The 237,836-nt window shown below is 42.5% G+C and overlaps 4 protein-coding genes across 8 annotated transcripts; 3 read left to right on the top strand and 1 right to left on the bottom strand.

Annotated features, from left to right (window-relative positions):
* Nucleotides 1-43,537: 43,537 nt before the first annotated feature.
* On the top strand, nt 43,538-45,868 carry abraa (actin binding Rho activating protein a). The gene has a single exon (XM_080204356.1). It carries the CDS (start codon nt 43,581-43,583, stop codon nt 44,661-44,663), a length of 1,083 nt encoding a protein of 360 aa, XP_080060482.1. The 5' UTR covers nt 43,538-43,580; the 3' UTR covers nt 44,664-45,868.
* Nucleotides 45,869-51,037: 5,169 nt separating this feature from the next.
* On the top strand, nt 51,038-68,197 carry timmdc1 (translocase of inner mitochondrial membrane domain containing 1). Of its 2 annotated transcripts, none has more exons than XM_080204597.1 (8): nt 51,038-51,142; nt 52,811-53,083; nt 58,308-58,473; nt 60,179-60,267; nt 62,556-62,623; nt 63,735-63,813; nt 66,537-66,647; nt 66,965-68,197. In XM_080204597.1, exons 2-8 carry the CDS (start codon nt 52,830-52,832, stop codon nt 67,101-67,103), a joined length of 906 nt encoding a protein of 301 aa, XP_080060723.1. In that variant the 5' UTR covers nt 51,038-51,142; nt 52,811-52,829; the 3' UTR covers nt 67,104-68,197. The 2 variants fall into 2 exon arrangements, with proteins under 2 accessions (XP_080060723.1, XP_080060722.1); XM_080204596.1 differs by lacking the exon at nt 51,038-51,142 and adding an exon at nt 51,186-51,370.
* A 1,007-nt stretch (nt 68,198-69,204) lies between these two features.
* Nucleotides 69,205-86,528, top strand: poglut1 (protein O-glucosyltransferase 1). The gene is made up of 11 exons (XM_080204595.1): nt 69,205-69,286; nt 71,687-71,777; nt 74,261-74,404; nt 76,173-76,308; nt 76,403-76,524; nt 77,280-77,339; nt 77,924-78,023; nt 81,489-81,547; nt 82,863-83,030; nt 84,019-84,075; nt 85,284-86,528. The coding sequence occupies exons 1-11, from the start codon at nt 69,208-69,210 to the stop codon at nt 85,438-85,440; spliced, it is 1,173 nt and encodes a 390-aa protein (XP_080060721.1). The 5' UTR covers nt 69,205-69,207; the 3' UTR covers nt 85,441-86,528.
* A 16,311-nt stretch (nt 86,529-102,839) lies between these two features.
* On the bottom strand, nt 102,840-223,649 carry LOC145353786 (death-inducer obliterator 1-like). Of its 4 annotated transcripts, none has more exons than XM_080204590.1 (17): nt 223,486-223,649; nt 194,853-195,099; nt 189,073-189,228; nt 183,260-184,058; nt 180,304-180,625; nt 175,689-175,895; nt 169,436-169,655; nt 154,567-155,050; nt 149,401-149,560; nt 144,717-144,833; nt 142,295-142,405; nt 126,416-126,545; nt 124,825-125,359; nt 120,391-120,544; nt 118,716-118,805; nt 116,136-116,331; nt 102,840-106,919 (listed from the first exon to the last, which is right to left on the bottom strand). In XM_080204590.1, the coding sequence occupies exons 2-17, from the start codon at nt 195,070-195,072 to the stop codon at nt 104,722-104,724; spliced, it is 6,099 nt and encodes a 2,032-aa protein (XP_080060716.1). In that variant the 5' UTR covers nt 195,073-195,099; nt 223,486-223,649; the 3' UTR covers nt 102,840-104,721. The 4 variants fall into 4 exon arrangements, with proteins under 4 accessions (XP_080060716.1, XP_080060717.1, XP_080060719.1 ...); XM_080204591.1 differs by having other exon boundaries at nt 154,567-155,047; XM_080204593.1 differs by having other exon boundaries at nt 183,260-184,055.
* Between the last annotated feature and the right edge of the window lie 14,187 nt (nt 223,650-237,836).

The raw sequence follows: 237,836 nt of genomic DNA, 5'->3' as shown, positions 1-237,836 counted from the left end.
AGCATCTATGAACTTCTGGTAGTGTGGCGATCAGAACTGAACACAATATTCCAAATGCGGCTGAACTAAAGTATTATACAACTATAAACAAAACTTGCCAACTTTTATACTCAATGCCCTGTCTGATGAAGGCAAGCATGCTGTATGCCTTCTTGACCAGCTTATCCACCTGTGTTGCCACTTACAGGGAACCGAGGACCTGTACACCCAGATCCCTCTGTTATGTCAATGCTCCAAAGGGTTCTGCCATTTACTGTATAATTTACACCTGAATTTGATCCTCCAAAATGCATCACCTCACATTTATCCCAGTCAGCTCCAAGGTCCCTCCTCCTGCAACATTAACTGTTTCCAATCCTAGCCTCCACTGACAACGTTCCTGGGTTGGGGAATAATGTGTTCCCTCAGCATTCTTCACGAAGCAAAGTTCCTTTTGAAAACATTCAAGGAATTTCTTAACTCCCAGCTCACCAGCCGATTCAGAGATCTCAAAAACAGTCACGCAGAAACTTTATTGTGTTCCCGACGCACGCTGCCGACTCCCACAGACTGAGAGGAACTGAGCCTCTGAGCCAGGACCAGAAGCTCTGAGTCAAGTTGAACAGTAAACAGAATTCGTCAAACACACCGTTGGATTTAAACATTGCTGTGTACTGTTTGTTTTTGAAAAGAGTTATATTTTATTGATTTGTGTGAAACAAGGAACGTTCTTTCGGATGAATGTTTGGAGGGGGAGAATTTCAAGGCCATGGGGAAGCAAAGACTGAGCAGGGCTATTTGATCGTTCTTTCAAAGAGACAGCACAAGAATTGATGATCAAAGAGCCTCCTTCTGCACTAAGTCAGTGATGTTAAAGTTTGCAGGAGTTTAATTTTAATGACGCTGTTGTCACTCAATAATAGACACATTGATTTTATTATTTTGTGGGACATGGGCATTGCTGGCTTGGCCAGAACTTATTCCCCATCCCTAGTTGGCCTTGAGAAGGTATTGGGAGCTGCCTCCTTAAACCCCTGCAGTCACTGAGGTGTGGGCGCACCTGCAATGCTGCTGGGGAGGGAATTCCAGGATTTTGACCCTGTGACTGCTAAGATGTTTTCAATTCAGGATGGACTTGGAGTGAACTTGCAGTGGGTGGTGTTCCCATGCACCTTCCGCCCTTCAACTTCTAGATGGTAGGTGTCACAGGGGTTTGGTAAGTGTTGTCTAAGGAGCCTTGGTGAGTTCCTGCAGTGCTTCTTATAGATGGTGCACACGGCTGTCACGGTGCATGGGCGATGGAGAGAATGAATGTTTATGGTGGGGGATGGTGTACAAATCAAGGCGGCTGCTTCGACCTGGATGCTGTGTGAGTTTCTCGAGTGTTGTTGGAGCTGCACTCATCCAGGCCAGTGGAGGATATTCCATCACACTCCCGACTTGTGCCTTGTAGATGGTGGACAGGCTTTGGGGAGTCAGGAGGTGAGTTACTTGCCACAGGATTCCCAGTCTCTGACCTGCTCTTACAGTCACAGTATTTGTGTGGCTGGTCCAGTTCAGTTTCTGGTCAATGGTAACCCCCAGGATGTTGATAGTGGAGGATTCAGCGATGGTAATGACATGGGGCGATGGTTAGACTCTTCCTTATTGGGGATAGTCACTGCCTGTCACTCATCTGGTGCAAATGTTACTTGTTTTAATTTATATTGATGTTTATGTTATTACTTTTCTGAAATGTTCACTTCCCAAACTCATCATTAATCATTAAAAAAAAGAAACCTGAGTTTTTATATTTCTAATATAAGAAAGCAAAATCAGAATTGTTTTTGCAATTCTCTCTAGATGGAAATCCCATGGGTTTAAAACCTCAGGAAAAAAATTCAAAATAAGCCGTATTTTCTGGATCGCACTATTGCAGTGACAGGCACCACCGCATCTGGCTTTGTGGAATACAAACAAAAGCTGATCCTTTTGTTGGGGATGTCTTGGCTGGACTGACTCTTTCATGCCTCCTTTCACTGGTAGATTTATGGCTTTCTTCTATCGAGAACGAGGGAACAGCAGAATATTGGCCATTCGGCAATAAAACCATCACACACGTGGAGTGTTGCCAACCCTCCAAAATTGGCCTGGATTCTCCAGGATTTTGACATCAATCTCTGGGACACTGGGTGACGTCCAAGAGCAAAATCAAAGGGACTTGAAAGGAAATCACGCTTTTCATTTCCTTTCAACAGTTTTGCTGATTAGTCCTAAAAACGTTGAAAACAATTCTATTTGACAGAGAGGGAGGAATCGACCAATTACATAATGCAGAGAACCAGAGCTGGCCAGGGGAAGGCAGTGCACTGCGAGGATGGACTTGTCGCGCAGCCAATGGGGCCACAGGGTGACCGAAGGATGGCGGTCACGTGATGAACTCTCCAGGAATGCGTCCAATCAGAGTTGGCAACCTTACACCGTGCTCAGTGACACAAATAGCAAATAATTGCTCGTTGCAGTCTGCATTACTGGGCAAGACTTGCATTTCTGTAGCACCTTTCACAACCGCCAGAAGTCTGAAAGCACCTTACGGCCAAAGATGTGCTCTCGAAGTGTATTCTTTGTTGTAGTGTCAGAAACACAGCAAGATCCCACATACAGCAATGGCCAGGTAATCTGTCCTCGTGACTTTGGCTGAGAGATAAATATTCGATGGATTCTTTGCTCTTTTTCAAAGTAGTGCCATGGGAGCTTTGACCTGAGAAAGACAAACAGGACCTCGGTTTGATATCTCAACCGAAAGGTGGCAGCCAGAATTCTCCAGGCGGTCGTGCCAGCAGGATTCTCCAGTCCCGCCGGCAGTGCACCGCTGTCTGTGTGGGGTGATGTCAGTGGGAATTCCCATTGACAATGGCGGGACCAGAGAATCCAACACGCCACACACCATCTCCCACTGGCGGGAAACACATAGTCGGAGAGGTCGGAGAATCGCGCCTGTCACCTTTGACAGTGCAGCATTCCCTCGGCGCTGCCACTGGAGTGTCAGCCCGGGTTCTTGTTTTCAGGTTTATGAAGCGGAACGTGACCTTGTGTTGCAGAGTGCTCGGCCCTGAGCCAGAGCTGATAGATTTGGAAAGATCCCAGCTCCTTTCCTTTGTTTCTCTCTCCACAGATGCTGTTCTGCCCTTATTCCTATAGCTATCGACCCCCCCCAGAAGCAGCAATATCCCCCGTGGCAGCTGGGAAATGGTACAAATCTCATCAGCTGGTGGAGTGGGTGTCACCTTTCCAAAGCAGGGGTTGAGATAGAATCTTGATGGTGATGTGGAGGGAGATTTACTCTGCTCCTAACTGAACAACTAAAGGACTGATCTAATAAACCACTAAACAACAACATCTACTTTCACTTATGTAGCCCCTTGAACATAGCAAAACCTCTCAGACTTTTAATCAGTAAGGGAATCAAAGGTTCTGGGGATAAGGTGGGGAAGTGAAGTCGAGGATTATCACATCAGGTCAGTCAAGGTCTCATTGAATGGTGCAGCAGACTAGATGGGCCAAATGGCCAACTTCTGCCCTTATGTTTTATGATCTTTCAAGATGCTTCACAGGAGAGTAAGATAGAAACATAACTAAAAAGAGGAGTAGGCCATTCGGCCCTATGAGCCTGCTTTGCCAATCGTTATGGCCTTGGCTGAACAGCTAGTGACATAAGAAGATATTAGACGAGGGAACCAAAAACTTGGTGAAAGAGTTAGGCCTTAAGGAGGAAAAGCTGGGCAGAGGTGGGGAAATTTAGGGAGGTATTTCCAGAGCTTGGGACCCATGTGACTGAATTCATGGCTACCAATGGAAATCAGGAAGCCACAAAAAGGCAGAATTGGAGGAGTTGATTTAATTTGATTTATTATTGTCACATGTATTAACAAACAGTGAAAAGTATTGTTTCTTGCGTGCCATACAGACAAAACATACCGTTCATAGAGAAGGAAAGGAGACAGTGCAGAATGTCATGTTACAGTCATAGCTAGGGTGCAGAGAAAGATCAATTTAATGCAAGGCAGATCCATTCAAAAGTCTGATGGCAGCAGGGAAGAAGCTGTTCTTATAACGGTTGGTACGTGACCTCAGAGTTTTGTAGAACACAGCATTGTGGGGCTTCGGTGTTGAGGATGATCATGGAGAAGGTGATGTTGCCTATCCTTACTGACTGACTGTGGTCTGTGATCAGGTTCCAGTCACAGAGGGAAGTGCCGAGGCTCAGGCCACGGAGCTTGGAGGTGAGTTTCAGGCTGTGTTTTAGTGATGAAGGCTGAGCTGTAGTCACTAAATAGGAGTCTGACGTAGTGTCCTTGTTATCTAGGTGTTCCAGGGTTGAGTGCAGGGCTGAATCCAGAGGATTGGGAGATGGGAAGCCAACCAGGATAGCACTGGAATAATCAAGTCTGAAAGGGGCAACTGACTCACCTGTAAGAAGCACTGCATTACCAAAACCACAAAACAATAGTTCATCAGTCCTTGAGAAATCTGGCCTGGTTCCTGACAAGTCTCCACAAATTGGGCTTGAGTGCAGTTCTGCACTGAATCCATCAAGCCTACGTTCGAGATATGACAGCCTGACTTTATAGCTATCAAGGCAGAAGGAATGAGTTCGGAGGGGTCTCTCTGCAATGACCAAGTTCAGGTTGATTATAGACCTCTAATTCCATGGTCCATTTTCTAGGCCGAGATGTTAACTCCCTGATGCACAGAATCACTCTGAGAGCCCCAGTCGATAGGTTCTACTCTTTGGACTTAATATCTGGCTTTATTTCACCAGCAGACCGGGGAAATGATCCATTCATCTGAAAACACATCCCTTTAATCATTTTAATCAATGCTGTATTTCAAGCGTAGGGACTTTATTCCCTCTTATTGTTTTATCCTCCCTTTCTCACTCCCTTTCTCACTCCCTCTCTCACTCCCTCTCTCACTCCCTCCCTCCCTCCCTCCCTCCTTCACTGCCTCCCTCTCTCTCTTTCCTACTGTTTTTGGAAAGGACCTACACTGCATATCCCAAATTTTCTCTCCTCTGGTCCTTTGGAAGAGCCACTTGAGAAACTGACCAGAGCATTGATAAAGCAAGAGTGTGATTTCACTGGCGAGTTTATTCTGATATAAATCTCTGGCTGGCGTACTGAGAACATGTTAAGTGGATGTGAGTCAAAGAGGACTGGCTAATATAAAAAACATCTTCAACATAACCAGGTTCAAGCCAGATCCGCAGACAATTGTAAAGAAAGGATTTAACAACATGAAGAGTTTGTGTTAATTACATTCTCCCAGGAATCAACAATCCATCTTTCTGGCAAAGAATTAAATTGAATTGGATACAATTCTAATTGGCTTTGAGGCAACACAAGCCTTTCATTTTAACCCACCTTCCTCCGTATGCAAATTGGATGTTAATATGTTGTTCAATGTGACCAGGTTTGTGTTGCATAAAGATCCAACTGATACAACTGTGAGGGAAATGTGGAATCAGCACTGGGATCAGGAGGAACCTCAGGTACTCTCTCGCCCATAACCCACCACACAATATCCTGCACCATACTGGACACCGATATTACCATCTAATGCATCGAACCCATCGATAATGAACTATTGGCCATGAGAGATTTTCAGTCCTCAAACAAGCACATTGGTTAGTGTATCCATTCCTTGGTACATCATTTTAAGAGTTATTATAAAACGAGGGCACACCCAAAAGGAACTGGTTTCATTTCCAAGGACGTGTGGAATCTGATATTCTACCAGACGCAAAGGCAAACGGAGTTTGCTCTTCTGATTAGCCCATGATTTTTGCACTTTGTCTAAGCAAACTGGAATTTTTTAAACCAAAATTCCCACTCTCTTTAACACTCACTTAACGTTCCACTATCGTTCCCCATGGCTGGCTGCACCAATCCCAGGAGAGTCCCAAAATCAATGCATGTTGCCCTTAACAGCTCAGGTACGTGAGACTGCGATGGGTGGTTGTACACTGGGAGCTGCTGGACACCAGTGGAGAAGCAGTAACCTTCTCCATTTTGCTGCCTTTTGTTGTGATATAACCTCCTCTCCCCTCCCCACGCCCCCATCCCTCCACCCCGTCCTTTGCTGAGATATTTTAACAGAGAGGAGAAACCCAGAGAGGCCAGAATCCTGAGGCAATATCACAAACAGGACAGGTATGCACGATACTTAGAATCATAGAAAGGTTACAGCACAAAGTGAGGCCAGTCCCCACTTTCTCAACCTGCTCTGCCATCTTCAACAATGTATACACGCAAACCGGCAGGTCCCTCTGCCCCTACATCCTCTTTGAAATTGCATCCTTTATTTTGTACTGTCTCTCCTCATTCTCCCAAACAAAACATATTACTTCACACTCCTCTGTATTCAGTTTCATGTCTGCCTATACCACCAGCCTGACGATGTCCTTGTTGAAATGCATCAATATCCTCCCCGCCATTCACCACGCTTCCCGGTTTTGTATCATTTGCAAGTGTTGAAAGTGTGCCCGGTGTATCCAGCGCTGAAAACCTCTGACCTTGTCCACCGCTGGGATTCTCCGATACCGCTGAGCGTCAAATTTTCCATTCTCGCCGGCAGCGGGGCAGGAACGGATGTGATCAGAGAATCCCACCCCAAGTCTAAGTCATTCATAAATGTCAAGAAAAGTAGGGGTCCTATCACCCACTGTTACAATCCAGGTCAGAAACTCCAAGGTAAGTTAGCCCAGACCATAGGCTTTGCATTTGAATTTAACGCGGGTAAGCATAAGATATTTCACTCCAGGTTTGATTCAAATGACCCACTAGGGAGCTGTAATGATTTTAACCAGGCAATTGAGGTGGGCCTGTTAATATATAAACTCCCTGATTAAGGGCCAAATTGATGGGCCAATCAGGGATCCTCTTCCTTTGTATTTAAGCCGGGGTGTCAGTTCCTCTGGGACTCCAAGTGTAGGCTGCTCACGGAGAGCACTCTGTATGATGTTGTCTCCCTTTGTAAATAAAGGGATTTTGGTGAAGAGACTTCTGCCTCCGAGGACTTATTATAGGAGACTTTATCAAACAAAGTTAATTCAGAAAAGAGTTAACACAAAGAAAAAAATAGCAATAATCTTCACCAGTTACAAACAAGTAAGACAACCATGATATTATATAACATTTAACAGATAAATGCATTGTTCCAGCCAAACAAATCCTATCAACTATCACCCTTTTTTGGGATTAGCACAGAAAATAAGAATGCTCATGTTCTGTTGGATTCTGCAGCTTTCTTAAGACAAACATAGGCAAGTCAGGACCGTTTCCCTAAACGCCAGGGACAGAGAGAGAGAGAGAGAAAGCTGGCCTGCAGCTTAAAAACCAGAACAACCTCTTCTAAACTGAAACTTAAAGATAAAACTGTACCACCTGAGCTGTCAATCAATCTTCCAAAATCACTACAAAAAGGGTCATAAAGTTCCAGAGAGTGCATCAGGCCCGGATTAAAAATAAACAAAATCTCATTTAAACCATTTAAGCAGCAGTAAAAGGTGTCATTATAGACCTCATGGTACCAATAACTAAAAAAAAGGCAGAGAACATGATTAAAGAATACATTTCTTAAAGGCAGAGTAGTGTCACACTATCCCTGTTTCCTGACAGGCTGTTACGTGGCACCTTATCAATTACCTTTTGGAATCCCATGTACACCACATCAACTACATTGCCCTCAAGTTACCTACGTGGATAGTTACTAGGAAAGATTAGACAAAATAGTCCAAATCTAACACCTGGGTAACTTCACAACTGATTCTGCCCCCCAACAAAATCACTAATACTGACCCCCCCTCGCCCCCACTATTCCATAAACCCTTCGACTACCTCCTGGCCCAACCCACCCTACCATCCACCTGATCTCTTGCTAACCCCCCCCCCCAATGTGACCACCCCAATCATCTGGCCTCCTCCCCTCCCCCCTCCAACTACACCGAATTCCCCACCTCCATCCAGCCTACCCACCTCACCCACCCACCCACCCACTCACTCTGCTCCCACTGGCGATCTTATAGGCCAGAATTTTCCAGCCATTCTCACTGGCGGAATCTTCCAGTCTCGTCAATAGCAAGTCCAGGCAACGAGGTACCCGGCCGCGGGGGAGGGGGTATGTAGGATGGGAAACTCCATTGACAGATGATCCAACCACTGGACAATTATGGTCTACCCCACCCCCCCGGGGGGGGGGGGGGTGTGGAAAATCACAGCCATAGAAACCCAGAGATTACTGCACAACACAGGAGGCAGAACCATTCAGACTCAGTCCCTTCTAGCATCCTGGTAGTCACATGATACAGCACTGGCAGAGTTATTATCTAATAATAATGGGGCGGCACAGTAGCACAGTGGTTAGCACGGCTGCTTCACAGCGCCAGGGACCCCAGTTCGATTCCCAGCTTGGGTGACTGTCTGTGTGGAGTTTGCACGTTCTCCCCGTGTCTGCATGGGTTTTCTCCAGTTTCCTCCCACAGTCTGAGAGACGTGCTGGTTAGGGCGCATTGACCCGAATAGGCGCCAGAGTGTGGCAACTAGGGGAATTTCACAGTAACTTCATTGCAATGTTAATGTAAGCCTTACTTGTGACTAATAAATAAACTTTAATTACAGCGATCACCCTCTTTCAATGAGTCTACAATGGACCCAGATGTGAGATGAGGAAAATGGCAGAGCGCTTTGGGAACTGTTGGTCTAAAATCAGCTGTTCCTCCCAAGCCATCTTCCACTCACCCCGTACCGTGTTACCAATGACTCATAGGATATGTCCCACAATGTTAGAAAGTGAATTACGATCAGATGTCTAAAGCCCAGATTTGCAACCAACCAAATTAATTCTGGAGTGTAGTCAGTGTTGTAATGTAATAACACAGCGGATTAATGCACAGCAAGATGCCACAAACAGTACTGTAAAGCGATATTGACAATATCAACTGTTTTTTGTAATGTTGACTGAGGGATAAATATTAACCAGAAAATGTTTATTTACTTGTGCCGTAAGTAGGCTTACATTAACACTGTAATGAAGTTACTGTGAAAATCCCCTAGTCGCCACACTCCGGAATCTGTTCAGGTTACACTGAGGGAGAATTTAGCACGGCCAGTGCACCCTAACCAGCACGTCTTTCAGACTGTGGGAGGAAACTGGGGCACCCGGAGGAAACCCATGCAGACACGGGGAGAATGTGCAGTCTCCACACACACAGTGATCCAAGCTGGGAATCGAACCTGGGTCCCTGGCGCTGTAAGGCAGCAGTGCCACGTGCCACCCTGGGATAACACAGACCCGCCACCATTCAATAAGGTTGTGGCCGATCTGATTGTGGCCTCAATTCCACCTTGTTGCTGATCCGCCTTTACTCCTTTGTAGATCAAAGATCAGTCTGATCCAGACTGGAATATATTCAATGAGCCAATCTCCACAGCCTGCCAGGGGGAGACAATTCCAACAGCTAACAACCCACTGAGAGAAGAAGCTGCTCCTCACCTTAAACGGGAGACCATTTGTTTTAAAACTGTGTCCCTGAGTTCTAGATTCCTCCACGGGAGGAAACATCCTCCCATTGTCTCCCTTTGGGGCCTGTCTGTTTGTCTTGCCATGATTGGTGTGATCGTTGATCAGCTACACTGGGCAATGAGTATGCTTCACGGACTGAGAGAATCGAAATAATTCTCTTTTCAAAGCAGCAGACAGGCACATTCTGGGCCCACCTAACTCGGGGGAGGTTTTTCTGCAGGATAAGATGCTTTGTTTTGGGATTCAGACTGACCCACCTGTCCTGAAGTCTAGTCTGCTGGAAAAAGCTGAATCTGTCAGAATATATATAGCACTGGGAGGGAAGGGTGTTCACAGCAGCTGAACTAACAGCTGTGGTGAGGAATCTCAGGACGTAGGTATGCCACAGCAAGATCAGATGCTCAATGTGAACATTTACACTAACAAATCAATCAAAGGTAATCTGTAGGCTCGTAACTTGACTCATTTACACCATGTGTGGCACACACTTACACCATGTGTGGCAGAGACCCCTCCCTGCAAACAAAAGGTATATGTTCAAGCTCTGTGCCTTTCCTCAATTACCCAGGAACTAGGGAGCCTATAGTTCCCCATTGCTTTCTCCATGACAACACCTTAGCCAATCAGAGCTGACTTGTCAGCTAATCAGCACCACTTTTCCCATATAGTATAAATTGTTGTGATTGTTTGAAATCTTGTGTCTTTCCTGATGAGTGTAAAATGAAAAACTTCAGCAACATGTGTCTCGTGTCAAGAACATTCAGGTTCTGTGCTACCAAACGTCAATTAGATACCAAAGTCCTTCAGTCCCATTGGCAGAGACCCTGCCCACTGACAGACAATCCTGTGCAGTACAAACACAGCCCTACGTGTGGTCTGATTTTGGGGTCGGTAACTATTTAATCCCAAAATAAAGTGAGGGGAGGAATGTGTAAATTCCCACTCAAACCTGACCTTCCTTACATCACAGAACCACAGAATCTTTACAGTGCAGAAGGTGACCATTCAGCCCATTGAGTCTGCACTGGCTCTTCGGGAGAGCGTTCTACCCAGTCCCACTCCTCTGCCTTTGCCCCGTAACCTTACACATTCTCTCCTTTCAGATAGCAATCCAGTTTCCTTTTGAATATCTTGATTGAACCTGCCTCCGCCACCCTCTCAGGAAGCTCGTTCCAGACTCCAACCTCCCTCTGAGTGAAGTAACTTTTCTCAATCACCTTTACTCCTTTTACAAATTATTTTGAATCTGTGCTGTCCGGTTCTTGAGCTTGTCTCGAGTGGGGGCAGTTTCTCACTATTTACCCTGTCCATACCCCTCAGGATTTTGAGTATGTCTGCCAAGTCTCCTCTCAGCCTTCTTTTCTCCAAGGGAAACAAACCCAACCTTTCCACTCTATCCTCACAGCTACGGTTCCTTATCCCTGGAATCATTCTTGTGAGTCTCCTCTGTATCTCTCCAGTGTCTTCACATCTTTGCTCAGGTATAGTGCCCAGAACTGGACACAGTTTTCAAATGAGACCTACCTAGTGTCTGATCCAAGTTCAACATGAGCTCCTTATTCTTGTACTCAATGTCCCCAGGATACCATGTGTTTTATTAACAGTTCCCTTAATGTGCCTTTCCACCCTTAGTGACTTACGTACTTATAAACCAAGGTCTCTCTGTTCCTGTACCTCCTTTAGAGTTTCTCCCTTTATTTTATACTGTCTCTCCATATCCTTCCTGCCAGAATAAATCAGCCCACACTTCACTGCACTGAACTTTATCTGCCCCCTGCCTGCCTAATCTGCCCATATTTCTGTCATTTTGAAGTTCAAGTCTACCCTCATCCCAGTTCACAATGTTTCCAATCTTCGCATCAACTGCAAAGTTTGAAATTGTTCCCTGAACACCAGGGTCTAGATCATTAATAAATAATCGGAAGAGCAGGAGTCGCACACTGACCCCTGGGGAACTCCACCGCAAACCGTCCTCTCATCTGAAAAACAATTATTTATCACCGCTCTCTGTTCCCTGCCACTCAGCCGCTTTCTCATCCGTGTGTCTTTTATCCCATGAGTTCCAACTTCCCTCACAGGTCTGTTGTGAGGCACTGTGGCTTTTTGCTAATCCATATACACCGTATCAACATGCCCTTGTCAACCTTCACTGCTCCCTCCTCAAAAAAACTCCAGCAAGTTAGTTAAACATGATTTTCCCTTAATAAATCCAAGCTGGTTTTCTTTAATTATCCTGCACTTACTTGTCTAAGTGACTATTGATTTTCTCCTAAACTATAGTTTCCAGAATTTTCCCTCCATCTGAAGTTAAACGGACTGGTCAATCATCGCTGGCTTTATCCTTACATCCTTTTTAAACTCAGTGTAACGTTCTCCAGCCTTCCAGCACCACCCCCCCGTGTCTGAGGAAGATTGAAAGATTATCAGCCGTGTCTTTGGAATTTCCATTCTCATTTTCCTTGGCTGCGTCTCACTGTTAAGCAAAGATAAAGTTTCTAACATCTCCTTCTTCTCAATTGTAAACTTTTCGAGTCACCAGTTACCTCTCCTCTCACCTCAACCTGGGCAGCATCTTCCATCTTTATAAAAACAGATACAGAGTACATACTAAACACCTCCAATACTCCTCGTACCTCTGTGTGCAAGTCCCTAATCAGCCCAACTTCTTCTTTTCCCACATTTTTATTATGTATATACTTACTGGAGACTTTGGGATTCTGTTTTGTGTTAGCTGCCAGTCTCTTTTCACACTCTCTCCTTGCTTTTCTGGTTAGTTTTCTTCGATTCCCCTCTGCTCCTTCTCTGTTCAGCCTGATTCTCCATTGTCTTTTCGACTTGACACTCAGACATACGCTTACTTCTTCCTTTTCCTCGTCGCCTCTCTCTCTCCATCCAGGAACCTCTGGATTGATTTGTCCTTCCTTTACTTCAAAGAACAAAGAAAATTACAGCACAGGAACAGGCCCTTCAGCCCTCCAAGCCTGCTCTGACCATGCTGCCTGTCTGAACTAAACCCCCTACCCTTCTGGGGACCATATCCCTCTATTCCCATCCTATTCATGTATTTGTCAACACACCTCTTAAAAGTTACTATAGTGTCTGCTTTCACTACCCGGCAGCGAGTTCCAGGCACCCACCACCCTCTGTGTAAAAAAAATGCTTTCACAGTTGTTACGACTGTATTGTATATGAAATAGTTCATTATCCCCAAAACATTTGTGACATTAAGGTTTTTAGTATATCTCAGTGGCGGGCACTCAGAGGACGGAAAGCTTTATAACCACCCCAGCCTCCTGAGCAGAATAACCAAGGCTGACACTCCCACGCAGTCCTGAGGGAGCCCCCCGCCATCAGAAACACCAAATTCCAGACCGGATGTTCAATTCTAACTCATCTGTTCCCTAAAATAGACGTAAATAATCCCATGGAGCCATTCTGAAGAGCAGCAGTGAAGCCTCCATGACGTTGTTTACTCTTCAACCAACATCACCAAAAAAGAGAATTTTATTACCTTGCTATTTATGGAATCTTACTGTGTAACATAGAATCCTACTGTGCAGAAGGAGGCCATTTGGCCCATCGAGTGTGCACCAACCAGAATCCCACCCAGGCTCTATCCCCAGAACCCAACATACCCGGCTAATCCCTCTAACCTACACTTCCCGGGACACTAAGGGTCCACCTAATTCACACATCTTTTGGACTGTGGGAGGAAACCGGATCACCCGGAGGAAACCCACACAGACATGTGCATTGACTCTGTCTACACTTCCCACTGTCAGCTCGGAAAAGCAGCCAGCATAATTAAGGACCCCACGCACCGCGGACATTCTCTCTTCCAACTTCTTCCATCAGGAAAAAGATACAAAAGTCTGAGATCACGTACCAACCGACTCAAGAACAGCTTCTTCCCTGCTGCTGTCAGACTTTTGAATGGACCTACCCTGCATTAAGTTGATCTTTCTCTACACCCTAGCTATGACTGTAGCACTACATTCTGTACTCTCTCCTTTCCTTCTCTATGAAGGGTATGCTTTGTCTGTATAGCGCTCAAGAAACAATACTTTTCACTGTGTGTTAATAGATGCGACAATAATAAATCAAATCAAACCCCACGCAGACAGTGACCCAAGCCGAGAATCGAACCCGGGTCCCTGGCACTGTGAGGCAGCAGTGCTGACCACTGTGTTACCGTGCTGCTGGGAATTGAACCCGGGTCCCTGGCACTGTGAGGCAGCAGTGCTAACCCACTGTGTTACCGTGCTGCTGGGAATTGAACCCGGGTCCCTGGCACTGTGAGGCAGCAGTGCTAACCGCTGTGTTACCGTGCTGTTGGGAATCGAACCCGGGTCCCTGGCACTGTGAGGCAGCAGTGCTAACCGCTGTGTTACCGTGCTGTTGGGAATCGAACCCGGGTCCCTGGCACTGTGAGGCAGCAGTGCTAACCCACTGTGTTACCGTGCTGCTGGGAATTGAACCCGGGTCCCTGGCACTGTGAGGCAGCAGTGCTAACCACTGTGCCACCCTTGTGTACAAACTGGCTCCTCCATTTCAATCACTTCAAAAATGCTTCATAGGCTGTAAAACTCTCTGCGTTTGTGGATTGTTATTATTTATAAATTAAAATTTGGTTTTTTTTGACTGGTTTGAGCAGCTCTGACCTTCAGACTCAGAAACGATCCAGCTTTGAAACGAGATGAGTGCTTGTTCCAGGAACAATGGATCTGAAGCAGTGAAAAGGAGCAATCTCTTTCTTATCTCCTCTGACAGACATTGGACATGCAGTAACTCGGGGGCCCAACACACAGGAATGCAGAGTCAAACAGCAAACTCTGGGCTTTGTTAACAAAACAAGCCATTGGGAAGCTCATCCTTCACAAATGTTATGTTCAAACAGGCGAGAGCTTCCAGGAACCATCAACAGAAAGTGCTGAAAGATTTGGTGTGGGAAGAAGCAGCTACTGAAAAATGTGATTGAGTGTTAGATTAAGCAAATTGCTCCCGTTCTCTCTCTCTCTCCATCCCAGCCTCCCTCTAATGCAGAGAAAAGTGATCTCAGCACCTCATCCCAGAGGCAGTAGACCCAAAACTCTCTCAGTTTCAATCTCAGAGTGTTGTACCTTAGCAAGTGAACTCAGAACTACTTCCTAAACCTTTAGAATGAGCCCGTGTCCCTCTGGGTGATGGACAAGGTCGATCTATTTTATCCACTTGCTGACTAACTCACATTGTGGCACTTGTTTCATGGGCTCATGTTGTGTGAGATTTCTCTCATACCACCCCCCCCTGTGGAGATCCATGAGCCAGCTTTCCTCCGAGATAATCGGATATATCCGTATGGGGCTGTTTTCCAGAATTTACTCAATTTGGGACAGGATTGAATGATAGGGTTTTATAAGCATCAAAGGAAAATGTATTTTATTTGTTTGCCAATTGTTATTTTAGAGTGAGTTTAAAAGCAAGATCTCCACCACCTAGAAGGACAGGGGCAGCAGATACATGGGACTGCCACCACCACGGATGTGGCTGGTAGTGACAATAGTAACTTGACAAATCCATGAATAGGATGGGAATAGAGGGATATGATCCCCGGAAGGGTCGGGGGTTTTAGTTCAGTCGGGCAGCATGGTCAGTACAGGCTTGGAGGCCGAAGGGCCTGTTCCTTTGGTGAAATTTTCTTTGTTCCTCGTTCCCCTCCAAGTCTCTCACCATCCTGACTTGGAAACATATCGGCCGTTTCTTCAATCGGGAGGGTCAAAATCCTGGAACTCCCTCCCTAACAGCACTGTGGCTGTACCTACACCTCAGGGACTACAAGAAAATGTAAGAAGGCAGCTCACCACCGCCTTCCCAAGGGCAGTTAGAAATGGGTAATAAATATTCACCCAGCCAGTCTCACTCACATCCTGAGGAAGAATATTTTGATGCAATTCCTTGTCTTCAGTGGAATATTAGCTGGGAAACGAGAACAGGAAAATGTTTGGAGTGGATCACACACAGGGAGACAGGATCACTCGCAGGGAGATGGGATCACACACAGGGAGATGGGATCACACACAGGGAGACGGGATCACACACAGGGAGACGGGATCACATGCAGGGAGATGGGATCACACACAGGGAGACGGGATCACACACAGGGAGACGGGATCACACACAGGGAGACGGGATCACACACAGGGAGACGGGATCACATGCAGGGAGATGGGATCACACACAGGGAGACGGGATCACACACAGGGAGACGGGATCACACGCAGGGAGACGGGATCACACACAGGGAGACGGGATCACGCGCAGGGAGACGGGATCACACGCAGGGAGACGGGATCACACACAGGGAGACGGGATCACACGCAGGGAGATGGGATCACACGCAGGGAGATGGGATCACACACAGGGAGATGGGATCACACACAGGGAGATGGGATCACACGCAGGGAGATGGGATCACACACAGGGAGATGGGATCGCACACAGGGGGAGATGGGATCACACAGGGAGAGGGGATCACACACAGGGAGATGGGATCGCACACAGGGGGAGATGGGATCGCACACAGGGGGAGATGGGATCACACACAGGGAGATGGGATCACACAGGGAGATGGGATCACACAGGGAGATGGGATCGCACACAGGGGGAGATGGGATCACACAGGGAGATGGGATCACACGCAGGGAGATGGGATCACACACAGGGAGATGGGATCACACAGGGAGAGGGGATCACACAGGGAGATGGGATCGCACACAGGGAGATGGGATCGCACACAGGGGGAGATGGGATCACACAGGGAGAGGGGATCACACACAGGGAGATGGGATCGCACACAGGGAGATGGGATCGCACACAGGGGGAGATGGGATCACACAGGGAGAGGGGATCACACACAGGGAGATGGGATCGCACACAGGGAGATGGGATCACACACAGGGAGATGGGATCGCACACAGGGGGAGATGGGATCACACAGGGAGAGGGGATCACACACAGGGAGATGGGATCACACACAGGGAGATGGGATCACACACAGGGAGATGGGATCACACACAGGGAGATGGGATCACACACAGGGAGACGGGATCACACATAGGGAGATGGGATCACACACAGGGAGATGGGATCACACACAGGGAGATGGGATCACACACAGGGAGACGGGATCACACATAGGGAGATGGGATCACACACAGGGAGATGGGATCACACGCAGGGAGATGGGATCACACACAGGGAGATGGGATCACACGCAGGGAGATGGGATCACACAGGGAGATGGGATCACACACAGGGAGATGTGAGGGGGCATTACTCACTGACAGAAATGTTTATGTGGACAGAAGATGTGGGTAATTCCTGCACAGCAACAACAAACCAACGTGTGAAAAGAATGACCAGTTACAAAGTATTACAAACTGCTCGAGAATAAACCTTTCAGTGGGTCCAGGCTGGTAGGGGTGTTGTGACTGTCAAATCTTTCACCTTGCCTGTAAAAGGCAACTATTCACAATGAGCATCCTTCAGTGGGTGTGGAGAAGTCAGCTCCCACAGTGTGCCTCTCTCTGGGTGGCATTTTATCAGTTTTAATCACCTCCTTCTGCTGTGTGTGTCCGTACGCTGCCTGTAGGCACCATTCTTTCCATCACTACACAGACCATTTGGCTCTAAGCTTCACCTTTCCCATGTGACCCTCGTGTACCTTCCGGAGAAGTTCTTCCTGCATTATTATGGGTATTATTACTGTAAGTCCTCACAATAAATGCTTGACTATTTCACTACAACACTCCATACTCTTCAGGACCTTTATTTTTGATTTATGTCATTATTTTATGATTTTATCACGTCTGCTCTTTGGTTCCTCCTTTCCCCTGAGCAGAACTCTGGACCAGCAACACAAGCCATTGCCGCAGTCACCAGAGGCCTGGGCTTCAGGGAGAGAGCGAGGCCCAAGGCCCAAGAGCAGGAATGCAGGGCAGGGGTGGGAAGCCACCAACCAAGGCAGTGGCATGGGTGGCACAGTGGTTAGCATTGCTGCCTCACAGCGCCGGGGGCCCAGGTTCGATTCCCAGCCTGGGTCACTGTCTGTGTGGAGTTTGCACATTCTCCCCGTGTCTGCGTGGGTTTCCTCCGGGTGCTCCGGTTTCCTCCCACAGCCCGAAAGACATGCTGGTTAGGGTGCATCGACCCAAACAGGCGCCAGAGTGTGGCGACTAGGGGAGTTTCACAGTAACTTCATTGCAGTGTTAATGTGAGCCTTACTTGTGACTAATAAATAAACTTTACTTTTACTTTCACTTTTACTGAAGTGTGAGTAACCCGGGGCAGTGGGGAGGCAGCCACCCCATGGGGTAAGAGCCTGCGGAACCGTCTGTAAGGGATACAAGCTCTGGTGACAAAAAGAGGGAGACAGAGAGAGAGAGAGAGAGAGTGGGAAAGGAGAGAGAGAGAGAGTGGGAAAGGAGAGAGAGAGAGAATGGGAAAGGAGAGAGAGAGAGAGTGGGAAAGGAGAGAGAGAGAGAGTGGGAAAGGAGAGAGAGAGAGAATGGGAAAGGAGAGAGAGAGAGAGTGGGAAAGGAGAGAGAGAGAGAGTGGGAAAGGAGAGAGAGAGAGAGTGGGAAAGGAGAGAGAGAGAGAATGGGAAAGGAGAGAGAGAGAGAGTGGGAAAGGAGAGAGAGAGAGAGTGGGAAAGGAGAGAGAGAGAGAGTGGGAAAGGAGAGAGAGAGAGAATGGGAAAGGAGAGAGAGAGAGAGTGGGAAAGGAGAGAGAGAGAGAGTGGGAAAGGAGAGAGAGAGAGAATGGGAAAGGAGAGAGAGAGAGAGTGGGAAAGGAGAGAGAGAGAGAGTGGGAAAGGAGAGAGAGAGAGAGTGGGAAAGGAGAGAGAGAGAGAGTGGGAAAGGAGAGAGAGAGAGAGTGGGAAATGAGAGAGAGAGAGAATGGGAAAGGAGAGAGAGAGAGAATGGGAAAGGAGAGAGAGAGAGAGTGGGAAAGGAGAGAGAGAGAGAGTGGGAAAGGAGAGAGAGAGAGAGTGGGAAAGGAGAGAGAGAGAGAGTGGGAAAGGAGAGAGAGAGAGAGTGGGAAAGGAGAGAGAGAGAGAGAGAGTGGGAAAGGAGAGAGAGAGAGAGAGTGGGAAAGGAGAGAGAGAGAGAGTGGGAAAGGAGAGAGAGAGAGAGTGGGAAAGGAGAGAGAGAGAGAGTGGGAAAGGAGAGAGAGAGAGAGTGGGAAAGGAGAGAGAGAGAGTGGGAAAGGAGAGAGAGAGAGAGTGGGAAAGGAGAGAGAGAGAGAGTGGGAAAGGAGAGAGAGAGAGAATGGGAAAGGAGAGAGAGAGAGAATTGGAAAGGAGAGAGAGAGAGAGTGGGAAAGGAGAGAGAGAGAGAGTGGGAAAGGAGAGAGAGAGAGAGTGGGAAAGGAGAGAGAGAGAGAATGGGAAAGGAGAGAGAGAGAGAATGGGAAAGGAGAGAGAGAGAGAGTGGGAAAGGAGAGAGAGAGAGAATGGGAAAGGAGAGAGAGAGAGAGAGAAAGTGGGACAGGAAAGCAAGCAAAAGGATGAGCTGTGCCTCAGGAGTGTTGTGGGCGATTCACAGAGCCTGTGTCAATATTTATTGATTCAATATTATCGAATTTGAAGTTATGTAATCATTCTCTGATATTCAGAGATCTATTTTATTTTATAAGTTATCCTAGTTTGGAATACAAATATCTGGAACAGAATTTTAACCTGTTCACTGTTTCTCCAGGTAAGAGATGGCCATAAGAATCGAACTTTGGCTTTAATATTGAGTCATTGAATCATAGAATCCCTACAGTGTAGAAGGAGGCCATTTGGCCCATCTAGCCTGCACTGACAGCAATCCCACCCAGCCACTATCCCCGTAACCCCATGTATTTACCCTGCTAATCCCCCCCAACCAACACATCTTGGGACACTAAGGGGCAATTTAGCATGGCCAAGCACCCTAACCCGCACATCTATGGACTGTGGGAAGAAACCGGAGCACCCGGAGGAAACCCACACAGACACGGATGGAATGTGCAGACTCCACACAGACAGTGACCTGAGGCTGATATTGAACCCAGGTCCCTGGTGCTGTGAGGCAGCAGCGCTAACCCACTGTGCCACCCTGTGCCACCTCAAATTCCTAGGGGAACCCAGGATTCACTTAACATTGTTTCACTTAAAGTGGTAATTTTCTGGAATGTAACCAGAAATTTAAGTGAGGATTTACTAAGTGAAGATTGAGCTGACAGGCAGCACCTTCCCAGTGAGATGTTAACTCTGACAGTCCACTGCTGGCTGTGATTACTGACCACCCTGGATCACTGTGAGCATCTGTAACTCCTCACCTTTACTGCTCCCATCTCTAACTTGACCCAGTTTTGGTGGTGTTACGTTCACTGGCGATGAAACTTTGCACCTAAATCTTTAATCTCGTGTTTCTCAGGTGGCTACAGCCGAGTTCGGGTAGCTGTCAGCACCATTCCTCTTCCGGGCTTGTATTTCAGAGTGAAATCGTAACTCTGAGCCCCCAAGAGGAGCATTGGCAGCCTGTCTGGTGCTCATCAGAGGTTTCTCTTGTAGGTCTGCTCTGGGTTGACTCTGACTCCCCGCTATGAACACTCTCCTGTAGAGATATGTATGGAACTTCTCACATCCTTACGCAACTGTCAAAAGCTCTCGTTCTATGTTGGCATATCTGGGCTCAGTTGATGTTAGAGCTTTGGATGTGAATACTATTGGCTTTCTGTCTCATACCAGGACTCCTCCCAGCCCTTTTGTGGAAGTAGCTACTCACTAAATGATAGATTTCTCTCTGTTGGAGTGTGGCAAACCTGTCTCCTTGCACACCACACCTCAGAGCTTGTTGAAACACTGGAAATTCTGATTACTGATACGTTCTAACATGGGTGGCACGGTGGCACAGTGGTTAGCACTGCTGCCTCACAGCGCCAGGGACCTGGGTTCAATACCAGCCTCGGGTCAGTGACTGTGTGGAGTTGGCACTTTCTCCCCGTATCTCTGTGGGTTTCCCCTAGTTTCCTCGCACAGTCTGAACGATGTGCAGGTTAGGTTGATTGGCCATGGTAAATTGACCCTGCTATCAGGGGATTAGCAGGGTAAATGTGTGGAGTTATGGGGATAGGGCCTGGGTAGAATTGTGGTCAATGCAGACTCGATGGGCTGAATGGCCTCCTTCTTCACTGTAAGGATGACACGGTGGTACAGTGTTAGCACTGCTGCCTCAAAGCACCAGGGACCCGGATTCAGTCACTGTCTGAGTGGAGTTTGCACGTTCTCCCTGTGTCTGCGTGGGTTTCCTCCCACGTGCTGGTTAGGGTGTATTGACCCAAACAGGCACCGGAGTGTAGCCACTAGGGGATTTTCACAGTAACTTCATTGCGGTGTTAATGTAAGCCTTACTTGTGACTAATAAACTTTGAACTTTAAAGGATTCTATGATTTCATCTGAGTTATGGAAGAACTCATATTGGGTTCAGCCAAGGAAATTCTCAACTCTTTCTCTAACACTGATCAAATTGAGTTTTCTTAATCTAATTCAACATTAGATCTGATTAAAGTCTTTTAAGCTTATTCATAGACTCCTGCTGCCACCACTTCATGTTTTCTGGTTCCCCTAACATTCAAACTTGTAATCTCAGCAAACTGGGTATTCACTGAACGCATTTCTTGTAGTTCTCCATCTGGTTGCTGAGCTTGTTGTTTGGCACCGGGCGCTGCAGTGTAAACACAGCACAGAGGGATTAAGGGCAGGAGTAGGCCACTCAGCCCATCAAGCCTGCTCCACCACTCAATAAAGCCACAGCCGATCTGACTGGACTCTCAACCCCAGGTTCCTGCCTTCCCCACATAACCATTCACTGTCTTGTTAATCAAGAATCTACCTCGCTCTGCCTTAAATATATTCAAAGACTCTGCTTCCACTGCCTTTTGAGGAAGAGAGTTCCAGAGTTTCACAGCCCTCTGAGTGAAAATTCCCCTCCCTCCCAGCGGCCTGGGAGTTACATGTACAGTTACGTGTACAGTTACATGTACAGTTACGTGTACAGTTACGTGTACAGTTACGTGTACAGTTACATGTAGTTACAAGTACAGTTACATGTACAGTTACGTGTACAGTTACATGTACAGTTACGTGTACAGTTACATGTACAGTTACGTGTAGTTACAAGTACAGTTACGTGTACAGTTACATGTACAGTTACATGTAGTTACAAGTACAGTTACGTGTACAGTTACGTGTACAGTTACGTGTACAGTTAGCTCCGAACTCATAACATAACAACACAACAGAGGAGACGGTGACCAGCACGTCAGGTAAAATCTCTGCTTTTCCTCAAGTCTAACAGACAATCTTCCAAGATAACATTGCCAATCTATATCAACAGACCAAAGTTAAATAAATAAACTGCCATCAGATTGGAGACGCAAGTGAGCAGAACTTTCAGCGATTCCTTGTGTCCCGGCCTGATGACTAATCCCTGTGTCTGACTCAGTGAAATGTATGGGAACAGCACGTAGCAAGAAATAATCGTAACTCCCTGATATCAATACAGTCACATCAGGAGAAACAACAACAATTCCTTACATTTATATGGCGCCTAGAACATTTAGAACCAAAAGCCACTTCTTGGGGTATTACTAAATAAAGTTTGACACTGAGCGACGGAGTTAGATATTGGATGGAACTTTTCGGTCACTCAAGCTGGTGGGATCTTCCGATCCGATGCCACCTCCCCACCCCACCCACACACGCCCCCTCCCTTACTCCCCCCGGCCACGGGTTTCCCAGGCGGGGGGGAGGGTGTATCACACCCGAAACCCCATTGACAGCAGAAGGGTCCTGCCGCTGGCCAGTGGTGGAGCTGGGAAGCTCGTTGCAAGGTGCGGGGGAAATCCCACCCATTCAAACAGGTGACAGAAAGCCGGATCTGGAGTTGTTGGTGTACTCTGAGGAGGAGAGGAAGAGGTTTAGGGAAGGAATTCCAGATCTTCACTGCTGCCTCAGCAAAGCAGCCAGCATAATTAAGGATCCCACGCACCCCGGACATTCCCTCTTCCACCTTCTTCCTTTGGGAAGAAGGTACAAAAGTCTGAGGTCCCGTACCGACCGACTCGAGAGCAGCTTCTTCCCTGCTGCTGTCAGACTTTTGAATGGACCCACCTTGCATTAAGTTGATTGTTCTCTACACTCTGGCTATGACTGTAACACTATATTTTGCACTCTCTCCTTTCCTTCTCTATGAACGGTATGCTTTGTCTGTATAACGTGCAAGAAACAATACTTTTCACTGTATGTTAATACGTGTGACAAAAACAAATCAAAACAAATCAAAAATCAAACCTTCAGACCCAGGCAGCTGAAGGCACGGCCACCAGTGACAGCACAATACAATCAGTGATGCTCAAAGGGTTGGAACTGGGGTAGTGTGGAAATGTCGGAGGATGGTGGAGCTGGAGGTGGTTACAGAGATTGGGAGAGACAAGATTATAGAGGGATTCAAACAACAAAGATAAGAATTATCACAATCCAGCTCCAGGTGTGGCTGACCTGAGGAGGTGTGGCTGGAGGGGGTAACCTCGAGATTCGGAGTATTAATCAGGTGACCCGGGTTCGAATCCCACTATGGCAGCTGATGGAATTTGAAATCAGTTTTTTAAAAAATCTGGAAATAAAAGTCTACTGATGATATATGAACATAAGAAATAGGGAGCAGGAGTAGGCCATCTAGCCCTTTGAGCCTGCCCCGCCATTCAATAAGATCATGGCTGATCTGAAGTGGATCAGTTCCACTTTCCCGCTTTCTCCCCATAACCCTTAATTCCCCTGTCTATCAGAAACCTATCAACCCGCGTCTTAAAAATATTTAGCGAGGCAGCCTCCACCACTTCAACAGGCAGAGAATTCCAGAGATTCACCACCCTTTGAGTGAAGAAGTTCCTCCTCAACTCCGTTCTAAACTGCCCTCCCCTTATCTTGAGGCTGTGCCCTCTCGTCCTGTGCCCTCTAGACCCTGAAACCATTGTCGATTGTCGGAAAAACCCATCTGATTCACTGATGTTCTTTAGAGAAGGAAATCTGCCATCCTTAACTCGTCTGGCCTACATGTGACTCCAGACTCACACCACTGTGGCTGACTCTAAAATGGCCTAGTAAGCCTGTCAGCTGTATCAAATCACGAGAATAATCCCATGGAGTGGTTCAAGAGGGCAGCTCACCATAGCCTTCTCGAGGGTATGATGCGGAGATGCTGGCGTTGGACTGGGCTGGGCACAGCAAGAAATCTCACAACACCAGGTTAAAGTCCAACAGGTTCATTTGGCAGCACGAGCTTTCGGAGCACTGCCCCTTCATCAGGTGAATGCACTCACCTGAGGAAGGAGCGACACTCCGGAAGCTCGTGCTGCCAAATAAACTTTAACCTGGTGTTGTGAGACTTCTTACTTCTCAAGGGCAATTAGGGCTGGGTGATTAACACTAACTGAGACAGCAAAGGCCACTGCCCTCGAATGAATTATCTTACAGCTTGGAATTTTCTGGGGCGAAGTTCAGCAATTGTCGTAGTGACCGTTTCATCTTTATAATGATTCCCCCCGGTACGGTTCTCCATTCTGTGTGAGCAGTGAACATGAGGCTCTAACACCCTCTGCTGGTCATTGTTCAATGAATAATCCAAATCCATCACTGAGTATTGATACTGGTCTCAGCTCCTGATAATACTTCATTGATACGGGGGGTGGTTAGAATGAAATGCTACACCAAGCTGTAATTTGAATGGAATCCATTTCCCGTAACCTCCTTAATTTCAGATTCTCCCACTAGCTCGGTGTGAGTTCCAGTTCTCTCTCAGGCTGTGGTGCAGGGTATGAGTTATTCTCCGATTAAATGGATGTGATCCTATCTGCCCATACATATTGAATTCAGCATCACCAACAGTGGGTGGACCTACTCCCGGAGCTTTTAATCACGGGACACTTCTCATTCATTCAAACAATCTATTATCACAACTCCAACACTTTAAAAATTAATAAACAAACACGTTCAAAGAAAGTGAAGCAGATCATCGTGGTCCATCTTTATTGTCCCTTATAAAGAAAAACACCTCATGTGTGCGGAACTTGGCTATCAGTCTCTGCTCAGCGACTCTGCGCTGTCGTGTGTCGTGAAGGCCGCCTTGGAGAATGCTTACCCGAAGGTCAGAAGCTGAATGCCCGTGACCACTGAAGTGTTCACCAACAGGAAGGGAACAGTCTTGCCTGGTGATTGTCGAGCGATGTTCATTCATCTGTTGTCGTAGCGTCTGCACGGTCTCCCCAATGTACCATACCTCGGGACATCCTTTCCTGCAGAGTATCAGGTAGACAACATTGGCCAAGTTCACTTCAAGACATACAACAGCGCAGACTCGCTGAGCAGACTGATAGCCAAGTTCCACACACATGAGGACGGCCTCAACCGGGATCTTGGGTTCATGTCACATTATCTGTAACCCCCATGACTTGCCTGGGTTTACAAAATCTCACTAACTGTCCTGTCTGGAGATAATACACATCTCTTTAACTTGTGCTTAATCCTCTCTCCACTCACATTGTCTATACCTGTAAAGACTTGGTTATCTGTTCAGGCTCGCATTCCAAACATTATCATATAATTGAGTTTATGTCTATATATGCCCTGTCTGTGAACCAAATCCTGCACTCACCTGATGAAGGGGGAGCGCTCCAAAAGCTTGTGCTACCAAATAAAACTGTTGGACTTTAACCTGGTGTTGTGAGATTTCTTACAAAGAAGAACAAATAACAGCAGAACACTGGAAGAGGCCCTTCAGCCCACCAAGATAGCACCAACACATGAACCACTGCATTTTTTAATTCTATCGTGGGACATGGGCATCGCTGGCTGGCCAGCATTTATTGCCCCTCCTAGTTGCCCTTGAACTGAGTATCTTGCTCAGCTATTTCAGAGAGTCAAAGAAATTGCTGTGGCTCTGGAGTCACATGTAGGGCCAGACCCAGGGAAGGACAGCAGATTTCCTTCCCTAAGGATCATCAGTGAACCAGAAGGATTTTTCCAAAATCGACAATGGTTTCATGGTCATCCGTAGATTTCTAATTTCAAATATTTTTTATTGAATTCGAATTCCACCATCTGCCGTGATGGGATTTGAACCCAGGTCCCCAGAACAGTAGCTGAGTTTCTGGAATAATGGTCTGGTGACAGTACCGCGAGGCCATCACCTCCCCGCGTTTATCTGCCCGTGATGGTGTACCCATGAAGGTATAAAAATGAACATTGTGTTTTTTACAAAGCATCATGGAGAATGGGCCTGAGTGCTGGTCCTACCAAAATATCCCAGTGTGAGGTCAGTGAGGCTTTGAGTTAAACGGGGTTTATTTATAACCTGCTGGATGATGTGGAAGGTTATTTGCACAGGATGCCTATAACGTTTAACAGGTGTTTGGGGAGTTAAAGGAAAAGGAAATGCAATTTCAAAGCAGTTTTATATTATTTATGCTTCATCTCAATAGCGTTGCATTTTTAAAACAAAGCTTCTCACATATTGACAGAGTAAGTAGGGATTTTTATTTAACGTTATTCCACTGCTCATTTAGTGTTGTAAATTGTGACAAGGAAAATGGCATAAACCTGATGTAATCACAGAGTGACACACACAGTAGAAGGCCATTCAGCCCATCAATCCAGTGGCAATTATTTGAAAGAGCTCCCCCATTGGTCACATTACACTTTTTTACACTTCAATGCATTATCACAGGATGGAGTCAATGTGGTCAGGTGACCTCCCTCCTTATCTTCAAATATACACGAGAGCTCCCAGTGCCCATTTATCTGGTCAGGCCATTAAAATATAAATGACATTTTGGGGACATTTTATGGAAGAGATATTTAAAATACTCTCCTGTGGGTTAATGGCCAATATTGTCTAAAGGTCCACAGATGTACAAAGGCCACATCGGTTTAGTGTTAAAGAATGAAGTTCCACAGATCTGTCACAAAAAGGTTCAAATGTTCCATTGTATGTCAGTGCTGATATCATCAAGGACCATTTGTGTGGAGAATGGAAACACTGATACTGTGGCCACATGGCAGAAACTGGCTTTGGATAACATACATTTAGTAACACACAGCCAGAGAAGTTGGGATGGTCTCCTCAGAGCAGATTTAGCAGAGGTGTTCAACATCTTGAAGAGTTTTGGTAGAGAAAGTAAGGAGTGACTATGTCCAGTGGCACAAGGATTAATAAAATGAGGACACACAAGCTTACAATAATCAGCAAAAGAACCAGAATTAAGCTGAGGAGAAAGGAACCTTATGTAGCACATTGCTGTGATCCGGAAGGTGCTGCCTGAAAGGGTGGTGGAAGCAGATTCAATAGGAACTTCGTACTCGTTAGAGTTTAGAAGAATGAGGGGAGATCTCATTGAGACGTATAAGATGATGAATGGGATGGATAGGATAGAGGTGGAGAGACTCTTCCCGCTCAAAAAAGACAGTAGGACTAGGGGGCACAGCCTCAAGATAAAGGGGGGGTGGTTTAGAACGGAGTTGAGGAGGAACTTCTTCACTCAAAGGGTGGTGAATCTCTGGAATTCTCTGCCCGTTGAAGTGGTGGAGGCTGCCTCGCTAAATATATTTAAGAAGCGGGTTGATGGGTTCTTGATAAGAGAGGGGATTAAGGGTTATGGGGAGAGGGCGGGAATGTGGAACTGAGCCACGACAGATCAGCCATGATCTTATTGAATGGCGGGGCAGGCTCGAAGGGCTAGATGGCCTACTCCTGCTCCTATTTCTTATGTTCTTATGAAAGGATTATTGCACACTGGGGAAAAAGTGTAATGTGACCAATGGGGGAGCTCTTTCAAATAATTGCCACTGGATTGATGGGCTGAATGGCCTTCTACTGTGTGTGTCACTCTGTGATTACATCAGGTTTATGCCATTTTCCTTGTCACAATTTACAACACTAAATGAGCAGTGGAATAACGTTAAATAAAAATCCCTACTTACTCTGTCAATGTCATTACGTGAGAAGCTTTTTTTAAAAATGCAATGTTACTGGGATGAAGCATAAATAATATAAAACTGCTTTGAAATTGCATTTCCTTTGCCTTTAACTCCCCAAACACCTGTTAAACGTTATAGGCATCCTGTGCAAATAACCTTCCACATCATCCAGCAGGTTATAAATAAACCCCGTTTAACTCAAAGCCTCACTGACCTCACACTGGGGATATTTTGGTAGGACCAGCACTCAGGGAGAATCTGTGGAGCCACTGATCAGTCTGCAAGGTCTGATTTTACTGCAATATATTCTTATAGAAATGTTTTACTTGTGGTTGTCATTTTATTATGTGTTGGCACAGAATAATTGGCAGGTTTGGTCGCTGTTTATTTGAATCTTAGCATCTTAGAACTGTCACAGCACAGACAGGTCTTTATAGCGAGGGGGATTGAATATAAAAGTAGGGAGGTCTTGCTGCAACTGTACAGGGCACTGGTGAGGCCGTAGCTGGAGTACTGTGTGCAGTTTTGGTCGCTGCACTTGCGCAAGGATATTTTGGCCTTGGAGGGAGTGCAGAGGAGGTTCACTAGGCTGATACCGGAGATGAGGGGGTTGGACTATGAAGAGAGACTAAATAGACTGGGTCTGTACTCCTTGGAGTTAAGAAGGATGAGGGGGGATCTTATAGAGACGTATAAGATAATGAAGAGGATGGATAGGGTAGAGGTAGAGAGATTCTTCCCGCTTAGAAAGGACAGCAGGACTAGAGGGCACAGCCTCAAGATAAGGGGGAGACAGTTTAGATCGGAGTTGAGGAGAAACTTCTTCACTCAAAGGGTGGTGAATCTCTGGAATTCTCTGCCTGTTGAAGTGGTGGAGGCTGCCTCGCTAAATATTTTTAAGTCACGGGTAGATAGGTTTCTGATAGACAGGGGAATTAAGAGTTATGGGGAGAAAGCGGGAAAGTGGAACTGAGCCACGACAGATCAGCCATGATCTTATTGAATGGCGGGGCAGGCTCAAGGGGCCAGATGGCCTACTCCTGCTCCTATTTCTCATGTTCTTATGACAGAGGCCATTCAGTTTGTCCCTCTGCAAAAGCCACTCAGCTTGTTCCAGTTCCCAGCCTTTTCCTTGCAATCCTCATGATTTTTTCTCTTTAGATAATTATTCATTACATAATCAGACAGTTCACTCCAGGTCCTCACTACTTGCTGCATTATAATGTTTTCCTCCTGTTGTCAATTCTTCTTTCCCCAATCACTCTATTTCGTTGTTTGCTTGTCTGATAGAAAGTGTGGGCTGTCCCTCCTAACCTACCACCTGCTGTGTGTAGCTGGCAGCGACCTCAGGTAGAGTAAGAATCAAACGTGGGTCTTGAAATGGCCTCAGCAGCTGCCCGAGGCAATGTGCTCCTAAACTCCACAGTCACTGGGGTGACATTCAACCCTTCCGTCTGTCTGCAGGGCAATAACAGACAGAACACAGAGGTAGCAGGTCCAGACCTGTGTTACTTACTGACCTAGTTCAGTAAGCCTTATTACGGTACTTACAGTCTGAGGTGTTACAACAGTTACTGTTTATTAACCACTAGAAACTATATACACAGGCACAGTAAAGATCCAACCCCATGCTTGATTCTACACACAGCTCTGTCCAACATGACACAAACCCCTAGGTGTAGGTCATGTTTTCTCATCCATCATTGCGTAGGCAGAACGGTACACAGTCTCACATTAACCCTCTCTGTGCCAGATCTCTATATTACAAGATCGGACATTAGGGTGCTCACCACTTCTGAGGAGCAGGGTACGTAACTCACTGGAGAAGAGATGGACTCTGTCTGCATTGAAGGTGAGACAGGAATAGAATAGAAGACAGCCATAGAAGATAGAAAAATTACAGTGCAGGAGAGGCCATTTGGCCCATCTTGTCCATGCCATCTAATCCTACCTTCCTGCACACAGCCCATAGCCCTGTAGCTTACAGTACATAGAGTGCAGATCCAGGGACTTTTTAGAAGAGTTTAGGATCTCTGCCTCCACCACCAACTCAGGCAGCAAATTCCAGCTACGCTCTATGTAAAAAAAGTTCTTCCTCATGTCCCACTTATCTTGAATCTACATTCCCATAGTTCAGGAATTCTCCACCAATGGAAACAATGTTATCCCATCCACTCCATCTCTTCCACTCATATCTTTATACACCTCCATCAAGTCACCCCTCAGCTTTCTTTGTTCCAAGGAAAATAATAGAAACCTATTCGTTAAGGGGAAGTCGTGTCTGACAAATTTACTGGAGTTCTATGAGGATGTGTCTAGGGCGGTGGATAGAGGAGAGCCGGTGGATGTGGTCTTTCTCGATTTTCAGAAGGCGTTTGACAAAGCACCTCACAAGAGGTTATTGCAGAAGGTCGAGGGACATGGAGTTGGGGGTAGGGTGTTAGCGTGGATAGAGGATTGGTTGTCAAATAGGAGGCAGAGAGTGGGGGTCAACGGGTGCTATTCGGATTGGCGGTTGGTGACTAGTGGAGTGCCTCAGGGGTCGGTGCTGGGGCCTCAGCTATTTACCATTTATATAGATGATCTGAAGGAGGGAACCGAGTGTAGGGTGTCGAAATTTGCCGATGACACCAAGATTGGGGGAACGGCAAATTGTGCGGAGGGTGTGGAGAGTCTGCAGAAGGATCTAGATAGGCTGGGCGAATGGGCCAGGAAATGGCAAATGGAATTTAATGTTGGCAAGTGTGAGGTGGTCCACTTTGGTAGGAATAATGGTAGGAAGGATTATTACTTACGTGGCGAAAAACTGCAGCAGGCGACGGTGCAGAGGGACCTCGGGGTCCTTGTGCATGAGTCGCAAAAACCCAGCTTGCAGGTGCAACAGGTGGTCAGGAAGGCGAATGGGATGCTGGCCTTCATAGCGAAGGGGATTGAATATAAAAGTAGGGAGGTCTTGCTGCGTCTATATAGGGCATTGGTGAGGCCGCAGCTGGAGTACTGTGTGCAGTTTTGGGCGCCGTACTTACGCAAGGATATTTTGGCCTTGGAGGGAGTGCAGAGGAGGTTTATTAGGATGATGCCAGAGTTGAGGGGGTTGAGCTATGAGGAGACGCTGAATAAACTAGGCTTGTACTCGTTAGAGTTTAGAAGAATGAGGGGAGATCTCATTGAGACGTATAAGATGATGAATGGGATGGATAGGATAGAGGTGGAGAGACTCTTCCCGCTCAGAAAGGACAGTAGGACTAGGGGGCACAGCCTCAAGATAAAGGGGGGCGGTTTAGAACGGAGTTGAGGAGGAACTTCTTCACTCAAAGGGTGGTGAATCTCTGGAATTCTCTGCCCGTTGAAGTGGTGGAGGCTGCCTCGCTAAATATTTTTAAGACGCGGGTTGATGGGTTTTTGATAAGAGAGGGGATTAAGGGTTATGGGGAGAGGGCGAGAATGTGGAACTGAGCCACGACAGATCAGCCATGATCTTATTGAATGGCGGGGCAGGCTCGAAGGGCCAGATGGCCTACTCCTGCTCCTATTTCTTATGTTCTTATGTTCTTATTCAATCTCTCCTCATGGCTACATTTTTCTAGGCCAAGCAACATTCTTGTAAACCTCCTTTGCATTCTCCCCAGAGCAATTATGCCCTTCCTTTAATATGGTGAACACAGCTGTACACAATCATTCAGTTGTGGCCTCACCAGTCTTTTAAACAATTCTAACATTACATCCTTACTTTTATATTCTATATCTCTGCCAATGAAGGAGAGCATTCCATATGCCTTTTTTACAAAGGAGGATAACAAAGGAGGTGAAGGAAAGTGTTAAATTAAAAGCGGAGGAATTTAGAGTAGCTAAGAGTAGTGGGCGAGAAGAGGATTGGGAGAGGTTTAAATGTCAACAAAGATTGACAAAGAAGTTGATAAAGAAGGGTAGGAGAAACTATGAAGCTGGGCTAGCGCTTAATATAAAAAAGGATAGCAAGAGTTTTTATAAATATATAAAAAGGAAGAGGCTGGCTAGGGTGAACGTTGGTCCTTTAGAGGATGAGAAAGGGGAGCTAGTGGTAGGGGATGGGGATATGGCTCAGGTATTGAATAACTTTTTTGTTTCTGTCTTCACGGAGGAGGACGTGAATAATTTGCCGGGTGTTAGTGATGGAAAGGTGGTAGGACTGGAGGGTCTTAATGACATTACTGTTACTAGAGAGGTGGTGCTCGACAGACTGGAGGGGCTGATTGTGGACAAGTCCCCAGGACCGGATGGAATGCATCCGAGGGTTCTGAAAGAAATGGCGGAGGTGATAGTGGATGCCTTGGTGGTTATTTTCCAGACGTCGCTGGATTCCGGGGAAGTGCCGGAGGATTGGAAAACGGCTAATGTTACGCCGTTGTTTAAGAAGGGTGCCAGGCAAAAGGCGGGGAATTATAGGCCGGTTAGTTTAACGTCTGTGGTAGGTAAAATGTTAGAATCCGTCATTAAGGAGGAAATTGCGAGGCATCTTGAAGGGAACTGCTTGATAGAGCAGACGCAGCACGGTTTCATTAAAGGGAAGTCGTGTCTGACAGATTTACTGGAGTTCTATGAGGATGTGTCTAGGGCGGTGGATAGAGGAGAGCCGGTGGATGTGGTCTTTCTGGATTTTCAGAAGGCGTTTGACAAAGTACCTCACAAGAGGTTATTGCAGAAGGTCGAGGGACATGGAGTTGGGGGTAGGGTGTTAGCGTGGATAGAGGATTGGTTGTCAAATAGGAGGCAGAGAGTGGGGGTCAATGGGTGCTATTCGGATTGGCGGATGGTGACTAGTGGAGTGCCCCAGGGGTCGGTGCTGGGGCCTCAGCTTTTTATCATTTATATAGATGATCTGGAGGAGGGAACTGAGTGTAGAGTGTCGAAATTTGCTGATGACACCAAGATTGGGGGAACGGCAAATTGTGCGGAGGGTGTGGAGAGTCTGCAGAAGGATCTAGATAGGCTGGGCGAATGGGCCAGGAAATGGCAAATGGAATTTAATGTTGGCAAGTGTGAGGTGGTCCACTTTGGTAGGAATAATGGTAGGAAGGACTATTACTTACGTGGCGAAAAACTGCAGCAGGCAACGGTGCAGAGGGACCTCAGGGTCCTTGTGCGTGAGTCGCAAAAACCCAGCTTGCAGGTGCAGCAGGTGGTCAGGAAGGCGAATGGGATGCTGGCCTTCATAGCGAGGGGGATTGAATATGGAAGTAGGGAGGTCTTGCTGCAGCTGTATAGGGCATTGGTGAGGCCGCAGCTGGAGTACTGTGTGCAGTTTTGGGTGCCGCACCTGCGCAAAGATATTTTGGCCTTGGAGGGAGTGCAGAGGAGGTTTACTAGGCTGATACCAGAGTTGAGGGGGTTGAGCTATGAGGAGAGGCTGAATAAACTAGGCTTGTACTCGTTAGAGTTTAGAAGAATGAGGGGAGATCTCATTGAGACGTATAAGATGATGAATGGGATGGATAGGATAGAGGTGGAAAGACTCTTCCCGCTCAGAAAGGACAGTAGGACTAGGGGGCACAGCCTCAAGATAAAGGGGAGGCGGTTTAGAACGGAGTTGAGGAGGAACTTCTTCACTCAAAGGGTGGTGAATCTCTGGAATTCTCTGCCCGTTGAAGTGGTGGAGGCTGCCTCGCTAAATATTTTTAAGACACGGGTTGATGGGTTTTTGATAAGAGAGGGGATTAAGGGTTATGGGGAGAGGGCGGGAAAGTGGAACTGAGCAGCGACAGATCAGCCATGATCTTATTGAATGGCGGGGCAGACTCGAAGGGCTAGATGGCCTACTCCTGCTCCTATTTCTTATGTTCTTATGTTCTTACAACCTTGTCTACTTGAACTGCTACCTTTAGGGACCTCTGTACTTGTATGCCAAGATCTCTCACTTCATCTACCGCTCATTCTGTATACCCATTTATTGTGTCTCCCTTATAACTGTTTAACCTCCCTGCGTGCATTACCTCACACTTCTCACTTAAAATCCACCTGCCACTTTAAAGGCCACTCCACCAACTATTTGACACTGTTTTGTAGATTACAGCTACCTTCTACACTATCCACTACTGAGCCAATCTTTGTGTTGTCTGCAGATTTTCCAATCATGTCCCCCATGTTCACCCTCCCAAACTGCCCCAGACGGTCTGGCTTCCTTCCCAAGACACCCTCCTGCCCTTCCATGCTGATCCTGCCTCCCTTGCCCAGCCTCTGCCCAGTTTGGATGACCAGCACCCGTCCTCAGTCAAGAGGCTGACATTTCTCAGCAATCCCCAGAGAAGAACAAAGCAACAGTTACTCATTCCAAAGTCCAGGAAAATGTCCAGCTTGCCAGATACATTTGGTCATGAATCCAAATGTAAGAGTTTCTTGCTGGCCCAAACATCAATTTGGAATGGGCACTTAATTCTGGTGAGTTTTCTTTTAATGATCAGGCCAGTTGGTTTAGCTCAGTTGTGTGGGCAGCTAGTTTGTGATACAGAGAGATGCCAACACCGGGGGTTCATTCCCCATACAGGCTGAAGGCCCCACCTTGCCTGAGATGTGATGATCTCAGGTTAAATCAGCACCAGTCAGCTCTCCCCCTCAAAGGGTCTATGGTCATCTGGGACCATGGTGGCTTTACCTATATACCTGTGACCGTGCGGCCAAATTCCCCTCCAACTTGATTTTCAAGTTTGCTGATGACACCACTGTAGTGGGTCAGATCTCAAACAATGACGAGAAAGAGAACCTGGTGAATGAGATCGAGAATCTGGTGAAACGGTGCAACAACAATAATCTCCCTCAAGCTCAACAAAATGAAGGAGATTGTCATCAACTTCAAGAAACATAGAGGAGAACATGCCCCTGTCTACTTCAATGCAGATGAAATAGAAAAGGTTGAAAGCTTCAAGCCTTTAGCTGTCTAGATCACCAACAACTTGTCCTGGTCCCCCTAGTGCCAACACTATAGTTAACAAAGCCCACCAATGCCTCTACTTTCTCAGAAGACTAAGGAAATTTGGCATGTCAGCTATGAATTTCACCAACTTTTACAGATGCACCACAGAAAGCATTCTTTCTGGTTGTATCACAGCTTGGAATGGGCTCCTGCTCTGTCCGAGACTACAAGAAACTACATAGGGTCATGAATGAAGCCCAGTCCATCACTCAAACCAACCTCCCATCCATTGACTCTGTCTACACTTCCCAAAGCAGCCAACATAATCAACGACCCCCATGCATCCTGGATATTTTCTCTTCCATCTTCTTCCATTAGGAAAAAGATACAAAACTCTGAGGACATGTACCAATCAACTCAAGAACAGCTTCTTCCCTGCTGCCATCAAACTTTTGAATGGACCTACCTTGTATTAAGTTGATCTTTCTCTACACCCTCGCTATGACTGTAACACTACATTCTGCACTCTCTCGTTTCCTTCTCTATGAATGGTATGCTTGTCTATATAGTGCGCAAGAAACAATACTTTTCACTGTATGTTAATACATGTGACAATAATAATTCAAATCAAATGTTCCTGACATTATTTAATGGAATACTTGACCCACCTTGAAAGTTGAAAAGTTCACCCTGTCATTGGGACACTGGCCTCCTCCTAAATTACATTCCCAGCCTGCCAAACCTCCCACTCAAAACAGGATCAGAAGTTTCTACTGAATGTGTAACTAACAGCGCCACCCTGTCCAACATCTTTATCTGCAGTTACAGCCATCGAGTAAACACCGACATCTGTCTTTATGCTGAACATGCCATGATGTAAATCGTTGCTTTCTATTTAAAAAGCATGAATATTTGGCAGTAAGGCAATAAGCAAACAACACACACGGCCCATAACCCCAGTGATAGCCTTCCAGGGATAGCGTCCCTGTCCATAGACTCAAATACTTGGTAATGCTGTCTTCACATTATAAATCACCCACCTGTTCCAAAGAGTCACTCACTCCTCCCCCCACCCTTGTGTCATTTAATTCTGATCTTAATACACTTTTCTCTTCGTTAAATAAACGTTTGCAACACAGAACAAGTGCGTGGAGACTTTGTGCCAACTGTAGTTAAATAGTGAGCTCACGCGGTTTGGCCATGTGTCACTGAGCTGAGTTAATGCTGGACTCCTTCGTGATCCTTGACTGTGACGGCAAGCTTCCTGGGAGGGCTAAAGAGGTACCAAACATTGCGTCAGGTCATCAGCATTTTCCTATACACCATCGCATCAGAATCTTCATCTGTATCCCCTGCAATAGAACCTGGATGTGACCTCACCCTCTGCTAGCTGGCACAGAAATTATCCTTCTCCCCTTGCCTTGGGTACAGGCCACTCCTTCCCAGTGACGCACTGCGTACAGATCCCGCCTCTACCTACTCTCTAAAGTACAGATGCGGTGCCAGCGTCTGAGCTGGAAGCTGAGAGCATGAGGTCGAGCGATGGGCCGGGATTTTACAGTGAGGTGCTGCAGCGCATCTTGTAGACGGCACACACAGTGCTGTGATGGTGGTGGAGGCAGGGAATGTCGAGGGTGATGGATGGAAAGTTAATCAAGCAGGTTAATCTGTCCTGGGTGGGGTTGAGTTGCATGAGTGTTTGTTGGAGCTGCACTCACCCAGGAAAGTGGGGAGAATTCACTCACACTCCAGACTTAGACTATAAGAAATAGGGACAGTAGGCCATTCAGCCCATCGAGCCTGCTCTGCAATTCAGTAGGATCATGGCTGATCTGACATTCCTCAAGTCCACTTTCCTGCCCTTTCCCTGGAACCCATGATTTCCTTATTGATCAAAATTCGATCTCAGCCTGAAGTATACACAAGGACTCTGCCCCCTCAGCTCTCTGTGGTGAGGAGTTCCAAACCCTCTGAACCCTCCTCACCTCAGTCTTAAATTGGCACCCCTTTATTCGGAGACTGAGCCCTCTGTCCTAGGCTCTGTCATGAGAGGAAACATCTCAGCATTTACTGTCGCAAGCCTCTTAAGAATCCTATATGTTTACTGGGGGGGTGGGGGGATGGGGACGCGGTGGGGTGAGGGGAGATGGCCTAGTGATATTATCGCTGGACTATTAATCCAGAAGCTTCAGCTAATGTTCTGGGAACCTAGGTTCAAATCCTGCCCCAGCAGATGGTGGAATTTGAAATCAATAAAATAATCTGGAATTAAGAATCTACTGATGACCATGGAACTATTTCCAATTGTCGGAAAAACCCATCTGATCCACTAATATCCTTTAGGGAAGGAAATCTGCCGTCCTTACCCAGTCTGGCCTACATGTGACTCCAGAGCCACAGCAATGTGGTTGACTCTCAACTGCCCTCAGGCAACTAGCGATGGGTAAATGCTAGCCCAGCCAGCAGAGACCAGATCAAATGAATAAAAAAAAGTGAGATACCTCTTATTCTTCGAAATTCCAATGAGTAAAGTCCAACCTGTTTAACATTTCCTCACAAGACAATCCCTCCATACTGGGGATCATCCCAGTGAATCTTTTCTGTCTCTAATGAAATATCACCCTTAAACTAGGGGACCAAAACTACTCTTTGTGCTCCAGGTGTGACCTCACCAGTATCTTATACAGTTGCAGCCAGATTTCCCTCCTCTCTGGTCCTGCACCTCTCTCCCCCCTTCCCATCCCCAATAAGTCCATCTAATTTCTGTCAAGTGGGGGCCATTAAAACCAAATCCGCAGGGTCCATCACAGCCCCTATCACAAATGAAGCTGATCTTTCTCTACACCCTAAATATGCCTGTAGCACTACATTCTGCACCTTCTCCTTTCCTTCTCCTCTATGCACTCTATGAACAGCATGTTCTGTTTTGCTTGCAAGAAACAATGCTGTTCACTGTATCTCAATACGTGTGACAATAATAAATCAGATGAAATTAAACCATGTTCCATTGGTAATAATTTAAATGTTCCCTAATGATGCTATTTACAAATTGGCGACAGATGTATGATGAAAATTAATTCCATCGGTGTGCACCGCATCATTCTATCTCTACATACTATACCTTTAAAGAAAACACAATCTATATTTATACCAGAATCACACAGGCTGTAAAATGGAAGTTTCCAGGTAATGTCACAAGTCAGGCTGTCTGTATGATCTTATCAGAATTTAGTAAAGTTATTTACAGCCTTCTATTTATAGAATAACTGTGAGGAGCTTGGGCCGATACGGAGAAGTTAGCTGAGAATTACTTTAACATTTCAATCCCAAGCACTGCTGTCCCACAGCACCAGGGACCCGGGTTCGATCCCCGGCTCGGGTCACTGTCTGTGTGGAGTTTGCACACTCTCCCCGTGTCTGCGTGGGTTTCCTCCAGGTGCTCTGGTTTCCTCCCATGGCCCGTAAGATGCACTGGTTAGGTGCACTGGCTGTGTTAAACTCTCCCTCAGTGTTTCCTGAACAGAGTGTGGCGACTAGGGGATTTTCACAGTAACTTCATTGCTGTGTTGATGTAAGCCTTACTTGTGACACTAATGCCTTGACACTTGTGCCTCTAGTTCCTACGCTTTTCTCTGCAGCTCTTTTTAAATAAAGGCACAACATTTGCCACTCTCCAATCTTCAGGCACCTCACCCGTGACTATCGATGATTCAAATATCTCAGCTAGGGGACCCGCAATTTCCTCCCTAGCCCCCACAATATCCTGGGATACACTTCACCAGGTCCTGGGGATTTATCTATCTTGATGCGCTTTAAGACTCCCAGTATCTCCTTCTCTGTAATATTTATTTCCCCAAGTTCCCTAACATCCATGCTCTCATCAATAGCTAATACTGATGAGAAATATTCATTTAGGATTCACCCATCTCCTGTGGATCTGCACACTGATGACCTTGTTGATCCTCAAAAGGCCCTGCTTTCTTCCTTGTTACTCTTTTTGCCCTTTATGTATTTGTAGAAGCTCTTTGGATTCTCCTTTGCTTTATCTGCCAAAACAATCTCATGTCCCCTTTTTGCCCTCCTGATTTCTCTCTTAACTCTGCCCCTATACCCCCTACACTCTTCAAGGGAAGTAGGCTGTGCCTAAAACTTTCATCATGTGAAATATACTCGCAGATTTAAATTCCACCAGCTTCCTTCTGTTTGAAATCAGGCAGCAAGGTGGCACAATGGTTAGCACTGCTGTCTGATGGGTCCAGGGGCCCAGGTTCATTTCCCAGCTTGGTTCACTGCACATTCTCCCCCTGTCTGCCTGGGTTTCCTCCAGATGCTCCGGTTTCCTCCCACAGCCCAAAGATGTGTGGGTTAGGTTGATTGGCCATGCTAAACTGACCTTAGTGTCAGGGGTATTAGCAGGGTAAATATGTGGGGTTATAGGAAAAAGGCCTTGGTGGAATTGTGGTCAGTGCAGACTTGATGGGCCGAATGGCTTCCTTCTGCACTGTAGGGTTCTATGAAAGTCCCTCCACAGCCTTGGATCTCCCCATCTCTGTAATCCCCTCCAGCACACAACCCTCCCAGCATTCCTTCAACACTGGCCTTTTGAGTATTCCTGGGTTCCATCGCTCTGCCATTGGTGGTCTGTCAGGAAGTGTCTGGGCCCCTAGCTCTGGAATTCCTTAAACCTCTCCGCCTTTCTGTCCTTCTTCCAGGTATTTCTTAAAACTGACTCCCTTGACCGAGTGTAGGGTCATCCTTGTGTGACTGACTCTGAGATTTTGTTCTATAATGCCCCTGTGCAGCATATTGGGCCATTTCACTGTGTTGCAATATGAACACATGGTGATGCTGCTGTTGATGAGGGTCACTGTGACCATACTCGGATTGTCAGACTGATGTGAAATGTGAAGCAGGAGTTTCCACTTGCTTGCCCTGGGGTTATATTCCACTTACCCTGAGTGTGAAACTATGACTGCTGGTCAAGCAATAATAGAAAAATGACCCAACCTTCAGTTCTACCCTCTCCTCACCTCCCCCACTCCACCACCGCTCCCCCCCATGCTCCCCTCCCCACCTACTATTTCCTGCAATATATTTGCCACATGATGGCCCTGATTTTTCTCGTGAGGTGTCGACTTATCAAGACTTTGTCCCTCACCTTTCGCCTCAAAATTACCTGCGCCATAAATGGCTGGGAGTGGGAGCTGGGAGCATGAATCTCAGTGAGCGACCAGGCCAACAGTCTCCCCTTTGAGGCAATAGGGACCAGAGATTGAGAAAGGAACAGAAAAATGATGGTGAATCAGAGTTAGGTACAGAAAAAGAAATAAAGAGAGAATTGCATGGAATTGCATAGCCTTATAGAGTCATGGAGGTTTACAGCATAGAAACTGGCTTTTTGGCCCAACTTGTCCATGCCATCCTTGTTTTAACCACTAAGCTAATCCCAATTGCCCGCATTTGGCCCACATCCCTCTGTACCCATCTCACCCGTGTAACTGTCTAAATGCCTTTTAAAAGACAAAATTGTATTTGCCTCTACTACTACCTCTGGCAGTTTGTTCCAGGCACTCATCACCCTCTGAAAATATTGTCCCTCTGGACCTTTTTGTATCTCTCCTCTCTCACCTTAAACCTATACCTTCTAGTTTTAGACTCCCCTACCTTTGGGAAAAGGTACTGACTATCTAGCTAATCTATGCCCTTCATTATTTTATGGACCTCTATAAGATCATCCCTAAGCATAAATTGATCTGAAATTTGGGGTGATCTGTAACCCATGGGGTAACTCTCCCTTGCCTCAAGATCCAGACAATTTGCTCATTCAGAATGGCAAACATTTTTAAACTCACCATTTCGCTGGCAGCAAAATCTGGTGAAGGTGAGGTCCCTTTAAGATTAGACAAGCTACGTTTTTGGACATGATGTCAACAGGTAAGAAAGTGTTTACATGGAATGAATTGAACGCAATATGTGATTCATAGGAGACACCAGTGCTTGTAATCTATTGCTATGGATTAGTGATACATAGCACAGGAGATTGCGAGCATACTGCATCTGTACAAAAATATCACACAGGTCACACTGCAGTCATTTTCCTGTCTATTATGTCTCATTGCCTCATCACAGGGGTATTCACATTGTACATGCAGTGGCTGCCACTCACACCATTCACCTTAATTCCCATCTGTTACTGAGCAAGGTGCAGCAGGATGTGCTGCTTTAACCTTCTGGCAAGCACCAGTTGGCATTTTCTATCACCCCTGCCTCCCAAGCCTTGCCCTGTTCTTCACTCCAGCTACCATAGTCCTGAATCTATCATGACTTGTGGCAAAATTGCAGTTTTATCAGCGAAGCCCAACACAAACCAGAGGAACAGCATCTCACCTTCCAGCCAGGCACTTTACAGCCTTCAACATTGAATTCAACAGCTTCAGATGATTAGCTCTATCCCCATCTCGACCCCTTTGTTTTCATTCTGTTTTATTTAATTTTTTGCTGTTCTCTACCTTTTATTTCTTTGTTGTCTTTCTTCGTTTTTCTTCCCCCCATTTTTCCCCTTACTTCATCCCCCCTTCTTTACCTTTCCTCCCCCCCCCCCCGTTACCCCTTTTCTACATTCTACCTCTGTCCCAATCCCCCCCCGCCCCTCCCCTCCCCAACATCTCCATCTGTCACAGCTTACATCTTCTCTGCTGTTTGGCCATTCACACCTTCTATTCTCTCTGTGGACAGCTTTTAGCAACCTTTCCTCCTGGTTTCTGTGACTATCACTCATCTTTCATTCCATCCCCCTGCAGTATAAATATCTCCCACTTTCTGTACCTTTTAGCTTAAAGGGTCATCTGGACTTGAAACGTCAGCTCTTTTCTCTCCTTACAGATGCCACCAGGCCTGCTGAGATTTTCCAGCGTTTTCTCTTTTGGTTTCAGATTCAAGCATCCGCAGTAATTTGCTTTTATTGCCGCTTTATTCTGTGTTTCATCTCGCTAAAACCAACTCACCCATTACAAGCTCTAAAACCCCGTCATTCAATCGTTCCCCAAACCTCCTCAAACCCAGTTTCATCCGATACCTTCACCTAATGCAACTGCATGAAGACAACACAGAACGGCAATGTAAACAGAAAATGCAAAGCAGGTTGGGCAGCTTCTGCAGTGAAAGAAACAAGCTTGGCAACTTTCAGCTATCTCTCCTGGGTTTAAAAATTTATGCTTATATATTTTAAGTCGTCTAGCCCAGGGTTTACATATGGGGTCAATCTGTGGGGTCTCATCTGAACTCTGAACTTTTCAAATCTGTCTGATAGTGTTGATTAGCCTGAGGGTCCAAATCAATGGGTTAGAGCGTTAAAGCAATGGGGGGATGTCCTTCCCTCCTGTGTTTACAAATCGAAACATAATGTAAGCCCAGTTCATAGTGCACCGAAAGCTGATGGGCTGGTATGATACTCGCTAACATTGCCAGAGAGAATTGCACATCATAGAATGAGGCCATTTGATCCATCACATCTGTGCCAGCTCTTTCAGAGAATAATCAGGCTCAATGTCTTCTGCACATTGCTGCAATGTTTTCTCTTTTAAGTATTTACCCAGTTCCCTTTTGAAATCTACTATTAAATCTGCATCTGCCAATCAGGCAGTGTATTCCAAATCTACACCACTTATAGCATAAAAAGGTTTTCTCCACGGTTGCCTCTGGTACTTTTGCCAATTATCTTAAACTCTGATAAACTGAATCTGATAAATTATTGATTACATTAAATGTTTGCAAAGACCAAGCAATTCACTAAGGCCCCTCCAGTAGCACTTTCCAAATCTGTGACCTCGACCACCCAGAAGGTTTTTTTTGTTTATATATTAGTGTCATAAGTAAATTTACATTAACACTGCAATGAAGTTATGTGAAAATCCCCTAGTCACCACACTGTGCGCCTGTTCGGGTAACACTGAGGGAGAATTTAGCATGGCCAATGCACCCTAACCAGCACATCTTCCGAACTCTGGGAGGAAACCGGAGCACCCGGAGAAAACCCACACAGACACAAAGAGAGGTTACAGACTCCACACAGACAGTGACCCACGCTGGGAATCGAACCCAGGTTCCTGGCATTGTAAGGCAGCAGTGCTAACCACCGTACCACCATTCCACCCAAGAAGAACAAGGGCAGCAAATGCATGGGAACACCATCCTGACTTGGAAATATACCGGCCGTTCCTTCACTGTCACATCACTATTCTTCAATGGGTCAAAATCCTGAATTCCCTCCGTAACAGCACCGTGGATGTATCCCTTCCCTACGCCATATGGTTCAAGAAGGCAGCTCACCATCACCTTCTCAGGGATGGGCAATAACTGCTGGCCCAGTCTGTGAAGGAATAAAAAACTAGCAAATCGTTACAATCATCCCTCATTACCCTGAACTGTGTGGTTTAACGGGCCATTTCTGAGGGCAGCTAACCAGGCTGGCGCGGGTATCACAATCTTGCCCACAGTGGGTCGAGACATCTGCTAAAGCAGCTGAGTTTTAAAAAGGCAACTGGAAAACTTTGAAGGCGCTCTCACTGATCCCAGTTGTTAATTTCCATATCACTGAAGTATTAATTGAACTACTCAAACTGTCTTGATGGGATATAAACACACATCCTCTGGGTTATTATGCTTAAGCCTCAGGATTATTGGTCTGGTAACATGACTACAAGATTGCCAGGCTATAATAACCCCCTATACTTTCTTCCAATGTTGTGGTGTAGCTTTACTCGAGATATCAATGCTTTAATGTTGAGAGAGTTGAATTGATCAGATCAGATAGTCTGCACTATTCAGGCACCCGTCCACCTGTTGCTTGAATATAGAACGTAAGATGGCAGCTCGACATATTCCTGCATGTTCTGGAGCACGGCCAAGTCCTAAGAGTGAAAGCTTATCTTTGATGAGTACATTTCCATGTGTTCAAGTCAACAGCTTGTCCTGAAACTGAAATGCCGCTCGTGCTTTGGAAATACCTTCCAGTCAACTTTCTATATAAAGCAGCGGCGATCACTCCTGCTCAGAACTGGGTTAGATCTCGACAAGGCTGAACCCTCGCTCTCTCTCTCTCTGCTCCTCACACAATGATGAACACCGAATCCAGGTCTTCGAGACCAGTCAGCAAAGCCGTCAAGAAGTTCAGGTGTGTCTCTCTGGTCAGCAGCTTGGCGAGGAACTGGCAGAAGTGGGCCAATGAGCATTCGCACAAGCAGGAGACAGAACCTCAAGGCTGGTTACCAGATGGAATGAAAACTGAGGATTCTGTCAAGCGTGACACAAGCAGGGTTGCTAAGCCGCGATGGTCAGTGAAGGCACCCCAAAATAAACCCCAAAACACCTTCACTGGTGGGAATGTGGATTCCAGCCAGGAGCAGAGTGAATCACAAGGAACTGAACTCGGCATCAGAACCATTTCAGTCACTAAGACAGTTGACATCAGGTCCAACTCAGGGAGAAACGAGATGGTGAGTTTCATGGCCGACCGGTTCAATCAGACGGAGCCAGAGGTGGCACCAAAACCCTTCCTGGGCAACAGGTCACCAACCAGAAGGAGGCTGTGTCAGAACAAGGCATCAGAGATCTCTCAATCATGGGAGAAGGAACAGAAAGATACCTTCAACAGCACTGAAGGAATCAATGAGGAAGAGAAAAGGAAAGAGGGGAATGAGGAAGATTCCAAGGAGAAAGATGTAACATCTGACCGAGGGAAGAAGAAGAAGTCAGTCCCCCGCGTCCAGGTGCGCACAATGGAAGACTTGAAGAAGGCCTGGCTGAGGTGGGCCGAGGATCACACAGAGAGGCAAAAGACTAACCCCTTCAGCGATGACTTTGATTATGAATATGCCAAAGGCCTCCGATTAAAGAAGGGCGATGTAGGCTACGGGCAGCCAAAGGAGGGTAGCAAGACAGCAGAGAGAGGTGACCGAGCTCAGAAACACGTCCAGAAAGAAATGCAAGAAATGTGCTTTATTATCAGGAGCATGGGGTCACTGGGAAGGGATGGTAAGGTCAGGGTTACCTTTGGCAGACTGTTTGACAGATATGTCACTGTCTCAGATAAAGTGGTTGGGATCTTGTTGAGGGCTCGAAAGCACGGACTGCTGGATTTTCAAGGTGAAATGCTATGGAAAGGAGAACACGATGATGTCGTTATTACTCTTAATTAATGATGGGCCAGAGTTTTAGAATCAAATTTACACAATTTGGTTCCTAACAATTTCTTTCAAAATGAAAGCACATTATCTCCTGGGAGTAGATTGGTTAGATTTAACACTCCAAATCTGGAGGCAGTTTTGTACTTTTTTTCAATGTTTGCATTTATGATTTTTGCCAACTGTTTTGATGAAAATAAAGATGATTTGTGTTGAAGATTTGATTCAATGCACTGTCCATCATGTCTGACAAATGGACAAATGGACCAGTAGGGAACATTAGAGCAGATATCTAGGGGGAAGTTTAAGGAGGGAATCCCAGAGCTTAGGTCCCAGGCAGCTGAAGGCATGACCACCAGTGATGGAGAATTAACATTGGGGGTGCTCAACAATCCTGCATTTTTGGAGGGTTGCAAGGGTGGAGGAAGTTACATAGGTATGGAGAGTCCCATGGGAGGATTTGAAAATAATACACAGTACCCCTAGGGAAAAGCAGAGTCATGGGTGGCATGGTGGTTAGCACTGCTGCCTCACAGCACCAAGGACTCGGGTTCCATTCCTGGCTTGGGTCACAGTCTATGTGGAGTTTACACAGTCTCCCCGTGTCTGCGTGGGTTTCCTCCAGATGCTCCAGTTTCCTCCCGCAGTCTGAAAGACGTGCTGGTTAGGGTGCAATGACCCAGATAGGCACTGGAGTGTGGTGACTAGGGGAATTTCACAGTAACTTCATTGCAGTGTTAATGTAAGCCCTACTTGTGACTAATAAATAAACTTTATTACCCGATGATGGTAAGTTGCTGGGACAGATATTGAGATGTGTTGGGAAGGAAGGAATATTTAAGGCAGCAACACAGCACAATGGTGTTCATTTTTCAAATGTGGTTCTGTCATTACCAGTCTACAAACTTATTAACAAACATTTCAAAAGCTTTCTCCACAAGCCAATTAAGATTCATGTTCCTTCAGGACGCTGTGCTGAGATTTAATAAACTTTCATTTGGGTCACTGATGTTGCCACTATGAATGTGAGACGAACGCTGTGGTCTGTAAGCGGGCCAACGCTATGGGTTAAATTTTATGAGTCCGGGATGTATCTGGGGAATTTGTTCATGCCACACCTGCTTTCAGACAATATTTATATTGTGTGTTTATTTTTAAACAGACATGTGTGTGTAAGAGGAAATAGATCCATTAAAACCATGACAGAATGTATTAACCACTCTGCTGACTGTTGCTTCATGACTTCATTGACCCCTCCATACCTCACACCTCCACTCATTGCCTTCCTCTCTTTCTCACCCTCTCTATCCAGTTCTCCTAAATCCCTCACTCTACTGTTCTCCCTCCTGCACCCCAGCTTCTTGTCCAAGTGCACTCCATACTCCCCTCACTTCCCCCACCGATACCCTAACCCCACCGCCTCCACCCGACTCCTCCCCCACCACTTCCCCATCTCTTCTGCCCTCGCTCTGTCCCACCTCATCCTCCTCACTTCTCTCCCACCTCATCCTCCTCACTTCTCTCCCACCTCATCCTCCTCACTTCTCTCCCACCTCATCCTCCTCACTTCTCTCCCACCTCATCCTCCTCACTTCTCTCCCACCCAGTCACTATCTTCCATCCAAACCTGTAACTCCCGACCCGTCACCACACCTCCATCCCACCTGTGGCTATCCCCCCACCCCACCCCAACCCATCGCTATCCCCCCCACCCCACCCCATCGCTATCCCCCCCCACCCCACCCCATCGCTATCCCCCCACCCCACCCCATCGCTATCCCCCCCACCCCACCCCATCGCTATACCCCCCACCCCACCCCATCGCTATACCCCCCACCCCACCCCATCGCTATACCCCCCACCCCACCCCATCGCTATCCCCCCCACCCCACCCCATCGCTATCCCCCCCACCCCACCCCATCGCTATCCCCCCCACCCCACCCCATCGCTATCCCCCCACCCCACCCCATCACTATCCCCCCCACCCCAACCCATCGCTATACACCCCACCCCACCCCATCACTATCCCCCCCACCCCACCCCATCGCTATATCCCCCACCCCACCCCATCGCTATCCCCCCACCCCACCCCATCACTATCCCCCCCACCCCAACCCATCGCTATACACCCCACCCCACCCCATCACTATCCCCCCCACCCCACCCCATCGCTATATCCCCCACCCCAACCCATCGCTATCCCCCCCACCCCACCCCATCGCTATACCCCCCACCCCACCCCATCGCTATACCCCCAACCCCTACCCATCACTATCCCCCCCAACCCCTACCCATCGCTATCCCCCCCACCCCTACCCATCATTATCCCCCCCACCCCAACCCATCGATATCCCCCCACCTCACCCATCGCTATCCCCCCCAACCCCTACCCATCACTATCCCTATCTATTCACAACTTCATCCCCTCCTGCTCCCATCCTCTCCCCTCTAACCCCTTTATCCTCTACCCCTTCCCACCCCTTTCCCACCCACCTCTTCCCCCCCCAACTTAATCCCCTTCCCCTCACACCTTTTCCCCCACAACTCCCCTTCCTTATAACTCTACCCCTTTCCCCTCCCTAACCAGCTTGGAGAGTAACCGGGAAAGAGTGAAGCTCTCATTTTGATTCTAAGTGCTGGGCAGGCTTGAAACTGGGAAAATTTCAGACCTGACTTTTAGGCCCAATTTTAGTCCCCCCCAAACATACTCTGCCTGCAAAATTTTGAGCGTGTCAGATTCACGCTGCAGAAACATGCCTGAAGCCCGGCAGAGGGAGGTCGTGCACATGTGCAGATCTCTGATGTTGCACATGCGCATTAACTGTAGCAGGGGTCTGACAGAAAAGAAAGAGCTGTCAGGCCCCTGCTGCTGCTGGCACCCAGAAGCAGCACCCATCCTTTGCAATCACAGAGGCCCGCTACAAGATGCAGCCCCTGCTGACTCCCCACTCTGCCCAGACTGATCGCGGATCCCCCCTCCCCCACAGATCACGGACCCATCACCCTCCCCCCACCGATCGCTGCAGAGTAGCAGTGGGCCCCTCCCCCATTATCCCCACCCCCGCTGGCCCCATCCCCACTGGGCCTTCTCCCTTTATCCCTGCTGGTGGGCATTGCCCAGGTGGCAATCTGGCATTGCCCAGCTGCCAGGGTGGCACTGCCTGTCTGGCGCTTCTCAAGGGACACCCAACCTTGCTCTCAGCCTCCCTGGGGGGGGCCTCAGTGGCCTGTGGTTTGGTTAGGTTGACTGCTCCTTGTTTAGGAGGAGCCTGGCTATTTCTGGCTGGCAATAACTTCTCCTGGCAAGGTCACAATGAGGCACTGGGTCCGGGCGATTCAGCACCAGACTCGGTAAGCAGGTGCAAAAGTCTAAAGCTGTGCAGGTTCAGTGGATTGGCCATTCTAAAATTGCCCCTTAATGTCCTGAGATGTGTCGGTTAGAGGGATTAGCGGGTAAACACATAGGGATACGGGGGTAGGGCCTGGGTGGGATTGTGGTTGGTGCAGACTCGATGGGCTGAATGGCCTCTTTCTGCACTGTAGGGTTTCTGTGATTCTAAATGCCCATTTTAATAAACTTAAATATATTAACCCGCCTCTTGCCCATTTCCAGCGAGAGGCTGACTCCACTGGATATTTAGAATTGTAAAATGACGCCAGCCGTGAAAACTGGCATCAATCGCGCTCAGCACCTTACCACCCACATTACTGCCTCGTTGCCCAATTTTACCATCAAGTCGTGACCATTTTGGGGCGTGAAAACTTGGTAAAGGCGGATGTGAGATGAGTAGCGCGAACTGCGTCCACCTCCGCACCCATTCCCCTTTTACTAACGCCTGAAAACAGCCTGGGAATTTTGCAGGGAGGGTGGGGAGGGAACTAAAAACAGGCCTAAAATTCAGAGCCGTGCCCAAAACGGGGGCAACAGCCATTTAAATTGATTTAATGGGCTGAGCACCCAATCTTAGCAGCACTCCCCCCTTTACCTCCACGTTCACCCATCCAGAATTGGCGTGAAGCTGACATGCTCTACAAAAGCCCGATTCGGGCACTCCAGTCAGTGAGGAGGTAAGTGCCGAGTGTCCAACGGCTTGAGATCGGGAAGGGGGGATCCATTGCCATTCTGCCTGAGATCAGTGAGGGGGAAGGGGGGGGGTCCGCTGCCATTCTGTCTGAGATCAGTGAGGGGGAAGGGGGGGGTCCGCTGCCACTAAAACCTGGTGTTGTCAGACTTTTTACTCTGTCTGTGATCAGTGAGGGGGGAGGGGGGGGGTCCGCTGTCACTCTGTCTGAGATCAGTGAGGGGGAAGGGGGGGGGTCCGCTGTCACTCTGCCTGTGATCAGTGAGGGGGAAGGGGGGGGTCCGCTGTCACTCTGTCTGAGATCAGTGAGGGGGAAGGGGGGGGTCCCGCTGTCACTCTGTCTGAGATCAGTGAGGTGGAAGGGGGGGGTCCGCTGTCACTCTGTCTGTGATCAGTGAGGGGGAAGGGGGGGGTCCGCTGTCACTCTGTCTGAGATCAGTGAGGGGGAAGGGGGGGGTCCGCTGTCACTCTGTCTGAGATCAGTGAGGGGGAAGGGGGGGGTCCGCTGCCATTCTGCCTGAGATCAGTGAGTGGGAATGAGGGGAACGCCCACAATCATCCGGATGGCAGAGGGGGTGGGGCAATAAAGGGATCAATAATGTTGTGGAGGTGGAACAACGTCTGTGGGGGTTAGAGGGAGGCATTGTCCAGCCCAGGAGGGATGTGGCAGGGGAGCGGCATCCTTTTTTTTGCACATTTGCAGTTGGAGGCACCGATCGGAATTGATTCTATTTTGACTTTGGGAAGTGTAAAGGAGAAGTTGCCCCATCTACAACAACGGGGATGAAGTGGAAATGGACGAGAGCTTCAAGTTTTTGGGTGTGCAGGTCACCAACAACCTGTCCTGGTGGCCCCCATGCTGAATCTACAGTTAAGAAATCCCACCAACGTCTCTACTTTCTCAGAAGACTAAGGAAATTTGACATGTCAGCTACGACTCACCAACTTTTACAGATGCACCATAGAAAGCATTTGTTTTGGTTGCATCACAGCTTGGTATGGGCTCCTGCTCTGCCCAAGAACACAAGGAACTACAAAAGACCATGAATGTAGCCCAATCCATCACACAAACCAGTCTCCCATCCATTGACTCTGAACATAAGAACATAAGAACATAAGAAATAGGAGCAGGAGTAGGCCATCTAGCCCTTCGAGCCTGCCCCGCCATTCAATAAGATCATGGCTGATCTGAAGTGGATCAGTTCCACTTTCCCGCTTTCTCCCCATAACCCTTAATTCCCTTGTCTATCAAAAACCTATCTGTCTACACTTCCCGCTGCCTCAACAAAGCAGTCAGCATAATTAAGGACACCACGCACCCCAGATATTCTCTCTTCCACTTTCTTCCTTTGGGAAAAAAGATACAAAAGTCTGAGGGCACGTACCAACCGACTCAAGAACTGCTTCTTCCCTGCTGCCATCAGAGGTTTGAATGGACCTTCCTTATATAAGGCAGCACAGAGGTTAGCACTGCTGCTTCACAGAACCAGGGACCTAGGTTCAATTCGCAATTTGGGTCACTGTCTGTGTGGAGTCTGCACGTTCTCCCCGTGTCTGCAGGGGTTTTCTCCAGGTGCTCCGGTTTCCACCCACAGTCTGAAAGACATGCTGGTTAGGTGCATTGACCTGAACAGGTACTGGACTGTGGTGACTAGGGGAATTTCACAGTAACTTCATTGCAGGGTTAATGTAAGCCTTATTTGTGACGAAGAAATAAACTTTAAGTTTTCTTTCTCTACATCCAGCTGTGACTGTAACACAACATTCTGCACCGTCTCATTTCCTTCTCTATGAACTGTATGCTTTGTCTATATAAGCGCGCAAGAAACAATACTTTTCACTGTATGTTAACACATGTGACAATAATAAATCCGACTAAATCAGTGCTACAGGGTTAAGTTTGCTTTAAGTTCCCCCACAGGCTTGTGCAGCACGATTCAGAATCGCTAATATCAGGCAGAATGTGTATGGGGGTGCCGGAGAATGGGTCTAAAAGTCAGATCTGAAACACTGCCAGTTTCAGCACTGAGAATCACACTGGGGTAAACCAGCTCCCTCACTGTGTCACAGACCTCAAACCAGTCTGGACTGCGCCTGCGCTGACTCGCCTGGCTCGCCCGCACACTTTGAGCCTGGCCGGGTCCGTGCCTGCGCCGGCGCAGATTCTCCGCTTCGCCCGGGCCCGGACCTGCGCCTGCGCACGCTCTTCCCTTCGCCTGGACCCGCGCCTGCGCAGACTCTCCGCTTCGCCTGTGCCCGTACCTGGGCAGATTCTCCGCTTCGCCCTGGGGCCCGTGCCTGCGCCTGCGCGGACTCTCCGCTTCGCCCCAGGGCCCGTGCCTGCGCCGGCGCACAGTGCAGCTCGCCTGCGCTTGCTCCGCCGGCTCGGGCTCGGGGCCTGCCCTCCTCAGGTAAACGGCTGGCGGCGGGAGAGGGTGATTCCCGTACCGGCACCGACAAGCCGGCAGCACCGAGTCGGGTCTCAGCTGCTGCGGAGAGCTCCAGCCAATGTCAGGGGGAGGGAGTTGCGTTTGTGTAGCGCCTTCCACCTCCTCAGGAGCATCTCCACAATCAGTCGCCTCCCAGCAGCAAGCCCTCTGCCAGCCTGCTCCTGGTGTTGGGGCGAATGGAATCGGCTGGTGGGTGTTAACTGGGGACTCACCTGTTGTTTACATGTTCTATTTTATATATTCCTTCTGGAATCTGCTGGCAGACACACACAGGTCAATCCGTTAAAGTCAGGCACTCTGTGAAGGTCAGAGTGAGAGCAGAGGTGACAGGAGTTAGTGAGCTGGAGGCGGTTGCTGAGAGGTGAGGGGATTTGAAAATAAGAATGAAAATTTAAAAATGAAAATGTTGCTTCAGCGGAGGCAGGGGTGATGGGGAAACAGGATGGTGCAAGTTAGGACACAGGCACCAGCCCTATTGTGGGCACCACACTTCGGGAAGGGTGCAAAGGAGACTTACCAGTAAAGAGACTTGAGGAGAAGCTGGAATTGTTCTCCATAGAGCAGAAAGGATTAAACTGAGGTATTTAAAATCATAAGGGGTTTTGATAAACATAGGAAGAATCTGTTTCTAGTGGCATGAGCCAGTAACCAGAGGACACAGATTTAAGATATTGGAAATAAAAACAGAGGGGATTTTTTTTTTACACAAAGTTTTAATGACCTGGAGGACTGAATAAAAGGGAGCAGGTTCAATAATAATCTCCCAAAGGGAATTGAAGACAGAACCACCAGTGGTCTATCCATTAAAGTTTACCCCAGTCCAATGCTGGCATCTCCACATCATGACGATCAATTAAAATCAGGCATGCTCAGAAGGTCAGAATTAGAGGAGCGCAGAGATCACCCCTGTCTGTTTTCACTGATAAATACTTGCAGAGGAGAGAATTTGCAGGCTATGGGGAAATAGTTGGGTAGTGGCATTACCTTGATAGCTATTTCAAAATCTGGCACTGGCATAATGGATCAAATGGTTTCTTGCCATGCTGTAAGATCCTGTAAGTATGCTTTTTGACATCCTGTAACTAACTGAAGGTGAATTTGTGTGTTAGTTTTGGGGGTGAAAGTATGACTGTTATTAAACAATCTGCAACATATTTTCCATATATATAGTTATCATTTTTAATTTCCTGTGTACATACCTGATGCCCATAATCCAAACATCAAATCAGAACATGGCTCTAAATACCTGCAATAGCAGATTACACACAGTCGAAACAAGAAGCACAACCATCTTCTAATGAAGATCTGAAGTACTGAGGACAGAGCGAGCTTTTACTGTACATTATTGTTCCATTTAAAAAGTATTAGCAGATTAATCCTTGTGTGTTACGTAAGCATTCAGTTTTACATTTGTAATTCCTGCTTCTGATTTCTCACAACCTAGCTTTGTAATAATCTCCTGTACCCCTAACTGGGTTAAGGGTGAGAGTGAGCTACTCTCATAATTTAACCCAAAGATCTCCTGTAAAGAAGGTAAAACTGATGTCATCAATGGAATCTTATTGTTGGTGGTGGGTGGATATAACTAGACTGGTAGCTAATATGATTAATTCCTATGTCGATTTGTAGTGAGACATTGCAGACAAGGATGAAAGATGAAAGAAAAGGAATGGTTGGGACCAGTGCATCAGACTGCAAACTTGCACATACATCATGGAGTTGTCAGGTGACACGTTTTCTACAAATCTATCAGAACTGCTCTTTGAGAAAAATATTTCACTTCCCTAAAGTGCATGCAGCAGAAGATGTGGGAAAGCAAGCTGAGAAGCTCCCTCAATTTATCGGCAGTCCCCAGGCCCCAGAAACAGGATGGGACAGAATCCGGGAGCTTTTTGATCGTGAGTAAGTATGAGTTCTCCTAGTTTATGTGTGGATTAAGCCAGACAAAATGGCGTGGTTTTAATTTAAAAGTCTCCTTGGAAAGACGTGTGACAAGGAAGAGATAATTGTAGAACAAAGTGAGATGTAGTTTTGTGTGAGTAGTACACACATTCTTTAAAAACAACATGACCCTTTGAGCTTCATTTTGAGCAAAATAATCCCTCATTTATCATTCTCTATTGAATGTTGTTTTTACGCAGTTTGTGTATTCTGCATTATTATTGCCTGCTATTCACTGTGTCAGCAAGATTAGAATTTTTTGTGCCTTGTATTGTGCAGTTGCCATTTCCTTGCACTTTTTTTTGTGTCTGCCCTTTTATCTCTCAATATAATTGGCTTGCTGTGCGGCCTCAGTTTCACTCTGACCCATGGTCAAAATCTTGTAATTTTTTTGGATTATTGCATGTGGATTCCAGCTCTGGTCACCATGCTTTGGGAAGGATCCTTGAGAATGTCCTTGAAATGGTGCCGAGGAGATTTACCGGCATTGCTCCAGGAATGGAGGATTTTAGTCACAGGGTTAATAAGAACATAACATAAGAACATAAGAAATAGGAGCAGGAGTAGGCCATCTAGCCCTTCGAGCCTGCCCCGCCATTCAGTAAGATCATGGCTGATCTGAAGTGGCTCAGTTCCACTTTCCCGCCATAACCCTTAATTCCCTTGCCTACCAAAAACCTATCCACCCGTGTCTTAAATATATTTAGCGAGGCAGCCTCCACCACTTCAACAGGCAGAGAATTCCAGAGTTTCACCACCCTTTGAGTGAAGAAGTTCCTCCTCAACTCCGTTCTAAACTGCACCCCCCCCCCCCCTCTTATCTTGAGCCTGTGCCCTCTAGTCCTGCTATCCTTTCTGAGCAGGAAGAATCTCTCTACGTCTACCCTATCCATCCCCTTCATTATCTTATACGTCTCTATAAGATCCCCCCTTCGTCCTTCTAAACTCCAACGAGTACAGACCCAGTCTATTTAGTCTCTCTTCATAGTCCAACCCCCTCATCTCCAGTGAACCTCCTCTGCACTCCCTCCAAGGCCAAAATATCCTTGCACAAGTGCGGCGACCAAAACTGCACACAGTACTCCAGCTGCGGCCTCACCAGTGCCCTGTACAGTTGCAGCAAGACCTCCCTGCTTTTATATGCTATCCCCCTCGCTATAAAGGCCAGCGTCCCATTCGCCTTCCTGATCACCTGCTGCACGTGCAGACTGGGTTTTTGCGACTCATGCACAAGGACCCCCAGGTCCCTCTGCATCATGGCATGCTGCAGCTTTTCGCCCTTTAAATAGTAATTCCTCCTACTATTATTCCTGCCAAAGTGGATAACCTCACAAGGTTATCCACTTTGTTAGGTTTGAAAAGCTGAAGTTATTCTCCTTGGAAATTGAGAGAAGATTTGGTCAAGATGTAGAAGATTATGACAGGTTTGGATAAGGTTGACAGGGAAAAACCGTTCCCTTAGCTTGATAGTACAAGGACTTGGGGATGCAGAGTTAAAGTTTTGAGCGAGAGACACAATGAAAGTGTGAGGAAGAACTTTTTTTAATGCAGTGGGTCATGATGTCCTGGAGCTGGCTGCCCATCAGGATGATGGAAATGAAAACAATAATGAATTCAAAAGGAAATTGAATGGGCCCCTAAACGAAATAAACCTGTAGGGACCTGGGGATTGAGCAGGAGAGTAGTAGCACTTATTGCTCTTGGGGAGCCAGCATGGACTCAATGGGCTGAATAGCCTCCTCCTGAACTATAATTGAGGACAGCACGGTGACACAGTGGTTAGCACTGCTGCATCCCAGTGCCAGGGTCCCGGGTTTGATTCCTGGCTTGGGTCACTGTCTGTGTGGAGTTTGCACATTCTCACCGTGTCTGTGTGGGGTTTCCTCCCACAGTCCAAAGATGTGCAGGTTAGGTTGATTGGCCATGCTAAATTGACCCTAGTGTCAGGGGAGTTAGCAGGGTAAATGTGCGAGGTTACAGGAATAGGGCCTGGGTGTGATTGTGATCAGTACAGACTCGATGGGCCAAATGGCCACCTTCCACTAGGAATTCTATGGACTCTGACTATTCCTTCCAGTTGAGTCCACAGAGCGTAAAAATGGGTCATCCTGCCCTCAGCAGAGGAGCCACAGGATAGCTAAAGTGGGCAAATGTCATGTTGGTGCATGAGGGACAATTGCTGAAGTACATTGTTTGGACAGTGTAGAGGGAGATGTATTATGTAAATAATAAGCTGGTGTTTGCTGCTGAGAGTGGGTGTCTGAACTATAAAAACACACAGCATACGCAGATAAAAAGATTTACAATGTACAAGAGGAGGTCATTCAACCCATCATGTCCACGATTTTTAAATACAACAAGGTTTTCTGCCTCTTGCACCCTCTTGGGCAGTGAGTTCCACTTCTTGCCATCCTCCAGGTAAAATTATCGCCCTTCAACCCTCCCCTCTAATCCTTCCACCAGTCGCTTCAATTCATGCCGCTTGGTTCTTGACTTCTCTGCAAATGGAAATAACTCCATACTTCCCACTACATCTTAGCCGCTGGTAATGTTACACATCTCAATTGAATCTCCCCTCGGCTCCATCTGTTCCTAAGAAAACAAGCCCAGCCTGTGCAATCTTTTCTCATTGCTAAGATCCTCCGTTCCTGGCAACATCCTTACAAATCTCTTTACTGTCTCTGGTGTGCTCCCATCCTTCACGAAATGTGGTGACCAGAACTGTAGGCAGTATTCTGGCTGAAGTCTAAACTACTGTTTTGCACAGTTCTAGCACAATCTTCCTTCTGCCATGTTCAACATCTCAGCCAATATGTGAAGATATCCCTTAATTCCACTTTGACCACTTTATCTACCTGCTCTGCATCAGTAGACATTCATGCCAGGGTCTCTCTGTTGCTCTACAGTTTCAGCTTCCTGCCATCCTTAGCCATAGTTCTCAAGAGACCCTAGGCACCTCTCTTTCTTTTTCAGAAAAAGACAAATGGTCAAGCATGGGGCTGGCCAACAATCTTTCCCACTCTTAGCACCTGCCTTAGGCATGTCGGAAGGATTAGAAGTTTGATTGTCAATCTATTCAGCCACATCATGAACCCCCCACCCCACTTCCTTGGCCAACACATCCTGGCATGTGACTTGAAGTGGATGTGCCGGCGTTGGACTGGGGTAAACACAGTAAAAAGTCTGACAACACCAGGTTTTAGTCCAACCGATTTATTTGATAGTAAATGCACAAGCTTTCGGCTTAGTCCCTTCGTCAGGTGAATGGAGAGTTCTGGCCTCAGACAGAGCATATAAAGCACAGACAGTTTACAGATTACTGATTAGAATGCGAATCTTTATACCTAACCTGCTGTTCAAGTCTTGAAGTGGCCGACAATGTGAGTGGAAGGAGCACTGATCACAGGTTAAAGAGATGTGTATTGTCTCCAGACAGTACAGTGAGTGAGGTTTTGCAAACCCAGGCAAGTGTTGGGGGTTACAGATAGTGCGACATGAACCCAAGATCCTTGTTGAGACCGTCCTCATGTGTGTGGAACTTGGCTATCAGTCTCTGCCCAGCGACTCTGCGCTGTCGTGTGTCGTGAAGGCCGCCTTGGAGAATGCTTACCCGAAGGCAGGAGGCTGAATGCCCGTGACCACTGAAGTGTTCGCCAACAGGAAGAGAACAGTCTTGCCTGGTGATTGCCGAGCGATGTTCATTCATCCGTTGTCGTAGCGTCTGCATGGTCTCCCCAATGTACCATGCTTCGGGACATCCTTTCTTACAACGTATCGGGTAGACAATGTTGGCCGAGTTGCAAGAGTATTTACCGTGTACCTGGTGGATGGTATTCTCACGTGTGATGATGGTATCCGTGTCGATGATCTGGCATGTCTTGCAGAGGTTGCTGTGGCAAGGTTGTGTGGTGTTGTGGTCACTGTTCTCCTGAAGACTGGGTAGTTTGCTGCGAACAATGGTCTGTTTGAGGTTGTGTGGTTGTCTGAAGGCAAGAAGTGGGGGTGTGGGGATAGCCCTGGCGAGATGTTCGTCTTCATCAATGATATGTTGAAGACTCTGGAGAAGATGTCGTAGCTTCTCTGCTCCAGGGAAGTACTGGACGACGAAGGGTACTCTGTCCATTGTGTCCCGTGTTTGTCTTCTGAGAAGATCAGTGCGGTTTTTCGCTGTGGCACATCGGAACTGTCGATCTATGAGTCGAGCGCCATATCCTGCTCTTAAGAGGGCATCTTTCAGCGTCTGAAGGTGTCTGTCACGATCCTCCTCATCTGAGCAAATCCTGTGTATACGGAGGGCTTGTCCATAGGGGATGGCTTCTTTAACATGTTTAGGGTGGAAGCTGGAGAAGTGGAGCATTGTGAGATTGTCTGTGGGCTTGCGGTACAGTGAGGTGCTGAGGTGACCGTTCTTAATGGAGATGCATGTGTCCAAGAATGCAACTGATTCTGGAGAATAGTCCATGGTGAGTCTGATGGTGTGGCCTTCACGACACACGACAGCGCAGAGTTGCTGAGCAGAGACTGATAGCCAAGTTCCACACACGTGAGGACGGTCTCAACAAGGATCTTGGGTTCATGTCGCACTATCTATAATCCCCAACACTTGCCTGGGTTTGCAAAACCTCACTCACTGTACTATCTGGAGACAATACACATCTCTTTAACCTGTGATCAGTGCTCCTTCCACTCACATTGTCCGCCACTTCAAGACTTGAACAGCAGGTTAGGTGTAAAGATTCGCATTCTAATCAGTAATCTGTAAACTGTCTGTGCTTTATATGCTCTGTCTGAGGCCAGAACTCTCCATTCATCTGACGAAGGGACTAAGCCGAAAGCTTGTGCATTTACTATCAAATAAATCGGTTGGACTAAAACCTGGTGTTGTCAGACTTTTTAATGTGACTTGAACCCAGAGCTTCTGGGTCACAGACGTGGCATTGCATCACAAGAACTCCATTCACCAAAATCCTACCATTTATTGTGCATTCCCTTGCCTTGTTTGTCCTCAACAAATGCATTCTTATTTGATAAATGTTTAATTCCCCTGCGATAGCATCCTTTAGTTCAACAATTCTATGTTTCCCAACAAATAGTTTATTTTTAAAACAGAAATACTTTTGACAGATCAGTGGGTAGGTGTTTTAAAATTACTTCATGTCATTGAGTACATGTATTATGCATACAGTGAGTTGAAGAGGTATCCGGAGGAATTAACCAACATCTGGAAGAGTGCTATGGTGGCTGCGTGTGTTGGGATGCTGTATGGTGGCATTCCCGCTGCCAAACATGCTAAAATCCGTTACATCGAGCAGAATCAAGCTGAAGTGTACAAAAACCGTTTGGAAGCTGTGGTGAGTTTGATGGCTTGAACCTGAATTGTACAAGCAATCGGGGGTGACTTTAATTTTGGAAGGAATTGTCCAGGAGAGGAGGGACACCATAGCAGCAGAAAGTAGCTTCAGTTCATCTTCAGTCTTAGGTTCTGCAGTGATGTTAGCTGGAGCTCAAGCATGAAGTGAATAAAAGTCGATCGTAGGCTGCACGCCAGGATTCCTTTGGGAAGCTGATGCATCCTTACTCCTCTCAGTTGAGGAGCAGTGAATAAGAGAGGTACCTTCCCGAATCCACCATATGTTTCGAAGAAAGCTATCTGCTTACTCCCTTTTCTACATCTTTGCCCAAATATTGATTTATTTCCCTTTCTAAGGCATTATGGATTCATTTTTCACCACTGTAATGGGACTAAGAATCCTCCTGAAATACTCTCTCTTCCCCTCTCTCTCTTTCTCTTTTCTCTCTCTCTCTTCCTTTCCCTCTCTCTCTCTCTCCCTGTCTTTCTCTCTCTCTTCCTCTCTTTTTTTCCCTCTCCCTCTCTTTTTCCTCTCTCTCTCTCCCTGTCTTTCTCTCTCTCTCTTCCTCTCTTTTTTTCCTCTCCCTCTCTTTTTCCCCTCTCTCTCTTTTTTCTCTCTCTCTCTTTCCTCTCTCTCTCTTTCCTCTCTCTCTCTCTCTCTTTTTCCTCTCTCTCTCTCTCTTTTTCCTCTCTCTCTCTCTCTCTTTTTCCTCTCTCTCTCTCTCTCTCTTTTTCCTCTCTCTCTCTCTCTCTTTTTCCTCTCTCTCTCTCTTTTTTCTCTCTCTCTCTCTTTTTCCTCTCTCTCTCTCTCTCTCTTTTTCCTCTCTCTCTCTCTCTCACACACACTCACTCACACTTGCATCTTCTCAATCCAGGGAAACATCTGTTTTCACGGATTGTATTTTTCTGCTAACCCTATGTCTGCCTATAGTGGCACCCTGTTTAAATGCATTGATTCAGTTACTGCTGGTAGTTTCCAAACCTGGCACAGAGATCTGTTTATGAAAATCATGGAGATATTTATGGATATAATCCCTACACCACTGAAAGTTACTATTTCAGGCTTATTCAGATCATGAGAATATCACAGGTTCAACATTGCTGACATACAGATTAGTAATGATCTTAAACATTAATTAAAGAGCAGTATAATTGTCACTTAATCTTAGAGGTTTCCATGTGTTTGTTTATTTCCAAAGATTTGGGAGAACCTACAGTAACTCAGATTGCATGTGGTCTATTAAGACTGATGTATTGGCCGAAGGACCTTTACTTTTGTCCATTCTATTTTCCCCAAGTGGAGCAGTCACTGTGATTGCTTTTCAATAAAGCCGCTCACAGCAGAGTGAGGAATCCAGTAATCTCTGGGAGTGTAATGGGAATATACCTGTTTTGTAACATTATATTGAGTAACAGGATGGATAAGGTGCATTTGAAAAAGATTAACTGATAGTTAGACTTCCCATTATTCTAGTCTGTCTGTGGTACGGGTCCCAATATGACCCAGGGTTTCAAAAAGACAATACTACAGGAGTAAAATAATTCCAGTTTTAGTAAATTATCTCGTGGTGTGTACCATGTTAGCTTAGAATACAGTTGCTTTGTGGGGACTTGGGGAATTCTATTTGTGTGTGGGAGAGTTGACTAGCTTGTGTAACCTATGTGACAGAGCACCTCTGATTCCCTATATCACTTTCCTCTAATAGAGGTCAGCACAAGATGCTGCAGTCCGAGGCTTTGTCCGCTATGGGTGGCGATGGAGCTGGAGAGTCACTGTATTTGTGGCAATATTCAAGTAAGTCAAATATTAAATATTATAGTTTGTAAAGATAACTGTAGTGTACTGGGCAGCCTTTATGGGCAATATGGGTTAGAACTGCTTTTGTATTTCTTATTCAAGTGTACCTAATAAGGGAAGGAATTACACTTGCATAGCATCCTTAATAAGCTCAGAACATCCCAAAGTGCATTACAGCTAGAGAAGAATTATAGAAATGAAGTCACTGTTGCAATATAGGAATCACCACAACTAATTTGCAGATACCAAAGTCCCATAAACAGCAATGAGATCGGCCACCGTGCAGATCAGCACAATGAGCACTGCTGCCTCACAGCACCAGGGACCCGGGTTTGATGCCCGGTTTGGGTCACTGTCCATGTGGAGTCTGCACATTCTCCTATGTCTGCGTGGTTTTCCTCTGGGTTCTCCGGTTTCCTCCCACAGTCCAAAGATGTGCAGGTTAGGTGAATTGGCCATGCTAAATTCTCCCTCAGTGTACCCAAACAGGTGCCAGAATGTGGCGACTAGGGGATTTTCACAGTAACTTCATTACTGTGTTCCTGTAAGCCTACTTGTGACACTAATAAATAAACAGTAAACTTTAACCAGATTATCCTGTTGGTTGAATGATGAGTATTGGCCCAGACACCCTGTTCATTTTCAAGTCATGCTACTTGCATCTATCTGAAAGCCTTGATACTATATTTAATTCAGAACATGGCACCTCTGACAGTGCAGCACTTTCTCAGTACTGCAGTGAAGTGTCAGCCTGGGCTAACTGCTCAAGTCTCAACACTGCAATTTGAACCCATGAGTTTGTAACTCGGGAGAATGTTACTACTACGAGGCTGACAGTGTTACCGTATATGGATAGAAAAGAGTAATTACAGTGCCTTTGCTTGGCTGAAATGTTTTTGAGATGAGCTGCGCTTGCTGTTAAATGTGTTGGTTAACCTCCTCGTGTGTCCATAGTGTTTCCTCTCTGCCTGGAGGGAGGGGGAGTCGGGACATTGACATCAATGTGAAACAGATCTTCAGATTGGTCTGTGAGCCAATCGAGGTGAAACAGCTCCTGATTACAGAATCTGTAATGGTAGCCAGTGGTTTTTTTCCCTTGGCTCAGGCGGTATCAGGCCTGTCCAAAGTGTTAATTCTTATCGCATTAATGGGCTATTCCTGTAGCCACTGTAATATGAGCAGGGGAGGTGGTTTGTTGGTCTCTGCGCAACTAAAAATAAACTGGAAAATCGACACGTCCTAAAGGGTAATAAGTAGCATTGCATGTGTTTCTTCCTGATCTTCTAAGTTCCAACAATCCTGGTGTCAACGATCTCGAGAGAATAACTAGAAAAACAAATAATCTCAGTGAGCTCAAATGCTCAACTGTTCATTGGCAGCCTAATGTTAAACTTCAAACTGCTGTTTACTCGTTTCATACGGGGCCACTTCCATTGGTCCATCAGTGCAACAGGACTAAAAGAGCCAGAGTTCTTTAAGTTCACCTGGTTATTTTAGTTATGTGATTAGGTCAAACATTAATACCCTGATTAGTGGAAGAGCTGGCTTTGAGATCCTGTTTTCAGCCAATCAAACCAAACCTCAATGACCTCAAACAGAGATCAGCTCAATGGAGATAAATTAAGATTAGACTTTTAAGTGAGTAAGCTGTAAATGGGGAGGTGAAGGCCTAGTGGTATCATCATTGGATTATTAATCCAGAAACTCAGCTAATGTTCTGGGATTTTAATCCCACCACAGCAGATGGTAGAATTTGAATTCAATAAAAAATATCTGGAATTAAAGATCTACTGATGATCATGAAACCATTGTTGATTGTTGGAAAAACCTATCTAGTTCAATAATGTCCTTTAGGGAAGGAAATCTGCCATCCTTACCTGGTCTGGCCTACATGTGACTCTCAACTGCCCTCTGAAACGGCTGAGCAAGCCACTCAGTTCAAGGGCAAATGGATGGGCAATAAATGTTGGCCAGCCAGCGACACCCATGTCCTATGAATGAATTAAAAAGAAGTAAAGTGAAATATGAAGCAATGGACAATGTAAAGAATAAATAACTAAAATGAGATAATAAATGCTGAGAGAATAAGAAAGAGTTGAGAAGTATCATAATTAGAAATATGACTTAGTTATGTATAATTGTGGTAATTAAAGTATCCCTGAGAAGCTGTATCTATGTTCAGTTATTACGGTGTATAATTTTAACATTGATGTTTTTGATGGGGTACAGAGATGTCATTGTATAAGCTATGTTTCTTTATTAATTTACTGTTGTTTTCCAAACAGTACAGTGAGCACAGGTCTGTCCGTGTATCATGATCAGAATCTACTGAGGCACTACTCTGCAGCTGGAGGTGAGAGCCTGCTTATAAGTTACCCTGTAGCCATTAGTAAATTAACCTATTTAAACAGCATTTGAACCCTGGGGTGCACATATATATTTCTTAAACAGTCATTCAGTTGAATTGATCCATACATGAGCCTCCTATTTCTCAATATCTTGCCCTATGAACATAACCTATTCCTTTCTCCCTTATACGGTATCAAATTTACCCATAAATATCTCAATAACTCCATTTTTGCAGCCAGTTCAACATTCTAACAACTCAAAGCTTTTCTAAAACTGAATTTATTACTGACTTTCTTGTACCTGTGGCTCCCCGCCACCCCCCACAGTTCTGCCGTCACCCACAAATGGAGACGTTTTTTATTTTGTCTATCTTCCTCTCTGTTCATTTACTGTCTTTCATCCCACTCCCTGAAGGAGTTGGCCAAACTGGCAATCCTTTAAATGTGAGGCTGGATAGTGTGTTCCAGTGGAATATTCAACCATGGGAGTATCACAGTTCATTCCTGATTATTCTACATGTGTCCTGCTACAGACATGCACACATCTTCCTAAAGTAACCAGGAACAGGTTTCTTTCCTGCATTTTTAAAAATCATCAGTCAATTTTAACAAACTTCTCCCTGTCATTGCCGTTGACGCCAATTGTTCTACCTCAGAAAGTCAGGCAGTGAATAACAGAACGGGAGCCTCATCTTTACAAGTTTTATTCACAGAGATTGCAGAGACACACCTCCTAACCATCACAGTTATAATCTATTCCTATCTACAGGAACACAAATGAATTCCCAGTTTATGTCCATCACTTGTGTGCAATTAACACACAATTAACACCAATCAACAAACTCTGCAGTTTCTGAATTGAAGCTAGGAGCTGTCTTGTCAGTATGGCTTGGCTATACACTGCTGTCCAAACTGAGCTATTGAGTTCTTCTGTTTGCTATTGAGACTTTGGTTCTTGTACATTGAGAGTTCCACATCCAGCAGAACAGAATAAACATTGTTATGAAGCCAGAGCTCATTCACATTATATGAGCATTTAAAATAAGGATTGCAGTTACTTTTTGTCAGATGAAAACTATTCTAATGCTAATGTGAAAAAGATTCTTGTATTTTCAGCAATCACAGGAGGATTATTCCGGATGAATCTTGGACTAGGTGGATTCTTAGCGGGTACAGCCATTGGTGCACTAATGGGGTGAGTCGGTGATTGAAGGTTAGCTACAAGTTTGTGTAATAATGTTTAACATTCGTGTTTTGAAAGTACATAGCTCCTCACAATAATCCTTATGTTTAAGAATATTAGAAACAGAAGGAGACCATTCAGCCACTCGAATATATTCTACCATTCAGTTAGATCAGGGCTGATTTATGTAAAAACTCACTTACCTACATCTGATTCCATGATGTCCTTACTTAATAAAATCTATCACTCAATCTTGAAAATTTCAACTGACACCCAGAATCTACAGCTCTTTGTGGGAATAGTTCCATATTTCCACTATATTTTGAGGAAGATCCCTCCTGATTTCACTCATTAGCAGCCTAACTCCTCACTCTCCTCTTCCTCCAGAGGTCCTGACCAACACCTTCTCCCTCCTCAGTCTCCCCCTTTTTCTCCCACATAAATATATCCCCCCCACCGCCTCGCACAAGAAAAAACTAACACGAGTAATAATAAAATAAAAGAAAAAGGCCCAGGAAACATGAAGACAGCAAGCCACAATATAAGGTCAAGACATCATGAGGGTTGGACGTGAGCCGAATGAAAAGAGACAGAGCAAGAAAAGGGGGCATGTCCTCTGTCTGACCCAAATATCTAATTTTAAGATTATGTCTACTTGAAGAAAACGGCAGAATTCAAGCATCAATTTAAAAAAAGTAAAAGTTGTTGATTAAATGACTTTTACATACTTATAAACCATGGCTCTTGCTTCTCAGTCAGAAGGTTGTGGGTTCAAATCCCCTGAACACAAAACCTAGGCTGACAGCCCAGTGTAGTACTGAGGGAGGGCTGCACTGTCAGAGGTGCTGTCTTTTGGATGAGACTGTGAGCTGAGGTTCAGTTTGCTCCTTCAGGCAAATTTAAAAGATCCCATAGCATTGCTTCAAAGTAGAACAGCAGCGTACTCCACGATATTCTCGCAGATATTTGTCCTTTGCCCAATATCATTAAACTGGATTATCTGGTCTTGTGTCTCATTGCTGTTCGTCATGTATATATAGATTGCTGCATAGGAATCAACTGCCTACAATTCCTAGATTATAACAGTGACTACACTTCCAAAAAAGGAAGCAACAAACTGCAGCAGAGAACCATCAGATTACTGTCAGCTGCAGTTTTGCTTACTTGCCTTATTCTGGGAGGTGTGAGACCCAGCAGGCAGGGCTGGGAGTTGGGATGTTATTGCTGTTCCAAAGTCAAAACAGCAACAGAAAAATTTCTTGCGTATCCCAGATCAGACTCTGCATTAATGAGCAACATTTGCAACTGACAGTACAATACGTAATTGAAGGCACTTCCTTGAGATGCTTTTTATTTTCTTGTTTGCCTATTTTGACCACAAGCTTATTCCCATTTTCTATGATGACAAGTCTCTCCACACCTAAAGGACTATTTTGAGGCTACTGAGAGTTGTTATGATCCTGAATTTATACAAAGGTTGAACAGATTATTGGTACAATCTAGTTAGGGACCAGTTACATTTTGTTTAAGTAAACAAAGTTTGAGATTCCAGGTTGTTATTAAGAGAATAAAGCCACAAGATTCCATGGTTTTTGAGCAAACAAAATAAAACTTACTATATAAAGTCAGAAAAGTCAAACAATTTACAATATCTTATACTATAATATTCAAAATCAATGTGGATTAACCAGCAAACTGTTTTGAATGCACCACACTAACCAATTAGTGGCAGATGGAACTTAGATAGATCCCATGGATTTCTCTGCAACCCACCCACACATCAGTGTCCAGTGTGAGTTATACAATCTCATTAAAACTTTTGTCTCTGCCACAAGAGATTCCAGTCTTGACTTTTGAAGATCTACCCTCTGACTTCCCTCCAAATGTTGCTCCAACTCAAACTGCCTCAGGGACTGCTCACCTCCTAAAGGTTTACTGTCTTCTCCAGAGACTACTACCACTGGCTTCCTAACGCTGTGCTCCAGCACTGACTCTTGAGTACAATTCCAGACCTTCAGCCACATTGAGCAGAGCACCATTGCTCCAAGGGTTACCTTTGCCCCAACATATTGCAGCATGGAATCACCAACCTTCCACTGCCTTTTCATCTTTCCAGAACTTCACCTGAGCCTTCGCTGTATGGATTCTGTCAACCACAGCACTTTTGCTGCCCAAAGCCTGTTTCTTTGCTCCTCTCCACAGCAGTTTCTGTTGCCAGTGATCTCCCTCTCTGGTGCTATCTCTCTCTCTCTCCGAGACCTCGCCAACAGTTATCTCCTCTGGGTTTCAGCACTCCGAGTTCAGGCACCAAACCTGGGTCACAACATCAGGTTTTTGTACCGTTTTTCCCTACATTGCTGATGTCCCAGATGTCCTTTAACTGAAGATTTTTAGAAAACTAGAACCAAGCATGTGCAACTGTCACCAACCAACACACTATAACGTGCTTGTAACTCTGGCCTGTCAGAAAATTGAATCCTTAACCTCTGCCCAGAAGTGGGCAAGTTTTGATTTCTCAAGTCTTTTGCCTTTGCTAGATTTGTAGTTCATCCTTTTTTTTAAGGTAAAAGAGCTTAAAATTCAGCCAGCCTCGAAAAAGAGAAACGCTGTCAAACCATGACAGGTTTAAAGATTATTTTTGGAGTAAGGTTTCACTCTAAGTTGATTTGGATTGTGGGTTGTGAGAACTTGTGCTAACGGTGGGATATGAACCTCGCTGCTGGTTTGTCTTTCAGGATCCCAGCTGGGGCTTTGATTCTGGCAATGCAGAAAGTTGGCGGAGAGACCATCCGGGAAAGAAAACGTAGAGAGCGACGAGAGATTTATGAACTAAAGTTGGAAGAATGGTATGAAGCAGCAATTCTGTGGTCACAAATAAATCACTGAAATTAGAATAGCATGCAGGAGAAATGTTTGAAAAGTGTAATTCAATGGCTTAGATCTATCGAACAGAAGAATTCCACCTGAAACATATTAATCTAATTTTCTTTTCAAATGCTGAGCAGACTGGTATATAAATCCTGTATTTTCAGTATTGATTATCCATTTTCAGTCTATAGAAATCATACAGTGCCTCCCTATCAATCTCTCTTTTATCAGCAGTTTTTTAATGGCATTAACTTGGTTTTTGTTGAGCTTTCTTGCATTTGTATCGTCTCCCCAGGAAAGCCAGACTCCTTGTGACAGAAGGTATAATTGATGAAATTGCTGGAAAAGATTCAGTGGAAAATGATTTGGAGAAATTGGAAGAGCTATTGAATCAGCCCAGAAATGCAGAGTTATCGGCTGAAGAGAAAATTTGACTGAATCATAGAATTAAGAAGAAGGGAATTTGCAGAGACTGTACCAACTGCAATAAAACACTCGAAAATATTGTATATGGCTGAACCAGTTATGAAAATTACATCCTTGATTTATTGAAGGACAATGCAGTCAAGGTAAATTCCAGGATCGGATTCATTGGAAAAACGATATCTGGAATTTCTGGCTTGTAATTTCATCTTTGAGTGTGAATGTACGGGACTGTTTGCATATTCAAGATTGCCAGTATGAATTGTGTTCGTGACATTCTCTCCAACTGATATTTTGAAGAGTTAGGAAAGTATTTGAAAATGATGAATCTGTTATGCAGATTGCATCTCAGTTCCTTTAATTGTTCTAGTCTCTGTCTATTCCCTCTTGCTGAATTGGAGAGTGGAGGAAATTTGCAATTAAATCCTGTCGGTGCTCGTTCATAGCTGCTTGGCAAATTAACTTGGCTGAAAACTGGCATTTCCCTGCACAAGAAATCCACAAACCATCTTTCAAGGCCACACTTCAATGGAATGGTCAAGATCGGAATCACACCTGATGAGATTCTTCCTAAGGAAGCATGCTGAAGCTGCCAATGCCGCTTGTATTGTACTGGTTTGTATTCCGATAATTGGAGTTTGGTTTTCTGGTTTGTTATTCTTTTTAGTACAGGTTAACATCATGACATTTAATTCCTGTTTGCAGCATTTTAAGGCAATGATCGAGTTCATGTTGCAGGAAAGGAATTTGTAGCACTATATTAAACCAGTGTGCTGAACTAGAATGCAGTGTAAATGAAACCCACATCCGTTTAATTTGGGCTACAATAGCATATATTTTTTAAAGCCTGTGTTTAAAAACACATTCTGATCTTGTAACAATATTATTGTACGAGAAATCTGTATATAAAGTATAAATGATAAAAGCTTTTTCTTGAAACCAGGTCAATGGAAAGTAAATTCTGTTCAATCTACTGAATGTGGTTTGTGATTACAGTATTTAATATTTGTGACGTTGCAGCAAACAAAGTTCTACACAACAGCAGATTTGGAAATGGTTTTGCAACCAAAATCTCTTTTAAAAATAAAAGTAATTTTCACCCTCACTACTTCTTTGATTTAAACTTAACATTCTTTCTGATTTGGGTACTGACAGGACTATCATTTATAGTTTCACAGACTTAAAGCCATGATAAAACCCCCAGAGGCATCTATTGTTGGCAATTCTCCAAAGGTTGCCCTAGATTCTCCAGGAAATAGAATTGAAGATTAATCTCTGGGACGGTATCGAGAGTAATATCCAAGAGTAAAATTATAGGTGATCCAAAATAGGCTTTTTTTTCCTGTCTTTTTCCAGCATTTCTGTTTATTAGTTATAAAAGCATTGAGGATGGCAAACAAAACTGGTATTTAACATAGGCAAGAGGACAATTAGGTGAGGAAGTGATCCCTTGCTAAATTCCAATGGTGTGGAAAATCAGGATATTTCAGTGAAAATGTTGGGTGATTAAAGATGGAAATGTGGGCACAGACATGACCAATGGCAGGACACATGCATTAATGTTGCCAACTGTGATTACACATGCTCCCTGACGTTTCATCACATCCATCCTTGTGGCACATTGCCACCCCTTGCCAATTGGAAAGAAAAACAACAATATGCAATCGGGTGATTGTCAAACAGCCTTTTTCCTCATCCCATTTCCAATGTTTTTAAACCTGGTAAAGAGACATGTTCAATGAAAAAGACAAAGGGGCAATCCTTTAAAATGCCTTGATTTTTCTCCAGAGTTGCAAACAGCAGTGTCCTGAAGATTGATCAATTGCTGTTGGAGACTCCAGGCTAATCCTGGAGGGTTGGCATCCCTATGCAGCCAGGTGATAACATTTCCAGGAATATCGAAACTAGAATTGGCAAGCCTGAATCTGGGCATTTTCTAACTATTTGTATTTTAAGGGACAATGAGATGTGTATACCCGGAGTAGAGTGAGTTTCTGTGGGCTCAGCCTGGGTTGTACCTGTGCAGCTAGGCCTCTTGCTTGGTCTCCATGGTAACGGGCGGCCAGGCTGATCAGTGGATGGCGGAGCGGTGGATGTGCGCAGGCGCAGTGCGCCATGGCGCTAAGATGGCGGTTGGTGGTGGCGGTTCTCTGCTGTCTGAGTGTGTGGGCGGCTGCCAGCAGCTCCCCCGCAGGTAGAGCGGCTCCCTGGAGCCAGCCCCTTGTCTGAGGGAAGATCGGGGGGGGCAAATTGAGGAAATCCGAGGGGGGGGGGAGATGAGAACCTAGGGGAGGGGCAATGTAGAGGCTGCAGTATTGATCAGGTGGGGGTTGGGGGTAAGAGAGAGAAACCAGGGGCTACAGAGTGAGGTGGGGGGCACAGCCTGAGGCAGGGAGAAACCAGGGGCGACATCGTGGAGAGGGTTGGGGGAGATACAGCATGGGGGAAATGGAGAATCCAAGGGCAATGGCGGTGATGGTGCTGGGGGAACCAGAGGGTCTAACATTGGTAAGGTACAAATCCGGGAATGGAGAAGGGGGGGGGGTGGCGGTGGGGTTTAGAGGACGCAGCCTGGGGGTTAACTGAGTAGTTCCTGGGGGAGCAGCCTCTATGTTCAGTTGGTGTTGCTGGTGTAAGCCTGATGAGAAGTAACTCCATTATCAATGAGACCTATTGAGTCAGATTTAACCAATATCAGAATTGCCTGCTGGTGGCACTGCTGTACTGTAGAGCACACGTTGTTATAAACAGCTCGGCAGGGAATTGCAAACTTGAGTGGGAAACACATTAATTCATTTCAACCATGCTTTCCTTTCCATGATATCAGCATTAAGGATAGGAGTAAATCAATTACCTGCTTGCCATTCAAATAAATATTGGCTGATCGGTATCTTAGCTCCATATACTTGCCTCTGCTCCAAATTGATGGACAACCTTACTGAACAAAATTTTTTTGTCATATTGCAAGCACTAATTAATCCCTTGTTTCTGCAGGGGAGAGACTTCCAGATTTCTGTTCCAGAAAATAATGTTTCCAGATTTCACTCCTCAATAGTTTGGCTCTTATTATATTGTCCTATCCTTCATCCTTCAAAGAAGGTTACGAGGCATACAAGATGATCAGAGGGTTAGATAGGGTGGGCAGTGAGAGTCTTTTTCCTCAGATGGTGATGGCTAACACGAGGGGACATAGCTTTAAATTAAGGGGTGGTAATTATAGGACGGATGTCAGAGGTAGGTTCTTTACTCAGTGGGTAGTAAGGGCATGGAATGCCCTGCCTGCAGCTGTTGTGGACTCGCCAACTTTAAGGGCATTCAAATGGTCAGTGGATAGGCATATGGATAACATTGGAATAGTTTAGGTTAGAGGGTCATTATATTGGTTCCACTGGTGGGCGCAACATCGAGGGTCGAAGGGCCTGTACTGCGCTGTTATGTTCTACATTCTATTTCCCTATCAGAGGAAATATTGGGAGAGATTGACCTTTGTATTTACCTGATCAAACTTATCTACTCAATTATCTACATTTAATAGAATACAAGGCAATTTTACGTAATCTTATCATAATTTAACTCTCTACATTCTGATAATCTGGTGAAATTACATTGCAGAAATAGCTGCAGAAATAGTGGATACGTTTGTTATATGATTTTCCAAAATTCCCTCAATTCTGGAATAGTCCTAGCAAGTTGGAAGTTAAGAAATGTAACACTGCTATTCACGGAAGGAGGAGAGAAAACGGGAAACTATGCGCCAGTTAGCTTGACAATAGTCAATGGGAAAGTGTTGGCATCTCATTAACAATTCACTTTGAAAATCATAGTGTGATCAAAGACATTCTTTTACAAAAGCAAAATCACATTTGATAAATCTATTGAGAGATCTTTGAGGATGTAATTAGTCGGTTTAGTAGGCACAGAACAAGTCACGGTATCTCTACAGTGCAGAAGCAGGCCATTCAGCCCATGGAGCCTGCAATGACGACAATCCCACCCAGGACCTATCCCTGTAACCCCATGTATTTATCTTGCTAATTCCCCAGACACTAAAGGGCAATTTAGCTCAGTTAATCAATCTAAATCACGACTTTTGGACTGTGGGAGGAAACCCATTCAAGCGTGGGGAGAACATGCAAATTCCATTCAGACAGTTACCCAAGGTCAGAATTGAACTTGGGTCCCTGGCGCTGTGAGGCAGCAATGCTAACCACCGTAAGGCTCATAAGGAAAGCAGAGTTAAGCTCCCTCTCTTTCGCTAATCCAAATCTCACTGTGTAATGTCATTTTGCAACCAGCCTTAAGGTGTGACTGAATACAGTTATTGGTTAACATCCTTGTCTGATGTTGCTTTTGGTATGTGGAATTTCCAAAATAATCTGTAGGTTTTTTTTATATTAACATATTTATTAAACATTTGCACATGTGGTTTGCAAATGTAATGCATTCGACCTACTAGGAAACAGGTTCTACAGCAGTGAGGGGATGGAATGGTATTAACTGGCATCTCTCTTAATTCGACCAGAACCAAGCTGTTAAATCCACTCAACATTTGTTGATTGACTCTATTTCTAATGGTATGGTTTTCATTTTGTAGGTGGAAGTTGGCAGATATACAAGGACAGGATATCAGCAGCTGTGGGATCTTACCAACCCTGCACCCAGCATAATTGCAGCTGTCACCAAAGGTGTGGCCATACTCTTCAAAATTTTTAATGTTTTTGAAATGCATTATGGTATTTGAATCATAACTTCATGTTATCACATTCCTTTAGCTGTGAGCACCGCTGGCTTTAGCTCCCTCGTGCTCCTCTGTATTCAGAGAGCAGATGAAGTTCAGTCCATCCCAACTTCTCATTCCCCTGGCCATAAAGCGTCTGGTGGCAAGTATGAGATTGAAACCACATGGTCAAGGGGTAAAGGTTGGAGGAGCCAAACACACAAAATTATATTGTTGTAACTCTGTAATGGGCAGTAGTTTGTCTGGCAGACAGTCTGCAGTTCACATAGCACTGGAACAAATGACTCCCTCTGCAACACAGAAGTTAGCATATGGCCCAGTGGTATTATCGCTAGACTATTAATCCAGAAGCTCAGCTGATGTTCTAGGGACCCGGGTTTGAATCCTGCCATGGCAGACGGTGGAATTTGAATCCAATAAAAAGAATCTGGAATGAAGAATCTACTGATGACCATGAAACCGTTGCTGATTGTGGTTCGCTGATGTGCTTTAGGAAAGGAAATCTGCTGTCCTTACCTGGTCTGGCCTACATGTGACTCCAGAGCCACAGCAATGTGGTCGCCTCAACTGCTCTCAAGCAACAGGAATGGGCAATAAATACTGGCCAGTCTGCAATGCCCCAGTGCACAAATGAATTTTTAAAAATCCCTTGCCATCTGCACCTTTTTAATTAAATCTGGTGATTTGTGTGCTGGCACTGAGCATTCACCATTGAAAGTTTCAGATATTCTTATAAAGAAATGGAACCTGCTATGCTCAACTGCTCTGGCCAACGTGTGACTCTAGAATGCACTGTGGTTGTTTCTTGATGCCCCAGTCACCCTCTGAAGTAGGCTAAGAAACTACTTTTGTTGTAAAAACAGTTTCTCAAGAAAGTGGCTCACCACAATCACATTATCAGACAATAAGTGCTCACTTCTCTGAAAATGTAGAAAAATTCATTTTTCCCCATGCCATCTCAGTAAATCTCCCACAGCAAATGTGAGTGATTAGTTCCTGATGAAAATAGTGTAACTATTTTTTTATTTGTTCATGGAGGGGTAGGCATCTCTGGTAAGGCCAGCATTGGTTGTCTATCCTTAATTATTAATTAAGAGTCAACCACATTGCTGTGTGCCTGGTGTTACATATAGGCCAGAGCAGGATGGCAGAATGCTTTCTCTCAGAGATATTAGTGAACCTGATGGGTTTTTACAACAAAGATAGTTTCATGTTTGCCATTGCTGAAATTAACCTGCAATTCCAGATTTATAAACTAAAATTTATTTATTGAATTTAAATTCCACCCGTTACCATGGTGAAACCCTTGTCACAAGTATATTAGTCTGGATCACTAGGTGATGAGCTCAGTGACATTACCATCATATCACTGTCTCCCCTTAAATATGATATGTGTGAAATACCATTGTATTTCTCCACTGCTCTTGAACTGCATCCAGTCTAACTTCACCTCTGCAGTGAACTGGATGCTTCTCCATTCTGGAATTTCCAGTGCTCCTTTGTCCAAATGCAGCAAGATTCAGACAGTATCCAGGCTTGGACTAGAAAGTAACATTTGCACTGCCCGAGTGCCAGGCAATGACAATCTCTTAACCGTCAATAACAGTACTGTCACTGAATCCCCCACAGTCCTGGGGGTTGCTGTTGACCAGCAGTTCAACTGGACTAGCCATAAAAGTACTGTGGCTCCAAGAGCAGGTCAAAAGGTAGGAATCTTGTTGTTCTGTAATTCGCATTCTGACTTCCCAAAGCCAGTCCACCACCTTCAAGGCACAAGTCAGGAGATACTCTCACTTTGCCTGGATGCATGCAGATAAAAAAACACTTCAGGAGCTCAGTAACACCCAGACAAAGCAGCCTGCTTGATTGGCACCCTATCCACAAGTATTCATTCTGTCCACAGTGTGTATCATTTGCAAGGTATATTGCAGGAACTCACCAAGGCTTCCAAACTCACTACTAATACTTGCCGACAAGAGTAGCAGATACGTGGGAATGCAATCACCTGGAAGTTCACCTCCTGACTTGGAAATATATTGCTGTTTATGCACTGTCACAGGGTCAAAATCCTGAAATTCCTTCACTAACAGAACTGTGGGTGTACCTACCACAGGGACTGCAGCAATTTCAGAAAGCAGCTCAGCACCCCTTTCTCGAGAGCAATTAGGGATGGGAGAGTTAGCCTAGAAGGCAAAGCCCACATCCCTTGAATGAATATATATTTTTAAACTGTGATGCTGGTGAATTGTGAGGGATTCATGTCCCTCAAAAGTTGGTGTGGAACCTCATTGTTAACTCAGATTCCACAGGGCGCAAATGCGTTATTAGACGATTTTTTATGTGAAAGTAGTAGCGTGGACTGGAAAAATATGAATGTTCATCTTTGACCAGCAAGCTTTTCATAAGAATCTTTTTCCACATTTTATTCAGTGTCCTGGAAAATGATCTTTCACACTTCAAGCAAGGAATCTCCAATGACATGATGGCAGAGACTGTCAGTCAGAACATAGGGACTCACTACCAGATAATAAAGGGCAAGCTCTATCGCCAAGACGACTGCATGTTTCCTGCCAGGTGGGAGAACAACCAGACCTGCTGCGATTTGATGCATTTATAATATGAGACTGAAATAACCAAAGCGGTAGAGACTTTTCCTTGAGAAATTTTTGGCCAGGAAATTGTTCCAACATCTGCTACCCACAGGAAACCTAACTCCACCATCCACGATGCTGCTTGTTCAGACAAACGCACTAGTGGAGAACGAGTAAAACCTTTGGTAGGATATATTAGACCTGAGTCAATAGGATAAGGAAAAACTGAAGTCAAAAGATCAGAAAATAGTCTCAAACTCATTCCCTGACCTTTGGTGCGAAGCTGAATTTATTGTTCCTGACATCCAGATCTGCCTCCCTCCATGTTTGGAACATTGCCCCCAGCATGATATCCCACCCACTCTATTGCTGTAACCATTCACCTCTAAGGTTAATTTCTCAAATGGCTTCCTTGCTGCTTTCCCTGATGCTGCCGTTCTGAAGAATCGGTCAATTCAGAATTCTGCAACATTAGACTTCTTGCCACACAAACTCCTCCACACTGTTCTCATCTTTGCTCAAGTAAATACACTTTGGTGCCCTCGTCCTGCCCCTTGTAAATCCCTCATCTGAATGATATTCAACCCAAACTCTGTGACACTCAGATTCTGGGTTGTGTTTGATTGCTGCAGCACAAATGGAGGTCAGTCCTTTGATTATTCTGCCCCAGCTCTCTGGAACTCTCAGCTCCAAAACAGAGTTTGCCAAAATGCCCTTTCTTTACCTTCCCAAATCACTGGTAACCGCACCTGATTGGGGAATGATTTCAAAATCTAAGAAATTAAAACCTAAACCAACTTCTGAAAGTTTAACTTGTGTCAAACCAGCTGTCTCTACTGGAATAGATTTTCAGTAATCTTTATGCAAGTTATTGGCTGGATGTATGAGCATCTGTTAATCAACAGATTTCCCTTGTGTCTGCCTTCGGTGGCACAGTGGTTAGCACTGCTGCCTCACAGCACCAGGGACCCGAGTTCAATTCCTGGCTGGGTCTCTGTCTATGCGGAGTAGGCACATTCTCCTCGTGTCTGCGTGGATTTCCTCCAGGTGCTCCAGTTTCCTCCCACAGCCTAAAAGACATGCTGGTTAGGTGCATTGGGCATGTTAAATTCTCTCTGTGTACCTGAACAGGTGCTGGAGCGTGGAGACTAGGGGATTTTCACAGTAACTTCATTGCAATGTCTATTAATAGGTCTATAAGCCTATCTGTTACACTATAAATAAACTTAAACTTTGCACAAACAAAGCAATAGTATCAGATACAGGACCATGTGAATGTGAGAATGAGGCAAAGTCCTTCATTGGTTTTCTTTGTTTCAGTTTGAGTTCAGTGTTTCCTATCCTGAAGCATGTGCCTTTCGTTTGATTTTTTTCATTATTCTGTCTGTCTCTCTGCATCCATGGAGCTGACCTGTGCTAACGCCTCACATGGGATCCTGTACATTTGGGCTACAATCTGCATCTTGTCCAGAGTGATTATCATTCAGGAAAACAAAGTGAATAATAAACTGAAGAAAAACCAGAGAGCTAAGTTTTAAACAAGCAAAAACTACCAAGAGAATGTTGAACGGAAATGTGAAGGCTGAAGGCACACTGATCTCATTAATCTGTGGCAATCTGCTGTGGATACTATAAATATAATACCTTTATATCCCCTCTGCTTCTCTTTATGTCTCTATTTAGAGTTCAAACACGGTTGTTTTTTGACTAGTTACTGAGCCAACAGATCACTGTTTTGTTTCTGAGTTTAGGTGCAGTGGGGTAGAGCATTTTATTCTGGAAATAATTGACGATCTCCCTGATATGGAATTTGTGCTCAATGTCCGGGATTATCCTCAGGTTCCAAACTGGATGAAGCCCATTCGGCCTGTTTTATCATTCAGTAAGGTAAGCACGAAAAGAAACTTTGAACAATGTCTAGCTTTCAAGCTGGCCTTTACAGTGGATTTACAAAATGCTGCAACTTATTTCTCTCTTACAGACATCAGAATACTATGACATCGTGTACCCTGCATGGACCTTCTGGGAGGGAGGTCCAGCAGTTTGGCCCATTTACCCCACAGGACTTGGACGCTGGGATCTAATGAGAAAGGAGTTAAAAGTGTGAGTCATATTTGCCGAATAGAATCAGTGCTTAGAGAACGCTTAGAGAGAGTCTGACCGTATGAATGGTGGGAGCGGCCCTACTCTGTCATTGCCTGGGTTATTTATGTGAGATCTGGTGGTTGGGATAGTGCCTTAAAGACCTGAGGAAGGCAGGCAGACTGGTCTAACTGAGTCATGTTGCTGATCATGAAATGTTTGGCTCAGCCTACAATATAATTAGAAGCTACAATAATCACAAAGAAAATACACATTAAACTGAAAGGAAATGCAGAATTTGATTTAATTCACTCTCCGTCTTTATGCTTACAGACCACACTTATCCACTCCAAAGAAAGAAAGAACTTGCATCCCTGTAACATCTTCCATAATCCCAGAACATCCCAAAGCACCATGTGTCCAGTAAAATGTTTTTGAAATATAGTCACATTGCTGCATCCCAGAGTGTTCTGCGGTTAGGAAAGGCACCTTGGAAAACAAGTCTTTCTTTCTTGAAGGTTTACTTGTGATTGTCTTTTGCAGGAGATTGAATTGGTGAGGGAGTGTCTTTGCCAAGGTACAATGGTGGGAATAGACACAAAAAAAACATTTTTTATTCTTTTTCCTTTCTAAATGGGTGTGCTACAAATATACCAGTCTGTAGAATAGTCATGTAATCCTGAGGTTATGATACATAACAAGAAGGCTAGGTGTCCACATTAAATAGTATCTATCACTTAAAAACCTAATTGGCTCCTTTTTGTTCCCTCCTCCAGATCTGCTGAAAAGTGGCCTTGGGAGAAGAAAGTCTCAATAGGTTTCTTTAGAGGATCAAGGTAAGGCTAATAATTATAACTGTTACAACACAGCACAAAGTGGCTGGGGATCATTAAAAGATTCTGAGCTCCAGGCGTGCTTCTCTTTAGCATTCTCAGCACAAGGGTTGATTCCACAATTTTCCTTTGTAAAAGGTGTGATAAAAATGGGTTACGTTAATGCTAGAGAGGTTCGCAGAATGACTGCTGTGGATAATGGAAACGTAAATACTTGTGCAGTGGAATGAAGTGTTGTGAAGTTTGGGCTGACGGTCGCTGTTAGGGAAGCAGCTAAATGAGACTGCTGACTCACTGCAATGATTGTAACTTGCCGGCTGAAATGCGAGGTACTTGTTATATCCTGGAAGGTGGCTGACTATAATCTTTTCAAGGGCTGTTATGGATGGGTAGTAAATGCTGGCCCTGACACCGATACCCTCCATCTTATAAATGAATAAAACAATGACTGGTGTCTTATTCTCAAACATGCATGCTCACACAACCACAGGGGGCTGTAATGCACTGTCCTCTCTCTGTTTCTCTCTGATGCACGTGTGAATATTAATCTGTGGTGATGGAGTGAAATTACCTTGCTTCACTTTCAGGACAAGTTCTGAACGAGATCCTCTTATTCTGCTTTCTCGGAAAGAACCTATGTTGGTAGATGCAGAATACACCAAAAATCAAGCCTGGAAATCAGAAAAGGTAAAATCCTAGCGTTAGTTGTAAAATTGAAGTCTCTCGTCCGTGGAAGAATTCTCATGTGAAATGTGATCAACGTAGTTGGTAGTGTATAGAGTCACTGTACAAGAATACCCTGAATTGGAGCCAAGGCTTGAAACCACACTTGGTCAAATACTGCCTTGGAAGTCAAGTACAGGCACTCTCACTTCACATCTGGAGTTCAGCTCTTCATATTGAAAACTCATCTTAAATAGGAAACACAGTAGCAATTTGCACAAAGCAAGCTCCTACAAATAGCAAAGATACAGGGTGGCCCAGTAGCACAGCGGCACAGTGGTACCCAATAGCACACTGCTGCCTCACAGCGCCAGGGAACCGGGTTCGATTCCAGCCTCGGGTCCCAGTTGGTGCGGAGTCTGTACGTTCTCTCCGTATCTGTGGATTTCCTCCAGGTGCTCCGGTTTCCTCCCACAATCCAACGATGTGCGGATTAGGTTGATTGGCCATGCTAAATTGACCCTGTTATCGGGGATTAGCAGGCTAAAAATGTGAGGTTACTAGAACAGGATCTTGGTGGGATTGTTGTTGATGCAGCCTCCTGCATCGTAGGGTTTCAATTATTCTACCTGTTTGTTTAAGTGGATGTTAAAGATCTCCACGCACTGTTGGAAATGAGCTTATTCTCGTCAACAATTGTCCCTCAATCATTGCCATCAAAAGCAAATTGACTGATCATTCACTTGGTTGCTGTTTGTGGAATGCCATCCGTGTTTTATCCTCATAACAATAACTTTTGCATTCAAACTGGTTGCATCAAGTTTGTATAAATGTGGAAGAGACGTTAAACCCAGGTTGACCCCTTAGTCACATGTAGAAGTTTCCATGTCACTATTTGAAGAAGATCCAGGGACGTTTTCCCCACTGTCAGAGCCAGAGGGTGGTTGTAGAGGGTTGTTTTTCAAACTGGAGGCCTGTGACCAGTGATATGCCTCAGGGATCAGTGCTGGACCCACTGTTACTTGTCATTTATATTAATGATTTGGATGAGAATATAGGGGACATGGTTAGTAAGTTTGCAGATGACACCAAGATTGGTGGCATAGTGGACAGTGAAGAAAGTTATCTCCAATTGCAATGGGATCTTGATCAATTGGGCCAGTGGGCTGACAAATGGCAGATGAGTTTAATTTAGACAAATGTGAGGTGATGTATTTTGGTAGATTGAACCAGGATAGGACTTACTCAGTTAATGGTAGGGCACTGGGGAGACTTACAGAACAAAGAGATCTAGGGGTACATGTTCATAGCTCCTTGAAAGTGGAGTCACAGGTGGACAGGGTGGTGAAGAAGGCATTCGGCATGCTTGGTTTCATTGGTCAGAACATTGAATACAGGAATTGGGACGTCTTGTTGAAGTTGTACAAGACATTGGTAAGGCCACACTTGGAATACTGTGTGCAATTCTGGTCAGCCTATTATAGAAAGGATATTATTAAACTAGAAAGAGTGCAGAAAAGAGTCACTAGGATTCTACCGGGACTTGATGGATTGAGTTATAAGGAGAGTTTTTCCTCTGGACCGTAGGAGGCTGAGGGGTCACCTTATAGAGATCTATATAATAATGAAGGGCATAGACAAGGTAGATAGTCAATATCTTTTCCCAAAGGTAGGGGAGTCTAAAACTAGAGGGCATAGGTTTAAGATGAGAGCGGGGAGATACAAAACTGTCCAGAGGGGCAATTTTTTCACACAGAGGGTGGTGAGTGCCTGAAACAAGCTGCCAGAGGTAGTAGTAGAGGCGGGTACAATTTTATCTTTTAAAAAGCATTTAGATAGCTACATGGGTCTGATGTGTATAGAGGGATATGGACCAAATATGAGCAATTGGGATTAGCTTAGGGGTTTTAAAAAAAAGGGTGGCATGGACAAGTTGGGCCGAAGGGCCTGTTGCCATGCCGTAAACCTCTATGACTCTGTGACTGTCCTCGCCAATATTTTAATAACAACCAGTGTCAGTAAAACGGATAATTTGGTTGCTAATTTCATTGCTATCTGTGGGAGCTTGCTGTACATAAATTGACAGCCTGCTTCCTTTGGTACAACGATTGCACTTCAAAAGTTCATCAAATATAGGAGCAGAATTAGACCATTCAGCTCATTGAGTGTGCTCCACCATTCGATCATGGCTGATATGCTCCTCATCCCCATTTTCCTGCCTTTTCCCCATAACTCCATTACATCACCTCCCATAGAGTATGGTGGTGTAATGGTAATGTCACAGGACCAGTAGTTCAGACATAAGGGTTCAATTCCTATTGTAGTAGCAGCTGAAATGTTACATCCATTTTGTGGGTAGCACAGTGATTCGCACTGCTACCTCACAGCGCCAGGGACCAGGGTTCGATTCCCGGCGCGGGTCACTGTCTGTGCAGAGTTTGCACATTCTCCCGTGTCTGCGTGGGTGTCCTCCGGGTGCTCCGGTTTACTCCCACAGTCCAGAGATGTGCAGGTTAGGTTGATTGGCCATGCTAAATTAACCCTACTGACAGGGGGACTAGGAAGATGGGGTTACGGGAATAGGGGCTGGGTGGGACAGTGGTTGGTGCAGACTCGATGGGCCAAGTAGCCGCCTCCTGCACTGTAGGGTTTTTAGGATTCTAACCCTTCAATGCATTATCAATTAAACATCTAACTCCTCCTTAAATTTACTCATTGTTCCAGCATCCACCGCATTTTGGAATAGCGAGTTCCACAGATGCATTACCCTTTGGGAGAAGTAGTTCCTCCTCACCTCTGTTTTAAATTTGCTACCTCATCCTCCATCTGCTACATAGGGCTGGAAAGGTTTTGCGTCTTGCCATGGGAGTAAGAGGTGCTATATAAATGCAAGGTCTTTTTAAATTCTGAGTCTCAATTGCCGAGCTGCCTCTGTGTTCTGCACCACCTGGGAGTGATTGATATTGACTCTGGCTACCAGAAGCGAAAATATTGTTAACGATCCCTACTTTGGAATTCTCTAACACAGAGAGCTGTGGGTGCTCTGTCCTTGAGTATATTCAAAACCAAAATCAGTACATTATTGATCTCTTGGAATCGAGGGATATGGGGAGTGAGCAGGAAGGTGGAGTTGAGCTTGATTATCAGTTATGGATGTATTGAATAGCGGAGTAGACGTGAACCCTGCATCTCTTTCTATTCATTCCAGTGACTCTTGCACATTCCCAATTTTCATCTGTCCAGCAGTTTTGGCCCTTTCTTCAGCTGCTTAAACCCCAAGCTCTGGAATTCCCTCCCTAAACCTCTCCCTTCCTTTGAGATGCTTCATAAAACTTACCTCGTTGACTAAGCATTTGGTCATTGGTCCTAATACTTCATTATGTGGCTCCGTGCCACACTTTGTTTGATAAAGCTCCTTGGGGCAGTTTACTCTGTTAATGATGCTATATAAATGCAAGTTATTAATAGACTAATTTGATTTGTTTTCAGGATACACTAGGAAAACCCCCTGCTAAAGAAATTCCATTGGTGGACCATTGCAAATACAAGTACGTTGTTAGAAACCTTCTCACTACCAGCTTAGTGCATCCCACATCTTCCTACTCTCATACCCTCTCCCCCCCACATTCTCCCTCTCTCACACCCTCCCTCTTAGCATTGGGTAATAAAATCAAGGAGTACACTGCTAGCCAGCCAGCACCTGAAGCAGAAAAGACAGGTTGACATCTGATGTGAATCACTTCATCAAATCTCAATGAGTCTACTTCATTAGCCCATCATCTTTCTTTTGGATAGAAAGGGCTGCCCTGGTATTTCTGGACATTCTTGTCTTTATCAGTAGCCTATCATTGCAGAATTGACTCATTGTAGGTGAGGGAAGTGGGAAGAGATTTAAAGATGAAGCTCTAAAGGCAAAGAGTAAGCAATCTTATAACACCAGGTTAAAGTCTAACAGTTTTATTTGGAATCACGAACTTTCAGAGCGCTGCTCCCTCGTCAGCTGAGTGGGAGTTGTGTTCACAAACAGGGTATATATACACACAAACTCAGTTGCAAGATAATGGTTGGAATGTGAGTCTGTACAGCTAATCAGTTCTTTACAGGTATAGACAATGTGAGTAGAGAGAGAGATTATCACAGGCTAAAGAGGTGTGAATTATCTCAAGCCAGGATAGTTAGTAGGATTTTGCAAGTCCATTTTCCCTGAAGGGAAAGAGCTGTATTTGTGAAAATAAACATGCTCTCAGAGTGTGACAGGGCCGTGTGTGTTATGGCCATGGTTAGTTGTGATTGTTGCGATGCTATGCTGCTGTAAGATCTATTGCAAAGATTGTGTTTGATTTCGTGGAGCGTAGGTTCCCAGCTTCTGATCCCCAAACATCTTCAGTTTAAAATTTTCATACTTGTGAGTGCAGGGCCAGACAAGTTCCTGTGAGACGGACAGTTCGCTTCACCTCATTGAGATCTTCTTACGGGCAGCCTCTGTTAAGTGCTGAGCTGCAGTCACCCCGCTAGCCTGAGTAGGGTGAATGCAGGGATGGTGCTGCTGCTTCTATAGTTCTGGTTTTGGAACTGAGTGGAACTGAGCCACGACAGATCAGCCATGATCTTATTGAATGGCGGGGCAGGCTCGAAGGGCTAGATGGCCTACTCCTGCTCCTATTTCTTATGTTCTTATGTTTTCAGATCTTCCTCCAGCCCAACATCTTAGAAATGGTATTTGCTGTTGAAGGAAGCTTCATTGAGCTTGTGTGAGGTTCACAGGGAACCTCTGGTCTGTGACCTTTGGTTTAGTTACACACACTTATTGAGGACTCATTACATTTACTGCTTTGTTAATGAGTTTATTTTCCCTGTGCCCAGGTATTTATTTAATTTTCGGGGTGTTGCTGCCAGTTTCCGATTTAAGCATCTCTTCCTGTGCGGCTCACTGGTTTTTCACGTTGGCAATGAATGGCTAGAGTTCTTTTACCCACAGCTGAAGCCATGGGTACATTATATCCCCGTCAATCAGGACCTCTCCAACGTACGGTAAGACACTTCCCTCAACAACAGCTTCAGTGACAGATCACTGGCCCTTCTCTAGGTAACACAGTGGCTGCTTGACTGGGAGTTGTGTTTGGATTTATCCAGAGCAGAGTTAATCAGCACTGATTCTGTCTTCTGTGGATGAGAAAAAATTTTAACTGCAGAATAATTCCTTCTTTTATTTCTGTTGTGTTCCTTGGCTATTTAAATGTGGAGTTTAACAAAATCCATAAAGCAATCAGAGCCGTGTGTACAGGGGGCCACAATTGTGCAGTTATAGTGTGTACACAGGGTAGTAATAGTGCAGTTACAGTGTGTACATCGGGGACAGTAATAGTGCAGTTACAGTGTACATCGGGGACAGTAATAGTGCAGTTACGGAGTGTACACGGGGCAGTAATAGTGCAGTTACAGAGTGTACATGAGGCAGTTACAGAGGACAGTAATGATCCAGTTATGGTGTGTACAGAAAATAGTAATAGTGCGGTTAAAAAGTGTGTACAGTAATAATGAAGTTACAGTGTGTACACAGGGCTTTAATAGTGCAGTTGCAGAGTGTACACAGGGGGCAGTAATAGCGCATTTATAGTGTGTACATGGGTCAGTAATACTGCAGTTGCAGTGTGTACTCAGGGCTGTAATAGTGCAGTTACAGTGTGCATAGGGGATAGTAATAGTGCAGTTACAGAGTGTACGCGGGGTCCGTGATAGTGCAGTTACAGTGTGTACACGGGGGAGGCAGTAATAGTGCATTTATAGTGTGCATAGGGGGGCCGTAATAGTGCAGTTACAGTGTGTACACGGGGGATTGGTAATAGCGCAGTTACAATGTGTGAGGTTTGTTTGGCTGAGTGGTGAGGATTTCTTGCACATCCTCCCTAATGGCATTGTCTCCTTTGGCTCAGTAAGTTCAGCTCCTGATCAAGAAAGCTCCAGCCTGTTCTTGTGTATACGCAATGAACTGATCTTATTAATTTCTGTGTTGCTTTAGGGAATTGTTACAATTTGTTCAGGACAATGACCTCCTCGCCAGAGAGATCGCAGCAAGGTGAGTATCCATCCTGCTGCTGAGCTTTGAATAAGACCAAGGAGTTCCTAATATATTCCGGCACCCTTACTAACCCCAGCCTGCCTCTAACCTGTTCACCTGTTACCGTGTTTTTACTCAGTGTTGATTTTGTTGGTATTGTTATTTCCTTCTTTGTTCCTTGTTAAGTTCAGGCCATGAGGGCTCACTCAGCGCTATCACCCAGTGACATACCTCATCACCACCCCACAGACAAACCCTGATCTCGGGAAAATAAGCCCAATAGCACTGTGACATCTTTTCTGTATCACAGTGAATGAGATTGTCATTCAGGATCCATGGACATTTAGCCAAGAAAAAATTTGCATTCATATAGCGCCTTTCACAACCACAGGATGTGCCAAAGCGCTCTGCAAGCAATGAGGTGCATTTGAATTGTGGTCACTGTTTTTTCACTGCAACCTCCTACAGGTAGCATTGTGATGATGACCAAATAATCTCAGTGAATTCCAGAGCGATACGGTAGCACACTGCTGCCTCTCAGTGCCAGGGATCCAGGTTCGATTCCCGGCTTGGATCACTGTCTTTGTGAAGTCTGTACGTTCTCACCGTGTCTGTGTGGGTTTTCTCCGGGTGCTCTGGTTTCCTTCCACAGTCCAAGATGTGCAGCTTCGGTGGATTGGCTGTGCCAAACTTGCCCCTTAGTGTCAGTGGGATTAGCAGTGAAAATGCATAGGGAAAGGACCAAGGTAGGATTGTGGTTGGTGCAGACTTGATGGGCCGAATGGCCTCTGTCTGCACTGTAAGATGAAATGATCCGATGTTGATTATTGAATCAATAATACTCTCATCAGCTTTGAAACAGCCAGTTCTGGCATCTTTCACATCTACATAGAAGGACAGACAAAACTCAGTTTAACATTTGACCTGGAAGATGACATCTCCGACAGTGCAGCATTTCCTCAACACTACACAGAAGCGTCAACCTGAATGTTGTGTCCAAATCTCTGAACTTGGAGTCACGTCCATGGCTGTCAGGCCCAGATGCAATTGTTAGCCTCTCTGCCATGTTGGTAAGATGTTCTCCAGCCGGTCCTTATTGTACAGTTCCCAGTATTTTACCTGTTGCTGAGATACTGGGTCTAAAATTTCTCCATTTGTGTTTCTAGCCTTTTTAACAATGTGTTTTCCTGTAACTCAATTCCCAATGATTATCTTTACCTTCACAGGGGCCACCAGTTTATCCTGGATCACCTGAGGATGGATGATGTTTCCTGTTACTGGAGGCAGTTGCTGGTGAGATACTCCAAACTACTGCTGTATAAACCGAAAAAGCTGAAGAAATACAGCCAGATCTTTCCCAAGCACAGGCGAAGTGAGTTATAGCTCCCAGAGCCTCCCGGATATAGAGACATTCAGCATCTTGCAGGGTCCCTTTGAAAGACACATTCCCTGTGAAAATTCCAGCAGTTGATCCCGTTTTCTGAGCTGGATAACATTCTCATTCCCACCTGATTGAATCGGTAACTGCAAACAGTCAGAGTCATTCCATTTTGCCCAGGTTCCAGCCGTGTAAGATTTCATCTCCATCTGATTTAAATTTGGGGAATTGTGTGATGCAAAAAGTCATCAGGAAAATGGAACAAAAAGCAGCCATTTGCCTTGTTCAGTCTCACACAGCATATGGATCACGTCAATCATGAACTCAACACCATCCACTAATCCAGCAAAACAAAGTCCGATAGTTTCTCCCAATGCAGTGTAAATGGAGCCAAACCCGTGAGGGTCTTTTACACATCTTCATTATTCATTCTCATCTTTGGAGCGACATTCCCTATACTGCCAGGAGTTAGAGTTCCTCGCACCATTCGACTGCGCTGACTCCGGCCTATTACTGGCTGTGTATTTATCCAGCTGCTAAACTGATTGGAGTCTACTCCACACATTAGGGGATTTTCACAGTAACTTCATTGCAGTGTTAATGTAAACCTGCCTTGTGACACTAATAAATAAACTTTAAACTTTAACATTGACCAGAAAGAGGAAACTGTCTTGCTCCCTCTCCTGTTCTCCTTCCCCCAACCACCCACCTCCCCCCACCCCCCCATCCATTGCGTGTTCATGATTTACAGAACGTTCAGCAGCAGACATCCCCTCAACATTAGCCTGCAGTTTGCTGCAGTGCGGTTTGGAATTGGAGCAAGTTGCCGCCTTGTCTGTGGAGCTAAGGCAGCTAATCAGCTAATTATGTTTTATCTTCAGGGTATGAGACTCAGTAATTGGTTGAATAAAAGGGAATTAATTTTGCCCTCCTGGTGTGACACAGCATTTAGATTTACCAAACGGTGGGCAATACAAATCATGTTAAACTGAAAGAACATTAGCAGCAGCAACAGCCACCTAACTGAATAAACCAACCACTGAATTGTGCAAAATGATGGGTTTAATTTTTTAATAAAATTTTTTTTAGTGAATTGTGTTTGTTTTTTAATGTTTCTTAATTTTTTTACCTAAACTGATAACCAGTCTCCGAATTACAGGGTAAATGTCGAGAATGTGCATTAAGTTAATGTACTGTACTTCTTGCCAGGCTCCAACATTCTACTCTCTATAAAGTTGAGATCATCCAAAACTCTGCTGCCTGCGTCCTTACCGATACCCAATCTTCTTCCCCTATTCCCCGTGTGGATGTTGACCTGCATTGCTTCACAGTCAACCAACACCTCAATTCTAAAAGTACTCATCTTTGTTTTCAAATCCCTCCATAGTATCACCTCTTTCTACTGTACTGCAGCCCCAAACTCTACAAGATATCTGTGCTACTCTAATTCTGGCTTAATCACTCCACCATTCATAACCATACTTTTGGCCCTCGGCTCCTGAAATGCTCTCCCTGAACCTCTTAGCTTATCTGGCTTTCTATCTTGCTATACGATGCTGCTTAAAATCTACCACATTGAGTCTGGATGACTCTGTCAAAGCTCTGACGAAGGGTCATCCAGACTCAAAACGTTGGCTCTATTTTTCCACAGATACTGTCAGAAATGCTGGGATTTTCTGTTTTTATTCCAGATTCCAATATGCAATCTGCTTTTATTTGTAATTTGTTTTTGTCTCAGTGATCCAGATGTAGTCTCACTAGTGTTGTGTACAACTGCAGCAAAATATTCCCAGTTCTCTACTTCATTCCCTTTGTGTTGTAGACAGGAGAGAGATAGGTAAATTGGACTGATTTCTTGTCTGTAAGCAGGAGGTGTTTTCAATTATTTTTTTGAAGTATGAGGTGACATATTTTCTCAACCCCTTGATTTGTGAGATCCAATTTACTGATAATCCACGTCAAGCTCATGTTACGATTAACTTAGAGGGTTAGCTTATTTCACATCCAAAAACCTAGGGAGGAGGGACCACAACTTGCCACTCCACTACAGACACATGCCCGAGTTCGGGGGTGATAGAAAGAAATTTTTCAGTGCAAGAACCAGTGAAGTTAATATTAGTCCCCGTGATTTCCAGGATCTGGTCATAATGGTGTTCAGTTCCATCTTGTTAGAGATAACAATGCAAAACTCCTTGAAACAAATTAAGCTGCTGCAGAGTGAGCTTTCTGTGCTCACACCACTTGGCAGGCATTAATCAGAGACTAGGAGGCAGTGATGGTCCAATGATATTATCATAGAATTCCTACAATGCAGAAAGAGGCCATTCAGCCCATCGAATCTGCAATGACCACAATCTCAACTAGGCCCTATTCCTGTAATCCCACACATTTACCCTGCTAATCCTGACACTAGCATAGTCAAACAACCTAACCTTTCACATCTTTGGACTGGACTATTAATCCAGAATCTCAATTTCCTGGGGACCCAGATTCAAATCCAGACATGGCAGGTGGTGGAATTTGAATTCTGTTTTTTAGAATCTGGAATTAAGAATCTAATGATGATCCTGAAACCATTGTCAATTGTCAGAAAAGCCCACCTGGTTCACTAATGTCCTTTAGGGAAGGAAATCTGCCGTCGTTACCTGGTCTGGACCACATGTGACTCCAGGCCCACAGCAATGTGGTTGACGCTCAACTGCCCTCGGGCAACTAGGGATGGCCAATAAATGCTGGCCCAGCCAGCAACACCCTTGTCCCACGAATGAATAAAAAAAACTAAAATCAAGCCACCTTCGTGGAGTTGAGAGATGGTTCCCGACTGCTTCCTCAGTTAGACTGCTGGAGCCCCTTCCTGATGATGTTAGCACTCTTGAGGATTTAATTCTCAAAAGCATATAGTCATTTCAAAATGGTCGCAAGTTATTTCTCCACAATAACTTCAAAAGGAGTGTTGTTTATCCAGGGTGTGGAACTGGCTTTGATTGCAGCACCCAGTGCTTGGCTGTTGAAAGAATTACCATCCACAATGACGGTCTGGTGTTGGGAAGCTATTGTCAAGGTAAACCCACTGACTGTTGGCAAGGTGAACTTATCAGATGCAAATGATTGTCCCTTTGATTCCCATTTGAAATGGGCTCGGACAGTCCCAGGGGTGATTCTGTTAGCAGCTCTTCAAGGTCAATGTTTCCTGGTTATTGTGATTACAATGGGATCTGTACATTGAGGTGTGAGATACTGTCAGCTAAGGAAACAATTATTTTGTTCTTGTAACTCCTGGGGACATTCCAAAGGGCCAACCCTGTGGTCATGTAACTGGTAGCAGCCATCTTTTTGATTCAGCAGTAGATCAGTTTATTTAAGCAATACAGATGAAAAAGTTCTGAATTCCCTGTCCATTTCCCAGGGACCACTTGCAATAACCAGCAACATTCTATTTTTCTTCCTAATCACTTGCTTTAGTCACAAATACACCCTGATTCCTCTGTATCTGAGAGTTCTGCACTCACCTTTTAAATAATGAACCGTTTTTCTGTTCTTTCAAAGTGGGACAAGTTCATAATTTCTCACATTATATTCCCATCTGCCAAATCTGTGTTTACTCATTTAACCTGTATAAGCCCCTTTGCAAACTCCACATGTCCTCTTCACAACTTAATTCCCTACCTATCTTTGTCAAAATTTGCCAACTAAACATTTAATTCCTTCATCCAAATCATTAATTATAGATTGTTGAGACTCCAGCACTGATCCCTGTGGCACTCCACTTGTTAGATCTTAACAATCTAAAAATGAACCAGTTGGTTAGCACCTCTCATTAGCTAACCAATGTTCTATCCATATTAATAAATGATCCTATACACCATGTGCAAAACCTTTCATGTGGCACCTTGTCAAATGCCTTCTGGAAATCTAAGTACCGCACATTCACAGGTTCCCCTTTATCTACATTTGTAAAATAAAAACAAATGCACCTGTGATCTCACAGTTATTTTAAGACTCTAAGATGAAATCCAACAGGACCTGGGGACTTGACAGCTTTTAGTTTTGACAATTTTCTTAGTGCCCTTTCCATGGTGGGTGTAATTAAGTTCTTCCATCCCTTTCACCCCCTTGATTCACATTTATTTCTGGGTTGTTGCTTGTATACTTTACGGTGAAGATAGGTGCAAAATGTTCATTCAATTCATCCTCCATTTCCTTATTTTCCATTAATTCCCCAATTCACCAGAGGACCAGCACTCTATTTCCTCTCTTCCTTTATAGATACCTGTAAAAACTCTAGCTACCTGTTTAACTTATTGTAATTTCACCCTCCTTATTCTTATAGCCATTCCTTGCTTATATTCTGTCCAATCTTCTGACCTGCCTCTAATTTTCACAGAATTGTATGCCATTTCATAATATCCTGAACTTCCTTAAATTGCCACATCTGGTGCATCCTTCATTTAGACCCTTTCTTTTCCGCTAGCACCCTAGTTGCTCACCTTCACACTGCTCCTTGAATTGTTTCTCTCTCGCATTTACTGTTGATAGACTCACTGGTGGTTCATTCTTGCAGATCTGTCAATTCCACTGACCTCTATATTGAACAGTGAGTTCAAGGGCAAATAGAGAGGCATTGCAGACCTATTGTGGCCCATAGACTGTATGTTGGACAAGCCTGAGATAGAAGGTGACAAGCCACAATCTAAATTAGACACTGGAACAGCAGTTTCAGTTCTTTCAGATGCTGAACTATAGGTTAAACAAAAGCATTATTCAACCAAAAAGCAACACAGACCAGGAGGAACGGGGCTGAAGGCTCTGGGAGAATTATCTGCTACTTTAAAGCACAGAGAAAAAGTAATTACTGGAGTACTGTACACAATTCAAGATCAGATTTTTCACTTTTAAGTAGATTGAATCTAATCCTCAGGATAAAAGAAATAAAGAATGGGAAAGTTCAAGCAGGAGATTTCAGAGCAGAATTTCTGAAGTTATTTATTGGATTGGGAAATCTGAGAACAGTGTAATATACAGCCAGGAGAATGAAAAGAAAATATATATTTATGTCATAAAAGCAAAATACTGCAGATGTTGGAATCTGAAACAAAAATGGAAAATCTCAGCAGGTCTGACAGCCTCTGTGGAGAGAGAATAGAGCCAACATTTCGAGCTCAGACCCTTTGACAGAGCTTTGGAGAGAAGAGCAGTATTTCTTCAGGGTAGGAATTCCTAGAAGAGAAGTGGCAGTGAGATATTTTGTTTTTATCTTAGTATTTAACTCACTGACACTGTTTAAATTAATCCCACTCCTCTCTGTAACACAAATCCCAGAAATGAAACTAACACACAGAGAGGGCCCACACCCCATACTCTCAAAGATAAAGATTGATTCTGATAAGACAAAGTCATTTCACCACAAAACAAGCCAACAGATTTATGCTCAGGGATGGTACTGGTTACAAAGGCAAACAGTTCCAAAAGAATATGTATTGATCTCACACAGAACTCAGTAAAACTGAAAAGAAAAATTCATCCAATAGTATCAGCAAACGAGAATTTAGCAAAAAGCTGAAAATTCTCCAGACACTAACGTGGATTCCAACACATATCACCAGGCAAGGAGTCCAAGCTTCTCATAACTTTCACAACACCTTTGGGAAGATTCTGTTTTAAAAGCATATTTTTAATTCATTCGTGGGACATGGGTGTCTCTGGCTGGCCAGCATTTATTACCCATCCCTAATTGCCCTTGAGAAGGTGGTGGTGAGCTGCCTTCTTCAATCGCTGCAGTCCCTATTTGTCGGTTGACCCACAATACCATTCGAGAGGGAATTCCAGGATTTTGACTGCAACGGAACGATGATCTATTTCAGGATGGTGAGTGGCTTGGAGGGGAACTTGCAGGTGGTGGTGTCCCCATATATCTGCTGCCTGTGTCCTTCTGGATGGAAGTGGTTATGGGTTTGGAAGGTGCTGTCTAAGGATCTTTGGTGAATTGCTGCAGTGCATCTTGTAAATAGCACACGCTGGAATAACATCAACACCAGCGACCTTTCAAAGAACAATATCAAATTGTCAAAAAGGTCATCCAGACTTGGAACGTTGGCTTTATTCTGTCTCCACAGAGGCTGTCAGATCGGCTAAGGTTTTCCAGCATTTTCTGTTTTTGTTTCAGATTCCAGCATTTGCAGTATTTTGTTTTTATTTATAAAGATAACTAGCTGTAAAGGTTTATACTTCATCATGTTTAAATCTTGTAATTGATTAAAAGTTATGCTAATACTTTTTGTTATATGTTAACTGTGTTTTTGAATAAACCTTGATAAAAGCTTCCTATTGGGTCACTGGAATCATACCCAGAGTGAAATATCTTCTGTTCACCCTAACGCCAAAACCAAATGTAAAACTCTGGGTCGAGGCTAACTTCACAAAGCACGTTGAGCTTCTGACCTGGGCCTTAACGAATCAATGACACATCGCGGCCATTAACAGATACAATAAACACCTCATCTTCCGGGCAGCTGTGTGGACATGTAAGAAATTTGCTGATTACATTCTTGGTCTTCACATTGGAATAGAAACACACCAGGAACCTTTAGTCACACTGCTGTATCTGAAAGAGCTTGCATCAATGCCATCAAGAGTTCAAATGTTGAAATTAAGATTAATAAGGTTTGATATTCACATGGGAGATGTTCAAAGGAAAGATCACAGTGCAGCAAAAAAGAACACAGAAAAATGTGGTGCTGGATTTGTGGCCATCTCAGAGTTTATTACAGTGACAGTCCACACATTATCAGCAACTACACAAGGATCAAGTGTAACCAAAGAGGCTCAAAGATCTGAGGAGTAACGTAAGCGGATCAGAGTATTTTTTCTGAGGGATGGTTAACATATATACGTGATGTGGGAATGCCGGCGTTGGACTGGCGTAAACACAGTAAAAAGTCTGACAACACCAGGTTTTAGTCCAACCGATTTATTTGATAAATTTGATAATTTGATAAATTTGATAAAATTGATAACTTGATAATGATAATTTGATCAGATCCCTGATAGCCAAGTTCCGCACACATGAGGACGGTCTCAACAGGGATCTTGGGTTCATGTCGCACTATCTGTAACCCCCGTGACTTGCCTGGGTTTGCAAAACCTCACTCACTGTACTGTCTGGAGACAATACACATCTCTTTAACCTGTGATCAGTGCTCCTTCCACACACATTGTCAGCCACTTCAGGTCTTGAACAGCAGGTTAGGTGTAAGGATTCGCATTCTAATCAGTAATCTCTAAACTGTCTGTGCTTTATATGCTCTGTCTGAGGCCAGAACTCTCCATTCACCTGACGAAGGGACTAACCCCGAAAGCTTGTGAGTCTATTATCAAATAAATCGGTTGGACTAAAACCTGGTGTTGTCAGACTTTTAACATATATACCACATAGTCCTCTGTTCAGAATATATTTCGAACAAGAGGGCACATCTAACAGTGACCCAATGATTTACTGGGATACGATGATAGAATAGTAATCCCAAGAGCATTGAGACTTGAGATCTTACAACAGCTACATCAGAGCCAGGGGCTGGGATTCGGTTCGGCAAACAGGACTCTCAAAGTCATTGCAAGAAATTATATTCAAATGTACAATTCACAGAGAAAGAACGTCATCTGATCTTTGACATGGAGAACAAGTTCGAATCAAATAAGATTTGGCAAAATAGTGAAAAACTTCCCACAATGAGATTTTCATTGTCCAGGCGGAACAGGAGGAAATAGGAGAGCCACAGTTTGAAAATCAGAGCCCAGAGAAACAGAAATGAAAGAAAAAATGGAAGTCGGTGATCCTGAGTCATCCACTAATTTGAATTCTGTTCAACAGCATTCAGGGGACAAACAGCAGAATGAGGGCATCGTAGTCCCTACAAATGAGAGAAGAACAAGGTGTGGGAAACAAGTGAAAGAGAGAGAACAGGAAGAGAACACAAAGGGAGAAAGGAAACTGACATTTACCCAAGAGAGAAACAAAAGGCTACATTTCCTATCAGACTCCAAAATACTCAAATATTCAAAATAACTAGGAGACTAGAGCAATGGGTTTTAATGTTAAAGTCTGAACTTGAGGGAGATGTCGTATAATGGAATATATTAGACCAAGTCCAATAAATGGTTAACTGTAATTGTCTGTGATGTTATAGAAGAACATTGCTTCGATCTGTCACGGTGCTTTGGAAAAGTTTTGCTTATTCTGGAGTAACTTGAGGAAGTCGGTATCTTTCTGAAGCTGTTTATTGAGAACTATTTGCAGGGTCTGCCTGGTAAATACAAGGATTCTTGGACACACATTACTCTGCGTCTTGCACTATTGGAGGGCCATGATCACCTGACTCTTGATGTCATGCTTATATTATCATTAACATCTCATTAACATAACCATTTACCCTTTACTGCACAGCAGTGAAAGTTACCGTGTGGTGTGAGGGTCTAGGAGAAAGCAGCCCTGAAGAGAGGATGGTATAATGGAATGTCCTCATAACTGTAAACTGTAAATTCTGAGGGTACAGATGCAATCATCAGTGTTTGGGAATTATTGAAACGACAAACCCAACAACACAGTAAATACCAATGGCAGTGGAATAAGGGCCTGAGTACAATTGCCCACTTAAGGGTATCAATTGGCATTGGAGTGGGCAGACCATCACATACCCTCCTGCTCCGGACTTAATCAGGATAGAAGCAGAAAAGGAACTGGGTCCCCACCGCACACCTTCCTGCCCAATTAGATAACCCCTTATCTCCGAATTCACCTCAGAACCGGGCACTAACCCCTGACCAATATGTTGTGGAATGATCCAGGCATAAAGCTACTTTAGATCTTGTGTAAAGAGGAAGATTTATTAGTAATCTCTGAGTTAATGATTCTGCGGGGAAAAGTGAGCACAGAATTACTAATTTCCATGTCTCATTTGAGAGCAACATTCTTCAACCTCAAACAACAATCTTAAACAAAACTAAATAAAATGGGGGAGTAGCAGATAGTGAGGAGGATTGTCAGAGGATACAGCAAGATATAAATCGGCTGGAGGCCAGGACTGAAATATGGCAGATGGATTTTAACGCGGACAAACGTGAGCTGATACGATTTGGAAGGGCTACTGCAGGAGGAAAGTACACGGTAAATGTTGTTGACAGCACTATTAAGCAACACTTACTCAGCAATAACCAGCTCACTGATGCTGAGTTTGGATTCATTCAGGCTCACTCAGCTCTTAAACTAGGTTTAAGATGAGAGGGGAGAAATACAAAAGGGTCCGGAGGGGCAATTTTTTCACACCTACTTACCTTCAGTGACTGGTGCACGAGGACACCCAGATCCCTCTGCACACTCCCCTCTCCCAATTTACAGCCATCCAGGTAGTAATCTGCCTTCTTGTTTTTGTTTCCAAAGTAAATAATCTCACACTTATCGAAATTATATTGCATCTGCCATTGATTTGCCCACCCACCCAACCCGTCCAGATCATTCTGAAGGATCTCTGCATCCTCGTCACAGTTCACCCTCCCACCCAACTTGGTATCATCTGCAAACTTTGAGATGTTACATTTTGTTCTCTCATCCAAATCATTAATACTTATTGTGAATAGCTGGGGTCCCAGCACTAATCCCTGTGGCACCCCATTAGTTACTGCCTGACAATTTGAAAAGGCCCCATTAATTCCTATTCTTTGTTTCCTCTCTGCCAACTAGTTTTCCATCCATCTCAATATCCTTCCCCAATCCCATGCACTTTAATCTTGCACAATAATCTCTTGTATGGGACTTTGTCAAACACTTTCTGAAAGTCCAAATATACCACATCAACTGGTTCCCCCTTGTCAATTCTACTAGTTACATCTTCAAAGAGTTCCAACAGACTTGTCGAGCATGATTTCCCCTTCATAAATCCATGCTGACTCTGTCTGATCCTGTCACTGCTTTCTAAATGCTCTGCTGTAAAGTCCTTGTTAATGGATTTGAGGATTTTCCCCACTATCGATGTTAAACTGACTGGTCTATAATTCCCTATTTTTCTCTCTACCTCCCTTTTTGAATACTGGGATGATATTAACTACCCTCCAACCTGCAGGGACTGTTCCAGAGTCTATAGAATCCTGGAGGATGACCACCAATACTAATCCACTATTTCTCCAGTCATTTCCATAAATAACCTGGGATTTAGATTATCAGGACCTGGGATTTATCCGCCTTTAATTCCTTCAATTTTTCCAGCACCATTTCTCCAGTAATATTGATCTCTCTCAGATACCTCTTCCCTCTCACTAAATCTTGCATTCTCCAACATTTCTGGTATCTGATTTGTGTCCTTTTTTGTGAAGACAGAAACATAGTATGTATTCATTTGCTCGGCCATTTCTTGGTCACCTGTTATACATTCTGCTGTTTCTCTCTGTAGGGGACTTATATTTGTCTTCATCAACCTCTTTCACTTCACGTATCTATAGAAACTTTTAGTGTCAGTTTTTATGTTCCCTACAAGCTCACTTTCATACTGTATTTTCCCTTCTTAATCAATCCCTTGGTTCTTATTTGCTGAATTCTAAACTGCTCCCAATCCTCAGACCGATTATTTTTTTTGGCCAATCTGTATGCTTCTTCCTCAGATCGGATGCTCTCTCTAATTTCCTTTGTAAGCCATGGATTGGCCCTCTTACCCATTTTGTTTTGTGCCAGACAGGAATAAACAGTTGCTGCCGTTCCCCCATGTGTTCCTTGAATGTTTGCCATTGCCTATCCACCTGTCATCCCTTATAAGTAATTCTCCCCAGTCCATCAAGGCCAACTTACACCTCATATCTTCATAGTTTCCAAATAAACTACTTCACTCTCCATCTTGATAAAAAATTCTATCATGTTCTGGTCACTCATTCCCAAGGGGTCATGTACAGCTGGATTGGCAATGATTCCCTTCTCATTACACAATACCCAGTCTAAGATGACCTGCTCTCTAGTTAGTTCCTCCACATATTGGTCATGAAAACCATCCCGTATACCCTCCAGGGATTCCTCCTCTATGACATTGTGGCTAATTTGATTTGCCCAATCTAGGTGCAGATTAAAATCCCCCATGATCACCAATATTCCCTGATCACATGCATCCCTAATTTCATGTTTAACGCCATTCCCAACATCACCACTGCAATTTGGGGTCTATATATGACATCCACTGATGTTTTTTGCCCCTTTGTATTTCTCAACTCTATCTATACAGACTCCACATTGTCAGAGCCAATATCCTTTCTCACTATTGTGTTAATTTCATCTTTAACCAGCAGTGCCGCTCCACTACTTTGTCCTTTATGCCTGTCCGTCCTAAATATTGAATACACTGGCATATTCAATTCCCACCCCCGGTCACCCTGCAGCCATGGCTCCGTAATCCCAATTATATCGTACCTGTTTACATCTATCTGCGCAATTCGTTCATTCACTTTATTGCAAATGCTCCGCACATTAAGGCACAATGCTTCTAAGCTTGTCTCTTTAACATTGTTTGCCTTGCTCCCAATATTTGCCTCCATAGCCCTGAATAAAAACTCACCATTGAATAGTGATCCGGTTGAACAAAGGACTGATCCAAGTAATAATGTTAATTTTTCTCAGCAATCATCTAGAGGGATTCTGAGGACAACTGCAGAGTCATCCAACTGCGTTCAGAGCACAGTGTATTTGACCACAGTCAATCTGTGGGTTTAAAGGACTTTGTGATACTGAGCCCATTGTAGCTTAGAAGTATTTTGTAATGTGTGTCAATCTTAAAATCTGTGTGTATTTGTTAAGCTAAGGGCAGAGTAGAGGAGTATTGTATCTTAAATCTTAATCTTGATTTTTCATTCTCAATAAATTCTAATTCGATAAAAAAGCTCACATCTTAAAGCAGTTCTTAAATTTGCAATGACTTAAGAGTCTCAAATAAGGCACTAAGCCTCAAAATTGGCAAATACTTTCCAAAAACTCAGTCAGGTGCAAGTCTAAGAAAATACATATACAAGGGAATCTCATTTTTACATAAATATTGAAAATTGGTCTTTCCAGAGGATCCATTCGGAATAGAACAGAGCTGAAAATAGTTTGAAACAGCCTTAAAATACATTTTTTTCTTGTTGCTAAAACCAATTAGGCTAATTACCAGGCTGATTCCTGTGATATGAGGAGAGATTAAGTCGGTTCAGATTATACTCACTGGAGTTTAGAAGAGTGAGAGGGGATCTCATAGAAACTTATAAAATTTTAACAGGGTTAGACAGGGTAGATTCGGAAAGAATGTTTCCAATGGTGGGGGAACCTAGAACCAGGGATCACAGTTTGAGGATAAGGGGTAAACCTTTTAGAACTGAGGTGAGGAGAAATTTCTTCACCCAGAGGGTGGTGAATGTGTGGAATTCACTCCCACAGAAAGTAGTTGAGGCCAAAACATTCTGATTTCAAGAAAAAAATTAGATCTCGCTCTAGCGGCTAAAGGGATCGAGGGATATGGGAGGGAGGGGGGTCAGAATATTGAATTCGATGGTCAGCCATGATCAAAATGAATCATGGAGCAGGCTCGAGAGGTTAATGGCTTACTTCTTCTAGTTTCTATAATTAGCAGCACTGTGACTCTGTGTCTCCAAGTTTTATTTTTAAAAAGTAAAAGTTATGCCAGAGTTCCACTCTGGAATCTTCCTGTCCAATTATAGCATCAACTGGGTTCATAACAACGAGCTCACAGGCCCCAGTACCCAGAATACTCAGTGCCTCCCATACCTGGATCCCTCATTGATTCTGAAACCCAGAGCCCTGAGTCTATCGAAACTGCACCCTCTTTATTGTGATAATTTAAACAGGAAGATGTGATTGTGGCTTCCAGGAGCATGTTTAGATGTAAAAATATTGGGAGAAAAAAATAATGGTGTCACAGGTGAGATGTGCAAGATAAAAAAAAAATTTTCATCAGCTGAACTATTTTATAAAGTCATTTTTTTTTCTGTGCTTTAAAAATAGAATATTGCTGAACCAACAAACCTGTCTCCAGCTGAGCAACAATGGCCATGGGGCTGACTGCAATCAAAGGGAAATCTTTATGGGTCTGTATCTCCCGTAACGGTGCTAACGGCTGAAGAATTAGCAGGTCAAACTCCATGGTTTCAACAAGGAAAGTGGCAGTCAGTTATCCCAGCACCAGTGTCTCCAAAAAGGGAATCCTGATTCCTAACTAAACCTGAAGTCTCCTGTGTCCAACACTGAGAAGGTACATCTCATGAGCTCCCCCGAAGCTGCATTGTGATATTGTCTGTTGGAACTGAATTCTAACAGTTACTGTTCGATGTTCAACATAGACAGAATTCCAGGCAGCAACCTGTGTTATTCTCCATCAAGCTGGCATCAGCAGGGAGAACCTGGACCCTCACCAAACCTGCCAACTGCTGGAATGTTGGAACTTGTGCCTTCAGACTGGCTCACTCGATGTGCCTTCCCCGGTTATGCCAGTCTCAATCCGGAAATATGGAGCATTCTACAACCAGCCGACCTCCTCTCGGAAAGAACATTCCAGTTGACTTCTGATCCTGGACACATGTAAAACTCATACTTGCGGCACTCCCTCAGCACTGACCCTCTGACAGTGCGGCACTCCCTCAGCACTGACCGTCTGACAGTGCGGCACTCCCTCGGCGCTGACCCTCTGACAGTGCGGCGCTCCCTCGGCGCTGACCCTCTGACAGTGAGGCGCTCCCTCGGCGCTGACCCTCTGACAGTGAGGCGCTCCCTCGGCGCTGACCCTCTGACAGTGCGGCGCTCCCTCGGCGCTGACCCTCTGACAGTGCGGCGCTCCCTCGGCGCTGACCCTCTGACAGTGCGGCGCTCCCTCGGCGCTGACCCTCTGACAGTGCGGCGCTCCCTCGGCGCTGACCCTCTGACAGTGCGGCGCTCCCTCGGCGCTGACCCTCTGACAGTGCGGCGCTCCCTCAGTGCTGTGTTGGAGCTTCAATGCTGATTTTTGGCCTGGAGTGCGGGTTGAATACACAATTTTCTGATTCACAGCTGCTACATTTGGCCAAATTAGATTCGATAGGCTGCCATTTTACCCATAATCCATTTCACGTGGAAATGGTTTCGGATTAATTTATATTAATATATAAAATAATTTATAGGTTAATTCATATTATATATAATTTATATTCTCAGAATCAGTTTCACAAAATCCTAAGCTGACTGAGATGTTAATGAGGATATATCCTCACAATTCAGATTGGGTGTGAGACAGAGAAGTGTCTGCATCCAGAGAATGAGGTTTCTCATCCACAATGGGTCCACTTCACTGATAGCTCAGGTAGATATCAAGCTTTTTTATCTTCCTCTCCCCGTCTGGGATGGTTGATCGGCAAGTTTTAGTAATGGGGCAGTTTGAGAGGAATAGCAAGCGTTCTGTGAATTCTGTAAGGTCAGCCATGGACGTGAAAGTTGTAAATCCTTTTTGCCTTTAGAATGAGTGATAGAAAAAGGGTGGATCTCAATGTGAAATTGTTATTCAGTTCATCATCAAGTCACATGCATAAATAAACCCATTTCCTGGTTGACAATCGGTCTCATTTCACTAAAATGTTTTACAGTCTGCCTAAACCCATTGACGAAATCAAATTCCAGTACACACTCATGCGCAATGTTCAATGGAAACACACTTGATTGAGATATTGGGCTTCTAAAAGTACATTCAAGATTGTGGAGAATGTGAACTCCACCTGCAGGAATGACCATCAATACCAAATCCCAAAATTCATTCCAGAATTCATTCCACTGCTTCAGGATGATAAACTTCAACCATATGCTGACACTCTGAACCTCTTGGACAAGTAGCACAGGAAACAATCCAGTTTCCCTCCCCTTGAAGCCTTGCTTTACAATTTGGTGCCTAGCTCCTTAAATTTGCTGCAAGATAGCAATCATATTTCTGTCGTCAGTTCAAACCTAAAGTCATGACTGTGAGCCATCCCTCCCCCAACACTGCACCCGTATTATAAATCGCAGAGGCCAGCTTCAAGTCTTGATATGACAACAGAAGTGGGGCAGTGAGGATATCTAGCAGAATTAATGCTGCATTAACAGGGTGTAGAATCAGTCAGTGGGGGACTCATGGGACCTGAAAAAAATCACAATTTCATCCAAATCACAGAAGTTTTTATTCAACCACACACAGCCAGCTGAATATTATGTTCCTTTCTCAGAGTAACTGTAGCTGAGATAAATTATTCAATTAACTCTTAATTCAGTATGTTTAAAATAATCATATTGTGGACACATTCAGGATATATGTAATATGTATGTATAACCGTGTAATTTACTGGTTAGATTGCACAATTTGTGTCCTAATTAGTAGCACGCTAAAGAGCCATTATTTTTTATTATCTTCAATTCTGCAGTTTAAACTAATGTATTCACCTAAATTCTGGCAGAATATTTTAAATTGAACCAGTCTTTAAGTGTTTCTCACAAGGTTAATGGGTGAAGGACAGAATGCAGTCCTCACCTAAAAGACAGGTTGTAATTTCTGCAGTGCCTCTTCTGGTGGGAGGGTTTAATTATAGTGTGACATGTTTACATGGCCAATTCCCATTATAAATATGGATGCTGTGGAGATGTTGACATTGGACTGGGGTGGGAAGTCTCACAGCACCAGGTTAAAGTCCAACAGGTTTATTTGGTAGCATCAACGCTAAAGGGGTAGCACTCTAAAAGCTCGTGCTATCAAATAAACCTGTTGGATTTTAATCTACAGTTGTAAGACTCCTTATTATAAATATGGGATTAAGAATTTACAATACAAAGATTGACCAGAAACATGCATAGGTTTAATATTTATACCATATTGAGAAGGTTATGGAAGCTGGGCTAACATGAGAAAAGGGAAATTTTGAGGATAAATTTCAATTTTAGAATGGGTTAGTGAGTTGTTATGAAGAAACATTGAAATTTCTCACTTCTTGGTTTATTCAAATTGCAATGAAATGTAATCAACAAACTGATCAGCAAATTGTTATTGGTCAAGTTCAAACTGGGAGAAAGAAACAGATGGACCTTTCAGCCTCGGGAGAAATTGAATTTGAATACAAATCAGGGAACGTCTATCAAAATGGACCATCTCGATGCTGTTTATTGGCAATTAGCTGTAATGCAAGGGCAGATAGATGAAACCCAGTTATCTCTCTCCACCTCTACTACCAATTGTGACTGCAAGTCATCAAACCATGGATGTACTGGAACTGGCTCCAGTTAAACTCTGACAGCACTAGTCTTTTTACTTGGCTCCATCCTGAAACTTTGCTTCTAAAAATGCCAGAATGAAATTTCTTAACCTGTGCTATCAGCCAGGCCCATTAGGACGCTAGCAGAACTTCAACTATTATTGTATCATAGAATCCCTACACATTTACCCTGCTAACCTATACATCTTGGGACACGAAGGGACAATTTATCATGGCCAATCCACCTAACCTACACATTTTTGGACTGTGGGAGGAAACCAGAGCACCCAGAGGGAACCCATGCAGACACGGGGAGAATGTGCAAACTCCACAGAAGTGACCCCAGGCCAGGACTGAACCCGAGTCCCTGGCATTGTGAGGCAGCAGTGCTAACCACTATGCCACCATATCTATTGTAAGATATAAAGTTTATTAGTCACAAGTAAGGCTTACATTAACACTGCAATGAAGTTACTGTGAAATTCCCCTGGTCTCCACAATCCGTAGCTGTTCAGGTCAATGAACCCTAACCAGCACATCTTTCAGAATTTATGTTCATCTCCTGTGTTTTACCAGGATCAATAGTCAAGTTGCATTTCTATCTATACCACAACACAAATTAACAGTAGGCCATTCAGCCTATTCCTCCATTTGATGAGATCTCTAATGAGTTTGACCTTCTAAACTCCTGACAGAACTCTGCTGCCTGTAGACTATCCCAAAAAATCTGCATTCCTATTTTCACTCACAAATCCTTCATCTCCTCACCTGAGTTACATCCTCTGTGTCTCCTACTCTGATTTAGCCGAGCGCTCTCAAAGCACACCAACTTTCAACCAATCATGTTGTCTACAATTCTTTGCCCCTAACATCTCTGACCATCCCCCTTACTCCAGGCGATTGACTTTCTTCCCTCTGTCTGAACTCGAGGTGGTGCCAAGTTCTCCTCTGGCTTTGAGAATCAGACTGAGAACAGGACACTTTTTTGCACCATTGGAGGGGGTGGATGGATAGATTATTTCAAGGGGTCTGTTTTCTGAGGCCGATAGTCCATTAGCTGTTCCTCCTGAAAGCTGCTAAAAATGACACAACCCTCAGTTAGTCCTCAGGTTAAATCAAACTCCAGACGTGGTTTTACCTTGTTTTTTTTTATTGTACTGTACATTTTCCCCCGTAAGCAAATCAAACCCGGTTTCTATCCATCCAGTGATAATGTATGTTGGTTCAAATAACACATGGTATTAAAAAATAATCAGGTCAGTGTATCTCGAGGCCACTGAATCACACCGAGTTACAAGATTGGAAGAGCTCAGTGCAGACAGAAAGATTCTGTAAGGATTAAAGTTTTTTTTTGGGGGGGGGGGCGCTAAATCGCTCTCATTTTGGATAATTACCCGCAGAATGAAAAAGCCCCCTCTGGGGAAGGTAACAAAAAGGGGAGTCCAGCAGCCCCAGAGATTCAAATTGCCACCACTGAGTTTCCCCTTGACGGAAATTTGATTTTTTTCGTCGACTTTTACAAACCTATTTATTAAAGTAACAACTGGAAACTTTGTGCATTGTTGCCACAGGAAGAGTTCCTGTCCCTCTACCTGAGCTTCGCCTCTTTGTTGCATTTTTATATAAACAGAATTACAACCCATCCCCCCCCGGCCAGAATTTCTGATGGTTAAATGATGGGACGGAACAGGGAGAGAGGATTGTGGAGCTGGATGTGGTTTGGAGGGAGTTAGGGACCTTACTGTCTTACACCAGCACAGAAACCATGGTTAGAGAGTGAAGTCGTTCGTCAAATAACAACAATTGATCGGTAAATTTTAAAAAAAGAAACTATAATACAAACCAAGGGTTTCTCTTGACCCTCTTGGGTAACTGGGGGATTCCCCATTCTCACCCACAATTTTATATCAACATTAAACGGCGCGAACATTTCATTCAGATGCTGCGCCCAATTATTTCCCCAAAATATAAAAAGAAAGATTCTATCCAATCTTCAGTTTGCAAATGGAAACCATTGAATTTAATCTAGACACTCGGCAGCTCTGGCAGTGTCTGTGGGCCACTGGAACAGTTACTCTCTCTCCACAGATGCTGCCACACCTGTTCAGTGTTCGCAGCATCTTTCATTTCACATTCCTCCCAAATCTGATTTAACCAGTCCGTTAACAACACCCAGGCGTGATGGGATTTTCATTTTAGCCGATCTGGCACAGGAGCATCGACACGGAATGATGGTGGTGGCGGTGCCTCCCCCCCACAGTTTCACACACACACACAGACAGACTCGGTCACACATAATGCACAAAGTCTCACACACTAATACACTGTCTCCCACACACCGTCATACACACACGCACTTGGTCACACGCACAGACACAGAGCCTCTCACACACAGTCTCATACACAATCTCATACAGAGTCTCTCATACAGAAACATAGTCTCTCTCTCTCTCATATAGCCTCTCACACACACACACACACAGCCTCTCACACAGTCTCATACGCAGTCTCATACAGAGTCTCTCATACACAAACACAGCCTCTCACAGTGTCTCATACACAGCACAGAGCTGTGTCCATGGACAGTATCACTCGGGGGCACTGCTCCCACATCCATGCTCTTGCCAGTGAAGAACATCTTCCCCCGCCACGCCACAGAAACAGCCGAGTTTACATTGCATTCCTGTCACTAAGTCAAAGCTTCAGTTACAGGGACAGTCACTATATATATAAAAAAAACTACATATCCAACTTGTGAGACATGACAGAGCCGCTCAGTCTCAGGGTGCAGAGAGTCAGGTATTGTGAGGAGCTTTGCCTGAGAGACTCTGGGTCAATCTGCTTCCATATCAAACTCGGTGAGAAAGTCACATCTTCAAAAAAGAGTTTCCAAATCAGCCAGGGACTGGGAATAATGTAGAACCGTCAACTGGAGTATAAAATCTATCTGGGAGGGAGTCAGGCCCCAGATTCCCTCTTGCTCCCTCCCTGAGTGTCAGTGCAGTTTCTCACAGGTTCATTCTGCCTCAGGATCCGGGTTTGCTGCTGGCTGTGGCGGCTGTTTCTGTTTTTTTACTCTCCTCACTCTTGTCCTTTTCCTGCTCTTTATTTTCCTCCCTGCGCTCCCTCTCTCTGCGCTCTCTATCTTTACCCCTGTCTCTGTCCTTGTCTCTGCTCCTCTCTCTCTCCCTGTCTCGCCCTCTGTCCCTCTCTCTCCTCCTGTGTCTGTCTCTGTCGTGCTCCCGCTCTCGGTTCTTGTCCCTGTCCCGGCTCCTCTCCCAGTCCCGATCCCGGTTCCAGCTCCGTTCCCGGTCCCTCTCCCGCTCTCTCCGCCTGTCCTCTGCCCCCCTGCGGAATCTCTCGCTGGGATAGCGGCAGTCAGAGCGCTCGCCCCCCCGGTAGCCCCCCCGCTGCCTCCCGGGGTGACTCCGGAACCTGTCCCGCTCCCTATCCCGGGAATCCGGGCTGGGAAGGCGGGAGGGTCTCTCCGGCTCCGGGGGTTTGAGGGCGGGGGTGGGGGGAGCAGCCGAGGGCAGTTCCTGTTGGGATGGGGAATGGTTTCCCATGGGATGGGGAGGCTGATTACTGAATCCTGGGAGGGGCTGCCCTTGGAAACGGTAGCGGGGGGCAGGAGCCCCCCTGGGGAAGAGGGGTACAGGTTTGGGAGCCTGGAAGGAGGGTCCCTGCTCCCGGGGGAAGTGCTGGAAAGTTGGGAATTGCCCCAAACCTTGCTGCAAATTGCCAGGATGGAAACCGTCCCCAGGATTCCCAAAGCCCCGCGGAGGGGAGGGGAAGGCAGGGGAGTCCCCGGGGTAAGAGGGTCCCAGCAGGGAGGGTAGGACCGGAGTGGGTAACAAGACTTTGGGAGAGGCCTGGCCCTGCTCCCCTGGGGCTGGGGGCTGTGTCAGGGGAGCACCGGCCGCCTCCTGCACCCTGGGGGGTTGGGCAATCTCCCCTGGAGCCCGGCCCTCCTCACCCCCCCAGGGAGTGGGCTGCAGGGGGGTGGCCCCCTCCCCGGGGGTCTCCGGAGCAGCCACCTCCTGCAGCCTGGGGCTGTGGTAAGTAGCAGGGAGGGCTGGGTTGTAGACTGGGGTCAGTGGCTGGTCGGCTGGGGTGGCTGCACTGTCCCCCGGGGCCGGGCCTCGGGGGGGTTGGGCTGGGCTGGGGGCCAGTCTCCTCACCGCTGCCTGCCGGGGGTCTCTGCTCTGGTCAATCATTTGGGAGGGGGCGGATGGGTCAGGTCCTGGCAGCTGCCCAGTGCTGGCCTCTGGCACGTCAAACAGGTCAGGCTTGAATGAGGAGGATTTGGGTGGCGGAGACATCAGGGCATCAGAGACAGAGAAACAGGCCATAGATACCCCCACCGCTGCCCTCTGCTGCCTCAGAGCCTCTTCCTGCTCCTCCACCTGCCTGGTCTGCTCCTCTATTTGCTGATTGAGAGTCTCCAACATCTTCTGTTGCTCTTGGAGTGAGGAGGAGGCGGATAGGGAGGTGAGGTAGAGCTCACTGGCCATGCCCCGGGCTTTGGGCTCTGCTCCTGCCTCACTGCCCACAGGCACCATGGCTTCCTCCAGAATGGTCTCATCCGCTGGATCGTAAGCATCCTCCAGGTCATAAACCTTCTCCGCCTCGGGCTTGTACTCTTCCTCCGGGTCATAGGGACGGTTGTCATCGTCCGGAACCTCCGGCCTGGCTCTCTCCTCCTTCAGCTGCCCAAACTGCTGGACAATGGGGTCCAGGAGTGGGGTGGAAGAGGCAGCTTCGGGCTCCGGCATGGAGTTAGGGGAATCGGGAGAGTTCTTCGCCTTGTCAAAACTCTTCTTGCCTCCGAAGAGGGTTTGAAGGATGTGCTGGAGGGGGTTGGCCACTTTGCTGGGGGCTGCTGAGGTGGGCTTGCTGCTGCTGACTTTGGGAGGGGCTGGGTGAGGTTCCCCCTCCGCTTCAGGAGGAGGGGAGCCGGGAGGAGTGGCAGCCACAGCCCCTTCACCAGACAGCAGGGGGCCCTTCCCCGCCTTGGCCTCTCTGGCACCCAGGCCAGGCGGCACTGGGTAACGTTGCTCCGTCTCCTCCGGCACGGACAATCGGCCCCTCTTCTCCTCTGCTGCTGTGCTCTCTGCTTTCTCAGTCTCAGACACACTGGCAGCTTCAGGATCCTGCAGTCGTCGCTTTCCCTTCTGTCTGATCACCAAACCCAGAATCAGGCTGGGACGATTCTTCTCCAACCCTGAGGGAGACAAAGAGAGAGAGAGAGAGAGGAGGATCAGGACAAGAAAGACACAAAGGAAAATTCTGGTGAATAAAATGCTAGAATTTTAACACAAATGAAGCCCAATTAGAGAGGTAGCGAACATTCCCTCACCACACTCAATCCAGATTACACCCCACAACAGGGGGAACAGAAAGTGATTCTCTGACACCCCTGAGGCTAAAGATCCAGAGGCAAAAATCAGAACCAGACCCACTTGCTGAATAAACCATTTACCTGGGCTGATCTTCCCTCTGTATAAACCAGGGGAATCAATGAGAGAAGTCAACAGTGATGAGAGTGGGAGTCCTTACTGAAAATACATAACCCCTCTCCCGTAACTGAACACAAAGGGCAATGGCAAGATTCACCAAGACTAAGACAGACTCTTACAAAGTGCAGCATAGTAACAAACCACTGGGTAAGGGGGGAAAAAAGGAGGGTGGGGGAGAGGGGGAAAAAGGAGGGTGAGGGGGGAAAAAGGAGGGTGGGCGGGGAAAAAGGAGGGTGAGGGAGGGAAAAAAAGGAGAGTGAGGGGGAGAAAAGGAGGTTGAGGGGGAGAAAAGGAGGTTGAGGGTGCATGGAGAAAGGGGCAGAGGGGGCCGAGGGCAGAGGGAGCCGAGGTAGAGGATGAGGGAGGTGGGATGAGAAAGAAGGGAGCAGATGGAGAAGATGGCTAGTTGGTTGCAATCGGGATCTGGGGGAGGAATAAACAAGGATGAAGGATGATTGTGGAATGAGGGAAGGGTGAGTGAGAGACATGTGAGTGTTGGGTTACAGTGGGATGGGGAAAAGGGTGGGAATGGTGGGGTTGAAGTGGGAAGGAAAGTGGCAGATGGGGAGAGGGTGAGGGAACGGAGGGGGTGAGAGTTGGGGTGGGGATGGGAAGGGGATGAGGAGGTGGGAAAGGGGCGAGGGGAGGGAAAGGGGGTGAGGCGGTGAGGGGAGGGGGTGAGGCGGTGAGAGGAGGGGGTGAGGCGGTGAGAGGAGGGGGTGAGGCGGTGAGAGGAGGGGGTGAGGCGGTGAGAGGAGGGGGTGAGGCGGTGAGGGGAGGGGGTGAGGCGGTGAGGGGAGGGGGTGAGGCGGTGAGGGGAGGGGGTGAGGCGGTGAGGGGAGGGGGTGAGGCGGTGAGGGGAGGGGGTGAGGCGGTGAGGGGAGGGGGTGAGGCGGTGAGGGGAGGGGGTGAGAGGTGGGGAGGAGAGGGGGTGAAAGGCGGGGAGGTGAGGGATGAGAGGCGGGGAGCGGTGGGGGTGAGAGATGGGGTGAGGAGAGTGTGAGGTGGGGGTGAGGAGGCAGTGAGGGGTGGGGAGGCGGTGAGGGTCAGTGAGGCGGTGAGGAGTGGGGAGAGGGTGAGAATTGGGGTGGGAAGGGAGTGAGGTTGAGTGGGGAGGAGGGTGAGAGTTGGGGTGGGGAGGGGCTGAGGGGGTGTTGGGGAAGACAACATTGGGGTAGAGAATGGCGGGTGAATGGAGGGGAACGTGGAGGGGGGGGGGGTTGGGGACAGTGGCTGCAGAGGGACGGAGTGGCCTTGAGCCTCCGGAGTTGTGGATTCTCCCTGAAAACTCGCATCATTTCAAACGGTTTCCACCTCTGATCTGTAACGTTTGCTGATTGCTTGAAGTTTGGGACTCGCTGAGAAAAGAATTATTTTAAATGCTTCTACTTTTAGAACTAGTTAACCAGTCAGTAGATTAAAACAGAACAGGTTGGGAGCGATCCTGGAACCCAGCTGGGATGCTGTGTTTCTCTTGCTCAGGCTGAGTGGGGTGTCTGTACGTTGCAGCTTGATAAATGCAGAGGATTCCCTCAATCCCCGAGAATGTCCACCTCAGCTCGGAGCCTGCAGGTTGTCCGCGTCCTCACAGCTCCAAGCTTCCGGGAAAACACTCAACAAATATTCATCATCAGTGAGCGGCTGATCTCGGTGCTAATTCATTACCCACCAGGATAAACAGTGGGTTCTTTTAATTTAAAAGGAAAATATTTACATCGCTTCTTTCAGGACCGCTTCGAAACGCTTTACAAAATTAAGTCGTCACTGTTGGAATGCAGGGAACTCTCAAGGCCAATTGCGCACAGCAAGATCCCATAAGGCAGAGTCAATGTTGTATCTACACAGCCCAACCCTGCTTTAACATTCCTGGACCAAGAACGGCTCAGGGGCACTGGGTCACTGTGGACAGGGAATCCCATCGAGAGGAACTCGTTCAGGGGGACAGACACAATGTCTTCTACAATGTAGCATTGACAAGGGTATCATTTCTCCCAATACAGCCCCCCCGCCCCCCCCCCAACACGCACACAGCCCCCTCACGCACACACACATCCTCCCCCCACTCACACCCTGAAAACTGCCTCTATGATGATGTTGTAGCGTGCTGCACTTGTACAAACTAGGGAACAATTTCAGTGTTTAAAAGTTCAGTTTGCCGATGAAATGCTCCAAAGCCGCAGAGATCATCCCGATACAGAATGATACAGCAAGCTCTGCTTCCCCCTCCGCCAGCTCAGAGGCCAGGCTGCAGAAACTTTCCTCCAACATCCCATCTTTCGCTCAACTGAAGCCGGTACCAGAGAATCCAGTTCTGATTCAAGTTTACCAGTTTAACATTCGACCTTTTTTTTTAAAGGGGTGGGGGTCGGGGGGTGGTTTGTTTGTGACAGGACATTAATTTACTGGCAACAGTAACTATGCAGCCTGCGAGAGAAAGTCGCACTTGGGCAACACAGTTAGAATTTATCAAACTGTTACTTTTTTTTTGAAGTAAATGGTACAAGGTGGCAGAGTATGTGGCGAGTTGTGATCTGGAATACACTGCTTGAAAGGCTGCTGCTGGAAGCCGATTCAATTTCAAGCAGCAATGTGGAGGAGGTGGGATAGAGCAGGGGAGTGGGAGTCTGCACAGGCACCAGGGCTGAATGGCCTCCTCGTGTGGCACCGAAGATCTGGAGTGGAATCAGCCCTACTTCCTACACGTCATTGACTGCAGCCTGTTCTCAGCCAGAGTAGCGGTGACATTTTCAACCAGAAAGCTGCAGGCGCCCTTAGGAGCAATATTGGAGACTGTTCTTCAGACTCTCCCCCATAGCGTGAAGACCACCGAGGCGGATTTCATGGTGTGTGTTTTTGAGCTGCTGCTAGGGGGAGAAATCACAGATGGGCTGTTCTTTGACAAGTATATTTTAAGTACATTGTCGATTTAAACTGCTCAAATTCCGCCGCTCATTCTGTTTTAAATCCAGTTTGACACAACACAGAAAAGCCTGTTGACAGGGATTCATTTATGCTGACTAGTTCTCCCTCTCAAATCTATTTCCGTAATCTACTCCAGTGCCCGTACATCCTTAACTCTTTATTATGTTCGACTTCCTTACTGACAAGGGCAAATTAGCCTCTGGCAGGTCCCAGCGCGCCGAGTCCCAAGGCAGGATTTCTCCGAGGCTGAATACTAGCAAGAGCCCCCACAACACCAACCAGCCTCAGCTCCAGCCCATCCCTCCATGCACTCTCGGTGAGCTGTCACAGACCTGCGAATGGACTCTTGCCCTGCGTGCATGTATGTGAGGGGGGAGGGGGTGACAGATGTCCTTACTGGGACTTCAGGGTCAAGCAGAACACTTGCACTGTCAGGTTACACAGGCAGTAAAGATGGCCACACAGAGTGAAAGGCAGAGCTAGACTATCTCAGAGGAATTCAGACCAGCAGCACAACCAGTTTTAGAATCATGCAATACAGGCAGAGGCGATTGGGCCCCATGCCGACTCTTTGAAAGAGTTAACCAAGTCGCCTTATCCCTCCCTTTCTCTGAGGCCCGAGTTAGTTGTCTTTATCCAATTTCATGTGAAAGTTGCCATTGGATCTTCTTTCCACTCCCTTCAGTAAGTGAATGCCACATCATGAGTAAATCCAATTTTAAAAATGACCCTGCACAGTCGGATATACAACTCCTGCAATGTTCTGGCTTCTCTCAGGTGTAGGGAAACCCCCACGTGATTTCCATTCATGGAGAAGAAGTGGAGACTATGGAGCAGAAATTGCTGAGAGTTGAAGGTTCTGGTAGAGGGAGTAGGCTGAGAATTCCAGTGGACAGGAACAAGTAGCAAAATGATAGATAAGAAGGGAACACGGAGAAACCTGGTGGGTTGGAGGAAACATAAGGAATGTAAATAGGTGCAATTAGAAATAGGGTGTTGAATTCTGATGTGAACTTGAAGTACAGGAAGCTTAGAACATAAAAAACAGGATCAGTAGATCATTCAGCCCTTTGATATTTAATACCTGATCCTCAAACTCAACTTTTTCCTGCCTGATCCCCATATCCAAGAATCTATCAGCTTGAACATACTCAAACTCTTGAGTATTCACAGCTCTCAGGGAGGAATACCTTACCTTAGCCCAAAATGGATGTTTCCTTATCCTCAGACCATGTCCCCAATTCTGGACTTTCCAAGCAGGGGAAAATAACATCCCAGCATCTGTTAACCTTTCTAAGAATCTTACACATTTCAAGGAGATCAAGTTTCGTTCCTCTAAACTTCAGAGAGTAGAGGCCCATTCTATTCAATCTCTCCACAGGGCAACATGGTAGCACAGTAGTTAGCACTGTAGCACCGCTGCTTCACAGCGCCAGGGACCCAGGTTCGTCATTGTGGAATTTGCACATTCTCCCCATGTCAGTGTGGGTTTCCTCCGGGTGCTCCGGTTTCCTCCCACATTCTGAAAGATGTGCTGATTAGATGCATTGATCCGAACAGATGCTGGATTGTGGTGACTAGAGGAATTTCACAGTAACTTCATTGCAGTGTTAATGTAAGCCTTATTTGTGACAAATAAATAAACTTGACTTTAAAACCCTCTCATCTGAGGAATCAAACTGGTGAGCCTTTGAGTGAGGGGATGAAGAGAGAGTGGCTCCAGGTCACAGCCATTCTGGATGGATTTACTTTGTGGAGGGTTGAGGCAGAACTGTTTGGAGAAGTCAAAGTTAGAGATAATAAAAGAATGGGCTTTGACAGCAATGGGGCTGGGGGCAGATGGTAGTTTATAGATGCTTATGGTTTCATTCTACTTTGCTTAGCTCATTAATCATGGTTTATAAGCCCAGATTGAATGTTAATTTTGTAAGAACCAAAGGATTCAGAAACAAAAGGACTCACTAAGGGGAGGCAATCCTTTGCAATAATTGCTCACGCTATATCTCTGGAAACCATGTTCAGATTCTATTTCACTGACCTTCCTTATAAACTCTCCCATAACCCCTCCCTCAATGGAAAAAGAAAGTTCCACAAAAAATTCTGCCTTTCTTACTTACACATACCTCTGACATTCTGAATTCATGTCATTTTTGAATCTTTCACATCAGATGGACATAAGGTCCCTTGGTGCTATTTGAAGATCAATGAGTTTTCCTGGTGTTCCAGCCAACATTCCCCACAAATTAACAATTTATTGGTCATTTAGCTTGTTTCTTTTCCCATTTGTAGGATCATGAGCAAACTGGATGTTGCATTTACCTATTGAAGTGTCTTTGAGTTAAAAGTAATTGTCTGCATGTTAAAAGTAATTGTGCTGAAAGTAATTTTCTACTGATTATTGTAGGACAAAGCAATTTAAAAAAACAGGATGTTAATTAAAACAAAACTCATGATCTCTACCTTAGGTTACCATACAAATTCAGTTCTGCATTTTACTGTGAATTCTCACAATAAGCACAGTTAAAAATGACATTGTTAAGCACACCCTAATTATGTGATTATTTCTAATCCTTTGGCACTGATGATCTGAACTAGAGGTCACAGTTTAAGAATAAAGGGTCTCCCATTTAAGATAGAGATGAGGCAAAAGTTTTCTTTTATTAGTCATTTCATTCGTGAGACATGGGCATTGCTGGCTGGCCAGCATTTATTGCCCATCCATAAGTTGTCCTTGAACTGAGTGTCTTGCTTCTTTCAGAGAGTCACAAGTCAGTGGAACCCTTCCCCAGAGAGTGGTAGAAGCAAGGGAACAATATTTTTAAGGCAGAGGTAGAGATTCTTGACTAACAAGGGAGTCAAAGGGTATCAGAAATAGGCAGGTTAGTGGCGTTGAGACCATAATTAGATCAGAAATGATACTACTGAATGGCAGAGGAAGTTCAAGAGGCCAAATGGCTTATTCCTGCTCATAATTCATACGTTTGTATGCTGCAGTAGGTTGTAAAAGCCCAATAATCTCAGAGAAAGGGAGCTTTGCTACATATAAGTCCAATTCCCAAACTATAGTGGCAGAGTCTTAATGCTGTGCAATACTACACTGCCAGTGTTACTCACAACCCAAGAACAAATGAAACAAAATCACTACCTATTGCAGAGAACACACTGCTGGCCTGTTAAGATAATGCTTTAGACTTTAATAAGTTATCAGTAACTGCTGTTGCAGCTGACAATTTGTTTAGCTTCCAAAGCTGAGGTAGGGTGGATGGGACATATTAATCAAAAGGAGCAGATATGGTAGCTTAGAGGTAATTTCCTAAACATTCTTGTGTTATTAAGGGAAGGGATAAAAAACTGTTCAGCTAATATATGGAACCTAGTTTCACTCAACAATATATGGGTTAGCAGAATTGATCACACTTTAGCCAAAGGCATATTAAAACTAGTTGCAAATCACACAACACTGAACATTGAATGACAGCGTGGTTGCTTCAGTAGTACAGCACCAACCTCCAGGTCAGCCTTTGAGTTGAAACTAACCCAATCAACTGCTCTGAAGGGAGAAGTTCTGAATTAGATTCAGAGGTAAGAGCAAAATGCAGGATGCACGAATAGTACTAGAGAAAAGAAAAATTGGCAGCAGTCCCATTGATCATGGATTCTAGTCATACAGCTGCAGAGAACATTAGAACAGGGAGTATAAAATGGGACAGAATGCAAGATCCTAGGAATTAAACCAAAAATGATACCCTGTTAATGTGTCATTCTGTTGTAATTTATACATTAAAACAAATGAGAACTTATTAGAAAGTGGTACCAATGGAAACTCTCTGGAATTAATTTTTATAGACAGATAATACAACTGAAATGAACAATAGGCAGGACTAAATCTCCCAGATGTTAAGAACAGGTGGCGAACTGTTACCTGCAGACACTGAATCCACATTCACCATGACCAATGAAAAAAAGAGCAGGGACTGAATTTGACATCCAGCACTGCAAAGGTAAAGTATGCAGGAGTCTCCCCACACTGAATGCTGAAAAGAGGAAAAATGCAGACTCCAGACTGCAACAAACCCCATCATGATGCTGGCTGCTGAATCACACTCTCCCTTTAAAAGCGCTGAAGTTTACACACTGTCAAGGGTCCAGGATTCAAACCCACTGAATGCTGTCATGGTGTCTTGTGCTGAACCTCCACTGCTGAAAACTTCAAACTCACAAGAATCCCAAATGCAATGTTCTGGAAATAACTTTATTAATAATAGTAATGATGAAAATAAAGTTACAATACTGAAAACAAAAAAAAATGTACACAAAATATACAAGAGTGAGGATATCAGAAACTACCCAATGTCGAAATCAGCTCCGGGAAAGAAGACGCTAAATAAAAGTAAAACCCTAAACGTACACAGAGAGGCTGAACAAATATTCTCTGATACAGAGACAGTTAAAACTATTACCTGAAAGCTTTATACCTCCAAATTTTATACTTCTGCCTATGTTTAAAGGTCACACTTGTGAGACAAAGTTACATGTATGCATGGAATATGAATTAAAAATCTTCAAGCATTTTAATTGTTTAAAACCATAGGCAAAGGGCAAATTTGTAACCAAGCAGTTGAGCTGTTTTAAGGGGACATCATACCTGTTAAATTCTCCAAAACTCTAATGCTTCAATGCATTGTGCTATTAATATTAATGAGATTGTCATATCTGAGTCCAACCCTATGGATGCTGCAATGAGTTAGAGGAAAGTAATTTATCATTTAAACGAAAATCCAATAGAAAACAGTCTTGGGTGTAGAAAATTCTGAAACAAGTGTATAACAGTGACAGGTTGTAAGCCTTGTCCTGGAAAAGCTATAATACGATGGAATGCCAGAAAAAGACTGCTTTTCTGTGTAAATATATATAGATAATAAATGTATAAACTGAAACACAAGGTAAATTCATGTTAAATTAAACCTCTATCAGGAATGTCGCTACCACACATGTGACAGACATTTCAAATTGAATGGACTCACCTTTATGTCACAAAGCTGCCCCAGTTGCTTCAGTATCAGCCAAAAATCAAAAGCTTGAAGCTAAGACTGCTCAATCTATTTCTTAAGTTCTAAGAATTTCAAATGACACTTGTCCCCCTTTAATGTGCAAAGGCATCTGGAGGCTGGTTGCCTCTCTCAGTACTGGACTGACAACATCAAATACTCAGGCAGTTCCTATAGCAAACTGCTTTTGAAAGTATCATTCAGTACTGCAAGCCTCAATTTTCTATAATCACGTTACAGTTTGTAACGATCATTTGTTTAGTTTTCAGAACTCATTTAATTAGTGGTGTAGCAAATCACGATACCAGAGGGTGATTATACAACAATGTCAATTGTGATCATGTCATTGTGCAAATATACGACTTATAGATTCCACACATTACTGGGAAGATACTACTTACATACTTAATGGGTTTAACTATTAGTGTGTAAGCTGCTACAAAACACTGGGAGACGCATCTGTATCCTCTGGATAATGCTTCAGACATCTAATCTGTACTGTTGGGTGAGGTGAGAGGAATATAGGGGGAAAAGACGAAGAGTTGAAACCACATCACTTTGGCATGTGGCCCCTCCTGCCTACCCCCTCCAAATGTGGTCAACATTACACCCACTTGTCAGTTTTAATGGTATTAAGCCTGGCTTCCCACAAATGATGGTAGGAGAAGGGTATCAAATATAGTGGGTTCACATGCACAACAGAGAAAGGGATTCAGAGTTCTCACAAATGTTGCAGAAAAAAACCCTCTTGAACAGGGGAGAAAATACCTTGAAAGAGGTCTTTCTGCCCCAGTAAAGAGTTGCCACCATACAGGGACACCTAGGTATATCATATAGCTGTGTGTTAGTACAGTGTGTATGCATTATAGCAGTGTTGCCAGGTTATCTATGAATGTTTTAGTTGTTTAACTTGCATTTTGCTACTCATGTTTCTAAATAATCTGCTCTTACCTGGGCCCTCAAAAGGTAATAATTTGGAGGGAATCGGGTCATTAGCAGCAAGTGGAATTAGATAGAGGTCCTTGATGTGTCTGGCGTTATTTGCCACCACGCCGAAGCGCCCCCGACTGTTGAAATAGGAGTAGAGCGAGATGTAGGTGACTTCCTCTTCCTCCGTGGCTGGGTGAAAACGAATGAGACAGACTTCCTGCAATTACCACGGTAAGAAACAAAAACAAAAAACACTTAAAACAAAAGCTAGACCACAGTTACAGTTCTAACAGTAGCTACATCACCACTTGGACTGCCCTTTCCCACCAAATCTCAACATTTATATACAGGAGATCAGGAGGTCATCCAGCCCTGTGAGCCTGTTCCATCATTCAACAGGAGCTTGGCTGATCTGCACCTCAGCTCAAGTTCATCTCCAAAATATGACTGCCTGCCAACTCTACTGGGTCACATATGAGCACAAAGTTGGGAATGTGCCTTGCCAAAATAAGTTTTAATTATCAGGCTGCACTGCTGAAGTGAGCATGCCCCCACAAGTCAAATCCTTTCAATTATACACGTTTGTCCGAGCTGTCTCTTAGCAGTGTTTGTCCAGGTAAGATGCGTGTTGGGGAGCTTTCATGGTCGAGGTTTGAAGACCTGATCTAAATTTTGAGCATGGAATTCGTTTCTGCAGTTATTCCGAGCTTATCCCCAATACTTTTTCTCCAGTAGTTTTGTTAATCAGTTGCTTATTTCATCAGTAGCAAGCAGTATTCAGCAAGTTAATTCCTGTGGCCACTCCCAGAGTTGGGTGAGAAAGGAAAAAATGGATGCATGCAACTTGCAGTCAGGGGGTTTTGTGCTCCAGTGATCTGATTGACTGAAGTGATTAATCTGGTCCTGCACAAATAGTTCTGTCCCATTTTTCACACTGCAGTGACCCAATCAGCACCATGACCCGCATTAACATCTGCACTACTTCAACTGCCAGTATTTATTTTTTATCTCCATATAGCCTTTGGACTCAAGTATTAGAAAGCAACCCAAAGCCTTCCAAAAGGCATCAACAAGATCGATTCCTACATGTGACCACTTACCTTTGAATGGGTGCATCCCTTTAAATGTAAGCTGCAGCCCTTTAATGGTTGCAGGCTCATGAATTTCAGCGAGCCTCTATGCAACTGTATTCTGTGCACCAGCCCTAAGCGGCAGAGGTCACATATTTAAGTGATATTCATGAGGTGGCTTTCATAGCTTTTGGTGTGATCAGCTCCATTTGGGCCTCAACACAGCAGCTCTGGAAGCTCGATAGCCAGTCACTGAATCAGTTCCACATGATTTCATCCAGCTTGCAAAGGTTTGAAGTTCATTAAATTAGTTAAGCTACAGGTGGAAGAGTTGATATAGTTTCCAGTGCATACTGATAGCAAGCTACTCCTGTGAAGCACCTCAGAATATTTTATTATATTAAAGGTGCTATATAAATGCAAATACATGTCGATAAAAATCAGCTAACACCAACAGCCAAGACTGATTTCATATATAACAACTTTTCAGATCCATATTTTGATAATCTCATGAAATCACGCAGTAGCTTTGTCAAATAACCAGTACACACTTACTAACCATTACTTGGGAATGCCAGTTTGGCACTTAAGTATATATCTTCTAAATTTTTTGACACTGGTCCCACAAATGAACCTACTATTTTGGTTCACAATGGTATTCTCGTGCATTCAAATACCGCAGATATGCTGTGTATTTGAAGTCACTATGCTTAGAGAATCAGTAACAGTTAATTGCTGATGGGAGAAGATTTGCTACAGATGTATACAAACAAACACGCACACAGGAAATTGCAGCAGGACCAGAGACAATTGTTCTGGTTATTTTTTCTTAAATGCGTTTAGAATTCTGGACATTCATTTGGAATATATTATTACAAAAACATTCTTTATATTCTCCAAAGTTAATAAAAAGTTCCTTCATCATGAAAACTGTTGACAAATATCTGCACAGAGGGTTGCAAAATGCACCTTGGCTACAAAGCAGAGATTAGATATTTACAAGAAAAATTCTGCTGTAAAGTGGGATTTAAAATCTGACCAGTGGTTGCAATATGCTGTTACACGTAGCTATTCTGTTAGGTCAAATGTAGTTGCAATACATTCACAGTAACTGGGTCAGTTTAAATAAATTATTTTGCAAGTCTGCTGTTGGCAATTTCTAATTACAAAGGTAATCTTACAATCTTAAATCTGTGCACTAGTTTCTCTAGTCAGGAGCAGTGGAATTGATGATATGCACAGAATGCTTTTGGCTCACTCTGTTTGACAGAAGAGAATAATCCAGAAATTGTTGAATGGGTGTTTTTAACATCAACTGGAAAGTCTGAATAACTTACTTGCAACAGAAAGATGAAATGATTATATTTAAGACTAAACTTTTCAGAATGACAGATGATATCAAAGAATGAATGGAACTATAAAGACATGCAAATTCCCAATCATAGAGTGAAAACAAAATTATATGATGAATTTTGCATAATTTTTAAAAATGAATTATAACTATGAGGCTGATTAAATCACAGTACAATACCTTGGAAAGAGATGACTTCAGTTTTCCTACATAATCCCAGACTGTGTGGGGTGAAATCCTGCCACCAATATGAATTGTATCTGGCAAATCCTAAGAATACACACAAATAGTAACATTTTTAAAAAAAATGCAAAGGGAAATAATAAACTCAATACTACGATCAGAGTAGTTTATAGCATTCAAAAAAAAATTTAAATTTACTAAAAATGCTAAGACAAGTTGAGGTTGGCATAAAAATCACAGATAGAAAACCCAAATAGAAGGCAAAATAACACCTATATTACGACTAAGCAGAAAATGACCACCTCAGACCTTTGCTGTACCTGTGAAGCTATTTCTCTGCTCCCCTCACCTGATACCAACATTACATCCAAAACCACTGGAATTATGGAAACTAGCTAATATTTATTGGCTTTACGAAATCCACCTTTTGGTGAAAAATATACCGAGAAAATTATCTCTCAAAATCGATGACAATAACTAATACAAATGTGATGAAGGATTTTTGTTTCTTGGGGACAACAAAATGTACAAAAGGTGTTATTTTAACATCAGAGTTGAGAAGAGTCAGCTGAGACAATATGAAAAGTGAAGTGTTTCAGGATGATGGTTAATAACGTTATCATTACTTTTTAAATTATCATTGGTCCAGTACTTCCCTCTTACTTGGGGCCATTTTGCATTCATTTGGTTTTAAACTATAATAAAAGAAACATATTTAAAGTCTTAATTTCTAAAACCCCTGACAGGGGGGTTCCAAAATCAAGATTCATTACAGGAAAAGTTTTTTAAAAATAACTTAATTAAGGTTAATTAAAAAAAACACTACACTTCAAAGGACCTGGGAAAATATCAAAATTTTAAAGTTCCATAGTTGAACACAGCAGACTATTTGCTATGACATCTTGCCAGCAAACAACAGAAAATAATATTTTAGAAACACTGTTGAGTGACACTTTTATCACTTCAATCAATTCCTGGACTCTGTATCGTAAACTATCCTAAACATAAACACTTGTGATGTATTTGAATTGAAATTCAGTTTCCATATTTAATTAAAGAGCAAACACTGTTCATATCTGTTCCTGTGCACTGTGAAAAACACCCTTAAAGCTTCTTCTGGCTCCACAGCTACAAGTAGAAGAGTTCACTTGTGATTCATGTGTGTGCGTGCCCCATTGTTGGCTTTACAATGTTGAACATGACCTGATTCACTTCCCAGCTCCTGACTCCCCAATTCTTAGCGTAAAATATACTTGCTAGGAATAATTAAGTAGACTTAAAACCAGCAGTATGCACAAATTGCAGTACATCAAGCAGTTACAAAACTGTATCAGGAGATCCCTCAAGGCCAGCATGCTCTTATAATGTGTAGGCACAATTTCCAATAGGAATGGCTAGATGCAGTCTCGAGTGTTTTTTTTTCATCAATGCTAATTATTCAGCCCGTGGAGTATTCAGTACAGGTTCACAATAGGACAGAATCTGGTAGTGATATCCTTCACGGTCCTATGTCTAGATCATCATCAAATCAAATTATCTAGGCCTAAGACAGAAAGGTTGGTCAGTTCAGTAAAGTGCTGCTTATGAAATTTCATAGCAATGAGTTAACGCCATCCGAAAAAGGGAGAACATTTGCCAGGGAATGCGGGAGGGGGAAGAAAATTATTCTTACCTCTATGAGATAATCAATAGATCCAGAAACTGGATAGGCTTTAGTGACAAACTTTGCTACACCATGCATATTGATAAACCCTTTCCAAATTGCATCTAAGTGAGACAGGAACAATGAAGTATCTAATTCCGCTGGAGTCTTTGCCTCTGAAATCCTGCAACAGAAAGTGTCAGTCAGACAAACCTAATGGAACAGGAACACCAGCTCACTAACTGCTTGTTTGGTGTAACATTTACCCAGATTCTATTTTCCCCAATAATTTTAGAAACCACATTAACTTAGATTGCTGTAACACCCAGGATGGATGTTCAAAATTAACAATATTTATTTGAGGTCCACTTGAGCCCTCTTAATGGGATTTTATTTGTCTTTAAGAATACAGAGTCAATAGAGAAATGATGTGTCAGTGAAATACTAATCTACTGTTTCTCCTTTCAGATGCTGATTAGGACACAGGAACTGCTGGACAAGAAAAGCCTAGGTCCATCTAGTTCACCATCTATCATCCCAATGGTCATGTGATATGACAATAATGGAGTTGTTGACTAAACACAACAATCAATTGTAAGGAAAATCTAAGTAGTGGGGAGCTTTGGGAACCATGGGTCCAAAGTTACCTGTTCCTCTGAAGCTTGGTACATTCACAACACATCATGTTTCAGATTACTCACGCAGTGGATCCAAAAATGTTATTTGTTGAAACAAATACATCTCATGAGCATCTGAATGAATCATTGCGAACTGCTTCCACTATTTGCCGTGTGTGTGTGTGTGTGTGTGTGTGTGTGGGGGGGGGTGCAGGAAAGAATCTATTCTATATCCTGACCACTCACTCTGAAATATAGGACACAAATTTTAACCTGTGACTGATTGTGAAACTGACATCAGGTGCAACATTGGTTTGCATCCTTCTCAATTTTACTCTCCACTGAAGTAAGTGGGAGGGATATCAGGCAAGGTGCAAACCTTTTTTTTAAAATCCAATCTCCTTGTTTTCTTGACTTGCGAGATTAAATTTAACCCCAATGTTTCTGTCAGATAAGTTTTGAATTTAACCCACTTTTGAGTACAGGACAGGTCCTCAAGGTCCACAGTTGCAGATGAGGTGCATTAGTCGTAACAATCTACACTGTCCAATTCATTTAGAATCCGATAAACAGATATCATACGACTCTTCAACCTGGTTTTATCCACTGAGTACCTACCCAATTTCCAATATTACTTCTCCAACTCCTGCCCCTCCATTCAGCCTGGTTTGCTTTCTGTGTGCCATAGTCATCATAACTGTACACAATATTCTGCATATAGTGCAATGATTTATAACGTAGCAGGTTTGCATCACTATATTACTTCAGTATAGGCTGTTTAATACTTTTCAGCAACTGATTATTAAATGCTATCAAGCATTGCTGCAATAATTCAATTTATTGACAATCAGAACCTGTATAACTCTAATCTTCCACGTGCATTATTGCCTTTCCACGTCAGTAATAGTCTTTCTTCCCGGATATTTTCGCCCTTTCAGAGGAAATTTGCATTTCTCTGTATTAAATTTCACCATCTGCCTGTACAATTCCCAAATTCTTCTTTAACTTACCCTGTGCAGCTTTACCATCTTCATTTGAATCTGCAAGTTTAGCCAGTGTGCTTGTGGCTCTTAACTGCAGATTATTTAGAATGTGTTAAACAAGACCACCCAAAACAGACATGTGTGATCCCACTGCCAATATTCTCCTAAACTCACAATCCCTGTATCATTTCCCCTTATGTTCAGCCAGCCAGATACCTATTCATTCAAGCAGCAGCCTTTTCAAAGGATCTGAGTTGAAGGACTTTCTGAAATCCAAGTCCACCACTTCCACTGCCTTATCCCTATTAAGTTCCTGACATGCCCTCAGAGAAAGCCAGTAATTAGTGTGCAAGAAAAATGTTTCTTCTCTCTCTGAGATAATCAATAGATCCAGAGACTGGAAAGGCTTTAGTGACAAACTTTGCTACTTCATATATATTGATAAATCCTTTACAAATTAGCATTAATTCAAATGTAAAGGAGATATATTTGTTTCAGCAAATAATGTCTTGTGATCTGTGCCATGAGTGTACCATACTTGGGAGAAACAGGTGACTTTGGACTCATGGCTCCCAAAGCTTCCCACTACTGGGAAACATCAGTTTTTTTCTTTCCTTACAGATGATGCCAGACCTGACGAGATTTTCCAGCACTTTCTCTTTTGGTTTCAGATTCCAGCATCCGCAGTAATTTGCTTTTATCCCACTACTGGGTATTCCTAGATTGGCAAGACCTGTCTTTCATTAATCCATTTTGGCTACCTTTTTAACTTTTTATTCAGATTTCCATATTATCTTCAGGAAGGGTTCATTAACTCCGCATGAAATTGAGATCAAACTCACTGGCTTGTCATTTTCTGGATTACTTTTTCTACCTTTATTAACTGGACAGATTTTCAATGCAGAAATATAGGAGCCAAGAAGTCCCCTGAAACATTCAAGTATCTCATGGCTCACAACAAAATCAATTGGTGCATCTGAACTCCAACTGTTCCAGTAACTACAGCCTTTTGAATGAGAATTCCAAATATCCAGAATTTGCTGATTTTTCATTGAAAAAAAGCATAGCAAGGAATACAAGATAAACTTCACAAGGCGCATTAAAAATGGAGCAGCTTTGGGTTCCTGTACTTTGTAAAGCTTTGCCCATACCTGTTAACTCGCCCCTCAAAGTCATACATTTAAAATTTAAATCCATCCATAGTCTTGCCTCATTCCATCTCAAATTTCTTCCAGCCTTCTAATTCTCCCAAGTTCTCCATATCTCTGGCTCCCAGGGCAACCACCACTTCAATCCTTCCCCTTGGCAGCCATACCTTCAGCTGCCTAGGCCCCAAGTTCTGCAATTCCTAAACTCATTTAGCTTCTCTGTCCCTCAAGACCCTCCTTAAAATCCACTTCTGCAACCAACTTTCATCTCCAATTTTCTTGGGCTTCACATTGGTTTTGGCTCATACTTCAGTGAAGTTTTTGCTGGACTGGTCCTTAGCAAAGGGTGGATATTAATTTGCCCCAATTGGTAGTTACTCAGAAGTAGGTATACTTTACAGTTGCCCAGTCTAACTTTGGAATGGTCATCAGACAATTGAAATATTCGCTTCAAAATGGAGTGGACAACATACAAAGGAGATTTACTGGTTTCTTCTTATGCTGATATATCACGTACATATACTGATTGCTAGGGAATGTTTTAACCTTCTTTCAAGGAGCATTCATTAGACTGTTCATTGCATTTGCAGCTAGCATATTCCTATCAATCAAGCTTTTTCTGTATGGAAAGATCTGTGTTGAACTTTGTCAGCAGCTTGACCTAGAGGACCACACCTTCAGAAGGATGCTAGCTTTTGAGGGAATACAGGATAGATTTACCAGGATGATACCTGGACTCCAAAGGTTAAATTGTGAGAAGGAATTACATAAATTATGGCCATATTCCTGGAATTGAAGAGGCCAGGAGATGATTTTATTGAAGTTTTCAAGGTATTAAAAAATGAATAGAGCAGAAACAATTTCTGCTCATTGGAGAGTCCAGGATCAGGGGCATAGTCTAAAAACTAGAGCCGGATCTTTCAGGACTGAAATGAAAAACATTTGTACACACAAAGGGTAGAAATTTTGTTAAATCAACTGAATGATTGATATTGTTAACTGAAGACATGAAGGGATATGGAGCGTAGACATGTGGAGTTAGGTTACAGATGCCATAGGATTAAGGGGTTATTACAGAATCCCTATAATGCAGAAGGCCAGTCAGCCCATTGAATCTGCACGGACTCTCTGACAGAGTATCTTACCCAGGCCCTCTCCCTTTTTAGTAGACTATCCCCGTTCCGATGTTGCATATCTTGTCATCTGCAAAGTGACAACAATAATGCTCAAGTCCAGAAGTGTTTTAGCAACTGTTAATCCAAATCTTACATGTTGAATTTCAGTCATTTGGGGGTTTTAGTATGGAGTTGAAACAGTAGGCATGAGAACTTGTATTTACTAGGAGTTCAACAGGAAGAGAAGAAATGAGCTTAGATATGTTATGTAAAACCAACTGGGGTTCCTGGCTCCTGTCCAGTTCATTTTACAGCCCTTCTCCAGGGTAAAGGTCATCTGGCCTTTATTCTGAATCCCATTGGTAACAAGTATATTTGTGTTCTACTGACATAGACTATACTTTTTCAAGAATACAAGTTGCTTCATTCAATTGAGCTATAACATTTACAAATGCCTGGATGAACTGTTCTGTACTGCAAGTAACGCTGGTTCCTGTTTGAGAGCTGCTACTCACCCCCATTTGGAATTATTTTGTGCACAAATCTAGCCTGAATATTATGATTGGTGGATTTGGGTTGGTAAAGTAATTCCCTTACACACCTTACTGTTGATGATACGGTGTAGCTTTGCTCAGGTGCAGTTGCTGGTTTTGACAGTATAGATTTGGGAGCTGCAGATGTCAAAATGGATTTTGACGTCTCCTCCTCCTTTTCAGCACCAAAAGTTCTCCTCATCGCTGACTGAGAAACTGTGGAACCAGCTGAAGATGCTGATAATATAGGCTTAAGGGCAACAGAGGTGCTAAGTGAAGAACCTACAGTGATGGGTGTTCTATCTGTCGTGGCAGCTCCAGTTTGATTATTTGCTGGTGATACGAAGGAGTTGCTGACAGATTCTGAAGTGGATTGTGAAGTAGCTGATTTGGTAGCCACAGAGACTACTGGTGGAGTAGGAAGAGGGGTCATTTCTTGGGTTGAATCATGGCTCTCTCCCGGTGCTGAAACAGTCACTGTTGCTTTGTCTTGTTCTTGCTGACGTCTCACATCAGGCCTTGATTTCATTTTTGGTTCTGTTTTTTTGGTTACCACTTTCGGCTTCTTCGGTATTGGCTCGTCATCTGACAGTTGAACTTTTCCTAAAGGGAGTGTGCAAATGAACAAAATGAGTTAAAAGTTTGGGATTATCTTTAATACAGATTTGGCTTGTGTTAGAGCTAATTGCTTTTATTCCTTAAATAAATAGCCTGAATTTATGCCTATTTTACTGTCAATATTGTTTCCCAAGCATGTTAGCTCATCTTTAATGATGTTGCAGAGACAAAATTTAAGAAATGGAATTAGGTGCAGATAAGATTTGCTCATTAATTGAAATTCCACTTTCATTTGGGAGCCAGCAGAGAATTAGAACTTGAACCATTAAAAATTCTCCAACTTAACATGCAAGTGTCATGGCTACTTTAGATTTGTAGTGAAATGAGGTAGTTGGATCGAATTAGATTCTACTAACCACACAACTGCACTTTTAACGCACTGAGTATTAGCTCATTATAAAGCAATATTGTAAACGAGTGTAACTTCCAAGGACTCTCTCAGTGGCAGTTTAGTTGTATATTGTATGCGCTGAGAGGCCTTGCCAGGTGTGTAGAGCCTTTAAGTATAACCCTACGTTTATTTAAACATTTTTAAATTACGCCTCAGACTGTCAATTATTTTATATATATAACTGCATATAAGACTCAACAAGCAATTAATTTTAAACAGATTCATGCAAGATACAATTCAATTAAAGTACCAGAATGTTGATAAGCACTGAAAATGGTTGCATTGATGCCTGCATGACTTATCAACATTCAGACAGTTATGTTGATGTGGAATGCACTGCCTAAAAATAGTGGTAGAAGCAGATTCAATAGTAACTTTCAAAAGGAAATTTGATGCATAGTTGAAAAGGAAAAACCTGCAGGTCCACAGGAAAGTACAGAGGACAGCAGGACGAATTGGCAGCTCTTTCAAAGAGTCAGCAGACAGGATGGGTCAAATAGCCTTCTACTGTGCTGTATGATCCTATTTATTTCATTGGTGTAAAGGTGATTGAAGCTGCACAAGTTTGGTTTTGCTCTCATGCCACTAGTGCAAAATACTGCAGTGACAAGTGTTCATGATAAATCCTAAAATATTTGAGTGTTGTTCACCTGTACAAATTCTGCAGTTCAGATCAAATAGGTGAGCTCGGTGTTCATCTGTCGTATCCTTAAGCATGCTGCTGAAGATGTCAGGTAGAGGATGGCTAGTCTTCTGCGCAGGGTGCGTATCTTCCTGCTCCTAAGGAACACACACACTTCAACCTCAATGAAAGACACTGGACAACAGTAAAAATAGAATGACTGACTCACACCTATTGCGTATAAATCCAAATTGTAAACAACTTCAAGCTAAAGTGTGTTTACTGGAGTAGAATGTAGAATATTTCAACAGATTGCACCACACATTTTTTTGACACAATGATTTATGATCTTGAAATGGTGGTGGATACAGATTGAATAGTAACTTTCAAAAGGTAATTGGTTCAATACTTGAAAGGAAGAAATTTACAGAGCGATGCGAAAAAGCAAGGAGTGGGTTCAAGTAGATCATTTGACCAAAGAGCCAGCACTGGTATGGACCTTTTTGTGTACTGCAAGATATTACTTGAGGGAATGTAGCAAACTGGAGTGCACTTATAATTTTCAATATTTGTGATCCATTTTATCTACTTTATTCTGCAATGACCAATTAATTGCATTACTGAGTATATCCAGTTCTGTCCAGTTCCAATCACCTATTGTCCAGTAAATTGTAGGCTGGACAATAAATGTTGGCTTTGCAGGTGACCCTCACATCATGAAGAATGATGACAGGAAAGCAGTTACTTATTTTTAAAAAGAATCACTAATAAAAAGTTGAATTGTCTTATGTTCAACCCTTCAGCTCTGTCTGAAATGGGTCAAGCAGCACATACCACTGGTTGAACTTGAAACCTTTCTCGGTTACATGACAAATGGCACATTATATTTAAAGCGGACATACACAGTTTCAAATAATGTGAAATACAGTAAGCAACTTCATTTGCATCACAAAACCCACCCCCAAACAAAAACCATCAGTATTTTTCTCTATCCACTGATCAATTTCATAGCAGCAAAACAGATCACAGAAGGAGCGGAAAATAATATAATTAAGAAATATAGCCGTAACAGTAAAGAGAAACAGTGATAAAAGGGGGATTGGATTAACTTCAGGAACGACCTCCGGAAGTTTAGTCACAGATCACCAAGGGACATTCTAGACACCAAACATGAATAGCTAGGAACCGGCAGTATAAAAACTTTTGCCAGAAAACACATGCATAATGTAGAAGGATTTAGAAATTTTAAAAATCTTAACATCAAAAGATGTACCTAGTGTGTTTTGATCAATGCTCCTTTTACTACGATGATGAAACAGAACTTGGTTTAAACATGAAAACACAACCTTTCTGCAGTTTACCGCTAATGATTTCTGGTGAGAATAGTGATCTTTTGGTATTACCAAACATCTTTTGAAATCTATCATGCAAATCTTTTATTTCACTGGCTAAGTCTTGGTTAGAATTAAGTCACGGTGCACAAGTTCCATTCTTGATCAAAAGCTTTTGTTTCTGAAAGAGCTGTTTTTTTGTTCAAAATAATTAAATCATTTTCATGCAGTCAGAAAGAAGATCGTTTGTATACAGTATTCTTGTAGTTCTGCGAATAGTATGCATTAGCCCTCACAGAGGGTGAATATTAGCCTTTATAGTGTGTTAGGACAGGTATCTAGATGTACCCTGAAGAACTTCAATTCCCTGTAGATAATTTAATTGGTTATATTAAAGATTAGTTTCTATTGAATGACAAACTCTACACTAGAAGTCAGTACAGCCCTGCACTCATATTAATAGATGCCATGGAACTCAAAGACTATCAGAATCTGTTTGGAATTTGTTGGTATCATCTTTTTCCTAGGTTAATTGCATGTCCCACTCTGTCCTTGTGTTATATATAGGTCAGCTGCATCCAGTCCATTATATAGGTCATCCTTATTTTCCTACTTCCTTCTCATACATTTTCTGTCAATTTCCCCCTTCAATAATTCCCTCCTGTCCACTATAATGTAACCAAAATATTATCTTCTGATGCTCTCCACTAATGTCCTTTTGCTCCAGCCATTTCCAGTACATGCTCAAGATACATAGAAAATCCTTTTATAATCCCATATTCTGAAATGCACTCAGCTTTCTTTGTTGCCCATGTCTGCAAGGCATTTAACATAGAAGAAGCAGCAGCTCAATATTCTTTTCCTAAGATTCCGTTCAGTTTCTTTGATGTTAACACATCAGTCTGGTCTTGACCATCTCTTTTCTCCTTTGCATCTCGCAACATGTGGTAGTCTGCCCAACGCTTTTTAAATTTTTGTTCATGGCATGTAGGCATCACTGGCTTGTCCAGAATTTATTGTCCATCTGAGGGCATTGAAGGGCCAACCACATTGCTGTGGATCCAGATTCACATGCAGGCCAGACCAAGTAAGGACAACAGATTTCCCTTCCTGAAGGATATTAGTGAACCAGGTGAGTTTTTGTGATAATGGCTTTCTGGTCATCATTTAATTCCAGATAGTTATTGAGTTCAAATTTTACCATCTACCATGGCAGCATTGGAACCCACGTCCCCAGATTACCCTGGGTCTCAGGATTACTCGTCCAGCCTAATATCACTATGTAACCGTCTCCCTGTGTGAACATGTTCCAAGCCTTCTCCATTTACTTCACTGCCCATTTTTGGGATTAGGTCTCTGCTCATCATCGTCTTCTTTACATTTATTCTTAGTCCATGTTCCTCACTCCTTGCTTTCACTTAGTTTACAATTTCCTGTAGTGCTTCTTCCGAATCTGCAGTCAGTGCAGTGCTATTTGTATTTTTCAAGTTGTTGACTTTCAACCAATGCTGCAACTTGGTAGATCATTTATATCTCTGAAGGTAGCTTCGGTGTACAAGTTTGAGAATACATCCCTGACACACTCCCCTTCTGACTGGGAAGTAGTCTAACAAGCCACAATCAAGTCTCATCACAGCTTATTGATTTAACATAGGCTCTGAATTCCTTCATCATTTTAGTCTAAACACTCCATCATCTTCTGACTCAGATGTCTTTGCATTCTAAAAAGCACTCATAGATGGGGTATTGAACTTCCAGATATCTTTCAATTACTACAATCAAATAAAACAGAACTTCCCCTTCCTTCTTTTGGTCTGAATTATGACTGACTACCATCTTTCTCTGCTCCTATAGACGGGTTATTTCTTTCAAAAGTGATTATTATTGAGAATTATTGTCCTGTGCTCTGAACACTCTAGGGTTGTTGGTTTCTTCTGGGGTAGTTTAGTCCAAATTGTAAATACGATTTAAAAAACATTGTCCATCACAGGTTTTTTAAAAAAAATCAATTTGATTATTCCAAAATCTCATTCAGAAACAAAATAATCTGATCCTTGATGTTCAGTTCGATTACAGTTCAGCAGCATGGAGGGTGAGTAGCTTTCAGGACAGGTCCACAATGAGATATTTATCAATCTTGCACGCAGGAATACTTGCATAGATTCAGAAATGTATTAAACAATCACAGGTTAAAAGTGATATGTGAAATATTTTATAAGTAACTGGAATCTGCATATAAAAGGATTAATATGTGTGAATTCAAAATTCATTGGATTAATCTGCAATACTTCTCAATTGCCATTGTGACTAAAAATGTTCTCAGCAGGTAAATTGAGCTGAGTAGTAGATTACGCATCCCTATGTATCCTAAATTAGTATTGTTGGTGGTAGTAGATTCTAAGCATTGATCATCTGCATCAGTGGTCTACTTTGCCAGTTCAGAGGGCATTAGAGTTAACTGCGTAGTGTGGACTGGAATAATGTGTAGACTAGGCAAGATAAAAGTGGTATATTTCCCTCACCAGTTGGATTTTTAAGACAAATGAACTATCATTGTTATGTTAGTTTTTTTTTCTCATCAGATATAGAGTCATAGAGGTTTACTGTATGGAAACAGGCCCTTTGGCCCAACTTTCCAATGTCATTGTCCTTTTTTAAACCCCTAACCTAGTCCCAATTGCTTAAATTTGGCCCATGTCCCTCTATACCCATCTTAGTCATATAACTATCTAAACACTTCTTAAAAGACAAAATTGTACCCACCTCTACTACCACCTCTGGCAGCTCATTCCAGACACTCACCACCTTCTGTGTAAAAAAAAAATGCCCCTCTGGATCCTTTTTGTATCTCCCCCTTACCTTAAATGCATGCCCTCTAGTTTTAGACTCCCCTATATGGAATGCCAGTTCAAAATGATGGAATATGGATTTTAACCTCTAGATTGCTGCTCCCCTTTTGTGAAACGCATCGCCACTATATTAGAAAATTAGAGCTTGGCAGTATTGTAACTGAGCATTAGGTTCAGTTACTATTTACAGTTATTCTTAGATTAAGGGTTATCTGTATACTTAGGGAATACAGATTATATAGTCTACATTGTGTTCAATGAATAGTTAATCCTTCGAAAAGCTAATAGTTCTTTTCAGTTCTCAATGTGCCGTTGATTTTTTTCTTAGCCCTACAAAATACGAGGTAATATTGCAGGCTGTGCATTGTATTTTGTAACCAGCTAGTTCATCCACAGTTGTTTGGACCATACAAAGTCATACAGTCTCTCAGATTGTGTTGCAGAATTCACAGCAGATTGGCAGAGATTGTCCTTTTGGCTCATGCTGAAAAAAAAATCGATTTAATTTTGTGAGGTAGATCTTGGCCCTGTTTTACAAATTGGATGCGATCCAATCCAGGATTTAAACTTCTCCCATAAAATCTGGGAACATAAAACTAATTGTTGCATTGCAGGTTCCAGGTGGTGATAACAGAAGGTAAGTTGGTATTTCTTTCTTCCTTCATTTTTGTCCAACTTTATTTAACTGGGAAGGCCTCTGTTAATTTTTTTTTTTGCTTTGTTTACTTTGATGCAATATGGAGATGGTAAAGATGGGTTCTAAGGTTCTAAGTGGGTAGGGAAGGGGGTTCCAAAATATTGTAGGTTATGGATATCAGAGTATTTTGTCCATATCTGATACAGGCCCAGAAGCAGTAACTGAACATGTGAAAAGTTCCCAGTCTTGGTAGCCTACACTTCACACAAGCTGTCCCAAAGCTATGTCATGTGTTGCCCAATGATCTACACATCTATGTCAAGAATTGTTCCCCCTGTAGAAATGAGGTTACTATGTCAAGGAGCTTTCATGTCATCACTGCCATTCTATGTTAATAGGAGATACTTGAAACACTTAAAAATCTGCACCGCATACATTTGTAGAGTGTTAACAGCTAAGGTTAAAAGAGACAAAATCTTCATTTGTGCTGTGGGACAGAGGCATCAGCTGGAGAAAACATACAGTTTCCAAAGAATAGCAATGTTCCCTTGCGCAAAATAAGTTTTACAAGTTACGTCAAGGTTTTATTAACTTCATGGCCAGGATACAGAAACAAAAAGTTGGGCTGGGTTTTCCACAATATTGTTTTAACATTTTCTACAGTATTGGATCATGGAAAAATGCCCTTCTGCCCAACTTGTCCATGCTGCCCTTTTTAAAAAAAATTCCCAACTGCCCTCATTTGGCTCATATCCCTCTATACCCACCTTTCTCATATAACTGTCTAAACAATTTTTAAATGACAAAATTGTACCCGCCTCTGCTACTACCTCTGGCAGCTTGATCCAGAGGCTCACTACCCTCTGTGAAAAAAAAATCGCCTCTCTGGACCCTTTTTTTTAATCTCTCCCCTCTCACCTTAAACCTCTGCCCTCTAGTTTTAAACTCACGTTATCTCCGGGAAAAGATATCGACTATCTAGCTGATCTATGCCCCTCATTATTTTAGAAACCTCAATAAGATCACTCCTCAGCCTTCTATGCTCCAGAGAAGAAAGTCACAGTCTATCCAGCCTGTCCTTATAATTCAAACAATCAAGTCCCAGTAACATTCTAGTAAGTCTTTTTTGCACTCTTTCTAGTTGAATATCCTTTCTATAATAGAGTGACCAGAACTATATACAGTATTCCAAGTGTGCCCTTGGCAATGTCTTGAACAACTTCAACAAAACTTCTGTATTCAATGTTCTGACCAATGGAACTAAGTATGCCTTCGTCACTACTCTGTCCACCTGCGACTCCACTTTCAAGGAGCTATGAACCTGTACCCCTAGATTTCTTTGTTCTGTAACTCTCCCCAATGCCCTACCATTGACTGAGCAAGTCCAAAGATGTGCGGGTTAGGCTGATTGGCCATGCTAAAATTGCCCCTTAGTGTACTAGGATGCTTAGGTTAGAGGGATTAGTGAGTAAAATATTTGGGATATGGGGGTAGGGACTGTGTGGGATTGTGGTCGGTGCACATGGGCCGAAGGGCCTCTTTCTGCACTGTAGGGTTCTATGATTCTCAGACCTGTCCTGGCTCAATCTACCAAAATACATCACCTCATATTTATCTAAATTAAACTCCACCTGCCATTTGTCAGCCCACTGGCCCAATAGATCAAGATCCCGTTGCAATTGGAGATAACTTTCTTCACTGCCACTATCCCACCTATCTTGGTGTCATCTGCAAACTTACTATGCTTCCTATATTCTCATCCAAATTATTAATATAAATGAAAAATAACAGTGGATCAGTGACTGAAATTGTACCTACACCCATGAATCAATCTCTACTGACAACCAGCTCAATTTCCCTGAGAACCTTCACTATATATTGTGGTTACCTCTTCTAATAGGTCCCAAGTACATAGCTTGCAAATGTCTGAGAATGTAGCTGTAGTGAAACATGAGGATTTTGTTTCTTCAAGCAGGGAGTTGAGAAATCTGAAGACTCCACTGGAAGGTCTGCTCATCAATTTTATGGTCTATGGGGCAAATTGTGAATGAGTGATATTTCCATCAACTCCATTTTATTATTGAGTGATTTGGCAGCAAAGGTCAACAACGTGCAGTGATTGGCACTTTACTAAATTGCAACAAAATTGATCAAATTCACAACACCATCTGCAAACAGAAGAGGCCACAATAGCTTTGCATCCCCTCTCCTGCAGGCAAGTGTTCCTCTACTTCAGCTGGACATGTAGTGGAAGAGTCAGATGATGTCAGCACCTTTTACACTCTTCAGAACTTGGGCTGCATCCTGTATAATGGCATTCGTCATGCCTTTACTCTCCCGAGGGGGAAACAAAGCCCCTAATTAAAAGGAGCTTCCAATCTAATTGACAAAGCTTCTGCTGAAAGTTAGCCAGCCAACTTATAACCATCAGAAGTAGTAGGTGTTTGGGATTTAAAGTGTTCAAAGTGCGAGACACAATAATAGCAGTAACATTTGTTTTCAGTGAAGTGTTTTTGTTTCTGATGGAATACACGCCTGAAGATTTGAGGTATGGATGAAGACAACTTATGTGAAGGAATAAAAGAATAAACTTGATGGTTCTGGAAGACAACAGCATGCCACTAAACAGCTGAATTGAGTCCATCGCTAACGGAACACTGTTGTAGCACTAATTCGGTGGCTTACATCAGTCATTTTGAGAGGGAGACATGACTATCTGAAGAATTGTTACGGAGTCATGGTGCAATACCTGTAACTGGATCATCAGGTGGAGCTGGATATCAGCAGAGGTCAGAAGCTAACCATGATGTCTACTCAATCTGGCATCTTGCAGTGATTGCTCTCATAACAGTGGAAGACATGAGATATACCAGTGGTTCCTGAGGCCCAGTCCACAAAACTAAAAACTTATGTACCTAAAAATAATTTGTTTAAAGTAAACTTTAAAAAAAAACTTACCTGCAGCTTACTTCAAGTCTTGTCTCTTTCATCAGGTCTGCAGTAAATCCAACCAGGTGTCAACTACAGTTCTGCTGTGGTATGCTTTATATGAGATGGGATGGAATATTTGGGGTGGGGAAGGTCATGTTGAGGGACAGCAGGGTACCGAAATCAACCTCAGCACCAAGCCAAGTCTCCGGCTTCTATTTACATACAGTGAAGTTGGCAAGTGTCAACTAAAAAGGCTCCAAAATATGCTTTTTGGGTTAGACTTCCATCTCATCTTATTGAATAACACTGTAGAACAGCCAGAGGCAATTAATGTCTTGGCATATCTGACTACACACATCAACATCCACATCAGTAGTTGTCTTTTTTTTATGGGAAGAGACCTCAGCACATTCATCTCATTGCAACTCACTACACCCAAATATTTTCAAGGAGGAAAATGGGCAAATGACTTAAAGCAGGGACATCCTTTCAATCCACAGTTGCAGACTTCACCGAGAAAGCTAATAGCAAAGGAACACCTTATCCGGTCACCGTTGATCCATCTTCTGATTCTTAACACTGTAACTTGGTCACAATTAAGACATGCGTGTTAAAGATCAATGGTTGAATGCAACACTATCTACTACTGATTGTGTCATGGTTTATTGGTCCAGGAGAGTTGTGTGCAAAATTGAGAATTGACCTTTGATTTCCTTCTATAACTGGCTAATGGCTTTTCATTAAGGAGGTTTAAATGTCTGGTTAAGTAATCAACGCAATGCTATAACCATTTTCCTCCTACCATACGGCTATAGTGCAGCAAGAGGGATCCTCTAAACGATATTTCTCAAAATCTTACTTTTTTTTGTTATATTGCTATTTCAACTTCATTTAAATTCTATTTATTGGCGTTTGTTTTGAATTAAGACTGCACAAGGGAGGAACACCTACTGGGGGCAACTGGTAGATTTTTAAAAATTAAACTGAAAGAAAATTAATACCAATAGTTTCTACTACATTTCCATTGTCATCAACAGGGGTCCTCTGTGCCCACCTGAGAAAAAGGAGTACTGAGTGATGCTCCAAGTCTTTCAGTCACCAGGTAAACTTCATTTAGAAAGATCTCATTCAATGACAATGAGAGGCAGTAGCGGGGAAATGGAGAAATCCATTGGGATTGGTACTTCATTTTTCTCATGTCTTGTGAATTCAGGAGGAGTTTAAATGTGTGTAATTCTCCAACACGCCCAGTCATTTTTCCAGGATCAGTCAATAACTTCCTGATCAGGCAACTAAGTATTACTGTGATCTCAAAAATATTTTCCAATGATGTAACATTAGCACTGGGCCATGCGCTACACAAGTCACAAACAAATCAAGACAACTCTGTCATGATATTACTTTGGCGCATTTCTCACTTCCATTTGGAGTGCAGCTTAGATATCTCTGCTTATGAGGATACACTTGCTGTGACAGTCACATATCTATGGAGGATAAACTGGTTCCAAAGTCAGATTACCTACTTACAGTAGATAATATCTTCTCCATACCAGACTTTTCCTCTTTCTCTGCTTGCAAACTTGCACATACTTAGTACTTTCATGTTCTCATTTTTTTTCCCTCATGCCACTTTTGTTGAGGAAAAATTCAAGATTTTAACTGTAGGCAAAACAAAAACACAATCCAAAAACCTAACAACAAATTTTAATTGCTTCTTAGAAGATCTGGGTGCTCTATCCGAAGGATCCATAGAATAGAATCCCTACAGTGCAAAAGGAAGCTATTTGGCTCATCAAGTCTGCACAGATTCTCCAAAAAAAGCATCTTACTCAGGTTCATCGCCTATCTTCGTAATTCTGCGCATTTACCATGATTAATTCATCTAACTTACACATTTTTGGACTCTAGGAAGAAACCGGAACACCCAAAGGAAACCCATGCAGAAAGGGGAGAACATGCAAACTCCAGTCACCCAGGGCTGGAATCGAACCTAGGTCTCTGGCACTGAGAGACAGGAGTGCTAACAACTGTGCCATCCTGTTGCCCACACCTCCAGAAGCGCATTGTTGCTACAATGTGTGCCATCTATAGGATGCATTGAAACAACTCACTTAGACTTCTTCAGTAACATCTCCCGAACCTGTGACTCCCACCATTAACAAATTAATGGATAGCAGATGCATGGGAACACAGTCACATTCAAGTCTCACACTCCATCCTAACTTAGAACATATATTTCGCAGTTTCTGCATTAGTCAAAATGTTGGAACACATTACCTAACAGCATTGCAGGATCATCACCACACAAATTTCAGCAGTGCACCTACATCTCATCAGAGCAACTCTGGATGGACAATAAATGTCAGAGTTGTCAGTTTAAAAAATAGATCCTGGAGCACAGGTGTTAGCTTCAATGATGTGGTTTAACCCAACTTATATTATCAAGTCAAAATTTGTTTAATTAGTTCTTCAATTTGTATATTTTACCACGTTGAGAAGAGACATAGCTGTCAATTAACATGCACTCCCATCCAGGAAAGTCTGACATGAAAGGTTGCTTCTGGCATCAAGGCCTTCCAATAGCTGCTCATTATCAGCTTATTCAAGTTAGTGCAGGAGACAATAATTCACAACTATTATCACTTTGAGTTAAGATATCTGAAGGATCAAGTACAATAGTATTTTAATCTGCTAATGCAGCTTTCTCTGTTTATCTCTATCATAACAAACTTATGGTTTAGCATGAGATTTGGTTTCTGACAAGTGAGTGCCTTGTTTTCGTACCTACCTGAGAGATTTGATAGTCCTCCTTCTTGGCAGCTGCCCTTTTCTGGTGAGTATAGGAGTGTGTTAGGAGAGGGTTTGAAATGTAACACAATGTACATATTCATGGGAGTAGGGTTAGGTCGTAGTGGGCAGCACCGTGGCACAGTGGTTAGCACTGCTGTCTCACAGTGCCAGGGACTCAGGTTTGATTCCCAGCTTAGGTCACTATCTGTGTGGAATCTGCACATTCTCTCCCTGTGTCTGCGTGTGCTTCCTCCGCGTGCTTCGGTTTCCTCCCACAGTCCAAAAGATGTGCTGGTTAGCTGCATTGGTCATGCTAAATTCTCCCTCAGTGTACCTGAACAGGTGCCAGAGTGTGGCAACTGAGTGATTTTCACAGAAACTTCATTGCAGTTTTAATTTAATCCTACTTGTGACACTAATGAACAAACTTTAAAAAGATCACAATGGAGACGTGGGGATGTGGAGGAAGAATCTGCAGCATTCAAAAGGTTGCTGTGCTGAAACATTTTGAATTGTTGAATTTAGAGATTTCTTTACAGTATCATGGTCAGTGTTGTGGAAAAGAAATCAACTAGAAAGAAATCTAAAGCATTCTGTACATAGTACCTAGATTCACCAGAATTACACCAGGGTTGAAAAGGGTTAAATTGAGGACACACTGCATAAATTATTGCATTTCACTTAGAGAAGAGTTTGCACATTCTCCCCATGTCTGCGTGGATTTCCTCTGGATGCTCTGGTTTCCTTAGCCATGTGAATGTGTGGGGGCTACAAGGATAGGGTGAAGGAGGAGCCTGGGAAGGATGCCTTTTTGGAGAGTCAGTATAGACTTGATGGACTGGATGGCCTCTTTCTGCGCTGTTGGAATTCTATGGTTAAGGGGTTATGTAAATGAGCTGTCGATGGTAAATAGAGGTACATTATTTCCTCTGGTGGGGTGCATTCTCAGAATAAGTGACGCAATCTTAAAAAAAAGTAAGAGACATACAATGAGGGGTGATGCCAAGTAGAACTTCTTACACAAAGAGCAGTGAAAATTTGGAACTCTTCCCAAAAAGCTTTTGAGACTGGATCTCAATTGAAAAATTGCAAAATTCAGATTGATGGATTTTTGTTAGGCAATGGATATTAAGGATTACAAAACTAAAGCATGTCAATGGAGTAAAGATATAGATCAGTTACAATCTCAACAAAAAGGGAGAACGGGCTCAAAGGGCTGAATTGTCTGCTCCTGTTCCGAATTTCCTTAATTTCCTAAAAGTAACAATATAAAAAATGTTTTCTTAGAACAGTTGCTACGAGAATTTCAATGCTGACAGAACCAAAGCACTATCCCTGACAGCATTATCCTAAGGAGGGAGGTACTGAAACTTAACTGCATGTTCAGTTACATTCATCTCATCCCTTACATGAGAACCAAAATCTTTCTCCAATTTCTTAGGTTTACCCTATCTCCTGAAGATGGCAACTCGCATTCAGTCTTCACATGCAAAGCCAGCGAGTCTGAAAGGTTTTCCCAAATGTAAGCCATTAGAACTGAGTGCACCCTGTCCTCATTTACAGTTCTGGGTTCTAACCAGCCAATTACATTGCCATCACAAACTATTTCCATTGTTTTATTTTCAATGCCAGCCTTTCTAGAAAAGCCAGATCAAATTCAAGTGCACCACATTTGCTGTTGCACACTTATCAAGCTCCTCAATTTCTCACAAATTCATCATGAACTCCCCTTCATTAAGCCACTTTGGTTAACATTTAATTTATATCCTGACGCTGCATGGTCTTATTAGTAAGGGTTTTAATAACAACCCACAATGGAAATCTCAACTACAGATCTGTAGTTTCTTGGATCATTTTTGCTACCTTATTCATAGAGAAGAAAGCCTTCCTTTAGTCCCCTGTCATCCCAAATTTCAGCTGGTTTAATGATATGAAGAGTCATAACTGATCATGGCAATACCCATGGTTCTCTTTAGAGATTATGTAATCGACCTGTCTCCTGATTGAGAAAAACTAAGGCAATAAAACTCGAGCATAGTTGCAGATATATTAACTGTTTTGCCCGACCCATACCTTGTTTTTCTTAGTGTATCTTTAAAAATAAAAATTTCATTCCTCTTGCTCCACTCAATTCAAAATTTGTCTTTGCCATTCTGATGCTTTTTGGTATTTAAACAGTTTCAGTTTGCACGCATTTTATTCATGGCCTTAAATGTCATGCCTTCTCTGAATGCTGCTTACTTTTATTTATTCATTCATGGGACTTGGGCATCGCTGGCTGGCCAGCATTTATTGCCCATCCCTAGTTGCCCTTGGAGGGTAATTGCGATCAACCACATTGCTGTAGCTCTGGAGTCACATGTAGGTCAGACCAGGCAAGGATGGCAGATTTCCTTCCCTAAAGGACACTGGTGAACCAGATGGGTTTTTTCCGACAATCAAAATGGTTTCAAGGTCATCAGTATTCTTAATTGCAGATATATTTTATTGAGTGCAAATTCTATCATCAGCCATGGCAGGATTTGAAACAGAGTCCCCAGAACATTAGCTGAGTTTCTGGATTAATAATCTAGTGATAATACACTAGGCCACAAGCTCCCCGTGCTATTCAAGTAGGCAGAAGCATTTAAACTTCTGCAGGGTACAGATTGATTCAGTGCATTCAAAATTGTCTCCTGACAATTTTGTCTATGAAGTCTATGTCCGTAGACCCTCCACTTTCCCAATCAAACCTCCCAGCCAACTCTGATGAGACTTCCAAAGCACGCAGTTGATCCTCTTATAATTATTTAGGTCATATGTTTTGATAACATCTCTAATGCTTCTATTAATTCCAGACATTGAATCCCTGCATTACCAGCAGAGATATTATTGTCCCTGTTGATTTCTGGTAATCTGAAATTTCCAACTATTGTTGTTTAGTTTCCTTGTTTGCTACCTTCCTTATTTTATCCCACAGTTCTAGAACTTTTACCTTGGTTTGAGTTGATGGGAATCGGGATAACACACCCCAATAATAGTCTATTAGTTGTACCCAAAACAATTCTGTGTCTGGTCTTTCTTTATTCAGTGTCTTCTCTCACTTGTGCCTCAATATTGGCAAGTAACGGTTCCATTATTGTAGATGAATTAGAATGTTAGGACATTATGGCAGAGAATTTCCAATGATCATTCTTTGCAAGTTCCAAATTTTACTGCTCCAACTTTTTGGAAAGATCATCTGTCATTTACTGGCAAACTACAAATTGCTCAAATTAAAACTGAATTTTTGAATCCAAAATTTGAATACAAATTGAAAGATAACAGCTTATATGGGCATCCGATGTAATACATGATTTCTGAATTTTTTTTTATAGATCAATCCTTTCAATCAATTTTGACGGGCTCACGTTAAGGATCACGAATTAAATATAAACTACTATATTTTCAATGCAAATAGACTGGAAATTGTAAATTGGGGAACTGATAAACCACTTCTGTATAAATCATGCATAAATCAAGCTACTGAAAATAATTACAATGAATATGCAGGGAAAAAAGGAAAGTACAAGTGAATAACCACATGTTGTGATCCACCTTCCTGGGAGGGGCTGGATGTAGCTGAATTGAACAATCAGAAACAGGTTAGAATTTAACCTCTGGAATTCTTTCTTCAAACTTCTCTCTTCTCCTTTAAACCACAACTCAAAATCTACCACTTTGACCAAGTGCTGGTCACCTGTCTGAATGTCTTCTCCTTTATCTCAGTGGCAATGTGTGCTGATTATACATCTTTAAAGGGCCATGAGCCATTTTACTCTGTTAAAGTTGTTATATAAATGAAACTATTCAGACAGATTCATCACTTATCAAATCTGTGAATCTTCAGCTGATGTGCCCTTAGATGAGTGTTAATGGAAATGCTCACTCTAATTTACTCAGATGTTAAGCACAAGTGGCAATAGCCCACTTATAAACTCAGAGAAACAAAGGTTGAGTATGGCTGTCATTCTCCATTTGGACGCACCACAACTTTGGCATGTTTATTTTTTACACCATCTTAAATCAAAGTCTTACCTTTAGTTAGGAAAAACACAGGCTGTCTGTCCAGTTTCTGGTTAGTGCTAATCATGATTGATCTCTCAGGTGATTAGCAAAGGTAGTGGTTATATTCAATTCCGATCCTGGGCAACAGCATCATTCAGCACCAGCCTGTAACCTAGCAACTAACACCCTACAGAGAGAAGATGCCAGGCCGCAGTCCTTGTCAGTATTACATGAAGCCTGATAAATCTGTCTCGCTGTATAATTCAGATTTTACACAGTAGCATGTTGGCTGCTCACCAATTCCCTCCCTCCGTTATGTCTGGAACTACATTCAAAGGCTTTATTGTAGCTGCTATTCACAGCTGAGTCCCGATTTCCCACTTCCGTTCGAGGCTGGGCCAAATTCTGTGCCCTTCCTCGTGCTGTCACTACTCAAGGCTGCTTCCGTTAACCTTGATGTTGAGAGTTAAGCAATAAAAAGAGTTAACATTTTAGCATATAGAGTGCGCGTACTCCCTCAGACAGACAGCAGTTGATAGCCAAAGAATATCCACCAGCAGAGCAGCGATCTGGTGATGAACACAAGGCGCACACAGTCAAGAAAAATACCGGCCATTTGCCCAGTTTGTTATAGAATATTTCTCAGATGGTCAGCAAAGGTAATGGTCAGATGTCTGAACAGAACAAAGCTGGGGCATCTGGGAAGGAAGGGAACAGGAAGATAAACAAGTTGGGAATCGAGGTCTGTTAGATTTTGATCTTAAATAGGTGGTTTTCCTCAGAGTTGCCATGTCTAAGTCAGCAAAGCAGGGCTACAGCGTATTACCAAGTCTGAAATTGGAGTTTGGTGCCATGCCAGATTTAGGGTTGCAGGTCTGGACACTGATTTCAATCCTGAAAATTAAGGCTCAAAAGCACTCCATCACTGAAAAGTAAGTCTAACAGTCACAAGCTAAATGGCATTACATTCAAACAGAATCCTCTTCTGCTGCTCATGGGCATAAGGGAAGGAATCTGAAATATTTTCTTCAAACGCTTTGGCTAACCCTGGTGAATGATGAACAGCTGTGCTAGTCACAGCAGTGTTAAACAACAAAGGAGCAGAAAACAAAAGGAGGGAAGACTAACACAAAGAAATGCAGAAATTATGAAATGCATGATTGAAAATGTGCAATTTGCACAAGGTGGTGACAGCTGCAGTAAGGTTGCAAAACACCTGGAAATGCTAAAAGAGCTGCTTTATCCTGTAAATGGGTCCAAAGATTATGAATAACGTAGCAGGCCATCCTTTGAAGAATAGGATGAGGGTTTTGTTTAGGATTCATTTCAAGTTTTATACGTACATCAGCATCAGACATGGGCGGCGCCTCCTCCATATCTACTTCATGCTTGCTGGCAGCTCGCGAGGCTGATCCTTTGGTTTCATGTTGTAACCTTTCACTTTGTTCCTGGGCCTGTAACAAAAACATCAGAACATCATACCTCTCACAACATTGTATATGGTCTTGGCTCAATGCAAAGGTTAACACTGTTGGGGATATTTACTTATCAAGTTGATAACGTTTGGTTTTATTTAAAGCAAATTGGGTATATATGATTTTGTACCACCACAGCCAACTGTGAATCCAATCATTTCAGATGTGGTCAGTTCACCATCTGTGCAAATTGACTAGACATTGCTGCACCAAAATTAAGACCAGAGCAGACTTAAGATTTCGGATTCCCTCCAACCTCCCACTTTCACCCCACCCACCCATCCATCCCTCGAGCTGTTGCTGGGTCCAGAGCAGAGCTGTGATGCTTTGTATATTTTTTAAGGTTCCCCTTTAGCTTTTAGTCATGTTCTTTATTTTTATACTGTACTGGGTGTAAAACCTCCATCACTAATTTGTTTCACTGTTCTGATGATGTGGATCATGACCCTCTTTTTCAGAAGCTCATCAAAACAAGAACACATTTTCCCATGTATATTAAAAACCTCACATCTGTACAAAAGCCATTTACAAAACTTTACTCCCAATTATCAAAATTTCCAGTTTGATTTTCCTGTCCACATTCACAATACTAATTGACTACATAAGCTGAACATATTGTGCTGACACTCTTCCACCAGTGGAGACACCAACTTAACCACTCCCAACTCCTCAAACCTGTACTGTTGAGAAATTCATGTTCCAACTAGCGGTGCATTTGCTTCCTAATGTTCTGAGTCTTGCTTATAAAGAGAACATAAAAATTGAATATATAAAATTAAGCATCCCATGGGTTTTTAAAATGTGGAATAAATGTGGAATCTGCATTTGAATCATTCTGGCCTGGATGTCAGCTTCCCAAGAGCTGCAATCGGTCTCTGACGCCATACATGCAAAAACAAGAATCGACTACTACAAAATAAATTTCTTCATAATCCAGTCATTTAACAACATGGTGTTTTATTTCATCTATTTTCACTTTTAAGTCTGTCTGCGCGTTATAGTCTCAACATTTTATTGACCTTAACGTATTCCTGGTCAGCTGTTAACCTGTAAACGTAAATTGCCTGTACACATTAAAATAAATTCTCCTTTATCTCTTTCACTTCAAATTTTTGCTTTTTATCTCAGATTTGTTTTTTCAATTAGAACTGATACAAAAGTCTTTTCTAATCTCCCTTAGCCTTGTTTTTAATCAGAAAGAGAGAACAGTTTAATTTTTTCACTTTTTACTTAGGTTTAGTTTTGATACGGCATACAGTAGAATCCATAAATTTAAGGAAATTTCCCAATTCCATTCTTCTCTCTGTGAAACAAGTGTTTAATATTATGTCAAAATGGGCTAAATTTTAGGTATGTCCCCCTCCCTCTCCCAGCTTTGGTCTGGATTTCCCCCTGAAGATTTCCCCTCTGTCACTCTATTGAATCCTTTTATCATTTTAACCAGCCCTCAACTTTCTAAATAAAGTCACACGTTTATACTACCTATCCTCATTTTAATTCCTTATGCCCCATATCACTGCTGAATCTGGATGTTGTATCTCCTCCAAAAGTCAATATTTCTTTCTCAAGCAATGGTGCCCAAAATCCAATGCAGCACTGAAGACTTAGCACTGAAAAGTCTGAACAGAACTTTCTCACAAGTACTGTAACAAATATCACAATGTTCATTACAATAAGAAACTTTTGCACCATGATGGAACATAATAAATGATGTGTACTAACTGAACATTAACATGTCTGCATTTCGTATAATTTTATTTACAAAGCTCCCGGATAGCAGTCTGAATAATTCCATGAAGTGGAAGACACACACATGGAAAGCATTGTTCCGCAGTATTGAAGTATGGTTAGGTGACAGTTAGCTGCTAGATGAATCAATAGTTACTATACTTTAATAAATAGTCAGTGGAGGAAGATATGGTAGCTCAGTTTCAGAATAAACCCCAAATTTCCAAAAGCACAGAGTGGAATAGTTTTCTTGTGAGAAACAAAGCTGATGATATGTAACACACAGATACACAAATAGCAATGTAAGGCAGCATTGTAGGAGTTAACCTAGAGCATCTGTTCCAATAGAATGGATGGATGCAAGTACAGCTGTACTGGGATCATCTAAATGAAATTACACTACAAAAAATTCAAAATAGGACAAGACAGACAACCACACACACTGTTTATTCTACTTACCGCAGCAGTATTGATCTCTTTGTAACCATGCCGATATGTTTAAATTAAAACCGTTCCCTAATAGGGAATGGTGCTTGAATTTCAGCTAAAGTATGATACTCACAGATCTGCTCTCTCTCTCTTCCCAAACTGCCAGTTCCTTCGATTCTATTTCCTCAGGACTCATACGTACCAGGTGAAATGGAACAATCTCTTCTCGCACAACACGTCGGAAGAGCCCCTGTAAGACAAATTGGTTCGACTTTATCCAACTGTAGAGATGTACTTTCACAAGCTTCATGGGTGAACACAAAAGGTATTTATTAATAAGTATTGTACGGCAGCCACATGGCTGTAGCCAACTCCCAAAATGTTTCAGTCTAGGAGCCTTTTTTCATCAGGGGGTGATTCGAGTCCCAGATAGTCATACAGGCCATGTGACCCTTAATCTATTGTGTTGCTCTTAGGGGGACAATCACCACATCCCTCCCCCTTTAAGTCTTTTATACCTTTTTCAATAACTGACTAACTCATTAAATATTAACTAAACATTATGAGTTGAACAATTAAAGAGTCTCGGGGAGGGGGGGGGGGGGGCACTGTTTTCAGTTTCTTACAGAGCAGTGTAATTCTGTTGTCTGAGATGCTTCCACAGGATCGATGTCAACAGAAACTGCAATAATGGGTACCTGGTACTGTTCTGGCACAGGCACCTCTTCTGGCACAGGCAATTCATCACTATTTGCTTCCATGGAGATATCAGTTACGTTGATAACAGATCAACCAAGCATTTTAGTGCTTACATGTTCAAAAACATTGCTTGATGGCTGGAGTGTGTCTCTACTCCTCATCTAGTCCATGTGCTGATAAATGAGCTGCCCCTCCATGTCCACTTGGTATAAAATTACAGTCTTAGAGACAATAATTCCAGGGATCCAACTTGATCCAAGGCCCAAGTTTCTCAAGTATTTGGCTTCGCTTATTGTAAATAATTGTGCTGTACTAAGTGAATTGTGGCTTGCTTTCTGATTACTTTTACTGGCTTCTACCTCCTTGCCAAATTTGGAAACACGAAACTCAATCTCATTCTGAGGTGACATTTCATTAGCAGTTCTGCTACTGGAACTCCCATTGTTGTATGTGAAGTGGTATGATAGCCAAGGAGGAATTGCGGGATTTTGGTCTCCAAGGTTGGAGTACTGTGCGCAGTTCTGATCGCCTCACTACAGGAAGGATGTGGAAGCTATTGAGAGGGTGCAGAGGAGATTTACAAGGATGTTGCCTGGATTGGGAGGCATGCCTTATGAAGATAGGTTGAGGGAGCTAGGTCTCTTCTCTCTGGAGAGACGAAGGTTGAGAGGCGACCTGATAGAGATTTATAAAATGTTGAGAGGAATAAATAGGGTGGATTCTCGGAAGCTATTTCCCAGGGCTGAAATGGTTGCTACGAGAGGACACAGGTTTAAGGTGCTGGGAAGCAAGTACAGAGGAGATGTTAGGGGAAGTTCTTCACTCAGAGGGTGGTGAGTGAGTGGAATCGGCTACTGTCGGTGGTGGTAGAGGCGAACTCTCTGGGGTCTTTTAAAAGACTCCTGGATGAGTATATGGGATCTAATGGCATTGGGAGTTACAGATAGTTCTATGGCTTGGTAGGTATAGATGTGATCAGCGCAACTTGTGGGCCGAAGGGCCTGTTTGTGCTGTAGTATTCTATGTTCTAAAGTTCCTCTTGATGGTTTCTTTAAGCCAAACTTGGAAATTTGGATGGCTGTCGCAGCTGGTCCATTTGAAGCTGGGTCATAAGGCACAGTTCCAATATGTTTAATATTGTCAAGAGCGATGATGTTTTGGAACTCAGCAATTGTGAATATGATTCCATTGTCTAATGCCATGACTTCAGATGACCTGTGAAAAGCACTGGCATAATCTTTCAATGGTAGCCTGTGATGTGGGTTTCCTCTGGATGCTCCAGCTTCTTCTCACCGTCCAAAAGATGTGCAGGTGAGGTTGAATGTCCCAACATGTGTAGAGTAGGGAACTTAATGGGGTAACTGCGAGGGAATACTGCAATAAGGTTTGGGTAAGATGTTCTATTGAAGAGTTGGTGCAGACTGAATGGGCCAAATGGCCTGTTTCTGCACTGTGGGGATTCTATGGTGGGGTTTTATGATTCACCTCAAAAACGTCCACCCATTTAGAGTGTGCATCAATCACAAGCAAAAACAGTGCGTCCAGGAATGGACCAACATAACCCATATCGATTCATACCCCTGGCTAGCCAGGCAATTCCCAAGGCTGCAGTGGGCCTGTAGCAGGCAAACTTTATTGCAGCTGGCACAGCTGACAGTGTTTGACCAGCTTCACCATATCAGCATCAATACCACACCACCGCATAATTCCGGGCAAGCACTGTCATCTTAGAGATGTGTAATTCAGTCAGGAGCAGCTCTCTGCCTGGTTCAAGAACGACTACTCCAGATGCCATCCTGACAATTCATAAGAACATAAGAACATAAGAAATAGGAGCAGGAGTAGGCCATCTAGCCCTTCGAGCCTGCCCCGCCATTCAATAAGATCATGGCTGATCTGTTGTGGCTCAGTTCCACTTTCCCGCCCTCTCCCCATAACCCTTAATCCCCTCTCTTATCAAGAACCCATCAACCCGCTTCTTAAAAATATTTAGCGAGGCAGCCTCCACCACTTCAACGGGCAGAGAATTCCAGAGATTCACCACCCTTTGAGTGAAGAAGTTCCTCCTCAACTCCGTTCTAAACCGCCTCCCCTTTATCTTGAGGCTGTGCCCCCTAGTCCTACTGTCTTTTTTGAGCGGGAAGAGTCTCTCCACCTCTATCCTATCCATCCCATTCATCATCTTATACGTCTCAATGATATCTCCCCTCATTCTTCTAAACTCTAACGAGTACAAGCCTCTCCTCATAGCTCAATCCCCTCAATTCCGGTATCAGCCTAGTAAACCTCCTCTGCACTCCCTCCAGGGCCAAAATATCCTTGCGCAGGTGCGGCGCCCAAAACTGCACACAGTACTCCAGCTGCGGCCTCACCAATGCCCTATACAGCTGCAGCAAGACCTCCCTACTTTTATATTCAATCCCCCTCGCTATGAAGGCCAGCATCCCATTCGCCTTCCTGACCACCTGCTGCACCTGCAAGCTGGGTTTTTGCGACTCATGCACAAGGACCCCGAGGTCCCTCTGCACCGTCGCCTGCTGCAGTTTTTCGCCACGTAAGTAATAGTCCTTCCTACCGTGTGCAGTAAGTAATTTCATTTCCACGGAAACTAGTTCATTTACCCATCCCAAAGTATTTTGTGTTTCAGTTTGGAAAGGGGGGAATCTCGACTGATCCAGTTCCTGATCTGTTTTACACGAGTGGCACAGTGTCTAATAAACTGAACGCCATGATGATTTCTTGTGGTACTGGAGATGCATGATATTTTCTTGCAAGGGTAGGTGGTTAAGAACATCCACATTCACAGTGTTCCAGGTCAGTGCTTGGAAGTATAGTCGCAGGGAGACGGAGTTAACACCCATCACTGAATTCTTGCCGAGGTGATCAGCAGGAAGTCCTTGTCCTCTGGAGACCCAGGAGTGGTTTGTGGTCAGAAATGACAGTGAAGTATCTACCATGCAAGTTCTGATGAAACATCTTGATGCCAAAGACCACTGATAGCCCTTCCTTTTAAGTTGTGAGTTGTCTTTTTCAGCAACATTCCCTATTGGCCTTTAAGAGCCATTGTCCATTTCATGGGACAATACCACATGGAGAGTCAATATCAGTTCTTTAGATTGGTCAAGGTGTGCCAACAGGTGTCATAGAATCCCTCCAGTGCAGGGAAGCCATTCGGCCCATCGAGCCTGCACCGACAATCAACCTAGGCCCTATCCCCGTAACCCCACATACTTACCCTGCTAATCCCTCTGACACTAAGAGGCAATTTACCATGGCCAATCAATCTAACCTGCACATCTTTGGACTGTGGAGGGGAAAACCTGGAGGAAACCCACGCAGACACAGATAGAAAGTGCAAACTCCACACTGACAATGACCCGAGACCAGAATTGAACCCAGGTCCCTGGCGCTGTGAGGCAGCAGTGCTAACTTCCCAAAGTGATTTGGACTTGGGGTTGTAAGATTGCAAATAAGGTAATAGGTTTGAATTCCACAACCACTTCGAAGAATTGCTTTGCGTTTTGCCTCCTCTCCTATTTCTTTTGCTTGGAATAACACCCATGGTCCTCGTCATAGTGTCCAATCCTCCATGAAGGAGTCAAGTGGGTCTATTTGCTCAAAGAGAGGCATTCTGGTGAGTACCAACTTTTAGACTTCAACTGAAACAGGATGCTCACAGGTGTTGGGCCAGAAACAGTGTCAGGATAACTTATTCTCATCACCAGACATAAAGATGCACTATTACAGACTTCATTAGTGAACACAAAGGTATTCATTAATAATTGTATAGGTGCTGCATGGCTGCAGCCAGTTCTCAAAATGTCTCTGCCTAGGAGCCTCTCTCACCATAAGGTGATTCCACACCAAATCTAGGTCATACAGGCCATGTGACCCTTGCTCTGCTGCATTGCTCTTAAAAGGACAATCAGTGCACAAATATAACTTGAAAGAAAAACAAATAGAATTTAAAAAATATGGCTAAGGCCACAAAATGTGGTATTTAACACAGATTCAGAGAGCAATAACAATAGCACCAATTGACTGAGCACAGCAAAAAGCATAATGTCATAATGGTTTAAGTTGTAGGGATAGCCTTGAATACAGAAGCATAAAGATACCTGGTTCCTGGGGTTCTTCAAATTAAACATAATACTTCGGTATCTGCTCTTGTACTTGCTGTGAGTATCTTGGAAGAGGATGAACAGCTCCTTTTCAATGCTCACTGCTATTTTTCCTATTGCATCTTCCGTTACATCAATATCATCACAGTCATTTACCCTGTGCAAGAAGTACAGAAACAATCAGTCACTGCCCTAGTAACAAGAACATATCGTTGTCCATTTCAAAACAGGGATTATATATGGCACTCAACATGTTTGGAAGTGACCGTTAAGAATTAACATACTGGACAGAATACAACAAAGGGTAAACTACATGTGAAACTGCAGTAAACAACGGGCAGCTTCTGACCAAAACAAAACTGTCATATTTTATTATCTGCTGAGCATCTTCAATAGTCCATAGAATCAATAGCTGAATTCAGCTCATCTGGTATCTGATTTATGTTATTGTGTATTTATTCAAATGTTGAATTAAAAATCATTTTCCAAATGCTTCCTTCGCTCTTCTATTGGCTCATCTGGGGGGAATGACTTTTTGGCACCCACAGCACTTCAACTTTTTGTTTATTTTTCTTGCATATTCCCAATGTGACAGAACTGAATGCTACCATCCAGATGTTTACTCACATGTACTGCCTTCTGAAAATGTCACAGCTCTGGGGCTATTTTCACCTAAAGTACTCTGAGGCACTGAAGCCTCAGCACACTTCCAGCCTTCTGGCTAGGAACAAAACAAGGATTCACAATTACAACTTGGAAATTGACCATTTGGAAGGGTACGCCAAGATAGAACAACAGACTTCCTCCTATATAGTTACTGCATGATCTTTTATGACGTACACATTTGATTTGCATGCAGATATCATAAAACTTAGAAATGCAATATATAACTGAGGGGAATAGTAACAGGCTTCAGGAGGACAGACTGGTGAAGTGGATAGAATTATGGCAGATGACATTTATCAGTGAAGTGATACATTTTGGTGGAGGCACAATACAAACAACAAAGGGGATACAGAACAGGGAGAGCTGCGAGTGTATTTACAAAATACTTTGAAGGTGACAGGACAAGTTGAAGGCGGCTGTTAAAAATATTACACAAGATCTTTTGTTATATAAACAGAGGCATAGTGTACAAAAACATGAATGATATGCTTAACTAGTACAGAATACCGGTAGGCTGCAGCCTATTCCGGGCAGCACAATCAAGAAAAATGTCAAGGCCTTAGAGGATGCAGAGGAGATTTAACAGAAAAGCATTAAAGGCTTCAGTTGCATGGAGAGATGACATAAACTTAGAGGTCAAAGGGAAATTTTGTGGAGGTGTTCAAAAGCACAAAGGATTTTGATAAGGGCGGCACAGTGGCATAATGATTAGCACTGCTGCCTCACAGCACCAGAGACCCAAGTTCAATTCCTGGCTTGAGTCACTATCTGCGTAGAGTTTGCATGTTCTCCCTGCGTCTGTGTGGGTTTCCTCCAGGTGCTCTGGTTTCCTCCCACAGTTCAAAGATGTGCAGGTTAGGTTTACTGGCCATGCTAAATTGCCTGTGTTAGGGGAAATAGCTATAGTAAATATATTGGGTTATGCGGATAACGCCTGGGTGGGTTTGCGGTTGATGCAGACACAATGGGGCAAATGGCCTTCTTTTGCGCTGTACGATTCTATACAGTTAATGAGGAAAAACTGCTTCGAGTGGCAGAAGGGTGACCAGTGGACACAGATTTAAGGTAATTGGTAGAAGAACAGCAACGATATGAAAACAATTATGCAGTTATGATAACCTGGAATATAATGCCTAAATGGATGGTTGGAACAGATTGAATGATTTTCAAAATGAAATTCAATATATACTTAAATTGAAAACATTTGTACAGCTATGAGAAAAGAACAGGATTGTGAGATTAATTGGATAGCTTTTTCAAAGAGCTATCACAGACATGTGCAGAGTGCTGTGATATTCTAAGGTATTGTACTCTGCCCTTGGGATGGTGAGCTGGATCTGGAGGCCTCAATGCATCTTACTGTACTTGTCAGAAAAACACTGGGAAAACAGGATCGTTCAAATAACTGACACATCTGATGGACTGACATCGATAACAAAACTCAGCAAAATACTGAATGTGCAAGTTGGATCAAGTTCAACTTCAGACAAAGAGGTACACTTTGGCTTAACTGACAAACATATAAATAAACTTAGAAATAAGAAGTAGAAAGGGTCGAGAACTTCAAGTTTTTAGGTGTCCAGATCACCAACAATCTGTCCTGGTGCCCCATGCTGACACTATAGTTAAGAAAGCCCACAAACACCTTTCTACTTTCTCAGAAGACTAGGAAATTTGACATGTCAGCTATGACTCTCACCAACTTTTACAGATGCATCATAGAAAACATTCTTTCTGGTTGTATCACAGCTTGGTATAGCTCCTGCTCTGCCCAAAACTGCAGAAAACTAAAAAAGATTGCAAATGTAGCCCAATCCATCATGCAAACTATCCTCCCACCCATTAACTGTCTACATTTACCGCTACCTCGGCAAAGCAGCCAGCATAACTGAGGGCCCCACACATCCAGACATTCTCTCTGCCACCTTTTTTTGGGAAGATACAAAAGTCTGAGGTCACGTACCAACCAACTCAAAAACAGCTTCTTCCTTGCTGCCATCAGACCTTTGAGTGGACCTATCTTGCATTAAGTTGATTTTTCTCTACATCCTAGCTATGACTGCAACACTACATTCTGCACTCTCATTTCCTTCTCTATGAATGGTATGCTTTGTCTGTATAGCGCACAAGAAACAATACTTTTCACCATAAACTAATTCATTACAGAACAAAGAGATCTAGGGGTACATGTTCATAGCTCATTGAAAGTGGAGTCACAGGTGGACAGAGTGGTGAAGAAGGCATTCACCATGCTAAGTTTAATCGGTCAGAACATTGAATACAGGAGTTGGGACGTCTTGTTAAAGTTGTACAAGACATTAGTAAGACCACACTTGGAATACTGTGTGCATTTCTGGTCACCCTATTATAGAAAGGATATTATTTAACTAGGAAGAGTGCAGAAAAGATTTACAAGGATACTACCGGGACTTGGTGGATTGAGTTATAAGGAGAGGTTGAATAGGCTAGGACTTTTTCCTTTGGAGCGTAGGAGGCTGAGAGGTGACCTTATAAAGATCTGTAAAATAACAAGGGGCATAGACAAGGTAGATAGTCAATATCTTTTCCGAAAGGTAGGGGAGTCTAAAACTTGAGAAAGTGAGGGGGCATGGGATCCAAGAAGACGTTGCTCTGTGGATTCAGAACCAGCTTGCCCACAGAAGGCAAAGAGTGGTTGTAGATCAGTCTTTTTCTGCATGGAGGTTGGTCACCAGTGGAGTGCCCCAGGGATCTGTTTTGGGACCCATGCTCTTTGTGATTGTTTTAAATGACCTGGATGAGGGAGTGGAGGGATGGGTTGACAAGTTTGCTGATGACACAAAGGTTGGAGGTGTTGTGGATACTGTGGAGGGATGTCAGAAGTTGCAGCGAGACATTGATAGGATGCAAGACTGGGCGGAGAAGTGGCAGATGGACTTCAACCCGGATAAGTGTGTGGTGATTCACTTTGGCAGGTCAATTATGATGACAGATTATAATATTAAGGGTAAGACTCTTGGCAGTGTGGAAGATCAGAAAGATCTTGAGGTGCGGGTTTATAGGACGCTCAAAGCAGCTTCGCAGAAAGAGGATGTGGTTAAGATGGCATATGGTGTACTGGCCTTCATCAATCGAGGAATTGAGTTTAGGAGTCGGGAGATAATGCTGCAGCTGTATAAGACCCTGGTCAGACCCCACTTGGAGTACTGTGCTCAATTCTGGTCACCTCATTACAGAAAGGATATGGAAGTCATAGAAAGGGTGCAGAGGAGATTTACAAGGATGTTGCCTGAATTGAGTGGCATGCCTTACGAGGCTAGGTTGAGAGAGCTCAGTCTTTTCTCCTTGGAGAGACGAAGGATGAGGGGGGACTTGGTAGAGGTGTATAAGATGATGAGAGGTATTGATCAAATGGATTCTCAGTGGCTTTTTCCCAGGGCTGAATGGTTGCCACAAGAGGACACAGGTTTAGGGTGCTGGGAAGTAGGTACAGAGGAGATGTCAGGGCTAAGTTTTTCACTCAGAGGGTGGTGGGTCCGTGGAATCGGCTGCCGGCGGTGGTGGTGGTGGTGGGGGTGGATTCGATAGGGTCTTTTAAGGGGCTTTTGGATAAGTACATGGAACTTAGTAAGATGGAGGGATATAGGTATGCCTAGTAGGTAGGGGCACGTTCGGCGCAACTTGTGGGCCGAAGGGCCTGTTTGTGCTGTAGTTTTTCTGTGTTTCTAGAGGGCATAGGTTTAAGGTGAGAGGGGAGAGACACAAAAGTGTCCAGAGGGGCAATTTTTTCACACAGAGGTTGGTGAATTCTGGGACAAGCTGCCAGAGGTAATAGTACCTCTAAAAGATAACAATGTTATCTTTTAGAAAGCGTTTAGATAGTTACATGGGTACAATGGGGTATAGAGGGATATGGGCCAAATGCAGGCAATTGGGATTAGTTTAGGGGATTTAAAAAAGGGCAGCATGGACAAGTTGGGCCGAAGGGCCTGTTTCCATGCTATAAACTCTATGACTATGTGAGAATAGTAAATCAAATCAAAAAATAATTTTCAGGTTCCTAAGACAAAACTATTCAAGTTAATAAAGTGCTTTTATCTCTAAACAAACAATACTGAAGCATGCGTTAACAATCTATATTGTAAATTAAATCCACAATTATCTGCACAACTACTTATTTTACCAGAAACAAATCGCCAAGAACTCTTACTGCTCAGAAGTTTCATCTTTTCATTTTGCTCCAGTTTTTTAAACCATTGTACAGAAAATGTTGAATTGTTTTGAAGCCAATGATTCATAAATTATTCTGCATTCATGCATTTTTTGTGAAAAGGACGAACCTATCAGAATTGCAATTTCATCCAAAATTAAAACTTGATCTTGAAAATCCAAATAATTTTTAGATAGATGCGGCTTCATTATTCATGGCATCATTCACCCATAACCTAAATAATAAATCTCGTTCTTCCCTATCAGAACCTTTGTACAAAACAAAATTCTGCACCAACTGTCACTCACCTTTTACAAAGGATCTCTTTGAGTGACCGGCGGATGTTATGTCGGATCTGAGCATTAGAAAGCTGGCTGGTATTTTTTGCAGCTGGGGCACTAGGCTGAACTGCCTGTTTCTCTGCAGCTTTTTTAGCTGGAGCCTGCTCACATGAATATACAGAGCGTTTGACTGCAGATGCAGAATGCTTGGATGGTATTCGGTATTCTGATATTGCGCTGCCTTGTTTGGATGAAGTCTGCTGCTTAGTTGAAATTGGTTGTTTTGATGAAGGTTGGTGTTTAGATGAAGGTTGTTGTTTAGAGGAAGAATGTTGTTGAGATGCAGGAATAGGCCGTTTAGGAGCAACACGGTGTTCCGTTGTACCGGCAGCTTGCTTAGCTGTCATTGCTGATGGCTTTGAGGAAGTAGATTGCAAAGTTGTAGGAGGCTGTTCATCTTGAGAAGCAGAAGCAGCTTGCCTGGGGGCAGCTCCCTCATCCTTTGGAGCTGCTGAAAGAAAAATATTTTGAATGAGAATTGTGCAGTATGCTACTAAATTATTGACAATTTTTTGGATGCAAAATAATTGGAAGCATTATTGTGAAAACATGCTTCAGTTTGACTAAAAAGATTTGCATATACATTATTTAATTGAATACTTAAGTGTGGGAAACAAAGACTCAGGATGCACTGATTCAACCAGGGAAGTCTAGTAATGTAGCTCATGAATGCAGGCATGCACTGTGCTTACAAATTTCACTTGCTTTGTCCAACATTGCAACATAACTAGAATTTACATTCATTCAAAGTAGTTTGTTTCATCAAGTTATCATAGGGTCTCAGAGCACTCTGCACGTACCTGGTTAGTGTTGAGACTGGCAAAATAAAGAAGGAGCCCAAAGTTGGCTTCTAATTTTATCACTTGTACTATCACTCTGAAGGTAACAAGTGCACTTGCAATACATTTTGCCAAGATTACTAGAAATAAGTTCTCGAACAGTGTCAGGATCACAAGAACTGCCAGGAACCTACTGCTGTACACAAGATAATACAGCGTTCATATTTTCCCAGCTACAGTATTAGCACTGTAATTTCTAAAATTTTCATAATACATTTCAAATAGCCCATTGTGCAAAAAGTGCTATGATTATACTGGATAATTTATTGGTATCAGAGCGTACAATAAAGTAATGCATATACTCAAAAACAAATTCAAAATGGTGTGAGAATTTTAAGTTGTTTCATAAATTCATTAAAAGTAACTTACAAAATATGCAAAGTACCAGACTTTAAAACTGCTTGAATTCAACATATGGATGAACACAAGGTGAATCACCTTGCAATTTGTAAATCAGTACCTACTGCTTTTCAGCTCAAACTGACTGAATTGCAATTGATTACCCAGAGTTCAAAGTACTCCATTTTTACTGGAATAAGCAAAGCCATGTGGTCTACAACCCTAATGCATAGAGCGCAATTTGTTTTTAAAATCATGGACCAGCTTGAGTTTAATGAGTAAAAAATAAATAAAAAGTCACAACTGGTGCAAATATATCAGCTGATGCTCTCATTTCATCATTCCCTGTCTCCTTTGATGCATGTGTTTTACTGTGTACCTAACCAATTCATATTGGTTGCACAATAACATCCTTTATTTTGTGTAATGACTGTGTGTTAGTCGATGACTTTTTGTATCCTGTGTCAGTTAAATCCATGGCAGCATTTTCACAAACCAAAAAAGTTTAAGCTCTAGAGACTTTAACACAAGCTAGGCTGACATTTCAGCTCAGCACCATGGAAGCACTACATTGTTTGAGGTCTTGTTTTTCAGTTGACGCACTGAATTGAGGCCCTGACTACTCTATTAGATGGCGGTAAAAGGCACCATGGCAGGTGTGAAGTGAAACAGGGGGATTCTCCTGGTGTCCAGGCCAACAACTATTTCCCAACTAACATAATAAGATTATCCTGTCATTTATCTCATTTTGGTTTGATTCGGCCATTCCTTTAAGCTACTTAAAAGTTTATTACATACTTCAAAGTATTTCATGAGATGCAGTTCTGGGTCACCCAGAGGACATGGAAAACAGGGTATCAATGTAAACTTCTTGCATGACAGAAGTTTTAAAGCAACTTGTGCTTTAAGAGAACTCAATTTAGTATGTTAGACAGCAGAAAGTTAAGCCACAGTGCAGTAGTCAACAGAATTCTTCTGTGGCAATTATAGCTGAAGTGTATCTCAACTCCTATACAAATAAGAGTACAGTACCACCTTGCTTTACAACAGCATTTAAATTTCTACTACCTGAAATGCACAAACAACAGATTTAAAAAAAATGTCCTGGCATATGCATTGTATTCTTGTGATCAACATAACTGTCTTGAGATTTTAGATTAAACTTAAATGTGACAAGTAGACTTAACTATCTTTAATTTTTACATTTGTTTTCATCATTAGAAGGACATCTAATAGGGTTGCAAAACATGCATCCAAAAAGATGCTTTGGAAGTATAATTGTAATTTAATCCAATTCTTCAACCTCAGGTCTGGAATTAACATCATCTGAATCTCTGGACCACATCTCTAAAGCCTTCTCTCTAGCCTCTGCTCACCCCACTAATACAATTTATTAAATATATTTAAATGAAACAAAGTATTTACAAAGAGTCTTTGTCAAAATGCTTTATGTAATAGGTAAATTGACACTCAAGCTTCCATTGTGTGTGCTATACCTAGAATACTTGCTGAGTAGGAATTGCAATACCAAAAATTGGCACAGGAGTAGAAAAGGACTATTTGTTTAAAGCGTCATTTTCCCATTGACTTTATTTGCATAATGCCAATTTTATATGTTGGGTGTTTCAAAATATCATTTGATTATAATCCTCAACTATAGTGTTCATTAGAGGCCATAAGATTATACTGGAGTCCCAGACCAGGGAATTTAAATGCAATCCAGGCAGACAGGTTAGTACACCACCAAGGGGAACACTCTTTTGTAGAAGAGGGTATCTATCAGATGAGAAATCCTAACCAGGCTCCGTTGCCCATTCAGGTGGATGCATGCCATCATGTGCCGAGGATTTCCTGTACTGCCAATATCTGCCTCTTAAATAGCAGATTAATCTTTCATTTACTATTACCCTTCAAAGCACACAAATGGCCTAGTGTATAAACAACAACAGTCCTACCAGCAACATATTTGTTTTTAATCTTTTAGAATGTTTCCAACATTCCACAAATGTGCTTTTTTTAAAAACAGAAAGATTGCTGCAGTAATGAAGGTGCCACCACGGGAATAAATGGCTCTGTCTACCTGTTCCAACTGTTCAGGTGAGGGTGAAAGATTCCATTGTAAGTTTTGAGGAGATGCAGTATTCATCATTATTTCTTATGTTCTTATGTTCATCCAGTTTCTCAATTATTCTTCATCCATGATCAACAAAGCAAAAAAAAAAGCTGATGATTGATCTCAATGCTGTTCCTGGGAGTTGCTGTTGGAAAATTACACCTGCCTGAAACTAACTTACTGGGTGAAGCATTTGAGATGGTTTGTCAAATACTTCTAGTATTATTTTTAACCTTTTATTTCTACTGGATATTTCATGCAACTATACATTAACTATAATCCCTTCACTAATTTGGATTATACTAATTAGAAATCATTTAGATGCTTCAAGACAGGATAAACAATTGTGGCATGGCTTGCATTTAACATGAAACCGGTTCCATTTCCAAATCAACAGGAATGTAATTCTGTTGTCTCATTTCACAATCTAATAACCACCTCTAAAATAAAAGGACAACAGTTATAAATGTAGCTACTCCTCTTTGCCCTATTTAGTCAAATATAGACACCTTTATTTTTAAAAAATCTTGTGGCTTTTCTTGTACGAAACTCACTCTCACTTACACTCTTTGGTTTCTTAGTTTCACTTCCCTGCATATGTTCATTAAAACAATGTTGACCATTAGCAAATATCTCACAAATGCACAGGAGCATCTTTCCTGCTTTTGCAGAATGAAGCAACATTTTTGGGAGTGGTTTCCATGGGGGAACTTCAGCAAGACTTATCCAATGATTAAAATGTAAAATTCTTTCCCTCAATATTTCTTGCATTAGATTCAAAACCAATTTCACATGAGCAATTAAATTAGAAATTTAGAAGAATTTAGTGTAAAGAGATATGAACATTTATTGTAGAGTTTTAAGTATATATGCATCAAAAATGCAATATTATTTGCACCATTTAATAGAAAAGCTAGAAAATTTCACCCAGATATCAGTTAACAAAAACTGACTGATTCTCTGACATGATCAATTCTATAGACATTAATCTTCTTGGTCCTCTGTTGAAGAATTAACAAGTGAATTAAACTATATGCCTTGCACAATAACTATTTTAAAAGAAACTGCTGAAATAGAACATGAGCATTAGAAGGCAAGTTTTTGCTCACGTAAAAGGTCAAGCTTCCTCTTGTTCATAGTTGAACTTCAGTCATGCTTTACCTTGGTGACGTTAGTTTTAACACCTAACTAATGTAATAGATTAGAACAGCAAATCACAATATTCTGACTGAATGCAATCACAAAAATCTTCTTGAATTTAAATATCATGTCGAATGCCCAGCTGTTTAGCAAATACGTTTTCAGTAGTGCACATATTTTGATAAGGAAGCAAAATCAGTAAAAATCCTTCATTTACAATATGCCTTTCACAACTTCAGGGACCAATAAAGCATTTCATTTCTAATGAAGCAACATATAATTGCTATTGCAATGCAAGGAAATACAGCAGCTAATATGCTCTTTGTGGGACTCTGCTGTGTGCCACAAAATAGTGAGCAGATCACATTTTACTGATTTAGTTGAGAGGTTGCTAGCCAGGACAACAGATAATGGATCTTTTACTTCCAAGGAGAAGGCTGAAGAGGCCTCAGTTTAACATTGCATCCAAAAGACAGAATCTTGAATTGCAGCACTCATCAGTGCTGCATTGAGGTTTCAGCCTAGTTTCTGCTGTGGCACTTAAACCCAAAATCCCTGACTCACATAAGAGTGTACAGAACATATGATGACAAAGTAAACTGAAAACAGGAAAATGGATAGTTAGTTATGCACAAAACTGAAATTATGACCAAGTCAGGTTAGATAGCCACTTACTTTGCCCAAGAGTACAATTTATACCAAAAATTATTTCAGATTTGCAATCACTCAAGATACTGAACACTGCAGCAACTCACCAAGGATCTTTCAATACCACCTTTCAAGCTAACGACGGACAACGACGCCAGATACAGGGGAACATCACCATCTGATGGTCCCCCCACTCACCATCCTGACTTGGAGCGGACTGTGCAGGTGATAGGTGTTCGCTTGTATCCTTGCCGTTCCTTCACATTCACTGGGTCAAAATCCTAGAACTCTCTTCCTAACAGCACCACTGCCGTACCTACATCGCACGGACAGAAGCGGGTCAAAGCAGTGGCAGTTTACTAATACCTTCTTGGGAGGTAATTTTGGACAAGCAATAATGCTAGCCTGGGCAGAAAAGCCCACATCCCTTGAAAAAAAAAACTCAGCAGAATATAACACTTCGGAGATTGGATAGTTGTGCAAGTTAGCACAGTTTTTATTCTGGGATCTGGGTTTGAGTTCAATCCTCACAGAGATTGAGCTGAAACCCACGTGGCCACAAGAATTTAAATTAAGACACTTTGGCCAATGTCAATCTAGCTCTCATGACAAACCAATGATATACATGTCCAGTGGCTTAACTTCTGTAAAATTATTAATCCATCTTGTATATTTATACACTAATCGACATTAAAAAAAGTCACTGCCCCAGCAGTGGCACCCATTCCAACAGAGAAGTCATGAAGTTAGAATAAACCTATTATAGAATATAGAAGTGCTATCATTTTGAAAAATAGAGGTTAAAGACATTCAATAACGAGGTAAATGATGCATTACCTTCTCGAAAGATAAAAGTCCCTTTAGCTGATGCCATGAAATTTATAACATTATACCTCAACCTGTAATCACACACTCAGGATGGCTTCCCCTCACCTGTTCATTTCCTCAGGTTAAGTGTGCAAGGGAAAGTCCCTTAGGAAGCTTGGAAAGCAATTAAAATCCCCAATACTGATAAAGATCATGCTGAGGTCACATTTACATGTTTTCAATTATTAAAAAGATTAACTGCAACATAAATAGAACTGGTGAGCAAACAGTCAGTTCCATGCATGCTCCATGTTGAAAGTAACGAGAGCTCAAAGAGAAATCTTTCATTAGGCCTGCTTTAATTCAAATTTAAAGCATACTTTTGAGTTTATAATTAAGAACACAATGGGCATTAATCCTACTTCTTAAAACACAAGTTCTCAGTAACGATACCACTTGATCTTTGTGGAAATCCAAGGAAATGTTCTGCATATTAAGGTAAAACAAATGTGTTAGATTTGTGCTTGCAGTCTTCAAATACAATGTTCAATATGTAAATGTGGAATTATAAATAGCCAATTATGATATTTTTAATATCAATGGTCTTCATACAAGTCTCAATGTCAAGGATTGACAATACAAAACATAAATGAATGTTGAAAGGTCCATTTTGGAGACATGAATTAGTTTAATTTTATGGCAACAAAACTAGCGGTCCAATATGTTACTGCCTGATGCACTGGCATTGTTGTTATAGGCCACGATTTCATGGCACACAAATCTCATAAATGATGAATTCCAATTTCCAATACACTAGCTGAGGAAGGTGCCAAGCATGTGAAGAATATCTGTCAGAAGCTCAATCACCACGTTCACACTCCACCCCCAAAGAATTTGGTCGGTCCTTAACTCTAGCCTGTTGTAATTCCTCATGATCCGTGACTATGGACTGTGTTAAGCCCAATGCGTCAGAATTCTTTCCCAAAATCTCTCCAACTCTGTTTTGGGACCAACTTTAGAAACAAACTTTTAGTTAGCCCTCTCAACAACATGCATTAACTCATCATTTTTGGCCAATGATGCTTAAATGGGACTCTTTTCTGTTAAAGGTACCATGAAAATTTAAGCTTGTTGAAGCTTGGATACCTTTTAACCACATGCTAATTTCCAATCTACAAAGTAATCAATGTGTTGGGGGCGAGATACTCTTTATTCAACTATTTCAGTGCAATTGTTCCATCTGTAAAAGATGAACCTTTATACCTTGATCAACTTTCTGAAAAAAGAAATCTGCTTATGGTTTTATTGAACAGATTTGAATTACTTTTTATGAAGTTGTTCCCGCAATATTCAAAATTTGATTTCCACCATCTTCTCTAAATTGATCATAGTAACTTGCAGACAACAAAGTAGAGGGTTTTGCAAAAAGCATAGAGAATAAGACTTCAAGCAGACACCTGAGCAGAATGGGCCAAATAGTGGCAAATATGATTCAATTTTCAGAATCATGTATTTAAAATAAGGATGTAAGACCTAAATTACTTGTTAGACCAATCTAGAGCAGTTAAGAGACATTCGAGTTGATGTGAGACTGGAGTCCAGCATAGGTCAAGCAAGTAAAGGGTAGCAGGTTTGTAAATGGCATCAATGTATCTGTTTTATTGTTATGACACTCCCACAGTCTGTGTCCTTTATTGATCCTAGATATTAAAAATGTCATAAACTGAAGTTCTCAATTTGCCGGAAGGATCTGAATGTTCTCAGGATTATTACTTCAGGTCTCTGGATTACCAGTCCATAAAATAACCACTACACTATCTCACTTGTACTACCAATGCTACATTTTAAGATGACAAACAAGGAATGGGAATATAAAGACAATGGAATAATGCAGATGAGTGAGGAGGATCTTAGACACATTTGGGTGAAAGTTGATAAAGCATTAAAATGATTTTTTGGTTTATAGATAGGGTTTAGAGGTTGTCTTAAACTTGTATTAAATTAATGGTTAGCCAGAGTACAGTAGTGTTCATTTTTGTTTGCTCCATTATAGATAGAACATTAAAATTATTCTGCAGAGTCACCAGAACGATACGAGGGTTGAAAACCTATCAGAATAGACTTGATACAGAACTATATTTAATACTAATTATGGTTAAGAGCCAATTTTACCTAGCTTCCTTTAAAACTATGGATTTTGATAGTTTGAGAAAGACTTGATTAAACTGGGAGAAAAATCAGTGGTGACCCATGCCACTGCCAAAGTGGAGAGAGATTGAGAGAAAAATTTTATGCAGAGTTGATGGAATGTAGAATGATGCATCCATGAATGGTTGAGACATATACAAAGTTGGGAAAAGTAGATAAATATTTGAATCAAAAATAACTTGCATTAACACTGCACCTTTAACATAGTAAGACATCCCAAAGCACTTTGCAGGCTCACTGTCAAACAAAATTTAGCACTGAGACACGCAAGGAGATTTCAGTAGAAATAATCAAAAATTTTGTCAAAAAGGTGGATAAGCAGAAGCATCCAAAAAGTGGAGATTTAGGGAGGGAATTCCAGATCTTCAGGCAGCATGGTGGGACAGTAGTTAGTACTGCTGTCTCTCAGCACCAGGGACCCGGGTTTGATTCCCAGATTAGGTCACCATCTGTGTGAAGTTTGCATGTTCTCCCCATGTCTGTGTGGGTTTCCTCCAGGTGCTCTGGTTCCCTCCCACAATCCAAAAGATGTGCGGGTTAGGTGCATTGGCTATGCTGAATTGTCCCTTGGTGTCAGGGAGACTAGCAGGGTAAATGCATTGGGTTATAGGGATACGGCCTGGGTGGGATTGTGGTCGGTGCAGACCTGGTGATCTGAATGGCCTCCTTCTGCACTGTAGGGATTCTATGATTCTAAAGGCTCACCAGTTGTAAGCATGGGTGCCAATGACACGGTGACTAAAGCTGAGGCTAGAATTGGGAAGCCGAGGTATCAAAGGAAAATACAGTTTGATTGAGCAAAAACCTTGCATATGCACGTTGGGCTGAATGATGTTCTAAGGGAATTCCAGGTTCTAATTTATATCTATATTCTACTCCTGCATAGTGGGAAGCCTACGTGATCCATTACAAATTATTTTCTTGGTAGACCACAGAACTTTATAGTAGTGTAACATTTTCCATTAATATTCAGTAAAAAGTAACTGAGAAGGCCTTCCAAAAGTTCTAATTTTGGTCTTTTGCCCTAAGATATTTCAGAGAGGGAAGCAGGGACAGAATGGTGGCACAGTGGTTAGCACTACTGCTTCAGGATCTGGGTTCGATTCCCAGCTTGGGTCACTGTCTGCATGGAGTTTGCACTTTCTCCCCATGTCTGCATGGCTTTCCTCTAGGTACTCCAGTTTCCTTCCACATTCTGAAAGATGTGCTGGTTAGGTGCGTTGACCCGAACAGACGCTGGACAGTGGCGACTAAGGAAATTTCATAGTAACGTTATTGTAGTATTAATGTAAATTTGTGACTAATAAATAAACTAAATAATAGGCACAATTCACAGTGCATGTTTCAAATGGCAGCAAGACAAGGGGGTGGGGGGGGGGGAAATCAGGATTTTTTTTTAAAGCAGCTAGCTCAAGTCCAGCATTAGGAATTGCCTGGGTCACCTCTATTCTATCTTAAGTTCTTGCCAAGGTGAAGGATGGTAGCCACAATACAAAAAATTAAGTGTGAAAAATGGTAGAGTCTTTTCATGTTTTGATTGTGTAGAAAATTGCATTTAAACCACAATTACTTCAATTTGATTATGTTTACCTACTCCCTTGGAAACGAACTTTTAGTCTCAAGTAAATGGGTTCAAAAACTTCACTGTGTTCCATTTTATTCAATTCTCAAATATATGTAGTAGAAAGGTTCAAAAGGAATGAAAGCAAGGTAAAAATGTGTTATAACTTTTAATAGTTAACTGTTACCAGAACATATTTAATCAAATTCAAAGTTGCATGTAAACGCTCGGAGAAACACAAATGTATCTGAAAGTGACTCATTTGCCAAGTGCTCTGAATAAGGTGGAAGCAGAGTTGAGAAATCCTGTAACACTGCACTGTTCTTCTTTCTGGGAGAATGCAACTGCTTTTCCTTCCTGTAGCACATCTGTAAACTTGCACAATTTCGACCAGCTTGTGCTCTAATTAATGGACAAACACCTATCTAAAAATTAAAACACGTATTACGTGTTACGCATACGAATTACGTATGTAACAATTATACCAGTAATACACAGCAAAGGAAATTTGCCATAGCAATCTTTCAATTTCTCCAGCCTTACAAAGACAAAGCTGGATTTCTCTACAACGGACACATTTCTAAATGCAACTTATTATCCCATTTGAAAATTAACTTTTCATTGTTACTTTTCAACTAGAGAGTAATATGTACTTTATAACACTGATGTCAATTTTGTTCTTTTTGGTGCTCTGATAGGACTCCTGGAGCTCTCAGTTTATAATTTACAGGAAAACATTCTTTTTATTTAAAAACTAAGTTATTCCACCCTCATCATCACTCTGAATCTCAATTTACGTGCAACAGCAAATTCAACTGATCAAATGAAGATGGTGATATAAGAGATATAACTGTAGACTTTTTGGAAGTTCAAAACTAAAGTGTGTGAATCTTTCTCAGTTCCATCCTGAACTGCGGCATCTTGCTTACCCCACATCATCCTGCTGTCGTCTTAAAAGTTCTGGATCGTCTAGGACATTCACCTCGCCTTGATAGATGCCAACATTGCTCTTCAATTGGCTGACATGATATGAAGATCTGTGACAACTCGTCTCACTCCCATGCAGTTGCTTCCATGCACTCCCGCCCTGCCACGCCCAAAGCTAGAACCTTCGTTAATGCATGATGTGTTAGTCGAATAGCTCAGTTGGCTGGATGACTGTGATGCAGAGTGACACCAACAGCATTGGTTTACTTCCCATACTGGCCGATCTAATTCCTAACATTGCCCCTCGCCTGAGGTGTGGTGATCCTCAGATTAAAATCACCACCAGTCAGCTCTCCCCCTCCAAGGGGAGAGTAGCCTGTGGTCATCTGGGACTATGGTGCCTTTAACCTTTTACGTAAAACTGGTGAAGCTCACAAGAAACTCACTCAAGTACTAGATTTTATAACAGTAACTAAGCAGCTGAGATACTGATCTCATGTCATTTTTTCATTTTGTCAGCCAAAAGATATTGATCCTTAACCCGGTTTTAATGACATTTGATATTTGTGTTAGAAAATATGCTCGGTCTCCAATATACTTGAGTGTTGCAGAATGGCAATAACCTTGCCAGTATTGTTAAAATCAACATTAGTAGTGAATAAGAAAATATTGAAATTAAAATTGAGGACATTCACCATCAATGCTTCATTGAAATTGCGCAGTTGTGTAGAAACCCATAAGTTCCCATGTGTCTGTACATGAGCTAAATCCTTTAAACTATTAAATGTGCAAGGCCACATTAAAACAAAAGGGATTGCTCATTTAAACAAATTGTCCATGCAATCTTGGGATAAAAATCAGGGGGGAAACTTGATCAGGCAGTGCTCTTATTTTTGAATTGTCAAATGGCAATCAGGAACTGCGTAAAAGGTCCAGCTGTAACACTTGAATACTCTCACCACTGAGTATTAGAGTGAATAACAATATTTTCTTAAGCAATGAAGCACCCACTTTCCCATAATAGTTTCTTGTGCCAGATACCCAAAGTTTTAACAGCACTCCATGGATAATATACAGTGCATAAAGATAATTAGATTTTCAACTTTTAACTCCTCTTATCAGGTTAGTTTAACAAGAATATCATCTTACCTGTGCCTATTAACTGAAGAAGCAGCAGCTCAAAGCAACAGAAATAAATTTTATAATATATGATGTGGAGATGCTGACGTTGAACTGGGGTAGGCACAGTAAGAAGTCTCACGGCACCCGGTTAAAGTCCAACAGGTTTACTTGATAGCATGAGCTTTCGAAGCACTGCTCGTTCATCAACACAGGACCCTTTGTTGTCCAGTACTTCCCAGGAGTGGGTAAGCTACGACATCTTCAATATGTCATCGATGAAGACAAACATTTGTCAAGAATGTCCCCACACCCCCACTACTTGCCTTCAAAGAACTGTGCAACCTCAAACAGACCATTGTATGCAGCAAACTACCCAGCTTTCAGGAGAACAGTGACCATAACAACCGCACAACCCTGCCACAGCAATCAGGGCCTGTGCCAATCGTCGACACAGATGCCATCATCTCATGTGAGAACACCATCCACCAGGTACACGGTACTTACTCTTGTGACTCGGCCAATGTTGATACACTGATACACTGCAGGAAAGGATGTCTCAAGGCATGGTACATTAGTGAGACCATGCAGAAGCTCTGACAATGGATGAATGGACACCACTCGACAATCACCAGGCAGGAGTGTTCCCTTCCTGTTAGGGAATACTTCAGCAGTCAAGTGAATTCAGCCTTTGGTCTTCAGGTAAGCATTCTCCAAGACGGCCTTCAAGACACACAATGCAGAATTGCCAAGCAAAAATTGATAGCCAAGTTCCACAAACATGGGGATGGCCTCTACCAGGATCTTGGGTTCATGTCACACTATGTGTAACCCCCATGACTTGCCTGGACTTACAAAGTTTCACTAACTGTCCTGGCTTGAGACAATTCACACTCTTTAACCTGTGATTAAACCTCTCTGCATTCGCATTGTCTGTACCTGTAAAAGCTTGATTACCTGTTAAGACTCGCATTCCATCCATTATCTTGTAACAGAGTTTGTCTCTATATATGTCCTGTTGAACCCAACTCTCATTCACCTGAAGAAGGAGCAGTGCTTTGAAAGCTCGTGCTTCCAAATAAACCTGTTGGACTTTAACCTGGTGTTGTGAGACTTCTTACTTTATAATGTAAATTAGCCTCGAGTTTCTGATGAATAGCCTATTCGTCTGCAGCCTTGTGAAGATCAACACGAACAGGAATGGTACTTCTGGCTCCTTAAGTGGTGAATAACCTCCATTTAGGGGCACTAATGTACATTACTAACAGTTTTTCACTAGCTACAGATAACTACAGGGTAGAATACCCAAAATTCAACAGTCCCAAAACCAGACATCTTTGAAATGGTCTAGTTCCAGAGTGAGTTTTAGATTTAGGGATTGTATCAGTTTCAGGGTGTGTAGTACTGTTTTATTTCAGGGACTTTATTATATTCATTTCAGGCATTATACAAGTTGGATGTCCAAAATCCACGAAAATCCACCATGGTCTCAGTTCCGAGGGTGCCGGATTTTGGACACCATACTTGCAGTTCAGCAGAGACAGAAACTTAAAAATTCCTTCTAAACTTGTACACATTTAAGTTGTATCCCTCCTTAAGTCACATTATATCATCCCATTGATTTTCAAGTGCTAAATTCAAAGTACCAATATGTTATTAGACAGTATTAAACTACATTTAGAGGTAGACACAGAGATACACACACTTAAGAATTTTATCCTATCATAAATATCTAATCCCAAACTTATGACAAAAAAAAAGCATCGGTGGCCTCCTCATTCTGCAATTATACACAAGTCCCCCCACAAATCCCTTGCTCCACAGATATACTGCAGCACCACCACTGGTGGGCAAGAGAGGGCTGCAGTCATAATAGTTGTTTGCATGTTCGCATATCCGTTTTTCTCCACAGTTCTCATGCCATGAAAAATTATGCCATCAGTCCAGCAAAGGCCATAGCAGTCTACATCAGGATAGCATGGTGATCGAATGTCTTGGCCAGCTGGGATGCTCAGCAGCCAAGTATAATTGTTTCTAGTAGCCAGATCAAGACTGGTATTCAGCAGACTTAAAAGCTTTTCATTAAATAATTTACTGACCTGTTAGTTGGCAGCTTCACCTTATAATTCTTAAATCTCAGTTGCTAAAAATGTGTTTTCTCCCATCATTCTGCGAAGCTGTGCAAATAAGTTACTCTTTGGATTCTGAGAAGCTGTGCTCTATTCAGTCTCAGTTCATTCTCAACATTCAACAATCAATATTATTGTAGTGCAGTTAACACATTATTGCAAAGGGACTTACAGACTCAATCATTCACCAACACTTAAAACTTCAGAAATGCCTAGCCATACCCATGAACTCTCAGTACAAACCTGTCTGGTCTAATCCAAAGGGTAATTAATAAAGATTGTGGAACCTCAGTAGATAAGCACACAATGATGGGGGTTGCATAGGTGTTGGTTGACCAAAATAACACAGGAGATAGAATAAAAGCTTTCAAGGGATCTCTAAGGTTTCTCTTGAGAAGACACTAACCATAGCCATACTACTTCCTCTGCAGACAAATGAGGGAAAAATCAGAGGATGTAAACCACAGTTTTCATAAAACTCTTGCTTTGACAGGGACCTGTAAGCAGATTTCCTACTTGGTCTTTTGGTTAGGTAATAGTGTAATCTACTGCAGAAATTACTGAAGAGAAATTATTCAGATGGTGTTGAAGGGAACGGATTAAATATAAAATGGAGACATGAACCAATAATAAAAACTAAGGAATGCATACAGGTCACTCAAATTTACCAATTCTTCAAGGACATAGAAACAACAATGCCTTGCTAGATGGAAATGATAATAGAAAATGCTGGAAATACTGATCAGGTCATGCAGCACTGCAGAGAGAGAAACACAATGTTTCAGGTCTATGATTTTTCATCAGAGTTGTTATGCTACAGTCAGAGTTGAAATGTTAACTGTTTCTCTCTCAACAGATTTTGCTTGAGTGTTTCCAGCATTTTTTGTTATTTCAGAGTTCCAGCATTCATAATGTTTTGCTTTTGTTCTAGCTAGAATAATTTTTGCAGGGAAAAATAAAGACAAGGGCAAATAAACCGAAGATTGAAAATTACTATGATACATACACGATTTGTAAAAAACGGAAGTGGATATCAGAGTTTTTTCTGGTTTTACAGCGTTGTAATTATGATCAATCGTCCAAGTCCCTGCAACATTGCTCGATACAGTTTCCTTCTGTGGTGGCACAGGGCTCTTATGGACCAATACTACCAATTTTCTGGTTGGCATTTCTTTCAGATTTAATTCTTCAGTTTTGTGAGGACCCACTGCTGGTTTCGAATTCACCTGTAACAACAATATTTTAAACACAAGAACATAATAGTAAGATCACAAACTCTTAGTGATTCGTTTACACAATTATTCATTCAACATGACCTTTATGTATTCAATTAAAGTATTCAATCTGTGCAAAAATAAATGTAATCAAAGAATGTGGAGGTGTCAAACATGAACAGGTTTCCTACACACTAATCAAATATAAATCTACGGCCAATCCTTTAATTTCCCCAAATATCATTACATCCTGTAGTACTTACAGTAGGTGAATTGATGTTAATGCATTTTGTCTGCTTTTGTTAGTAGGCATTACTATTATCAGGAAGGCTAGCAGCAGCCATGGAACAAACAACATCTACTCCAAGTCTATACTGAACTCGAGTGCAGAAATTGTCAACAATGCAGCTTAGTGGCATTAAACATCCAGTTCTTAGTCCTAGAAAGAGGACTGAAATGGAAAGCAGCATGTTTTCAAATAAGCCTCAATATGATTTAAGTATCACTTCTGTAACTGACTCCAATGGAAAAAACAAGTGTTAAGCACCACAACTATCTTCCTATCTTGACTCCATTCTCTCTGCTCTTGTCCAGTCCCTTCTCACTTACATCCATGACTCCTCCAATGCCCTATGCCACATCGATGACTTCCAGTTCTCCATCATTCCTTCCACCAGCATTAAGCAGTCTGATCTAGGCAGCAGTACTTGGACAGTCTTAAGTGGTGGGGACAGGGTTTCAGCAAAGATAATCCTCGCAAAGGTCACTTGTTGCAGAGGGCTAAGTGAATTGTGCAAGGTTCCCTTTCAGTGGGCAACCCAGTACATCCCCAAAGACAATCCCTGGAACCTCCAACCTTGCTTTCTTGTCAACATTCTTTTAACTGCTAAATACCATGATCATTACTACTCATTCCCTTTTCATTCCTCCAAATGTTTTGACTTCATAACCACACTAAGCAGGAGCATTTGGCCCAATCTCTGGAAATACCCCAGAGGTACAAGCACCAAGACTGCAGATATGTACATAACTGGACCATTTTCTGCACCTATGTCCAAGAAATAGCCTCTGCTAGGGCGTTATTTAAAAAATCAGCTTAAGTTTTAAAGACCTATCCAATGTTTAATCATGTTTGCTAATTAAGTTTAAAACAATATTGGTGCCATCCAGGCTCAATATTGCCAACCTATTACATACAGGTTTCCACGAGTAGTTAAAAGCCATGATGTTGATCCATTTTCTTCTCATCTTGTAACTGACAGAATCATACGTGATGTTTCGCTTACAACTTCCTTTTTCCCTTTCTCTATTCTGGATCATTTCTGCATTGGGTGAGAACCTCTTCTACAGTTTCCCCCCATTCTTCATTCTTAACATTGTTTTGTCCTTTGTACAGCTTTGCGTTATGTCACTGAAAATCTTTCACTGAATCTAATAGCTATTAAGCAGTTGGAAAGTCAATTAATCCATGAATTCTGATTGACTGTCTCTGAAAATAAAAATCATTGGGGCTGCACCCAAAGTATGTCTTATCAATTCTCTCTGCAGAAGCTGACTGATCTGTATGTACTACCAGCATTACCAGCTGAATTTAATCAAGTTCTTTTGCCGGTGGATTCCTATACTGTGGGCAATATAACTCAAGCACCGAACATTTGCATACCCCAAAATAGCTGATTGCAGAATTGACTGTCTTCTCAACAGAATCTGTCATTTCAATATGGATGCACCATGTGCATATTATAAAGATGAAAGTGGATTTGCAAGCCATATGGCTAGTCAAATGAAAAATACATGATTTTAAAATGTGTTGCTAATCTAGAATGCGGTATGGAACAAAATATTTATATGGAAGTAGGTTTTAGCTAGAGTTGACAGGTCAACTATCTCGACAAAGAAAATTTTTAAGCAAACCTTTGAGCTAATTATTAATTCATCCCTCTTTTACCCAGACACCTGACCTACAATATTTGAGTGAAAGTAAGTCTCTGGAGAAGTTAAGGGCACATGAAAGCAAACTGATCACATCCAGTACAGGTGCTGTGAGGAATACTATTTTCTATTTCAGGGAAAAAAAATTGTAAGAACTATCACAAGGTTTGAAGATTCATAAAGAAAAGCTTATGGCATTTGTATTCCCCAACACAGTGAAACACAATTCAGAGTTCACAGAAAAAAATGTTTGAGATCAGACACTGGGTAACTGCAACAACTATTTAATTATACTTTTTGAAAATAAATCTGTATCAATATATCCGGTTGCTGCATTTGCGAATATACATTTTCTCTAGACAGGAAGTTATGCTAAGCCTATATAGCTCAGTTCCAGTCAGAGCAGTGTCCCCAATTCTGGGCACCACATTCAACAAAGGACATGAAGAATTACCAGGATGGTTCCCAAGGATGAAGGATTACAGTTGTGGTTAAGAATGGAGTTACTGGGGTTGTTCTCCAGACAGTGAAGGTGGCTAAAGGGAAATTTGATAATGAACAGTTTAAAAATAATGAAAAGTTTAGATGGAATAAATAAAGTAAAACAGTTTCCAATGGCTGTAAAGTAAATATTCATTGGGCACAGTTTTAAGATAACTGGAAAAGAGCCACACAGGCAGCATAACAAAACTTTTTTTTTTACACAAACGGTTACAATTTGTAACACACTGCTTGATAGGGGGTGGATAATGATTCAATAGTAACCTTCAAAAGGAAACTGGATTAACTACTTAGGCCAGGAGAATATTGCAGACCTATGGGAATTGAATAAGATTGTTCACTGAAAGAACAATCTAAACGGTCCCCTTTTTGATGTATTATTCTACAATTTTATGAATCTATATTCAAAAATACTGTTCAGATTGCAATTCCTTCCAATTTAGGTTTCTCTGCGTCTTCTCCAAAATTTGAGGTCACCACATTGTTCTCCAGTGCTAATTATGGCAAGGTCAAACACAGTCAGAAAATTTCAAACAGTAAATGATTCATTTCAGTATTTAGTGACATTTTTCAAAATATGAAAATATTCAGTTGGTAGACTACAAAATGAATTGCATTGTTACAGGAGTGCAAAAGGACAAAAGATTGGAAGAAGTGCATTAAAACTGCAGTCACTGTTCATCAGCACAGATTTCATACAGTTTCAAACTCCGATCAGGAGCTGAGTTTCTAAACAGGCACTGAGGCCAACATTATTTTGACAAGTGAGATTATCATAATTTTGCACTCAGCTTTAATTCCACACTTGATGATTACAAATTGAAGGGCCTCGAATCACAAGATTCAAATTGCTATGCAGCAGCACAGTAGCAGTGGTTCACACTGCTGCCTTGCAGTGCCAGGGACCCAGTTCAATTCTGATCTCGGGTTACTGTCTGTGTGGAGTCTGCATGTTCTCCTCGTGTCTGCGTGGGTTTCCTCCAGGTGCTCCAGTTTCCTACCATAGTCCAAAGATGAGCGAGTTAGGTTGGTTGGCTAAGCTAAATTAACCCTTGTGTCACGGGGATTTAATTTGATTTGTCACATGTATTAACATACAGTGAAAAGTATTATTTCTTGTGCGCTATACAAAGAATACCATTCATAGAGAAAGAAACGAGAGAGTGCAGAATGCAGTGTTACAGTCATAGCTAAGGTGTAGAGAAAGATCAACTTAATACATTCAAAAAAGTGAGACAGCAGCAAGAAAGGAGCTGTTCTTGAATCAGTCGTTACGTGAACTCAGACTTTTGTATTTTCTCCCCCAACGGAAGAAGGTGGAAGAGAGAATGTCCGAGGTCCGTGGGGTCCTCGATTATGTTGGCTGCTTTGCTGAGGCACAGGGAAATGTAGACAGTTAATGGATGGGAGGCTGGTTTGAGTGATGGATTGGCCTACATTCACGACCTTCTGTACTCCCTTGCGGTCTTGAGCAGAGCAGGAGCCATACCAAGCTGTGATACAACCAGAAAGAATGCTTGCTATGGTGCATCTGTAAAAGTTGGTGAGAGTCATAGCTGACCTGCCAAATTTCCTTAGTCTTCTGAGAAAGCAGAGGCATTGGTGGGCTTTCTTAACCATAGCGTCGGCACGGGGGGGGGGGGACCAGGACAGGTTGTTGATCTGGATATCTAAAAATTTGAAACCGTTGACCACTTTGTCCACGTTGATGTAGAGCCGGCATTACTCCCACTCACTTGACGAAGAAGAATTAAGCGCTCCAAAAGTTAGTGGCTTTTGCTACCAAATAAACCTCTTGGACTTTAACCTGGTGTTGAGAGACTTCTCACCACGTTGATGTAGACAGGGGTATGTTCTCCTTTTCGCTTCATGAAGTCAATGACAACCTTTCATTTTGTTGGCACTGAGGGAGGGATTACTGTTGCCACATCAGTTCACCAGATTCTCTCTCTCATTCCTGTACTCTCTCTCGTCACTGTGAGATCTGAGATCAGTGGCGTCGTCAGCAAACTTGAATATCAAATTGCCGGGGAATTTGGCCACACAATCATAGGTGCATAAGGAGTATGTAGACGGCTGAGAACACAGCCTTATGGGGCATCAATGTTGAGGATGATCATGGAGATGTTGTTGCCTATCCTTATTGATTGTCGTCTGTGAGTTAGGAAGTTCAAGATCCAGTCGCAGAGGAAGGTGCTGAAGCTCAGGCCATGGAGGTTGGAGATGGGTTTCGTGGGAATAGCGGTGTTGAAGGCTGAGCTGTAGTCAATAAGTAGAAGTCTGACATGGGTGTCATTGTTATCTAGGTGTTCCAGGGTTGAGTGCAGGGCCAGGGAGATGGCGTGTGCTGGGGACCTGTTGCGGCAATTGGCAAACTGTAGTGGATCCAGGTAGTCTAGGAGGTTGGAATTAATTCGTGCCATGACTAGCCTTTCGAAGCAATTCATAATGATGCACATCAGAGCCACCAGCCAATAGTCATTAAGGCACACTGCTCGGCTTTTCTTTGGATGGTCGTCTTCTTGAAGCAGATAGGGGCCTCAGATTGTTGTAAAGAGAGGTTTAAGATGTCTGCGAATACCCCTGCCAGCTGATTTGCATAGGATCTGAGTGCTTGTCCGGGTACCCCATCTGGGCCAGTCACTTTCTGTGGGTTGACTTCGAGAAAGTTGCTCTCACATCTGCAATGGTGACCCAAAGATTCAACCAGGGCTTTCAGGATGGAGGGCATGCTCTTGCTGACCTCTTGTTCAAAACGGGCGTAGAATGCATTGAGCTCATCAGGGAGGGATGCATTGGAGCCAGCAATTTAACATGCCTTCATCTTGTAGCCTGTTTATGTTTTGCAGACCTTGCCATAGTTGGCGGAGGTCAATGTGGCTAGCTTGGTCCGCTACTGTCCAGTATCTTTGATGGATCTCCTTAGATTATACCTGGCTTTCTTGTATAGGTCAGTGTCACCTGAATTAACTCCTCAGACCTGGACTTCAGCAACAGTGGATATCCCTGTTCATCCATGGCTTCCGGTTGGGGAACACACAGATTTACTTCTTTGGCACAGTCCTCTACACACTTACTAATGAAGTCAGTTACAGTTGTGGCATACTTGTTCAGGGTAGTCGCAGAGGTTTTAAATCAGTCCACTGAATCCAAGCAACCCCATTGGCGATCATCTGATTCTGCAAATGAACATTGCATGACTTTCTTTGATGTTTTTGTTTGTAAACCAGGAGCAGGAGCAGAGCCTTGTGGTCTGATCTGCCCCAGGTGTGGGCGGGCAATAAAGCAGGAGGCACGTTTGATATTTGTGTAGCAGTGGTCTAGGATGTTTGGGCAGGGTAAATATAAGGGATTATGGGAATAGGGTCTGGGTGGGATTGTGGTCAGTGCAGACTCTATGGGCTGAATGGTCTCCTTCTGCACTGTAGGGATACAATGATAAGCAGTTACTGTTTTGCTATAAAATCCATTCCGCAACACAAATGACTACACCTAATCCCTCAAAGAATACTTTCAACAATATATTTCTCACCAAATGTTCCTTGCATGTAATAATTTAATTCTATACAACATTACAGAATAATAACATTTATATTAATGATTTTGCTTTACCTCTGCAAGGGACTTAGATAAAGCCACCTTTTCTGTCTTTGATTTTCCTTTTGTCTTTTGTTTCTGATCCTTTGCTTGGCTGAGTGATTTCATAGTAGCTGCAGCATGTTTGAGTATGCAATCACTGCTGCAGTACACAGAGTCAGTGGAGGCCAAGTTGGCACAGCCAGGTCCAATACATTTAGGCACTGCAGGAATTTCCACTGCCTAATAAAAACAAGCCATCAATAGTTATCAATAGCATCTTGTGTGCACTGCTGCATAACTCAACCAATGAACATATACAGTTATCTAATGGCGTGCTCAGGAAGAGTTCGAAAAACAGCTCACCCATCGGGGGTTTTTACGCAGCCTGCAAGAATGGGAAACAGGGTCATAAACAAAAAAAAAATTGCTAGTGAAACTCAGCAGATCCAACAGCATTTGCGGAGAGAGAATAAAGCCAACGTTTTGAGTCTGGATGACCCTTCGTCACCTCTGTTCCACTATTTGAGAAGGGGAAGACTAGCGAGTCTCAAATCAGTGGTAGGGAAATTGAGAGAAAATTCTGAAGGAATCCAAAGGTGTGCAGGTTAGGCTGCTTGGCCATGCTAAATTGCCACTTAGTGTCAGGGGTAAATATGTGGGCTTATGGGGATAACACTTGGATGGGATTGTGGTCAGTGCAGACTCAACAGGCCGAATGGCCTCCTTCTGCACTTAGGAATTCTATGATTCTATGAGAGAATCTATCTCCACTTGGAGAGGCAAGCTTTGATCAGGGATAGTCAGTATTCCTTTGTCAGAGGAAGGTTATGCCTAACAAATATGATTGCTTTATCGGATGACCAGATATGTAGATAAGGGTAGTGCAGTTGATGTAGTTTATATGGATTTCAGCAAAGCCTTAGACAAGGTCCTACATGGGAAACTTGTAAAGGCGGCAAATGCACATGGGATACAGGGTAATTCATAGAACCCTACAGTGCAGGAAGAGGCCCACCGAGTCTGCACCAAACACAATCCCACCCAGGCCCTACCCCCATATCCCTACATATTATACCCACTAATCCCTCTAACCTATGCATCCCTGGACACTAAGGGGCAATTTCTTAGCACGCCAATCAACCTAACTCGCACATCTTTGGACTGTGGGAGGAAACTGGTGTACCCGGAGGAAACGCATGCAGACACAAGGAGAATGTGCAAACTCCACACAGACAGTGACCCGAGCCGGGAATCGAACCCAGGACCCTGGAGCTGTGAAGCAGCAGTGCTAACCACTGTGCTACCGTGCCGCCCAAATTTGATAAGATGGATTCAAAATTAGCTTAATTGTAGGAGATAGAACATAGAACACTACAGCACAAATAAGCCCTTCGGCCCACAAGTTGCGCCGATCATATCCCTACCTACCAGGCATATCTATAACCCTCGACACCATTAAATCCCATGTACTCATCCAGAAGTCTCTTAAAAGACCCTAATGATAGAGGGTGACGATAGAAGGCTGCTGAAGTAACTGGAAACTAATGTCCAGTGGCATATCACAGGGATCTGTGCTGGGTCCCTTATTATTTGTCATTTATATAAACGACATAGATGACTATTTGGAGGGTAGGATTAGTAAATTTGCAGATTGGGTGGATGGTTAACAGTGAGGTTGTGTCTTGGGCTACAGGAAGATATAGACGGGATGGTCAAATGTGCAGATAAGTTGCAGATGGACTTTAACCCTGAAAAGTATGAACATAGAACATTACAGCACAGTACAGGCCCTTCAGCCCTCAATGTTGTGCCGAGCTATGTCCAATCCCAAGATCAAGTATGAAGTGATACACTTCGGAAGGAGTACTTTAACAAGAAAGTATTCAATGAACAGCATGACAGTTGGAAGTTCTGAGAAACAAAGAGTGGTGAAAAGGGCATATGGGTCACTTACCCTGATCAATCAAGACGTGGATTAAAAAAGCTGGGGGGCGGGGGGGTCATGTTGGAGTTGAACAGAACTTTGGTGAGACTACAGCTGGAATACTGGTCGCTACACTAAAAGAATGGTGATTTCACTGGTGGTGGTGCAGATTCACCAGCATGCTGCTTGAGATGGAGCAAGGCATGAAGACAGATTGGATAGATAGGTTTTCATTGGAGCAGAGAAGACTATGGAGGTGACCTGACCTGACAAGTGTACAAGATTATGAAGGGCATGAATAGCGTGGATAGGGAGCTGTTGTTCTCCTTAGTCAATCAGGAGCAGACATAAGTTCAAGGTGAGGAGCAGGAGGTTTAGGAGCAATGTGAGGAAAACCGTTTTTACTCAGGGGGTGGTGAAGGCATCCTTTAAAAAGTACCTGGATGGACACTTGGCACATCATAATATTCAAGACTATTGGCCAAGTGCTAGTAAATGGGATTAGGTAGATAGGTTTCTCGTCTGTCAGTGCAGACTTAATGAGCCAAAGGACCTCTTCTGCACACTGTGATTCTGTATCAAGGGATATGGGGAGAGCACAGGAGTATGGCACTGAGATAGAGGGTCAGCCATGATTGTACTCAATGATGGAGTGGGCTCAAAAGGACCAAATGATCTACTCCTGCTCCTATTTTCTATGCTACATTGGCAGCTGACACTGGGGTGCATTTCGCAACTGAATATCCTCCAGTGCCACAAGATCGTAAGTATCTCCTGCAGCACTTTAAATTTCAACTGAAGTCGGGTAGAAACAAGCAAAAGGCAAGAGAGATGTGGCCCCCACTTCCTGTTCTAGCTCAAGAATGCCGCATCACTGTTAAAATTCAGCCTATTCAGTATAAGATTTGATAATGAACTATAATTTATAATAAAATTAATTCATCACTTTCATGTTCACAATCAATACATAATCTAATTATTTAATCAAGATTTAAATGAGAAAAGCCAAAGTGCCATCTCTATAAAATGCTCATAAATATCTCAATAAAAAGAGAATAAGTTCTGACTTGGTTTTTATCCACTATTAACTGGATTCTTTGAATTGTAAAATCACAGGGTAAAGGTGGGTCTTGTGCCATCTCCAATTCATTTCTATAGAAAATAGAATGATTATGATTTTCTTTAAACTTAAACAATCAGACTGAGTCAATGTCTTGAAATATCATTGGCATTAAATGGAAAGAAAAGTGCAAGTTCTTGTTCCTAACGAGCAATCTATTCAATAACCTCTGCTAGAAAGCAGTCATATTGGATAAGGGTAGGATAAAGGAAGAATGGAGACTTGGGAGTGGCATTGGCAGATAGCAAAACAATTGTGGAACTATTTCCTGGCATTAATTAATTCTCTAGATAAAAAACAAGCAAGGGGGTGAAAATGATCAAATGTAAAGCTTTTTGATTCGACAGAAGTTAAATAAACTGAAGTAATGCAAGGAGCAGAAGACTGGTGTAAAATTCTTCACTCATATGTATTAATTTGTAATATATGTATTAAATCACACAACCTACTCCAAGCCAACTATTACAATTATGAGGTTTATAAGATTGTTATATTTTGGGACTATAGTTTTTAAATTTAGGATAAATGATAGTCAAGTGACCTGTTCTTTAGTATGCTCGAGTGTATGCTTGGTGGTTTGATTGTTAGAAATCGAAGGAAGTCTTAGATTGTTTTACTGAGAATAAAGCGCAGGATATTTATCTTGGAGACAACGGCAGAAGACTCTTGGTTTTAGCATGAGTAGACTATGGGTCTTCACAAGTCCCTGAAAGGCGTTGCTGGCATCAGGTTTAAAAACAGTTGCGCTGTAAACTGTCCATTTACTTCTAAGATGAGAGTTGTGATCAAAGAAAGTTAATTAGCATCTCTACCTAGGTTTCCAAGGCTAATATGTTTCAGTGTCACGGGGTAGACCACCGGGGAAGCTATTTTTGATATTAGGTTTCAGATTTCCCTCCAAACCAATGAATGTCTCAGAGAGACAGTAGAGATTCTATGTGGTCAGTTTTGCAAGCTACCTTAACTGGAGAAAGACAATCACTAGTTGAAAAGATGCATTCTGCTGCCTCCTACTGATTTTGGGAGATGTGTTTAAGGTACAGGTGTTGGGGGGGGTGGGGGGGGGGGGGGGGAGGAGAAGAATCATTGAGATAGGTTTTACTTTGTTGGATGTTTGGATGTCTCTGAACACTGAGGAAAGTGCTAAGAGATGGTCACTAGAAGTTAATACTTGGTGAAACAGCACTATAGGAACCCAGAGCAAACTGGGAGCAACTGCAGAGTGCAATAAGGACAGCAATTTCCTGGCGATTACAACATGTGATAAGTATAAAAGAGGGATGTTCTTCTCTATGGTTTAGCAATTTACATACAAAAGAAAAATGGTGTTTGGTCAAGATTTTGTTTAGTCATTTATTACAGTTAAAGTTTTATATATAAAATCTTGTCATGCCATTCTCAGCTATCACAGCTGGAAGTTCAAATCTCTTTAAACATCACAGATGTCTACATGGATTGTAGCACAACATACAAGTTTATCTATTGCAGGAAAACAAGATGTGCACTTCACTAAAGGTGAAAAAACTTCTGTGTTAGGAAGGAAAGTATGACTGAATAGATAGCAAATGATCTAAACACATGTAAAAATTTTCTAAACAGCATACCGGCTTAAATATTTTTATTTTCTTCTTGCCACTTGGATTGACTGCTTTCTCAATCCTGCCTTTTATTCCCTGATCACCGAGTGTGTTTCCATCTCGCTTTTCTACTGTTAAACTGGGGTCATTGTTGCTGGCCAGCACCGATTTGCTTTCCTGTTGACCAGGCTTCATTTCTGTGGTGCCCGAGCCTTTGCTTGGAGAAGGGCTACAATCAGGACAGATGTAGTCTTCCCCATTACGTTCCAGTAAACGTCCTCTTGCCATTGATATTCCCACACAGTCACCATGGAACCATTCTTCACAGCGGTCACAGCAAATCATAAATCTGGCAAAAAAACTCACAATCAGCACCCTACACACTTATTACCTTATAAATCAGAAACTAGTTTCAGCATGGATGCAATATCCTCCAAATAAAAAAATCATTTTCCAAGTATATAAGTATTATTTGCAATTCATAATATGCAGTCTTGCATTGCACAATGTGGGAAATTTCAAAAAAAAACTGACATGCATTGGAAAGTGTGAAACAACTGTACAAATTTAAGAACAATTTTAAAATGTTCAGAGCCTACCAAAAAGGTTAAAAGATCTCCATGGGTTTCTTTTCAGAGTTAAATCTCTTCACTGATTGTTATGCAATTTTGCGGACCTAAGTAACTATTTTCCAAATCAAATTAAAACTGAATTCTTAATTAGACCAAATGGATTTAGTTTTTATTTTCAGCTCATATGAAAGCCTTTTGCAACTTTCTCACTGAAAATTAATCAGACAGTAGTTTGATCTTTTATTTTAAAACTAATACTTCAGTACTTTTCCAGTTCTAATCAAGCATGCTCAATTTTCAGCTAATCACTTCTACCTAGATACAATGTACTACCAAGAAATCTGGAGCAAGCCACATGTGGCAATAAAACTGGCTTTTCTGAACCAACATTCACTAATCTTGCAAAACTGAGAATAGAAAGGACCTTTATATCCTGCAAGTCACCAGTGAAACTAGCACTCGGAGCTGGTAACAGCTCAAATCACTGCAGCCTTCTGGTATTACCTGATCCTAAACTGAGTTAGATGAACAGCCATGATCTTAATGAATGGCAGAGCAGACACGAAGGGCCAAATGACCTTCTCCTGCTCCTATCTTCTATGTTTCTATGAAGCTGAAAGGGATTCAAAATTCCCACTTTTACTTCAAATATTCTTAATCCTAACTAGCTAGGTTCTTATTTGATTAAAGTGTGATGCTTACTGAAATTGCATGTTATACACAATTATTTCTGCTCATTTCTAATTTGCTTCTGCCTCAATCTGAGCAGTAGTGCAATTCCTCCAACTTGAAGATACAAGGATACTATTTTACAATCAACTGAAAATACAGACAGTTTAACATTCCTGACTATGTTTCACTAATAGGAAAAATTGCTTCTGTTCAGTTTATAATCTGTCTGATTAATTTTATTTGAAGTTAGTTAAAGAAAGGCTAGAATAGATTTCAAAAGTTTTATACTGAGTGTTATTCAGAGTCTGACTGTGAAACAGGCAGACAGCCTCTTTAGACACATAGCCAGTTACAGCAACCTAATCTAGACTTCCAAAATAATTTCTGGTTGCATTCCATTTCTTCCAATGAATATTAACTCTGTTCACAAATTCTCTCAGATTAACAGAAGCTATCAGGTTGCCTAAGAATTATGCCTATGCTGAGCTCAGTCTCAAGTTGGGCTTTTCCTTTATTGCTACTTCAGAAGAAAAAGTATCTGAATTCAGAGCTCAGCCTACATCCTGGTACTTGTGAAATCTGAATGCCTCTCCAATTCCCATCAACATGCACACCTTGGATCTACTCCCAGGTAGCCAGATCGGAATACTGGTTATTCCATTGCTTCCACTGAGTTCCAACCTCAATGTTCCTTTCATTCTTTTACACGACGTGGGCATTGCTGGCCAGGCCAGCATTTATTGCTCATTCCTAATTGCCCCGAGGGTGGTGGCCAAGAGCCACTTTCTTGAACCACTATAGTCTTTACCTTGTAGATGCACACACACTGCTGTGAGGAAGGGGGTTCCAAGAATTTAATTCCATGATGGCGATGGAATGGTGACATAGATCCAAGTCAGGGTAGTATGTGCAGTGGAGGATCTGCTGTGCTAACAGTGCAGCTGGGCAAAGTTTAACACTGTTCAATTACCCCACAGCAGCCTATTTCAAAAAAACTGCTACATCTTAAAACACCTTTCCCAAATGTCAAGCCTTAGCTCGTTTTCCTCCAACAGTATTTCAAAAGTACATTATTGGCTGTGAATGGAGTTTAATTGGCTGTTAAATGTCCTAAGTCTCAAAAGACGCCATGAAGACTTTCTCTTTATTGGCAGCATGATGACTTTCACCATATTACACCCAATGTCAGTATAAACTGGAAAATTAAGGAAGTGAGCCCTGATTTGAAGGAACATTAATTATTGGCCTATGAAAACCTTGGTTTTGAACATTTAACTGAAAAACATAGTCCCATGGTCAATTTTAAAAGCCTTCATTGGTTTTGAGAGTTTAAACCCAACTTGAATTTCTGACTCAATCTAAGTTGATACACAAGGACTGAGACAGTGTTTCTGCAGAGATGTTAAAATGAGGTGTTGTCTATCTCCTCATGTTTACATTAAGAAATACTATACCACTAAGTTATCCCAATGTTCTGCCTCAATATTTATCCTCAACAATCACCACATACAGATTATTTGGTCATCTATATCACCTCTACAACTGGGAATATCTCCATCTTCCTGTGTATCCTGGTCTTCATAAATTGTTTAACAGTAAATTGATTGCATCAAAGTGGCAGCACTTCTGAAGCAGCAATTTATTAATTAATTAGCTAGAAACTAGGCTGCTGCTTCAATGTTCATCTTATATTTTGATGTCATGCTTATACATGCAGCTTCCTGAATCCAAGCACCTACCTGTTGTTATGTGGTTGCCTACATATACAATACAATTTATCTGGGTCATTGTAGTCATTGTCTGACTGGTTGACTGAACTGTCTTCATCATCTGTCTCTGACTTAGCTTCAGATTGTGGCTTGGCTTCTTTTTCCTTCAAAACAGCACCACTTTTACTACCTTTCTTCACAGGAGTGACTATTTTCTTCTTAGTTTTTGCAGCGATTTGAGGCTTTGATTCTTTTCTGGATTGGTTTTCTTCACTGCGTGTTTCCTGCACTTTGTGTGTATTCTGTGGTGAATCAGGCTGTTCCTGACCACGCCGTTTCCTCAGCTGATTCTGCAGCTCCTTTAGTGTAAGTTCATCACTGTCACTGTTGGTGCTGCTGTCTTCATCAGAATTAGCCATCTCATTTGTTGCTTCAAATATATGAGCAGAACTTGAGTCTGTGGCCATGTCTCCTTTTTCATCTACTTCCACACTACCATCAGACCCTGCCCCTGTCTCAGAATTTGCAATGAATTCACCACTGTCATCAAGTCCTGTCATTCGACGATAGCGCTTCTGAGCTGCTGAAATAAATTCTTGAACTTTGGCAGATCGTTGAGTTTGTCGCCTGCTCCTTCGCAATAAGGGGGTTAACTGGTCAGAATTCTCACTCAGAGCAGTGTCAGAGTTCTCTGCATCCATTGCATTCTCTCGTTTTGCAATAGTTGTTTGTCGGAATCCCCATGTCTTTTTAAATTCTTTACTGCTTGGGTGAATGATTCTCGCAGACTGTTCCTTGTTTTCATCCACTTTACTCTCCACCACAGCTACTGTAAAAATGCAAATAAATACAGAAAGCAATCACACTGTAATTAACTAAATTTGACTTTGCCATCTAAAGTATACATTCTAAACATCATTCAAAGTAGAAATGGAGCCTGCGCTTTTATCAGAACAGATAATGTGGGGATTAATATTAAAACTTGATTGAGTTTTTTGAAGAGGTGGCAAAGATAATCGATGAGGGAAGGGATGTGGATGTAGTCCATACGGCAGTTAAAAACAATTAAAATGAGGAAAGCAAAGATCTAGATTAATTAGTAGTTCTAAGAGCAGACAAATTCCCATAAACCCAATAAGCTACCACCCAGTGTTTAAAGGGTTAACTGCAGAGATAGTGTGCGCAGTGGTTTTGATTTTCCAGCATCGATTAAGGTACATGGAAAATCACAACAAAAATCAGGGAGCAGCAGTACTTCTGTGAAAGGTAGATGTGGTATTCTTAGATTTCAATAAGATGCCTCACAAAAGGTTGCTGCAGAAGGTTAGGGTACACGGAGTTGGGGGTAAAGTGTTAGCGTGGATTGAGGATTGGCCATCTAACAGGAAGCAGAGAGTTGGAACAAATGGGTGCTTTTCTGGTTGGCAGCTGGTGACTAGCGGAGTGCTGCAGGGATCGGTGCTGGGGCCTCAACTGTTTACCATGTACACAGACGATCTGGAGGGGGCTGTGTAGGGTAACAAAACTTGCTGATGACACAAAGATGAGTGGAAAAGCGAATTGCATGGAGGACGCGGAAAGTCAGCAGAGAGATCTGGATAGGCTGAGTGAGTGGGCGAGGATCTAGCAGATGGACTATAACGTTAGCAAATGTGAGGTTATCCACTTTGGAAGAAATAATAGTAGGATGGAATATTACTTAAATGGTGAAAAGGTTGCAGCATGCTACAGTGCAGAGGAACCTGGGGGTCCTTGAGCACGAATCGCAGAAACTCAGCCTGCAGGTGCAACACATCAAGAAGGCGAATGGAATGTTGGCCTTTATCGCGAGAGGGATAGAATATAAAAGCAGGGAGATCTTGCTGCAACTGTACAAGGCACTGGTGAGGCCGCAACTGGAATACTGTTTTGGTCCCCTTATTTGCATAAGGATATACTGGCCTTGGAGGGAGTACAGAGAAGGTTCACCAGGCTGATACCAGAGATGAGGGGGTTAGCTTATGAGGAGAGATTGAATAGACTGCGCCTGTACTCATTTGAGTTTAGAAGGCTGAGGGGGGATCTTATAGAGACTTACAAAATATGAAGGGGATAGACAGGGTAGAGGTAGAGAGATTCTTTCTACTTAGAAAGGAAACCAGAACTAGAGGGCACAGCCTCAAAATAAGAGGGGGGCAGTTTAGAACAGAGCTAAGGAGGAACTTCTTCTCTCAGAGGGTGGTGAATCTCTGGAATTCTCTGCCCATTGAAGTGGTGGAGGCTACCTCGTTGAATATGTTTAAGTCACAGGTAGATAGATTTCTGATAGACAAGGGAATTAAGGGTTATGGGGAGCAGGCAGGAAAGTGGAACTGATCCACTTCAGTTCAGCCATGATCTTATTGAATGGCTGGGCAGGCTCGAAAGGCTAGATGGCCTACTCCTGCTCCTATTTCTTATGTTCTTATGAAAGGGTAACAAATTTTGACAAATCTATTAAGAGCTTTTTTGGGGATCTAACGAGCATGACACACAGGCAGGGGAAACCAAAGGATGCAACGTATTTAGATTTCCGAAAGGCATTCAATAAGGTACTACACAAAAGACCATACAAGATTAGAGTTTACAGGATTGAGGGTAACATACTACCATAGATTGAGGATTATTTAAATGGCAGAAAATACACTAGGTTAAATGATCATTTTCAGAATGACAATGCAAGTGTTAATAATCTGTACTGGCACCTCTGTACTTACAATATATATCAACAGCTTAGATGAGGTGTAATCTATCCAGGTTTCTTGACAACAACTTTTATTGTCATATAATCTTGAACACAATAAAATATTCCAGGGTACATCAAAGGATTATAAAACAAATGTAACACTGAGCCTCATCAGGAGATATTAGATCAGATGAAAAAAACATTTGGTCAAACAGGCAAGTGTTAAGGAGCGTCTTCAAGGAGGAAAGTGAGATAGAGGGGAATTCCAGAGCTTGGGGCTCAAACAACTGAAGATATGACATCAATGATACAGCAATTATAATTGGGAATAGGCAAGAAGCCAGAATTAAGAGAGGGCAGATATTTCAAAGAATTGTAGGGCTGGAGATAAAAGACTAGGAGAAGCAAGGCTATGGAGGAATGTGAAAGCAAGGGTAATAATTTTAAAATCAAAAGGTTACTCAACTGGGAATCAATGTAGGTAAATGACTATGGGGGCTGATAGGAGAATGGAATTTGGTTGGTGTTAAGAAATGGACACGAGAGTTTTGGATATAAAACCAGGTGAAAACTAAACTGTGAGGAATACCCAACTATAATGGGATACAGACATGTTAAGCAATTGAACAAAATGTTGGCAGATGGAATTTAGTATTGGAAAATGTGAAAATTATTCACATTAGTTAGAAAAGAAAACAGACTTTCTTTTGAAAATATGACAATCTAGTAAACTTTAGCATTTGCAGATATTTTGGGTGTTCTTATACATAAATCACAATAACTTAAATTTATGAATACAAGAACAGGAAGCCAAATAATAGTTTAACCTCTCCTGCTGGGAAATGGAATTTAAGAGCAAGGAAATCTTGCTGTAATTACATATAGAGCTTTGGTGAGACTACACCTAGAATTGTGTGTAAAGACAGTCTTGCCTTTGAAGTGGATACAACAAAGGTTTATCAGATTGATTCCTGAGATAATAGTTTAATCCTGAAGAGACAGCAAGTCGAATGGACCTATATTCTCTACAATGAGGTGTGATCACATTGAAACTTAGGACTGGGAAGTATAGAATTGGGAATCATAGTCTTAACATAAGACCGTTTAGCAAGATGAGAAGAAATATTTTCATTGAAGGTTGTGAACTTTTGAAATTCTTTACCCTAGAGGGCTATGGTTGCACAGTTAAGTATACTCAGCACCAAGATCCATAGTATTTTGGGACTGAGGAAATCAAGGTATTATGGGGATACGGCAGGAAAATGCAGTTTACATAAGAAATACAGACAAATATGTGAAAGTTCAGTCATGACTTCATTCGAAGACAGAGTAGGCATGAGACCAAATTGGCCTGCTCCGACTTCTATTTCTTCTGTTCAACAGAACTTAAGTAGTAAATCTGGGACTTGCAGTTTACATCACTAACCTGTACACTAACGCCCAGTAGATTCCTAGAGCTATTATTTTCTGGGCCAACACAGAAATATAGACAACATGGGAAAATCCTCTATATTGAAGAGGTATGCAAAAAGAATTGCATTACTCTATGGTACAATAACAAAGCAGTATTAGGGCTGAGCTAAATTTCCACATATACCTTCTAAGTAATACATTCCCAACTGAATTCCTGCCCAGATGAGAATCCATTAAAAATTATTCTGTTCTCATGGAGAGTAGATGATGTAGGGCTGCTAATCAAAAAGGGAAGTAGAGAGAAAACATGGAACTACAGACCAGCGAACCCAACTTTGGCAGTAGAGAAGTTGCAAGAGCCCATTATCAAGGATTTCACAGCACAGCATTTGGAAAGCAATGGTATATTCGACAGTCAGCGTGGATTTACAAAAGGGAAATCATGCTTGACTAATCTACCAGAATTATTTGAGGATGTAACTGGTAGAGTGACCAAGGAGAATTGGTGGATGAGCTTTAAAACTTTCAGAAGGCTTCTGACAAGGTCTCACGTGACAGATTACTATGTAAAGTTAAAGCACATGGGATTGCGGATAATGTCGAGACAGATAGAAAGTAAGTTAGCAGAGACAAAGCAAAGAGTTGGAATAAAGGGGTCATCTTCTGATTGGCAGGCAGTTACTAATGGTATACCAACAGGATCTATGCTAGGATCCCAACTGTTCACATATTAATGATTTGGACGAGGGAACTAAACGAATTATTTCCAAACTTGCAGATGATACAAAGTTGGGTGAGAGGGTAATTTTGAGGAGGATGTAGAGATATTTCAGCACGATTTGGACACGCTGAGTGAATAGGCATATGCATGCAGATGCAAAATAACACAGATGTGAGCAAAAACAGGAAGGCAGATTATTATTCGAATGGACATAATTGAGAGTTGGATACTCAGGGAGATCTTGGTGTCCTCGTGCATCAGTTACTGAAAGCATGCAGGTACACAGGCAGTAAAGAAGGTAAATGGTATGCTGGACTTTGTAGTGACAGGATTTACATACAGAAATAGGGATGTTTTACTGCAATTGTATAGGCATAGATGAGGCCACACCTGGAGTAGTGTGTGCAGTTTTGGTGTCCTTATCTGAGGAACGATGTTCTCACTCTAGAGGGATTGGAGCCAAAGGTTTGCCAAGCTGATTCCTAGGATGGCAGGTCTGTCATATGATGAGACACCAAGTCGGTTAGGATTATATTCACTGGAGTTTAGAAGAGTGAGGAGAAATCTTAGAAACTTACACAATTCTAACAGGAGTTGACAGGGCATATTCAAAAAGGATATTTCTAACAATTGGGTGTGTGTGTGTCTCCAGAACCCCAAGGTCATTGTTTGCAGATAAGAGGCAAGATTTTTAGGATTGAGGTAAGGAAAATTTTCTTCTCTCAGTGTTGAAACCGTTTAATTCACAACCACAGAAAATAGTTGAGGCCAAAACATTGTGCGATTTGAAGAAACTACATATAGCTCTTGGGGCTAAAGGCATATGGGATTTGCGGGGCGGCAGGTGTTGGTGGAGAGAGAGAGAGACAGACAGACAAGATCAGGGTATTGAATTTAATGATCAGTCATGGTCATAATGAATGACACTGCACACTCAAAGGGTTGAATGGCCTATTCTGGTATCTATTTTCTACATATATTTTATGTATGTTTGCATCCACTAACCTGGCGTGTGGAGGCGGGGGGACTTCCGGTTAGGTTGAACTGGAATAGGTTCAGAGTTGTTGCTGTTCTGTGAAGATTCTTGAAGCCCAGACACTCCTTCATGCTCTTCATCTTCCACTGCAGTGATGACAGCACCTACATTGCCCAATGTTAGGGCTGAAATTAGTAATAATTCAGTAATGGGTCTTGTTTTTATTGATGAAAACCCTTAAGAGTTCAAATTAATTTGAACATAAACAATGATCTAATTTACACAAATGCTAAGCTTCAAAACTGAGTAGTAAGTTATATTCATAATTATGTCACTTTAAAAGACAACAGATAAATATATCCAGCTACTCATCCACCTGACAAAATTCTTTGGATGCTGTGATTTTTAAAATTTGTTCCCCGGATACATGCAAGGCTGACTCAGCCAGCACTTATTTTACATCATTAAGTGCCCTTGAGAAGGTGTTTGTGAGCTGCCTTCTTGATTCACTGTAGTCCATGTGGTGTAGTTACATCCAGTTAGGGAACTGTTACATCCACTGTTAGGGAAGGAATTCCAGTAACATTGATGGAATGGCTATTTAGTTCCAAGTCAGGGTGGGCTGTGGTTTTTTTTTTGGGGGGGCGCGACTTGGAAGGTAGTGGTGCTCCCATGCAATTGCTGCCCTTATCCTTCTAGGTGATAGAAATCGCAGGTTTGGAAGGTGCTGCCAAAGGAGCACTGGGAGCTGCTGCAGTTCATCTTATGTTCAGTACACGCTGTTGCCACTGTGCATCAGTGGTCAAGGCAGTAAATGTTTAACATACAAACATATGAATCAGGAAAAGGAGCTAGCCATTCAGCCCCTACAGCCTGCTCTGCCATTCAATAAAATCACGGTTGACTTGATTGTGGTCTCATCTTCACATTCTACCTACATCCAATAACCGTTGATAGCGGTGGATGTGATGCCAATCAAGTGGGTTGCTTTGTTCAGGAGGGTGTCAAGCTTCCTCAGCATTGTTGATGCTGCATTTATCCAGGCAGGTGAATAGCATTCCATCACATTCCTGGCTTGTGCCTTGTAGATGGCTGACAAGCTTGGGGTGACATAGGGGAGCTATTTGCCATAGAATTCTCAGCATCTGATGTGTTCTTGTTGCCATAGCATTTATTTGGCTGGTCACATTCCTTTCTGGTCAATGGTAACTCCCTAGATGTTGATAGTGGCGCAAGCAAGGATGGTAATGCCAGTGATTGTCAAAAGGAGATGGTCATTGCATGGCTGATGGTTGAGAAGACTCACTGGGCTATAATTGGCTGGATTGGATTTTTCTTGCTTTTTATGGACAGGACATACCTGGGCAATTTTCCACTTTGCCAGGTAGATTCCTACATTGTAGCTGAACTGGAACAGCTTGCCCCAGGCTGTGGCTAGTCCTGAAGCAGATCTTGAGCACCACTACTGGCATGTTGTTGGAGCCCATTGCTTCTGAAGTAGCCAGTTTTTTCAGCCATTTTATGATGTCAGATAGAGTGAACTAAATTGGCATGTCGTGAAGATCTCAGGAGATGGCCGAGATGCAACAGTCAACTAAAACATGATGTATTTAATATAACACTGCCACATCTAAAAAGATATTTCAAACTATAACAAAAGTACACAACTGGTTATTTCCTGACTGTTTTAACTTTGCTCAAATTTCAAAATGAAACATGAACTGAGAGGAAAGCAAACAGTCATTTACAAAAATTAATCCACTCAATACTTCACTGCAAAACCCAACGTTTGGGACAAATGCTCATCAGGTTCTAAGTGAAAATGATCTTTACAGATCACTGAACTTCAAATTTGAAACTGAGTTGAAATTTGAGTTCGATAAAAGCCTAAGGATAACCATGAAATCATTGTCAATTATAATAAAAACCCATCTGGTTCATTAATGTCCTTTAGGGAAGGAAATCTGCTGTTCTTACCTGTCTGGTCTACATATAACTCCAGACCCACAGTAATGCAGCTAACTCTTAACTGCCCTCTGAAATGGCCTAACAAGCCACTCAGCTGAAGGACAAATAGGAACGGGCAATAAATGCTGGCCCAGCCACTGGCGCCCACATCCCATTAACCTTTTTTTTTGAAAATCGAGAGTTATACATTAAATTAGATTAAAATGTATATACATTAGTCCACTGGTCAATAGACCAAAACTAAAAATCAGAAAAAACATCTACAACTATGTCCAAACACAGCCTAAACAATATTCCAATAACCTCATTAATATTCTTTCTGCTGTTATTTTGGAATGATGTCTCCAAACAAATTTATCACGTATTTAATGTAGATACAAAGTTTGCACATTTCCTGTCCTTATGGAATGTGAATTTTAAAGGCTTCATTTCAGGCAAATTTCAAAACAAATTAATAACTTGCTTTTTTGTCAGGAATGGGTCTATTTTTACTTCACATTTAACCCTATTTAATGAGTTCCATGATTTATTTTGTTGACATTCAGAAAGAAAACCAATTGCTGAGAGAATACTTCTACGTTTCCATCGAAAAGTCTTGCTGTATTGGTTTATTTTTCAAGTGAATTAAACCCTAGCTGGGTCACGAATGTCAGTTGCTGGCTTCCACCCAATAAGGCTGGTGTCCACGTCAAGTAGAGGAAGTTCTTGCTTCCTGAGATGAGAGGGCTGTCCAATAACGAAGGGCTGAGTAAATTAGGTCTATTTTCTTTGGACTTTAGAAGAATGACAGGAGATCTCATTAAGACAAAATATTTTAAACAGGCTTGACAAGGAACACAGAGGTTGTTTACCCTAACTGGAGAATTTAGAACACAAGAGCACTGTCAGGTTATGAGGCTGAACATCTTGGACCAAGATGAGGAGTAATTTCTTCACCCAAAGAATCTTTGGACTTTGCTGCTGCAGAAGGTTGTGAAAACCTCCACCGATGAATATATTTTACGGCCAAGAAAGTCAGCTTTCTGGTCTCGCAGGAAATGAAGGGATTCGGGGCACAAAGAGTGGAGTTGAAACCAAAGATCATCCATTATTGCAATGAATGGCAGGCTTGACAGGCTAGGTGGTCTATTCCTGCTCCCTTTTATTATATTCTTTACTTCAATCTCAAATTCAGTTTAATAAAAATCTCTCAAGAAAGTGTGTGAATCATTTTTAAGTTTAATGATATGCTTACAGTTTATCAGACACAGATATATCTGCTGTGGTACTGTTTCTGATGAAGCTAGGTGGGGGTAATGGGACATGCGATTGGCAGAGCTAGACAAGGCTACTAAAAGAAAGACAGTTATGCGCAGCAACAGAAGAGTTTTTCTGAAGTTCAAGTACTATCCTTTCCTACTGCAGGTAGATAAAAAGCAGTCATTCTTACATAGTCTTTAACAGAGTTTATAAATTTCATTAGTCTTGAACATTTCCAGCTCTGCTTTTCAAATTCAATTTTCCAAAAACAAAATGATGTCTGCAGAGTACATAAATTAGTGTACAGTATATAAATAATTGCAATAAAGTACCCAGAGGAGAAAAGAAATGATAATGGATCAATTAAGTGGCCTTGGAGGACCCTGGGATCCCCATCTAAACTTACACAATTTAGGAACTGCGGTTTAAAAAGTTATGCCAGTACATAAATAAATGTAATATACAATCTTTAGTTGCGTAACTAAACTTTTTGAATACACAGATATTCCTGTCAAAGCTATCTCAGATGAGGTTCCGAATTTACTTTATTTTGGTACTATTAATGCAACAAAAAAACTAAATGCCCCTGGGCATTTCCCTTTCTTCAACCACAGTGCAGCAGAGCAACTGAAAGCTTTCTCTTCTGCCTGCAATTTTTTCCAGTGGATTTGGAATGGGCAAAAACTGAAAGTTTGTCTTTTGCTTTCCAAAGCCAACTCCTGCCAGGTCAGAATACATTCTCATTAAGTTGTATTCTTTTCCCCACATTTACTATGCTCATACAGAGACTGCAGGCTTCCCGTTCATGGGGAGGATCCTGCATTCAAAAATGGACAAAGGGGGCACGAGAAGGAGGATGAGTGAAAACACGTAATTGCATCTACGCAAGGTTTCAGCACTAAGATTAAACATTGTGACATTTGTTACCATAAGGAGCAGTTGAAGTGAACAGTACAGATGCTGTATACTTTATGTTATTCACTTTAGTGGGATAAATAGAACTTTTCTTTAAATTGTGCAAAACTTTAACATTTTAATATGTTAATGCTCAGAAAGATTTTGGTGTATTTGCGCAAGAAGCAGAAAATTAGGAAAAATGCAGGCACAGCAAGCAATTAGGAAGGCAAATGAACTATTGGTCTTTATTACAAAGAATACAAAGGAAGGGAGTCTTGCTACAATTGTATTGGGCTTGGGAGAAATTAGACCTGGAATATTGTGTGCAGTTTTAATATCCTTATTCAAGTACATATTTATCTTGAAGGTTCATGAAATTGATTCCAAGGATGACAAGGTTGTCCTATGACAGGTTGAGCAAGTTGGGCCTATACTTTCTGGTGTTTAGAAGAATGAGAGACAATCTCATTGAAAAAAAAGAAAACTCTGATGAGGTTTGACAAGTTAAGTGCTGGGAGGTTGTTATGCTTAGCTGGAGAGGTTAGAACTAGGGAGTATAGTCTGAGGATAAGGGATCAGATGAGAAACAATTTCTTCACCCAATGGCTTGCAAACCTTTTGAATTATTTACACTAGGGGACTGTGGATACTCCATTAGTACATTGAGTATATGCGAGATTGAGATGGATAGATTTTTGGACTCTAGTGAAATCAGGGATATGGGAATTTGGCAGGAATGTGTACTAGAGGTGGAAGAACAGCAAGAATCGTATAGCGGAGAATACTCAAAGGGACCATATATAGTCTTCTGTTGCTCCTATTTCTTATGCAATCAAAGGGGGACTAGATAAATGCAACAGGAAAATAACATTATTAACAAGACTGGAGGAAGATCTATGTGCAGCATTAAGACTAAATGGATGTTAAGCAAAAAAATGGTGTTTCTGTACCATAAACGCTCTGCAACAATGTAGAATTGTTTTATTCCCACACTGCAACTCTGATGCCAGACAATCAGCTCCTACACACAAGTACTCTCAGGATTGAACATATACCCAAAGTTAGCTGACAAACTCCAGATAACGTGGAAATTAAGAGGTGCTCCCAATTTAAGCTTGGGCTGTTAAGCCTCTAATAATCTGTGGGCTGTCAGAAATCCTGTCATGACCTGGAACACTCCATTTGAAAGAATGATGATAGCTGACTCCATAAATATTTTTGAAAGAAAAGTTTGACAGGTACTTGATGAGGAATTACAGCACCACGGCCAGAAGATGAGGTGTGGGACGAAGCATCGTTGCTCTTTCAAATGAACACAACAGGCCAAACAGCATCTTACAGAGCTGTCAGTTTCTGTGGCTATGAAATATCCTGATAAGCGAGATACCCCAGACTCCAAATGAGATAATATTTATTAAACTAAATGGGTGGGAGCCTCAAGCTAACTTTTGGCAGTTACAATGTATAGATAACTTGGTGCACTGCGACCTTTGTCCGCAGACTATCTGATGAGTGAGATTTATTTTAAAAATAATTAAATCACTTCAGTAAAATCAAATTTTCAAAACTGAATGCATGGCTTGCTGCAACAGGAGTAGAATTGACTCCACAAATCCCAATATGTAACAGCCAGATTAATAATGAGACAAATTGCTTAGGTTGGATCATTTCAAACTTTCTTCAATATATAACAAATTTACAATACCTTCAGTTGTGTCAATCTGGCACTGCTCACTACCTTCTCCCTGCAGCTCCAATCTGAATGGTTCACTGGATGATGGCAGCAATGGATCCTTATCGCTCAACATGTTCAATACAGCGTCAATACCTTGATATGAATCTGTGTTACTGATGAAACCGCTTTCTCCGTGAGGTTTCAAATGATCCGTTGAGAGAAATGGACCTACAGATTCTGAAATGTCCATAAATAGATCCACAATATGTTCTGGTTGCTGCAATGAAGAAAATAAGGTACTGTAACACAAACACTATACCATGCCTATTAAGGAGCACAGAACAATGCTATGCTCTACTATTTCAGTATAAACTTTGTTCCAGGTTTTATTCTAGTTTTATCAAAACATCCTGAAGTTGTGATGTCCTACTTCTCAGGAAACAAAACTCCATGGTCATTTTAAGTTAGTCATGATAGTTTTGAGTGAAAAATTAATGAATTTCTGACTCCTACCTTTTGTCAACCAGGAAATAAAAGTGGCCAATCAGTTCAAGCATCAGACACACATATAAAGGAAATGATGTACATTTATGTCCTGCCTTTCATTTCAGGGAGCCCCAAAGTATACTGAAGTACCTTTGTAGTGTAGTCACTGTTTTAATATAAGGACACAGCAGCCCATTTACACACAACAATCTCCCACAAACAGCAATGTGATACCTGAGGGGACAGTTGTGGAGGCTCATCTGAAAGATAGCATGTGACAGTGCAACACTCCCACAGCACTGCACTAGTTTCAGCCCAAATCCTGTGTTCCTGTCCTGACTCAGATGCAAGACTGTTGCCCACTGTTCCACAGCTATCACTTAGAGCATTTTGCCAAGTTTACGAAGCTGAGGACATCAGAACATTTCCTACCTATTCTCCAAAGTAGGATCGACCCAGTTGGTTTCTGGCCATCTGCTGATTTAATTATTTCATACATGCACCAACCAAGGAAACCAAAAATGACAAGGTATTTAATAACTACATAGCAATCCACTGAAAATATAGTCCATTTTGGCGTAATCTCTAGTTATACTGTCAGTGGCAATAATTTTAAAAGCTGGATGATTTAGCCTCCTGCAAGAGCTCCAGAAACTAGTGGACAAAACGATCATCAGTAATTTGATGATTGATTCTTAATTGCCCTCTGGGATGGCCTAGTTACATTCAAGAAGTAAATTTCTTTTCAAGGGTAATTAGAAATGGGCACAATGCCTACCTGCCAGAAATAAAAAAGACAATTTGACTGGGCAGAAGGTTTAGTGAAATCATTGTCCTTTTATTCAGAACAAAACCTTGGTACTTCAAAAGGATATCTGGATATCACCAACAGGTCAAAAGGTCTAAAATGGTTTTAATGTAATATGAATATTCTATGGCCAGTTGATCATCAGAACTGTGGGTAGCACTCTCACCGCTGGGTCAAAAGATGCAGGGCTCAAGTTCCACTCCAGGATATGAACACAAAAAGCAAGGCATACATTCCAGCGCACTACCAAGAGCTGATGAAGGTGCTGTTTTGGTTTAACAACTGAATTGTTAAACCAAGCTTCATCTGCCTCCTTTGGTGGATGAGAACTCTGGAAAGATGGCAGTTACTGCTGTGGCTTGGCCAGTTTGTACAGGGACTGCAACACAGCAGTATTACTGGATTAGTAACTTAAGAGGTGAGACAGAAAGTGCTGGAAAAACTCAGCAGGTCTGGCAACATTTGTATTAAGAGAAACAGAGCTAATGTTCCAAATCTAATATGACTTCTTAAGAACTGAAGATAGGTGATGTGATGGGTTCCATGCTGTTAAAATAAAAAGGAGTTAGGGCAGGTGGATCAAAAATATCAGGATAAGGTTAGCAGAGGAGATTAAATAACAAAGATATCATGGAACACAAGACAACAAATCACAGAATCCTACAGAGCAGAAGGAGGCCATTCAGGCATCAAATCTGCATCAACCACAATCCCACCTAGGCCCTATCCCCATAACCCCATGCATTTACTCTAGCTGGTCCCCTTAACACTAAGGGGCAATTTACTATGGCCAATGTACCTAACCTGCATCTCTTTGGAGTGTGGGAAGAAACCCATGGAGACATGTGGAGAACATGCAAACTCCACATAGGCAGTGACACAAGCCAGGAATTGAACCCAGATCCCTGGTGCTTTGAGGTAGCAGTGCTAACCACCGTGCTGCCCTGGAGTGGTTAGTAAGATTATGAAAGACAAAGCATAGCAGAGTTAAGGCCAGCACTGAAAGCAGAACATGATACTGGTTGGTACTTGGGAGAAAGAAATTTAAAATGGAGGACTGATTTCAAGGTCTGAAGTTGCTAAGTCCAACAATGTTGAGTCCAGAAGACTATAAAGTGCCTCATTGGAAGATGAGGTCCTGTTCCTCCAGCTTGCGTAGGGCTTCACTGGAACACTGTAACAAGCTGAAGACAGGAATGCGAGTTCAGGGCAAATGAGCAAGAAGCCTGGACTAATACTGGGGGGGGCGCGCGCGCGGCGGCGGACATGTTCAATTTCTACCACAGCAGCTAGGCAAATTTAAGCTCAATTAAATAATAAATCTGGAATAAAAAGCATCATAGCAATGATGATCTATCATTGCTGTGAAAACCATTTGGTTCATTAATGCCCTTTAGGGAAGGAAACCTGCCATCCTTATGTGACTTGAGAACCACAACAATATGGCTGTCATTTAACTGCCATGTGAAATGGTCTAGCAAGCTACTGAGTTGTATCAAACCGCTGCAGAAAAACTGTGGTGCACCACACCTTCTAAAGGACAAATAAGAATGGGCAATAAATGCTGGCCCTGCAGTAACAGACATTCAATGAACGAAATTTAAAAAGTCATCTTTGACTCATGTTACCTACATATCGAGCACAAAAACAAGCCTGTCGCACTGTTCAATAAACATTGGTCTACTTGAACTCAAACTTCCTGCACTTCCCCACATCTTTTGATTCGCCCAGTGTCCAAAAATGTTGATTTTAAATATGCTCATGGGTTTAGCATCAGCCCTTTGGGGGTAGATACAGTTGTGGAACATATCAATGTAAGTTGTCTTCAAATTATTTTGATATTTTCTTTTAACACTTGGGAGCTCTGTATCAGAATTGTTTTTCCATCTAGAGGATGTGGGCATAGTTGACATTGCCAATATTTACTGCCTGTCCCTAACAGACCACTTTAAGCACTGCATTATGTTTTGAAAGCAGAATAACTATTTTTACTAAGACATTTTCATCAAGGGTGCTTCTGAAATATTTCAAGAAATCACAAGTTCTCCATTTCACTAGTAACTGTTGGGGTTTTCTTCATTCACATTTATGCTAATATTATGGTGCCAGCTTACAGCACAGTGGCAGCACTACTGCCTCACAGCGCCAGAGACCCGAGTTCGATTCCGGCCTCAGGGCACTGTCTGTGTGGAGACTGCACATTCTTCCTTGTCTGCATGGGTTTCCTCCAGGTACTTCAGTTTTCTCAATCCAAAGGTTAGGTAGATTGGCCATGCTAAATTGACCCTAGTGTCAGGAGATTACGGGAATAGGGCCTGGGTGGGATTGTGGTCGGTGCAGACTTGATGGGCCGAGAGGCCTCCTTCTGCACTATAGGGATTCTATGAATCTATGAAAAGAACAAGTGATTTGATTTTCAGGACTAGTCAAATTGAACTTTCTTTTACACCCATCCCGTGAACAAACCTGTAGGATCAAATATAAAGAAGTTGGCCAGGCCAACTGTACAGCGATTGTCAGTGAAGCTCCTTCCCTAATTGCCAAATTCAACCCCTCCCTGGCAACAGTCTTCGATTAAGCCAGTCTGTTCACAACATTGGTGTCACATTCAACCTCAAGGCAATCTTCTGCCCTCTTATTTGTGCCATCACTAGGACTACCTGTTTCTACCTCCAAAATATTATTTGACTTGACCCTTGGCTTAGCTCATCTGTCGCTGAACCTGTATTCGTGTCTTCATTACCTGTAGACTCTATTTTCCAATGCACCCCTGGCTGGTCTACAATATTCTACACTTTATGAATTTGATGTTATCGAAAATTCTGCTGCCTGGGTTCATAACTTGCAGCAAGTCTCCTTCCTATGCTCAAGAACTGACACGGGCTGCTGGTCATGCAACAGCTTGATTTTAAAGTCCTCATCCTGTTTTCAAATCCTCACTTCTCCCTGTCTTTGAAATCTCCAGCAGTACAACCCCAGGGATATCTGCGCTTCTCTAATTCTAATTGTTTCAGCGTACCTGATTTAAGCCACTCCAGCACTGGTGGGCACACCATGAACTGTCTAGGATAAGCACATCCCCATCTCTCTCTCCCTTGTTTCCGTTCTTTAGCCCACTAATTAAAAATTTTGACCAAGTGTTTGATCTTCTGACCCAATATCTTTTGCAAGTCTGCATCATATATTATTTTATAATGTTCCTTTAAAGCACCTGGGGCTTCCTATTCCTTTAAAAGGTGCTATGGAAATATAAATTGTCGTATACCTTCTTTACAGCTCAGTCTTTGTACTTAAAAATTCAAATTACTGGACAATTCAGGTAAGAAATTTAGTAAAGCAAATTGGCAAGTTTTAGGTTAAACTTTGCATAACAGCTAATCGGAACTAAATAGTTCTGAATTGAGTAGTTTACTTGTGAATAAACTGAAAACAGCTAAACTGAGAAGAAAGATCATACGATGTATAAAGTACTAGGAATGCTGCAATCAGAAAAAGGTACTTTGCTCTCTACGCATTTTAAATAATTCAATTTTGATTATATTACAGTACACTTTTAGATCAGTTAACAAGTATTCTGCACATGAGAACACTGGTAAGAATATTCCTCTATGAACCATTTTGAGGGAAATTGAGAATCAAGAAGCTGTTAATTGCATTTGTAACTATAAATTAACAAACATGAAAAAATGTGTTCTCTATTGTCCAGGTTACTGCTTATTGGGCATCTTCTAATGGGAGATGGTTTGGCTCAGTTGGCTGGACAGCTGGTTTGTGATGCAGACCAATGGCCGAGATTCAATTCCCATATCAGCTGAGATTATTCATGAAAACCCGCCTTCTCAATTTTGCCTCTCGCCTGAGAGGTGGTGATCCTCAAGTCAGCTCTCCCATTTGAGCTTACAGTTACCTGGGACTATGGTGGATTTACCATTTTTACTCATCTTCTAATATGGCCTATGATACAAGTGAAAAGGCTGGACTTCAACACCAGAGAAACAACTGTATTGAATGGAGAGAAAATGAAGAAAAGTTGCCACATGGCCAATTCGACCAAACACTCCAGAACAATGAAATGACAAGCAGCCCCAAAGCACGTCAGAGGGTGTAAGTAACATCCAACTAGATTCTGAGAACAGCAAGAAATCTCACAACACCAGGTAAAGTCCAACAGGTTTATTTGAAATCATGAGCTTTTGGAGTACTGCTCCTTCATCAGGTGATCATCACTCAGGTGACTCACCTGAGGAAGGAGCAACATTCCCAAAGCTCGTGATTTCAAATAAACCTGTTGGACTTTAATCTGGTGTTGAGATTTCTTACTGATAAATTCAAGGCAGAATTACAAACTTTGGAAATAAGAACACTTTTGCAGACTTTGGCACTGAATGTTTAAATAAACGTTCACATGAAAAACATACCTGTATTGCAAGCAAGTGTTTTCTACCAATGTTTGTGCACATGACTCAAACAGTGTCACCATAGTCACCCTTATGGTTTAAATCAATGATTCTTATTTAACTATATTGCTCTAGGACACCAGTCAACAAACAGTGGCAGTGAAAACAGTGTCATATTGTGCAATAAATAGTTACAGCAACACACCTTCAGGAAGTATGCCACAATGTACACTGACTTCAATCGAAAACCAAACTGATTTAAAAATACTGAACGCAGCAATGAAACTAGCTGATTAACAGTTTATAGTTAAGAGCATGTAACTTAGAATGAATCTAATGCTCACTTCATAAGCAAAAGTAGCCAACATCCAAACGGTGAATTAAACCATCGCAGCTTCCGAGTTCAAAACTTCTATCTACACTGCTCTCCGGTCTGGGTAAACCACAGGCTAACCACAGAAAAAAAGATACATCTCCCTAGTGTCGGTTTCAAAATATACCTCAGTTTATTTTGTACCATCTGGTATATACACTCCCAGTATATTATCAGTGTTTATTTATATCAATTTACATTTTATACAATCCAATTATGTTCTTCTACCTTACCCAGTCTTATCTGAGACTCTATAACCCAATTTTCCTGCATGACAGAGCCAATGTACATTTGATTATGAATCTTTCAATTATATTCTTGATTTTTTTGTATCTTTGCAATGTGAAACCCAAAATTGAATATAATGCTCCAAAGTAGCATGGTAAAATGGAAAGTTACGTAACCTCACATCTTACTTCCTCTTTCAATTAATCTGACACATTGCCTGGATATTAAATCACACTAACACTCAAAAATCCTTCAGAGAGGGTCAACATGACACAAATTACTTCCCGTAGAACCTCACTGAACTGCAAAATGGTAAACAACATTGTGGTCAATTCCAAGTACAAAGGAGGAAACTTAGAAAATCTTAGCTAATTATAGTCCATTACTCCCAGGTTCCTAATCAAAATGGAATTTAGTTCCATTTACCACTTAGTTCCATGCGATAAATAATCATTTTCCATTGGTATTATGTATGTATTATCTAATTAGTGTGCCATTTTCCTGCTCAATTGAATTAGCAGTTCAAATCATTTTGTTAATATTTATCTGCATCTGGTCTCTACTCCTTTCTATTTCGTAGTGGCAATAAGTTTGTGTTATTCAGGTAGTTTATACAGATTAGAAAGAGTCCAAATATTCAGCATAAGGGATTCCATGCAGCACATCTCCTCCCACCCCAACCATCAGCCCCCCCCCCCCCCCCCCCCCAACTTTTCTTTCATCTGCCTCACACAGATACAATAGTGCACTGGTTAAACTATAAAATTAGCACTCCCAAGATATGGGTAAAATATTTTGAGAGACCAGGGCCAAGAATGGCAATTTGAAAATTTGAATTCAGGTTTTTTTGAAAACTGGAAACACAGATTTGGTCCCTGTAAAATTGACCATAACTTAGGAAAGGAAACCAGTCATCCTTACCCTGTATAGTCAGTGATAGATTCTGGTCCCATACAAACATCTTTAACTTTCAACTGCCCACTGGACTGTTGGGCCCAGCAAGCCATTCAGCTATATTCAAACTGTTACCCAATAGTACAAGACGGTGGCCCATCACCATTATCTCAGACAACTGGGGACAAGCACCAGTGTTACCAGCATCCTAAGAGCAAAGGGAAAGAAAGTTTAAAGTTTACTTATTAGTGTCACAAGTAGGCTTACATTAACACTGCAATGAAGTTACTGCAAAAATCCCCTAGCTGCCATGCTCCGACACCTGTTCGGATGCACTGAGGGAGAATTTAGCATGACCAATGCACCTAACCAGCACGTCTTTTGGACTGTGGAAGGAAACTAGAGCACCCAGAGGAAACCCATGCAGACACAGGAAGAAGGTGCAGACTCTGTACAGACAGCGACACAAGCAGGGAATGGAACCTGGGTCTCTAGCCCTGTGAGGCAGCAGTGCTAACCACTAAGATGAAAAAATACTGGAAAAACGTTGTATGCAATTTAATCTAAGAGGTTTTCAAATATAATATTTTCCTTCTAAATCCTTTTAAATTACTGCAATCCCCTAAACTTGACAAATGCCTTTGTCAAGTGCACTGGTGCATTGGCCATGCTGAATTCTTCCTCACTGCATCTGAACAGGTGCCGGAGCACGGCAGCTAGGGGATTTTCGCAGTAACTTCATTGCAGTGTTAAAGTAAGCCTACTTGCGACACTAATAAGTAAACTTTAAACTTTCTTTCCCTTTGTTCTTAGGATGCTGGTAACACTGGTGCTTGTCCCCAGTTGTCTGAGATAATGGTGATGGGCCACCATCTTGTACTATTGGGTAGCAGTTTGAATATAGCTGAATGACTTGCTTGGCCCAACAGTAATCAAATGCCTTTGTCAAGTTGAATTCAAAATAATCTAGGACACTCAGTATTGTACAAGAAATCAACTATCTTCAGAAATATATGCAGAAAATATCAATCTGGTACTTTTCAAATGTCTTAATCTTGACTTTTGTTGCCACTTCTTCCCTTTGAGTACAATTTTACTGTTCAAATCATGGAAGAAAATTTTGACAGTGTGAATATCTTTAGCTATACTCATCCCTAGACTTCCAATTCTATATTCATCCTTTTTTTTGAGTTTATATAATTTTTTTTCCACTTTGGCCTTTACTCACTGAAGAAAATTAGCTCAACTTACATTTTTATTGATTACATTTAGCAGCATGTTTAAATTTACATAAGCAATCTATTTTTCCTCAACTGAGATGCTGCTCACTAATATTTCCCACTTACTTTCTTTTGCTCCTTTACTCATTGTCCTTTGAGTTCATGTTTTATCTTAATCCGTTTAACAACTGATAGGATCATTCTAAACGTAATCATACGAGCACACCTTGGAAGAAGGCTGCAGTTGATTTCAGTGAATGAAAATGAAGGATCAGATAACTATACACAGGAAGGGACACTTGGGAAATGGTGACCATAATCCAATAAGGTTTTCATCAAAGCTATGTAAAGTGTCCCAGAAAAGGGATTCAATTGGAAATTAGTCTATTTCAAATTAGATGATCAGCCATCTTCCATCTAAACAATAATGAGACTGTTAGGTCGAGGTAAACTACATTCAGACCACCAATAAATGAGCACAGTAAAATTGAAAATTCAATAACACGTTAGATCAAAAGAGAAGCATTTGACAAACATATGGGGATAGTAATGATTTTATAATCAAAAGGAAAGCTATGGTGAACATAAATGATATAAAAAAGCAGCAAAACATATCTAGGAAGGAGTGAAAGAATACGTGTGCCAATATAAAGGGAACCAGCAGTGTCCACCACCCCCTCCTGTGGTTTGCATATTGATTCCAATATTCATGTTATGCTGTTAGACAATAATAACAAATAGATTTTTTTGTGGGGGAGTAGGGGGAAAATGGAGAAAGGAATTAAAATCTATTTCTGTAATATGAGGGGACGGAGGTATACAAGAGGGAAAGATCAACAGTGGGTGTTCAGCAGGGAGAAGGCAAAGTCCATGCACATGAGCTTGTCATCAGTAAGAGGGCAGGAAGAAAAGTCAGAACCTAGTCAAATCAGAGAAGGGAGTTGGCTGGGGGGAGCAAGATCCTGATTTGCAGTCAGTGCCAATGACTCGAGTGAAGAAAGGCAGAATTTTTGGTATTTTGTGATTATTTCAGATTTCCAGTATCAACAATGTTCTGCTTTTGTATTCGTCCAGCAATGAGTCTATTTGTGAATCAAGGTTCAAAACTTTAGGTTTATTCTACAAAAAATTGAAAAATTCAAACAGATTTTCTCAGTTTTCAATGATTGAGACATGAATTGGTAAATCAACAAAGACTTGAGCCTCACTATGAAAAGAAAGATGGAGTTAGCATTTTTCCTGAATTATTAGACCTTTATCGTTTTAGCACTAGTAACTATTGAAACAGCACAATCATTTAAAAGGGAAGTAGGTGACAACAGGAACATAATCTAAGACGGCATAGGGAATTATCATGGAAGCAGAATGAGTAAGCAGCTGAATGTTGAGTAATTTCGTTCTATGCTATCATTTCTGTTGTTCTCGCTCTCATAGAATTGTTCATGATGAGTCTGAGGTATCACTATTGATAGGTGTATTCCCTATTTTTATACTCTATTCCCTTTGAAATGAAGGCCAACATTCTATTTGAACTTGCATGCTAGCTTTTTGTGATTTATGCACAAGAGGCTCCCTGCAGCTTTTTCCAATGGAGAAATGAACATCTCCACTGAAAGAATTCGGAAGAGGTGTGAGAGATTTCCCTGGTGAGTGTTATTTGTCAAGTAGCTGCTAGGAGTACAGAAGGAAGAAGTGCAAGATAAATAAAACTTATATGAACACAATGGCTTATTGTCAATTGCAATCCCAGTTACATCCATTAGTATTATGGAATAAGTTTATGAATGACGTTATCCCGTTTCAGAGAATCAGTCAGTCCATATTACTAATACAAGAACCAGAGACTTTAGATTGATATCTTCCTATTTCTCTACAATTCACCCAACATGGGAAGCAAATCATAAAAATCAAGAACTTCTGATCTTTTGCTTACAGATAAGACAGTTCTAAAATGGTAGCTGGAGATGTGGCTGAAGGCAAGGGCATGTAAGCATTGCAGTTAACTGAAGCCAGGCTATCTTCATGTAATTTAGCAGGCAAACATTTTTTCCTTTATTCAGCAAGCATTTATGGACCATAAAAACTATGACATAGAAGCAGAAGTAGGCCATTCAGCCCATCAAATTTGCTCCATTATTCAATGAGATTATGACTGATCTGAAATTATAATCGTTGCCTCCACTTTCCTACTTTATCCCCATAATCCTGGGTTCCCTCACTGATTAAAAATCTGCCCATGTCAGCCTTGAACATAACGCAGCCTCTACAACTTTGCAGTAAAGAATAATGCAGATTCACTGCCATCTGACTGAAGAAATTCTACATGTCTCAAGTGAGATTATTCACATGTCTCAAGTGAGATTATTCACATGTCTCAAGTGAGATTATTCACATGTCTCAAGTGAGATTATTCACATGTCTCAAGTGAGATTATTCACATGTCTCAAGTGAGATTATTCACATGTCTCAAGTGAGATTATTCACATGTCTCAAGTGAGATTATTCACATGTCTCAAGTGAGATTATTCACATGTCTCAAGTGAGATTATTCACATGTCTCAAGTGAGATTATTCACATGTCTCAAGTGAGATTATTCACATGTCTCAAGTGAGATTATTCACATGTCTCAAGTGAGATTATTCACATGTCTCAAGTGAGATTATTCACATGTCTCAAGTGAGATTATTCACATGTCTCAAGTGAGATTATTCACATGTCTCAAGTGAGATTATTCACATGTCTCAAGTGAGATTATTCACATGTCTCAAGTGAGATTATTCACATGTCTCAAGTGAGATTATTCACATGTCTCAAGTGAGATTATTCACATGTCTCAAGTGAGATTATTCACATGTCTCAAGTGAGATTATTCACATGTCTCAAGTGAGATTATTCACATGTCTCAAGTGAGATTATTCACATGTCTCAAGTGAGATTATTCACATGTCTCAAGTGAGATTATTCACATGTCTCAAGTGAGATTATTCACATGTCTCAAGTGAGATTATTCACATGTCTCAAGTGAGATTATTCACATGTCTCAAATGAGATTATTCACATGTCTCAAATGAGATTATTCACATGTCTCAAATGAGATTATTCACATGTCTCTTAAGGACAATGAGAAATGGGCAATAAATGCTAGTCCAGCCAGCAATGCCCACATCTCACGAAGGAATAGAAAAAAAATTGAAATGGCATTAATGGTCAATTAATACGTTCAGTGACAGGGTTTAAAGTGGATATTGCATCCAAAAGATAACACCTCTAGCAATGATATACTGAAGTGACAGTATAAAGTGTACAAATGTTGCAGGGGAGTTTGATTCCATGACTTCTGAACATGCAACACTTAATAAAATTTCAACCAAATCTTTTTCCAACCTAACATTAATTACTAACTTTGAACCATGTGGAAAACTAACCAGTTCAGATTAGCTGCTGCCTTTTGAGCTGGAAGTTGGAGACACTATACACGTGTAGTTAAATGCAATCACAATTAAATCATTCACAACCAACATCCCAGCATTAATTTAGTTTTCTGTTGACCATGTCAAATTCATTCACTTCTTGCATGGTCAGATCAGCCAATTTTATTGAATAGTAGAGCCGCCCTGGTGGCCAAAAGGTCTACTCCTGTTCCTACTTTATATTCTTAAGGTCACTCAAGTGTTAAAAGACTTTAAAAAAATAAAATAAGCCAAATACAAAGTCCCAGGCAATCAGGCTGAAAAGTTACAACATAGCCCATATTCAATGAAGATAAAAACAGTTTGTAGTATGAGTGTAACTAAAGAGTTGCACAATATGAACACAATTTCATATTACTAACATTACTAAAATCCACATTTCCTTCACTGTACAAAAGCATCTATCCTTTCTATTCCATTCTCAATGAGGCAAGATTCAATGGTCTAGCAAAATTGACCATAAAAAAATGCCCGCCAGTGTAGTACGCTTGTATCTTTACAATCTTATATATTACCATTCAACAAGATGTTATTTCTCTTCAACAGCCCTCCTTTGATTCCCTAACCTCAAGAGATGCCCAGGAAATTACAGGACAATATTTTAAAATGAATGACACTGCTGTGCATCTGACTGGTCCGAACACTTCTGTAGAAGGATCATTCAGATCTGAAACTTAACTCTGTTTCTCTCCACAAATGCTGCTAGGCCTGCTGAATTTATCCAGCATTTTCTGTTTTATTTCAGATTTCCAGCATTTGGCATATTTTGTTTTCATTTGGAGTGAACTATTTACTGGAACATGCTGAAGGCACACCCAGATAATATGAAAGCGAGAGGAGGTACGAAAAAAATACGCAAGTTTCCTGACACTGTTTGTCAATTGGACTGTTAATTTATTTGAAATTTGTGAAGTGATTCTGTAACGACGGACAGGATTTTCTTATGTTGATATAACATACTGATTATATATTCTATAAACTAGTTCACACATTTTAATCATATCTGATTGACGGGGCATGTTTCTAAAACTTGCAAGTTGATCATCAGATCCAGAAGATACTCCACAATTTTCAGTTCAAACAAAACCTATACCTTGATTAATTCAGGGTTGAATGGTATTGATAACTCGGTCCAAACGCACCTCTGAAACAACCATTAGTGCGCCATGGAAATTCTGGGGTTTCATTGGCTGGGACTCGACCTCCTCGCCTGCTATGGAACTGGGGCAGGCGAGGGTCCAACAGCAGAAATTTCTGTTGATTTCAGGTGAGAATTTCCAGTAAAATCCCACCCAATGTGTGAACCACAATTTTAAAAAAAACAAGCACAATAACTTGTATTGTGCATTTCACAGACAATTGTTCAGAAGCACTTTGCAGAAGTCTATATAAACAAAAACTGAAACATGTGAGGAGAATTAGAAGCGGTCATAAATATTAGTTCAAAAAGTATGTAATGATGAGGGATATGCAGCTTTAGGGAGAAATTTGTTGAATGGATCAAAGCAGCTGCAGACACTGCTGCCATTACTAGGGTGAGAAGAGACACACAGAGACAAGAGGTGAAAGCGCAAAGATTTCATGGGGCTGCAAACTTGGAATGGGACATGAAGGATTGTAAATGCAATGATTTGGGGAATAAAGAAGTCAGATTTGATCAATAAGATTAAGGATAATAGCCAATTGGCAATTAAAACTGAACATAAATTCATAGTTTACAATTAGTTGGACTTTGGGATACAAACATCCTTGAAATCACAAATCTAAGCTAACAAGGTAAATGCTACCATTTTGGGTCTAACACTGAAGTAAGGTTGCTGCTACTTGCGCACATAGCAGTGGTATGACCTTTGGGCTAATATCTCCATAGATGGGGCACTTTGGAGTTTGGCAGAATTGCCACTGGGCATTGTGGCATTCAAATGGGGGTCGAATGTATGGTTCAATTAACTGGTGGTTCCTGACTTTGGAGAAAGGAGTATATGGCTGACAGTCGAGAGACAGGGATGGTGGGCAGGTATCAAAAGAGGGAGAAGTCGTGTGGTCCAGGTTTATTACTTTCTGAGCAATCCCAACTAATTTGAAGTTAGCAATCTTGTGCTTATCAGTATTATTATTAAAAGACAAGTGCTATTTTGGAGAGCTGATGCAGGCCAAGGTGGGCCAACTGGCATCCTTCTGTGTTGTAACAATTTTGTGATGATAAATAGAACTTTTTCTTTCAAAATTGAACTCATTTGTCGTTTTATTAAAATGAAGCTTCAATTAGGATTAAGAGAGAGACCACACATGGTTTATGGAATTTGGAGAATACACCTGGAGTACACGCATGACTCCAAACCCATCATCACTGGACAGAAAAACAGAATAAACGTTTCACATCAATCAACCTGAAATATTAACTCGTTCTTCTCTCCATGGATGCAGTCTGACCTGCTGAGTACATCTAACATTTTCTGTTTTTCATCTAGGGTTTTCTGCTTTTCAACATAATCAACATCTGAATAATTTGGAAATTTGCCTTCTGGGTTTTCTTCAAATAATTGTGGGAAAACAACCACACAGAATCAGCTGGAAGCTGAAGAGAAAAATTCCAGCAATTGTCTTTAACTAAATTTCATAGTTCCACCAGAATAGCAAATCTAAACCCATACCTTTGAAACAGGGAAATTTTCAAATAAAATGTTTAAAAACTAATCATTTAAAATACAAATCAGTAGACATGCAATTTAATTTTAAAATTTGTTCAAAATCTTAACCTGAGCTCCATAGTGCAAGTTTTTAAAAAAAACTCAAGTAAGCAAATTGGTTCAGTTCATCAGGCAAAGTACTGACAGAAATGTTTACAAAAACATTCCTAATATAAATGATTACATACACTGTTTCATTATAAATGCTAACAGAGTGTTACTTGAAATAGTGACACAAGAACTTTATTAATTCTTTTGTCAAATAAATCCTGGAGATAATGGAGAATTTGAAACAGAAGGCTAAACGCTCAGTTGTACGTGTGTCACATATCACAACATCCCAAACTGACAGGGGACAGCCAGGTTCAAGCAAAGAACATTTTATGGAGTGACTGATTGATCACAAGTGCTACTATGGAGTGAGAAAAAGTGACTTCAGCCAAATTTTGGTGTAAACATTTCATTTAGATCAGACATTTCCGATTTGCATTCACTTTTACTTTAGCGTAGGAAAGAAATTTGTAAAATACGAAACAGAAGACACATTTCTTAATCCAGATATTAAACATGGAAAGAAACATTTCTCAACAGGTGACTCGTTCTGTTGTTGAGTCTGGCTCTCAGTGTTAGTGGATGACCAACATTAAGAAATAGCTGATGGTTCAGCGTATCATAAAATACGAATTATTATGGAGCAAGCTACTGAAAAACTATAAAATCTCCTTCTCAGAAGCAAGTCAGTTAACATCAACAGGTTCTAAGAAGTTACTCACATTCTGTACATCAGATGTTCAGATCAAATTTTTTTCCCCACGGGATGCAGTGTTGCTGGCTAGGCTAGTATTTATTGCCTGTTCCCAGTTGGCGGTGAACTGCCTTCTTGAACTGCTGCAGACAATGCAGTGCAGGGACACCCACTGTACTACGAGAGGAAATTCCAAGATTTTGACCCAACAACAGTGAAGGAAAGGCCATTGCAGTCCCAGGTCAGGATGGTGCACAGCTCAAAGGGAAACTTGAGGTGGTTACTTTCCCATGCATCTGCTGTCTTGGTCACTTTAGGGATAGAGGTTGAGAGTCTAAAGAACTTCTGTGTAAAGAACCTTAGTGAGTTGTTGTAGTACATTTTGTAGACACTACTACCATTGTATGTTAGTGGTGGAGGGAGTTATGCTGAAGGTGGCAGATGGAGGTGCTCTGTCTGGGATGGTATGAAGCTCAAGTATTGCTGCACTCATCCAGGCAAGATGGTGGACAGGATTGGGGAAGTCAGCAGGCAAGTTATTCTCTGCAGAATTCCCTGCCTCTGACCTGCTCTTGTAACCAGAATATTTATATGGTTGGTTCAGTTCAGTTTCTGGTCAACGTTAACGCCCCAGGATGTTGACAGTGGGGGAGTTAGCAATGGTAATGTCATTGAAAGTGACTGAATGTCAAAGGGAAATTAGTTAAGATTCTCTCTTGTTGGACCATCATTGCTTGGCACAAAGGTTATTTATCACTTATCAGCTGACACCTGAAAACTGTCTAGATCTTGTTGCATGCAGGTAGAGACTGCCTCGGTATGTGCGGAATCGCATTGGCGACCACTGTGCTATGCAATAATCAGCTAACGTCCCCACTTCTGACCTTATGATGGAAAGTCACAGATGAAGATGGTTGGGCCTAGACAGTACCCTGAGGAACCCCTGTAGGGGTGTCATGGGACTGAGATGACTGACCTCCAACAACAACTATCTTCCTTTATGCTAGATATGACTCCAACCAATGGGGAGCTTTCCCCCCTACTGCCACAGAAATCAGGTTTACTTGGGTTTCTTGATGCCAAACTCCATCAAATGCTGCATTGATGTGAAAGGTATTCACGCTCACCTCATTTCTGGAGTTCAGCTCTTTTGCCCGGGCTATAATGAGCCCAGGTGCCCTGGCTGAACCCAAACTGAGAGCCAGTAGGTACCGCTTAATAGTATTGACACTTTCCATTACCTTGCTGATCAAAATATTGTGGGAAATGATCAAGTCAACCTGCACAACCATTAATTACTGATGAATGGCAAAATATCTGACATTCTTAAACCCTAAAAGAACAAGATTAAGCAACTTAAAAACTAATCTTTTGCCCACATATGCAAGATTACAAATCTCTACCCAAATCTATGAATTCTTCCCTCTGCATTCAAACTTCTGTGGTTATATATCTCACTTTTCTATTTCTGGTGTAAAAAATCATTGGGCCACATTTTTAGAAGCCAGCATGTCAATAAAATGTTGGCTCTTGGAAAGGGTGGGGTTATGGATAGGACAAAGATCTATGCCAAACCTCTTAGAACGAAGAACCTAGATCCTAAATGCAGAGAAATAGCAAGTTTTGCCAAGGAAAGAGGCAACTACAGATGTAATTTCTAAAGATTAATACAAGGCATGTATGCTTCCTGAGGAAAAGGCAACACAAAACTCTGAATGCTGAACATTTGGAGATACTGGCCAGATCAAGACAGCATGCCAGAAAGTACAAGCCTGTTTTTACTTTTCATGGGATGAAGGCATCGCTGGCTAGGTCAGCATTTATTGCCCATCCCTAATTGCCCTCGAGATGATGTTGACGAGTTGCTTTCCTGAACCACTGCGGTCCATGTGGTGCAAGTGCACCCATAGTGCTGTCAAGGAGGGAGTTCCAGGATTCTGACCCACTGCAGGAATAGTGCTATAATTTCAAGTCAGGATGGTGTGTGCCTTGGAGAACTTCCAGATGCCACTGTTGCCTTCATCTGCTGCCCTTATCCTTCTGGGTGAAAAAGGTCATGGGTTTAGAAGGTCTCTCAAAGGAGCCTTTGAGTTGTTGCAGTGCGTCTTTTAGCTGTTGGACGGGGTTGATGTACAAACGCAACCTCAATTCCAAGGGTTTATGGCTGAAATGACGTGATACATGTGATCAAAGGATTTAATAAGGTATGAATGGAAACCATTTCCTCTCACAGGAGAGTTCAGGTAACTGACATATATCCTGAATTAGAGTTTAGTACTTCAGGAGTAAATTATCCGAAAACCTACCTTGTCCACACAAATCAGAGGAAATCTGGAACCCTCCCCTAAAAAAGCTGCTGAAATTGAGTCTCAACTGGAGATTCAAAACTTAGATTGACGGATTTGTTAGACAAGAGTTATGAATCTAAGGTGGGTGCCATAGATCACATGTATAATCACCCTGTTTTTGAAGGGATTTTGAAACTTCAAAGTACACTGGCATCCACAACAAATAGATGCCATTTGTAGATCAGTTATGATCTAACTGAATGCAGAACACACTCAATGTGCTGAATGGGCCCAATTCCTAAATATCAACTGACTGGTGTTTTCAACAAATACTGCACGTCTTACATTCCCAGAATCCTTGATGTTGATAAGTCTTGCAACTTCCAAGCCAGAATTATTCTTGCAAGACTATTGCAATACTTAAGTCAGGAGTTGTTGCTGAAAAAAAAAGCGTATTTACCATCAAGTACAAGCTAGCATCACTAATTTGGTACAATTTGGAACTAAAAGAAAGATTCGGATTTCCAGCTCTCTAAAGACAGACATAACTCTCATGCTACTCTGAAATATTGTGCACAAGATATTTCCACCAACACTAGTAACTGATGTGTTACTGATGGTACTACAGATAAAAGAAGTGATCCATTAAAGGGACAATGTGAATTAACTTTAGAATATATAACAGTCACTGGAATATTTAGGTATGGAAATTATTTTTAATATCTCAATTTTTCCATATCCCAGGATTGAATTCTTCAAAATTATAAATGCATCAAACATAATATCCTATACCCAAATAGGAGTATTCAAATCAAAGTGAAGATTACAAAATGAGAATGTTTTTGATAAAACTTCCTTTCAGAGTGTGACTTCTTTTTAAGTTTGCACTGGGGGTAGAAATTTATTTTCTGCTGCAACAATTCCTCTATTGGTGGGTTTCTCAACCTGCCTTTTCTGAATGCTTCAAGGATCTGTTCAGGATCTTTTCTAATCATCCACATGCTATCAACGACATCATCCACAATGGTGTTCAGCATTTGTCTGTACATCAAAAACACAGAACTCTACTTCAATGTCACTCCCCTCAAACCTCTGGTGCCTTAAATTTCAAGTCAGAGTCAAAACTTCACACGAACAAATACATAAAACCAAAACCAGTTTCCAACCCCAGTCATAAACTCCATTATGCTGCTGTCGACCTTCCCAACCATTCACTCAACCTAAGCTAACAGGAAGTTTTACTGTCTTCTTCTTCCCAAATTGAGCTTGCAACCATCACCAAAGCCATGCAAGCCTACCTCATCAACACTACCTGCCTCAGCCCATGTACCAAAATCCTTCCTATGTGCTGTTAACGAGATGTACAAGCATGGTTGAATCTGTATCAAAGTTGCTCTCTGAAAGACAATTTATGTAGAATCGTCTCAGTCCTGCACATTCTTCCTTTTCAGATAATAACTCAATTCTCTCGAATGCCTCAGTTGAACTTACTTTCACCACACACTCAGGCAGCGCACTCTAGATCCTAACTATTCACCAAGTGAAAACACTTTCATGTCGCCATTGCTTCTTTTGCCAATTACCTTAAATCTGTGCCCTCTGGCTCTCTACGCTTCCACCATGGAAACAGTTTCTTCCGTCCTGTTCTGTCCAACTCCTCCTAATTTTGAACGTCATTGTCGAATCTCCTCACCCTACTCTCCAAGGAGTCTCAACATCTCAAATCTATCTAAGTAACTGAAGGTCCTCACTCCTGGAAACATTCTTGTGAATTTCTTCCGCACTCTCTCTCTAATGCCTTGTGCGGCATGGTGGCAGAGTGGCTAGCACTGCTGCTCCCCAGCACCAGGGACCTGGGTTTGATTCCTGGCTTGAGTGACTGTGGGCAGTTTGCACTTTCTCCCCATGCCTGTGTGGTTTCCTCCAGTTTTCTCCCGCAATTTAAAAGACGTGCTGATTACGTACGTTGACCCAAACAGGGCCAAAGTGTAGCACCTAGGGGAATTTCATAGTAGTTTCATTGCAGTGTTAACGTAAGCCTTACTTGTGACTAATAAATAAACTTTATACTTACTTTTTTACTTTTCATTCACCTTGAAGTGTGTACAGAACTGTATACTGGTATCCTAGTTGAGGCCACGCCAGCGTTTAGCATAACTTATTTTTGTATGATAAGCCTCTAGCTTTATTAATAGCAATCTCAATTTGTGCTGCCACCTTCAATGATTTACGCAGATACATCCAGGTTCCTCTGCTTCTCCACCCACTTTATATGTTTTCTCTAAGTTCTTCCTATCAAAACAATCACTCACACTTCTCCACATGAAATTTCATCTGCAACTTATCCACCCATTCCATCAACTTTTAAGTTCTACACCACCAGCCCCACAATTCTTCTGAGTTTTGTATTATCCCAAATTTTGAAATTCTGCCATGTACACAAAGATCTAGATCATTAATATGTATCAGGGAGACCAGCGGTTTAAACACCAATGTCTGGCGAATTTCATTATAAAACTCCCACTGTCCATACAACAATTATTAACTACTGGTTCTGTTTCCTGTCGCTCAGCTAATTTTGTATCTAAGTTCATACCGTCCCTTTTATCCATGTTCACTAAGTCTGTTTTGAGGCACATATTGATATCCATGTACACCAAGCTTCTCTACTACCTCATCAAAAACTTAAGTTACTTAACCACAATTTTCCATTCACAAGTCTATGCTGGCTTTCTTTAATTACCTTCGGGTAAGCATTCTCCAAGGCAGCCTTCACGACACACGACAGCGCAGAGTCATTGAGCAGAGACTGATAGCCGAGTTCTGCACACGAGGACGGTCTCAACAGGGATCTTGGGTTCATGTCGCACTATCTGTAACCCCTGTGACTTGCCTGGGTTTGCTAAACCTGACTTACTGTACTGTCTGGAGACAATACACATCTCTTTAACCTGGGCTTAATGCTCCTTGCACTCACATTGTTGGCCACTTTAAGACTTAAATAGCAGGTTAGGTGTAAAGATTCGCATTCTAATCAGTAATCTGTAAACTGTCTGTGCTGTTATATGCTCTGTCTGAGGCCAGAACTCTCCATTCGCCTGACGAAGGGGCAAACCCCGAAAGCTTGCGAGTTTACTACCAAATAAATCGGTTGGACTTAAACCTGGTGTTGTCAGACTTCTTACTGTGTTTACCCCAATCCAATGCCAGCATCTCCACATCATTTCTTTAATTAACCCAGGTTTACACAAGTGACTTTTAATTTTGTCCAGAATTGTGATTGCTAGAAGGTTCCACATCACCGAAGTTAAACAGATTGTTGCGCAGTTGTTGGATTTATTATACCTTTTGTTTGAACAAGGGTGTAACATTTGCAGTTCTCCAATCCTCTGGCACCATCCGAGCCCAATAAAGATTGGAAAATTATGATCACTATCTCTGCAGTTTCCACTCTAGCTTCCCTCAATATCCTTGGTTGCATCTCATCTGGTCCTGGCACTTTATCAACTTTCAGCACAGGCAGTTTATCCAATACTTCCTCTGTCAATTTTAAGCTTTTCGTGTTTGAAGTACCTCCTGCTTCATCATTCGAGGAGACAGTGGCGCTGTGGTGATGTCACTGGGCTAGCAAGCTAATGTTGGCAGATGAAATTTAACTTTAATTAACTTTGGAAATGAAAGCTAGTCTCAGCAATGGTGACCATGAAACCACCAATTGTGGTACAAACCTACTTGATTCACTAATGCTCTTAAGGGAAGAAAATCCCCAACTGGCCTGCTCTATATGCACCTTTTAACTGCCTTCTGAAATTGTCTAGCATTCTACTTAGTTCAAGGGCAATTCAGGATGAGCAACAAATGCTGGCCTTGCCAGCAATGCACATCCTATAAAAGAATAAAGGAAAAAAATTACTTGTACAGCATCTTTTTCCCTTGGTGAAGACAGATATCAAGTATTCATTCAATACCTCAACTATGCTCCCTGCCTCCACATATAAATCTTTTGTTTTCCCCCCTCTTCATTAATGCCACTTCTCCTCTTACTACATATATGCCTATGGAAGGCTTTCCAATTCCTTTTTACGTTACCTGCCAGTCTCTTTTCATAGTTGTTATTTGCTTTTCTTATTTATTTGGTTTTTCAATTCCCCTTTGACTTATATACTCAGCCTACAACTATTACAAGCACACTTTTTCTTCTTCATTTTAAATCTGTAACTCTTTGTTATCCAAGGGACTCTGGATTTGTTTGCCTTACCTTTTCCCTTTGTGCGAAAATATGACGGCTGTGTCTGAACTCTCTCTTTCGTGGCAGCTCACTGTTCAATTATAATTTTGCCTGCCAATCTTTGATTCCAATTCCACCAGCTCAGACCTATTCTTACCTGCATTGAAATGTGTTCTCCCAATTAATTATTCTTACTCGGAATTAAGTACAAACATACAAATTAGGAGCAGTCAGCCTTTTGACCACGTGAGCCTGCTCTGCAATTCAACATGTTCATGACTGATCTTATTGTGGCCTCAACTCCACATAACATCTACCCACAATAACTGTTAACTGGTTAGTCAAGAATCTACCTGCTTCTACCTTAAAAACGTTCAATGGCCCCAAGTTCCAAAGATTCATGACTCTCAGAGAAAAATGTATTCTCACAGCCATCTTAAATGGGAGACCCCTTATTTTTAAGCTGTCCCCCTAGTTCCGGTCTCCCCCAAAAGGGGGAACATCCTTTCAGCATTCACCCTGTCAAGTCCCTTGAGGAGCTTATAGGCTTCAATAAAATCATCTCTAAATCTTCTAAACACCAGTGGATACAGACCAAACTTGTCCAACCTTTCCTCAAAAGATAATCTCCCCCACCTCCATCCCAGGTATCAGTTGAACTTTTCTTACGCATTGTTAATGGAATTCCTTGTCCTTTTACATAGCAAATGTAAACTGCGTGATACAATGTTCATTGCTCTAAATGTTCCCATACTGCCACCTGATCCACTTGGCCCATCTCATTCTCAAGAATCAGATCTGGCAATGCCTTCTCTCTCATTGGGCTGGAAACATCCTACAGAAAATTCTCCTGAGCACAGTTAAGGAACTCTTACTCCTTTCTGGCCTTTACACTACAATAATCCCAATCTATATTTGGATAACTAAAATCCTCCATTATAATTACCCCATAATTCTTCCTGTAACTTGCGTGCAAATTCGTTCCTGTACATCTTTTCCATTACTTGATAGTCTATAGACTACACTGAGCAATGTAACTGCACCTTTTTGTTCTTTAGTTCCAGCGAAAGATCCTATCCTTGAGGCTCTGGGACATCCAACATTACAACGTTCTCCTTGATCAGAACTGGTAGCCCTCCCTCTTTTCTGAGCGACTTGTTTCAGGAATATTTAATATTCAGTTCTGCCCTTTTCTGAGCCAGGTTTCCATTATTGCCACAATGTATTTCTACATGACAACCTGCGCCTGAAACATATCGATTTCATTTGCCACACTTTGTGCATTCACATACATATACAGTAACCCTAATTTAGACTTTTATTACTTTCCTCAAGATAGCTACAGAAACTTAGAATTCCAAATCCTGCCACTATTTGTTTCAAACTAGCCATATTTAATAATGGATGTCAGGTTAAAAATTAGATTGTTGCCCCCATCCCAATCCATCCAGCAAATAATATATCTACCCTTAAAGAATAGAGGGGTGTGGGTGAATTACTGGATGGCTGCTTGAGCAGGAAGCATAAAGGAAACCATATTCCACAAAGGACCATTACATTCAAAACAAACATGAAGTGATAGCAGCTTTAAATGTAGAGTGGTATACTGTGGTACAGTATGTACTGGTATATTATGAAGCAGTCAGTTCCCTGGTCACACAAGAACAAAATATTTTACACTGCATCACTACACTGAATTTCCTGATTTCCATAAAAGTCTCCATAACTGATGCTTGTTAGAAACCTACAGCTTATTAGACTCTTAGCTATGATATATATAATGTTTTAACCTACTTCAGTAATTTATTAAAGTGATGGTAAGAATGCTATGATTATGTCTTACAGTCTATAGTAATTCTGCAATTTCCTATTGCCCTCCCTAGGAATTTGTTAAATCGTTTGATTGGTTGAGGCATTGCTAATTATTAACAAAAAATAAATAGTATGGCTGAAATGCATTGCATGTAACAACAGTTATGGGGAACCTACACCACAGCCCCACAAAGTCTCAGGTCTGAATTAGGGTGATTAATTTCAAGGAAAGGAAATTAGAGCACTATTTTAAAATATTCAGGTTATATTTGTACTCCTTTTAGTCATGTTATGTCACTTTCCTCCTCTAACCTCTCGATGATGTTGTAAAATGCATACGTAGACAGCAGGAAGATGCAACATATTATGATGCTGAATCACTTTTCTTCCTTTCCACAGCTGTGCTGGTTCTCTTTCCAATAGCCATTTTTAGCCAACATGAAAGAACTTGAGCTCTAGTCCAGATGACATTAGGCCAATGCAATGTTACAACAAGAGCTAATGCAAGTGTTTCACTGATCTGTAAAGAGTGTGATGAGCCAAAACATATCAGTGAATTACTGAACAGTGGGTGGCAGGGTAGCAAAGTGGTTAGCACTGCTGCTTCACAGCTCCAGGGACCTGGGTTTGACTCCCGGCTTGGGTCACTGTCTGAGTGGAGTTTGCACATTCTCCTCATGTCTGCATGGGTTTCCTCCAGGTACTCTGGTCTCCTCCCACAGTCCAAAGATGTGCGGGTTAGGTTGATTGGCCATGCTAAAATTGCCCCTTATTGTCCTGAGATACGTAGGTTAGAGGGATTAGTGGGTAAATGCGAAGGGATAGGGGAGTAGGGCCTGGGTAGGATTGTGGTTGCTGCAGACTTGATGGGCTGAATGGCACATAGGGTTTCTATGATTCTGAGTTATGAAATAGCATCGTTGGTGGAAAATCATCCATTGCCCCCGATGCAGGGTGACCCATTCCAACGTCTACTGGGCCTTCCTTCATAATGATGAAATGTCAGTAACACAATAACAATTCTGCCTGATACTGGAATTGTTGGACACTGAATATTTTTGCATTTTTTTTATATGACTACAGCCAATTTAAATATTCCAAAATCTGGGATTTGAAGAATCTAGTAGAATATGCAGATTATTAACTGTTTAACATATTGCCAAACCTCGAATGGTATCTGATCTTTTCACCAGCCAATTCAAATAGATTGTCTACTCAGGATTGGGGATGAGAAATGAAAATGTAGAGCACTGGTACTATTCCTTCACCAGCACAAAGTATAACAATACGCAGCAACTTCATGAAAAGCATGGAATGCCCAGGCCATTACTACCAGTCTTGAAGATCTAAATATATATTAAAAGGAGCTTTGAACTTTGGTATTTAAGAATTGGAGATGCCAGCTGAGACTGCTGCAAGATTACCTTACCTGTTTGTGCATGCCAGTTGTATGCTCCTTTCACAGATGTTATGACCAGAGCTCCTCAGGAAAACCAATACAGGACAGATACAAAACTGCACAAGCAATAGCCTTTAACTAAAGACTGAACATAGTCTGTTCTGGCAGATAAGAAGAGCACAACATACAACCAGCATAGTTAGTCTCTTTCTTGTGTTCAATGTATGAAAGCATTATGAATATTGTTGAAACAGTTGTAATCATTACTTTTTGGTGGATTTCAAGTGGAAAAGAAATTTAATAAGATGGCAAAAAAACAGGCAAAGCAGGAAAGGCAAATCATTTGCAACACAGAGGAAAGTTTAAAAAAAAGTGGGTGATCAAACAAGTTGCATGAAATTCTTTGTGCAGCTTGGGGTGGCTTTGAACAGTATGAATCTCAAACTGCCAAAAAGAAAACAGGTTAAACAGGATGCACTGAAAGCCAAAATTAAGTTCACGTACAATAAGGAAAATAACAAGGAGAAACTGCACTGGCGCAGATTCTTAATCTTAAAGAAGTGTGCATCTATAGTATAGCTGTATAAGGTGAGCACAATGTCCCAGTCTACACCAACAATGTGAATTCATCACTAAGTGCATAACTGGCCACTAGCCCAATTTCCCTACTTCATGTTCAGCAACATCATGTTGGCACACCCAAAGAACAGAAATATCCTGCAAGGTGAAGAATCACAGACAGCAGACAGAATCCTAATTGTTATTACCAAACTATTACATCACCTGACAACTGTGCGCATTTTACCACCTTCTTCACAAATGCTATTTCATCTACGATAATATTGGGGTTCACAGCACTGCTAAAGCAGAACATTGCTAATATTATTGTAAATCACTGTCACATTAAGTGATTTCAATTGTGTTCCATATTAATTCAAGATACAAAATAGCTGTGTTTTCTGAAGTATGGGACATCAGCAATTGTACTGTTACCACACCTCCACATACAAATCCTCTGAAGCACATCAGAGTTAACAATCAAGCTTCAGGAGTTTGTCTTAGCAATTCTCCCCACCCTGCCACTATCTCTAAATTGTCAGTACTGAATGAGCAGCAACTTTCCTCAACCAAATACTGGGCAGCCAAAGCCATTATTTTGAGTCTCCCTCAAAAAAACTGTTCCCTAGCTACTGATTCCATCGCTGTCAATAGTCTGGGCCTGAAAGAGATTTGCAACGTCAGTGTTATATTTGCTCCTAAGACAAAATTCCAACCACATATCTTTGCCATCATGAAGACAATCTATTTCCACCTCTATAATATGAAGCAATTCTGCCCCAGCTCAGCTTACTTGCTGCTAAAACACTCATCCACATCTCTGTTACCTCCAGAGTTGTCCATTTCAATGTAATCTTGGTCAGCCTTCCACACTCTACCCTCTGTAAACTTGAGATCATACAATATTCAGCTGTGCCTAATTCACTCCACATCCCATTCAGACAGAAGAGTTTTGGAGCAAACCAGGTAGGAGGCAGGTGAGCAGTACATTGATGTAGTCTGTTCTTGATGTCTACGATAATGTCAAGGATGGTTCAGCTGAAGCAGGGTGGAGATGGGCGATATAATGGAGGTGGAAATGGATGGCTCGGGGACGGGAAAGAATGCAGGGTCAGATGTTCAACCCAGATTCAAATGGGTTACCGAAGTTAAAAACAGTCTGTGGCAGCATTAGAGGAGGCTGGAGATGCTAACTCTGAAAAGAGCATAAAATGGTAGCAATGGCTTCAGTCATTCCAAAATTTAATTTGATACAGTTTTATCCACTTTTGAATGTCAGGCAAGCAACACAACAAATGAAGCCATGGAGAGCTCGAGTGAGTTGGTTTTGAGATAGAGATCTGTGTTTGTGTGGGACTTAACCTACAGAGTAAAAGCACATTGTACAACTAGTCACAGGAGTCAGTTTTACCACGCAGCAGTGCATGTTAGTGGTCATTGTACTAGGTTCCTAAACTTTGGAATATAGTTGCTGTTGACAGATTAGGTAACATATCCAAAAGGGGTATCAGCATGATATGCTCCCATTTCTGGTGGTCAGGATAAAATGAGCTCAGCTGAAACCTTTAGATCACTGCTGTTTTCCAGATATTGATCCAAATACAGTTGCTATGATAAGCGAACGTGTGAATATTTTATTTGCTTATACATATTTGGATCAAATTATTTGGGAGTCGAACACTACTTCCTGAGTATCAAGAATTACTATACAATTGCTATAGTAATTGTACATAATTATTATATACTTCAATATAGAATTATAGAAATGTAGAATTACTATATACTTCACGTCTGACAGCCCTAGAAAACATTTCTGCTGGCTAAAATATTTTAGTTTCTAAAACTACAACTCCATTATAAACATATAGGACTGCAAATGTTACTTATCTGACAGCACTGAAACATCCAATTAGAATTATGAAAAGTTATGCTAGCTGCAATTGCACCAACTTCAACCACACTCTCGGGCACTGTATTACAGGTCCCAACCACTTACTGAATAAAAAAGGTTTTGCTTCATAGGGCAGTTGGTTCTTTTGCCATTCACTTTAAAATTGGTAGCCTGCTAGATGCCAAATGAACAATTTCTCCCCATCTATTCTGTCTAGACCCTTCATGATTTTCAAATTTTCTCTCACCTATCTTTTCTCCAAGAAGAATAATCCCAGCCTCTACAACAGATCCCACAAAACTGAAATCCCTCACTCCTGGAGCCACTCTCATAAGTCTTTTGCATCCTTCCTAAAGTATCCTCCAGTTGAATCCAAACCAGTGTCTAATAAAGGCGAATCATATTTTCCTTGCTTTTGTATATTATGCCATTATTTATCAAACTTTGGATCCTCCCAATCACTTACTCAAGCTGCCATGCCACTTTAAACATACATGCGCATGTATACCTCTGGATGTCAATCTGAAACGATTTTTTTTACACAAATGCTGACTGAGCTCGAGTCTTTTTTTGTTTCGAGTTTCATTTGACTACCATTTTCCTATCCAACGTACATTAAATGGCTCAAACACGTTAGGCCAGGTTCAACATTCAATTTTCAAAATTTGATCTTCGCCAATTGTTTATGCAAAACTCGAAAAATATTTCTCAATTTATATCAAACTCCAGGAAGCACGTACACAACTCTGACAGCTTCCCACAGATGTAAAATAAGCAAACCTACGTTAAACTTACATCCACTAGTGCAGAGCGCAATCTAAAATTTCTTCATCACATCTGCAAACAGGAGATGGTTAATCCGATTCACTCAGCATTAAACGTTACAGATTAACCTGAAATAAGTCCAGTAAAGCATAAAGCGAGCCACCATTCGGGGGGCGGGGGGAGGAGTTAAGCGGGCAACGATTTTTAGCCCGAGCGAACCTGCGGTCTAAACGTTACCAACATGACGAGACTGGTCTCCGTTAATCCAGGGCCGAGGAAGCACAGAGGCCCCAGCTCCGGAGACAAAGCGCCTCGAGCCGCCGGAGCAGCGAGGCGGACCCGCGGCCTACACTGCGCCCTGGGGCCTAACCTGCGGCTCCCACGACCACCCAGCCTGCAGCGCTACTCACTGGATTGAAAGCGGCTCCTGATGGTTCCTGTGTATGGTTGTGTTCCTCACTGCTTCCGGGGGTATCGGCAGCAGGCCTGGCTCCGGGCTCAGCACCCACACGCGGCCTGGCGCCTCACACCCAGCACAGCCTCCGCCACCGACTGGGCGCCATTACACACCGCACACGTGACCCCTCCGCGCAGCCCCGCCCCACGTGACCAACAGGGACAGCAATGCTGCTGCACTGGAGCCCCCAGACTCCCCCTCACTGAGGGCCCAGTTAGACCCTTCTTCACTGAGAGGTAAGGTCACACACAGCCAGACCCTCCCTCACTGAGGGGCAAGGTCACACACAGCCAGACCCTCCCTCACTGAGGGGCAAGGTCACACACAGCCAGACCCTCCCTCACTGAGGGGCAAGGTCACACACAGCCAGACCCTCCCTCACTGAGGGGCAAGGTCACACACAGCCAGACCCTCCCTCACTGAGGGGCAAGGTCACACACAGCCAGACCCTCCCTCACTGAGGGGCAAGGTCACACACAGCCAGACCCTCCCTCACTGAGGGGCAAGGTCACACACAGCCAGACCCCCCTCCCTCACTGTCAGCAAGGTCACACACAGCCAGATTCTTCCTCACTGTGAGAGGATCAGACGCAGCCAAATCCTCCCTCACTGTGGGAAGGTCAGACACAGCCAGACCCTCCCTCACTGTGAGCAAGGTCACACACAGCCAGACCCTCCCTCACTGAGGGGCAAGGTCACACACAGCCAGACCCTCCCTCACTGCAAGCAACATCACATAGCCAGACCCTCCCTCACTAAGGGGCAAGGTCACACACAGCCAGACCTTCCCTCTCTGAGGAGCAAGGTCACACACAGCCAGATTCTTCCTCACTTTGAGAAGGTCAGACACAGCCAAATCCTCCCTCACTGTGGGAAGGTCAGACACAGCCAGACCCTCCCTCACTGCGTGCAAAGTCACACACAGCCAGACCCTCCCTCACTGCGTGCAAAGTCACACACAGCCAGACCCTCCCTCACTGCGTGCAAAGTCACACACAGCCAGACCCTCCCTCACTGTGAAGCAAGGTCAGACACAGCCAGACCCTCCCTCACTGCATGCAAAGTCACACACAGCCAGACACCCCCTCACTGTGAAGCAAAATCACTCACAGCCAGACCCCCATCCCTCACTGTGAGCAAGGTCAGACACAGCCAGACCCTCCCTCACTGCAAGCAACATCACATAGCCAGACCCTCCCTCACTAAGGGGCAAGGTCACACACAGCCAGACCCCCGTCCCTCACTGTGAGCAAGTTCAGACACAGCCAGGCCCTCCCTCACTGTGAGCAAGTTCAAACGCAACCAGACCCTCCATTCTGCATACTGTAGGCACTGCAAAGCCAAATCCAAATCACAATGGCCCTCAATGCCCTACTTGGCACCTCGCTAATTACATGCTTAACTTCAAACTACCAAAACTTCACCAGCAATTGGCACAACACTCCTGGATACAAGCAAATTACTGTGGATGCTGGAATCTGAAACAAAAAAAGAAAATGCTGGAAAATCTCAGCAAGTCTGGCAGCATTGGTAAGAAGGCTACTTACAGATGCTGAGATTTTCTAGCATTTTCTCTTTTGACTCCTGGATAAAAGTTCCAACAAGTACATCCACTATTTTGCTATTTTTACGGTGTATATAAAAACACTTACAAGCTGATTTAAGACTTATCTTTATTAGGGTCCTGCTCCAAACTCATCTTATCATTGATCACAAGCTGATCTTTGCCTTCACCCTATCAGTAACTGTAACACTACATTCTGCACTCTACCCTTTCCTTCTCCCCTATGTACTCTGTGAACGGCATGTTATATCTGTAACAGCTCACGAGAAACAATACTTTTCACTGTATCCCAATACATGTGACAATAATAAATCCCAATGCCATAATTGGTATTTTGGTTTCTACCATAATTCTAAATGCATATCTGTGTAATCTCTTATATTAGCAAAATGCTTCAGCACTATCAGCCCATTCCCTATTCTGTTTCCAAACACGGATGGGAAATCTTAAAAGTTAAAGTTTACTTAGTCACAAGTAAAGCTTACATTAACACTACAATGAAAATTCCCTTAGTTCGGGTCAATGCATCTAACTAGCACGTCTTTCAGACTGTGGGAGGAAACCAGGGCACCTGGAGGAAATCCACTCAGACACGGGGAGAATGTGCGAACTCCACACAGACAGTGACCCAAGCCAGGAATCGAACCCGCGTCCCTGATGCTAGGAAGCAGCAGTGCTAACCACTGTGCTACCATGCTGCCCCAAGCATGACTGTAGCACTACATACTACATTCTCTCATTTCCTTCTGTATGAATGATATGCTTTGTATAGCATGCAAGAAACAATAATTTCACATGCTAATACATGTAACAATAATAAATCAAATCAAAAGCAAATCCAATTAACACAACACCAGGAAACATCCTTCTGACCTCAAAACATTTGGCACTGGAAGATGATAAACTTCCACATAAACAGAAAATGCTGGAAATTCTCAACAAGTCTGACAGCAACTGTGGAGAAAGAGCAGAGCTAACATTTCAAATCTGGATGACTTTTCATAAAACTGTCTCTTTCTTTGAAGAATGAGATAGAGAATCTGATGAACTGGTGCGATGACAATAATCTCTCCCCCAACGTCAACAAAATGAAGGAGATAGTCATTGACTTCAGGAAGCGTAGTGGAGAACATGCCCCTATCTACATCAATGGCGACAAAATAGAAATAGTCGAGAGCTTCAAGTATTTAGATCACCAACAACATGTCCTGATCCACCTCCCATGCTGACATTTTAGTTAAGAAAGCCCACCAATGCCTCTACTTTTTCAGTGGTCTAAGGAAGTTTGGCATGTCTGCTACGACTCTCACCAAGTTTTACAGATGCACCATAGAAAGCATTCCTTCTGGTTGTATCACAGCTTTGTATGGCTCCTGCTCTGCCCAAGACAACAAGAAACTAAAAGGGTTGTGACTGAAGCTCAGTCCATCATGCAAACCAGCCTCCCATCCACTGACATTGTCTACACTCCCTACTGCCTCAAAAAAGCAGTTAGCACAATTAAGGACTACACACACCCCGGACATACTCCCTTTCACTTTCATCCATCCAGAAAAAGATACAAAAGTCTGAGGTCACGTGTCAACCGAATCAAGAACTGTTTCTTCCCTGCTGCCATCAGACTTTTGAACAGACCTACCTCACGCTAAGCTGATCTTTCTCTACACCCTAGCTATGATTGTAACATTACATTCTGCACACACTATGCTTTGTCTGCGTAGCATGCAAGAAACAATATTTTTCACTGAATGCTAATACATGACGATAACAAATCAAGTCAAAGTAAATATTAAATGTTAAAACCTGTACCTTGAAGATAAATGCTAAAAAAATTAGAAAATCATTACAGTGCGAAAGGAGACCACTTAACTTGTTTCAGCATTGATTTTCCAAATGAATATTTCACCGTAACATTCTTCTGCCATTTCCACGTGACTGCACATTACTTCTCTTCAAATAATCATCTATTTCCCTTTTGAATGTCTTGATTGAACCTGCCTCCACCACACTTTTTGGCAGTGCATTCCAAACTCTAATTATTCTTTAAGTACAGACAACCTATTCAATAAAGGTAAAGTCGCCATGGTCCCAAATGACCATAAGCTGCTGAACCTTTTGAGGCGGAGAGCTGACTGGTGGTGATTTAACCTGAGGATCATCAAACCTCAGAGAGGCGCAAGGTTTGTGAATAACATCAGCCAGTACAGGATGCAATTTCAATACTACCTTATGAGGGGAGATCTCATTGAGACGTATAAGATGATGAATGGGATGGATAGGATAGAGGTGGAGAGACTCTTCCCGCTCAGAAAGGACAGTTGGACCAGGGGGCACAGCCTCAAGATAAAGGGGGGGCGGTTTAGAACGGAGTTGAGGAGGAACTTCTTCACTCAAAGGGTGGTGAATCTCTGGAATTCTCTGCCCGTTGAAGTGTTGGAGGCTGCCTCGCTAAATATTTTTAAGACGCGGGTTGATGGGTTTTGATAAGTGAGGGGATTAAGGGTTATGGGGAGAGGGCGGGAATGTGGAACTGAGCCACGACAGATCAGCCATGATCTTATTGAATGGCGGGGCAGGCTCGAAGGGCTAGATGGCCTACTCCTGCTCCTATTTCTTATGTTCTTATGTTCAATGTAAAATTTCTAGTGACTGAATTTCACCATGGCCTCAGTAGCATTTTCTTCCTTGGTAAAGATGAATATGAAGTACTTGTTTATTATCTCAGCTATGCCCCATGGAGATATTCCCTTTTGGGTCCCTAATTGACCCTACTCTTTCTTGCATCACCTTTTTACTATTTATATTGCCTATAAAAGACTTTGGTATTTCCTTTTATGTTAGTTGCAGCCTCTTCTCACATTTCCTCAGTGCTTTTCTTGTTTGATTTTTCATCTCCTATCTGAACCGTCAGTTTTCAGCCTGGTTCTCAATTATATTTTCTATTTGACATCTGTCGTAAGCACATTTGTCTTCATCTTAATTTCTACCTCCCCTATCATCCAGGGAACTCTGGAATTTGTTTGCCCTATCTTTCCCTTCTGACGGAATATACTTCAAAACTGACTCTTAGAAGTGAAAATCTAATTTAAAGGCTTTTGTCTGAAGTTTGAGAGTAAAAATGTTGTTTGTCCATCATTGTCGATGAGGACCTCGACACCATTAGTCATTTTGAGGCTGAATGCGGTGTGTCCAAAGACGACCGATTAGGCCAATTCGGACACGGAATGTCCCGGCACATATTGGACAGACTTGTGTAGGCACTGTAGTTGTTGTGCTGGTGGCTGTGGACTTGCGCAGCTCGCGCTTGTGTTGAGCTTCAGCAATGCACCTTGCTTCGTAAGCTTGACAAGCCCTTGTGGTTGAGGCAACGCCAGGTAGAGCGGTTTTGTGCCAGCGTTTCCCAGTGGTTGTGTCTATGTCAAGCAACTTCAGGGAGCCTTCAGTACGTCTTTGTGACGTTTCTTTTGCCCTCCATGCGAGTGTCTTCCAGCAGAGAGTTCCCCAAAAAGAAGCTGCTTGCGTATGCGCTCGTCTGGCATACGGATGACATGACCTGCCCACTGAGCCTGCGCCCTCATCAGCAGTGTGTGGACAAATGGTAGACTTGCTCTAGAGAGAACTTCAGTGTCTGGTACTTTGTCTTGCCATCTGATGTGAATATTCTGTGAAGACAAGTCATGTGGAAATGATTGAGCTGTCTTACATGCCTTCGATACACAGTCGATGTTTCGCAGGCATACAGGAAGGTAGTGAGTACCACAGCGCCATAGACCTTCAGTTTTGTTGCTGGGCTGATTCCGCGATGTTCCCATACAGTGGAGCGCAGTCTACCAAAAACAGAACTTGCCTTTGCTATTCTGCAGTTAACTTATGTACCAACAGTCACTGCTTGGGAGAGTGTGCTGCCAAGATAAGTGAACTGGTCCACTGCCTGTAGTTTCTGCCTTTTGATTGTGATTATGGGTTCTGAGTACGGTGCATGAGCAGCAGGCTGGTGCATGACTTCGGTCTTTTTAATGTTGATGGTGAGTCCAAAGTGGAAAATTTGTCCATTTTCTTGCATCTCTGGCTCTGAGCCAGTAAGAAGTCTCACAACACCAGGTTAAAGTCCAACAGATTTATTTGGTAGTAAATGCCACTAGCTTTCAGAACGCTGTTCCTTCGTCAGATGAGTGGAGAATTCTGATCACAAACAGGGCATATAAAGCCGTTATAAGCCTTTTACTACCAAATAAACCTGTTGGACTTTAACCTGGTGTTGTGAGACGTCTTACTGTGTTTACCCCAGTCCAACGCCGACATCTCCACATTCTGAGCCAGTATACAGGACACAGCCATTGGCAAAGAGGAAGTCTCTCAGAACAGTTTCCTTCACTTTGGTAATAGCTTGAAGTCTCCTCAGGTTGAAGAGCTTCCCATCCACTCTGTACTTGAGGCTGATTCCAGCAACACTGTTCTGAAAGGCATCACTCAGCATGGCAGTAAACATCATGCTGAACAGTGTGGCCAGTTGGCCATTTCCATTGGCCAGTTCCATGATGGCCAGAGTACTGGATGGCAGAGAATCCTCTGAGGCATTCCCAGTCACTAATGGCGTCAAACAGGGCTGTGTGCTTGCACCCACAGAGTAAAAGTAACGGTAGACTAAAGTCCATCTCCAACCAATCTGGTTTTATCAGGCTCTTCCAACTGCTCCGAGTGATTGATTCCATTTACACAAACAATGGGTTTAAATCTTAAGGGGAAGCAACAAATAAGTGTTTTTGATGACTTCCACAGGCTCTTCCAGTGGTCAAAGAAGGTATCAGCACAACCAAAAATGATTTTACAGACTCTTTTACTCATAGCAATAAAACCCTAGGGGCCAAATGCTAGAACAACTTGTGTGTGCCATTCAGGTTTATAGGGACAGTTAATATTTTCACTTGAGAACTGCTACAAGATTGAATCTTGAGGATATATTCTGAGCATTCAAAGTCATGAACACTTCTGAAAAATAAGCAGGAGTGCAATGCTACAAATTGTTATGTTAAGGGCATAGGCCTGCAAATTTGGCATCATAACCATATGTTACAGTGTAAGCTGGGAATTGTTAAGTCATTCTAGCTGCCTTCTCATGATCTCAGCGACTTTTAAAAATAAATTCAAACACAGTTGTTCACTGAAAGATATAAGCCACAAGATTCCACATTTCAAACAAAAGTTTGACTGTACAAGAGGTAAACAAAACAACTAACTTAACACAATAATTCATAAACAGTTATTTTTCAAACTTTAAAATTCAACAGACCATCTCCTGGTCTATCTTTATTTCCACCTGAGCATTCCCCGATACGTTACAGAATCTTGAGGGATCCTTATTTCTCCTGGGACCAAGTTAAGGCATGCCATAGCTCTTAGGCATTCACATCAAGTTTCCTCAGTGTTCCGACTACAATCCGAGGTATGAGATTTCTTGAGATCCTCCCACTAGCAAGCAGCAAAGTGATCCTCCAACTCCCCTTAACCACTACATGACTGTTGATGTCCCAACTCAAGCATGAGCCTCACTACTTTCTTGCTTAATGAGTCCACATCAGAAAATATCCTTGGTTTTTAATTGCCCTCTGTTACTGATTCACAGCTTCTTTACCGCTCCTGATCCAGTCTCCAACTGACTGTCTCAAAGTTGCTTCCAATCTAACTAGCTGTTTTGTGAGAAAACGCACAGATAAATCCAAATAAAAAAGCACCCCTGTGTAACCTATTTCCACAACAGCATGGCAAACCTATGATGTTCCAGGCAGAGATCCAAACAAATTAATTTTATCTTCAAAACACACCAATTAAGACCAAGGTGAATACTTTAAACCCCTTATTGAGACAGCTGTCCATATCTTATTTCCACCAACAGAAGGAGGTCATTCAGATTATTTAGCATTTTCCTAAGTCTGACATTATTAAATAAACATTGGCCAGCTTTTGAATTGCAATTACTCTAGATTTTGTTTATCAATTTCTCAACCTGGGAGTTTTCAATTCTTGCATTCAGAAATTTTAAATCCCCTAACTAGAAGTTATGTTCCTAAAACACCTGAATCATGGAATTGCAAATTTGTAAGAGTCTGCATATTTGCATTATGATGCAAAAACAAAGAATCAACTGAAGATTGGGAAACAATAGGAGAAGGCTGTGGAGGCTGGGAGCAGGCATCCGAGGTAGTTGTTTAAAGTGATAAGTGAATTGCCAGGAAGCAGATGGCAGTGACTCAGGAGTGGAACCACAGTAAGTGGCAAAAATGCAGGACTCCATTCACCTGCTGGTTAACTGAAGATATTTGTGACTTATCTAAAACCATATGTGGGTCAGGCAACCTTACATAAGTTGCTGTGGGCTTGATTGCTTGTAGTGCTACAAAGTAGCAGAAAAGTGAAGGTAGGTGTCAGCAGCACACACATGAAAGTTGACATTGCACCTTTAGTGAGAATGCCAATAAGCAATAAGCACATAGCATTCAGAAATAATAGTCATAGAGGTTTACTTCATGGAACATCTTGTCCATGACCCCCTTTTTTAAACTGCTAAGCTAGTCCCAATTGCCTGCGTTTGGCCCATATCCCTCTATATCCATCTTACCCATGTAACTGTCTAAACACTTTGTAAAAGACAAAATTGTATCTACTTCTACTACTACCTCTGGCACTTATTCCAGACACTCACCATCCTGTGTGAAAAAAATGCCTCTCTGAACACTTTTGTACCTCTCCCCTCTTACCTGAAACCTACGCCCTCTAGTGTTAGATTCCCCTACCTTTGGGAAAAGATATTGACTATCAAGCTGATCTGTGCCCCTCATTATTTTATAGACTTCTATAAGATCATCCCTCAGTCTCCTATGCTTAATACTAATACTTTGAGAATTGGAAGTAGAGCCATGTAAACGCAATCCTATGAGGCTGAACAACAATAGAGGTGGTATCACTGAGGGAAGTGACAGTGGAAGTTGTAGAGCCACTGGCCATAATTCTTCAGCCTCAGGGATGGTCCCAAAAAGCTGGAGAATCACAAACTTTACACCATTGTTTAAAAAGGGTGTAAAGATAATCCCAGCAACTACAGGCCAGTCAGTATAATTTGGGTGACAAGGAAACTTCTAGAAACAATAATTCAGGACAAAATTAATAGTCACTTGCACAAATGTGGGTTACTGAGAGGCAGCATGGATTATGTAGAGGAAGATCATGTTTAATTAACTTGGGAGTGTTTTGAGGAAGTAACAAGATGGTTGATCAGGGAAATGCTGTTGACATGATGCACATGAACTTCCAAACACATTTGATACAGTGTCAGCAAAGTTATAACTCGTGGAATAAAACTGGCAGTAGCAACATGGATATGGAATTGGCTGAGCGACAGGAATAATGGTTAAGAGTAATGGATTTTTTTGTGCTAGAGGAAGATTTGTAGTGGAGTTCCCCAGGGATCTGCATTGCATCTCTTGCTTTTCTTGAAATATCTTGGTAACCTCAACCTTGGTGTACATGGCATAATTTCAAAGTTTGCAAATAATACAAAAGTTGGCAGAATTATCAAACTGTAAAGAGAGTCCTGTAGAACTTCAAATGGTCATAAACAAATTGATGAAATGAGCAGAGAGGTGGCAGACATAATTCGATGCGGAGAAATGTGAATGTTTCATTTTGATAGGAATTACATGAATAGACAGTTTAATTCTAAAGGGGATGCAGGAGCAGAAAGACCTGGGTGTATATGTGCATACATCATTCAAGGTGGCAGGATTAGAACAGGGTAAGACAGGATTTAGTACAAGTGTGCAGTATCCTGAGCTTTATTAATAGATGTCAGACAACAAGAGCAAGGGGTTGTATTTGCGTGAGTCACTGGCTTGACTTCAGCTGGACCATTGTGCTCAGTTCGGTCCACCGCACTTTGGAAGGATGTTAAGTCATGAGAGAAAGTGCAGAAAAGATTCACCAGATTGGTTCCAGAGATGAGGTACTTCAGTTTTGAAGATAAATTGGAGAAGTTAGAACTGTTTTCCTTGGAGAAAAGGTGACTGAGAGGAGATTTCATAGGGGTATTCAAAATCATGAGGGTCTAGACAGAGTAGATAGAAACTTCCCACTCATGAAATGATCGGGAACATGAGGGTACAAATTTAAATTAGTAAAAAAAGAGCAAAAGCGATTCCAGGAGAAACATTTTTTATGCAGCGAGTGATTAGGGTTTGGAATGCACTGCCTAACAGCGTGGTGGAAGAAGGTTCAATTGAAACATTCAAAAGGGAACTAGACTGTTAACTGAAAAGGAAGAACATGCAGGATTATGGGGAGAAGGTGGGGAAATGGCACTGGGTGAGTGGCTCATTCCAAGAATTGGCACAGACATGATGGGCCAAATGACCTTCTTTTGTGCCTTTTTGTGATTCAGAATGTTCCCAGTGGTGGGTGAGTCCAAAACTAGGGGTCATAGTTTGAGGATAAGGGGTAAACCTGAGGTGAGGAGAAATTTCTTCACCCAGAGAGTGGTGAATTGTGGAATTCACTACCACAGAATGTAGTTGAGGCCAAAACTTGTCTGATTTCAAGAAGAAATTAGATATAGCTCTTGGGGCTAAAGGGATCAAGGGATAAGGGGAGAAGGTGTGATCAGGATATTGAATTTGATGATCATAATGAATGATGGAGCAGGTTTGAAGGGCCAAATGGTCTACTCCTGCATCTAGTTTCGATAACAATTCTGTGATTAGAGAATGATGTGGTGAACCAACCAACCATTTGGAGATGTTGAAGATTAGGAGGAATTATATTCATGTCATAGACAATGTTATATAAACAATTCTATAGAGGTGAGGAAGGGGCAGGGGCAATTGATCATGATTTTGGTCTTAGAGATATCCTTAATCTCCTTTCACTAGGAATTAAAGGCTAGGAGAGAGGGGGAAGAACAAGAAGAAACAAGAACAAGATTTGCCCTTGCCCTCCATGATAACTGTGGATTAGTGAGAAGTACTGATGAACGAGAATGTGGCAGTCACAACTGATTGATGGCTAGGCCTGTTCTGAATCAGATGCACTTGACTTTGTTGCCCTCTGATTTGAGAATGCCAAGATGAGGATGCAATCAGAAAAGTGATAAAAGTGAAGTGAGGGATTTTCTAGGCTCAAGGGCATCAAAAATGGAAGCTTTAGTTCTATAATTAACAGAAGCTTCATGGCAGGTTGAGATGAGGAACTGGGGAGGAGTTCTATTCCCCCATGGACAAATGATTAAAAAAAATGGGATTCAGAAGAGATGGGAAAGTGAATGGCAGTCGAGACAAGAACCAGAGACTATCGGATCAATCATCAATATGAAAACAAAGAAGAAAGGTCATGAAAGGTGGGGAGTGAGAAAGTAGCCATAGGTATAAATGAGAAATTTATAGTGAAGGATGAGTATGATTTGAGGACAATAAAGTCAAGGGAGGGGGCTGAAAATGTCTAAATAAAAATTGAAGTTAGAATGAATGAGAGATCGGTGAACTAGAGAAGGTAGGTATTCTGATGGCAGATCTCAAAAAGGATTGGCCTGTATTGCTGATTGCTGATTTTCCAGCATAGTCCTCCAGAGTTGGTATGATGGAAACGGGGCTCAAGTATCAGAAAAATTCTGCACTTTATGTTATAATTTTTTTATGTGAATTCTGTGGGCCAAAGTATCTTTCTTTACTTGTTTGATTACTACGCACTTTGGCCTTGTACAACCAACTTTTCTTATTTTACATTACATCTTCTGCTCTTTCACAGACTTTCCCCCTCATTATTTTCCACCCTCTCCATTTCACCTGCTTAAAACCTAACACATTTCTAAATTTTCCAGTTCTGATGAAAGGTTATTGGCCCAAAACAATGAGCTGTAACATCCAACTAGGAGCAGAGAAATTCTGCAGGAATTAAAACTTAATACATCCTTACCTGTCCTTGAGAACTGTGCAAAAACTTCCAATGGCCAAGGCTGCCTAGAGCCAGCACCAAAAAGTCCTTGCAGGCCTGAGTGCAGTCCAGCTCCAACTGATTCAAGGAAGGTGACACCCCCTTTTTTTACTAAACTGGCTGCCATAAAGCAGCTACATTTAAAAAGCCCAGTTAAGTTGACAGGTCAGGGAGAAGGTAAGGGTCAAGGTAAGTGTCAAGGGATTTGTAAGGTCAGGAGAAATGCCGGGGGAGTGGAGGTCACAGGATTGACATCAGGTTGTTTCTGCAGGTCAGGGAGGGTGGGGAATTGGTCTGGATGTTTATAATGGTTACCCAGTATAAACGTGGTTTTAATTCTTCTGTGTAAGATGTTCTTTCAGAGATACAGTGCAGACTCGTTGGGCCAAATGACCTCTTTCTGCATGTAGGGATTCCAAGGTTTAATGGTTCTATTATTAACTCTGTTTCTCTCTCTCCAAGGATGTTGCTTCTCCTGCCCAGTAATTTCAGGATTTCCAGCGTCCAGTGTTTTGATTTTGAGTTGATGAAGTGAACTTGTTATGTATCCCTTAAATACACATATATAGCCAAGTGTCCAGTGGTGAAAGGCTGAATATTAAATCGAGGGACAGCAGCACAGATCAATCAAATTACTCTATGCTGAATAGTGTTGTTGCCAATGCACTCATCCATATGAGTGGGGGATATTCCATCACTTTGACTTGAGCTTGTGAATATCGAAGAGGTTTTGAGGAGTCAGGAGCTTTTAAGTTTATTTATTAGTGTCACAAGTAGGCTTATAGTAACACTGCAAAGAAGTTGCTGTGAAAATCTTCTAGTCGCCACACTCTGGCACCTGTTCAGATACACTGAGGGGGAATTTAGCATGGTCAATGCATCTAACAAGCAGGTCTTTCAGACTGTGGGAGGAAACTGGAGCATCTGGAGGATGAATTGAACCTGGGTCCCTGGCGCTGTGAGGCAGCAGTGCTAAGTACTGTGCCATCGTAACACCCTGCCGCCATCCAGTGAAGATTTCTGGGGCTTTGCCTTGTCAGGCTGTTGATATGGCTAGTCCAGTTAAATTTTCAGTCAGCGGTCACTTCAAAAATGTTGATAATAGTGGACTTAGTGACTTTAGGTTGTTCAAGTTAATGAGTATGTGGAAGTTTTCTGGCGCAAATGTTAACTGTAACTTGTCAGCCTAAATCTGAATTTGTCCAAGTCCTGTCATATGACATCCTGGACTGCTTCATTATCATGGACTGTGAATAGAGTTTACCACTGAAGAAAGTCATCAAATAGTCCTTCTCGATTTTTTTTATTCAATCGTGGGATATGGGCACCTCTGGCTGGCCAGCATTTATTGCCCATCCCTAGTTGCCCTTGAAAAGGTTGTGGTGACCTGACTTCTTGAATCACTGCAGTCCACGTGCTGTGGGCTGACCCACAAAGCCACTGTGGAGGGAATTCCAGGATTTTGATCCAGTGACCCAGTTACAATGAAATGAAAGTCAATGGTGGTCAGCTAAAAATGTTTGGGCTGGTATTTTCCTGAACGAATAACTCCTGCGGCGATGCTATCGGACTCGGATGATTGGCCTCCAATAACTTTCCTTGATGTCAGTCTAGTGCTGCCAATGCTGATGTATGTCCAGCGTTTGACTACAAGTCACCACATTTTGTCCCATGAAGTTAAAGGTCTGCATTTCACCATTGTAACTCATTATACAATACTTATATGTCACATACAGATTAGGTGAGATGGTGGCATAGTGATAATGTCACTGAAAATCCAGTCTAAGTTAAATGAATTGAGGACACAAGTTCAAATCCCACCATGGCAGTTGGTTGAATTTAAATGTAATTAATAAATTTAGAAATAAAACTTCTCTCAGTAACCATGACAACTATCACTGATTGTTGTAAAAAAAACCTAATTCACTTATGTCCTTTAAGGAAGGAAATCTGTTAACCTCATTTGGTCTGGTCCACATGTTCCCATGAGTCTTAACTGCCCTCTGAAAGAGCCTAGCAAATCATTCAGTTCAATGGCAATTAGGGATGGGCAACAAATGCTGGTTTTGTCAGCGATGTCCACATCCCAGGCAAAAATAAAGGAATTCAAATTCTCTCATTGGCCTCGCCCCTAATTATCTTGTAATTTTCCTGCTTTACAATTCTCCAAGATCTTTTCACTCCTCCAATTGCTCTCATGCCCATATTAATCAAATGCATGCAATGCCTTCAGCTGTCAAGGCTCTACACTCTGAAATTCTTTCCTTCTCAACATCTCTACCTCCTTTTTTAAGACATTCCCTAAAACTACTTCCTTGACCAAGCTTTTGGTCACCTTTCTAATGTCTCCTTGTGTTACTCATTGTCAAATTGTGTTTAAAGATCCTATGAAGGAATCTGCTACTACATTAAAGGCACTACGTGAATACAGCTTGTCAACATATATGACTAACTCAATGACTAGCTCTTTAAATCCACAACTTTCCATTCTACTAGGATGCCTTGGTGCCATACTTCATAGAATGCTGCCTTAATAGTGAGGGTAGTTACTCTTCGTAATAAAGTAATTGAGACACCTCCAAAAGAATTCTGCATAATATTGCACAAGGCCATTAAAATTAATCGTCTTTCTGATGCTGAAAGAATGACACAAAGAGCAATTAGTGTCAACGAAATTAAGCAAATTCACAGTACAGCACAGAAGGAGGCTATTTGTCCACTGTGTCTGCACTAGCTCGCCGAATGAATTCACCTAGTCCCATTCT

The sequence above is a fragment of the Carcharhinus amblyrhynchos genome, chromosome 16, assembly GCF_965287045.1.
Source record: "Carcharhinus amblyrhynchos chromosome 16, sCarAmb.v2.hapA, whole genome shotgun sequence".
Lineage (NCBI taxonomy): Eukaryota > Metazoa > Chordata > Chondrichthyes > Carcharhiniformes > Carcharhinidae > Carcharhinus > Carcharhinus amblyrhynchos.
This window is presented reverse-complemented; position numbering and strand designations above follow the sequence as displayed.

Excerpts from the sequence above, each read along its gene's own strand:
- abraa (XM_080204356.1), top strand. The coding sequence starts at position 43,581 with ATGATGAACACCGAATCCAGGTCTTCGAGACCAGTCAGCAAAGCCGTC.
- LOC145353786 (XM_080204590.1), bottom strand. The coding sequence starts at position 195,072 with ATGGACATTTCAGAATCTGTAGGTCCATTTCTCTCAACGGATCATTTG. Across the intron at positions 149,561-154,566 it reads AAAGAGATCCTTTGTAAAAG|GGTAAATGACTGTGATGATA; the intron begins GTGAGTGACAGT and ends CTTCTTGCACAG. Across the intron at positions 118,806-120,390 it reads CTATTGATTATCTCATAGAG|GATTTGCCAGATACAATTCA; the intron begins GTAAGAATAATT and ends GTGTATTCTTAG.
- poglut1 (XM_080204595.1), top strand. The coding sequence starts at position 69,208 with ATGGCGCTAAGATGGCGGTTGGTGGTGGCGGTTCTCTGCTGTCTGAGT. Across the intron at positions 74,405-76,172 it reads GACTGCATGTTTCCTGCCAG|GTGCAGTGGGGTAGAGCATT; the intron begins GTGGGAGAACAA and ends TTCTGAGTTTAG. Across the intron at positions 81,548-82,862 it reads GTGGACCATTGCAAATACAA|GTATTTATTTAATTTTCGGG; the intron begins GTACGTTGTTAG and ends CCCTGTGCCCAG.
- timmdc1 (XM_080204596.1), top strand. The coding sequence starts at position 51,240 with ATGTCAGGGGGAGGGAGTTGCGTTTGTGTAGCGCCTTCCACCTCCTCA. Across the intron at positions 62,624-63,734 it reads GCACTACTCTGCAGCTGGAG|CAATCACAGGAGGATTATTC; the intron begins GTGAGAGCCTGC and ends TTGTATTTTCAG. Across the intron at positions 66,648-66,964 it reads GAACTAAAGTTGGAAGAATG|GAAAGCCAGACTCCTTGTGA; the intron begins GTATGAAGCAGC and ends TCGTCTCCCCAG.